Here is a 283192-nt window from a genome sequence, read left to right on the forward strand (position 1 = left end):
CCACTTGGTCATGGTGAATAATCCTTTTAATGTACTGTTGGATCCTATTGGCTAGTATTTTGGTGAGAATTTTTGCATCTGTGCTCATCAAGGATATTGGTCTGTTATTCTCCTTTTTGTTGGGTGTTTGCCTAGTTTTGGGATCAAGGTAATGCTGGCCTCATAAAATTAGTTTGGAAGTTTTCCTTCCATTTCTATTTTTTGGAACAGTTTCAGAAGAATAGGTATTAATTCTTCTTTAAATGTTTGGTTGAATTCCCCCTGGGAAGCCATCTGGCCCTGGGCTCTTGTTTGTTGGGAGAGATTTTTGATGACTGCTTCAATCTCCTTACTGGTTATGGGTCTGTTCAGGTTTTCTTTGTCTTCCTGGTTCAGTTTTGGTAGTTTTTACATCTCTAGGAGTGCATCCCTTTCTTCCAGATTGTCAAATTTGCTGGCATATAGTTGCTCATAACATGTTCTTATAATTGTTTGTATTTCTTTGGTGTTGGTTTTGATATCTCCTCTTTCATTCATGATTTTATTTATTTGGGCCCTTTCTCTTCTTTTTGATAAGTCTGGCCAGGGGCTTATCAATCTTATTAATCCTTTCAGAGAACAAGCTCTTAGTTTCATTCATCTGTTCTACTGCTCTTCTGCTTTCTATTTCATTGATTTCTGCTCTTATTTGTTTCTCTTCTCCTGCTGGGTTTAGGCTTTCTTTCTTGTTCCTTCTCCAGCTCCTTTAGGTGTAGGGTTAGGCTGTGTATTTGAGACCTTTCTTGTTTCTTGAGAAAGTCTTGCATCACTATATACTTTCTTCTCAGGGCCATCTTTGCTGTGTCCCACAGATTTTGAACAGTTGTGTTTACATTATCATTTGTTTCCATGAATTTTTTCAATTCTTTAATTTCCTGGGTAACCCATTAATTCTTTAGTAGGATGCTCTTTAGCCTCCAAGTATTTGGGTTCTTTCCAACTTTCCTCTTGTGATTGAGTTCTAGCTTCAGAGCACTGTGGTCTGAAAATATGCAGGGAATGATCCCAATCTTTTGGTACCAGTTGAGACCTGATTTGTGCCCCAGGATGTGATCTATTCTGGAGAATGTTCCATGTGGACTAGAGAAGAATGTGTATATTGTTGCTTTGGGATGGAATGTTCTGAATATATCTCTGACGTCCATCTGGTCCAGTGTATCATTTAAGGCCTTTATTTCCTTGTTGATCTTTTGCTTGGATGATCTGTCCATTTCAGTGAGGGGGTGTTAAAGTCCCCTACTATTATTGTATTATTGTCAATGTCTTTCTTTGGTTTTGTTATTAATTGGTTTATATAGTTGGCTGCTCCCACGTTAGGGGCATAGATATTTAAAATGGTTAGATCTTCTTGTTGGACAGACCCTTTAAGTATGATATAGTGTCCTTCTTCATCTCTTGTTATAGTCTTTGGCTTAAAATCTAATTGATCTAAGGATTGCCACCCCAGCTTTCTTTTGGTGTCCATTAGCATAGTAAATTGTTTTCCACCCCCTCACTTTAAATATGGAGGTGTTTTTGGGTCTAAAATGAGTTTCTTGTAGACAGCGTATTGATGGGTTTTGGTTTTTTTATCCATTCTGATACCCTATGTCTTTTGATTGGGGCATTTAGCCCATTTACATTCAGAGTAACTATTGAAAGATATGAATTTAGTGCCAGTGTATTGCCTGTAAGGTGACTGTTACTGTATATTGTCTCTGTTCCTTTCTGGTCTACTACTTTTAGGCTCTGTCTTTGCTTAGAGGATGCCTTTCAATATTTCCTGTAGGGCTGGTTTGGTGTTTGCAAATTCTTTTAGTTTTTGTTTGTCCTGGAAGCTTTTTATCTTTCCTTCTATTTTCAATGATAGCCTACTGGATATAGTATTCTTGGCTGTATATTTTTCTCATTTAGTGCTCTGAATATATCATGCCAGTTCCTTCTGGCCTGCCAGGTCTCTGTGGATAGGTCTGCTGCCAATCTAATATTTCTACCATTGTATATTACAGAATTCTCGTCCCACACTGCTTTCAGGATTTTCTCTTTGTCACTAAGACTTGTAAGTTTTAATATTAGATGATGGGACATAGGTCTGTGGACCCATTTTTATTGATTTTGACGGGGGGTTCTCTCTGGCTCCTGGATTTTGATGCTTGTTCCCTTTGCGGTATTAGGGAAATTCTCTACTATAATTCTCTCCAATATACCTTGTGCCCCTCTCCCCTTTCTTCTTCTTCTGGAATCCCAATTATTATAATATTGTTTCATCTTATAGTATCACCTATCTCTCAAATTCTCCCCTCGTGGTCCAGTAGTTGTTTGTCTCTCTTTTGCTCAGCTTCTTTATTCTCCATCATTTGGTCTTCTATATCACCAATTCTCTCTTCTGCCTCATTTATCCTAGCAGTAAGAGCTTCCATTTTTTATTACACTTCATTAATAGCTTTTTAAAATTTCAACTTGGTTAGATTTTAGTTCTTTTATTTCTCCAGAAAGGGTTTCTCCAGTATCTTCCATGCTTTTTTCAAGCCCAGTTAGCACCTTGAGAATCATCATTATGAACTCTAGTTCTGACATATTACTAATGCCTGTATTGATTAGATCCCTAGCCATCGGTACTGCCTCTTGTTCTTTTTTTTTTTTTGTGGTAAGTTTTTCTGCCTTGTTATTTTATCCAGATAAGAATATATGAAGATATGAATAAAATACTAAAAGTGTGACAAAGACCCCAGAAAAATGTACACTAGCCAAATCAGAAGACATCCAAAACTGGGGAGAGAAGAAAGGGGAGAAAAAGAAATAAAAATTTAAAAATTAAAAATAATATATATAATTTTATATAACATATTTATTATTATAGTATTATTATATAATACACATATTCTATAATTGTATATTGTGTATTATTATATATTTATATTAATATATTATTCTATATTAATTATATTAATAAATTATATTATATATATTTTATATATATGTATATATATCTGACTCATGAATAGAACAGAGCCACCAACTTGATTTTGAGTGTATTTTAGTCTCTTAGAAGAAACTACCTCCCAAAATTTTAAAGAAAGAAAAACTTATATATATACAAAAACATATATATATATATATACACAAAATAAATATATACAAAAATACATATATATAGAAAAATAAGGGTAAACAGAATGAAGGGATAGAATATGACTGTAAAGATGATTTTTTTTTAATTCTAAAAAAAAAAAAGAGGAGGGGATGTGCTCAGGCTGAAGACTAGAACAAAGTCATGGCTAGATTAGGGTATATTTTGATCTATTAGAAGAAATTGCATCCCAAAATTTTTTAGGAAAATAAAAACCTATATGTTTATGAAAAATGAGGTTAAATACAGTGAAGGGATTAAAATATGACTATAACAATGAAGGTTTAAAAAGATTTTTTTTAAGAAAGGTGTTGTTAAAATAAATTAGTTTAAAAATGTTAAAAGAGGAAAGAGGAAAAGTTTAAAAAATATAATAAGAAAAAAATAAAATTTAAAAAAATTTAACTTTGAAGACTAAAAGATCATAGGGAGAAAGTCATGAATTATATGCATTGCTTTCCTCTAGCTCTGGAGTTCTGCTGTTCTCCTTGATCTGTAAGCTTGGTCTTGGCTGAATGTTCTTACTGATCTTCTGCAGGAGGGGCCTGTTGTAGTGATTCTCAAAAGTCTTTGCCCAAGGCAGAATTGCATCACCCTTGCTAGGGACTGGGATAAGTAATCTGCTCTGTTTTGCTCTCAGAACTTTCATTCCCGGAACCCTTTCCCTACCGCTTTGGAGGATGGGAATGAAAATGGTGGCCTCCCAATCTGGCCCAGAGGAGCTGAGAGCTCAGGGTCCACTCCTCAGTGTGCCCTCAGAGAAAAGCAGTCAATCCCTCCTGCCTCCCTGGTCTCGGGCCCCACTCCAAGCTCAGCCAGCCTGTGAATGAGTGTTTCTCTCTCTGGTACATGGCCCCATTTGGAGTCTCCAAACCCAATAGATTCCTACCTCACTGCTCCTCCTGGAGGAGAAGGAAGGTGAGTCTCCCCAGATCTGCCACTGGCAGGCTCCCTGCTCAAAAAGCAGTGGTCCAACTGTGCCTTGGATCATAGTTTAAGGTAACCCTGAGCTGAAAGCTCACTCCGTGGCTCTGTCTTGGTTTCTGTCTCTGTACTTGGTTTCCCCACTCTGATGCCTGGCAGTTCTGCCACACTCAGACACCCTGATCTTTCTGTGAGTCCATGGGACTTGAGACCACACTGTCCCCACAAGGGCTCCACCCTTGCTTGACCTCTGGAACAACATCCCTCAGTGGAGCAGACTTCTAAAAGTTCTGATTTTGTGCTCCACTGCTCTGCTGCTTGCCAGGAGCTGGCCCCTCCCCCCACAGTCTATTTTCCTGTCACTTTGAATTTGCTTCTCTGCATGTCCTACATTTCAGAAATTCGTCAATTTTCTATTCTTAGAATAGCTGCTCTTCTATCTCCTGTTGAGTCTGTAGGTGTTCAGAATTGTTTGATAACTATCTAGCTGAACTCCTGGGAACTGATGTCATTTCAGTCTGCTACTCCGCCATCTTACCTCTCACCTAATTTTTTTTCCTTGGCAAGATTGTTCCATTTTAAGTGTGTTTGTTTTATATTCTTTGTGTCTTTTTCTGAATATAAAAGAGGTGTACAGTCATAGAAAATACAAAAAATAAATAAATATACAAAAAGTTAAAATTACACAACACTCCATTCTCCCTGAATATTGTTTAACACTGAGGTGGTTCTCTACCATGTTATTCTCTGCAGATACAAATTTAAGAAAAGATTTGAGATCATAATATAGTTTATCTTGTATTTTTCATTTAACATTATAGCATAAACATTTCCCCATGTATAAAACTCAAACATGGTTTTTAATGATTGCATACAGACTTTATCTAGCCCTAATCAATGGACATAGAGGCAACACCTGAATTTTGCTATTATGCACAACAATGTGATGAACATAAAGCTTTGTGCATATCTTTGATTGTCTAGGAGGAATGACTGGATCAGTGGACTGAAGCATCTCTGTTGCTTTTGATAGCTACTGCAAAATTGCTTTTCAGAATGATGACACTGACCAACTAATGCTCTAAGAAACCCACTCCCTGACTCTAGCACCCACATACCACCCCACCTTCCCAAGCTTTGGGATCTGGACGTTATAGGCTTCAGTTATTTTATACTGATTTCAAGAGTCAGAGAGAGAGAAAAAAAAGAAAAGACTTCCATTCCTCAGAGTCTCTGGTAAGACTGCTATCTCAGAAAGAGAAAAGAAAAAAGAGACGGTTTTTTTTATGATTTTATTTATTTATTTGACAGAGAGAGACACAGCAAGAGAGAGGGAACACAAGCAGGGGGAGTGGGAGAGGGAGAAGCAGGACCCCTGCTGAGCAGGAAGCCTGACTCGGGGCTTGATCCCAGGACCCTGGGATCATGACCTAAGTCAAAGGCAGATGCTTAACGACTGAGCCACCCAGGCACGCCAAGAGATGGGGTTTTTTAAAAGTGAATAATATCATCACAGAAGTAGTTGTTTTAAGATACTGCTTAGTGCTTGGGTTAAGGTGACACAGGAGAGGCCATCTGAGTCATAAAAAAAATCTGGGGGAAGAGGGTATAGGGGATTATTGTATCACAGGATTAGAATTTCAGTTTTACAGGATGAAAGAGTTCTGGAAATAGATGGTTGTGCAACATTGAATGTATTTAATATAAATGAACTATATGCTTAAAGATTATTAAGATAGTAAATTTAATGCATATTTTACCACAGTAAAAATTTAGGGGGAAAAAACCTCCAATAAAATCAAGGAAGAAAAGGAAGTGGCAACATTTGCCCTGGGAGGGAGGGAGGGGAGTATCTTGGAGGGAGAAGTAGGGATGAACAGGGCACCCAGAGAGAGTGCTTGTGCAATTTGAGTGTGTAAACAAATTCACTTCTGGACAAAACATAAACAATCTGCAAAAGGCAACAGAAGAGAAAATTTATTCCAGACTGAATGAATGAATGAATGAATGAGAGAGAGAGTGAATCATGTTCATTTAGCACAGTTAGTTGCATCCACCATCATTTTGGATACACTTGGATAGAGTCATCTCAGTGTCATGGGGAGCTTGTTACCTACAAAAATGAAAGAAAGGAAAAAACAAAGCACAGGGAACTTTATCTGAATCTCTAGTAAATTCTCTTCAGGATGTATTTCACAAATTGTTTATACCTTATATGGAAGTGAATTTATTACAAATCCAAACCACAATGGCTTATGTACATCCTATATCTTGGGCTTCTGCTGACAGGTACAATGCTCCAATGAGCCAGGGAACTCCCATTTGTGCCAACTTGGTAGCCCTGGTGTATCCAGGTAGCCATGTTTGGGGACAAGAGGATGCCTAGCTGCCAAGCTGGGAAGCCCAATACCAAATGGCTAATTTACACTTTTATTGATAAGGGATAAGTGCCCATTTCAAGGCATCTTGTTTCATTGAGAAATAGAAGGAACTGGAAAAGAATTCTACAGGCTTCCCAAATCACATCTACCTACCTGCAGCTGTTTCCACTTGCTCTTCCTTCTCTCCAGGTTCAGTGGGAGGATTTTCTTCGCTCTTGTCTAAAGCCAAACCCTCCAGTTATGCACTAGATTCACCCCATCTTACCTCCCCAAGAATTGCATTCCTGCATTCCTCCCTTCTCTGCTGGAGAATTCCCAGTTAGCACATGAGCAGACCAGAGTGCCTCTCATTTTTAGAACCTCCTCTGAACTCCATACCCCCAACAGTGATACTTGCTCTCCCTTCTCCATCTGGAGACATCCAAAAGGCATCTCTAGTCCCTTGGCCCCCATTCTCTCTTGCTCTGGCTCCTCAACACTTCCCCAGACACCTTTAGCAAAGTCACAGATGCTTTCCACGTGGCTAGGTCAGAGGGTCCACGATCAGGCCCACCTTACCCACACAACAAGCAGAATTTGACAAAGTTTATCTCTCTCCTTCCTGAAGCACCTTTTCCATTTGGCCCCGGAGATACTACTCTCCCTCCTGCTTCTCTGACCCCATCATTGGCCACCCTCCCAGTATTCTCTGGTTCCTTTCTTCCTCCCTGACCTCTAAGCATAGAGGGCTTTGAGGTACATCCTCAGACGACTTCTATCTACACTCACTCCCCTGGAGGGATCAGCCAGCTGCAAATCTGTAAATACCATCTCTCTGCACTGACAGCATCCAAACAATTTTCTCCATCCCAAACTTCTCTAAAGTCCAGACATTATAGTCAATTCCTTACCCACTTCCCTTGGATAGACAATAAGCATCTCCTGGCCCTTATCACAGAACACTACAGTCTTCACTGTCTCCATAAATGACAAGTCCATTCTTCTAGTTGTTCTGGTTAATAACCTTAGAGTTCTCCTGGATGCCCCTCTTGCCCTCTTCCATTTCCAAAACTCCACCATATTCCAGCCAGCATTTTTTTTCCAAATCAATCATATATCAGATGGCTTCTCAAGTATGTCCAGCACTGCTCTGCTATCTAGTTTATCTCTGTCTCTCCCTTAGAACACTACACAGGCTCCCCTTTCTCTGCTCTCACTCTATAGTCCCTTCACTGTCTTCATGCTCCATTCAGATCATGTCACTTCTCTCCTCAGGGTCACCCAGAAGCTACCTCCTCCCTTAGGATGAACCCAACCCTCTGCTGGGATCCAGCCCTAGCCGAATTTCTAGTCTCACATCCCAAAACTTTCCTCCCATCTCTGTTTAGTCACTCTGGCCCCTGAGCTCTTCCTAAAATAAGCTGAGTTCTTCTCTACCACAGGCCATTTGTACTTGTCCCTTTCTCTGGGAACTTCTTTTCTTGGGAGTTGCGTGGAGTATCTTTTACCAGATCTGTGCATGGCTCACAACCTAGCTTCACTCAGTCTCTGCTTCAGTGTCACCTCTGCAGATAGGCCTTTACAAATCTCCCTGTCTAAAACATAACCCCTTCCCACCATCCTCACTCCCTATCTCTATCCCCACCTTTATTTGTTTTCTTACCCTTATCTCTACCTGACATTATTAGATTATTTGCCTATTTCTGATTTCTCTTCCACATTAGCATGGAAAGACCAGATCCACAGTCCCTCAAATGGTGTCTGACACATAGTAGGAACTCAACAAACATTTACTGAGGGAATTAATTTATGTTTTTGTGTGAATTGTCTCTTGGTGGCTTTTGCACATGCTTATTGGTATTTTTGACATTTTAACATTGATATTTATTTTTTTTAATTTAAATTCAATTTAGTTAACATACAATGTATTATTAGTTTCAGGGGTAGAGTTCTGTGATTCATCAGTTGTACAGAACACCCAGTGCTCATTACTTCATGTGTCTTCCTTAACACCCATAACAAGTTACCAGATCCTTTCAACCACCTCCCCTCCAGCAACCCACAGTTTGTTTCCTATGATTAAGAATATCTTATGGTTTACCTCCCTCTCTGTTTTTATCTTATTTTATTTTTCCTTCCATTTCCCTATATTCATCTGTTTTGTTTCCTTAAAGTCCACATATGGGGGAAATTAGATAGTTGTTTGTCTTTCCCTGAATGACTTAGGTCACTTAGCATAATACCCTCTAGTTCCATTCATGTCATTGCAAATGACAAGATTTCATTTTTTTGATTGCTGAATAATATTCCATTGTATATATACACCAAATCATCTTTATCCACCATCTTTCAAATGACAACTGGGCTCTTTCCATATTTGGCTATTGCTGCTATAAACATTGGGGGATGTGCCCCTTTGAATCACTATTTTTGAATCATTTGGATAAACACTTAGTAGTGCAATTGCTGGGTTGTAGGATAGCTCTATTTTTAACTTTTTGAGGAACCTCCATATTGATTTCCAGAGTGGCTGCACCAACTTGCATCCCCACCAACAGTGTAGGAGGGTTCCCCTTTCTCTGCATCCTCGCCAACATTTGTTGTTTCCTGTGTTGTTCATTTTAGCCATTCTGATGGGTGTGAGGTGATATATTTTTTTAAGGTTTTATTTATTTATTGTGTCAGAGAGAGAGAGAGAGTGAGAGCGAGCACAGGCAGACAGAGTGGCAGGCAGAGTCAGAGGGAGAAGCAGGCTCCCTGTGGAGCAAGAAGCCCGATGTGGACTATGGACTCTGAAAAACAATCTGAGGGGTTTGAAGTGGCGGGGGGGTGAGAGGTTGGGGTACCAGGTGGTGGGTATTATAGAGGGCACGGCTTGCATGGAGCACTGGGTGTGGTGAAAAAATAATGAATAATGTTTTTTTGAAAATAAATAAATTGGAAAAAAAAAAAAAAAAGAAGAAGCCCGATGTGGGACTTGATCCCAGGACGCAGGGATCATGACCTGAGCCGAAGGCAGCCACCTAAGTGATATCTTATTGTGGTTTTAATGTGTAGTTCTCTGATGCTGAGTGATATTGAGCATTTTTTCATGTGTCTGTTGGCCATCTGGATGTCTTTTTGCAAAAGTGTCTGTTCATGTCTTTTGCCCATTTCTTGGTTGGAGTATTTGTTCTTTGAGTGTTGAGTTTGATAAGTTCTTTATAGATCTTGGATACTAGCCCTTTATCTGATGTGTCATTTGCAAATATCTTCTCCCATCCCATAGACTGCCTTTTAGTTTTGTTGATTATTTTCCTTTGCTGTGCAGAAGGTTTTTATCCTGATGAAGTCTCAATAGTTAATTTTTACTTTTGTTTCACTTGCCTTCAGAGAGAAGTCTAGCAAGAAGCTACTGTGGCCAAGGTCAAAGAGATTGCTGCCTGTGTTTGTGTCTAGGATTTTGATGGCTTCCTGTCTCACATTTAGGTCCTTCATCCATTTTGAGTTTATTTTTGTATGTGGTATAAGAAAGTGGTCCAGTTTCATTCTCCTGCTTTTCTGTCCATAAAAATTGATTTTTAAGAGCTTGTTACAGTGGAAACAGAATTGTCTTTTGTCTTTCATATATATTACAAATGTTGTTACCTGATGTCATTCACTATTTTTTTGTTTCATAAGGCAAAAGTCACAGTAGTTTCTCTTTTCAATTGACCCTGCCTTATAGTCAATGCAGATTTCTCCCCTATTCTGTCAAGGTTGTGTTTAGTCTTCATCCATGGCATTACTTGACATTTCCAGTTTGTCCTATGTGTTCATTAGCATTTTAGTGAAATATTGCAAGGAGCTGTCCCAGAGGCTGCTAGCCAGATGCTATTCAAACCTGAGTCAAGAAAATGACTCTTTAGCTACAACCTGGCTATCATGGTCACGATCTCAGTTAATCAGAAGTAGCAGAAATCATACTGCATTAATTCATCATTACTCAAAGCACAGGAAGATACACAGTCTGGGGAATAATGGCCATGGGATGCTGATGCCCATTCTTTGGAGTGTTTATCACAGTCAGTTTGTCACACCTTAAGGCATCCAGGTATTTTACTTGAAGAGACATGAACCAGTAAAATGGCAGCAGAACCTTACAGAAGGAGGGATATTTGAAAATGCCCAGTCTAGGGATAGTGCAATGGCAATAGTGCAGAGTTGAGACCATATCTGAAATCTGTACCTTTACTGGCCACAGAGGACAATAAAAGCACTGTGTGGAGACCCTAAATGTAATGTCAGAGCAACCCTAGGAGATGTAAGGACCCAGGTAATTAACCTTAGTCTCTCAGGACATTCTATTCCACTCACCCTGATAACCTTTGTCCACTCGCAGGCCTAAGGGAATGCCTGCCCCACAGACTCCCTCTTCTTTCCAAATATTACAGATGTACCACCTCTGGGTCCAGCACTTCTGCTCCACAGAGCCTTCTGTGAGACCATAAAGAGCCCAGGGCCATCTTGCTACAGTCTTTTCCCTGAAGATCTACACTCATCCTTCCTAATGAGCCTGGACTTGAAGGTTAAGCATCCCTGCTCTGACTGTGTTTAACTCATCAGAACAATGGAGTGTTGGTGCCTATATTCACAGGAGAAAATGAGAGATCACTATGCAAGCAGCTGCGCCAGTGTCTAGCCCAAGGCAGGGACTAACACAGACTCACAACTTGTTTCCTCTGTCAGCTGCCCCAAATGGCACAGTTGAGCTGCTCTTACCTCAAGCCCTACTGGCCTTAATTCCAGTGTTTAGGACCCTTCCCATGACCATCTCAGTTCTCTTCCCTCCATAAGAGCAGAGTGGGGGTGAGAATATGTAGTATGAGACCTTGTGTCCACAGGTATCCCAAGGAACCTTTGGTGGTATCCCAAAGTCCTAGAGCTGCATATTCAGGTTTGGACCCACCACGGGTCTCAGGCAGGACCTGAAGTTTTGCATGTATTTTCATGAACACAGTTTTGCTTACCAGAATATGCAGGGGGAAATGCAAGAGGTGTTATTCTTCTCTGTAGTTAGCACAAGTTGACCTTTGGAAATACATGACTTCTTTGTTTACTGACATATGCTGGGTACATTCAGCAGCTGCTATTTAGAATGTGCAAGATGTTGATAAAGTAGTAAAGATTTACAGGGGTAAAATAAATTGAGAAAAAAAATAGGGGCGCCTGGGTGGCTCAGTGGGTTAAAGTCTCTGCCTTCGGCTCAGGTCATAATCTCAGGGTCCTGGAATCGAGCCCTGCATCATTCCAGGATGATAGTCAGCAGGGATCCTGCTTCCTCCTCTCTCTCTGCCTGCTTCTCTGCCTACTTGTGATCTGTCAAATAAATGAATAAAATCTTTTTTAAAAAATAGTGATAATCCAAGTGGAAAATGGACAAAAGACCCAAATAGACTTTTTTCCAAAGAAGACATACAGATGACCAACAGATACATGAAAGGTTATTCAACATCACCCATCATTGAGGAAATGCAAATCAAAACCATTACAAGATGCCAAATCACACCTGTTTGAACAGCTAGTATCAAAAGATAAGAGACTGGTGCAGCCACTGTGGAAAACAGTATGGAGTTTCCAAAAAAAAAATTTTACACTTGATCTTAGCCAAAGGGCCAAGAAGCAAGCCACAAAAAAATTTTAAAAAGAACTACCATATGACCCAGCAATCCCACTTCTGATTATTTATCTGAAGGAAATAAAATCATTATTTTAAACAGATATCTGCACCTTCACATTCATTTCATTACTCACAACAGCCAAGATATGGAAACAAACTAGGTGTCCATTGATGGGTGAATGGATAAGAAAAGATGTGATATATATATTCAATGGAATATTATTCAACAATAAAAAAGAAGAAAATCCTGACACTTGAGACGATGTGAACAAAACTTGAGTTCATCACGTTTAAAAAATTAATGAGACACACAAAGACCAATATTGTATGATCTCGCTTATATGTGAAGTCTAAAAAAGCCAAATTCATAGAAACAGAGTGGAATGGGGATTGTCAGGGGCTGGAGGCAGGGGGAATGGAGAGGCATTAGTGAAAGAATATGAACTTCTAGCTGTAAAACTAGTAAGTTCTGAGGATCTAATTGCAGTATGGTGACCACAGTTAACAATACTTGGACTTTTCCAAGAAAGGAGATCTTAAACATTTCTCACCAAACACAAAGCAAGATAAGTACGGTGATGGGTACTGTGGTAATCAATTTGCAATATCTATGTGTGTCAAATCATCTAGTTCTACATTCTTTTTTTCCCCAATATAAAGATCTTTTTTATTTATTTGAGAGAGAGAGAGAAGGGAGGGAGAGCGAGCAGAAAGGGGGGGTGTGCCAGAGGGAGAGAGAAGCAGACTCCCAGCTGAACAGGGAGCCTGATGAGGGACTCAGTCCCAAGACCCTGAGATCATGACCTGAGCCAAAGGCAGACACTTAACCCACTGAGCCACCCAAGCACCCCCAGGATGTACATCCTAAATGTATACAATGTTACATGTAAATCATATCTCAATAAAGCTGGGCAGGTGGTGGGAGGGTGGTGAAGAGGGGAAATAGTGACTAAGTTTCCACTGCTACAATGTTGCCATTTGACTGAGTAGAAGGCAACTTGAAGTTACAGAAGTAGCTATAGTTAGCTGGCTCATATTTGTGAACTATATTTAAATATAACCAAAGAAGAATGTACTTCTATAATCCTAATTCATTTTTTAAGGGTGTATCATTTGTGTGAACTAAATTTATTTCCTAAATCAAAACCCACAGCTTGCTCCTTTTTTTTCAGAGTAAAAGGATGATAAAGAAGGAAGAGGTGAGGTGCCGGTGGCCTGCATGACACTGACAGTGCTGTGTGCACTTGGGCTGCCCCAGTGTGGAAGTCATAAAGCTGTCCACACCACCAGGAGCTGGATTTTCTGCTGCTTGCAGCTGCTTGCAATCCTACCCAGCAGCTGCCCTTGCCTTCATACTTTCTCTCCATGCACGTGCCCACCAGACAGCCACCTTCCCCTCTACACACCAGCCACTGAGCCATGCAAGTAGACCAGCTCCCCTTCTGGTCTGCCTTGGTCCTCCCATCCACCTTCTGTCTTCACTTGTCTATGCCACCCGTGGGCCCAGAATTCCCTGTGCTGCACCACAACCCAGCACGGGTTATGCTGGTTATGGCCCTATCTGCCTAGATCCATTCCCGGTTTAGGAGTCTGCTCCTTTCCAGGCCTCTGACCAGGAAGCAGGGCACAGATCCCTTTTGCCCCCAGGCCTCCAGATGATTAAAGACCCTGCAGCATGTCCAGGCCTCTGCCAGGAGGCAAGAACTGTGCCTTGCTCTTTGGGACCAATATCTATACATTCCCAACATCCTCCTCCTGCCCAAAGAATCTTCTTAGATTCTAGACAGAAAGAAAAGCAGAAACTTCCCTCTTTACCATTGCCTGAGAAATTTAGGTGTTTGAAAGGTAACCAGGAAAATATTAGGTGAAAATCCCCTGACTTTTCGTGCCCTATAGGGCCTGGCACACATTCCAAATGGCATGGATCTGGAGAAAGGGAATGAGAGAAAAGATGGACAGTGTGTGCCCCCACCCCAGGGTGGCAGAGCCTCAGGGGGTTGTCCAAGGTCAGAGGAGGAAGGCGGTAGGCAGAGGTGTTAGGTAATATGGGTACTGTGGTGGCAGACTTAGAAACCAGCTAGATGGGAAAATTTTCAGCCTGATGAGGAAGAGGCTGGTGTGCTAAGTGTGGTCTCACAGCACAGGAGGAGGAGGAACCACAGAGTCACCAGACAGAGGGGGCCGAAGGGGCCCCTTGGGTCCTGCCCCTCTCCCCCTCCACAGCCAGCCCTGAGAGTGGCCTGCTCACCACTGTCCCATACCCCTGGACTCTGCCAAACAGCCCCTCCCTGCTGTCACTCACAGCTCCCTCATCTGCCAGATGCACTACCTCTGGGGCCCATGAGGCTGGCCTCCCCTTCCCCAGCACTGCCCACTGACCTCCTGCAAAACACAATCTCCTGCTCTAGCTTCCTACAGCCCAGTCCAGACCTCACAGCCACTCCTTCTCAGGCCACTGCAGTCGGAGGCCACCGCCTGAGAGAGGACACAAGGCTCATCTTTGTGGGGCAAAATTTTCTCTGTGTCAGCTCTTTAAAAGACCCACCAGCACTCTTCCTGTCCTGGGGGCTGTGCAGCCAGGAGCGAGTGGGGCAGAGAGAGAGCCCCAGATACAACACACATGCATGCGCACACACCTAGTCATGCGTGCACATGCACACACACATATGGGCCAGAAAGTAAGGCAAGTTGGTATAGGGCAGTGGCAGTGGCTTTATAACTTGGAAGTGTGGATTTTCTGTCTGCAGAAGAGGAAGAAAGCAGCCCCATAAAAACCCAACCTTGAGCCACCTGAGAAGGTCAGCAATGGATGAAAGAGCAGTGATCCTGGGGGCTCAGAAGGTCTGCTGACATGCAGGCAAACCCACCCAGCAGCCCTCGAAGTCCAGACAAGCCAAGCAAACATCCCTTGGGCCTACTGCCATCTGAAGGACCTGCTCCGGGTGGGGGCTTGACGTCTTTGGAGATGTACCCTCCCTTCTGTCTTCTTCTCTCTCCTTGTTTATGTGCATTGCTATCCCCATATCCAAGTCATCATTTTGCATACTAGCTACTGTTACTTCCCTGTCTTCCAGGTCTTTCCAGCACTGATTCTTAGAAGAGCAGGGCTTTCATACACCAAGGCAGATGCAAGTCTGAACCTCTGCTGGGACAGAATGGGCCGTCCAAGTCCTCCCAGAATCCAGACATGCGCTGTTCCCTGGTGAGCAGGATACAGTCTTTTGGGGGGTGACTGGTGAGTACCTGCTTCTGTGAAGAGGTATTTGGGCCTGGTGATGCAAAAGGAGGAGAAGGAGAAGCAGGAGGCATCTGGCCCCAGCCCTTCCTGGGACCTTGCCAGAGACCCTCTGAGGAGCAAGACTGTTTCCCCAGATGCACATGGAAGCCAGCAAGCCCGCAGCTGCTCAGAATCTCCAAGGTATCCTGCATACAGATTCCCAGGAGACATGGATGCCAGGCAGGGGATGGCTGGTGTCTGGTGAAACATGGGGGATGCCATCCAAGAGCATAGACTTGACCCTAGGCCCTAACACCTGTGAGCTGCCCCTGTGACTCCAGGAAGGCACAGGGAGATGTCATCCCCACCCAAGTGAACCCAAGGCTCCAGACTGCTGAGGGCTGATATTCACTGGATTAATACATACTCTGGGGCATCTGGGCCACAGTAGCTACATGACAGCGGGTTCGCCTCTGAACTTGCCTCAGACTCTATCATCCCCTGTGTGAAAGGGTAACTGAGAGTAGATGGTGGGTACGCAGGTGGGTTCAAGTCTCAGTGTGGCCTCATACCGGCTGCAAAACTCAAGGCAATTCACTGTAGCTCTATGTGCCCTGGTGTTCCCAGATGGCAAATAAACCTAACACTAGTGCCTAGAGTTAGGGTTTCTGCTACTTCAGGTCCTCAGAGAGGCAGAGCCAGGCTGGGAGGGGATAAGATACACAGGGACCTGCGAGGAAGTTGGGAAGCCTGGGGAGCTTAGACAGCTTTCAGACCATCAGGTAACTGTGTCCCCTGCTGGACAGAGGGATAGTTGGGGCAAGGCCACTGTGTGTCATGGAGCCAAAGTCACTGCCAGAAGAGCCCCGTGTTTCCTGGGAAGGGACGTCCTAGTGCTGGGTGCCACCTCGAAGCACAGTGGTCCATAACACCCCCACAGCCAGAGGTCTGAGAAAGGTCGGCTGGTGCCTTCTCGCACCACTGCTATCATGAGAATATACGCATTTGTTTGGTTCTGGTCAGAGGACTTAGAGTGGACCTGGGTCAGGTCTGCAGAAATGTCCCCAACTTCTATCCTTCTGGGCCCACTTTCCTTCTCCCCACTCTCCCTGATCCTTGGACTTCAATGCCCCCACCCTTTTTTTTTATTCTTTTCCCTTTCTCTTCTTCCTTCTCTCTCTCTCTTTAAAGTCTCTTCCCAGATGTGCCCTCCAGCCATAATCCCTAGCCAGAAAGCTGGGCCACAGAAGGCAGCAGGTGAGGAATTGTGGGAAGGGCCTAGTGTGAGGAAGGCTTGTACCAACTAACCCACACGCCTCCTCCTGCCTGTGTGGGACCCTTAGCATGTATGGTCCAAGCTGTAGACTGCCTCCAGAGCTGTGGCCACACTTCCTACTTGTAGGATGTGCTCCCTCGTCTCTCTCTGCTGGCTGATTTCCCTCAGGGAAGCCCGGCCCCCCAGCACCCAGCCTTCACCAGAGGGAGGGAAGCTGGGAGGCTTTCATGCTCTCACTCTTCTCCCAGCATGATGCAGATCTATTTTATTGCCCATGGCCCATTGGTCACCAGTGTGATGACATTCATCTCCATTGTCAGGGGGAAGCTGAAGAAGCCCACATTTCTCCTTTGGGGTGTGAGTTGCAAACTATTCTTCAATCCCCAGCATTAGATATCCTGTTTTTGCTTTCACAGCTATGTGCAAAATCTAAATAGTGTCTTCCTTAAAATGGACAGAAGAAGCCATGGCTTATCTGGAAATGAACCCAAGACCCTAGGAAGTGAGGACAAAGAGAGAAGCTACTCCAGCAGGGGCATCTCTGTGCCTGATGGGACAGGAGACGTGCCATGAAGCACTCTGCAGGATGAGGTGATTGCCTCCCTTGTCCTTCCAATTCAAGGAATCTGGCCAGGGCGGGGTAGTCTGGAAATTATGCACACCCTAAAGGGTAGCATCGTGCTATTCAGGGAAATGCCAGCATCCCAGCATAAAAGGAATTATCTTGTGTGTGTGTGTGTGTGTGTGTGTGTGTGTGTGTACATCACCCAGAGGCATTGAGCTAGGTAACCGTGCCAAGGATGTCTGCAGCCTCCACAGCCCCTGGCCTGATTGTTATCCAACCGCAGGGCAGCCCCCAAAGCCTGAGAACTGTCCCTTCAAATTTTTTCAACTTTACATTCTGAGAAAATTCAATGAACCACTTTAAGCCTGAAAACTGACTTCTGGATATTTAACCAGATTAAGAATTAAGAATTAAGAAAGTTTTCTTTCGGCAGTTGCAGTCGTGCTCTCCGAGTTCCTGTCTCCCTCCTCGCGCCGCCCGGATGGCCTCCCAGAACCGCGACCCAGCTGCCACCAGCGTCGCCGCCGCCTGCAAAGGAGCTGAGCCCAGCAGGGGCGCCGCCCGTGGACCCGTGGGCAAGAGGCTACAGCAGGAGCTGATGACCCTCATGATGTCCGGTGACAAAGGAATTTCTGCCTTCCCTGAATCAGACAACCTTTTCAAATGGGTGGGGACCATCCATGGAGCAGCTGGCACAGTGTATGAAGACCTGCGGTATAAGCTCTCCTTGGAGTTCCCCAGTGGCTACCCCTACAATGCGCCCATGGTGAAATTCCTCACACCCTGCTACCACCCCAACGTGGACACCCAGGGGAACATCTGCCTGGACATCCTGAAGGACAAGTGGTCAGCCCTGTATGATATCAGGACCATCCTGCTGTCCATCCAGAGCCTGCTAGGAGAACCAAACATTGGTAGTCCTTTGAACACACACGCTGCCGAGCTCTGGAAAAACCCCACAGCCTTTAAGAAGTATCTACAAGAAACCTACTCAAAGCAGGTCTCCAGCCAAGATTCCTGACTGTCCAGCCTCTCTCCTTGTGTTGTCTTTTTATTTTCTCCTTAGACAGTCTGTCTTTTTCTTCATTTTTATCTAGGACTGTGTATCTTCAGCTGTGGTGTCATTTTTGTTTTGTTTCTATTTTTTAAATTAAGTCTCTGGTTGAGCCCTTGTGATGAATATATTAAATAAATACATTGGATTTTTTAAAAAAAGAAAGTTTTCTTTCACTTTCTCTCTCAGCTTTTTAAAAAGATTTTATTCATTAATAAATTTATAAATTAATTTATTTATTTTAGAGAGAGAGAAAACAAGCACAAGCAGTGGGAGAGGCAGAAGGAGAGAGAAAAGGATAAGCATACTCTCGCTGAGCAGGGGGTCTGATGAGGGACTCGATCCCAGGACTGAAAAATAAGTTACAGACATCCTGATATTGAACTCCTAATTGTGTCAGCACATATCTTCAAAGAGGAAGGACTCCTCCCACATAACCACAAAATCATTACCACACCCAGGAAACTTAACATTAATTCAGTAATATAATTTAACATATGATAAATAACAATATAGTTCATATTCGAAGTTTCTCCAGTTTTCCCCAGATTTTCTTGTACAGTCTTTTAAAATATTCAGAATCCAATCAAGGTTCAGCCTTATACACTTGATAGATCATCATGTTTCTAGTCATCGTTAATCTAAGGCAGGAGTTGGTAAACTTTTTTGTGAAGGGCCAGATAGGTGTCTGTTTCAACGACTCAACTCTGCTCTTGTAGCTCAGAAGCAGCCAACGTCCTTTGCAAACAAATGGGTGTGGGTGTGTGTCAAGATGTGACCTAAGAATTACAGTTTGTCAAACCCTCATCTAAGTCATTCTTCCCATCTTTTTTGTCCATAACGACATCATCATTTTTGATGAGTCCAAGACTGTTGTCTTATAGAATATCCCATACATCTTTTTCCTGATTGTTTCTTTTTTTTTCCAATTTATTTATTTTCAGAAAAACATTATTCATTATTTTTTCACCACACCCAGTGCTCCATGCAAGCCGTGCCCTCTATAATACCCACCACCTGGTACCCCAACCTCCCACCCCCTCGCCACTTCAAACCCCTCAGATTGTTTTTTAGAGTCCATAGTCTCTCATGGTTCACCTCCCCTTCCAATTTACCCAAATTCCCTTCTCCTCTCTAATGCCCCTTGTCCTCCTGATTGTTTCTTAATGATTAGATGAGGTTAGAATAGGGGCACCTGGGTGGCTCAGTCAGTTGAACATCGGCCTTCAGCTCAAGTCATGATCCTGGAGTCCTGGGATCAAGCCCAATGTCGGGCTCCCTACTCAGGGGAGCCTGCTTCTCCCTTCCCTCTACCTTTCCCCCGACTCATGCTCTTTCTCTCTCTCTCAAAGAAATAAAAAAATCTTAAAAAAAAAAGATAAGGTTAGAATGGTGGGCAAAAATTCAAGATAGAAGAAGCTGTGGACTTTACATTACATCACACCAGGAGGCATGTAAGGTCAGTTTGTCCCATTACTGGTGAGATGAAGTTTGATCTCTTAAAGTGGTGTCTGTCAGATCTCTCTTGTAAAGGTAGTTTTTCCTTCTTTATAATTAAAAAGTAATTAAATTAAAATAACTAAAAAGTGAGGAGAAATTTCAGAACCATGAGAACATTTTGTCCCCCCATAACTTTTCACCAAATCCTTTTAGCATTGATGGTCCAGGAGTTGGTAATCTTAGCCAAGGCCAATGAATACATTGACATTTGCAAAATCATAATTATCAAATTCTGTCATTTCTCCACATTTATCATCTGGCATAGTGGATGTGGTGGTATGCTTTCCTGGTTCCCCCTTGAGGACAGGCACTTAACTCCTCCAGCTGGTCGGTGTTGTCTGCTGAAAGCTCTTAGGTGAGACCCTCCCCTAAAATCACCTTTTATGGAAAGAAAATACTTTCTCCAAGATTACTGCTGCTCCTTGAGGATGGTCCTCATCTCTAAGAATGTAGTGGGAGGGAATACAACTGCTGGACCTTTGCCCCAACTTGGGACAACTCTGATGAGTCATTCCAACCCCAGAACTCCCTATTGAGAGCAGCTGTTGGGGTCCCTGGGCTGCTCAGTGGGTTAAGCATCTGCCTTCAGCTCAGATCATGATCCCAGGATCTGGGATTGAGCCCCCACATCAGGCTCCTTGTTCAGCAGGAACCCTGCTTCTCCCTCTGCCTATCATTCCCCCCACTTGTGCGCTCTCTCTCTCTCTCTCTCTCTGTCAAATAAATAAATACAATTTTTTAAAAAAGAAAAAGAAAACAGCTACTAGTCAGCTATGATGACATTACAGATTACCTCCCCAGTCTGTCTAGTCCTGCTTTCTGAGGTGCCCAGAGTGTTGATCATAGAAGCCTTCCCCCATGTACTTTCTATATACAAATGTCTATTCTCCAGTCTGGGAAACTTAATCTGTGACCTTTATTCTTCTATAAAAGGGGCCTTTCTCCCAAACTTCCCTTCTTCCATCCCTCCATCCAGAGTATTACTATGGATTCATGGGGGGTTTTATTCAGTATTTTATGTTCCATTTCCATTGTTATTCTTTCCTGAGGCTCAAATTTTCCCAGATTTGGCCAGCACGAGCCCCTTCAGGCTGTCTCGTATGTCCTTTTCACACGTCTCTATTTGTATTTGAGTAGAAATGCTTTCTGGAACAAATAGTGCTCCAAATACCCTTTCACTTCCTCAGACATGGAATTAGCCATTTTTCTCAAAGAGTCCTAGTTCTTTCAGTGAGGAATGGAATTTAGAAACCAAAATCTGGATGGTAGGCATCTATGTGTTACAGGATATTATTGCTTCTAGACTCTTTTAATGGACAGATCTAGGATAAACACACACACACACACACACACACACACAAATGCACAAACACACGTAAAATCAAGAGTCCACATTGATACTGATTTCAAGTTAACATTACAGGTCCCCCATTCCATATTTGTATTTCCCTTTTCTCACAGTAAAAACAAATAAATCTCTTTCAGTCCCGTTGAAGGGCATCTTGGTTCTTTCCATAGTTTGGCGACTGTGGCCATTGCTGCTATAAACATTGGGGTACAGATGGCCCTTCTTTTCACGACATCTGTGTCTTTGGGGTAAATACCCAGGAGTGCAATTGCAGGGTCATAGGGAAGCTCTATTTTTAATTTCTTGAGGAATCTCCACACTGTTCTCCAAAGAGGCTGCACCAACTTGCATTCCCACCAACAGTGTAAGAGGGTTCCCCTTTCTCCACATCCTCTCCAACACATGTTGTTTCCTGTTTTGTTAATTTTGGCCATTCTAACTGGTGTAAGGTGATATCTCAATGTGGTTTTAATTTGAATCTCCCTGAGGGCTAATGATGATGAGCATTTTTTCATGTGTCTGATAACCATTTGTATGTCTTGATTGGAGAAGTGTCTGTTCATATCTTCTGCCCATTTTTTGATGTGTTTGTCTGTTTCGTGTGGGTTGAGTTTGAGGAGTTCATTATAGATCCTGGATATCAACCTTTTGTCTGTACTGTCATTTGCAAATATCTTCTCCCGTTCCGTGGGTTGCCTCTTTGTTTTTTTGACTGTTTCCTTTGCTGTGCAGAAGCTTTTGATTTTGATGAAGTCCCAGAAGTTTATTTTCGCTTTTGTTTCCTTTGCCTTTGGAGACGTATCTTGAAAGAAGTTGCTGTGGCTGATATCAAAGAGATTTCTGCCTATGTTCTCCTCTAAGATTCTGATGGATTCCTGTCTCACGTTGAGGTCTTTTATCCATTTTGAGTTGATCTTTGTGTACAGTGTAAGAGAATAGTCTAGTTTCATTCTTCTACATATAGCTGTCCAGTTTTGCCAGCACCATTTATTGAAGAGACTGTCTTTTTCCACTGTATATTTTTTCCTGTTTTGTCAAAGATTAATTGACCATAGAGTTGAGGGTCCATATCAGGGCTCTCTACTCTGTTCCACTGGTCTATGTGTCTGTTTTTATGCCAGTACCATGAAGAGATTATGCTGAGTGAAATAAGTCAAGCAGAGAGAGTCAATTATCATATGGTTTCACTTATTTGTGGAGCATAACAAATAGCATGGAGGACAAGGGGCGTTAGAGAGGAGTAGGGAATTTGGGTAAATTGGAAGGGGAGGTGAACCATGAGAGACTATGGACTCTGAAAAACAATCTGAGGGGTTTGAAGTGGCGGGGGGGTGGGAGGTTGGGGTACCAGGTGGTGGGTATTATAGAGGGCACGGCTTGCATGGAGCACTGGGTGTGGTGAAAAAATAATGAATAATGTTTTTCTGAAAATAAATAAATTGAAAATAAAAAAAAAGAAGGTCATTAAGGAGGACCCTAGTATAATGTGACTGATGTCCTTCTAAAAGGTGGAAATTTGAACACAGCCACACATAGAGAGATGCTGTGGAACGGCAGAGAAAAGATTGTCATCTACAAGCCAAGGAGAGAGGCCTAGAATATATCCTTCCATCGTAGCCCTCACAAGGAAACGACCCTGGGGGCACCTGGATTTTGAGCTTCTGGTCTAGAGCCATTAAGACAATAAATTTCTGTTGATTAAAAAAAAATAATAATAAATAAATAAATAAAAATGCTGAATAAAGAGGCACCTGGGTGGCTCATTGAGTCATGAATCATTGAGTGTCTGCCTTCAGCTCAGGTCATGGTCCCGGAGTCCTGATCAGGCCCTGCACTGGGCTCCCTGCTCTGCAGTAAGCCTGCTTATCTCTCTCCCACTCCCCCAGCTTGTGTTCCCTCTCTTGCTGTGTCTCTCTCTGTCAAATAAGTGAGTGGAAACTTTGAGGGGGAAAAATGTTGAATAAAATACAAAATCCACCTTCTTGAAGGAATACATGATCTGAAAAAAGAGGAATATGCATGCAGGGACTAATTTAGTATATATAAATAGAGCCCTGATGCCAGCTTCAGTCTTAACAGCATTATAAAACTTTGTGAAATTGAGTATGACTTTTTCTAGTCGGGGAGCAGAGAGACAGAAGAGAAACTCATGATCTGCCCAAGACAGTCTAAGAGGTTAACAGCTCTAAAGCTGGATTCCCAAAAGACTATATCCACAGTAAAACAGTGATCTAATACAGACCTGCCTACAGTCCTACATTCCCAGGAAAGTGAATGTTTCAATCCTTAGGGTGGAACAGAGAGAGGAACTATCTCCCTCATAATTTTTTAACCACACCCCATTACTTCACATGAATTTGAAGCCCCAAATCAGCAAAACCTCAGATAATAACTTGACATAAAGTGATTTTGGAAAGATAGTTACTCTAGTGCAAGGTAAAAGCAAACTCAAATCTCTGGAGGAAACTTTCCTATCCTAGTTCTGAAAGAATGCCAACAAATTCCTAAGAAAAGTAAAAACAAATAAACAAACAAAACATACAAGGCAAAAAGACACCATGAGGAAAGGCTAGCAGGAAACAAACTGATGGAAGAATCAGTTCTAAAGAAATTCAGATATTGGAACTATCAAAATGAGAAAATAATATATATTTAATTGTTTTAAGAAACCAGTAGGGAAACTTGAAAATGTGAGTTAAAGAAAAGCAGCTTTAGAATAAAACCAAATAGATCTCCTAAAGATAAAAAATTATAACTTTAAAACTAAAAATTCAAAGGATGGGTTTAGCAGTAGATAAATACAGCTAAAGAGAGAATTAGAAAACTAGAAGATAGAACTTAAGAACTTAACCAAAATGCATGCCACAGAGATAGAGAGCGAAAACATTAAAGAGGGATTTAAGAAAACAAGGAGAATAAGATCATTTGAAATACTGGTTGGTAATTGAGGCTCAGGTCTATGAACTGGCTTACCTAAAGAAGGGAAGTATAAGAGAGATGAAATCTCCTCTCCAGCCTCATCTAAAAGAGTACTACATTGTACAATTTTAAGCTGTGTAAACATACTGTTTCATGCTTTTATGCCTTTTCACATGTCATTCTGTATGTCCAGAATTTTCCCCAATTCTTATCTTATCTACAAGTAAACTTGTATTTCTACTAGAAGACCCAACTCAATGTTACCTTTCTCTGTGACATCTTTCCTGATGGACAGTCAGATTGATCATCTGTACCATTAATATACCTTTTCATGACTCTACTTTTGTACTTATAGGAAATAATTTCCTTACATGGCCCAGATTGTGCCCATGTAAGGGAAATGCTTTATTTTATTTATTTATCCCAGTATTTAACAAACACAACAAATCTTTGTTGAAAGAATAAATGCATGAATGGATCTTTAATATCCTAAGAGAAAATAGCTGTCAACTAATATTTCTAAACCTGGAAAAAAATACATTTCAAAATTTGGATGGAAAAACTATGTTCAGGGTCACCTGAGTGACTCAGTCAGTTAAGCAGCTGCCTTCAGCTCAGGTCATGATCCCAGGGTCCTGGGATTGAGCTCCACATTGGCCTTTCTGCTCTGCAGGGAGTCTGCTTCTTCCTCTCCTCCCCACCTGTGCTGCTCTCACTATCTCTCTCTCTAATAAATAAATAAAATCTTCAAAAAAGTTATGTTCAAAGAATTAAAGTAAAATTTGATTTTATTTTATTTTTTTAAATATTATTTTTTTTTATTTATTTATTTGAGAGAGAGAGACAGTGAGAAAGAGCATGAGCGAGGAGAAGGTCAGAGAGCGAAGCAGACTCCCCATGGAGCTGGGAGCCCGATGTGGGACTCGATCCCGGGACTCCAGGATCACGCCCTGAGCCGAAGGCAGTCGTCCAACCAACTGAGCCACCCAGGCGTCCCTAAAATTTGATTTTAATGACTGAATAGATAGAGTTTCTATTTCTCTGTTAATATCAGAGAATTAACAGAGAAATAGAAACTATAAAAACAGAGATATGGACATTCTAAAACTGAAAATTGTAATACCTAAATTTTAAAAATTCATTTGATAAAATTAGCAGGAGATTGGAGGTTATCAAAAGGAAAAGCCAGAGACCTTGAAGGCAAACCAATAGAAATTATCCAATATGAGAGTGGAGGGGAAAATAATGAGGAAAAATGATAGAGCCTCAGCAACCTATGTAGTCTTATCAAATTGTCTAAGATACATACAATTGGACTCCAAATTAGTAAAGAGGGGAAAACTGAGTGATTGAAACATTCAACCCAGAAAAAGGCAAAGAAAAGAGGACAAGAAACATAACAGATATTAAAAAATATAGAACCTTAAAATATGAAAACATTAGTCAAATGCCAGTAGTTACAATAAACTTTGTTTGGGGACACATGCCCAAGTGGTAAAAAATATAATAAAGCCAAATGAGAGAAAGATTGGTATAAAATTCAGGATGGGGCACCTGGGTGGCTCAGTGGGTTAAAGCCCCTGCCTTCAGCTCGGGTCATGATCCCAGGGTCATGGGATCGAGCCCCGCATGGGGCTCTCTGCTCAGCAGGGAGCCTGCTCCCCCCTCTCTCTCTGCCTGCCCTATGCCTACTTGTGATCTCTTTCTCTGTCAAATAAATAAATTAGTTAATTAATTTAATTAAATTCAGGATGTCCTTAGCTCTGAGACCAGGAGAAAGAACACATTTGGGGAGAATACACAGGGGCTTCTGACATAAGCTAATGTTTTATCTCTTAGCCTGGGTAATGACATGGGTGTTCCCTTTATTGTCTTTCTATAAACTCCACTAGATCTTCATAAACTGTTCTGCCTATAGGGTATGTTTCACAATTTTTAAAAGATTATTTAAAAAATTCTAAAATCAGCTCTGTTCGTTCTCCTTTCCTATCAGCCCAGGAATGTCTGAGTGAGAGAAAAAAAAAAAAAAGAGGGGAACCACACTTGTTCCTTTTTGGTTGTTTTTCTCCTCAAGACATAAAACTGACAACATGGATGTCTCTGTGCCAAAAGGCACAGATATGCCCTGTAAGGTTCCCAGGGTCAGGGCCAGGATCAGTGGAGGAGGTTACCAGAAATCAACTCTCCAATTAATGTTTGGAAGAACTTACCTTTTTCTGTACTGTTTGTAATTTAGGTAATAAAGGTTTATAGAAGAAAATTTGGAACATTATAGAAAACTATTAAAAAATTACCCTTGAGGACTCTGTCCAAAGATAAATACTCTACATAGGTTTACTAACTATTATATTTTCTTCCCACACACACACCTTTTTTAAAGAAAGACAGTGCATGAAGGGGCAGAAGAAGAGAGAGAGAGAATCTTAAGCTATGCCCCACTCTCAATGCAGAGCCCAACACTGGCCTCCATCTCACAATCCTGAGATCATGACCTGAGCTAAAATCAAGAGTCACATGCTTAACTGACTGAGCCACCCACGAAACCCCAAATATTATATTTTCTTCTTTGTTATTTCATTTATTTATTCAGCAAATATTTATTGTACATGCTCTTTGTGTCAAAGAACATTGGAAGAAACTAGGCGTACAGCAGTGAACAAGACCAACTTGTCGTCACAGAACTGACAAGCAGGAGGGGGGCAGATAGATGACACATGTAGGCATAGAGACACCTAACCCAGCCTTGGAGTAGAAAAGATCAGTATAGTCTTCTGAGGGGAAGGGGACACCTAACCTGAGAATTTAGAAATAAAAACAAATTTCCCTGAAGATGTGAGGGAAGAGTCCTCTGGGTAAAAGAAAAAAGTATGCATAAAGCTCTGGGGGAAAGAAAAAAGAAAGAAGGATAAAAGAAAAGAAAAAAAGATCAGTGTACTGGAAAGTAGATGGAAAGGATGAGAGATGGGAAAATAGGGCAAGGGAAGAGACTAGACAGACTTGGAAGGCAAGTCTTGAGACCTAATAGCTAGTTCTTGGAGAACTTTTTAAGTTATAGTGAAGGAATGGGACTGTATCATATAGGTGGCATGGGACCATTAAAAAGTTTTACATAAGGGATTTTGCAAGATTTATAAAGATAACTCTGGCCTCAATGCAGATTGATAGAGAATATAAGGGAGGAGGCATGTTTGGAGACATTGATGATATTGTGGACTTTATGGCTATCTCCCCAACAATTATTCCTCTCTCATCTCATTTTTATAACAGCCATGAAGTTTGGTGGGTTTGAATTCACCCAGCTCCTGGGTGGACTCTGATGGACTTAGATGGAACAGGATAATCTCACCTCTTTCCAAAGAAACTGTTTCAGGAAGCAGGTCTAAGCTAATTGGCCCATGGCATTTCCTTGTCTTTGGTTGGGCTTAAGAATGATCGAATCAATGCAAAGATCAAGTGTTTTGTCTGGAATTCTTGGTCACACACTCTCTCCCAATCCAGAGAGAATGATGTCAACCTATGAAACCCTAAAGCCGCTGCAGCCTTTTTGTTAACATGAGAGCAGCCAGCCTGAGGAAGAAGTTGGACATGGGAAAAGAGGAGGAGCAAAGGGAATCTCAGACAGATAAAACTAGAGCTCTGATCAATATTTGCACTATAAATGCAAAGACCAGAGGTACACTAAACCAGTGTACCTCTGGTCTTTGCATTTATAGTTTAAACTAGTATGACTTACAATTTCTGTTACTTGCTTGTTTTTGTTATTTGTAATTGATACAAATGATGGGGTCCATTTTGCAACCTGATTTTGGGGTATTTGTGCGATATCTTAGTGGTGCTGCCAACTGACCATTTTTCTAAGTCACAGAGTCAGTGTTTTTCTCATCAGTGTGTGTATACTCTATATTTTAAGACTATAACAGACTATTAACCATGAATTTGTCAAGTATTTTTGTTCAATTTTCTGTTCACTTTTGTTTATCATGGGTGTTGACATCCAAACACTTTTAATTTTCAGTTAGATAAATCCACTAATTACTTCCTTTGTCAATTCTTTTTTGTCAGAGAATCAGAAAGGATTTTGATATACTCTAGGCTGTCCAGAGACTGGATGGAACCCAGTGGGAAACCCAACATATTCCACTCCTCTGACCACAGAGATTCATCATGGGTAAGCACCTTTTCCAAGATGAGCCAATGAGAGTCCATTTCAGAACATTTGTGGGAACCACTGGGAAGCAGATGTTCTCTCTCTCTCTGCTACAAATCCTCATCTGGTAGGATGGAAATCTAAACATGTTCATCAGTGTCTTGCTACCATTTGGGAAAAATCTGCTATAGAATGAGGTTCACACAAAGAAAAGCAGAACCAAAACATGACGAAAGAGAGACTAAGTCCTGATGACATAGCTTAAGAACAGCATCCCATCAAACCCAAACTTTTGGCCTTTTCATTACATAAGCCAGTAAATTCCCTTTTTTATTTACCTCAGCATGATTGCTTGCAACCTAAAGAATTGGGCAATGAAGAACATGGAACAGAATCTCACCCTGAGGTAGTTCTTTTAGAAGTTTTTTTTTAAGATTTTATTTATTTATTTGAAAGAGAGAGATCTCAAGTAGGCAGAAAGTCAGGCAGAGAGAGAGGAAGGGAAGCAGCCTCCCGGCCAAGCAGATAGCCCGATGCAGGGCTCTATCCCAGGACCCTGAGATCATGACCTGAGCTGAAGACAGAGGTTTTAACCCATTGAGCCACCCAGGCACCCCCTGAGGTAGCTCTTTTAAAGACTAGGACTTTCCCAACCATCTCTGCCTCAAAGCATCTTTGTCCAAGTTGCTCACATACCTTACCTAGAGGGGCTCTGTGTGCTCGGAACACTGCCATTGTCCAGTTCAGCTCTGTTCCCTGATGGTCTCTGGAAGACTATTACTGGGAGGGGGATAAACAAGGACAGCCTGACAAAGAATAGGATAGAAGGATCAGAGGAGTAAAGATGCACACTTCTACTCACACCTTGGTCTCATCTCAACAGTACTTAATTTGTGACAGAATGTTGTGAACATCAAATGAAATAAATTATGTTGTGTGAAAGCATGCTTTAGTTTGAGACTTGTATTAGTCAGAATTCTCCAGAGAAACACGATCAATAGAATATACGTATTATATATAATATGCATATCCTATTGGTTTTATATGAGAGAGATTTATTTTAATGTGATTGTAGGAACTAGCAAATATGAAATCTGCAGGACAGTCTGGAGACAAATTCTTTTTTCCTTTGGGAATCTTAGTCTTTTCTCTTAAGGCCTTGAACTGATTGAACGAGAGTGGGCCTCATCCTTGAAATGAAGGGTATCATCCAGAGGGTAATCTGCTTTATTCAAAGTTTACTGGTTTAAATATTAATAACATGTAAAAAAAATACCTCATAGTAACATTCATCCTACCTCATCAAAATGATTTCTAATGATCTGTTAGCTGCTAACTCCGTTAGTTTCTTCCTCAATTTTGCTGAAAACACAAAAAGGTACCTCTTCTTATCTGGTTCCCCTCTAATGACAGGAAACAATAACAGAAGATCTCATACTCTTTCTTAACCCGTAAAGGTGGTTATGGATTTTTATAAACAGATCCTTATCTTCTGCTCTCCTCCCAGAATCCGTGAATGTTTCAGCTACTTCCTTGCTATTCTCAAGGCCCAACCCTACTTTCAGCTCTGATTGCCACATTCCTAATCCAAAGCCATTAATTCCATCACCATTTGGTGCCCACTAGCCCTCACTTCTTTCTTTCTTTCTTTCTTTCTTTATTTATTTGTCAGAGAGAGAGAGAGCCCAAAAAGGGGGAGCAGCAGGCAGAACAAGCAGAACAGGTAGAGGGAGAAGCAGGCTTCCCACTGAGCAAGAAGCCTAATGTGGAACTCGATCTCAGGACCCTGGGATCATGACCAGAGCCAAAGGTAGTCACTTAACCAACTGAGCCACCCAGGTGTCCCTAGCCCCCATTTCTTGACCAGTTCTTGCTTTCCTCTCTGGGATGAGCAATGTTTTTAATGCCCCAAATTTATGGGGTATCTGGGGGGCTCAGTTGGTTAGGTGGCTGCCTTCAGCTCAGGTCATGATCCCAGGGTCCTAGGGTTGAATCCCACATTGAGCCCCATGTTGAGCTCCCCCCCTCCCCACTGCTGCCACTGGGCTCTCTACTCAGCAGGGAGTCTGCTTCTCCCTCTCCCTCTGTTCCCCCCCACCATGTCCTCTTGCACATGCTCTCTCTCAAATAAAGAAATAATTTTTTTTTAATTCCCAAGTCTATTCCCTGCAGTTGTCCATCAAGAACATCCTTAAATGTCCAGTTTCTCTTAATTTATTGGTCACTATTGATGCCTTTTTTTCCTAAGCTGTGGAACCTCATCCAAAATGGTACATCTGGGGGCGCCTGGGTGGCTCAGTGGGTTGAGCCGCTGCCTTCGGCTCAGGTCATGATCTCAGGGTCCTGGGATTGAGTCCCGCATCGGGCTCTCTGCTCAGCGGAGAGCCTGCTTCCTCCTCTCTCTCTCTCTGCCTACTTGTGATCTCTCTCTGTCAAATAAATAAATAAATAAATAATCTTTAAAAAAAAAACAACCAAAATGGTACATCTGTAACCATCAGTTGAACAATAGCTCAAATCCTTCCAGCTAGGAGTCTTTGCATCTAGATGCAAGGATGCCTCACCCAGCCAGCCACACCTACCGAGGAGGGAAGAGGCACACAGCAACTCTGGAGTGTCCCCTACAATACACAGGGTGTGTTCTTCTCACTTCTCAGCTGAAGGAGACGCCCACCTGCTGCTAGGGTCTCAGGAGGCACACAGCTCTTGGCAGGAAATAGAACTACTCCCTCCTTCACCACCCCCCTTTTTTTAAAGATATATTTATTTATTTGAGAGAGAGAGCATGAGTACAAGGGTGAAAAGAGGGGCAGAGGGACAGGGAGAGAGAATCTTACGTGGACTCCCCACTGAGCGAAAAACCCAATTCAGGGCTCCATCCCACTACCCTGAGATCATGACTTGAGCCAAAATCAAGAGTCGGCCACTCAAATGACTGAGCCACCGAGGCACCCCCACAGCCCCTTTTCAAATAAATGTTAACTGAGATTGTTCAAGGCAGAGGGCGGTGTCCTGAATTATCACCGAGTAAGCACTCAGTACCTTCCAAAGTCAGCAGTTTTCCCATTTACTTTTACTCATTTCTCTCCAGCACAAATTCTATGGTCTGCACATGCCCATCAGTTGTCTGCATGGGTTACATTCCTTCATAGAGAGACAGGAAAACTCAGAACACAGGTGTCCCCCTCCCCCTGCCAGTACCCTCCTCCTTGCAGAGAGTGCTCTGCCCATTCTCCAAATCCTAAATCAGAGTTCTCAGCTCAACCTGTGAACCTCCCTGGATGGAATGGAAAGGCATTTATTTTATCTAATATGTCTCCCACACAGTTTGATTGAAACCAGGAGGCAGAGCCATTAAAAGATTCTACCTTTAGTGAGTTTACCATCACCAAGGAAAACCAGCATGATAAATGACCCTATATCTGCTGTGGTGCTGGTTATATCAGAGTCAGCACAGCCCAGGAAACCATGCTTCCAGCCTCTCTGGGAAGAAGGCTGTAAAGCAGGAAAGAAAGAGGTACTGCCCTTTAGGAGCTGAACCTAGACTGAAATTAAAGGCTGAGTGGAAGCTGGCAAGGAAAAGTAAAGGTGTTGTGGAGAAAAAGAGGCAAAAGAAAAATTATTAAATCCCTTACTACTTACAGCCCACTGACAAGTCCTTGAAACAGGCACAGTGACATTCCTCTAGGGACTCAGCTGCATCAATGTTACTACTTTGCTAAGGGCAGCAGGTATTCTTTTTTTTTAAATAATAATAATATTATTATGTTTATTATGTAGTTATTATATATGTTTTCATGGAAGACCTATAATATTCTAGATTTTAAAATGTACATTGTGTCTAATATTCTTAACAACTACATGAATTCAGTATTAGGATCTCCAATTTTCAGGTCATTAAATGGAAGCCATTTACTGTGTGTGCAGTCATGTCTATATAGATGATTTTATTCTATAAAATCTTTAAGTATGTATTTACAGGGTCAGTAGAGGTGCAGAGAAGGGAGTGACTAGTTCCTCCTGTCTAGGTTGGAAAAAGTCTCTAAAGGATGCTGGGATGCAATACAGAGGAGGAACTGGTTTTAGATGTGAATTAGAACCTCAAAAAAAAAAAAAAAAAAAAAAGAATAAACATCCAACTTTGACCAAACTTGACTGAAAACAAACAAGCATACATAAAAAGCTGTAAGTGACAATAATATTGGTGAGAAATTTTGTTGAGAGTGAGTAGTTTTGTTTCTCATAGGCTCAAATCTAATCAAAATGCAGAGCTTTATTTATCCACAGGCCACACAGCTAATGTCATGCTATGATTACGAGCCACCCAGGGTCAGAGAGTGTTAATACATCCCTGCTAATCTTATGCTGCTATAAATCACTAACTCAATACACAGATTAGTGATTGTGGGTTAATATCATTAGCATCATGCTTAATACATACAACGACCTAAAATATTAGTTGTCTTAATTAGCTGAGCTTGGAGTGAATTGCTTGTCATATATATATTTTTTTCAATTTATTTATTTTCAGAAAAACAGTATTCATTATTTTTTCACCACACCCAGTGCTCCATGCAAGCCGTGCCCTCTATAATACCCACCACCTGGTACCCCAACCTCCCACCCCCCCCGCCACTTCAAACCCCTCAGACTGTTTTTCAGAGTCCATAGTCTCTCATGGTTCACCTCCCCTTCCAATTTACCCAAATTCCCTACTCCTCTCTAATGCCCCTTGTCCTCCATGCTATTTGTTATGCTCCACAAATAAGTGAAACCATATGATAATTGACTCTCTCTGCTTGACTTATTTCACTCAGCATCATCTCTTCCAGTTCCGTCCATGTTGCTACAAAAGTTGGGTATTCATCCTTTCTGATGGAGGCATAATACTCCATAGTGTATATGGACCACATCTTCCTTATCCATTCATCCGTTGAAGGGCACCTTGGTTCTTTCCATAGTTTGGCGACTGTGGCCATTGCTGCTATAAACATTGGGGTACAGATGGCCCTTCTTTTCACGACATCTGTGTCTTTGGGGTAAATACCCAGGAGTACAATTGCAGGGTCATAGGGAAGCTCTATTTTTAATTTCTTGAGGAATCTCCACACTGTTCTCCAAAGAGGCTGCACCAACTTGCATTCCCACCAACAGTGTAAGAGGGTTCCCCTTTCTCCACATCCTCTCCAACACATGTTGTTTCCTGTTTTGTTAATTTTGGCCATTCTAACGGGCAACAGGTATTCTTAGCCCAACCCCCAAGATCTTGTAAGTCTACTTTAACATATAAAAAATCCTTTGGAAATTTTCTTTCTATCTACCCCCCAAGAAACATGTTGGCAATCATCCCCCAAGCATATGACCAACCAATATACATTTAAAGGGCCTTATGAGTCAGGTTTTATTAGACAGTAATAAGTGACCTTTTCCCGACAATAGCCAGCCCCTTCAGGGTCCTGGAATGCTGTTCCCCATGAAAATAACAGAGATGAGCCAAGTGGTCCACAAAGAAGGTATGGGAATGCTGCACAGAAGATGAGGTTTCTTACTGTTTCTGGATGAGACAAACTCTGACTGGTGGAGCCTCTGCCTGGACCACTCTTTGCCCAGACTTTACCTGAGCCATTCTCTGGCTTCATACAAGGTTTGTGATCAAAAGTTATCTGCTCAGGGAAATGACCCATGTAAGGTAATATTCTTCACCATCACACTTCTTCCTTTTACCTTCCTTTATTATTCTTCAGCAAACTTATTTAACTGCATGTGTACCCATGTTCTGTCTTCACATCCATTACTAGATGAACAGTCCATTCTCCTACTAAGGCTAAATCTTGGGTATTAGATGTCGTGCCTCTCTCCTTCCCCAAGATATCTTACCAGTAACTATCTCTTTAATCCCTATTCATTCATGTTTTCCCTACCATTCCCATCAGTGTGCCTGTATTATTTCACATCTTGAGAAGATTTTTAAAAACCTCCCATTTATGGGAAAATGGAGTAAATATGCATATTATTTCTCCTAAGTACAAGTAAAAATCCTGGACATTATGTATAAGACATATACAAAAAATTCTGAGCAGTGAGAGAATAAGGCAAACTATCTAAAGACCTCAGGACCCAAGGGAGGACATGATAGTAAGCTCCCTAGCTTTGTGTTTTGTCTCATATATCCTCACCAAGAGCTAAGAAAAATGAAAACTCAAAACATTAAAGAGCACAGACAGGAAAACAAAAACAAAAACAAGAAAAGGCCTCTCTGTCTAACCTAAGGACCAGGAAAGAGGCAGCCTAGCAAGACAGAAAGTTTTAAATAATAATGACTCTACTTTAGCACCACACCACAGAAAACACACTGGCCCCACTCCTACTCATGCCAGTAAATGGGAGTGGGGATCCTAGACTTTGACCCTCCTTGTTCGAAACAAGCTTTATCCTCCAACCCCCACATTCTGTGGTATTAGTGGAGATCATCTGGGATCCTGGACTGCCGCTCCCACAAGGAGGTAATGAGGCACACCTCCCCGTCCCTACTGGGGTATTGTTGGTGGAGGTCTACTGGAGAGGCAGGACTTCTGCCACTGCCTGGTGATAATGATGCCACCCATTTATTGTGTGTCATTGAAGTTCATGAGGGGAGCAGAACAAGGCCCTCCCACCTCCTGTGGCCAAAGAAATATCAGTGGAAGGCAGGTGGGAGCCAGAACTCAACAAGCATAGCCAACAGCAATAAGGAGTGTCCCTCCTCAGGTGCCAACAAAGAACAAGTAAGGAATCTGGGCTTCTACCTTCACCAGCTGCAATACCACCCCTTCCCTTGCTTGAGTGGTATCAAGTGGAGGCCAGCTGAAACAGAAGGTTTAATTAGAGTCTCATAAAATGTACCCCAAATGTCCAGGTTCCAATAAGAAATCATTTACCATATCAAAAACCAGGAGGTCTCATACTGAATCAAGACTGTCAACACACAGATGTCAAAATGTTGCCAACACACAGATGTCAAAAATGTTGGAATTATCTAACAAAGATTTTTTTTCCAATTTATTTATTTTCAGAAAAACAGTATTCATTATTTTTTCACCACACCAGTGCTCCATGCAAGCCGTGCCCTCTATAATACCCACCACCTGGTACCCCAACCTCCCACCGCCCCCCGCCACTTCAAACTATCATATGATCTCCCTGATATGAGGAAGTGGTGATGCAACATGGGGGCTTAAGTGGGTAGGAGAAGAATCCATGAAACAAGATGGGATAGGGAGGGAGACAAACCATAAGTGACTCTTAATCTCACGAAACAAACTGTGGGTTGCTGGGGGGAGGGGGTTGGGAGAAGGGGGGTAAGGTTATGGACATTGGGGAGGGTATGTGCTTTGGGGTAAATTGGAAGGGGAGTTGAACCATGAGAGACTATGGACTCTGAAAATCTAACAAAGATTTTGAAGCAACCATCATAAAAATGCTTCAACAAGCAATTACAAGCATGTTTGAAACAAGAGGGGAAAAAGTAGAAGTTTTCAGCAAAGAAATATAAAGTTTTAGTAAATAAATAAAAGATATAAAGAAGAACTAAATGAAAATTTTAGAACTGGAAAATACAATAACCAAAATTTTTAAAAACAAAAAACAAATAGAGTGGGTGAGCTTACCATCAGAATGGATGAGACAAAGTAAAGAATTCATGAACTTGAAAACAGAACAACAGACCAAAAATAATAATAATAATAATAATAGAGATCCAGGGACGTGCAAGACTATAAGAGATCTAATAATCACGTCATGGAAGCCCCAAAGAAAAAGAAGAAATAGGGCAAGTTTGTAAAAGTACTTGAAGAAATAATGGCTGAAAACTTCCCAAATTTAGCAAAGGACATAAATCTACAGATTCAAGACACCAGGAACTCTAAATGGGAAACCTAACTGTAAGACATAAAGCTATAAAATGTTTGGGGAAAAAAATAAAAACCTAGAATGATATCTTCAGAATCAAGGGCTAAGCAAAGGGTTCTCAGACTTGACACCAAAAGTGTAATCCATAAAACAAAAAAATCAATATATTGGGCATCATCAAATTGCAGAATTTTTTTGCATTGAACAACTGCAAAAAGGATAAGACAAGCTATATGGTGGGAGAAAATATTTGCAAACCTCATAGTCAACAAGAGACTGAGAGCAATAATCTATTTTTCAGACTCAAAATTAACAGTAATAAATGCAAACAATCCAATTAGAAAGTGGGAAAACCATGTGAAGGACATTTCACTAAAAAAGATATACAGAAGACAAATGAGCACATGAAAAAATGTTCCATGAGTTTCACCATTAGGGTAATACAAATTAAAACCACAATAAGATACTCTCATGTATCTATCAGGTTAGTGAAAATAAAACACAGTGACAAACCAATACTGGCAAGAATGTGAAGAAACTAGATTACTCGTGCATTGCCTGTGATGTAGACACTCTGGAAAACAGTTTATAAGGTCTTTAAAAGCTAAATGTACAGCTACCATATGGCCCAGCAGTTGTACTCCTAGGAATTTATCCTAAAGAAATGAAAACTTATGTTCACACACACACATTAAAAAAAAAAAAACACTGTGCACAAATGTTCATAAGAGCTTTATTTGTGAAAGCCAAAAACTGGAAACAGCCCAGATATTCTTCAACAGAAAAATGGTTAAAAAAAAAAAAACTTTGGTATATAATACTACCATGGAGTCCTATTCAGCAATAAAAAGAAATACAGGGGCGCCTGGGTGGCTCAGTCATTAAGCGTCTGCCTCTGGCTCAGATCATGATCCCAGGATTCTGGGATCAAGCCCTGCATCAGGTTCTCTGCTCAGCAGGAGGCCTGCTTCTCCCTCTCCCACTCCCCCTGCTTGTATTCCCTCTCTCGCTATCTCTGCCTCTGTCAAATAAATAAATAAAATCTTTTAAAAATAAGTAAATAATAAAAATAAATATGAGACAACTTGGATGAATCTCTAGAGAATTATGCTAGGTGGAAAAAAGCCAATCCCAAATGTTTACATATTTTATGATTCCATTTATGTGATATTCTCAAAATTACAAAATTCTGGAAATGGGTAATAGATTGGCGACTCCCAGAGGTTAAGGATGGGGTGTTGTTCTTAATGGGTAATAGCAGGGATCTCTGTGGTGGGGAAAATACTTTGTTTCCTGATGGTCAATGTCAGCTTCCTGACTGAGATACAGAGATACTGTTGCATAGTATTAAGATGTTTCCCAGTTTCCTGAAACTGGAAAAAGGAGTCTTTCTGTGTTATTATCTACAACTGCATGTGGATCTACTACTACCTTCAAATAAAAACTTAAATCAAAAAATAAAAAATATTGGGACACCTGGGTGGCTCAGTCAGTTAAGTGTCTGCCTTTGGCTCAGGTCATGATCCCAGGGTCCTGGGATAGAGTCCCACACTGGGCTCCTTGCTCAGTAGCCTACTGAGCCACCCAGGCGCCCCTGCATTTGCCATTTTTTAAATGATTTTATTTTTTATTTGTTTTCTTTGAGAGAGAAATGAGAGTGAGCACACACAATTGGGGGGGCGGGGCAAACGGATTATGAGAGAGAGAATCCTCAAACAGACTCCCTGTTGAGCTTGGAGCCCAGCCTCAGGCTCGATCCCACAACCCTGAGATCACCACCTGAGTCAAAATCAAGAATTTGATGCTCAACCTACTGAGCCACCCAGATACCCCTCTTAAGTAACTTTAATGCAAAATAACCAATATGCCAAAATGGTACATTTCTTTTTTTTTAATATTTTATTTATTTGACAGAGAGATCACAAGTAGGCAGAGAGGCAGGCAGAGAGAGAGGGGGAAGCAAGCTCCCCACTGAGCAGAGAGCCAGATGCGGGGCTCGATCCCAGGACCCTGAGATCATGACCTGAGCCGAAGGCAGAGGCTTAACCCACTGAGCCACCCAGGTGCCCCCAAAGTGGTACATTTTAGGGTGGTCTGCCCTTGGCACCCATGGGAGAGATTGATGATAAATCTAAGAAACTGATATAATATGATGCAAACAGAGCTGATCATCATGATATATAGTAGTAAGCCAGAGCAGTTAAAATATTTCTGTACATCTACCCTAAAGCTTAGGTACCTCCTAGCAGCCCTGATTTTCCCAGGAACACCACCTGCCCCCATCTCCCTATGATCCTAAAGGATTGATACTAGCCCAGCATGGGTCTCTAGGGTCTATACTCTATTCCACACCATATTTCCATACCTATAGCATGGGTTGATAAATATTTTGAATGTTCTCCCTGCTAGGAAGATGGTAAGTGCTATAGAAATGAAAAACAGAGCAAGGCAGTGTGATAAGAACTGTGATTTTTAATTGAATGATCAGAATTAAGTCTTATCAAGAAGGTGGCATTTGAGCAGAGATCTGAAGGAAAGAAGGGAATGAGCCTTGCAATTATCTGGAAGGAAACTGTCTATTTAGAGGAACCGCAAAGGGAGCAGAGGAGCAGGAGGTGAGAGAAGTGTAATAGTGGGGTGCCACATCCTGGTAGACTTCGTAAGGGCTTTGAAACTGATGCTAGTGAGATGGGAGCCCTTGGAGAGTGTTTGGCAGAGACAAGATGTGATCACAGATCTCTATATACAGATGTAGGTGTGGATGACTTTAATGAAATATAATTTATATATCATATAATTCACTCAGTAAAGTGTACTTTCCTGCTTTATAGTATATTCACAGGGTTGTATAGCCATCACCAAGGTCAATTTTAGAACATCTTCATCATCCCAAAAGGCAAGCCCTTCCTTTCAGATGTCACCTAATCCTTTCACCAGCCCTCACCCCAAACCATAGTAATCACCAATTACTTTCTAGCTCTATAATATTTGCTTCTTCTGGACATTTGGAACAAATGGGATTGTATGATAAATGCTCTTATATCACTGGCTTCTTTCACTTACCCTACTGTTTTCAGGATTTATCCATGTTGCAGCACATTTCAGTACTTCATTCCTTTGTATGGCCAAATATTGCATTGTCTGTATATACCACATTTTGTTTATCCATTCATCTGATAGTAGAATCCAAGGTTGTCTCCACTTTTTGGCTGTTGGGAATAATGGTGCTCTGAACATTCATATACAAGTTTTTATTCGGGCTTATGTTTTCATTTCTGTTTGGCATATACTAGGAGTGGAACTGCTAAGTCAGCTGGTAGCTACATTTAACTTCTCATGAAACAGCCAGACTGTTTTTCTCAGTGGCTACATTTTACACACCAGTCCTGAGGGGTCTTTCTTCACATTGTTGGTAACACTTAATCGTATTTTTATACAAGTCATCATAGTGGGTGTGAACTGTTACTGCACTGTGGTTTTGATTTGCATTTTCCTGATGACTGATGATGTTAAGCATCGGTTCATGGGCTTGGTGGCTATTATTTCTCTTCTTTGGAGAAATGTCTATTCCAATCCTTCATGTACTTTTTTAATTGGGTCATTTGTCTTTTTATTGAGTCACAAGAATTCTTTATATATCCTAGATTTGCAAATATTTTCTCCCATTCTGTGGGTTGCCTTTTTGCTTTGTTGATGGTGTCCTTCGAAGCACAAAAATTTTTAATTTTGGGGCGCCTGGGTGGCTCAGTGGGTTAAAGCCTCTGCCTTCGGTTCAGGTCATGATCTCAGGGTCCTGGGATTGAGCCCCGCATCAGGCTCTCCGCTCAGCAGGAAGACTGCTTCCTCCTCTCTCTCTGTCTGCCTCTCTGCCTACTTGTGATCTCTGTCTGTCAAATAAATAAAATCTTTTAAAAAAATTTTTTTAATTTTGATGAAGGGCAGTTTATCTATTTTTTTTCTTTTATTTTTTATACCTTTGGTGTTGTAGCAAAGAATAGGTTGTCAATCCAAGATCATGAAGATTTACAACTATGTTTCTTTTTTCTTTTTTTAAATTTAATTTCTTTTCAGTGTAACAGAATTCACTGTTTATGCACCACACCCAGTGCTCCATATGTGCCCTCCATAATACCCACCACCAGGATCCCCAAGCCTCCCACCCCCCACCCTTTCAAAACCCTCAGATTGTTTTTCAGACTGTTTAAAAAGTTTTGGCTTTTTTTTTTTTTTAACTCGAGATTTCCTTGGAGAGGAAAAACTTGGGAGTCTTTTTATTTTTTTTTTTAAGATTTTATTTATTCCTTTGAGACAGAGAGAGTGTGAGAGTCCTCCAACTTTTTCTCCTTTTTTCAAGATTGTTTTGGCTATTCTAGGGCTTTTGAATTCCCATATGAATTTTAGGGATCAGTTGCCGGTTTCTACGAAGAAACCAGTTGGGATTTTGATAGGGACTGCATTAACTCTATAGGTGAATTTGGAAACTATTGCGATCTTACTAATATTCTGAATTATGAGCATGGGATGTTTTCCATTTATGTAGATCTTCATTGATTTCTTTCAACTCTGTTTTGTCGTTTTCAGAATATAAGTTTTGCATTTCCTTTGTTAAGTTTATTCCTAAGTGTTTTATTCTTGTTGATGCTCTTATCAATGAAATTGTTTTCTTAATTTCATTTTTGGATCGCTCATTACAAATGTATAGAAATACAACTGATCTTATCGTTGGTATCTTATCACTTCAGGGAACTCATTAATTAGTTCTAATAGTTTTTTAGTGTATATCTTAGGATTTTATGAATATAAAATCATGCCATCTGCAAATAGACTTAGTTTCATTTCCTTTCCAACCGGAATGCTCTTTGTTCATTTTCTTGCCTGACTCATATTTTAACAAATCACTCTGGCTTCCATGTTGAGAATACACCAAATCAGGCTGAGAGAAAAGCAGAAGTCCAGGTGGAAAAGATTGTGTGTGGGAGTAGGTGGGAGCAGGCAGGAGCTGGTGGGAGTAGAGAAAGAAAGGGTCACAAACTGATTCAGGACATTTCTCTTTTGTTCTTCTCTCCTTTATTTCTTCTTTGTCTTAATGAGCTTCTTGGTGACTTTTTTTTCCCCTTGACCAATAACAAAGGCAGCACTAACTTTCTTAAAATCTTCCTGCGGTAAAATTCTTAGTAAGCAGTTCTGCATGAAGGAAACGGATACCAGACAGGAGACAAGAGAAACCAAACCCTACATGTTCCATTTCTGCAAGAACAGAGCCTACAAGACTGGTTGGACTGAAGACCTATTTTTATGAAAGGAGGAAGAGAGAAATATCCATCACCAGGTCTCAGAAATGCTGCAACCCTCAGCAACCAGCTAAAGATAGCCCAGGCAAGGAACTCTGTGCCCAGACTTGGGGGCCTTCAATGCTCTGGGAAGAAAGGATATTTCAGGCTCCTCCAGTGAGCAGCCATGCCAAACGATCAGATCCTTCACCTTGGGGAAACGAGCTTACCCAATCTTCCTTAGGAACGTCTCTCTGAAGATAGCAATGCAGGAAAATTCTCCATAAGTCCCCCTCACCCAAATCCTTCAAATCAGATGTGCTTGATCTGTCCCTCCTGGTAGTCAGGATCCTAGAGTTCTAATCAGGGCTGGGGCAGAGGGTGAGGCCAGGGAGTCACCTGGGTCACTGTCATGACTCTGAAAGTGAAGGACTCCTTAAATTGTACATTGGCTTGCCTCACGGTACTGCCAATGCTGGTTCTCATACCAGGTCTGCACTGACAGGCCATGTGGACCAGGGCAAATCCTTCATCCTCTCTGGGCCTCAGTTTGCTCATCTAAGAAGTTGCAGTGCTGGACTTAAGTCAGTGTTTCTCAATAATGACCTACAAACTCAAACTAATTCTTAATTTTCAGATTCACAAAACCTCTACCAAATGCCCTCACTGATTAAAATCTATAAACTGATTTTTAAGAAGATTTTATTGGAGTGTCTGGGTGGCTCAGTTGGTTGAGCATCTGACTTTGGTTCTGGTCATGATCTCAGTCAGGGTCCTGGGATCAAGCCCCGCATGGGGCTCCTGTACTCAGCATGGTGTCGCTTAAGAGTCTCTCTCCTCTTTTTCCTCTGCCCCTCCCCACCATAAAACAGATAAAATCACTTAAAATAAAATTTTAAGTGATTTTATCTGTTTTATGGTGGGGAGGGGCAGAGGAAAAGAGGAGAGAGACTCTTAAGCGACACCATGCTGAGTACAGAGCCCCATGCGGGGCTTGATCCCCGGACCCTGAGATCATGATCTGAGTCAAAACCAAGAGTTAGACTCTTTTTTTTTTTCAAGTTTTCCATTCTTTATTTTTTTATTTTTTTTCCCAATTTATTTATTTTCAGAAAAACAGTATTCATTATTTTTTCACCACACCCAGTGCTCCATGCAAGCTGTGCCCTCTATAATACCCACCACCTGGTACCCCAACCTCCCACCCCCCCCACCACTTCAAACCCCTCAGACTGTTTTTCAGAGTCCATAGTCTCTCATGGTTCACCTCCCCTTCCAATTTACCCAAATTCCCTACACCTCTCTAAATGGACGAATATCCAACTTTTGTAGCAACATGGACGGGACTGGAAGAGATTATGCTGAGTGAAATCAGTCAAGCAGAGAGAGTCAATTATCATATGGTTTCACTCATTTGTGGAGCATAACCAATAGCATGGAGGACAAGGGGCGTAAGAGTTAGACTCTTAACCAAAATGTGCCACCTAGGTGCCCCTATAAATTGATTTTTTAAAAAACCTTTTTTATGAGAACTTAATGTATGACTCTAGAATTAGTAGATAGATTCCGTGTCCTCTATAGGACTCATCCTTCTTAAAGAAATTGCTTAATCTTATCAAGAGCCCTGAGGCGGATCTCCCCAGGAGCTATTCTAACTTTGCTCCGCACCCTGACCCAATGTGACTGGACCAGAGATAGACCCTAGACTTAAGATGAACCAATCCATAGCCTGGACTGGGTCAAGCAGATTATCCCCTTCAGATAGGCATTGTATAGACCCCATAGTCAATAACAGTGTGCAGTCCAGTGGCCAAATCAGACAGATTGAGGTTGATAGCCATGGGGCACATGTGCAAGCAGAAGCAGGTGCTAACAAAAAGGAGGAGCCAGAGAGAAGCAGTGATGAGTAAGTCCCGTGGCCCATGAAAGATGACAAACTACTTGGCTCTTGAAAGATGTAGAGTACCCTCAGTTCCTGACTTTCCTGTGCTAGTGTCAACATGAGTCATGAACTGCCCCCACATTCTTGAGTTGAGCCCTTATGCAAACCACAGCCAAAGGAATTGTGATTAAAGCAGAAGAAAGGACAAACTCTTCAACAATACACTTGATTGCTATACTTGAAAGAGATTGAGAGAGATTCCTGCCTCTGTACTGTAAAGAAAAAAAAATCTAGACGGATTAAATAGAGTCATAGAGGAGAACATGGGCAGTAACCTCTATGATATCAGCCACAGCAACTTCTTTCAAGATATGTCTCCAAAGGCAAAGGAAAGAAAAGCAAAAATGAATTTTGGGAATTTCATCAAGATCAAAAGCTTCTGCACAGCAAAGGAAACAGCCAACAAAACAAAGAGGCTTCCCCCAGAATAGGAGAAGATATTTTCAAATGACAGTACAGACAAAAGGCTGACATCCAGGATCTATAAAGAACTTCTCAAACTCCTACACGCAAAAAACAGATAATCATGTCAAAAAATGGGCAGAAGACATGAACAGACAATTCTCCAATGAAGACATACAAATGGCTATCAGACACATGAAAGAATGTTCATCTTCACTAGCCATCAGGGAGATTCAAACCAAAACCGCATTGAGATACCACTTTACACCAGTTAGAATGGCCAAAATTAACAAGACAGGAAACGTGTGTTGGAGAGGATGTGGAGAAAGGGGAACCCTCTTACACTGTTGGTGGGAATGCAAGTTGGTGTAGCCACTTTGGAGAACAGTGTGGAGATTCCTTAAGGAATTAAAAATAGAGCTTCCCTATGACCCTGCAATTGCACTACTGGATACCCCCAAAGATACAGATGTAGTGAAAAGAAGGGCCATCTGTACCCCAATGTTCATAGAAACAATGGCCACGGTTGCCAAACTGTGGAAAGATGCCCTTCAACGAACGAATGGATAAGGAGGATGTGGTCCATATACACTATGTAGTATTATGCCTCCATCAGAAAGAATGAATCCCAACTTTTGTATCAACACGGATGGGACTGGAAGAGATTATACTGAGTGAAATAAGACAAGCAGAGACAGTCAATTATCATATGGTTTCACTTATTTGTGGAGCATAGGAAATAACACAGAGGACATGGGGAGTTGGAGAGGAGAAAGGAATTGAGGGAAATTGGAGAGGGAGATGAACCATGAGAGACCATGGACTCTGAAAAACAATATGAGGGTTTTGAAGGGGCAAGGGGTGGGAAGTTGGGTGAGGCTGGTGGTGGGTACTATGGAGGGTATATATTGCGTGGAGCACTAGGTGTGGTGCATAAACAATGAATTCTGGTACACTGAATAAAAATTTAAAAAATAATAAATTATTTTAAAAAGAGTTCAAAAAAGGGGCACCTGGGTGGCTCAGTGGGTTGAAGACTCTGCCTTCAGCTCAGGTCATGATCCCAGGGTCCTGGGATCGAGCCCTGCATCGGGCTCTCTGCTCAGCAGCGAGCCTGCTTCCTCCTCTCTCCCTGTCTGCCTCTCTGCCTACTTGTGATCTCTGTCAAATAAATAAATAAAATCTTTTTTTTTAATAAGAGTTCAAAAAAAAGTAATGTTTAAAAAGTGAATTTTAAAAATCCATGTTCCCATACAAGACCCATCTTTATGTTGCCTTTTAGACCTAAAGAGACTCCTTTTAGACCTAAAGACACCTGCAGATTGAAAGTATAGGGACAGAGAAACATTTATCATGCAAATGGAAGTCAAAACAAAGCCGTAATAGCCATTCTTATATCAGACGAAATAGATTTTGAACCAAAGACTGTAACAAGAGATGAAGAATGATAGTATATAATAATTAAGGGGTCTATCCAACAAAAAGATCTAACAAGTGTAAATATTTATGCCCCCAACATGGGAGCACCCAAATATATAAAATAATTGATAACAAACAGAAAGTTTGTTTGAGTTCATTGATAATAATACAAAAACAGTAGGGGACTTTAATATTCCACTTACATCAAAGGACAGATCATCTAAACAGAAAATCAACAAGGAAACAAAGGCTTTGACACACTGATCCAGACAGACTTAAACAAATATATTCAGAACTTTCTGTCCTAAAGCAGCAGAATACACAATCTTTTCAAGTGCACATGGGACACTCTCCAGAATACTGGGTCGTAAATCGGGCCTCAACAAATACAAAAAGATTGAGATTATACATGCATATTTTCTGACCACAACACTATGAAACTTGAAGTCAACCATAAGAAAAAGTCTAGAAAGACCACAAGTACATGGAAATTAAACAATATGCTACTAAACAATGAATGGGTCAACCAGGATCAAAGAAGAAATTAAAAAAAGAATACATGGAAACAAATGAAAATGAAAACCCCACAGTCCAAAACCTTTGGGATGCAGCAAAAGCAGACCTAAGAAGCTGTATTTAGTAATAAAAGCTGGGGCACCTGGGTGGCTCAGTGGGTTGAAGCCTCCTGCCTTCGGCTCAGGTCATGATCCCAGGGTCCTGGGATGGAGTCCCTCATTGGGCTCTCTGCTGCACGGGGAGCCTGCTTCCCTTCCTCTCTCTCTGCCTACCTCTCTGCCTGCCTGTGATCTCTATCAAATAAATAAATAAAATCTTTTTTAAAAATAAAAATAAAATAAAAGCCTACCTCAAGTAGCAAGAAAAATCTCAAATGAACAACCAGTCTTACACCTGAAGGAGCTAGAAAAAGAACAAAACCTAAAGCCAGCAGAAAGAAGGAAATAATAAAGATTAGTGCAGAAATTTCTGATAGCGAAACTAAATACAATAGAACAGATCAATGAAACCAGGAGCTGCTTCTCTGAAAAAAATAATAAAATTGATAAACCCTTAGCCAGACTTATCAAAAAGAAAACAGAAAGGACCTAAATAAATCAAATCATGGAGGAGAGAAAAAAAATAACAACGAACACAATGCTAATTAATTCAGACGAGAATCATCAATGGATGCTGAGTCAAATGCATGGAGGTTTAGTGAGATGAGGCTATTGGCATAGTTTGAGAGTATCTTTTCACAATATACTTATCAATTACAAAGAGAAAAACTCAAGGAAACCTAGAAGATATCAAATTCACCCAGCAATCAAGATTAATGTCACCAGCGGTCAAACAAGTCAATATCAGGAGTTTCCTGATGTGATGAAACGGGAAGAGGACATCATCACTTCTATATAATGCTCCCAAGAAGGTGTATCTGAGTCTGGTCCGGAGGAAACTACACCAATCTACATTCTGCAGAATGAAAGGTCTGTACTCTTTAATAAAGTTGTAAGGACAGAGAGAGACTAAAGAACTGTTCTAGATGGAAGGAGACAAAAGACATGTGATAATTAAGTGAAAAACATGAACCAAACAGGAAAGAGACGTTGTTGAATAATTGGTGAAATCTGAATGATCCTTGGATAGGATGTCAACGTTATACCAATGCTGACTTCTGATGTCCTGATTTGGAGGGTCATATGTCCTTGCTTTGAGAAGAGGCACACTGGAGATTCTGGGAGTTTAGGGTATTGTGCTACAAAGATATATATTTATACAACTTTTATATTTTGGATTTGAAATAATATAGGAGCCAACTACATGTATATGACATTTATTTATCATTAGTATACCTAAGATAGATTATGTAATTTTTTCAGTTCTACTATTATATTTTTTCAATTTAGCAAGTATTTCTAATTTTCTAGAATTCTTACTTGCAACTTTTCCCATAACCGTCTTTTCTTGTTTTACAGAATATGCCAATTGCACATGCCACAAGTACCTCCATATCAGCCAGATCAAAATGGAACTCTCCATCTTCGCTTTCAAGCCCGGGGATCTCCCTGTCTCAGAGGTCACTCAAGGCAAGTTTCCTCTCTGAGTGGAATGGGGAGCCACTGAAGGTTCTGAACACAGAAGTGACATGATAAAATTTTCTTTTCAAAAGAATCAGCCTTTCTCCACTGAGAATAGACGTAGGGAGGCCATGGTAAAAGCAGGATTAAAAATTTTTCTGGTTTGCCTGGGGCTGAGGGGGTTTCCCAAGACTGAACCTGCAATGAGAAAATCAGGAAAGTACCAGCCAAACTGGAAAGAAGTAGTTATTCTAATTAGGATATTATTCCAGAAGGTCCAGATGTGAAATGATTGTAGTATGGCCCAGGTGGGGGTGATTATTACATGTCATATTCTGGACATAAAATGGGTATGTTATATAATATATAATGTATGAGATGTGTCATGCGAGGAAAAGAGAGGATTCTCGTGTTCTTAGGTAGAGTACCAGGAAAGCTGATCCCTGTTTTCAGCAATAGGAAGGAAGACTTCGGGGGGAGCTATTTGGGAAGAGGGATGATGAGATGGGGAGCTCAATGTTGGACTTGCTGAGCGTGAGGTATCTATTTGACATCCAAAAGGAGATATTAAACATGCAGTTAAATGGATAAGTCGAGATCAGAGGAGAAAAGTTAAGGCTGTAGATACTGATATAGATGATTGTCAAAAAGAAGTTCACAAAAAGTGTAGATAAGAGTTGAGAACTTAGTCTGGAGAGTCCAGTATTAAGAGGGTGGACATAGGAAGGTGAATGAGCTATGGAAAGTGAGGAGGAACTGCCAGTGAAGTCGGAGGTCAACCAGGAGAATGCCAGTGCTTGAAGCCAAGTGGTGACAGTGTTCAAAGAAGGAGTGATTGCCTGCCTCCAATGTAAGATGGGACCTGAGAATTGAACATTAGATGTATATAAATGGAGATCATTGTTGATCTTGACCAGATTTATTTTGGCAGAGTGGTGAGGGCAAAATCTTTGATTAAGATAGAATGGGAGATGAAAACTCAAAAGCAATTAGCTTAGACAAGTTTTTCAAGTTCACCAGCAACAAGGGGAGGAGAGAAAGGCAGTACCTGGAAAGAGAAGCAGAGGATTATTTGTTGTGTTTTAAGGTGTGGAAATACCTGCCTGTTTGCATACTGATGGGAATGATACAGTAGAGGGGTAATGACACAGGAGAGAGGGGAGGCAGTGGTGAAGCTGTATCCCTAGGATGGAGGGAAGGAATGGGATCTAAGGGCATAGGGGAAGGAGCTGGGCTGATTTAAGAGCAGAGATGATGCCTTCATAATAAGAGGAAGACAGAGGATCAGGTAGTTGGGTAGATCTGATGTTGGGAGCTCATGGGAATTCTCTTCTGACTCTTTTAATTCTCAGGGAAATCAAGGTAGTTATCTGCAGATGAGGATGGAAGAGATAAAGATATAAAATCATTGTCGAGGGGAGGAAGGGAGTGAGTAGAATAAGGAAAAGAAGGACAGTTACTGAATAGCATGCTGGGCCCCTTGAGGTTTTTGGTAGTCACGAAGTTAGAGACCAGTCAGCACTTTGAAACTTTCAGTTCCCTGAATTATATCTGTTTCTTTCTGTTTGTTCTTCTTGGTCCTTCATCAATTTTGCTGTTGATTTTGCAGAGATGTCTGGTGGTTAGTCATTGCCTATTCATGGTTGAAATGAAAGGCTAGGTTAATTCAGGTGGGTGGAGATACACTCTTCAGTTGGAAAGACCCTCCAAGGGCTGCACAGACTAAATGAAAGAAGACCCACAGCTAGACACACGGTCAGGTCTCAGAACTAGGCATCCAAACGCAATCTAAAATCTTCTGGTATGAAACTATATATTGTAACAGCAGTAAATGTCACCTGCAAAGAAAGGAATATCAGACTGTCATCAGCAACCCTGAAGGCTAGAAGCCAAACACCAACCCTGCAAAATTCTAGAATTCTAGAGCCAGTTCAATGACCAATACAACTTGAGAGTAGCAGAAACACACCTTTCGAACTATTGGGGTGTATCCCAACAAAATAAGGGAATAAACAAAGGAAAAAGGGGGCAAGAAATAATTAATCCATCTCAGGAGAATGAAGAAGGCAAATTATAGGAGAAAGTTTGACTTTTATTTACTGCTGATTGCATACCTTTCTTTAGATTTGAATGTCTAGGTTGTACATTTATCACTCTTCCAACTGTTAAAAAAACAAAAGAAATAATAGGCTCAAGGTGGAGTCATTTGCCCCCAGGATACCAAACCAAGACTTAATTGTAGTTCCAACTCTCCCAGGAGTGGAATTTTAGACCAATCTGTCTGGCATTTCCTGGTGAGCATTAGTAAAGTCATCTGCCTGATAAGACCCCAGCCTTCCCCCCAGGGAAGGTAACATGCCTGAAATAATCTTTTTTTAATCCTTTTGCTAATAGCCTCCCTATTCTACCCTCCTTTCTATAGAAGCCTTCCATTTCATACAGCTTCTTGGAAGTCCTGTCTGTTTCTTAGGTGGGATGCTGCCCTGTTTGTGGATTGTTGAATGACGCCAATTAGGTCTCAGTGTAACTCAGCTCAATTTTTTTTTCAGGGGAAAAAAGTGATTTAATACCCACCAATTCCCCCACCCACAAGTAATTACATTCTGGGCTTCCACCTTTTCTTCCGATTCTGAATCCTTCTGTTTTTTTCCTCTTAATGAGAGAAAAGTTAAAGTAGACGTATGGTCATCAAAAACCTTAAAAAAAAAAGGCCAAGGACCCAGTATTCATTTGCCTTACAATTTTTACTTCCATGAAACTGTCTATATTTGTGTGTCCTCCAACCCAGACACACATTCACCCCGTTTATAAAGTGAAGGATGTAAATGAGGGTCTATCAGCTGTTACAGTGAACAGAAGGTGCCTTCTGTTTTAATGTTTTTAAGTTTATCACATTTTGTTGACTTCTGACATTCCACTTTCCTAGATTATAGGAGAGGTCTGTGTATGTAGTTTGTTTTAAAAATGTGCCAATGGCAGGGCATCTGGGTGGCTCAGTCAGTTAAGCTTCTGCCTCTTGATTTCACCTCAGGTCATGATCTCGGGACCATGGGAATCAAGCCCCGTATTGGGCTCCAAGTTCATCAGGGAGTCTGCTTGAGATTCTCTCTCTCTCCTTCCCCTCTCCCTCTGCTCCTCCCTTCCCCAACTCTCTCTAAAATAAATAAATCTTTTTGAAAAATGTGCCCATGCCTGTACATTAACAAGATTTTTTAAAATAAAGCATTTAATTTATTGGTCTTTTTGGGATATTTGATATATCACCAGTGTATCAAAACTGACCATTAATTGCTTCAACAACATTTTCATGACACTGCTGAGTAATCAGCTGTTGAAAATGTGCAGGTTCCTTTTGTATATCTACACAAGCTTTATTCAGTCAACATTTTTATCATTCACAATGTTTATCTTAGGAGTAGTGGTAATTGGTTTTGTTTTGCCTTGAGCCTTTTTTTTTTTAAGATTTTATTTATTTATTTGACAGAGAGAGATCACAAGTAGGCAGAGAGGCAGGCAAAGAGAGAGAGGAGGAAGCAGGTTCCCTACCGAGCAGAGAGCCTGATGCGGGGCTTGGTCCCAGGACCCTGAGATCATGACCTGAGCCAAAGGCAGAGGCTTAACCCACTGAGCCACTCAGACGCCCCTGCCTTGAGTCTTAAAGCTTTTTTGGCTGGCTTTATGAAATGCATTTCTGGATTTCTGCCCTCTTAGTGTGTCGTCGGTTATTGTCTTGGATACCCTCATGCAACTACTCGAACTCCGGGTGACATCAAAGTTTTGTCCTTCAACACATTTTATACAGTGACTAGATCTGAAGTGGTCTTCCAGGGGCATTTTGGGCTCAGTGAGAAACACAGGCACGGTACCCTCAAGACCTTCGAGTTCACTCTCTTTCTTGCCATTTCTGAGGGTCATAGGTAAGTTCCTCTCAGTTCTGAGGTCTGCCCTCTATACCAAGCTCCCAGTCCAATTGGCTTTCCTTTCAGGGCAGGTCAGATTGAGCTGGCAGAGGATTCTTCCTAGAACCAAGTGAGGTGCCAGACAGTTCTGCCTGGAACCAAGCCCTAAGCACTTTGGATCTCAGTTCCCCGGTTTCCGAGTGGAAAATTCCAACTGTTGCCGTGCTAAAACTGGGTCCAGTTTAAGACCTGGACTGGGGTTCAGCAGGAGGGCTCAGGCGAATAAAATTTGTTTGAATAGGTTTCTTCCTATCTGAAGAGTGCCTATCTGAGCGTGCCATCTTCTGGTACTTGTGCTTCCTTTAATGCTCAAGAAGTATAGTCCTGGTAGGGGAGGAGATGGGTGAGGGGGCTGGCATCAGAGTCTGGGATTCGGTCTGTGGGTGATCAAGTGCTGGACCCACAGCAGCCCCATGTGCACTGGCTTGCATGCACAGGTTACTCTGGGTTCCCCAGGCTGAGGAAGTGGCGTGGCTGTGGCGGGCCTGTGGGGTCAGCAGAGGGAGGGCCAGAGGGCACAGCTGTCCTGTGCACAGAGCAGGTGTGAGGCAGCTAGGGGCTGGGATGCCCCATGTCTATGGAGAACTCCTACTTTGTGAAAGGAGAAGTACAGAAAGCAGTCAACACCATCCAGGGACTATTCGAGACATGGACAGAGCTCCTCCAGGACCCCTCCACAGCAATGAGGGAAGAAATCCACTGGATCACTGATGAGCTGAGGAACAACCTCTGGAGCATAGAATGGGATCTAGAGGACCTTGATGAGATCATAGCAGAGTTTAAGCAAATGCTAGAAAATTCAAACTCGATGCGACTGAATGAAGTATAAGATAAACCTTCGTGCCAAGTACTTGGCAGATTGTCAGGGGCATGAAGGATCAGATGTCAGCTTCATCTGTGCAGGCATTAGCTGAACCAAAGACTAGACAGGTACGGCCAGGGGACAGTGGTGGCCAGAACTGGACTGCCGGAATACAGAGAAATACGGACACCTCGACGTCGGGCTCTAGTTGGCCAACTCCCATTCCATGACGGAGCAGTGGGTGATCTGGAACAGAAGGATGAGCAGTGGGAGCCGGTCTCTGGCAGCATCGAGTGCTGAAGCACAAGTCCCAGCCCCCCAGAGGGGAGCTGGAGGAACAGACAGTATACAGATTCTTCCCAGTGGATTTTTCAAATGTGGTGAGGAATGGGAACATAAGGCAGACACGGCTCTGTTACCTCGCTGGAGATTCGGTCCCAAGGAGGATAAGACATGAACTGACTTCGCTTTATCATCCCATGAGTCTCCTGATCCATCAAACAGAACTTCTTGCTCTGCATCTTAAACTTTAATTTAATGACAAAAAGTTTATAAATTGAGCTTCGATTAATAAAAAAATTAATCTTCCCTTTTAAAAATAAAACAAAGCAAACAAGAAAACAACAACAAAAGAGCAACAGTCCTGGAAGTTGCAGATATCTGGCAAAATGGCAAAAGTTTACTAAAAGTCATGTCAGATGAAGCTGACATCTGATCCTTCATGCCCCTGACAAGGGCCATTATGGGCAACATTCCAATTAAACAAGATTGCTCATTTAAGAAATGCATTTGAGAAATGCTCAAGGGATTCCAAGTTGAATAAACAAAATGGGATACCTGCTTTAATTGGTATGCAGAAACTTCCAAAAGTCTTCAAGATTCCAAAGTAGCTTCACTAAGAGACTCATTACAAACGGCTACTGAAAAATTAAAGACTCAAGAGGTACCTAAAACACAAGGCAATAGGACTGCTGTGATTACTACTACTTCCCTGCAGTCTCTTCACCTGCGTGCTCACATTTACCAAATTCTCTGTTTGAACTGCCTTTCCTCCCTAAAGAGACTATTAGACAGTTACCTTTTAATATTGATGATTGATTGATTATTTAGAGAGAGTTAGAGTATGTTGAATGTGCACAGAGAGGGAGGGGCACAGGGAGACAGAGAGAGAAGCTCAGACTCCCCACTGAGCAAGGAGTCCCATGTGGTGCTCGATCTCACAACCCTGAGATCATGACCTGAGATGAAATCTAGAGTTGGCACTTAACCGACTGAGCCACCCAGGTGCCCCTAGACCGTTACTGTAAGGACCTACTTAACTTTCCCTGCTCCCCTTCTCCCAGGGGACTTAAAAACAAGTCCTGGAAACCAGCTCCAGATGTGGAGGCCAAGAAAAACAAGGCTGTACCCACCTCGAGTCTAGCCCTGACATAAGTACAGTCATCCTGGCAAAGCAAAAGCTGGCACCTTGCACTGTAAGAGTGGGTTAGCATCAGAATGGCCATCCTGAAGGCCAGGAAGCCATTTTACTGAGCGTCCCTAACCGGTCCACACGGTGCATGTAACTTGAGATAAGAGAAAGTAGCTAAAACCCCCAAAAAACAACTTAATCATATACCACCAGGACCAGTTAGGTGGTGGCGCCACCGGGACCAAATGTTAAAGAAAAACAAATAGTTAACTTTCAGGGGCGCCTGGGTGGCTCAGTGGGTTAAAGCTTTTGCCTTCGGCTCAGGTCATGATCCCAGAGTCCTGGGATCGAGCCCCGCATCGGGCTGTCTGCTCCGCGGAGAGCCTGCTTCCTCCTCTCTCTCTCTCTGCCTGCCTCTATGCCTACTTGTGATCTCTACCTGTCAAATAAATAAATAAAATCTTAAAAAAAAAATAGTTAACTTTCAGAGATCACTATCCTGCAAGACAGGAGTCTCCCTTGGTTTGCAAATGTCCTGGTGATTTACAACAAAAAGGTCATCTTTTCAGTGGCCCAATTTCCAGAGACAAATGGTTCAGTACCTAAGAGGCCTAAGATCACCCTCCCCACCATAAAACTGAGGGAGGCTGAGGCAGAAGGAAATGTAAATAAAGTTAAATTTCTTCTAAACCTTAATCTCACTTAACTGCCAGGATGGCGCCAGGGTGATGCAGGGGTGGCAAAAGCTTAAACAAAGTTAAACTGTCAAACTGGGGCGCAAGATATGTATGTAGCTATGAAAAAGTGCCTTGAAAATGCTATATAAACCCTTGGCTTTGAGTGCTTGGAGTCCTTGTTGAAACCTGCTGCGCCCGGGCAGATACTTGGACCCCAGCTAGCTGGAAATAAACCTTGCTGTGTGACTTGCATTATCGAGAGTGTTCTCTGTCTAACTGAGGGGTGGTCGTCTCCGTACCCTAACATTACCTTTTTAAAATAAAACTACCTACTGACAAACAACACTGAGGTACCCTCAGCCCTCGGTCAAAGACTGAATGATAGGGTCAAAGTTAAGGAATTTCCTACACCTACAGAGGAAACTTGAAAGTTTTTTGAAGACTGTGGAGCCATTATCTGGGCCAGTGACCGTGGGCTGCCAAGATCTTTAGCACCTTGTACACTTTTGGCAGGTCCTGGGGAAGCCCAGATGGATGCAGGAAGCAAGATGGCAAAACCCCAAGAGCGATGAACTAGAGATCCTTGACCAGAAAGGACTGGCAGAATAGCAACTGAACATTTTATAAGCCATTCCTAGAGTCTTTCCTGCTCACGCTGATTGGTATATGATACAAACATGCAGACAAAATAAAGATAAATCTGTGGCAGGTTTTCAAGCCCATTTGAAAGGCCTTTCTCTATGGCTTGTTGGGTTCCATACAATAAATGAGTTCACCCAGCCTTCTTCAGCTGCCCTTTTTGTAAATGGATCATCTCCTAAAATCAGTGGTTGAATACAAGATAGGAGGCCATTGCCTGACTGAATTCGTGACCACAGATGAGCATTTTGAAAGGACCCTGAAAAAGATCACAAACAAAAATCCGCCAAACTAACAGCTTCATGGCTACAACAGCTTCAAGGGCAGAAACTCAATACCTCTCCCATTGCATCCCACTAGAGGTCCATCATTAGAAAATCAATGGTCCAAAGAGTAATGCCTCAGGTATAAGGCACCTGGACACTGGAAAAGAGATTGTCCTCAAAGTTCCTATGTAAATTCTCAAACTTCCTCATGTCTGCCTTCAAAGGAGGGATCCCATAGGAGCCTCACCCATAGCTGATGAGCTCTAAACTGTTACCAATAGTAAACTATTGCCAATAATTCTCCTGAACAGCCAAGGGGAAACTAAAATAAAAAATTAATGGGATACCTTATCAAATTCTAGTTGAACTATGCTTTCTACTTCAAACACCACACTCATAAAACAACAAATCCCTCAGAGTACAAAGGAAGCTTCTGTGGTGGGGTCATCTAAAAAAGTTCAGAAAGAATTTATCACAATCAGTACAAATGGCTCTGGGACCTTTTACTGAAAAACACTTCTTACTATGTGATTCAGCCTATCCCCAGGCAGAGATCTTCTGTCTAAATTAAAAGGGCAGGGGTGCCTGGGTAGCTCAGTGGGTTAAAGCCTCTGCCTTCAGCTCAGGTCATGATCCCAGGGTCCTGGGATCAAGCCCCCATCGGGCTCTCTGCTCAACTGGGAGCCTGCTTCCCCCTGTCTCTCTGCCTGCCTCTCTACCCGCTTGTGATCTCTGTCAAATAAATAAATAAAAATCTTTTTAAAAATAAATAATTAATTAACTAAAAGGGCATATGTTGGGGTGTCTGGGTGGCTCAGTCAGTTAAGCATCCAACTCCTGATTTCGGCTCAGGTCATGATCTCAGGGTTACGGGACTGAGTCCCACACTGGGTTCCTTGCTCAGCAGGCAGTCTGCTGGAGATTCTCTCTTTCCCTCTCCATTTGCCCCTCTTCCCACCACATGCTCACACATGTTCTCTCTCTCTTTCTCTTTCTCAAATGAATAAATAGATAAATCTTTTAAAAAATGAAAAATGAAAGGGCTAGTGGGTTTTTACCTCCAATGGAGACCTCACCTTAGAATTCCTGACCAAGTCGAACCTGATCTTTTTTGTTCCTTACAGTCCGTCCTTGACACAGAAGAGGAAGAATTCCCCCCAAAAGTTCCCTAATTTAATTGAGGTGCCTGAAAATCCGTGGCCTAATTTGTTTATTTCGGAATGAGAGAGACAGCACAAGTTGGGGGGTAGAGGGAGAGAGAGACTCTCAAGCAGACTCAATTCTCAGCGTGAGCCAGACACAGGGCTCGATCCCATGATCCTCAGATCACAACCTGAGCTGAAGCCAACAGTGAGACGCTTAACTGACTGTGCCACCCAGGCACCCCTGTGACCTACTTCTAATACTGATATTGGAAGAATAAAAAGTGCAGAACCTATAAAGATTCAGATAGATATAACTAAAACTCCCCCTAAATTACCTCCATGTCCATTCCAACCTGAGGCCACCCAAAGCCTCACGCCCAGAGTAAAAGCCTCGTCAATGACAACCCACGGGCTTGTCATTCCCTGTGCCTGTCCCTGCAACACGCCCAATCTCGCGGGTTCAGAGATCCGATGCACAAGGATGGCTGTGTGTCCAGGACTTCAGATAATTAACAAGACATTTATTCTCCATTTCTTAGTTGTTCTGCACCCAAACACCCTTTTGTCAGAAATTCCACTGTTATAGGATTTCTTTTCCTTTAGGGCCTGCAGTTCTTGGTTCTGCCACTTCAAGGAACGAAGAGATAGACCAGACGAAGAGCGGTAGCAGCAAAGCGAAGTTTATTGAGCCACAGTGCAAGGTTCCAAAGAGGGAGGAGAACAGAGAGAGTTGCTGATTTGGCGTTTAGATCTAGGAGTTTTCATGGCCTTGTTGGCAGGCTGTTTTCATTTTGATTAACCCTCCAATCAGATTGTTGTCAATCACCTATCACGTGGGAAAGGGTGGAGGGCTCCTTGTAAAGTCCTTTTAAGGGTGGTTTTCTCTTAGCGCAGGGGACCCCTTTATCCCTGCCTGCCTTTCCTCCAACTATCCTTCATCACCATTTGTCTCAAAATGATGCACTGTGGTAAACCCCTGCCCAGCCTTCTTCAGTATCCCCAAGGAGGTGAAGAGCCTGTATCTATTTACCTTTACTTGGAGCAACCAACGATTTACCTGGACAGTTGTGCCTCAGGCGTTCTGTGAGGGCCCTTCTTATTACTCCCAAGTACTTTGTAGGGAAGGAAAAATTCTCCTGTCTACCCTTTAAGGTCTTCCAGCTGGACTAAGACTTAAATTTACATGAGACAGAGTAACAAGAGAAAAAAAGTGCAAGGTTTTATTACACGTTCGGGGGGGCCCAACAATGACATTGAGGTCCAAAGATATGACCAAGGCAGGGAGTTTTCAATATGTTTTAGACAAAGAGGAAATAAATTTGTGAGGAATTGACAGGATAAAGAAAACAGGTGTTTGGCTGCTTTAATTAGTGGGGAATTCTAAGCAAAAGTTAAATTGAGGTAATAGAAGAGGAAAAAAGTGATGAGATTTGTTTCTACAGTTTTCACAGCTTTGAAGTTCCTGTCTCTGATGATAAAGATGCCTTTGTACTTCTTAGTACAAAGAGGGTACTTGTTTTTTTAAGATTTTATTTACTTATTTAACAGACAGAGATCACATGTAGGCAGAGAGGCAGGCAGAGAGAGGAAGGGAAGCAGGTTCCCCACTAAGCAGAGAGCCCGAGGCGGGACTCAATCCCAGGACCCTGGGATCATGACCGAGCCGAAGGCAGAGGCTTTAAGCCACTGAACCACCCAGGTGCCCCCAAAGAGAGTATTTTTTATGAGAGACTTGTTTCCTGCTTGGGAGGAAACAGAGGAGGGTCTGAGTGTTCTTGCCCTGGCTGTCTCTTAAGTAACTTTTATTTAAAATAATCAATATGCCAAAGTGGCACATTTTAGGGTAGCATGCCCTTAACCCCTATGACTTCAAGACTTAAGCACTCCTGTTCTCTGGAGTACTTAAACGCACCCTTTTACAATGTTTAGTTAGCTTCTTGCTGCATTCAGTCACCAACGAGACCCCATAAAAGATTCCATGTATTTGCTGTAATAGCTGAAAAGGACACAAAGTCTCTAAGGAAAAATTACAATTATTTCTAGACATCGTTTATGAGCTAGGTCAGAGTCTAAACTGGTTATCTCCAAAAAGAATGCATAATCCAGGAATTTTCTAGACCCACAACTAAAATACAGCTTTGTAGATTCTTAGGCCTGGCTGGATATTATAGACTGTGGGTTTCTGATTTTTTCTATCAACTCTGTACTCTATGAACTTACTAAAATTTCCATCCATGAATCCCTTCCTTGGGAAGATAAACACGAGCAGGGTTTTATTAAGACTAAAAATAAGTTCTGTAAGAACTGCCTGCTTTACAGCTACCTTTTACTTTATTTGGACCTGAAAAGAATAATCAAGTCCTGGGAACACACACACAGGAACACAGTAATAGACAAAGTCCTTCATAGCACACTTGAAGCCTTTGCTCGTGCGTATCATAGTTGCCCTAAGGCTAAAGCCCATCGCCTGGGTGACTCAGTCTTTAAGTGTCTGCCTTTGGCTCAGGTCATGATCCCCAGGCCCTGGGATAGAGTCCCACATGGGGCTCCCTGCTCGGTGGGAGTCTGCTTCTCCCTTGCCTGCTGCTCCCCCTGCTTATGTGTGCACGCTCCCTCCCTCCCTCTCAAATAAATAAATAAATATCTTTAAGAAAAAAAAACCCTTTTAGAGAATATGTGTCCCTCTTGGGATAGACCTTTGTCAACTGGAAAGCAAAGAGCCATGGTGAGGTAAATGAGTATTTATTCAGGATCAAAGAACTGCAGTTTGGGAAGCACAGATTCTGGCAATAACCAGAAAAGTGTCCCACTGGGGGGATGAAAGCAGGAGTTTGGATGAGAAAGAGGATGTGGGCAAATACTGAGATAAGAGAAAATGAAATTGTCTGTCAGACCAACAAGCTGAGCTGCTCTCTCCCTCTGAGGGACTATTTGGTTGGTGTTAGTACACGAAACCATCCCGGGCCTGCATTAGTTAGCTCTTCTGTGTTCAGAAAGTCCCTAACCCGGTGTCATGATCAGGATGACTGTTGTCCTGTTGACTTCTCAAACAGTTGCTTGTGAAACAGTAGCTGCTTGGCCAGTCCAAAGATTCTGGCCCGGTTTAAACAGATGGGAAAGGTGATCTCCCTGTAAGGGCCACGCTGGGTCTATTCTAAAATGATTCCAATTGTGTCACTCTTTCACACCTTCCACAATCCCCAGTACCCAAGATGCCCATTCACAAGGCAAATCATGTGAGCCTTAACAAAACCTTGCAAACATCTTGGAATTATCACTGACCCTGTCACCCTCCCTCCTCAGGCAATGTCAAGAGAATTAATGGGATCCTCCAACTTAAAATTTCGACACTTACCAAAACTACTGGACTCGCCTGGCCTTTGGTCTTGCTGATTATTTCAGGCAAGGTTACTTGTTACGGGAATCAATGCCCACAAGAGACCACCTGACTTCTGATACCAACTGCAAGTCCAGCAGTCTTCCCAAAACCCCCGTCAAGTTAGATAACTTGCTGGAAGAATCCGCTGAGAGCTTTTACAGTTATGGTTTATTATAGGGAAAGGATACAGGTAAAGTTACCTAAGAAAAGGGATGCATAGGGCGAGTCCAAACATGAAGCTTCTGGTTGTCCTCTCCTGTGGAGCCACAGACAAACGCATTTCTCCGACCAGCCGCAGAATGTGACGGTGTGCAAAAAGTAATACGAACTGGCAAGAAAGTCCCCCAAGTCTTTGGTGTCCAGAGTACTTCCTGAAGCTTGGGCACACACTGAGCAGGTGGCTGACCTTTAGTCCCCAGCCCCTCCCAGACATTTGCGAACACTGTGGTCTCCAGTTCCCCTGGAGGCCAGAACTGACAGCATGGTCCACAGCCCAATCCTGAGTCACATCCTTAGATTGTCAGTGGCCAAAGCCCCCAGGCAAAGACAGACATTTCTACAGGCAGGACATTCTGGGGGCCTGGAGACACCTCCCAGGAGCTGAGACAAAGGCAAGACCTCTCTTTGGGTAAGGTTAATCCTTCACTACATACCTTCCTTACAGAGACCAGTAAGTGATTTCTCAGTGTGACCTTTTCCTGATTGATTGACTGATTGATTGAATAAAGATTTTATCTATTTATCTGAGAGAGAGAGAGAGCACAAGCAAGGAGAGGAGAAGAAGGAAACAGAGAAGCTGGGTCTTCACAGAGCAGGGAGCCCGACGTGGGGCTCAATCCCAGGACTCCAGGATCATGACCCAGGCCAAAGGCAGATGCTTAAACAACTGAACCACCCAGGTGCCCCTAAAACTTTATAAAAACAAGCAGCCTCACAATTTGGCCTACAAATATAGTTTTGTCATCTGTGATCTAGACCATTGTGTAGTCCATAGTAAATACTCAGCAAATATTGAGCAAACGAATAGAAAGAAGGCTAATATGACAGAGCCTGGTGACCCAGAGGGAGCCTGGTTAGCTCATGTTGGAGAGTGTTGGGCCTAGTGCCTGTGATTTTGTTTTATGTCATTAGAAGGCTTTAAGCAGGATGGTGATAAAACCTGCTAGCTTTAGGGGCACCTGGGTGGCTCAGTGGGTTAAAGCATCTGCCTTCTGCTCGGGTCATGGTCCCAGGGTCCTGGGATCAAGCCCCGCACTAGGCTCTCTGCTTAGCGGGGAGCCTGCTTCCTCCTCTCTCCTCTCTCTCTGCCTCTCTCTCTGCCTGTCTGTCTGCCTACTTGTGATCTCTGTCTGTCAAATAAATAAATAAAATCTTAAAAAAAAAAAGTTAGCTTTAATAAAAGTTCACGTGATAGACGGCATCCAGCCCTCCCCCTTAACCCCTGCTGGAACTCATCTCCGCACCAGCTGCTGAGAAGGTTGGTGGCTGAAAGCTTTCAGGTGAGACTCTCCCCAAGGATTGCCTAGGGTTGGGAAAAACTCCCTTGCCCACGGTTGTACCCCTTCCTGCAGCCAACCCTCATGCACCAATGAAGGAACAGGAAATGCTGGCCCTCTCGCCCCATGTGTAGATAACATGGATGGGTACCCCAGCTGCACACCTGCTTACAGGATTGACAGCTGTGGACCTCATGGTGGGGGCCTTACAATTCCACTGTGCCCCACTCATCTCAGGAATCCATCTCCTCCCATCCCTCGCCCACAGCTCTCAGTCTCCAGAGTACTCCCCAGAATGCTTCCTGCATGCGAATCTGCACTCAGAGTCTGACTCCTGGAGAGCGTGACCTGCAACAGGCGCGTCCTGAGAAAGAAAACGTAAAATGGTACTTTGGAGCTGATTATCTTGCTGCTTTAAGTACGAACCACCTATAAGCCACAGAAGTGCAGTTGTCTGAACTGTCCCTGGGGCTGAACTGGGATGGTGCAGGGAGGGAGGGGAAGCCCTGATGGGTGCAACAGATCAGGCCTTTAGAAGTATGGAAGTAGTAATTTAGTAACTGTAAGGATAACAGAAATGGATGTGGCTGCAGTGGCTTCTAAGGTACACCAACGGGGAAACCCAGAGGCCCTTCTTGGCAGTAAAGACTCTCATCTCCTGCATCCAGAGGGCAGAAAAGCCTGCAGGGCAGGACATGCTGAGACCAGTAAGCAGGTGATGGCAGCAACCCAGGCAACGGTTGGAACTGGCTTGGCCCAAGATGCCAGCAGCGAACTGGGAAGAAGTGGTCAGATCCTGGCTATATTTCAAAGATAAAGCCAACATAATCTGCTTGGGTGTTTGCATTCATTTCCTATTGCTGCTAGAAAACTACCACAAATGTATTGGTTTACAACAACACAAATTTATTCTCTTATAGTTCTGAAGCTCAGAACCTTGAAAAGAGCCTCCAGAGTTAGAACCAAGGTGTTTGGGGAGCTGGTTCCTTCTGCAGGCTCTGGAGGGGAGACTCCATTCCCTTGCCTTTTCTGCTTCTCAAGGCCATTGTGTTCCTCAGCTTATGCCCTACTCCCCCACCCCCTCTGCCTTCAGAGCACATCACTCCAGCTTCTTCTTCTTCTTTTTTTTTTTAATTAACATAAAATGTATTATTTGCCCCAGGGGTACAGGTCTGTGAATCATCAGGCCTACATACTTCACAGCACTCACCATAGCACATACCCTCCCCAATGTCCATTGCCCAGCCACCTCATCCCTCCCCACCACCCCCAGCTACCCTCAGTTTGTTTCCTGAGATTAAAAGTCTCTCATGGTTTTTCTCCCTCCCCGGTCCCATCTTGATTATTTTTCCCTCCCTACCCTCCACGATCCCCTCCCCCCTCCCTCTCAAACTCCTCATATCAGAGAGATCATATGATAATTGTCTATCTCTGATTGACTTATTTCACTTAGCATAATCCTCTAGTTCCATTCAAAGAATTGCAAATGGCAAGATTTCAGGTTGGTTATTTTTTTTTTAAAGATTTTATTTATTTATTTGACAGAGAGAGACCACAAGTAGGCAGAGAGGCAGGCAGAGAGAGAGAGAGAGGAGGAAGCAGGCTCCCTGCCGAGCAGAGAGCCCGATGTGGGACTCGATCCCAGGACCCTGAGATCATGACCTGAGCCGAAGGCAGCGGCTTAACCCACTGAGCCACCCAGGCGCCCCAAGGTTGGTTATTTTTTTAAGATTTTATTTATTTATTTGACAGACAGAGATCACAAGTAGGCAGAGAGGCAGGCAGAGAGAGGAAGGGAAGCAAGCTCCCTGCCGAGCAGAGAGCCCGATGCGGGGCTCAATCCCAGAACCCTGGGATCATGACCTGAGCCGAAGGCAGAGGCTTTAACCCACTGAGCCACCCAGGTGCCCCAGATTTCAGGTTTTTTTGATGGCTGCATATCACTCCAGCTTCTGCTTCGATGCTCACATCTCCTTTTTCTAACTTGTCCTCCTGCTTTCCTTGTGATTAGATTGGGTCCACTTAAATAATCCAGGATAATCTCCCCATCTTGGAATCTTTAATTTACTAGCATCTACAATATCCCCTTTGCCATGGAAGGTAACATATTCATGTGTTCCAGAGATTAGGATGTGAACATCTTTGAGGGCCATCATTCAGACAACCACAGGGTTGGATGGGGACATGCAAGCAAGGGAGGGGTCAAGGATGACCATGAGGTTTTGGGGCCTCAACAACTGGCAGGTGGGTGGCTATGACCCAAGATGGAGAAGCAGGACAGTCCTTCTTTGGAAGCTGAGTCTTGCCACTTCTCCTCCCAAAGGCTGGCCCATGTTAAAAGATAATTTTCAGGGGGGCCTGGTTGGCTCAATCAGTTAAGTGTCTGCCTTCAGCTGGGGTCACAATTCCAGGGTCCTGGGATCAAGTCCTGCCTTCTCCTCCCTCTGCCTCTCTCTTTTTCTCTCTCTCATGAATAAATAAATAAAATGTTAAATGAGACGGGGGTCCTGGTGACAGGGATAGTATCCCTATAGGAAGAAGCTATCCTGGGGCACCTGGGTGGCTCAGTGGGTTGAGCCGCTACCTTCGGCTCAGGTCATGATCTCAGGGTCCTGGGATCGAGTCCCGCATCAGGCTCTCTGCTCAGCGAGGAGCCTGCTTCCCTCTCACTCTCTCTGCCTGCCTCTCTGCCTACTTGTGATCTCTGTCAAATAAATAAATAAAATCTTTAAAAAAAAAAAAAAAAAGGAGCTGTCCTTGCTCCCCTCCCCTACACTGCCATGAGAGGACCCAGCAAGAAGGTTGACATCTGCAAGCTAAGAAGAGGCCCTCCCCAAGGACCAAATCTACAGGTACCTTGACCTTGGATTTCCCAGACTCTAGAACTGTGAGAAATAAATTCCTATTTTTTAAGCCACCCAATTGCTGGTATTTCATTATGGCAGCCCACATTGATTAATATACAAGCTATTGATTTTTTTTTTGGTCCAGTCATTTGTAATCAGCTACCTGGTGACATTCTGCATTCAAGAGCAATTAGACCCAAATGAATTAAAAACAACATAATTCATCCTGGCCATGATCACTTTGGAACTGAGAAAGCCTTCCTGCCATACAGCTGCTCCCTAGCAATACAACAGCCTTTCCTTGTTTGTGGCTAAACTGGAGGTACAGTGGTTTCTATAAATGAGTAATAAATTTGGCAGTGAAATCTCTCGTATGCTCTTTTCTCCCATCTCATCTTCTAACCCAATTAACATGCATGAGAGGGAGAAAATGAGTGAACTCTGCTGTGCTGTAACATTTGCAGAGCAAGAAGATAGAATCCAGTATCAGGCAGAAAATCTTAGATGACCATCCATACATTTGTTGTCAAGAGAAGAATGTGTTGGGATAAAAGAAAAAAAAGTTTTCTTCTACTCACTTAGGTTCAGTACTGGAAGCCTGTGAATTAACTAACAACAAACAGATTAAGAGGGGAGAAGACAACGTTTCTTTGCCAGGGAGCCTTCCATTTATTGGCTCCCCACATATCCAAAGATAGAGGCTTATAACCCTCTTAATAAGGAGAAAGAGCTTCTATGGAAGAATAAATGGAAGGTAGGACAGCTTCAGATAAAGTTTATTGAAGCAATTACTCATCCCAGTTATAATGGTTAGTCTCCTTCTGGCTGTAAACGTCCCAGAGAGGGAGCATTCATGGCAACTGTAATTTTCAGGAGGTCCTGCTCGCATCTACAGAAGAAGTTAAGATAAGGTTTTTCTCCTGTGGCTGCTGTGATTTCAGAGATTTTTAGCTTAAAATCACTTTATGCCATTGAAGTATATCTTGAACCGTTCCAGGTAGAAAACCATTCATGTAACAAGAACTTTCAAAAGGCATTGCCTGTCTCTGAGATTTAGTCAAAGCTCTGTAGGTTTGGGGGCGCCTGGGTGGCTCAGTGGGTTAAAGCCTCTGCCTTTGGCTCGGGTCATGATCTCAGGGTCCTGGGATCAAGCCCCGCGTCAGGCTCTCTGCTTGGCGGGGAGCTTGCTTCCCTCTCTCTCTCTGCCTGCCCTTCTGCCTACTTGTGATCTCTCTCTGTGTGTCAAATAAATAAAATCTTTAAGAAAAAAAAAAAAAGCTCTGTAGGTTTAAAAAAAAAAAAAAAGGACCCAAGAGCCGCCCCACCCCCAATCTGAAATGAAGTGCAATACTTAAAGAAAGTGGGCAACCAAACTGGGTTTTGACCTTTCATCCAACTCTTGCCTCCAGGCAGAAGTTTGAGACTAGAAGTGAAACTGCAAAGAGGGTTTCTTGAAGGCCAAGTGTCTTCGTCCTCCCACTTTAGGTCTGATGGGGGCCTTCAAGAGCGCCCCCAGGACACCCCAGCCCCTGGGCTGAGTGGAGAGTAGAGTGAAAAGGGAGGAAGGTCTCCTGTACACACTCAGGAAGAGGTGTGTGTATGTGGAAAGATGGCATCAGCACTTGTCTTGGGGTCATGTAACCCTGATCAGGGAATGGCCTACCTGTGGATGGTGTCTGTTTGCCCGGTGCACCCACAGGGTAGTTCACATGAGGAATAGCCAACATATGGGCTTCTGACCCTCCCGGAGGGCACCACCAACACTTTCCCTGCCCTCTTTGTCTCTCCTCTCTCTTCTTCCTGCACCCTAAGTCTGGAGTAACAGCAGATGGGTAAAGGGTAAAGAGAACAGAGTTTGGAGAGGAAAGAGTGAGATAACCCCGCTACCCTTCCCTTCCCTACCAGGTTTCCAAGCTAAACTGGGGCAGCCTTCTTCCATCATCCCACCTTGCTCACCTCCCCTGCCTTCCCAGCTTGCCCTTTGTGTTCTGACCCCTCCAGAGTCCAAGTTCAGGTGATGGCACAGGGAGAGAGATCCCAGGACTCGTACTTTCCTGAAGCATTGATTCCTGAGCTTGGCTCAGGAGGCTGGCTCTTTCTATCACGGGGTGTGTGGAAGGTTCCCAGCTTGCCCTTTGTGTTCTGACCCCTCCAGAGTCCAAGTTCAGGGGATGGCACAGGGAGAGAGATCCCAGGACTCGTACTTTCCTGAAGCATTGATTCCTGAGCTTGGCTCAGGAAGCTGGCTCTTTCTATAATGGGGTGTGTGGAAGGTTCTTTGAGGACCCCCCAAGCCCCATACCGCCTGCAGTTACTGACAGGGTGGATGCTCCTGATAATTCCCATTTAGCCACTGGACCTCGAAGTCTACCCCTACAGATATTCTCTCTTTGGGGTTCCCATTGGGCTCCAGCCAGCCCCACTGAGCAAGGCCTCTGAAGAGGTCTCTCTCCATCTCAATGTACCTAGGATCCTGGTATTTTCTACTCAGTCTAGTCTCTTTTCTAGGTCCATCCACTGAACAGCACACTGTTCTGCCCAGGCTCACATATCAAGGCCTGGGAGTGGCCATGGAGAGGGGAGTTTATGATGCCAGATGGACCAGCAGTCTGGGGTCTCCTCACACACACACAGGTCCCTCACAGTGTAGGACAGAACAGGGACAGGAGGAGGACAAGCTCTATATATACTCCTGCTTCTGGTGTAAATGTTCGGGGAGGGGAGGGAGTGGAGGAGGTGTCCCCAGCAGCTCAGCAGAGAGAACAGCAGGTACTGAGATCCTGAAATGGGAGTAAGCTTGATGCATCCTGAGGGCTGGAAAAAGAGGGAAGGAGAGAGTGCTGCAAGGTGGGGCCGGAGACACAGCTGGGGCTTCTGCTTCGCTCAGAGTCTTGGGAGCCCTGGCACACTTTGGTCTCATCCCAGAGGTGGGACACGGTGGCCTAGGCTGCAGCAAAGTCTCTGGAAATGGTGTGAGTTGGGAGGCTTATGGGCCTGGTCACCCCAGGGGCTGCCCTGGATGTTCTCAATAGATACTTTGTCATGGGAGGTTCACAGTGACTCAGGAAAGGGAGGTTAACCATTCATTTACTATACCTGGAGACAAGGTAAAAAGGGGAGGTGCCTGGAACCAGGTAACCTTGTCATGGCTTCAAGTTTAGCCAGTGAATTATAGTGCTTTGGTCACACTCCGTTTCCCCAGCTGGACAGCAAACGTCATGATAGCAGAGATTGTGCCTCTCCTCTTTGCCCTCTATCCCCAGCTCCTAGCAAAGAGCCCAACAGTATGTTGGGCTCATAAGTATGAATTTAATGACTCGATTCTATCTATTGCTGCACAACAAACTACTTCAAGTTTTAAGTGGCTTAAAACAATAGCAATCATCTTACCCACAGCTTGGCACTCAGAGACAGCTCGCCTCTGCTCACCGTGGTGTCCCCTGGGACAACTCGCCTGGAAACTGGAAAACCCCCTTTAAGCTGGCTTCCTCACGGGGCTGGCAACTAATGCTGACTGTCCGGTGGAATTAGCAGGGCCAGGGGCTGGGGCCCTTGGTTCATCTCTATGTAATCTTTTCAGACTGCTTGTGCTTCTTCACGGCTCAGGGACGGGGTTCCACTGTCCGCAGAGAAGCAGCTGGAAGCTGTGTTGCTTTTTATGGCCAATCTCAGAAGTCATAAAATGCCCTTCCACCAGTCACAACCCTGCGTGGATGCAAGAGAATGGCGATATAGACTCCTTTCTGTCTGTTGGAAGAGTGTCAAAGTCACATTCGAAGGGAGATGGGATGGGATGGGAGATACTGGAGGGGCCATCTTTGGAAAACTCGTTCAGTCTGTCCCATGAACAAGCAAGGTGCTGCTCGGTTCAAGGAGGAAGGGACATCTGTCATGTTCTACAAAGGTTCCCCTGGAACTCAGAAAAGATGAAGCTTTGAAGCTTAGAGAGTTAATTGATAGTTATGATGATAATTCACTTGCTTGTTTTATCAGCCTCTAACCAAAATGTAGGCTCCATGAGGACACAGATAGATAGAGAGATCTATATATAAAATCTTCAGTGCTTAGCCTAGAGCTCAGCACACAGTAGCTGTGCAAAGCATTATCTTTTTTTTTTTAATTCAGTGTGTGGGGGGGTGTGTAACAGGGTGATGGGCATTAAGGAGGGCACGTGTTGGGGCATCTGGGTGACTTAGTGGGTTAAGCCTCTGCCTTTGGCTCAGGTCATGATATCAGGGTCCTGGGATCAAGCCCTGCATCAGGCTCTCTGCTCAGCAGGAAGCCTGCTTCCCTCTCTCTCTCTCTCTCTGCCTGTCTCTCTGCCTACTTGTGATCTCTCTGTCCCTCTGTCAAATAAATAAATAAAATCTTTTTTAAAAAAAAGGAGGGCATTTCTTGTGATGAGCACTAGGTGTTATACACAACTGAATCACTGAACACTGAACAAATCACTGAACACTGAATCACTGAACACTGTATCAAAAACTAATGTACTGCACAGTGGCTAACTGAACTTAATAAAAAAATGAAAAAAATCAATTAGCCCAATATAGTACATCGTTAGTTTTTGATGATGTGCTCAGTGATTCATTAGCTGAGTAATACCCAGGGTTCATCAGGTGCTAATAAATAAATGAGAGGTTAAGACGCAGTCTTGGTTGCAGTCTTGGTCCAGAGCGGCGAAGTGTCCCTCGAGGACGTGCTGCCACCTTCTGGGCACTGGGGGTCTTACCAGCCATTTCCAACACCGCTTGCCCACCTGCTTTTGGAACTGGGCATCTCTCTCGCCAGGAGTGCTCTCCTGACCCTGATTTCGTTTTCACCAGAGCCCTGACTCCTATATTGGTTCCCACTAGACCGGTGAGAACTTTGAAGACCGGAGGAGTTATTTACCAGAAGCGTCTCTCCCAAGTGCCCCCACATGCTCAGCCCAAGCCGTCTGCAGCCCTCCACAGCCTGGAGGTGGCTCTCGGGTAAAGTCCTCAAGGGCATTCTTGGTGAACCTGGCAGCCCGTTCCCACTCTTTACTCTGTGGCGCACTGGACACTGTCGCTCCCCTCCCTCCTTGAAATGCATTCCTCCTTCAGCATCTTCCAAGACCAGCTCCCCTCCTGGTTTTTCTCCTGCCTCCCTGGCTGCTACTTCCTTCTGCAGCTTCGCTACTGTCCACCTTCACCCACATCTGCCCCTGAGCCTGCCCCTCTCCACAGACCTCTGGAAGAACGCCGCCCCCTCTGCACACATATGGCTGCTGGGTCCCCATCCCCAGTCCAGAGGTCCAAATCCCATTATCTGGCCCCTGAAGATGGCTCTGCCTACCTCACCCACATCTGATTCAAAGACAGCCTGTCTCCCCCTCCCCACCAGCCACCCTGCTCTCCACCTCACTCCCAGTGCCGCCTCAGATAATTCACCCAGCACTCAGGCACCCTGCAGCTCTTTTACTTGGATTTTGTCTGTTCTACTTCCTGAGAATTCCGCGGGCTCAGCCCCTCATCCCCTCCTCTCTGCCACCACCAAAATCTTTATTGCTTAGAGCCTGGGTTGCTGGGACCGGCTCTCACCACCTATGACCAATTTCAAATTGGCCCTGAAAACACCCTTCCGGATGGGGCCCCAACTCACAACGTGTCCCTGGGCCCACTGCCCAAGACCACTCTCCATTCTGTCACCCACCTTGCACTCAAGTCACACAGCCCATGTCACACCATCTGCACCCCTCAGTCTGTGCCCACTCGCTTCTCTCTGGCCAGATGCCCTTCCTTCCTCAGCCCATCTCCGTTGTACAGACACGGAAATTAAGGCTTGGAGGTCTGGCAAGTGTGGAGCTGGGATTCCAGGGGAGGGCTTCCTGAACCGGTTTCTTCACTACTCCACTCTTGGATCTGCTGCAAACCTCCAGGCCCCAGGTGTGAAATGGCCGGTGGGGCACAGGGGAGAGAGGGGTGGTTGGTGGATGAAAGATTGGGATCTTCTTGCTCTGAATTCCCCTAACTAGGATTTCTGGAGTCGGAGATGCTCTGAGGCTCTCTGGTGACCTGGGGGTGCCAAGCAGAGCTGCCTACGACCCCCTAGCCTGCCACACTGGGGAATTCTGAGGCCGAGCCCCGCCCGGGCTGGCTGGGTGCTCTTACAATGGGCAGGCGTGGCCTTCAATCCGCCCTCCACTGCTCCAGTTTCCACTCTTATTAGTTTTCTATTCCTGTGAGGCAAAATACCACAAACTTAGCAGATTAAACGACACCATTCATTAGCTCACAGATCTGTAGCTAATACCGAAGTCTGGCATGGCAGGGCTGGGCTCTCGGCTCAGAGAAACATAAGGCTGGAAAGAGTCTGACCCTCACTTGGAAACTGAAGAAAACTCTTCCAATCTCATGCCAGATGATGACAGAATTCGGTTCCTGCGATTGTTAAGACCGAGGTCCCCTTTTCCTTGCTGCCAGCCAGGAGCTTCTCTCTGTTCCTTAAGGAACCAGGTTGCGGCTCACAAGATCCCTCCTTCTTCAAGTCAAGGAGGGTATGTCAAATCTCCCTCTGTCTACAGTCTTCTCCACCAGCAGAGGAAAGCTTTCCACTTCTAAGAGACTTCCATGATTGGGTCCGGCCCACCCAGAAAATCTCTTTATTTTAAAATCAGTGGACTTGGGACTTGACTCGCTTGTGCAAAATCCCTTCCTGGCAGTGCCTAGAGCAGTGTTTGATGAATCACCAGGCGACAGGAATCTTGGGGGACCATCTTTAGAATTCTGCCAACTACATCCCACAAAGTCCTGCTCAAATTAACCTGCAGTGTGGGGGGTGCAGAAATGGATAAAACTTGACCCCATGATCTCTGGGACTCCCGTATCAAACTATCTCTCTCCTCACCCTGGGCTCAGTCAGATTTTCCCACTTTCCTGCCTATAGTTAGGCCATACCTTCCACCTAAGTGTTGTTCCCTACTAACTTTATCAGCTCAGGCCACCAGAACAAAATTCCACAGACTGAGTGGCTGAAAAAACAGAAATTAATTTTCTCACAGTGCTGGAGGCTGGAAGTCCATGATTAAGGTACTGGCCAGTTTGGTTTCTTTTGAGGCCTCTCTCCCTGTGTCCTCACATGGCCTTTCCTCTGTGCACACACATCCCTGGTGTCTCTTTCTCTTTTTACAAAGGACATTAGTCCTGTGGGGTCAGGACCCTACTCTTTTGACTTCATTTTACCTTAATTACTTCTTTAAAGGCCTTCTTTCCAAATACAATTATATTCTGAGATCTGGGAGTTAAGGCTTCAACATATGAATCTGAGGGGTGCCTGGCTGGCTCAGTCAGTTAAGTGTCTGCCTTTGGCTTAGGCCATGATCTCAGGGTCTTGGGATTGAGCTCTATGTCAGGGTCTCTGCTCAGCAAGGGATCTGCTTTTCCCTCTGTCCTTCCCCCCATTTGCTCTCTTTCTCAAATAAATAAATTATATATATCTATATAGATATCTATATAGATATATAGAGATATGAATTCGAGAGGGACACAATTCAGTCCCTAATACCCACCATCTCTTCTCAAGTGCCTCCTCATCTGGGGTACTCAGCTCACAGGCTACCTCCTCCATGAAACCACCCCCGGGGACCCAATTTGGAGTTTGCTTTTCCCTCCCTGAGCCCCTCAGTGCCACGCTGGTACCTCTGTCCATGCTGGTACCAGGTCCAGTTCCCATGGAGCTGTGGGCTCCCAGGACAGGCTCTACTGCTGACAAGCTGTCATGTCCTGGGAATTGTCCAGCATGGAACCTGGCCCAGTGGGGCACTGGTAAGTATTGGAGAAGGAAGGGAGGAGGAGAAATTCACCAGCAGGATGCTAACAGGGTCAAAGGGCAGGGCCTCTGTCCCAGGAAGCTGCCAATGGCACCCCTCCGTGGCCGCAAGTGCTCTGGGGTCCCCAGAATGTGTGCAGGACTGACAACAATTCTTCAAGCTCAAGGATTAAGGGGCAACCGCCTCCAGGCTTCCTTCTGTTCTGTCAGGCAGGGCTGGCACCTTGGTGGTGGCCATGTCTATAGTGAGACCCCGGTCTGTATTATCCCCCTCACATCCCTCCTCACAAAGCACCCCCAGGGGCTAGACCACCCTGACCTCTGGGACAGGACACCTGAGTTCTAGTCCTTGCTGAGCCTGTCACTCCTATGTTGACCTGACTTCTCCAAGCCTTCATTTCTTGACCTGTAAAATGGGCACACACATATTGGTCCCCACCCCGCCCCGTACCCCCCTCACTCCACTTCAGGGTACAGTCCCTGTACAGACTCACAGATTCCCACCTCCAACCCTTGTATCTCTCCGAGGGGCGGGCCAGAAGGATAGGAAAGCCCAGGGCTTCCGTCCAGCCTCCTTGCCCTGGTGACACACATTCTGCACCAGCTGGCAGAGGCCCCCCAGTGGGACCAAGCTCTGGCCATCCACAGTAGTAACTCGCTTTCCTCCTGCCCCCAGCTCACTTCACTCCCTCAGCACATTCCTCCCCTCCCCACGAACTCACTCACTCCCAAATGCTCCAGGGGATGGGGGTGGGTTGACTCTTGGAGGATCCTGAGCTAGGAACTACAGCACAGAACTGAAAGACATTCAGAGGGCATATAAATAGGAAGTGACAGGCTGGCGATTTGATCCCAGCAGTCTGACGCCAGATCCCATGCTCCACTACCTCCCACATGGTAGCCGCGTTCCTCTAGTAGGAGGGTGGAGACACCCCCTATCCTTGCCAGTGTGCCCACCCTCCGAGCTGCCCCCAGAGCAGAAAATCCCTGTTCCGGGTTCAGATGGTTTTATCAAGAGGCTGAGCAGACCTGTCTTCTGCGGGCCTGGAAGAGACCCAGTCTGGCCTGCTCAGAGCTGTCCCTTGGCACCAGTGTCTGCTTCCCAGCAACAGGGAAGCCAGGACTGCCGGCCAGAGCCTTGAAGGGCACTTGTCTTCAGACCAAGAGGACACACTGGGATCTGGGACCTGGAGAAGCTGGGGTTGGCAGGGATCCAGGAAAAACTTAATGAGTTTACTCATTTATTGAGCTTGTAGTGCGCCAGACCCTACTCTAAATGCACCGTGTGTGTGTGTGTGTGTGTGTGTGTGTGTGTGTGAGAGAGAGAGAGAGAGAGAGAGAGAAACGTATACTCTCCACAGCAACCCTTTGAGGTATGCACAATTATCGTCCCCATCTTATAGATGAGGAAACTGAGGAATAGAAGGGGTCAGGAACTTGCGGGGTCACACAGCTAGTGAGTGTCACAGGTAGGATTCACACTCAGGCAGTCGGCCCCTAATCATCCGTGGATCCCGTCTCTCCCGAAGCTTCTGGTGAGTCTGCCACCAGCTCCTGACTGCGCTCTGCCATCTCCTGCTGGCTTAGCGGGGAGACCATGAACTTCTGACCTTTGGCGGAGCCCCATGTGGAGGGAGGGGCTGACCAGGGAAGGCGCCCTCAAGACTGAGGAGCAGTGGGCTCCAGGAGGGACTGGCGTCCTCTGGAAACCACCACCCCTCCCCCAAGGCTGCTCTGCCTTTGGACAAAGTTCCATTAATCAGCACAGCCATTCAGCCTCAGTGTGTTTATTCCCAGTCTCATTCCCAAGATGATCTGAGGGAGCCGAAAGAGAGAGATGTGCAATGTCTCCACCAAAGCTACTCTGATAAAGGCGCGTGGGTGGCTCAGTTCGTTAAGTGTCTGCCTCCGGCTCAGGTCATGATCTCGGAGTCCTAGGACTGGGATCCACGCTGAGCAGGATCCCTCTCCCTCTGCCTCTCACCCAGCTCATGCATGCTCTCTCTGTCAAATAAGTAAAATCTTTTTTTTAAAGATTTATTTATTCATTTGAAACAGAGAGAGAGAGAGAGAGAGAGATCACAAAGTAGGCAGAAAGTCAGGCAGAGAGAAAGAGGGAGAAGCAGATTCCCCGCTGAGCAGAGTCCAACAGGGGGCTCGATCCTGGGACCCTGAGATCATGACCTGAGCTGAAGGCAGAGGCTTAACCCACTGAGCCACCCAGGCGCCCCTATAAAATCTTTTTTTTTTTTTAAAGATGCTCTGATAAACCATGCCTCAGTGGCCTTGTAATTGATACCTTTGTGATGTGGCACCATTGGATCACTACACTTGGGATGACTCATTCTGCTTTTCTTCAGTTCTCCAGCTTTAAAACTGAAAGTCCTTTATTCTGAGAACCCCTCAGACAGGCAGCAGTTGGTCATCCTCATTAAACAGACTGCAACCCGTAAAGCCCACTTGCTAGACTAGGAATGTAGCTCGGAGTTTCCTGAGCTCCTTTCAGTGTTGATCGCATTAGCAGTGCAATAGAATTTTCCACGGGATGTGTCCAGCATGGTAGTTACTAGGCATACGTCTCTACAGAGCACTCAAAATGGGGCTAGTGTGATGGAGAACTGGATTTTTAATTTTAATTCATTTCACTCCGTTTTTTTTTATTTTCAGCGTAACAGTATTCCTTGTTTTTGCACCACACCCAGTGCTCCATGCAATCTGTGCCCTCTCTAATACCCACCACCTGGTTCCCCCAACCTCCCACCCTGCCGCTTCAAAACCCTCAGATTATTTTTCAGAGTCCATAGTCTCTCATGGTTCACCTCCCCTTCCAATTTCCCCCAACTCCCTTCTCCTCTCTAAAAATCAGCACCTGCCGCTAGGGCTAGCCTGTGACAATATTGAAAAGGAAAGTTGTATTAGATAAGAACAAAGGAGATGATGAGGAAAAGCCTAGGGAGCAGGTAGGGGGATGGAAAAGGACAGGGGAAGCCGAAAGTGCGAGCGGATGCAAGAGAAGGGGTCCCTAGACGCCCCTCTGTCTGGCACCACGTGAGTGCAGCCTGACTCACGCTGACTCAGTGGAAAAAGCGAGCAGTGCCCGGTATCACTGCCGGGCACCAGAAGGCATCCCGGATGTCAGAAGGAGACCCTGCGCTGCCAGATCACAGAAGGCACCTGGGCAAAACGCCCCCTTCCTGAGTGTTCTGGATGGTTTCCTGATGCCCTCACCCTTCCTGGTTGGAACACCAGGACCTCTGGGCCCTGCTAGCACCTTGGGTTCTGGGAAGCAAAGAAGGGGGAGGCATGATCCCCCGCAGTTGTCTGTGACTGGGAAGCTGATGACTCCAGGGTCAGAAATAACACCACAGTCAGCTCGCCATGTGCCACCCCTCCCTTCCCCCCCATTCCCAGAAAGCTTGGGCCCTGAGTCAGAGGGAAGAGTCCAAAAGTAAACAAGGACCCAGATCATTGGCTATGAAAACCAAAGAACCATTCTGTGGAATTCTTTGATAAGTCGAGGACCTAGTAAAGAGTTGAAGCCTGGAAATTCAGATGTCTTTCCACTAGTCCAGTTGCACTCCGGATTGTGTAGCCCAGTGGATGGGGCACAAAGAATTAGGACAAGAGAGAGGAATCCTTAGTGCAGAGGGAATGGGGGAGAAGGAGAGCTGGGCTTACCCTCAGAAGTGTCCAGGCCAGGAGCAGAGAGGACCCAGGCCTGCCCTCAGGGGGCCTCCAGTCCCCTGGCACAATGAACACACACACATCAGGAATAGTCAGAGACCAGTCCAGAGCAGAGAGGGGGGCCACGTGGGACAAGGGGGGTAGGGCTGTCTAGGTGTCAGATGCCCCTCTTGATTCATTCCCTCAAAATAGTCTGGGACACCTGCACCCCACACTATGGCTGAGTCACTGACCCCCGTCCTCAGATGAGACTTGAATGAATGAAGCGGTCCCTACTCCTCTTCCCCTTGCAGCAGAAAGAACATGTAACTGATTCCCTGGGATGGACAGGGAACTTCCCCAAGCCCTAAAAATAACTGAGCCACTTCATACTCTGAACTTAGCCTCTCCCACCCGCCCCCACCTGGCCCACCCCCTAGTCAGCAAGATAAAGGCAGCTGCTAGGCTGGCAGAGGACAGAGACGAGAGCCAGAGCAGCAAGAAGGCATCTAACGAGGCCAGCAGAGCAGGACCAGCCCTGAACAAGAAGCCAAAGAGAAAAGACAGACCATTAGATCACACCTGCCACAGACCTGAGCATCCCCTCAGCCAAGCAGGACCTTCAGGTGAGTGACCTGGCCTTTTGTCTTTCCACAGCAGGCTGGATCTCTGGGCTGGGGTCCCCTATGGGCAATGTGGGATGGCTCACAGGGGAGTGTAGATCACAGTCAGCTCTGGGTGGAGGAAGGAGGTGAGTGGGGGTGGGGGTCCCTGATGTAAAAAGTCCATGAGGAAGTTAAAGGAGCATTAGCATGAGCCCCCTGGGAGCTCTCAGAGTGGTTGCCACAGACCTGAGTCCCACAGAAGACACAGGTTCTTACCAGTCTGGCTTTCAGCAGAAGGTGGCCTGGAGCTGCCATTTCTAAAATACAGGTATGGAGCTCCCCAGGCTGCAGGGATTCCTCTCAGGGAAGCCCAGGTAGGCCCAGTGTCCACAAGATAGAGAGACACAAGAGAGATCAGAGGACATAGGGCTGAAGGGTAGGACATAGGCCTGACTCAGCATTGCTAGGACAAACCCCATGTGTAGCTGTTGTGGGCAAAAGTCTTGGCATATCTGGCACCAGGAATATCTCCCCAGCGCTGGCCTCTGAGACCACCTCCCAATGTATCAATGCCCAGGGCCTGAGGTGCAGAGCAGACTTTGCCCCAGACCATAGTCTTACCCATTGGGGCAAATCTGGGGACATGAGGAGGGGAGACCGGATCTGAAGATGTAGAGACCTGGGGAGACTGAACAAAGGAGCACCGGACGTGGCAGCAAAGGTGGGGTCTCCCTGAGAGGTTGGCTCAGCCCTGGATAGGCCAAGCCCTGGTGTACTTCTTGGGGTTCACGCCTGACCCTAAGTGTGGTGGTCCCAATTCTGCTTCTACCCACACCCCACCCCTGTTCCTGTCCCGTAGAACTTAAGCTCCAGGAGTTCTGGGCCAGGCAGGTGCAAGGGTGGAAGGGCTAGAGGGCAGAAAACCTGCTTCAGGTCTTGCTATTACCTTTCAGAGCCTCCCAGAACAGCTCCTTCTCTGTCTTTGGGCCTCTGTTTCCCTGTCTAAACAATGAGGGGTTAGGTTCCTTGACCTCTGAGGGTCCACAGTTCTGACATTCCTGGATTCCATGATGCTAACAATTTATAACCATAGCAGGGATTCTAGAGATTCCTGGGGTCAGTGGTGGGGTGGAGCTCATGGTCCATACATGCCAACTGCTCAGGCCACATGGTTGTGACTGGACTGGGAGTCACGGTTTGCCTTTGTTCCCATCAGAACTCAGAGATGAAAGGAACCACACAGAGTGTGTGAGGAGACTCAGGCTGCAGGCTTCAGAGTTTTCCCCACATCGGGTCTCTGAAGTCTGGTGGGCAGACTGGATGGCTATCTCAGAAGACGGGTCAAAGGACAAAGGAGATAAGTTGCGTGAGGGAGCCCAGGGTCCCAGTGGCTGAGCCTGGGCCTCCCTCCTGAGCCCAGGGCCGCTGGGCCGAGGCCAGGACAGCAGCTATATTTAGCATGAGTGTGGAGCAGAGCGGGTCAGGGGCAGTGGGGCGGGGATGGGGGTGGGAGACGTGCTTCCCATTCCTTCCCTGCTGGCCTCTGGGGACTGTCGGTCCACCTGTCACAAGACAGATAAGACATAGAGGACAGAGAGCAAAGGAGGGCTTGAGCGGTAGAAGGCTAAGGCAAGGGAGTGGGGGAGCTGGGGGGAAGCAGTACCCTTGATGGAAGCTGACTGATGTGAAGAGGGACAAAGAGAAATACAGGAGTTTGGGCCTGGTGGCCTACAGCTGGGGAAGAATCTCCAAGAGGCAGGGCAAGGAGGTCTCTGCAGGAAGCCTTCTTGTCCAGTGTCTTCCCTCTGTGTGGGTGTCTCCCTCACACTTGGGGTGGGTGCTGGAGAACAGAGGGGCACCACAGCCAATAAGAAAGCTTCGTGCCGTGGTGAACCATGAGAGACTATGGACTCTGAAAAACAATCTGAGGGGTTTGAAGTGGCGGAGGGGTGGGAGGTTGGGGTACCAGGTGGTGGGTATTATAGAGGGCACGGCTTGCATGGAGCACTGGGTGTGGTGAAAAAATAATGAATACTGTTTTTCTGAAAATAAATAAATTGGAAAAAAAAAAAAAAAGAAAGCTTCATGCCCCTTTCCCTCTTATTTCTTGGGAGCAGGGTCCCAAATCAGGTCTAGGAACCCCGAGCTAGCACTGCCTGCCACTCATTCACCTGATTCTTTCCATGACTCAGTTTCCTTGTCTTTAATTGTGAGTGGCTGGACTAGAAGGCCCTTGAGTGCCCCCCGGCTCCCACCTTCTGAATCTTGGGGTAATGCACCAAAAACCCCTACCTGACACTCAGAATCTGGCTCCGTGGAACCCTAAGAGAGCCTGCGAACAACCGCCCCTCACAGAGCCTCAGCTGCTTCTGCTGTAGCAGAGGCCACCAGCCCCTGCTAAACCCCCTGGGGCCAGAAGGCTGGAGAGCTGGTCAGGAGGGAAGACCTTAGAGGCTGGGCAGGACTCCCGGTAAAGTGGCAAGTGCGCCCTCTGGTGCTCTGAAAGGGAATTTCTTCTCCATGGGAAGAAGTCCCCAGTTTAGGGAACGGCCTCTCCCAGACTGGGAACCCCTCAGTCAGGATTCACCTGGGAGTTCACGAGGGGAAAACCGACCTCGGTAAAGGAAGGTGAGGATGGAACTTGTCCGGTTTGCCTATTGTAGGTTTCGGAATCCCTTGTAGGGCTAAAGGACAAACTCATGGCCACTAGTGCCTTGCCTGCTCCCTAGCAACCCAGGTAATTCTGGGGAAGCAGGACCCACCTTGATGGGTGGCTCCATATGCCCTAAGTTCTGACTTGTCACATAGCTACCACGCAGGGGGCAGGGTGATAGCCAGGTGGGGTCTGGAGAGGGAGGGAGTCTCAACAAAAGGTGCCGTGGGACGACTCTGCCCTAAGGCTCTGCCTGCTATCATTTCTCCCAGAGACCAGCCCCATCCTCGTCTCTACCCCTTCTCTGAAGGATGGCCAAAGCCCAGACGCAGGCAGCCCCCATGCTGACCATTCCGATGACCACCGCAGAGGACCTGCCTCTCCCTCCACCCCCAGCCCGGGAGGACCTGCCCCCGCCCCCGCCCAAGGAGTCCTTCTCCAAGTTCCACCAGCAGAGACAAGCCAGCGAGCTCCGCCGCCTCTACAAGCACATCCACCCTGAGCTCCGCAAGAATCTGGCCGAGGCCGTGGCTGAAGACCTGGCTGACGTCCTGGATTCCGAGGAGCCCACAGAGGGTGACGTCCAGTGCATGCGCTGGATCTTTGAGAACTGGCGGCTAGATGCCATTGGGGACCGCGAGCGGCCGCCTGCCAGGGAGCCTGTGCCCGGTGGTGATGTCCAGGCTACCTCCCGCAAGTTTGAGGAAGGTTCTTTTGCCAACAGCACGGACCAGGAGCCAGCCGGACCTCTGCCATCCAGAGGGGATGTTCGTGCAGCCCGCCAGCTGTTTGAGACAAAGCCACTGGATGAGCTGACTGGCGAGGCTGAGGCACTAGGGGCTAAGGCGAGGGAGCCTGAGGCCAGCGGGGATGTCCAGGGCACCAGGATGCTCTTTGAGACGCGGCCACTGGACCACCTGGGCTCCCGCCCCTCCATCCAGGAGCAGAGCCCCTTGGAGCTGCGCTCAGAGATCCAGGAGCTGAAGGGCGATGTGAAGAAGACGGTGAAGCTGTTCCAAACAGAGCCACTGTGTGCCATCCAGGATGCAGAGGGTGCCATCCACGAGGTCAAGGCCGCATGCCGGGAGGAAATCCAAAGCAATGCAGTAAGGTGTGCCCGCTGGCTCTTTGAAACCCAACCTCTGGATGCCATCAACAGGGACCCCAGTCAGGTGCGGGTAATCCGGGGGATCTCCCTGGAGGAGGGGACCCGGCCTGATGTCAGTGCAACTCGCTGGATCTTTGAGACACAGCCGCTGGACGCCATTCGGGAGATCTTGGTTGATGAGAAAGACTTCCAGCCATCGCCAGACCTTGTCCCTCCTGGTCCAGATGTTCAGCAGCAGCGGCATTTGTTTGAGACCCGAGCACTGGACACTCTCAAGGGGGGAGAGGAGTCTAGAGCAGAGCACCCACCCAAAGAGGAAGTAGTCCCTGGCGATGTCTGCTCTACCCTGTGGCTATTTGAGATGAAGCCCCTGGACACTCCTAGAGACAAAGTCCAAGTGGGCCACCTGCAACGAGTGGGTCCCCAGGAGTGTGAGGGGCTCATGGCTGAATATCCACGCAGTGATGGCTCCTCTGCACCGTCCCACTCTCAGAGTGCCCCCCAGAGGGATGGGGTGAAGGGGGACGTGAAGGCCTTCAAGAACCTTTTTGAAACCCTTCCCCTGGACAGCATTGGGCAGGGTGAGCCTTTGGCCCTTCGGAGTATGAACAGAGCAGAAGGAATTGATTCTATGGGGCTGTCCCAGGACACAGGGTCCCCAGTGTACGCTATGCAGGATGGCAAAGGCCATCTCCATGCCCTGACCTCTGTCAGCAGAGAGCAGATAGTTGGAGGTGATGTGCAGGGCTACCGGTGGATGTTTGAGACACAGCCCCTGGATCAACTGGGCCGAAGCCCTAGTACCGTGGACGTGGTACAGGGCATCACCCGGCAAGAAGTGGTGGCCGGAGATGTCGGCACTGCCCGGTGGCTCTTTGAGACCCAGCCCCTGGAGGTGATCCACCAGCGGGAACAGCAAGAACCCCAGGAGGAAGAAGGAAAGAGCCAGGCAGTTTCCCAGCCTGAGTCACTCCCGAAAGGTGATGTGCAGACCATCCGCTGGTTGTTTGAGACGTGCCCAATGAGTGAGTTGGCCGAGAAGCAGGGGCCAGAGGTCATAGATCCCACAGCTAAGGCGGAGGCGCGGTCCTGCACTTGGATGTTTGCGCCCCAACCCCTAGACAGGCCAGAAGGCTCCAGGGAGCAGCACCTGCAGGTTAGCCAGATCCAGCCTGGGGAAAGACAGACAGATGGACATGTCTTCGAAACCGAGCCTCTGCAGGCCTTGGGCCGTCCCTGCGGAAGAGGGCCTATGCGATACTGCAGCCGAGTGGAGATCCCTTCCGGGCAGGTGTCTCGGCAGAAGGAGGTTTTCCAGGCCCTGAAGGCAGGCAAGAGGGAAGACCAGGGGTCCAGGGTACTCCCCGAGCCCATCTCTGTGGGCTCTGTGCACAAGTTCACCTGGCTCTTTGAGAACTGCCCCATGGGCTCCCTGGCAGCTGAGAGCATCCGAGGGGGCAACCTCCAGGAGGAGCAGCCCGTGGGCCCCTCAGTCAACAGGGTGCCAGAGAGGCAGGAGACCGCAGCGGAGGAGACCCTGAGGACTCTGCACACTATGTCTGGCCTCCTGCACCACGGAGGCATCCTCATGGAGGCCCGAGGCCTGGGGGAGCTTTGCCTTGCCAAGTATGTGCTGCCAGGCCCGGGGCAGGGGGGACCCCACATACGGAAGGAGGAGTTAGTGTCTGGCGAGCTTCCCAGGATTGTCCGCCAAGTACTGCGCCGGCCAGATGTGGACCCGCAGGGGATGCTGGTTCAGGAGGACCCAGTGGGACAGCTCCGCCTTAAGCCGCTGAAGCTGCCAGCTCCGGGCAGCAGCGGGAACCTCGAAGACATGGACCCTGAGTTCCAACAGGTGCTGGCTTGTGGCCTGGGGACCTCAGTAGCACGGACTGGGCTGGTGATGCAGGAGACAGAGCAGGGCCTGGTCTCGCTGACTGCCTACTCCCTGCAGCCCCGGCTGACTAGCAGGACCCCTGAAAGGGGCAGTGTGCAGCTGCTGGCCAGCTGCATAGACAAAGGAGACCTGAGTGGCCTGCACAGTCTGCGGTGGGAGCCACCAGCTGATTCAAGTCCAGTGCCAGCCGGCGAGGGGCCCCAGAAGCTACCCGCAATGGAGAACATCATCCATGTTCCCCCACTGGACCCCAGTATGGGGATGGGGCACCTGAGAGGCACAGGGGGCACCCCCCACCTCCCACAGGTCATTGGAAAGGCAGTGCCTCTGGCTGGGGAAGAAAAGCAGAAAGAGAGCTGTACTGGGCAGAAAGGGATAACAGCTTTGGGAAAGTCTGAAGGAACCACAGCGACACCCAGGGGGTCTGGAGCCCCAGACCTCCAGGCTGCCATGCAAAATCTGTGGATGGCAACAGCGGAGGCCCAAAGCCTGAGCCAGCAAGTTCTCAATAAGAACAAGCAAGACTCTGCCCCTGGAGCCACCTCAGCACCTCTGGAGCCACCACGGCACCCTGATGGTCCCCTGCAAGCATCGGCCGTGGTCACCGTGGCTGCCCAGAGCAATACTAGACCTGTGGCTGGAGATGACCCCAGGACCCCAGCACACCCCAGAAAGGTCAGTGGGGAACAGAAAGTACTGCCCGGAGGACTGCCTGAGGGGTGGGTGACTACTGAGGATGGCATCCACACTACTCACCCTGTGAGGACCTTTGAGCCCCATGGGGGTGTACAGCCTTCTGAAAGAGAGCCCCCACAGCGGGGCAGGGACACTTCCCTCTCGGCCCAGGCTCCCACCCCACTTCAGGAAGGCCAAGGTCAAAGACTGAGGCCTGGGTGGGAGGAGCCTGGGGGCTGCACACAGATGGTCCAGGGAGCTCCAGAGAAGGCAATGGCAAGAGTAGGCCCAGGAGGCCTCCAAGCTGCAGAGAACCCCCTGAAGGTTGCCTCTTCAGCCCACCACACTCTGGCCTCTGAGCCTCAGCCTGCAGGTGCCTGTATGCACTCCCATAATGCCTCTGTTCCTCCTCCTCCTCTTCTCCCAGCTGCTGTGACAGGACCGGACTGCCCAGCCCATGCCCACCATGATGAGGACTCTATCCAACAGGACGCCGAGTCCCTGCAGGACCCCCTTCTCCACTCCCACAGCAGCCCTGCCAGCCAGAGAACCCCTGGGGCATCACAGACAAGGACCCCAAAACTGGAGCCCAAAATGCCCCCAAGGAAGAAGCCTCAGGTGCCTCCTAAACCGGCATACCTCAGCCAGATCCCGCCTCCTCAGAGGCTGCCCACACCCTCAGCCCTCTCTCCCCACTCCTCCAAAGGGGCAGGGCAAGGAGGACACAAGCCAGGTGAGAAATATGCAAACACCCTTCTGCCAGCCAACGTCCCCACCACTGCAGGCCAGAGATGCAGAACTCTGGCTGGACGCCCCCATGAACAGAGCCAGCCCAGCCCCCAACATGGCCCCAGCACCAGGGCTTCCGGACTCACCAAGAGCCAGGCTGCAGGCAGCAGCGCCCAAAAGCCCCTCAGGCTCTCAGCTCTCAGCACTCACCCCCCCTCACCACAGCAGGGTCCCAGTCCCCCAGGAGAGGAGCCCACAGCAGGCTCCTGGCACGGGGCCCCTGAGAGCACTGAGATTCTGCAGGGAAGCCAGCAAGAACTCCAGGGCCTCCTGGGCCAGGTGCAAGCTCTAGAGGAGGAGGCCGCATGCAGTGTGGATGTGCAGGCATTGAAGAGGCTCTTTGAAACTGTGCCCCAGCTGGCAGTGGCCCCTCAGGCTCCTGCTGCCCCCCACAAACCTGAGGCCTCAGTGGAGCGGGCCCTCGGGGAGCTGGCGAAGGTCAGCACAGAGGTGGCCCGACTGAGGGAACAGACTCTGGCCAGGCTGCTGGACATTGAGGAGGCTGTGCACAAGGCTCTCAGCTCCATGTCCAACCCCCAGCCTGAGACCAACATCAGAGGCCATGCCCCAGGACCTCCGCAGGCCCACAGTGCCTGCAAGATTGGTGACACAGACAGAAGTAAAGCCAGACCTAACTGCACAGGCCAGGAGGTCAGAAGGCAAACTGCAGTCAAGAACCAAACCCAAGCTACAAGCCATTCTGAGGTCCAGAGCCAGGCCAAGGTCAGAAATCACATAGAGGCCAGGGTTCAAGCAGCCTCAATCATCCCTTCTACCAGGAGGCCAGAGACACTGAAAGATGACCCAGGCCTCCCTGGAGTCTTGCCTTCTGGCAGAGATCCATCTTGCTCCCCAACATTCATCTTTATGGAGTCAGCCACAAGGATGCTTCCAGAGGCTCCCAGCCCCACAGGCATCCTTGATGTCTCAGTGAAAAGCACTCACCTGACACAGGAAGTGGGCCAGGCCAGGCCCCACCAGAAAGGTCTCCAGGACAAGGCTGGAAAGAAGGAGGTCACTCAGCGTTCTGGGCAGCCCGAGCCTGCCTCTGCCTCAGCAAGTGCCCTGCCCACTGGGCAGCAGAAGAGTGTTCTGGAGCTGCAGACTGGACTCAGTGGCTCTCAGTGCTACAGAGCCACAAGAACAGCTACTCAGCAGTGTGAAGGGGTGGACACATGTAGGAACCCAGTTCTCTCATCTCCCACTGTGGTCACCGAGCAGGCAGAGCTGTCCAGGGGCCCAGGCCCCCACCTCGAGCTCCATGCTTCCCCCTTGCTCCGGCAGTTCTTGCACAGCCCAGCCAGGCTCAGCAGAAGCCAGGATGATGCAGGCCCACTATGGCCACTCCCAGCCCGCAGCCCAATGAGCCCCCTGTCTCCACCACGGCCTCCCACCAGCACTGCCCTCTGGGTGGGCACTGACCTCCCACGCATGTGAGGCAAGGACCAAGAAGAAAGGACATCTTGCAGGACATGTGAGCAGTTTCCCTTTCCTCAGCTCCATCAGTAAGCCCAGCTCCTGCAAAACGCGAGGAAGAAAGGTTGGGATGAGGTCCACCCAGTAGCCCGGGCATGGGAGAAGCATGGCTGCCAGCAGCAGCTGGTGGAGGATGGAACATACACAGACACACATGCTCCTCGCACAGGCCTAGCCCACAGGCTGAGCCTAAGAGGAGCCCCCTTAGGACTGGAGGGACCCTCTCCTCTCAGCCTTTATTTCTTTTGTTATGAGTCAAAATGTTCTCAGTCACCAGCTCCTTAACTCTTGGAGAGGACAGGGCCAACTGGATAGCAGGATTGGTCTCTCTTGGGATTGGTCTGAAGGCTCCAGGAGGGCCCTGCTGCAGCCCCTTCATCACTTTCTCCACCATTCAGCAGGTCAGTCTGGCAGCCCAAAGTTCCCAAGGAAAAGCTCAGAATTGATTCATGTCCCTAAAGCCAAGGATACTGCCTCCCCACCCCCACTGCCCTTCACTCTGCACCCCCAATGGAAAGGATACAGTCTGAATAAACCCAAGTTTTATTCTGTCATCTGTGCATGTCTGTCGTTTGTGCATCTGTTCTGGAGTCTGGGCTCCCACTTTGGGGAGTGAGAGGGGGAAGAGCCACCACCTGTGAAAGCCCCATTTTCCTGGCAAGAGCAGTGTTGGAGATCTCAAAAAAGCCACCCCTTCTTCTACCATCGTCGCTGGGAAACAAAGAGGCCCCACACAATCCCCCCATTCTCCTTGCTCCCCCCTCCCCCCTTCCCCAGCCCATACACACATTGCTACCCCTCTACCTCTGGTCTCTCCTCCTGGAGGTTCTTGGACATCATCCTGGAGTGGAGTCTGACCAGAATCCTGCTCCAGAGTGGGAAAATAGCCCAGTCAGGCCTAGGAAGGAGGGAGGGTCACACCCCAGGGGAACCCCATTGGCCAAGATGGCTGGGCCCTCTCCCCTGCTCAGGCCAGGTGCTGCATGCAGAGTGGGGGCTGCTGGGAAGGCAAGCGCATGAAGCATGGCCTGGAAGGCCAGAATGATTTAGTGCAGGCCCCTTTTACCCTCTTTCAAAAGGCACTGAGTGCCTATTGCATGCCAGGTCTATTCTAGGCAGCAGGGACACAGAGGTGAAGCCTTATAGGGTCACATTCTCAGGGAAGTAACCTTCTAGAATGAGAAGACAGACCACGAATAAACAGGAAAAAATAGATGAGGAATAAGGATAATGCACCTGACTAGGTCACTCTTCCACTCTAGGGGAAGAGTGTTAACATACGGTGGTGCGATAATGACAGGTGATTGCCCTAGAGCACATGGCAAAGGCAAACCTCTCCAAGAGAAAAACCTCACCTGAGATCTGAATAACAAAGAGCCAGTTATGTGAAAATCAAGGGAAGGTACAGGCTAGGCAGAGAGAGAAGACATGCAAAAATCCAGAGATGGGAATGAGTGCCACCCCTCAATTTCCTGGATACCCCTCCATCTGTCTACCTCCCCCAACGCTCCCCCCACAACAAGGTTATGTGGGAGCTTGTCCACACTTTGCTTTCATTGAACAGGCAGGATCCTAGCCTACAACCACCAGCCCCGGAATCAGCCTTCTACGTGTCATGTCACAGCCCGCTCATTGCCTGATCTCACACAGTGAGCTCCCCTGGGGCAGCTGGGCTCTGAACTGGAAAGAGCCACTCCCCTGTGGAAGACAGTGGTGTGTGGGAGCAATTAAGATACTGAATCTACCCACTTGGGGCTAATACCTACAACTCTCTGGGACCCTGGCCACATGTCCCCCTCCCCTGCCCTCTGGGGACTCTCAGTTGATTGCGGGGGCCCAGCAGCTTACAGCATGGCTGTTCTCATTGTTCTCATCTGTACAGTGGGCACAATTACAGTACTTACTCTTGTGAAGATTAAGCAAATTATTATGTGCAGAGTGCCTGGAGCTATATGCCTAGCATCCGGAACTCCAACATGTTCATTTTTTAGCGTTATTGGTAACCATTAATTTTCATATCTCTTTCTCACCTCCAGGTGGAGTTCCTGTCTTGTTCATCTCAGTACCACTGGTGCTTATCAAAATTGCCTAGAAGGCACTCTAAATGTCAAATAAATGAAAGCACAGATGAACGAAATGATTACGTGAATTCAGTGATTCATCCGACTAACATTTATTGAGCACCTACTTCCTGCCACGTTCCGTTCAGGATGCTGAGGATAGATATGAACAAGTCAGTATTTATCCCTGCCTTCACGGAGCCTGGGTTTAAAGAGGGAAGACAATATATTATAAGCAGATAATTCTGGAAGGGAGCGATACTGTTAAGGAAATAAAAACGAGATCACGAGAAGCGAATTGGCTGTTACTTTAGTTTGGGAAAATCATCTCCGCGGAGGTAACCTTAACGGCACTGGAGCGGGTCCGGAGGACTCGAGGTGGCCTACGGGGAAGGGTGGGAAGAGATAGGTGGGTGAGTGGTGAGCACGCCGGCGGCAGTGTACACCAAGGAGAGTAGCTGCCGCTCGATGAGGTCTCGCCTACTGCCCTGCACACCTGCCGGGGAGACCCAGGCTCCACCTCTCCTCCCGCGTGGAGTGGGCGGAGCTGGAAGTGGGGCCTGGCCGCAGGTGGAGCGCGCACCGCCCAGACCACGCCCCTGGAGCGGGGCCGGGGGTGGCGGCAGGCAAAAGGAGGGGCGCGTTCCCACCCGCCGTCTCCAAGGTGACGATGACGTTACCCCGGCCGCCGGGTTCGGGACGTTCGGGCAGCTGCAGCCGTTGCCCGGAAACGCCGGGCAGGCGCGCAGCCAAGGGCCGGCTCAGGGAGCCAGACGCTGGACGCCAGTACGCGCCGTCCTGGCCAGCCCTTGCTCGGAGCCTCCCTCCGGGATTCCAGGCGGGTGCGGGTTCCGGTCCTCACCCAAGTGGCAGCCCCACCCGGGGCCAACCTGCCGGGCCGGGTGCCTCCTCCCTTCTCGTCACTCCCTGCTACTGCCGCTGTGTCCCGAGTTGTCCACCAGTCCCCACCTTCAGTGCCATCACGCTGCCTCGGGCCATCACTCATTGCCTGCTTCCCTGGGCCACTGCCATAGCCTCCCAAGTTGTATTCCTTGCTTCCCCCTGTCCTAACAATCTGTCGTTCATCTGACAGCCAAAGCGCTTACAGAGAATTTACCAGATCAAGTCGCTGTCGTGTAAATACTCCCCAGTGGCTTCCCAGCTCATTGTCTTAAATCTAACTCTTCTCTGCCTTTAAGACCAGAATGACTTGTCTCTCTGCTCTCCTCTCCCAACTTTGTCTCCCCCACTCTCTTCCTCATATGCATTCCCTAGTTACATTGGCCTTGATCTTCACAGAATCTTTACCAAACCAATTACTGCCTCAGGGCCTTTGCACTTGCTGTACCCTCGGCCTGGATGTCCCTTCTTTTAGATCTTCAGTGGCTGGGCTCCTTCTCACTAAGATCCTGTTCGAATGTCCCTCCCTCCCCTGTCTATTGCCCCCCCATCCTGCTCCCCATCAAAAGAGGCCTTCCAACAAGTTATCATGCTGTTTCGTTTTCATGAGACCGCCCACAATATAAAATTATCTTGTGCATGGATTTGCGTACTGTCAGTGTTCTCAATTTAATACTATTACTGTATAGTAAATGACCTCAAATTTAGTGGTTTAAGCAACCACCATTTTATAACACTCATGAACTCTGTGGGTCATGAATTTGGACAGAACACAGTGGGGATGGCTTGTCTCTGTACCATGATGTATGGGGCCTCAGCTGGGAAGACTTGAAGGCCGAGGTAATTTAACAGCTAGTGTCTGGAAACATCTAAAAGCTCATCCACTCATGCCTGGCAGCTGATGTTGGCTATTGGCTGGGATATCGGCCAGAACACATATGCATGGCCTCTCCCCGTGGTGTGGGCTTCCTCATGGCATGGCAGTCTCAAGGTAGTTTGACTTCCTACATTTCATCTCAAGGCTCCAAAGGCATGCATCCCAACTAACAAGGCAGAAACTGTACTGCCTTGTCTGACCCAGCCTTGGAAATCACACGAAATCACTCCTGCTGCATTTTGCTGGTTCCAAACGAGTCGCAAGTCTGCCTGGATTGAATGCAAGGGGTATTAGACACCACCTTTTAATGAGAAAGAGGTAAAGTTCTAGAAGAACATGTGGCCATTTTTGGAGGGTGCCGTGTCCACATGGGGTCTTCTGCCACCAGCATATCATCTCCAGGACAAATCACTTCTCATTTGTTTATTGTTGCATCCCCTGTACCTGCCAGAATGGTACAAAAGCACTTAGTAGGTGCCTGATCCATGTTTTAGAGTGAATAAATGAAGGTTTATCTTCTCCCTGTTAAGTGTATTTCCTGCCCCAGCCCTTGGTTTTAGCCTGGTCTGCTCTGGAAGTCCAGTGTTTGCATTGGAAGATGGGAGTCAAGTATAGTTGTTTGTTTCTTTGGCGGGAAGGGTGAATTATTGAAGATTGAGAAAGCCAAATGAAGTTCTGGAACACTGTTCTACTGTAAGGGTGTTGAAAACCAAATCTGATTTTTCTCATTCAAAATGTGGAACTATCCGGGAGAGGACTGCAGTTTTGTCCTCTGAACCACAGGGAGAAGAAAAGTGACCCAATGGAAATAGAACTTTGGAGAGGGCCTCGGGCAGCAGGGAGGGAGCTATTGAAGAGATCTGGGCAGGAGGAAGCCACCCACAAGCCTGTTATGATATGCGTATATTTTTTAAGATTTTATTTATTTATTTGACAGAGAGATCACAAGTAGGCAGAGGAGCAGGCAGAGAGAGAGGGAGAAGCAAGCTCCCTGCTGAGCAAAGAGCCAGATGCAGAGCTTGATCCTAGGACCCTGAGATCATGACCAGAGCTGAAAGGCAGAGGCTTAACCCACTGAGCCACCCAGGTGCCCCAAACGGTATGCACATTTTCCCTCCTTTGTTATTGGTGACAGACTTTCCATTCCATCTTCCCAGAGTCCTGAAACCCATACATACAGTTTCTCCTCTTTGCTCCTTTTCCATGAGAATCGGCCCAGGCATAGGCATATCCTTGCGCGCGCGCATGCGCGCGCGCGCACACACACACCAATCAACCTGCCAGCTTCTCTCTTTGCCTTTCCCTACCCTTCCATCTCCGCTGTGGCTGAGACTCTGGATGTCCTATTACATCAACAGCCATCCCGATGTTCTCCCCACCTCCAGTGCCACCTCCAGACTGTCAGTCCTCCTCCAGTCCAGCCCTGCAGCGATTTCCTACCAGCTCCACCACAAAATTCACATTCCTTCAGGTCATTCAAGGCTCTTCGTATACAGCAGCTACCGGTTTTTATTGCCTTTCTCCATCCACTCCTCCATAATATTCTATCTGGGCCAGGTCACACACCCCTGGTTTTGCCCAGAGCCAGCTTACCCAATGGGCACTGCAGGCAGGGAGCCTGGGGCCCACAATACTTTCAAGGGCCCATGAAAATGCTCTAACTTCTAATAAAACCAGAACAGGGTAAAAAAGGATTTTTTAGATAGAAGAAATTGTCTTAACACTTAACATTACCATATTCATCTTTATGCCACCACAGTTGTAAAATCTATTTTTAAATACTTATTTTATGGAGGAAGACTCAGCTCTGAGGCAACCTTTTCAAGAAAGCAAAAGCCATTAAGATTGTCCTTCTTTGACCTCTCAATCTTACGCTTGGGAAACCCGATTATAACCCCTTGGTTTAGGGCATCTCTCTCCCACTGCACCGTCAGTACCCGCAAGTCAATAACCACCTCCACCTCCGTTTTCTCCTTCTAGATAACTGCTCCCCACCTGTGGCAGAGCTGCCACGTTAGACGAACATCTAACTTCCAAAGAAAATTCAGGCCGAGGCTCAACCTGGGGAGCCCTCAGGAATCCTGCCCTGGTTCCAAACCAGTCACGATCAGGGTTGGGGTCCGCGGCCTAGGGAGGGGGCGCGCGCGTTGCGGGCTGGCGGCCGCGGGGGCGGGGACTCGGGAGTCTACCACTTGGCCGCACGGCCCTGCCAGCTCCAAACCATCCCCCATCGGAAGGAGGAAGCTGCCCCTGCGGTTCCCTCTTTTCTTCCCCAAAAGCTGAGCACTCCTCCTTCCGTCGCGCCCTCCCCGCGTTAGGTTTCTTACGAAAAAGTGCCTCTGAGAATTCCCAGAAGGTCCCGGATGTGAAGTCACTGGCGTGAGGTCACCGAGCCTGGTTCCAGGAATCAGAAACTTGGGCGGGGAGGTGGGAGGGAGGAAAGCGCGGAAAACGAGGGAGTCAGTGAAGCCGTGGGCGCAGTCGGCGGGGCGCCTGACTCGGCGGGGTCCCACGCTCGGCTCCAGCAAACCCCCGGGGAAGGTTCCCGGGGAAAAAGGGCCTCGCTTCTCCCACGGCGTAGAATTGCGGGTTAGACACCAACACACCGAACCGTGTTAACCTCTTATGTCTCGTAGAGGAGCGGGTGGGGAAACCGGAGCGATACCCACCGTTGGGAGGAGGAGGGATGGGGGCGGGGCGGACAGGAACCGGCTGAGCCTTCCAGGTCGGAGAACAACTCGGCAATAGCCTTTAACCTAACCGTGGCGCACGCAGGGATTTGCCCTACAGACAGGACGGCAAGGATAAATTCCTAAGGTGGCTTGTGGCAGCTTTGTTTGTTAATAGACCAGACGTAACTGGGGAAGAGTAAGAGTGCCAGCACCTACCAGTATGAAGTTATCATTTACCCGGGCGGGGAAGACTGGGTGGAGCCGGTCTTTTAGCCAGCGGGGTGAGGGATCAGTAGTCTGAGCTACTTATGTGGGTCAGGAGTTCAGGGGTGATAGAAATCTCAGAATTACTCGGAATTTGTAGCACAGATGTTTCCAGAGGGAAACAGCTGGTGCATTTGGACTGAGAAATTTGAGGAGGGTTTAATAACAGGGGCTTTCACAGAAGGGTAGAAGGGTATAGAGAAAACTCCAGAACAAAGTAGGACCCCGGGGCTAGTAGCAATGCGCGGAGGGGGGGACGGGGAAAATGTCGACCATCCATAGTTCAGATGCAGGGAAGGTGAGAGTTGCTGGTACTTGGGGACAGACAGAGTGAAATGGCAAGGACAGTAGCCAAACTTGTGTGATTTCCTCCAAGGGAAGGCACTTATTTTTGAGATACAAGTTTAGATGTTGCACACGGGCAGAAGTGGAGAGCTTCAGTGGAGGAGTGTAGCTCATCCCTGGCAACTGTACATGGAAAACATATATCCTGACCTCACTCTCCACCCTCTGAACTCCTGTCTGTGTTGGCCAGCTGTCAAACCCCATGGAAAGCCAGACAGGGAAGTCCCCGGGCGCAGAGCTGGGAGGAGAAGGGTGGAGAGTGGGTCTGGGACAGCAAATGGAAGAATGGGAGAACCAGTGTGGGTGAGGGGAGGCGAGTGTCAGTGGTGAGGGGACTCTGCAAGGCCGTGGCTGGAGAAGGGGCTTCTTAGGGAGTGAGTGTAGGTAGGAAAGAGGCAAAGGTCGCTGCTGGGGAGCCCTCCTACGAGACTGAGAAATAAAATGGACCCAGGAAAGAATATTCCAAAGCTGCATTGATTGAGATGGGAGAACAAGGAGACCCATGCTCAAGGCCTAGCGACACCAGTGCACAGAGAAGGAGGGAGGAGGGAGAGCAGGTGGGCTGGGATATATGCTCCCTATAGGTCAGGTAGGATGAGGGATATATATGTCTGTGTGGGGTATGTGTGTGTCTGTGTGTCTTTGTGTATCATGTACATAGACTGCTTCTAGAAAAAGACAAAAAGAAAAAGCCCTAATGATAGTGCCTCTGGTAGACACCAAGGGTAGGCAAAGAAGAGGCCCAACTTTGTATTTTCTTCCATTTTGAATATATTTTCTAAGGTTTTTATTTTTTAATTTTTTTTTTAAGATTTTATTTTATTTGACAGCGTGAGAGAACACAAGCAAGGGAGCAGCAGAGAAAGAGGGAGATAGCAGGCTCCTTGCTCAGCCAGGGAGCCTGACGCAAGAATCTTCCGTGGCAGGAGGGATACAGTTTTACAGAAAGAGCAGATCCATAGTTTTCATTAATAAACTGGAAGACAGACTTGGGGTAGCGCTGGGACTTGAAGAGAAGTGACTGGAGCCTGAGAGGGGTGGGGCTGAGGAGAGTGTTGCTGGAAGGGTCTCCTTCCTGTGTCAGTCCAGCCACCGCCTTTAGGAGCAGCGACCTCAGAAATCTGGTTTGAACTATGTTCTGTTTGCATGGTAATCCCCTCAGGGACTTGCCCAGCCCCCACTCTGCACAATCCAAGACTTCAGGAAAACCTAATTCCTCACATTTTAGTAAATTTTTCATTATTGTATATGTCATGCTTTAAGTATTTTCAATCTTGTATATTAAAAAAATAAGTAAGTCCCCTTCCTTGGAAGAAATCACACAAGCTTGGATGTAGTCATCTTGGAAGAGACTGAGTCCTCATAATTCTCTCTGCTGAAGCTGTGCTTGGACAAGGTATTCCTTCCCTGCAGAGTACAGAATCCTTTAGATTAGAAGCATTTTTTTTTTCTTCTAGTTAAGAATCCACTCCAGGGCACCTGTGTGGCTCAGTTGGTTAAGCCACTGCCTTTGGCTCAGGTTGTGATCCCAGAGTCCTGGGATCGAGTCCCACGGCGGCGGGTGGCCGGGAGTGGGGGGTGGGGGGGTGTTACCTTGCTTTGCAGGGAGTCTGCTTCTCCCTCTCCCTCTGCCTCTCCCCCTGCTTGTGCGCCCTCTCTCTCTCTCTCTCTCTCTCTGTCAAACAAAATCTTTAAAAAAAAAAAATTAAAAAAAAAGATCAGCTTCAAGTGGATATTACTTCAGTGCACAAGCACTGATTCTTCTCCCCATCGCAGATCCTGGGGACAGGGACCCAGCCTGAGGAGCTTCAGGGCCAACTTCAGGGAACTTCTCATAACACCTGGAGGGATGGCTGTGGGAGGGAGGCTGGTGGAGATAACACTGGGAAGCCTGTGTCCCCTCCTTTTCCTGGAGCTGCCTCCTTGGGCTAGGAGGGGCTACTCCCAGTCTAATAGACTTGAGACTTTCTGGACTCGGGGTTTCCCCGAAGGGAAGGGCCAGAAGAAGGAAGGGAGCCACCAACCCATCTCCCCTCCTGGGAACCGGCTGTGGCATGCTAAGTCTGGGCTCCACTTCCCTCTCCATCTCCCACTCCTAGAATAACTGAAACTTCTCAATATGCTCTATACTTTTGAGTTTCTCGGTCTCTGTCCCACTGAGAAGAAAATTCCATGAGAGCAGAGACCTGTCTGTGTTAACGTGCCACTAATGATCAGTGACTACAATAGTGTCTGGCATAGTTTGGTAAATAGCATGCGTGAATGCCCCAAAGGACTTTTCCACAGCTCTACCTACATTGCAAGAAGATTCCCTTGATCGGTGCTCACTAAAATCCCTGTCATCTCAGGACACGGTTCCTGGTGTTGGCGGACTCCACTCAGTGGTACACTGGAGCAGGCCCAAACCTCCTGGAGAGCTGCCTTTTGCGTGCCCATCTCTTCTCAGCTTCTATTGTGCTGCTTGAAATCAGCCACAGTGGGAGAATTTACACTGTGGAAATTGGTAAACACTGCGGATCTTGATCCCCTCTCTCCCCCACACACAACCGTCCCTGGTTGGTAAACATTTACCAGCACACTACTGCCTCAGGTCTTGGTTCTGCTACTTAACAGGCTCTATGATTCAGACAGGTCACATGATCACTGCGCATCACTCCTCCACAATGTGGAGATCCCATAGTATCTGCCTAATAGGATTGTCTGGAGTATTCATTGTGAATATCATTCTGTAATGGGTTTAGCACAATATTTGGCTTCTAGTAAATACAGAACCGGTTAGCTATTGCTGCCTAACAAACCACCCTCGGGATTTAATCTCTAAATATGCATTTATTTTGCTCATGAATTTATAAGATGGCTGGGACTTAGTAAAGACAGCCCATAACTGGAGAGGCACAAAGGCTGGGATCATCTGAAGCCATGCGCACTCATATATGTGGCCTTTAAGGCTGGCTGTAAGGGATCTTAGCTGGGACTTGATCCAAACACCTACGCATGGTTTTTTCAAGTACTCCAGGCTTCATCGGAGTCCAGTGACTGGGTTTTCGAGGGTGAGTGTCCCAGGAAACAGGCAGGCAGTAGCTTACCTTGGAAATTACACAGTATCACTTCCTCAACATTGGATTCATGAGAAGCAAGTCACCAAGGCTGGCCCATACTTCAGGGGAAAGGAATTAAATTCCTCCTTTTAATAAGAAGAGTGTGAAAGAATTTTTGGACATGGGGTTTTTTTTTTTCAAGATTTTTATTTATTTATTTGAGAGAGAGAGAGAGTAAGATAGAGCATCAGAGGGGAGGTCAGAGGGAGAAGCAGACTCCCCATGGAGCTGGGAGCCTGATGTGGGACTTCATTCCGGGACTCTGGGATCGTGACCTGAGCCAAAAGAAGTGGCTTAACCAACTGAGCCACCCAGGTGCCCGTATGACCATGTTTTTAAACGATCACAACCTTTATTATTGTGGCCCTTAGGATACTCGAGCTTCTCCTGAGTGGATTATCTGACTTCTTAGGCTCTGAGCTCTCTGTGGGAGGGCAGGGCTCCTTTGAATTCATTAAGATCCCTCTCCCTCGTTGCTCTCCAAGTGAATCAAGGGCCCTGTTTGCTGCAGAGTTCAGTGAATGTGACAGAAGGGAACTTCTTGCAGAGGAACTGGCACTGGACATTTGTGCTTCCCTGGATGACACCCGTGTTGGTCCCACAGAAACCGAGGTGAAGGACTTGGAAAGGGCACAGCCCAGAGAGCAGGTGGTTTTACCAGTGGAACCATGACTCCAACCGCCTCTACTCATCCTGGGATTGTGGGTGATCCTGAGGGTAAGTCTGTGGCTTAAACAGACTCCCTCACAAGCCTGCTGTGGAAATGGAATGGCAAATCACTGTCTGAGAGTCACTGGGCTCATGCTATAATTTCTATCTTAGTCTTAGGTGTCCCGCCTGTCAAATGGAAATAAGAAAAGGTCTGTGGGTTGGGCATTTGGAATGGATGATCATATTATTTAGAAAGCTGGGCTAGAAGCCAATTTCTTTTTTTTCTTTCTTTCTTTCTTTCTTTTTTTTTTTTTTTTTTCCTTTTTAAAGATTTCACTTGGGTGTCTGGGTGGCTCAGTTGTTAAGCATCTGCCTTCAGCTCAGGTCATGATCCCAGAGTCCTGGGATCGAGCCCCACATGGGGCTCCCGGCTCAGTGGGAAGCCTGCTTCTCTCTCTCCCACTTCCCTTGCTTGTGTTCCCTCTCTCTCTGTATCTCTCTCTGTCAAATAAATAATCTTTAAAAAAAAAATAAAGATTTCACTCATCTATTTGACAGAAAGAGAAAGAGAACCCAAGTAGGCAGAGGAGCAAGCAGATAGAGAGGGAGAAGCAGGGTCCCTGCTGAGCAAGGAGCCCAATACGGGCCTCAATCCCAGCAACCCGAGATCATGACTTGAGTCAAAGGCAGCAGCTTAACTGATTGAGCCACCCAGGCATTCCTAGAAACCAATTTCTTCTTCTGGAAATGGTTGCCAGGGTCACAAGCTTCTCTGATAGGAAACGGGGAAAAAGCAGAGAAAAATCTCTCCCCTTCTGCTATGGATGTAAATCCATCTCACTGTATCTTTTGAGTTCCACAGAATTGGGATCCCAGAAAGAAGCATGCATGTGATGTATGATGTTTGGGGAGGAATTCTTCAGGAAAGACAGACCCGAAAAACCTCCATTTCAATGCTGGGGTCAGGAAGCAGAGGCTGGACCACAAACGGAGGGGCTCAGGGAAACGTAGAGGAGCAGAATGGTCAGACCCAGCCCCTCAGCCGTCCCATCCCGTATTCCTCAAGGTCCCTATGTGCTACATCTGGGTCAGGAGTTCGGGCCAGACCCTCCAATGCAGCCACTAAAGGCATCAGGGCCTCCTCCTACGCTGGTTCCATGACAGGGAACTGGCCTGCCTGTGACCATAGAATGACCCCTGGCTCCAGGCATCAGGCATTTGTAAAATCAACAAAGTCATCTAGAGAAGACTTTGCTAACGTGGGGCTCATGAATCTCATGGCCAGCAGGGAATTTCAGAGAAAAAACAGCCTAGGTCTCAATTCCCCCAGAAGAGGACCCTGAGACAAAGATCTGAATAGAAATGTTTCACTTGGGACGTGATCCCCTGAAGTACCAATGGAGAGAAGGGGAGGTAGGGAAGGGAAGGAAACCACCCCGCAGTGTGTGTTGATGTGTGCCTGCTGCTGTGGGCAACTGTGGCTCATTGTCGCTGGGGCCTCTGGGATGCTATGTGCAACACGCCCTGGAGAGCCCCCCAACCTAGTCCGCTCGAGTGAAGGTCTGCATCTGGGCGTTAGCTCCCTGGCACTCCGAGCCTGCCCCGTGTGCCAGTTGAGCACCATCCTGTGACCAGAGAAATAACCCAGGTGGAGTGCCGTGAGCATGTGTGGGAATTGGGAGTGCTATAGGACAACTTGCAATTTGGTTTATGTACATTTTATCAGTGTGAGATAAGTGGGGCGCCTGGGCGGCTCAGTCAGTTAAGCGATTGCCTCTTGATTTCGGCTTAGGTCATGATTTAAGGTTCCTGAGATGGAGCCCTGCGTCAGGTTCCACACTCAACATGGAGTCTTCTCAAGATTCTCTCTCCCTCTCCTTCTCCTCCTCCCCATCTTCATTCAAATAAATAAATACATCTTTCTTTATGAAATGTGAAACAAGTGACCATTTCCATACAAATCCGTTACCTTGCGACAATCATCACAGTTCTATTGGTGCCCCTGTGCCAGAACTTATTTGATTCAGCTCATATTTAGTAAAGAGAATGCCATTAACTATAGTTCAACTTGCCAAATTATTTTTTTTTAATTTTATCTATTTATTTGACAGAGAGAGAGAGAGAGATCGTAAGTAGGCAGAGAGGCAGACAGAGGGGGAGAAGGCTCCCCACTGAGCAGAAAGCTTGGTGCTGGGCTCAATCCCAGAACCCTGGGGTCGTGACCTGAGCTGAAGGCAGAGGCTCAACCCACTGAGCCACCCAGGTGCCCCTAAGATGTTTTCAACCACATTCATGTTATTGTTTATATTCATCATATTTCCATTTTGCTGTTACTACACTATGGTAGTGTGGCCCCAAATCATAAAGATAGAACAGCAGTTCAAAAGAAGTTCGTTAAGCAAAAAAGGAGTATGGGAAATAGTAACAAAACTGTGCAATATCAAAGGTGATCATATGTGGGATCAAATGTGATCAGGGTAGATAAGTGTGTAGAAGGGGATGATTTTACACAAGTAGAAAAAAAAGTGTGAATCAGAAGGACAGATGTGAGGGGCACCTGGGTGGCTCAGTGGGTTAAGCCTCTGCCTTCAGCTCAGGTCATGGTCTCAGGGTCCTGGGATCAAGCCCCTCGTCAGGCTCTCTGCTCAGCAGGGAGCCTGCTTCCCCACCTTGCCTCTTTGCCTACTTGTGATCTCTTTCTCTCTCTCTCTGTCAAATAAATAAAATTTTGGGGGGGAGAGAAGGACAGATGTGGGAATGGATCTCTGAAAATAGGATTTTGTTAGCTGGTAATCCATCTCCTCTAGTCCCTGAGGCATCGTCTATTATGAAACTTTGTCCAGTACTGGCATGAGGCCCACTGAGATACTTGCATCATCCTCACATCAGGCCCTGCAGTCTAGGCAGAAAGCCAATCAAATCCTTCCAGAATGTGGGTGATATCAGGTCTGTGTGATAATGATGCGTTTTGCCACCAAAGACAGAGAAAAGATCAAAACCATAGAAGCACCCTTAAAGTTGTTGAACTTACAGCAAACACCAACACATGATTCAAACTGTGGCTTGTAAATTAAATCATAGGCTCAGAGCAGAGCAAGATTTAGGCAAAATTACTTGATCAAACAACACTTTTGGGTGTCACATAAAATCAATAGCACATAGTGTGAACGAGCAATTTCTGTCCCGAGTGAGTGCTCCAGACAATTGGCTTTATTGTTAACTAAAACCACTTGTGGCAAGCCTTGTTCATTGTTGACCCAGAATTTATCCCCTCCCTTCTTTCCTGATAACAGATTCCTGACTTTGATCCATGCACCAACGTCTCCAATCACAGGCAGTTAATTATAAGGAGTCTAAATCAGTCACGACCAGCCCATTTCCCACTTTTCCAGCCTCTCTGGCTGCTGTGAGACCATGAAACCAATTCTGGCCAATGAAATATGATGTGAAGTCTGCTGAGGGTACATCTATGAAAGTTTTTGGTTTTGTTTTGAATAAAAAGGATATACATGCTGGTACCCCCCTTCCCTTCCTCCCCCTCTTCCTAACTTAACCGTGGTCATGATGCCTGGTGCTCAGCCGTCATCTTGCAAATATGAAGCAACCAGCATGAGGTGAATGCTGAGAGAATTCTAGAGACATCAGCACTGACATTACTGAATGTCCTTGGTTGCCTACATCCAGCCTTCCTGTTACCAAAGAGAAGTAAACCGTCTACTTTAAAATCACTGTAACTTGGATTCTCTAGTACTGGTAGTTGAAAGCATTCCTAATGCGTGTACCCTGATGTGTCAGCTCTCCACATATTTTCAGAAAAACATGAGAAAGACGTACTCAATGACTCTTTGTTCTATTTATCACCAAATTCCCTTGTAAGATGAGATGAATGAGCTTCTAGCTTCCAGGTGGGGTTAGCTATGGGAACCCCAGCAGGAAAAGAGAGAGAAGAACGTGAAAATGGGCATTTAGCCCATTGGTTCCCTGCCTGTGAGTCTCCCTGTGTTGGATCTGTTTTTTAGTGGTGGGGGTGCTGCTGGGGGTCCCACGGAAGCCAGCCTCCTCTGCTCAGTTCTCGGTTCTGGTGACCATCCCCTTTCCCTTCAGGCCTGTTGATGGTAACAGCTCTTCTGTGTTGTGGCTATTGCAACATCCTCCAAGGTGCTCCTACACCTACATGTTTCTAAACAGTCTTTGTAAACAAGCTTTCCTAAAATCATCCTCTTCTGAGCCCGACTTTATCTGTTGGTGCGCTGACTGATCTACCAGCATCAGTTCACAGACTTAAAAGAAAACACACAAACAGACACACACAACTTGCCTCAGAACACCAACCACACACCACTGTATTCACGAAGACCAGCTGTCAGGCAACAATCTGGCTCCTGATCTCGGTATGTGTGAAAACAAGCAGCAAGAAGAGTCAATGCACTCCATTCATGGTCTCTCTGTGTCTCTTCAACTACTGTGCAGAGAAATGGACAGCAAGTACAAGACACTTTTGAACAAAGTACATGGGCTAGTGGGGAAAGATATTCACATGAGGCTCTGAAATAAGAGAAAATAAGGCAAAATACAGCAAATACTGTCTTTGTGGCACTGGCAGCTCTGGGAGGCACCATCAATATCTTGATCACCCTGAACCTTTGGCTTCAGGGCAAGACTACAACCATTTTTCACACTGAGGTTAAGATATCAAGAATTTGAAGACAGAACTGTGGTGTCAAGGCTCAGCCTTTGATATGACTCTTTCCCTTACATTTGAAGATTTTCTTCTCTTGGCAGAGAAATAAATCAATATACAGACAACCACTAGAAAAATTAGAAACAGACTGTAAACTTTCAAATCATCAGACAAAAATACAAACACATGTGTGCGTACACATACATATCAAAGAAGACAAAAAATACACGATAAAATAAAAAACAGAGGAAGCATTAAAATGGAAAACATAACAGAGATAAGATGACAGAATTAAGACTAATATATCAGTTATATCAACAAATGTAAATAGGATAGACCCATCCTTTTAACAGAAAAAAGACTCACATTGAATCATAAAACAATCTTCTATTGTATGTTGTATAGAAGAGATGTACCGTTACCAAAATGACTTAGGAAACTTAAAAATCTAAGTTAAAACAAGTTATACAAGAAAATACTGAGCTGAGTCTGCAATTACCGATGAAAATGTTAAAAGAGACTCAAGGACGCTGAATAGGAGAGAGCAGTATCTACGTTAATAATCTAGTTTTTAAAAATCTCTGTGCACCTCTATAATAAATCTCTATAGCTTCAAAGTCAAGAATAAGATATTAGGGACACCTGGGTGGGTCAGTGGGTTGAACCTCTGCCTTCGGCTCAGGTCATGGTCTCAGGGTCCTGGGATGGAGCCCCGAGCCCCACATCGGGCTCTCTGCTCAGCGGGAGGCCTGCGGGAGGTAGAGACAGAGGAGGAAGCAGGTTCCCCGCAGAGCAGAGAGCCCGATGTGGGGCTTGATCCCAGGACCCCGGGATCAAGACCCGAGCCAAAGGCAGAGGCTTTGACCCACTGAGCCACCCAGGAACCCCTATTCACTGTATTTTTGTCCAAAAAATGACATGAAACTCAAAAAGGCAAATAAATATGAGCCAGGAATGTCTTGGAAGAGAAAAGTAACATGGTGGGGCTAGACCTATCAGATGATAAAACCACATTATGAAATTATAATTTGTAAAGCAATTTGGTATCCAGAGATTAAATAGACAACCCAGTGAGCCAGAATAGAAAACTAGATAATTTACCCATTTAAGGTAACAATTAAATTAGAAGGAAAAGGTAGCTTAAAAACTTAACTAAGTATTTGGGGAAAAAAGAAAGTGGGCACACTATTCCATTCCTTAAGTCAAAATAATTTCCAAATGGATAAAGGATTTACATATTAAAAATAGACCTTAAAACTCTAGAGAAAAGAATAGGTGAATTTATAATATTATGATAGGGAATGGAGCACCTAACACCCAGTACCTCTAAATACTTAAGAAATTGGACTATATAAAAATTTAAAACTTCTGTGTAAAATATACTATAAACGAAGGTAGAAAAGAAAGTGGGAATGAATGCATCACGAGTGACAGAGAGAAGGGCTCATCTCCTTAGTCTTCAAAGATTTAATCCTATAATCCTATATGAAATATGTAAAGACTATAAACCAGCAGTGGCTTTAAAAAGTCTCAACTTCTGGGTGCCTGGGTGGCTCAGTTGGTTGAGCGACTGCCTTCAGCTCAGGTCATGATCCACGAGTCCCAGGATCGAGTCCCGCATCAGTCTCCCAGCTCCATGGGGAGTCTGGTTCTCCCTCTGACCTTCTCTCCTCTCATGCTCTCTCTCACTGTCTCTCTCTTTCTCTCTCCCTTTCTCTGAAATAAATACGTAAAATCTAAAGAAAAATTTTTTAAATAAAAAAAGTCTCAACTTCACTCATAACTAGAGAAATGGCAATGAAAACACTAAGGCATCTTCTCTGTTACCCCTGTCAGACCAGCAGAGATCAGTACGTTTGATCACACCCAGTGCCAGGGAGAATGTTGGGAAACAGGCTCACTCAGATACCCTAGAGAGTTCAATTGGGGCAACTTTTAGGGAGGGTGGTTTGGCAATATCTGTCAAAATCCTTTGACCCAGAATTCACTGCTCAGATTTTTGATCCACAGATCTCCATTCAAAAGTCTTCCAATTTGAACAAACAAGAGTGTTCAAGACCTGTACTGGAAGACAGTCCCCTTTCTTGGGTTTTGCTTCCCAAGGCCTTAGCTCAGTGGGGCCCAAGCCCCTTCGTGCATCCAAATCCACTGGAGGGCTGCTGGAAGATGGGTTGCCGGGCCCCACTGCAGGAGTTCCTGATTTTTTGGGTCTGGGGAGAACCCAAGAATCTGCATTTCTAACAAGTTCTCTGGTGATCCAGAGGCTGCTGGTCTGGGAGTGGCCCTTTTAGTTTGTTGTGGGGCCTGGTGTGGGTGGAGGGATGGGGGCCTGAAGGGGTGAGTTCCTTTGAGGGGAAGAGGAGGAGGCAAGGTGGAGATGAGCAAGACTCCCCAACACAGGACTAGGGAGAGGAGGAGGTGATGCTGTGAGCTGCCCAGAGAGGGACATTTGAGACAGGACTTTGGTCCTGTTCCCAGCCTCACCAGACTCCTCCCCCACCTCAACTCTGCTGTTTTCGGAGATAGCACACAGGCGTGCTAAGGAGCTCCGTGAAGCCACAGGCGTGCTAAGGAGCGCGTATTAGCCATAAGCAGACAATACAGACTAACAATCAGAGAGCCAGGTTACCTGGGACGGGGAAAGGTGCTCCCATTTCTCAGACAAGGCTCAGAGGCGATGAGACTGGTCTGGAACACTGGACAGTATTCCAGCTGAGGGAGGTAGTTCTTGGGTGGACTCAGCTGTTTTGATTTGATGTTGAGAAATAACATCTTTTCAAAATATGGTGCTGGGAAAACTGGATATTCCCATGCAAAAGGGTGAAGTTAGACCCTGACCTTACACCGTATAAAAAAACTAAACAGATTGGATGCCTGAACACAAGAGCGAAAACTTTAAAACTTATGGGTGCAAAATAACATGAATCCTCTTCCATTTAAGAATCATGATGGAATAAAATTCTTACCCATCTCAGAAATCTAACAGTTGAACCTGACCTTTGAGCCCCTGGTATTCCTCATTGGTAAGGAAGTAGGCTGACTTCCTGGTGGAAGGCTGAGACAAAGGGCATTCCTGTCCCAATCACCTCACTCTGATTGCCAAGCCCTCTCTCCCTGCTCCTTTTACAAGGTGAAATTTACATACAAGATGTTATTTCTCAAATCTGAACAAATCTGAAGTGGGGAACTTGAATTTTTACCTATGTATGTACCAACCACTGCCCAAATCAAGATATAGAACATCTCCAGCATCCCAGAAGGCTCTGTTATGGCTCTTCCCCTTGAATACCCCCAAAAGTAATGTTATCTATCTAGTTTCACTGTTTAAACTTATACAAAAAATGGAATTACAGTTACTACTCTTTTGTGATTGCTTTCTTTTAGTCAATATATTTTGTTTTGTTTTGTTTTTAAGATGTTATTTGAGAGGGAGAGAGTGGGAGAGAGAGAGAGAAAGCCTGCACACCCACGACTTGAAGGAGGGGCACAGGGAGAAGCAGACTCTGGGGGTGAGGGGGGTCGGGGAGAGGCAGTGCTCCATCCCAGGACCCTGGGATCACCACCTGAGTGGAAGGCAGACACTTAACCAACTGAGCCACCCAGGTGCCCCTAATCAATATAATGTTTTAAAGATTTCATCCTGTCCTGGCAAGGGTCAAGCATTTGTTCTTTTTCGTTGCTGTGTAACATTCCATTGCAGGGTAAATCAGTTTGTTTCCATTCATCTGTTGGACATCTCAGTTGTTTCCAATTCTAGGTTGTCATAAATAAAGCTACTACTTTTTTTTTTTTTTTTTAGATGATCATAGAGCTTACCTATGTTCAGCCTTACTAGGTACTGCCACGTTATTTTCCAAAGTGGTTGCATCAACTCACCCACCAAAAATGCATGACAGATCTGGTTAATTCTCAATCTTCCACATTTGGCATTCCTCTTTTAATTTTAGTTTTTCAGATGGGATCATTCCTTTTTAAGTTTGAAAATATTTATTTAAAACTAGTAATAGTTTTATTTACCTAAAATGGGTGGTCCAGGGATGCTGAATGTTTGAGAAATTTTCTGGACTCTTGTTAAGTATTCAGAAATTCCCTGAGGGTTTGTGGGTGTGTTTCTGCCTATGTATGTGCCATAGTCACAGATGGAGCTGCTCCAGATCCCACCCTCCTTGCCTTGGAACAGACCCTTCATTTCTCCATGAACAGGAAGAGCTTAGTCGGGATCCCAGAGGGAGATGTTTCCCATCACCAACAACATCTGGGGAACATCTGGTAAGCCCATCCCAGGACAGGGAGACACTTTGCTGGAGAAAACACATCACTTATTTGATTATTTTTATTCTCCTATATTTTCTCTTTTTCTCTTCTTCCCTTCCTGCCCCCCAAACCCCACCAACCCTTGGGCTCCCTGCTCTAAGCCCCCACTCCCCCCTTTGCCAACTCCCTGCCCTGGTCTCTGTCCCATCTAGTTTTCCCAGTACACTGGCCAGCAGAATGCAAACCTAGGCAGCCTGAGACACCCACATTAACACAAGTGCTCAATCCTGCCCAGCTGATCAGCAGGCAGTGACTTCTAGGCAGTGACTTCATTCCTAACTCAAGGAATGTTGAAGCTGGTGGGGTTCTCTGGTCCAGTGCCTCTTTTTACACATTGGAAGAGTGAAGTCCAGAGAGAGAGGAGACAACTAGAACTTCACTACACTCTAAGTCATAGAAACTCCCTTATCCTGGGGACCTGACCCAAGGATTTGAGGCAGGAAGGAGGCAGCAGTGGAAGAAGGATTCCTTGGAACCAAAACGGTCTGCAACCAGCAGTTACAGGGAGGACAGGGCTGAATGTCTGAAGGGGTGGTGGTGGGTGGGTGGCCACCTGCCATCATAGCCCTAAGGGCTGAGTCACCTCTAACAACACCCAGCTCTGGAGCCTTTAAACTCCCTCTTGAGCTGTCTTAGCCACACCCGTGGCTTCAATGTTCCGCTCTATGCTGATGACCCTTCCATCTCCACTTCCAGCCCTGCACACTCCTAGAGCCCCAGCTCCCTGTATACATTTACTAAGTATACTTAGTGTATTCAACAGGTTCTTACCAAGCACCGAGGAGAGTCAAACACAGCCCCTGCCTTCCCACCACTCCCAGACAACGCAAGGAAATGCACAAGTAAACCACACAACTGAGTGTGAGGTAAGTACAGGCTGGAGATGAGCATTTTGGGAAGTCTGAATCAGGATGAGGAGGACACAGTCCCCAAAACAAGCCTTGGCCAAGGGACCGGAGTGGTTATCAAGAGGTGTGGGTGAGAGTGCAGAGAGAAGGCTGGAAGAAACTTAATGAGATTTAGAACAGAATATCTCACATGTAAATTAAAACTACATGCAGCCGTACCAATATTACATGCATAGAGTATAAATAAAAAGACACATATACCTATTACAGACACTGAAATGGAACAGGGGAGTAGGGGGTGGGAGCACAGGAGAGCGTGGTAAGGCTGCAAAGGTGGGCAAGAGCCAGATTATTTGGGCTTTGTAGGCCCTACAGAGTTGAGACTACATCTTGAGGACACTGGGAAGTCACTGAAAGCTTGGCTCCAGCTGCCAGATACCTGTCCCTACAAGTCCCCCAGACATACACACTCCATACATACAGCAAGGGCAAGAGCTGTAGCTTCCTCCAACCTGCTTTCCTCCTATTTTTCTTCCCTGGAAAGGTGAAGGGCAGGCAGACCCCTTCTGGCTGGCTCTACATAAGCACCTGTGGCTCAAGGGTCCCTCACCATCATCTCCAGCCCAGAGCCATCCATGCTGGAGAGGTCACCCCCACCCCCTACCTGGGGGAAGGTAGAAAGGAATCCTGAGGGTTGGGCTAGAGAGTGACAGCATTCATCTAGGACAGTCAGAGAAAAACCCAGAATGCAGCGGGAGCAGGACTGGGAGGGGGAGGGTCAAGCTCCCACCAAGGCTCCCTGGAGGAGGCAGCGCAAGTTGAGACCTTAAAGGCGATGAGATTCTGGTAAGCAGCGAGAAGGCAGACAGGCATTCCAGGCGAGAGGAACGCTGTGTAGCAAAGGCGTGAAGGTAGAAACGCTCAAGGGACATGTGTGCTGGGTAAGGTCTGATCTGAGGTTGGGGAGAAGGGCAGAGGATGGTCTCCTGGCCAGGGATCGATGCCGGGGCATGCACACACTTTCCCCTGTGCAGTAATCAGGGAGAGCTGGCCCCTAGTCAGGAAAGGCCTTGGCGGGAGCAGAGAAGGCAGTGGGCCATTTTAAGTGGCCAGGGTGTCTGGCTTGGAAGACATCTCTCTCTCTCTCTCTTTTTTTAGATGATATAGGGAGGGAGTGGGTAGGGGGAAGCTGTTTCCAGGAACTCCCAGCTCAGGGCTCCTGGAGGGTCTCAGACCTGTGGGTAGAGGTGAAGGTCAGGCCCACAGATGAACCCCCCCCCCTCCTCGTTCCCCTTTCTCCCTGCCCAGGTTCCTCTCCAGTCATAGTTTATTTTTCAGGCGGATCTGGGGGTGGGTGGTAAGGAGGGCTCAGAGGAAGAACGTTTAGATTGGATGATAGCAACTGGCTCGGGCAGGGCGGGGGTGAAAGCCTAGAGGAGGCACCGTCGCCGAGTGGCCTTCCGGACGCTCCGCTCTGCTCCGGGCCTCAGGCTACCCATCCGCGAACGGGGGCCGTGTTGCGAGGTGGGGGATCTCTTCGACCCCGCTCTGCCGGTTGGGAGCGCAGGCGACTTCAAGAAACTGCGGGAGGGGTACAGGCGAGGGCGACTGAGGGCGCAGGTTAGCCCCGGCGCCCGCGCGGGGTCAGAGTCCGCAGGGAGGGCCCACGGTCCGCTTCGCCCGGCTCGGGGCAGGGGGAGGTGGCGCCTCCGGGGCGGGGCTGTCGGGCGGCCTGGCGGGAGGCCCGGCGTGCGTCAGCGCTGCGAGCCCCGGAGTTTTCCACTGACGAGGAGGGCGGAGCGGCGGGCGGGGCCGGGCGCAGCCAGTCTCCCGCCGCCGCCGCCGCTGCAGGACGCGCAGAGCCAGAGGGGTGGCTGGGCCGACGGCAGCCCGGCTGAGCGCACACAGGGTCGCGGCGCGGGGGCGTACCCGGCCGGGACGCAGGTCGCATCGGTGTCCCGGGCGAGCTCCCGGATCGCAGGTGAGCGCCGAGGGGCTGCGGGCCCGGCGGGCCGGGACCTTGGAGAGGGAGCGTCCCGCGCTGGGGGTTGCGCCCTTCGGCCCCTGCCACTTGCCTCTTCACCCCCGGCGCCGGGGCGGGGACGGGCGGGCTCGGCCCCTGCCTGCGCGCGGCCGGCCGGCGTCCGGGAAGGGGAGGCGGAGAGGAGAGAGTGGCAGGTTTTCCGCTCCCCTCCCCCGCGCCGCCGCCGGTACCCCCAAGAAGTCGCGGAGCCCCGAGCCGGGTGCGGGTGGCGGCTGAGTGGAGATTGGCGCCTGTGGCGGGGTGACGGGGTGCGCGCGTCCACAGGAGTTACCTTTTGACCCAGTTGCCTGAGAACTTTTCAGAAGTTCCTCGCGTGGCCGGAGCAGGTGACATTTGTCGCCTTCCTCCTAGGGCTCCCCCCCTCACCGGGGGCAGGCGCCGGGGCTGGGGCTCGTGCCTGGCGCCCCCGGCCGGCTGGGGTCAGGGAGGGAGTGGAGAGAGAAGATCGTGGAGGAGTGAGGCTTCGTGAGTCACGGACCCCGGCAGGAGGGAGGGAGGAGGGATTGTGTCGTACGCTCACCTGTTTGTCAGTCACCGTCACACGCAGAGGCCGCCGCTGTGAGTCACGGGCGCAGCAGCCCCACCGGACACCCGCGGGCACACGTAGGCTCTCTCCCACGCACTTCTCCCCTCTGCAGCACGTACTTCCTCCCGGTCCTCAGTTTCCCCTCCCTGGGGGCCCTTCTACAGACTCGCACCCTTGGATGTCCCCACCACAGCAGCCCTCACACACTTAGTCACTCCAGCTCTCTGGCACAGTCACACACATAGCCTACACTCCTGACACTGGAGAAGGCCTCCCCGGCTCCACTGCCCACCCCACACCTCCACTCAGATGTCTCAGAGTCCTCTGGAGCAGGCCGCCTCTCGCTCGCCTCCCAATCCTTGACATCACCACCCTCTTCCGTCTCCACATCCGGTGGTCGGCAAGCATAGTCCCCTTTCTCCCTTTGCCTTCCCTGTCCTGTCATCACTCACCTAACCCTGGCCCGGGGCCAACTAGTCACACCCCCCTACGGTCGGGGACTGAGCCATCTTTGTAAAATGCAAATCTGGTATTGTCACTCCCTACTTAATCCCTTCTGTGGCTTCCAGTGCCCTCAGGCTAAAGCCTGCCCTGTCAGCCCTGTCTCCGAAACCTGTCCCAGGATGCCCCTCCCCCTCACCATTCTGGCTCGCTTTCTCCTGCTGTGCCCCCTCTGGAACTTTCTACCTCTCTTCCTCCTAGAGATTCTTTTTACCCTCAGCTTTCCCCCTCCTTTCCCATCCCTCCCACCCGCCATCCCAGCACTCACCAAGGTTTTGTAACTATAGTCCTTGCTCCTAAATTCAAAGCCGCAAGAGTGCAACCCTAGTGTGGATCTTGCTCCCTGTCCGCCCAAGTGCCCAAGTGCCTGACACAGTGCTTGGCATGCCGTGGGAGCTCCATATTTGTTGAATGAATGAGAATGAAGGAGGCCTTGCTTAGCTGGAGGAAGCAGTTGCTGTCAGGTGCAATTTCCCTTCTGCAGGAGCAGTTGGCCTCCTGTAGGCAGCAAACATTTGGCACCTACCCAGTGCCAGGCCTTGGAGGCCAAGGCTGAGGAACTGTGCCCTCCCCCAGGATCACTTTCTGAGAGATGGGGGGATGGGGTATGCGAAGGCTTCTTGTCTGCCCTCTCTGTGCTTCTGCCCAGAGTGTTTTTCTAGCCAATGCCAGTGGGGGCCAGAGGTGTCTTTTCCTTGTCCCAGGAAGTAGTTCCTGAGAATCTGGAGTCATGTGACCCCAGGTGTTAGGGGGAGCTGGCCTGGCCAGAGCCTGGGGATCTGAGGTTAAAGGACACATTCTTCAGATTCCCAGAGGAGGATGGACGCAGCTGAAGGTGCTCTCTCCCCAGTATCAGCTCTGGTAGAGAGCTGGGACATGAGGACTGCTGAGCTGCAGAAAGGAGTTGATGTGATTTCCCAGAGGCCTTGAGATACTCCTCTGGCCACCATTGAGCCTTTGTTTGCCTGGTGCCCCAGGGTGAGGGGACCTTCCTGGGATTCAGTGTGGCCTGAGTGTGTAGAGTTGGGGAGTAGTAGAGTGGGGAAGTCTCACCCCTTTATCCTAGCCATCCCACTCCTGTGTGTGGTGACAGGAGGGTGGCCTGACCTCAGGGCCCAGGCAGATCCCGGAAGAAGCCTCGCTCTCTTTGATTCAGGGCTTGTCTCTGGGGCTCCTCTGGGGTGTGTGTGGCATTTCTGTCTGAGCCAACTCTTGGGAATTGCTTTTCCTTCCTCCAGGACCCTAGGAGGGGGCCGTGTTCACCCTGGGAACAGAGCCATAGTTGGGATTTTGATTCCTGGGTAGCTGCTGAGGGCCCCTCCCCCCTCCTCTGACTCACTGTCTGACACTTTTCTTGGACTCTTTCACTATCTTTCATTCCTTTTTCTGACTTGGCCTGTTCTTGTCTCTCGCTGAGTCTTTCTCTCATCTCCTGCCTCTGCCTCTCTTGGCCTCTGGATTCCCAGGTGGGAGAGAGAAGCACAAGACCCAAGGGCTGCTCCTTCTCCTCCCTCCACCCCAGAGGAGTATCAGGGAAGAGCTAAGTTCTCATTACACTCTAGGTCTGCAGATCCTCCTGGGGTTTACCACTAGAACCTGCAGCATGGCTGTAGCTTCCCTGTGTCCCTGTTTTTCCTGACATTCATAACACCTTCACCTTAAATTCCCATTCTGTAGACATGCCCGAGGCAGAGCTAGGGTGTCTGGCTTAAATCTGCTTGCTTGGTATCTGTCTGTTTACTTCTGGGGAACAAGGTGTCTCCTGAGATGCCTATGTTGGCATCGGACCACAGCCTGAGCTTCCTACCCTCAGAGCCACCCCCTCCTATGGCTCAGTGCAGGCAGATCTCTGGTCTGCACATGTGTACCCCCAGACTAACTGACAGGATCAGGAAGTCGCACTGAGGTCCACCTCTGCTGGTCCTTAGGTGCCTTCTCTATGCCAGACTCTGCTCTAAGCTTGGGTACAGGGATGGTCAGGCAGAGAGACCCTCCGCCTGGTATGAGGGAAAGACAGCAAGGCTGCAGCAAGACTTTGAGAGAAGGGTGGGGGTAGGGGATTCCCAGAGCCCGTGGGAGCCCAGAGAGGCATGTAGTCAAGAGTGAGAAATAGGGGTTTCAGGGAGGCCCTCTTGGAAATGACTGTTAAAGGAGAGTAGGCTGAGTTCCAGCTTGTGCAAAGGCCAGGAGGCGGGCAGGTCATGACAATTAGGGGAACTGCAAGTTCAGCTGGAGTATAGTAAGGGAAAGGGGGAGGCAGCAGCCAGGCCTGCTTCAGCCTCTCGTGGAATTCTAGGCTTGATCCTAAGGCCCAGCTTTCCTAAGCATGGGGATGGCAAGCAGAGATCTTTAGGAAGATCATTCTGGCTGCACGGGGACAGCAGGAGCAGAGGCAGGGGACTTTGACAGTTGCAGTGGGGACAGAGACATAAGGTAATAAAATTGAAGGAGCCATACATGAAATGCATAAAGCATATGAATTCTGTGTGTACAGCTAGATGAGTTTTTAGTTTTAGACATTCGTGGAACCACCAGCCAGGTAACACAGAACATTACAAGAAACCCACTCACCCAGCAATGTGAAGTCCCCAGGCTCCCCGCTCAACCACTGTCCCCAGTGCATATCAAACTCCCACCCCTCCCATTCTGACTTGTATCATCACTGATTGGGTTTACGTTTCCTTGAACTTCATTCACGTGTATTCTTGCTTCTGGCTTCTTTCCTTCCATATGACATCATTGAGATTCACATGTTGTATCCAGGAGCTCCTTTTTCCCACAGTGTAGAATGCCATGTTCACTCAGCACTTACCACTGTCCTAAGAACTTGACACGTATTGATTCTTGTAAACCTCCCAACCCTGTGAGGTTTTAAGACAAAGAATTGAAGACACTGAGAACTTAAGGACCTTGACCGGGGTCACACAGCGGAGTAATAGCCAAACCAGGGTTCCAGTGCAGGCAGTCTGGTTCTGGAGCCAAGGTTCTAATCCTATGCTGATGGCCTTCCCAGTCCCTACTGTCTCTGCCTAGCCTTGTGTGCATTAAATGAGCTAGTGTATGCTTGCAGGACTGGGGGCCTGGATGTGGCTGGAGGGAGAGGGAGGAAGGAGTTGTTGAGGATGGCTGCAGGTTTCTGGCTTGAGTAACTGGGTGGGTGGCAGTGCCGTTACTAAGATAGGGAACACAGGAAGAGGAACAGATGGCACAGGTTGGGGGTGGGGAACAGAGACAAGGGGTTCGATTTGGGGCCTATGGAATTTTATGTTTCTTAGGGACAGCCAGGCAGAGATACAAAGTGGGCATTTGGTTTTGGCAGTGGGTGGGCCTTGAGCTTGGGCGTGTGATGAGGCATTCAGCACCCTATGGACAGCATCTGAAGTTTGGGAGAGGATGGGGTCTCCCCACAGGGCTGGTAGGGGCAGGGTATGTGTGTGTGGCTTGGCGGCGTGTGTTTGTGTTTGTCTCTGGGGTCTGCATGTGTGTACATGTGTGTGCGCCTGGCTCTGGGTCATGAGTTCCCCCAACTCCTAGGAGAGGCTGCAGGTCAGGTGGGAGCTGGGTTGTTTTTGTTTGTGGTTTGGCGGGGGTTGCGGGTGCCAAGCCTGAGAAACTACCCGCTGAGAAGTCCCCGGAAGCACCTGTGCGTTCTGTTCCCCTGGCCCAGTGTGAAGGGTTAGCAAGGAGGGGAGTTTCTCTTGCTTCTCTCTCGTCTGTGGGGAGAGGTTGTGCTCAGGATGAATTTTATCCAGTAAGTCTACTGACCGCGCACCTTCTATCTAGCTGTAGGATCCAGAGACTCTGTCCTAGGCTTGGCAAAGGGGACAAGGGTGTTTAGAAAGGACACCTGAGGAGAGGAGATTGCCAGCCTTCTGGTTGGTTTTTCCTGTTCTCATTTCCTGTGATGGCAGTGGGGGAGGGGCTCCCCAGCGCTAGGGCCTCTTCACCGTTTCCCCTTCCTCCTGGTGACCTCCTGGGGCCCAGGCCTGAGCCCTGTAGGACATAGAGAGACAAGGTAGCTCAGCCCTTAGGACTGAGTCCTTTGGGGATTTCCAGGGATAGCAGAGGCATTTAGGGGTGGGAGCCCCTAAAGGGGAGACACAGTAAGCTGTGTCCTAAGGTACCTCCAAGTCACCAAGCTACAAACAGGAGACACCTGGATGTCATTTTTTTTTTTTTTAAGATTTTATTTATTTATTCTACAGAGAGAGATCACAAATAGGCAGAGAGGCAGGGAGAGAGAGAGAGGAGGAAGCAGGCTCCCTGCTGAGCAGAGAGCCCGATGTGGGACTCGATCCCAGGACCCTGAGATCATGACCTGAGCCGAAGGCAGCGGCTTAACCCACTGAGCCACCCAGGCACCCCTGGATGTCATCTTGATTGGTCAGTTTCACTAAGAGTTGTTGTGAAACTGGTGGTGTGTGTGTGTGTGTGTGTGTGTGTGTGTGTGTGTTTTGAGAGGAAAAAAATAATTTTCCATAGGAAGTTAATTCAAACAAACAGAGCTAGATGTTGGAGTCGAGGCAAGATGTAGATGCATTTTTAAGATCAAACAGGAGTTGTTAGAGACACATGAAGCACAGCCAGGCCTGGAAGCAGGGGACTTCTGCGGGGCGGGGGTTCTGAGGGAAAGTCTGAGTGGCTCTGTCACGGGAGAGGAGGGGCTCCGGAAAGTCCTGTGTCTGGGAATCAGGGCCAGTGTCGAAGGCAGCCTGTTTCCCGGAGTGCCCTGGTCAGCCTGGCCCCAGAGACAGAAGGAGAGAGAGAGAGAGAGAGTGTGTGTGTGTGTGTGTGTGTGTGCGCGCGCGCCCACGCATAGGATGGTGTATCTGTGGGAGTGTTTGGGGGTGGTAGTGGAGGAGGAGGGGGAAGGAGAGCCACCGTACAGGGCTGTGCAGGCTGCTGCAGACGGCCTCACACACACAAAGGCACACAGATGCGAGCCGTGTGAATCACCCAGCCAGTGAGTCAGCCCCCAGGATTCCTGTCAGGGAATGAACGAGGCCCGGCTGAGGTCTGTTGGTCCATCTGTTGGTCTGGTGAATGCATGTGTGTAGGTGGGTTGTAGGAGGTAGTGGGGAAGGTTCCCAGTGGTGTCCTAGGAAGACTTTTGGGCAGAGATGGTGGGAATCTGCAAGTGCCAGGAGGAGGGTTTGGACCTCGGTACTCTGCCTACGGCAGGAAGCCTCTCAAGGCTGTCCCCCTGCATGCAGAGCCAAGGGGGAGGCCTGGGACACCTTGGAGGGTAAGGGAAGTTGATCGAGACTGAGCAGCCGCCACCTGTCTGCAGGCCTGCCACCCCGAGGTTTCTCCTTTCCACTCCAGGCTGTCAGTGTGCGGACCCCAGAGTACCCCCTGCCCCACCATGACTGGGCCCCTGAAGAGGAAGTTTGACCAGCTGGATGAGGACGACTCCTCGCTCTGCTCCTCCTCCTCCTCTTTGTCCTCCTCGGGCCGCGGTTCTCGCTCCTGCTCTCCAAGCTCGTCAGTCTCCCCAGCCTGGGATTCCGATGAGGAGGGCCCCTGGGATCAGTCGCCTTTGCCTGACCGTGACTTCTGTGGCCCCCGGAGTTTCCCCCGTGAGTCCCCCTCTCCTGGGAACCACCGCACCCCTCCTTCCTTCCTGAAGACGAAATTGGGAGGCCCCTGACAAAGCCATGCTGGCCACTGGAGGTCGTGTCCCAATGGCTTTGGCTCTCCACCGTGGCCACTTCCTGTAACACAGTGGTCACTGAGGAGTGCCCACTGTCCAGAGGCACCTGGGCCCGGCTCGATTCACCTTTGACCTCAGGACTCCTGCTTAGAAGTCCTGCAGGTCAGGACGGAGCTCCTCAGAGTCACCCTGGGGCCCTCTGGCTCCAACTCCTCCCTTATGTTCCAGTTTCGTTTCTCCAGCTTGCACACCCTGTCCTACCAACTGAACCACTAGAGTCCCACGCCCCACACTCTACTGCGGGGCCTGTCAGGCCGGTCCCTCTCCTGTCAAAATGCCGTTTGGCTTTGCCTGAACATAGTGGAAAGGTTTCATCCCCAGTTACTTTTCAAGCTGGCGTCATTCTGATTTCAAAATGACAAAGAGCCCTAAAGCAGTATTCCTCAATTTTGTTCTCCATTATTGCTGCCCCCAACCCCAGGGAACCTTTTTAGACATATTTTTCCTAATTATTACTGCAGTGACATTTTAATCCCTGGGTATGATGTCTTTGTTTATGTATTAATATATGTATCTGTGTATTATACATAGAAAAAGAGTATGATTTTTAGCACATAAAACCGAACAGTAGGTTGACTGAACTGGATTTATTCTGGCAATATAAGAATGGTTTAATATTTATAAAATCCAGTCTTAGAGTTTACCCAATGACTATGTCAGAGGAAGAAAAATAAGAGAGCCGCTGTGGATGCTAAAAAACACTTGATAAAATGTCATGTTCCTTCTAGATAAGGCCCTTGGTAAAATAGTAATAAGTGAATTCTACCTTAAGTGATTAAAAATATGTGTCTCAGCCCAAAAGCTGGCATTCCTGTCAGTGAGAACATACTGGAAGCCGTCCCACTAAGGAACAAGATGAGGATGTTGTCACCACTAGTAGTTAACATTGTTCAGTAAGTGCTACCCAGTTCAGTTTGCCGAGAGAATAAGAATTCTATGTATTGGATTGGGACAGGCAAAATAGTAAGTTGAAATACATACGGTTGCCAGTATTCAGCTGTTCTAAGGCAACTATTTATGGTTCAATTAAAAGCAATAGTATACCAATATTTGTATAGAATATACCAAATATAGCTTAGTAATCAATATACAATCCATAACTTAGGCAGTTCCAGATAAGAGCCTTTCTAAGCCTGTTGCAAAATGCAAGAAACTCAAAGAAAAGGTCAATATATTTTTAATTACATGGCCTTAGAAGTTATTTTGTAAAATGCCTTGAACAAAAATAAAAGACTAAAATATTTGCAGATAGCTTAGACAGATGATCAGTGTCTTTAATATCATATATAAAGAGTTCCTACAAATGAATAATAAAAAAAACTATAGAAAACTGCCTAAGGAACCTATAAATGGCTAATAAAGATGACAGAGGTGTTTAATCTAACAGTCTCATTTGGACTGGTAAGTAATAGTAAGGAGGGGCATTCAATTTTACCAGCTCTAATCCCAGCCAGGCTGGTTCCTAAATTCAGATCCATTTTTTTTCTCGGGGTGGGAAGTCACAGCAGGACGTGAGAGGAAAGGTCATTCAGTACCATCTTCCTGGAGGTTTGCTGAGCCTCACAGAGAACTAATGTCCTGTCCCTTCCCTCTGTGCCTTCCAGCTCTGTCCATCCTGAAGCGGGCTCCCCGGAAGCGGCCAGGCCGTGTCGCCTTTGATGGTATCACTGTCTTCTACTTTCCACGGTGCCAGGGCTTCATCAGTGTACCCAGCCGTGGTGGCTGCACTCTGGGTATGGCCCCCCGCCACAGTGCCTGCCGCCGCTTTTCCTTGGCGGAGTTCACCCAGGAGCAAGCCCGGGCACGGCGTGAGAAGCTGCGCCTACGCTTGAAGGAGGAGAAGCTGGAGGCGCTCCGGTGGAAGGTAGGGGAGACCCGTCTGCATTGCAGGGGCTTTTGGCTGGCTTCTGAAGTCCTAGCCTTAGAGGGGAGGGGCTTTTAGGGTGGGAGCCAGTATGCTCATTATGTATTTAGGGAAGGAGGCATCTGGGGCCAGTATTGCTCCATCAGGGCCTGTTACCTGGATGATCCGCAGACAGCGTGGGGTGTGGAAGGGCCTGTGTTTGCTGTAGTGGCTGGGGGCATGGTGTCTGAAGCTGTATGACCGTGCCATGTGAGGGATGGGTAGTTGATGTGACCTTGGGGGTGGGGTGTCAGGCTGGCTGTGGAGGGAGGCTGGGGGCTTGTCCAGGACCTGGGGAAATGACAGGAACAGGAAATCTCTTTGCCAATGCCCCAAGGGCAGTGTTGTTGGCCTTTGCATTCACTGTGGTATCCATGGTGCTCAGCCCGAATAAGCCTGTGGGGAACATTTGTCCAGTGACTGGTGGCGGTGGGGGCCAAGACCCCTGTCTGTCTCTCACATCCTTCCTCTTTGCTGTGGTACAGCTTGCAGAGACCGGGGTGCCTGAGATGGAGGCTAGCCTGCCACTCACAGTGGACGCCATTGATGACGCCTCTGTGGAAGAGGACTTGGCCGTGGCCATGGCAGGTGGCCGGTTGGAGGAGATGACCTTCCTACAGCCCTACCCAGCCCGGCGACGGCGGGCTCTGCTGCGGGCTGCTGGGGTGCGGAGGATCGATCGCGAGGAGAAGCGGGAGCTGCAGGCTCTGCGCCAGTCCCGAGAGGACTGTGGCTGTCGTTGTGATCGGGTCTGTGACCCCGAGACCTGCAGCTGCAGTCTGGCGGGCATCAAGTGCCAGGTACGGGCTGGGAAGCAAAACCTGAGCTCGGGCTTCTCTGGGCTCTACAGGATCCTTACTTATGCTCTGCTCTCTCTGCAGATGGACCACACTGCATTCCCCTGCGGCTGCTGCAGGGAGGGCTGCGAGAACCCCAAGGGCCGTGTAGAATTTAATCAGGCCCGCGTGCAGACCCATTTCCTCCACACCCTCACCCGCCTGCAGCTGGAGCAGGGGGCCGAGAGCCTGGGGGAACTGGAGGCGCCCAGCCAGGACAACCCAGCCAGCCCTGGTGAGCAGGTCCTGGCCCCCGCTTTCCCGCTAGCCAAGCCCCCCGTGAGCAGCGAGCTGGGAGACAACAGCTGTAGCAGCGACATGACCGACTCCTCCACAGCTTCGGGCACCAGTGAGGCCCTGAGCGGCACCGCCCACCCAGCGCTGCCTGGCCCTGGCCTTCAGGCTGACATGGATGATGACAGCCTGGCCCGGGTCCTGAGTCTCAGTGACTCTGACCTGGGAGGGGAGGAGGAGGAGGAAGATGAAGGGGGAGTGGGGAGCCTGGACAACCTCAGCTGCTTCCACCCAGCTGATATCTTTGGTACTGGTGAGCCCGGTGGCCTGGCCAGCTGGACCCACAGCTATTCCAGCTCTAGCCTCCCGTCAGGCATCCTGGATGAAAACGCCAACCTGGATGCCAGCTTCTTCCTGAACAGTAGCCTTGAAGGGTTGGGAGAAGGCAGCTTCCCTGGTGCCTCAGTGCTGCCCAGCTCAGATGCCGGCCAGAGCAACTCTGTGGACCTCAGCTTGTCTTCCTGCGACTCCTTCGAGCTGCTCCAGGCCCTGCCAGACTATAGTCTGGGGCCTCACTACACCTCCCGGAAGGTGTCTGACAGCCTGGACAACCCGGAGGCCCCCTTCTTCCCCCTGCCAACCTTTTCTCCAGCAGGGGACACCGGCGCTTGCCTCCTGGAGTCCCTTGTGGGCCTGGTGGACTCAGCCACTGAGGCCCCGGCACCCTTCATGGATAGCCAGTTGTTTGAGGACCCGGCCCCAGCGCCCCTGGTGGAGCCGGTGCCTGTGTGAGGACTGGGGGACCTTTTCGTGGTCCTAAGAGCCCTGTTGCTGCTTTGTTGTAATTTGGGGGCTCCCTGAGGTCTCTGTATGTTAAGAGTTTTGGCTCATCCATGCAGGCACTCCTGAGTTTTGTGCAACACTCTGGATTGACTTATTTATTTTTGTAACTACTTCCGTGCTGAAGAGAGGGCAGGGAGGGGGCTTTCCCTGTCAGCCACCTGGGCCCCACCTCCCCCAGAGCCCACACAGTCTCTTCTTCCACTTTCCATGGTGTATGCCAGGAACAGGAGGAAATATGGCTCCCCTGGAGCTTTGCAGACCCCTTTCCGGTCTCGTGTGATGTTCCTTAGCCTGAACAAGACAGGGCTGAAATCTGCCACTTCTAATGGCTTCTCCTGCCACCCTGAGCCCCAGACCCACGGGTGGCTATATTTCTGGACTGTGAAGACTATAATTTATTTCCATAATTTATTTGGAGCTAGAAGGTATAGGCTTCTCCCCTCTGGCCAGTGGGCAGTGCTGGAGTTGGGGTAGGGCACAGACCCCTGCAAGTCCCTCTGCCTTGTTGTGCATCCCCTACCCTGCCTGGGCTTTGGTAAAGACCAGGTGTGGATTGGGTGCCTATATTCTACTGCAGCAGCAGCCTGGCTATGAGAGGCAAGTGACTGGGGACAGCGTCTAGGTAGGGGGCTGCTGGGCTGGGCTGGGCTGGCCAGGCCAAGCCAACCGTGACTAAAACCTGCTTCTGCCCCCACACAGCCCCCTCTGCTTCCTGTCCTCTGCCTCATGGTCTTCCTCCCCAAAGGCCACAGGCTTTATTCTGGGCCCACTAATGTAGAAGGGAAGCAGGAAGCCCAGAGAGGGCGAGGGACTAGCCTCTGGGCCCATAGCACGCTCCTGACGACTATCTCAGGGCTTGCTGGGCACTGCATGTCAGCCCCAGCCACCTGCCCATGCCCTAAAGCCAGTTGGCTCTGGTGAGGAGAGGCCCTTTCGGCTTTTATGCCCTTTGTTTGCCGATGTTGAGTTTTGCATCCTAATTTCTGTATCGTCCTTGAGTGTCAGAACTATAATTTATTCATTTTTCTCTATGTCTGTGCCAAGAAGCCCAGGCTCTGGGCCTGCCGCCTTGCCCAGGAGGCCTTGCCAGCCTGTGTGCTTGTGGGAACACCTTGTACCTGAGCTTACAGGTACCAATAAAGAGGCTCTATTTTTAAACAGTGTGGTCTGCGTTTTTGGGACTGGGAGATGGGGGGTATACCCTTGGGAGGTAGTGTGGGGGGAGGGAGAGGGTGCCCCCGCAGGATGGTGTGGACTCAGGCTATGTTGGGGTAGGAGTGAGGGTCACAACCCAGTGGGCCTCCTCCCATGCAGGCAGGCCTCTCACCTTGGAGACAGGAAGCCCACTGGGAGGTTGCCAGGCAGAGCAGTTTTCCCTTCCCATGAGCCCATCTCTCCCCAGTGGTCTCCCAGGGTGGTGGTGAGCTGGGGCAGTGTAGTCTTCTGAGATGGTTCTCTGCTCAGCTGTTTTCCACTGGTCTCACCGAGCTGGGTGGGGCCTGGCCTAGAGAAGGAAGTCTCCCCCCCCATCTTTATCCACCCCCCCACCCCCAGTTAGGGGCAGACAGTGGGATGTGGCTGGTAGAGTCCTCTTGTCGGGCTGAGCACAGGAAGCTGCAGGACCTCAACCATCTGCACCAGCCAGACCCGTCTGACCTGTCCCCAGCAGCCCAGCTGCCGGCCAAAGGAGCAGGCCGCACCCTGCCCTGGGGACTCCCAGCCTAGGGCCTGAGGAGCAAGGTCAGCCTCCCCCTTAAGAATAACGATTTATACAAAGTGCTGGAAGGGAAGACCAAATAAGGAGACCAGATCTGGCTCTGATTCTCTGCCTTTTGGTCTGTGCTGGGCTCTCCTTAACTTTATCTCTGAGGCTTATGGGGTAAGAACACGGACCCAGAATGCCAGGTTCAAATCCCAGCTCTCCTACCTAGCAAAGTGACTTAGGTAAATCACACTGCCTGTTTACCACCACTGGGTCTTGGTGTCCTCAATACTGTGCAAATAACACGGCTTGTCTCAAAAGCTCATTCAGTTCGCATATACGCAGCACTTAGGAGAGTACCTGGGGCATGTTTGTGACTTCCATATTGTTTTCATGTTTCTGCCACTATCTCTATGTTTTATCCTCTCTCTGCCAGTTCTGCTACTCTGGGTATCTGTCTCTTACCTCTGAACATGCATGGACATGGCCTCATCATCAATGGTCAGGAGAGGATCCATAGCTTGGTGCCTGGCCTGTGATGGGTAGCCTGTCCCTGTAAGCAGCTTAGCCAGGACTTTGGCTTCTCCTGGTAGAGTATCCTGGTACATTCCATTGCTCTGTCTCCCTGCTGCTGGTCCTCAGCTGAGAACACTCTTGTAGAGTTTGCTTCAGCACGCATGATTTCAAAGTCTGGGTCTCTCCAAGGGCTCCGAGGCCCTGCTCTGATTAGCCTGGGGGTCTGGACAGCAACTCCTGGCTGCTCCAGTTCCCTGGTGGGAGGCCCCCACAGGGCCCTAAACCGTGGACATAGCCCATGGCAGGACTGAACCTAACCCCTCCCTGTCTAGGGCAATAAGATCACTTCCTAGCCTTTTTTTTTTTTTTTTTTAAAGATAAATGAAGACCATTTAGGTTTTACAGTAATAAAAATGTGATTAATGTATAATCCTTTACAGCATCATTCTCCATACAGACAAACCTGTCTCTCAACAAGCCACCCCAAGAAACCAGATGCTAGTAAAGGGGACCGGTTTCCCATAGGAAGAATGGTAGTAAGCTGGGGAAAGCATTCCAGATCACTGACTCACATCAAGAGGCCATCCATGTGGTCAGCGGGGTGTTACAAAGACAAGGCTCAGCCACCACCAAGGATAATTCTGTTCTAAACGCGACCCCTACCTGTCCAGTTCCCAAACTGTTATCACTGGACAACTTCTCTTGACAATTTTGCTGCATTCTATTCATACTAAGTATTTTGCTTTATATCAATTATATTGATGTGCTTAAAAGTTAGAACCATTCTGAGTAACAGCACTCATGAATTCATGACTTTGTCATGCTAGTTATTTTTCTCTATTATGTAACAATGATTTTTAAACACATGGCTATTAAACTAAAAACTATTTGCTGTGTATCATTGGAAGGGATTTGTATTATGGTTTTGGGGACAGGCACATCTCATCTAATTTCCTACCACAGAGGGGGGCACTGAAGTCCACAGAGCAGAAGCTCTTGGGAAGGTCACAGTCCTAACTCCCAGTTCAGAGTTCCTTCCTCTGAGGCCAAACGGGGCCTGTTACTGGCATCATGAGAAACAAGAAGAGAGGTGTTGGGAGCTGCAGCTAAAGTGACCTCTGCCACTCTCTTGCCAGTTACAAGTAACATAATTCCTCTAAATAGGGACCATTGCTTTTGTCCTCCAAGGCATAAAAAAGGTTTCTGGAGGATAAATCTGTTGGTCTTTTAGAAAATCTGAAGTGGGAGCTATTTTTTTTTTTTAAGATTTTATTTATTTATTTGACAGAGAGAGATTACAAGTAGGCAGAGAGGCAGGCAGAGAGAGAGAGGAGTAAGCAGGCTCCCTGCTGAGCAGAGAGCCCGATGCGGGACTCGATCCCAGGACCCTGAAACCATGACCTGAGCCGAGGGTAGCGGCTCAACCCACTGAGCCACCCAGGCGCCCGGAGCTATTTTTTTCTTGGGCTGTACCAGTCATGGGTAATCGGGTTTGTCCCAAACCAGTGAGGAGCATCAGAGGCCAGCGGAGGACCTGGGGAGGAGACAGAATGTATGGACAGAGTGAGCCAAGGTCCTCCACAGCCTATGGGATGATGGCCTCCCTCACACAGCCTCAGCTGTGGAACCTTCTGAGCTGGTCGTCCTGTCTGTGCCCCAGCTGGGTAGGATGCTGTGGGGAGTCGCTTCTTGAGCTCTGGGGGTCTGAAGACCAGATAGAGGAGGGGAGGAATTTATAAACCAACATAATAATATGAAAATAGATATAGGGAGTTTTGTTTTTGTTTTTGTTTTTTTCCCCAAACCGCCTCTTTGTTCCCCTCTGCTCCCTCACAGAGTCTTGAATAAAAATGGAACCCAACAGAAGGTGCCCAGTAGTTAAACTGGTGGATCCCTCTTCTCCTCAGAGCAAAAGTGCCTCTTGTGCCTTAAAAACACAAAGCTTTGGGATGCCCTTAGACCAGATGAGGCATGATTCAAATAAACCACACACAATAGAGAAATGGGTAAGAATATGTCATATTCTGAATCTCTTCTCCCCTGCCCCACTTCCCAACCCCTCCAAGAAACTTCTTTAGCTTGATGGCTTCCACCCACCCTGGCTCCCACTGACCACAGCTAGGGCTTCAGAGACCCTTGGGCCTTTTCCAAAATTTCTTCTCTGATTTGGGGGTAATTAGGATGCTCTCTGAGAACCTGGGACAGAGGAAGAAAGGGGTGCAGCATCAGGCAGGGGGTGTCCATCTCTGCACCAGGACCAGGCCACAGCACCAGCCCTCCACCCCACCCCTAATGTATCCCAGGGGCTTACAATGGCTTACATGGTGGCAGACTTCAATGGCCTCCACAAATCTCTTGTCCTTCAAGTAGTTGAAAGCAAGTTTGAAGCCTGTCCAGGGGCACAGGGAACACAGACAGTGGCACCCTAACCACCCAAGAGCCAGGGTTTTGGTCCTCCTGCCCAGTGCCCAGGTCACCCACATGCACCTTGGCTGATTGCCTTACCAATGCCAGGATTGGCGTGATGACTGTACTTCCAGGCCAGTTCATAGTTGGTGGCTGCGTCTTTGTAGGACTGCTCCTTCTCCATGATGAAGCCCATGTACTCATAGGCCTTGCAGCAGGACTGTAGGGAAAGCCACACCCGGTCCCAGCACAGGGTACAACCCGCGGGGGAGGGGGAGTTTGGGGGAGGCAAAGGATGGTGATGAGCTGCATTAACTCTAACCTCTCAGGGTCTCCAGTAGCATCTCCCACCTTTGCGAGGGGTCGACCCTGTGCCCCCTCTAGGCTACCCCGACGCCCACAGCCCTCCCGCTCTACCCCCACACCCCTCGAGCCCTTCCCATCTCTCTTGGCTTCCCAACCCTGACCGCCTCCTCTTACCTAGCCCGGTCCCGCTCCCCGCTCCCGCCCCCGGTTCCGTTCCCATCTTCCTTAGCGTGCATGTGCCCTCTTTTGTCCAAACTCTTCACATCAGGTTCTAATCGGCACCTCCTCTGCCCCCGATGCCCATGCGCCCCTCGCCCCCTGCCTCCACCCGTCGTCCCCGCTCCCCCAAAGGCGGCGCGCCCCCTGCCTTGTTGTACTGCACGCAGCGCCGCAACAGCTCCGACGCCAGGTCGAACTTGCCGCCCTGGCAGTACAGGTCCGCCAGTAGGAGCCAGCTCTTCTCCAGATCCTCGGCCTCATCCAGCGCCCACGGGGCCTTGGCGAGACGCTTCAGCTGCGTGCGCGCCTTGGGGACCTGCTTCAGCAGCGCGTAGGCCTGTGCCATGGCCAGCAGGGCGGGGACGCTCTCCTTCTGCGCACGGGGGGGGGGGGGGGGGGGGGGAGGGTTGGGGGTGTAAGCGGGCGTGAGTGCACTGGGCCCCCAGCCTCGCCCCACGCGCCGCCTGTCCCGCGCTCCGGCCCACCTCAGCCTGCGCCATCTCGATGAAGGTGCCCAGCGCCGCCTCCACGTTGGCCTTCTCCCTGGTGGCCAGCAGGCAGAGACTCTGCAGCAGTCGCAGCTGGGTCTGGCCCCGGGCCGAGTGCGGGTAGAACTCACGCAGCAGCTTCTCCGCGGTGCGCACACCATGCTGCTCCGAGCCCTTCCTGTCGGTGGAGCTGCGGCCATTGGACACCGGAACCCGGAACCCGTGGGGCCCTCACTTGGCCTGGACCCCGCAGCTCGCGAGGCTCTCCCCTCCTTTCCCAGGGTCCTGCCCCTGCGCCCCCACCCCCACCCCAGGTCAGCCGGCCCCTACTTGCTCTCAGCCACCAGATTCTCAAAAGCCTCTCCTCCCACGATCTCGTTGTCTGGGTTCAGACAGATCTGCACCATGTAGTAGGTGGCACTCTGGCCCCACGAGCTGTCCTTGCGTGCTTTGTTTAGGAACTTCAGTGCTTCGTTGGGTTGCCCTATGTGCCTGCAGCAGAGAAGAGAAATACCCAAGAACCAGAGACAGAAACTGAGGGCCAGGGAAGGCAGGGACTTGCAGGGATCACTCCTTGAATCTGTGCACACTGGGGCTGGATCGCTGCTCTTCACTGCCCCCCCTCCCCAGATCTGCACACTGCATACAGAAGCCCAGCATGTCCGCTAGGAAGAACCCCCTGCTAGAGATCATGCAGACCTCCCTCTCCCCCCTCCACTCACCAGCAGTAGATGCCTCTGCAGTAGTTGAAGCCTGGCTCCAAAGGAATGCGGCTGGACATCTTCTTGGCCAATTCAAAGAAGGCAGGGGCATCTTCAAGTCTGCCACTTCTCCATAGCAGATCAATTAATTTATTCAGTACCAAAAAATTGTCTAAAATAAGAAAGCAGAAATCTCCAGGCTATGCTAACCACTAGCTAGATCCGTTTGGGTGCTGCCAGATGGCATGGAGAAGGGAGGGGACCAGCAGACACTCCCTGCTTTGGGCTGAGCCTGGACATTGCAGCAGCCTCAATGTCTCCACTGGTCTCCACAGTTGAGAGAATTATCATCATCATACTGAAAAGTAGTAATAATAGCTAACACTTGTACAGTACCTGGCATGAAGCGCTTTGCCTATATATTAACTATACAACGGGGTACCAATGCTTCCCATTTCACAGATGAGGAAACTGAGACACAAAGAAGTTATCTGCCAAAGGTTACACAGCTGGTGAGTGGAAGAGCTTGAGTTAGACATAGGCCATCTGGCTCCTCTAACAGTTGCACTCGGCTGGGCCTCTAGGCAGAGCTGGTTTTGGGCCTCCAGGGGCTCTAGTCTGAGCGTCAGGTATGGTCCCTGCCCCAGCAAGAGTGTAGTATGATACTGCAATGAGGGAGAAATGTAGCTACCCATAAGGGAGAATTTCGAGCCACCTCCAGGTGCTGTGACCTCAGAAGGGAGCCACATTCAGTCCAATGGCTGTGATGTGGGGAGAAACAGGCTTTCCTGGGTCCGGTGCCAAATGCTGCCCTGCCTGAGACCAGGAGACCAGGAACTGGCCCCTTGGACTGGGGAAGGGCCAGCATGTTCCATCGAGGCTTTAACAGTTTCCTGCCGCTCTGGGAACAATCAGAGAGGAAGGGGCTTCCTCTGCCCGGTCAGGAAGGAGGGGAGGGGGCCCACCCTTCTCAAGGGAGAACAGTCTTTGCAGGGTGGGAACTGATGTAGCCAATCTTAATGCAGGCAGTTACCGGGCGCTTTCTCCAGGACTTGGTGGTAGAGATTGACAGCAGCTTCATATTTTTGTTTTCTAAACATCAGGTCAGCCATCATCTGTCAGAAAACACACAGTGCCCTGGAGTTCCCTGGTGGGTAGGCTGGCCAGGGGTGGGGATAAGCAGGGCAGGTGAGAAAGCACTTCCAGGGGAAGCTTCTCTAGGCACTGGGAGAAGTGGCCACAGGAGGAGCCCAGAAGGAAGACCTGCCTGGGGTTGGGGGAGAGGATGTAAGTGGGAAGGGAAGCCCAGGGCTGGACACCAGAAGGACCCTTTGACAGGCTGCAACAGAACTAGCCTCTCTGCCTCTGTCTGGGAACTGCCAGCTGCAGGCAGCAGAGGTGGAATGCGGGCTCCCCTCTTCTAGGGGTGGCCCTGGTGGCCGCCTGGGTGTTAGGGAGGAGAGAAGTCAGGCAGGAGAGCGTTTTTCCCACACTCTTCTTTAAACCCAGGAACCTGTCCCACCCTTGCCTTCACCAGCTATAGGTGTGGTTCCCCCTCCAACCTCCCCCTGGATGGGCCCAGGAGACTGACGTGGTCCCTGCTGCCACCTCTACCCGGTGAAGGGCAGTGGCCCCACACTCCTTCCCCTCTGCCTGGCAGTCCTTGTTGTGTGGGGCAGCCAGGCGACTGAGTTCTAGGGCTGGGAAGCAGCCCTCAGAGTCACAGGGAGCCTGGGGAGGGCAGGCAGAAGGTTCGGGGTTGGGGGCTCCTACCACAGAGGCGGTCTCGTGGTGCTCCTCAGACTGTAGGAGGAGGGCACAGTGCTGCTCACACAGGTCCAGCTGTCCCTGCAGCAGGAAGAGTCGCGCCAGCTCCAGCACCACCTGCGACAAGACCAGACAAAACGGACCAGCGAGCGTCAAGGGGAAACTCCGAGGCAAATGCCTCCCGCTCTCATCACCCATTTCTGTTAGGTCTCTGGCCCTCCTCTTTTCCTTTACCAGTTCTCCAATCATACCATGTGTTTTACTAACTAAGTATAACTTGTACCTCTCCTTCAGCTCTGGCTCTGACCTAACCATCTCTGGGCTGCCTTCCATGCCCCAGATGCGGAGCAGGTACCTATCTTCTGAGATCCCACGGTGTGCAGACCCACATGCAGGCACATATCGTGTAGCATTGGAACTACAACTGTGCTCATCTGTGCCCCCTCCCTGAGGCAGTCTTTGGGCAGGGATAGGTCTGCGCCCACCGTCTCCCAGGCTTAGCACTATGCCTGGCACGTTTGAGACATCTGTTAAACGAGTACATGTTTTGTTGTTGTTGTTGTTGTTTTTAAATATTTTATTTATTTATTTGACTGAAAGAAAGAGAGAGAGAGCACAAGCAGGCAGAGCAACAGGCAGAGGGAGAGGGAGAAGCAGTCTCCCACTGAGCAGAGAGCCTGTGGGACTCAATCCCAGGACCCTGTGATCACAACCTGAGCCAAAGGCAGATGCTTAACTGAGCTACCCAGGTGCCCCAAATGATTGTTAAATGAATGAATGGCTGGGCCACTAAGCTTTTTCTCCGTTCTCCTAGTATGGACTCCACCCACCATTGTCTCTGGAGAGTCACACCACCCTCATGACCCTAAACCTCCTTGGAAGCTTAGTCTGAGTTTGTGCCCAAAGATCCCAGGCAGCCACAGCTCTCACTGGGTCACCACCTCCAAGGGGGACCCAGAAATGCCAGACTAACATGACTTTTGGCAGCGTCTTTCCCACTCCACCTCCCACAAGTGGCTGTCCAAAGTGAGGCTTCCCAGACTTGGTTCGAGGGCCCCAGGGTCAGCTAGAGCAGGCTCCCCACACCATGGGTCTCAGGGCCCTTATACCTCAGGTCCTCAGGGAGGCACAGGAAAGGACCTGGTCTCTGCCCCTAGGCAGGAAACTCTGCAAGGCATCACGGCCCAGGAGAAGGGGCAGGCTCTGGCTTTGAGGACCCCACCTTATTGTCAACGGGCGAGTAGAAGAGGGCATCCTTATAAGACCGCACTGCCTTGGCAAACTCCTTCTCTGCCAGGTAGTGCTCCCCAAACTGGACACAGATGGAGGCTGCCAGTTGCTTCTGGGAGGGGATCATTTCTGGTTGCTCCAGTGGAACACGCTTCAGTATCCGAGACTGGAGGTCCATGGCCTGGGGAGACCCGTAAAGTCAGGATCAGAGACTCGGAGCCTGATGTGCTGGATCTCAGGCCAGTTCACAACCAGTCTCCACGCTCTGGGTTCTGTGTCAGCATATTATCAGAAAGGGCATCTCAAAGCAGATCTGGGTCACTCTGGAAAGGCAAGGCCACTGGCTGAGCACTCGGGAGGCAAACTGGCTCTGCCTTGGGGGCAGGAGTAGAAGCAAAGGTGCCCAAACAAAACACTCCAGTGTACTGTCCTTGTTTACCTGTTTCCATCACACCCTGCTGCCTCCTTGTCTAATCTGCGCTTGCACAAGCCCAGAGCAGGTGCTCAGAGCAGGCTGGGTTTTGACAGATGCGTTTACTCTGAATACTGCCCTGCAGGGACTCTGAGGCAGCCTTCACAAATACCCACGACATAAAATGATCAAGTGAGTAACCGGGGAGTTTCGGAAGAAGATGGATTAAAGACACCAGGGTCAAGCTTTGGGATTTCTAAGGGCCAAAAGGGAGTGGGAATCTGGTGGGAAACAAGGGCATAAATCATCTCAACAGTTAGAGAGTGGGCTCTGCTCCTACACCCGCAGAATGCACCCCTTCCCTCAACAAGTGGCAGACCACACCCTTGCTGGAACGAGAGAGGAAGGTATGGCAGGAATGGCCAGGAAGTGTCCCATCCAGGCAGCTGGGTGGGGAAAGACCTTTGTTTGGATCAGGTCAGACCTGGTTCCAATCTCACCTCCACCACTTACTAGCAGTGAAACTCTGAGCATATTTCTTAACCTCTTGGAGCCTCATCTATGAAGCAGGAATGTCCCAGTGCTGTATCTTAAAGGCTACCGTGAGAATTAATAAGAAAGCAAAAAGCCTAGTATAGCACCCACCACAGAGCATTCAGTGACTGAGAGCTCCTGGCGTTGTCGAGTATTATCACCTCTAGCATCCTTGAGGACGAGGGCACCTTCCTCCTCCCTGCCTTCTCCAGCCTGGCCCAGCTGGCCTTCAGGCACTTTGGGGCACCATCAATGAAGAGCACAGGTATGGGGATAAATGGAAGGCAGAGGCCTGAGGTGTAACCTAGGTTCTCTTTTGAGGGCCAGCCCTTGAGCCTTCTAGACCAGCCTTCCTTTTATAGCTCCCATCAGGAAATGGCAGATAAAGAGCTTGCTTAGTCTGTTGTCTATCGTCAATTACCTCGTTCAAAGTTCCCATCACGTCCTCTTTTTTATGACTCTTGTAAACCTTTGCCAGCAAAAGCAAGCACTTGACATCGTTCATCATGGATGGGATGTCCTTGACTGCAAAATGGAAACTCAAATCAGTGTTCTCTGGCCCCTGGGAAGCGGGGGATGGGGGAGGGAGGGAACTGGGCTCAAGACCCCTGCATCATTCTGCAGGCAAAGAGAGGGTGGGGGGTCGGTGGGGGGCACAGTATGCTGGGGGAGAGACTTTCAGACATGGCCTCACCAGAGTCATGTTCCAGTGCTTGTTTCAGAACTTTTTCTGCCTTGCTGAATTTCTTTAACTTCAGGAGCAGCTCAGCCAGATCACAGCACAGAAAGTCCTGTCCACTGATCTTCTGGGCGGCCTCATAATAATTAATTGCCTTAGGGTAAATGGGAAATACTGGCATTGGGTTTGGTTCTACCCTTGAGTACCTCACACCATGTTCCCCTCAGTGGCCACCACTGTGTGTCCCTGCAGAACACAGAAGCCTGAGATGGAAAGGCCCTTCCAGCTGCAGAGGGCTCAAGCTGGGCAGGTGTATATGGAGGGGGGCGAGAAACGGTGGCTGGTTTCTGAATTCTCCCCCTGATACCCCATTCAGCAGGGAGCTAGGGTGGAAATGCAGCCACTTCCCTCCCATCCTGACCCTCCTACCCATACATCCTCCTCCCTCTTCCCTGCCGGGCTGTCTCCCCCAACCCCACCCCTAGCTCCCCACCCCAACCTAGCCTGACCTTGGTATACTGGTGGGTTTTCACATAGGCTTGCCCAATCCTGCTGACGAGGGATGCATCGTGTGGGTTCTTTCTATAGGCCTCGTCATAAACCTCCAAGGCCTTCTCAGGCTGGTGGGGAAAGTATCCAGAGGTCTCTCTCTGTGTCTCTTCTCTCCCACTGGAGACATGAGATCAGAGGACCATATGGCAAAGCCATGAGGCTTTCACTCACCTCCTGAATGTTCATGAAAGCATCACCCAATAGCAGGCTGGTGTGGGGACCAGGCAGATGTTCACAGAGTTCCCTCCAAAAGCAAACAAAAACTTAGCTCAGACCTGTGCATCTTTCATGTTTCTGAATCCATTTCCTCCTTTTCTTTCCCACTAATCCATTCATTCATTCATTAATCCATTCACTCATCACCCAATACTCATTGAAAGCCCACTGTGCACACTAGCCATCTTAGTCTAGGCTCTCCTCATCTGTTTTCTGGACATGCCAGAACTTCCACCCATTCCTCTGGCTTCCACTCCCAACTCCCGCCCCCCTCCCAGACCCCTCTGCATAAGCAGGCATCCTGCTCTTTCTTTCTTTTTCTCTCTTTCTTTTCTTTTCTTTTTTTTTTTTTTTAAGATTTTATTTACTCATTTGACAGAGAGAGACATAGCAAGAGAGGGAACACAAACAAGGGAAGTGGGAGAGGGAGAAACAGGCTTCCCGCCAAGTGGGGAGCCCAACGTAGGGCTCGATCCCAGGACCCTAGGATCATGGCCTGAGTCAAAGGCAGACCCTTAACAACTGAGCCACCCAGGAACCCCTATCCTGCTCTTTCTAAAACTCCATGTGACCACGTTACTCCACTGTTCATTGGTTTCTCACTGTTCCTGGCTTCGCCTCCCTCATCCCCACCCCCCTAGCACTGCTTCCCCACTGGATTGCTTAGGCAGAATTTTGCTTGAGGGAGTGGCTGGGAAGGTACTTTTATGCCCCCACTGTCAAATCATATAGGGCCTCTAACCCCAGCTCTCCACCCTCCTGCACCTCTCATTGGCCACATCAAGTCACTGGACATTTCTTCAGGGACAGACAGAGACAGGGCCGGGGCAAAAGTGCATTCCCGTGGTTCCCACCAGAATGTGGGGCCATACAGGGTAGCCAAGCAGGACAGATTTGGTTCCAGGTCTTCAGATCTCAGCAATGAGCCGGCCTGACTGACTCAGCACACTCAAATTCTGACCCACAGGAAATTCTGTACTTGGCATCTAACACACTTGGAGGACGTGCACTGGAGAACCAGGTAGAAGAAACACAATCTGGAGGAAACACTCCCTAAACCACCACTGGAAATGCGGCTGTCAGGGTGTTGCCTCCTGGGGCTTACCGGTAGCAGCCGATGTAGAGGCGGGTGTCTTTGCGGGTCTGCAGGTAGATGTTGGCCATCTTCTCCTTGGCTTCTGTGTAGCAGGGTTGCTTGGGCGTGATGTTCCTCAGCATGCTCAGTGCCATGTCCACATTCCCCTTGCTCAGGGCCAAGTCCACGTTGGCGATGGTGATGCGGATCTCCTCTGGTGTGCCGCTGAACTCATTGATGGCGTCCTGCATGATCTTAGTGGCCTCATGCTGGGACATGGGAATCCAAAAGATGCTCTGTTAGCTGTCACCCACCACACCTGAAACCTCTTGGAGGAGACTTAAGTGATCCCTCTTCCCACTCCTAACCCCTGGAGAGAAAGGAAACAGACACAGCTGGGAGTGTCCTGCTATACGGAAGCCAAGGGGAGGATGGCTCACATCCACCTGCAGAGAGGTTCCAGTGGCAGAAAGGAGAGACAGCCCTTCAATGTCCACAACTACTGTTCCTGGGGGATGGCAGGGGGAAGGTGCTTGGAGACCTGGGGGTACAGAAACCCGTTACTGTAAGAACCAGCCTATTCTTAGCACCTCAATGTCCGTTGGCAATTCCTTCCTGTTGGAGACCTATGACACATCTTGTATTTTCCTGCTTTTGGTCAAAGGTATGTTTTATTTTTATTTATTTATTTGAGAGAGCGCATGCATGTGCACACGTTCATGCAGGAATGAGGGGTGCAGAGGGAGAAGCAGACTTCTCGCTGAGCAGGGAGCCCCCAGCCCCACCCCGTAGGACTCTATCCCAAGACTCTGAGACCATGACCTGAGCTGAAGGCAGATGCTTAAAGTACTGAATCACCCAGGTGCCCCAAAAGTATTTTAATGTTATGGTATTTGGTACATAAAAGTCCATATGAATTATTTCTTCATTATATTTATACCCTTGATTACTTTAAAAAAGTACCTCTCTTTCCCTATTTTGGTGATTTTTGACTTGGGTTCAGTCTTACCAGACATTTCTTCCTCAACCTCTGCTTTCTTTTTGTTTGCTTCATATGTTTGTATCATGTTTTTACTTTCATTCTGGGTCCTTTGGTTTTTGAAATATAGACAGTAAAGGTTCCTTCTGTATGCTTGTTTAAACCACTCCAATGCCTCTTTTATTTAATAGGCACATTTATTTCATTTACAATTTTATTATCACAGATACATTCTTGGGTTTTCTGTCAACTTGTTTTGTTTTCATTTTTTTTTGTTGTTGTATTCATTTTTATATGCTGCTGTGTTCAGCTTCATTTCTGCCTAATGTGAGGTTCTGCTTTCCTTTCTTCATAACTCTTGAAAAATGTGGTGTAAATCTTCTCTTTTAAATTCTACCAAGAGGGGCTCAGTGGGTTAAGCCACTGCCTTTGGCTCAGGTCATGATCTCAGGGTCCTGGGATTGAGTCCCACATCGGGCTCTCTGCTCAGCAGGGAGCCTGCTTCCTTCTCTCTCTCTGCCTGCCTCTCTGCCTACTTGTGATCTCTCTCTGTCAAATAAATAAATAAAATCTTTAAAAAAAAATTCTACCAAGAGCTATCTTTATATCAAGAAACATTTTGTGAAAACTTTTTGTTTCGCACTCTATAAAGATGGAAAAAAATTGCATATAGTAACCTCACCTTCCCTTCACATCCTCCTCCCTGAATTTTTTATGGGATACTATTGTTATTTTGACTTTAATAACTTTTATTTCAAGAATTTAGCTATTATGCTGGCTTTGAGTCGAAATGACTGTAATTATTTCAATGTAATTATATTTAGATTTATTTAGAAAAGTTCTATGCGTCCTTTTACAGTTCAGATTTTTCCCACTTGTAAAAACTTCATTTATTTTGTGCTTTGGTTGTCTGCATTATACTGACAAGTAGGTTTTTCAAAATATTTTAATTAACACCATAATTCTGGAGTTACTCAATTTTTTAGAGAATCCTTTATTGCTTTCACATATGAAAGACATCCTGGGGGACATCCCAACCCCTTCGATATTTTAGAAGTATTGTTCTGTTATCTCCCTGAATTTAGTATAGTTGAGGAAAAGTCTGAGGCCAAGTTGATTCTTTTTTTCTCACAGCTGCCTTCCCAGATGATTGTCAGAACCTTCAATGACATTGTGAATCCTTGATTCTCGTAACTTCATTAGGGTATTACTATTAGGATATTTCTTGGTCTTAATATTTTACTGCTATTTCTCCAGCAGAGAGTGCCTTTCTGGGTCACTGATTCATGTCTCCCCTAAAGGAATCATTCTCCCAGTACCTCTCTGATGTGTCCCCTGTTCCGTTTCATCTCCCTTCTGCAGAAACAGTGATGTTGCATTGGCTGGCTATCTGCCTCTTTCCTTCTTATCTGTCATCTTCTCAGATCACTTCAGTGATTTTCTCAACCCTTTCTCCCATCAGAGAGCCTCAGCAAGGGTTCAGCCATTTTCTATTTTTTTCGGGGGACTAATGAGATTACTGCTTCCTGTAGCTTGGCTAGTGAACCCCTTTGTGGATCTCTGGTGCTCTGCTTTGAGCTAGTTTTTACAAGAGTCCATGTTCTTTTTATTTTCATTGAGTCCACAAAATTTTTTTTAATATTTCTTCTATTTTGTATAATACTTTCTCCCAAAAAAACCCTCACTTGTCTTTGGCTTGTGATTTTGTTTCCTCTCTCCTCTTTCCTCCCTTCTGTCCTTCTCTCCTTCCTGCCTTCTTTCATTCCCTCCCATCCTTTCCTTCCTTCCTTCTTACTTTTCCTCTCTTCTTCCCTCCTCTTCTTTTTTCCCTCCTTTGTTTGCCTCCTTCCTTCCCTATAGCCACCATGTTGGACCCCTTCTGATCACTGCTCATTCTCAAGTGCAATTCTCATTCCCTTTTCTTATTAACAAGGCTGGAGAGGGAGAGGGCCTAGCACAACTGCCCAGAAGCCCATTTCCTTTGAGCTTCCTGTGGGTCCTCCCTTGTGGGGTAGACTCTGTGAGAAGCTGAGGTCAGGATGGAACCCCTGGTTCACAGGAAGGCCTCAGTCTACAGATCCTAGAAAAGCAAGTGGCAGAACTGATTTTCTGGTCATTTCCCTCCTTACTTTCCTCTGGCCCATGTCTCCTAGAAAGGAGTGGACAGAGAGAAGGAAGGAGGCATTTTAGCAGAGAGTTCTTGTCTTGTGGTCCTCCCCTTCCAAAAGCGGAAATGTCCCTGCTTTTCCTGGCTGACCACATCTCTGGTTCAGAAAGTTTCAAGCAAATGCAGGGACCTCAGGCACCCTTCTTTCTCTCTCCCCCACGGTTGTAAAGTTCTGAAAGGACGGGGCCCTTGCTGGCTGCTCTCTTCTATCCCCAGCTCCCACATGGCACCTGACATATAGCTGGCCCTCAGTCTCTAGCCAAATCAATGACCAGCTGAATCAACTTTTTCGGGATGTGGCACTCCCCTAATTTCATTATAGATGGAGATTCCATCTCCACTTGCAATTCTTGTATCCCTTTGGCAGATTTAAAGGCGGGAAGCACAAACAAGCTTCTGCATCCCCATCTTTACTCCAAAGGCAATTTTTAACTTTAAGGAGAAAGGGCCTCATTGGCTTTTCCTTCTCAATGGCAGGGTCATTACAGGAGGCCAGATGCCCCAGGACTGGGGGATCGCAGAAATGGTCTTGAAGCTCTGCTGACAAACCCCTTTCTGGAGAGTGGGCAGGTGAGTGAGGTCAGCGGGGCCAAGAGAGCATGTGGAGGCAGCTTCCCCGCTCCCATCACCCATCTCTGTGTTCTCTGATGCTCCTTTACACCTGCATAGGATGCTCAGGTGCTCCCTGCCTTTGCCTAGCCATCCCCTCAAGGCCCCAGGGCTGCCTCATACAGCTGACCATGTTGTATACCACAAAACTCCAAGGGCACAGAGTTCATAAAGGTTGTAGTGTGATGATGGCATCCATGGGCACTCTACCTGGTCCCCTCTGCATAGCTACCTGCAGCTGTCCTCATGGGCCTCTCTGCTCTGAATGCATGTCCTCACAGGGACAGCGTGGTAGGCAGGGGATGGATCGGCCAGGACACAATAGGGTTTGAGCTTTACATTGAGGGCAGTGGGAGCCACAGAAGCCTTTAGGCAGGGGTATGATGTGCTCCCAAATGAATAAAGGTTCAAATAACAGCACAAATAACTACCAGCCAGAATCAGAGAGCCTGGGTTGATGACCCTGGACCTCCAAAGGCCTCAGTCCCAAGGGAAGACAGCATGGCATTTCTTACCAGCTCCCCATTCATCCGGAGGGCATCTGCCAGTTCCAGTAAGATGGACACCCGCTCGCTGGGCTGTACAGAGGGCCCGCGGAACTTCTTGCCTCCTTCTGTCTTCCGAGTTGGTAATTTTATGATCATTTTCAGGGTCTTTATGGCTTCTGGATAGTCCCCAGACTTGTTGAGGGCCCTGGCCTTGATGTAGTGGTAGAGGGGGTGGTCTCGGACCTAGAGAAGCAGAGAGGAGACAGGGCTCCAGCGTGCTGCTGCTGCTGCGACTCACAGTACACAGCCTGGAGAAAGTTCCAGAAGCCCACTGAGCCTGCCCCGCCTTTGGCCAGCAGAAGGGTCTGCAGGCTGTAGGGAGTGCCTGGGGCTACCCTCCCAGGGCAAGTGGGGGGCTGCAGCTGGGTGGGCTGAGGGGTGCTGAGCGGGCAGCTGGGCACAGAGGACCCCACCTGGAAGTTGTGGCTGACGCCTAGCTCTAAGCAGTGGGAACACATGGCGAAATTGCCCTGTGCCAGATAGATGTGGGACATGAGGAGGTGGACATCCACGGAGGTAGGGTCCAGCTCCAGGCAGCGTTGCAGGGTGCTCTGGGCATTCTCTAACTCTCCTAGAAATGAGAAACAGACCTCTACATCCAGGGCACCCAGTGGACTCCCAGGGCCTAGGATGTAAAGGCAGAATGAAGTTTCTAAGTCCCGTTACCCAGAAATACGCCAAGTTGGCCATTTGACCAGGGTCTGTCCTGTTTCACTTGGAGTTCTCATCTTTTTTTTTTTTTTAAAGATTTTATTTATTTATTTGACAGACAGAGATCACAAGGAGGCAGAGAGGCAGGCAGAGAGAGAGGAGGAAGCAGGCTCCCTGCTGAGCAGAGAGCCCGATGCGGGGCTCGATCCCAGGACCCTGGGATCATGACCTGAGCCAAAAGCAGAGGCTTTAACCCACTGAGCCACCCAGGCACCCCTGGAGTTCTCATCTTAAAATCAGAACTACGGTTTGTGCTTTGACCCAGACAAAAGCCAGGAAACTCGAACCATGGTGTGACCCCCTCCTTTCTCTCTGCAGCCCTCAGGGAGACCGCTAAGTCACATCACTGCTCTGTGTGGAAGCTCCGGGGAACACTTAAGTCTTGATTCCCACACCTCAGAGCAGAGTGAAACCTAACAATAATGGTAACTATAGCAGCCCCGACTAAAGAAGCATCTGCTCTATGGCCAACACATGCAAAGCATCTTTAGAAAGGGGGTTTCATATTTGCCCAGCCCTGTGAGATTGGCAGTATTATCCATGTCTTTTAGCTGTAGGACTGGAACCCAGTGATGATTAAGTCACTCATCTTACAAGGAACCAAGTCAGCATTGAAATCCAGGGCAATTGGTTTCTGAGGCTGAGCTCTGATCTAGCACTAGGGGGTAGGGGGTCTTCTTGCAGCCCCAGTGGGAAGCCCAATAGTGGGGTACACTAAGCTGGTAGGAGGGTCCTGCATTCCTCTGCATCTCTCAACAGCTCCTGCTCAGGGTCCATAACCTGGCGGGTGGGGAGCACCTGCATGTGGATCCCGACTCCCTGCTCCTTCTTTGTGTGCTACAGAAGTGTGAAAGTGTCACTATGGCAACTGAAGCAGCTGGAGACCTGGCTTTGGCCCTAAACCTACTTGTTGGCAGCTGCCAGCATCCCTGGGGGCGTGCTCCTGCCCTTGCCTCGTACCCAGGAGCCCCTGCATCTGTGGGTAAGCCTGGAACCCAGAGAAATATTGGGAAGCCGGAGGAGGAAGGGTTGGGGAGCTCTCTGTGCAGCATGACCCATGCAAGGCAGTGCCGGAGGCCAATCCATGCCTTGGCATTTGGGATTCTTCGGAAGCCCCCAGCACACCAGAGATCAGCTTGTCTTCCAGGAAGACAGGGTTACAAGGCTGCCGGGGGAGAGTACCCAGAGAGGACAATAAGTCTCCCATGAAGGCTTCTCCCTTTTTCCCTCTTTCTCTCCAGGGCCTGGCCTTGAGATGGACGATGCTGGAAGGATATTGCTCTGGCCACCCTGAGATTCTGAAAGCCCTAAGACTACAGGGTCTCACCTCCCATGAGGCCCTCGGGACCACCTTTAAAACACCTGCAATCCTGCCACCGCCTCTCCTCCTCTGCTTTAGTTTTCCCCACGGCATTACTAGGTCCTAACAAACAACGCAGTGTGCTTCGTTATTCTGTATATTGTCGATTTCCCCTTACTAGAATGCAAATCTCGTGAGGGAATTTCTGCCTATTTGGAGGACTCCCGGAGCCCAGCATGAGCGCGGCCCCGGTGTATAATGGAAGTTCAGGGATGATGACCTGGCCCAGAGCTCAGAAGCCACCAACAGCAGGCCGGGTGGGAGAGACCCCTGCTGGCCAGGGAAATCAGGCTGGTTTCAGGGGACTGGAGGCCAGAGATGCGGGCAGGCCTGGTGAGGGTGTGTGTGTGTGTGTGTGTGTGTGTATACGTGTGTGTGTGTGTGTGTGTGTGTGTGTGTGTGTGTGTGTAGGGGGGACTCACCTGAGAGGTACTTGACCTGAGCCATCACATACAGGGCGTCGATCAGCGCTGGCGCTGCTTTGATTACAGGAGTCAGGATCATGGCAACTTGTTTAAGGAGCGGAGACACAATCTGTCCTGGCGACCGGGGCTGGAGGAACACGGGGCCTGGCTGTACAGTTGTCCCTGTGCCAGACAGACACCTAAAGCTCTCAGACAGCACTATTTCAGTGAAGGGATTTTACCTCATTCCAGGTGTTTATTACGGCACTCTGTGCCATCGAGGACTAGAGCAAAAGCTCCAGAGAACGGGGACTTGGTTTTGCTCGTTATCGTGTCCCCAGTACCTAACCTGGTATCTGGCATGTGGCTAGTGCACTTGATAAATATTTGTGGGACAACTCATGACATGGCACTGGGGGCGACACGATCCTTGCCCCCAGGGAATCCTGGCTAGCTGGGAAAACAGGCAAACGAGTAAAGCAGACAAACTAGTAAAGGCTAATAGATTTCTTAGAAGACTGCTGGAGAAAAGGAGACTGGCTTTTCTCTGGGATAAAGGCAGGGGCACAGTCCAGTATGCCCTGCCCCTCCTTGGGTGGTCTGTGGACAATCACAGCACAGGCATCACCTGGGATCTCTTTCCAGAGGCAGGCTCTCTCCCCCGACCCCGCACCCATCAGAATCTGCACTGGAACAACTCTCAAGTGGTTCACATGCTACATGTTCAAGTTTGTTCAGAGGAGAAGGGGTTCCCCAGCCACAAGAGCACAGCGCTGCCTGCTAGCCAGCCAGGTGATGTAGCTGCCTCTCTCCAGACCGACGCTCCTGACCCCCACCATGAGGACAGAACTTCCACTAACCTGCTTGGGGCAGAAGAACAAGTACTCCTTGGCGAGGCAGACCAGGAAGAGGGGGTCCAGTCTTTCGAAGTACTCAGAGCCTAGGGGGAGGCCCTGCATGCTGGAGAAGTGCAGCTCTGCAACCTCCTTCAGGAGGGCAGTGGCTTCCTGCTCTCCCGTGTGCTTGCGGGATGCCAGGAGGGCCTGGAGGAAAAGCAGCACCTGTGGGAGGCAGGTGCAGCTCTTGGCACCAACGCCAGCTGGGCAGTGGATAGGCGAGGGTGAAGCAGGAGTCCAGGCCACGTGGGCTGCTGGATACCAGAAACTGGAGTGGGGGCGACCCAATGCTGGAGGAACCCATGCTTCTCAGAGGGCTCTGACCTCAGACTTCCCGAGGGACTGCTGCACCTCCTTCAGGAATTCCAGCTGGTGCTCTGCCTCTTCCAGGTGGCCATCCAGGATCTGGCACCAGATGATCCCTGGGCCCGGGATAGAATGAGTGTGAGCAGCCGGCACTGACACGGAGCCAGCAGGCCAGCAGGCCAAGGAGCACAGATGCGACAGCGGAAGGAAGGGTGATGCATGCTCAGGATAGATAAGTCAAAGCATGAGGCAATATGGAAAAACATCCCTAGTTCATACGCTAGCTTGAAGCAGATCTCTCCCCACAGGTAACCACCCTTAACAATTTGCAGTATATTCCTTGGACCGTCTTTCTAAGCATTCGTTAGCAATGTGTTCGCGTCTACATGATACACGTCCGAGTATACACACCCACCCCGTTCTCTCTAATGGCAATGTAACATGCCACTGTGGATTCCATACTGCATTTGACTGTGGTCCCATTGAAGGACACCTCATCTCATATTTAGTTTGCTTTTGACGCTTAAATGTTGCAGGGTCTCAGTAAACGTATTCCCATGTTCTAATTCCTGAAGTTGAGCTGATGGGTCAAAGGGCATGTATATCTAAAATGTTAACAGGAAAGGCCAACTTGTCCTCCAGAGATATTTCAATTAATATTACAGCCAAGAACTTGAAAGTGGCTTTTCTGCACAACCTCGCAGATATGCTTTATTTTTTGCCAGTCTAAAGAGTGAACAGTAATTCATTTGAATTCACTTTTTTTTAATTGCCAGGGAAAATGAATATATATATATTTTGTATATTGAATGGCCTTTTTCTTTTCTACTATGAATCTCCTGTATACAGTAGCTTTAGCCTGTTTTTTTTTTTTTTAGGGTTGTTTTCTTTTTATATATTAAGATGATTAATCCTTTGTAGCCAACATTTTCCATTAGTTTGCCATTTACCTCTTCAGTGTCTTTTGCCATCCTTTACATTGAAACTTTTACATATTCTCCCTTCCAGCCTCTGAGTTTCCCCCAGGGAAGACAAATCCAACTGAATTTTTGGTTTAAATATCTAATTTATCTGGAGCTTATTTTTTAACTAATCTCTACACCCCCTCCCTGCACCATGGGGCTCAAACTCACAACCTCAAGATCCAGAGTCACGTGCTCTACCAACTGAGCCAATAAACTGGAGTTTATTTTTGAGTATGGTGTGAGATAGGAACTTCCCTTTACTTTTTTCATGCTGGATAGCCAGACGTTCAGCCATGGTTTATTGAAACCTACCACTGTGTTGGTTTGAAATGTCACCTTATTCTCAAGACCTGTTTCTGTGCCATTTATCTGCCTCTTTATTCCAGCCTTGGCCCCAAGCTGACTTAAGTACTATTGTTTCCTAATGTATTTTAGATTTGGGACACCAAATCCATCTATTCTTACTATTCCTCTTTTATAGGTACTTTCTGGTCATCTCAGTGTATTTATTCCTGATTGTCCTCCTAATTATACCATCTTGGTTTTCACTACTATCCATCCCACCATTTGGCTCATCTATGGAATTTTGTACTTTGCAATCGTATTTTTAATTTTCGGTAGCTTTTTTGTTCCCTGTACCCTTTTTCACAGTAGCCTGTTCTTTATGTACTGACTGTATGTAAAGCCTCTGAAAACACGAGAGGTGTTTTAGTGGGGGAGGGGGAAGTCTTTTTCTATAACTGGCTTTAACTTTGCTCCTCAGAGGTCTGTGGCTTTGCATGTCCCACCTGGCCCCTCTTTCAAAGCGTTAGCAGATTTACAAATGGACTAGACTGATGAGTATTAGCAGCTAAGGCACATTTCCCAAATAGTTAAGGTCACTGATTTTCCGAAACAGATCAGATGAGAGGGTGACTCCAGCACACACCTGACAGGACTGGCCCAGGCTGGTGTGTGGGATGGCCATTCAGGCTGGTCGACTTCCCTCCAGGCTGACTGGCTGGAGGTCTCCCCTGAATGAGGAAGTGGGGAAGGACTGACCCAAGTGGGGGAATGTCAGGGGATGTGGCCTTTGTGTGGAGCAACAAGTCTTTTTGTCCTTCATGTTTCTGATGGTGGTGGGAAGCATCAGGGGCTCCCACCTGCTACCTCATGCCCCGCCCCACCCCCCTTAAGGGCCTCCTTGATTGCATTCTCCAGTTGTTACCAATCCTCCAGTAAGTTATCTCATTATCTCACTGACTGCCCCACTGCCCCACGGCCTATTTTGCTCTCAGCCTCCAATGACTCTGAGCTTGCTTTGCTTTTTTGTTTTTGTTTTTGTTTAATTTCTGTATTTCCTGGAGCTCTCTGGGGGAAAAAATGGGTCTACTTATTTCTTAAGGTGGCCCATCTCCGCCTCTGTTGGAGTATGGGTTTATCTGTTTATATGTCACAGAAAGGCGCCCCTGTCATACAATGTAGCCCCAAACTCACACACCCTCTAGAGAGAATGCTTCCCAGCATTTCTCCTCTGGATTCATGGATGCTACCCTGCTCGCTGCCTTCTGTGCCCCCATGCCCCCACCCTGCCCAGCCTGCAGAGACCTGTTAAGGCAGCCACACTGCTCCCATCCAGTTTCAAGGCCTCCGAGTACCACCGAGACGCCTCCCTCACTTGGTCATGCAGGATGAAGAGGTAGCCCAGCTCTGTGGCCACATGGGCATAGGAGGGTGTGGCCACGAATGCACGCTCCATGAAGGGGCACACCAGCCGGAGAATCGCCTGGTGTTTCCCACACTGTGAGGAATGGACACATGGGATTAGTCAGTGCAGCCTGTCTGAACAAGGCCACATCAGACACGGGCACATTTCAACTGAGTACAAAGGCTGTACGCAACCCACAGTTGGGTCTGTGCAGTTGTCCAGCTTCCAAAGAACCTCACCCTAGCCACATCTGTGGAACTTGCCTCCAGGCACAGGGCCCTCCAAAGGGCCCATCTCCTGTCTCACCACAGTAATTGGTCCAAGTCACCAAGAAGTTTTTCAAAAATTGAAGCTGGGTGACAGAAGCTCTTGTATCCCGTCGATATGGGAAGTTGCTCAGAAGGCTGTGAGCAGCCATGTTCCCTGCCAGATATGCAGAACGAGCAGAGAGCATCAGACACAGATCTGTGTCTCTGTGAGAAAGATGGTGTCCCCGTGGCACTTGACCCCATGGTTCTGGTTCCCAAGGCCCCGGAGCTACCTCAGGTTTTGCAATGATTCCTTCTAGGTAATCTTGCTTTGGGCTGAAGGGTCTGACAGAGGCAAATTGTTTGGCAGTCTGGTCTTTTTGCACCTGGTCTGGTCAGAGAGGTACAGGCAGGCCTGCCTTTCCAGGACACTTTCATAGAGAGAATATGGAAGTCAGGTATCCCGGGACCCCGAGCCATGGCTGGGCATGGCTCTGCTATGTAACAGCCATAATACTTCCTTCTTCCCCCAAATAAGGGACCTCCTACTCTAAAAGCACTTCCAGATGCCATCACGCTCATCTTTACAGTGTCTCTGAGCAGCATCTGGGCCCAGATACAGAGCCTACATGATCCAGCTATCGGCCAGAGGCAGTTAGGGCCACTGGGCATGGGCCATCAGCCCGAGAGGCCAAGTCTGAGCCAGAGAGGGGAGGACAGGTACCCAGGCAGCTTCCAGGGGACCACAGCGCTCCCCTTAGGAACACAGCAAGAAGCATGATTCAAAAACCTGGAAAGACCCATCTTACCAGCCTGCTAATCACAAGAATTTTTTTAAGATGGAGGCTTGGATTTTGAGGCTCCCTTGTTTCCAGTGCCTTAATCAGATTTCTAACATGGTTGGTAGCCTGTGGGAGACAAAACAGACAAGGTCAAAGGTAAAGTAGAAAATGGGAGTTGGGCAGATGTTTCAACCCTGCTGCACGTTAGCATCCCCTGGGAGAAGTTCCCACACCCAGGAGCTAGCACCAGAGATTTGGATTCAACTGGGCTGGGGTAAGCCCAGTATTATTTTAAAACCGGTAGGTGGATCTTTTGGGGGCCTTGCTCAGGCAAAAGCTGGCACCACCCCTTTGTTCATGGATCTGTGAAGAGAAGCTGCCCTTTCAGATCCCCCCAGCCAGAGCCGGAGCCAGCTATCATGGTGTCCACAAGGGCAGCCCCCCAGTCCGGCAGAGCACCGGCCAGCTGGGCTGGCTCTAAGAGCAGATGGTCGTGGTGGGTCCCTGGCCCTGAGCCTGTACTCCATGTTGACGGGAGTCACCACACTGTGCCACTCCATCACTCCAATGAATCCTCCACATGACCCTGTAAGTCACTAGAACTCTCTGGACTTTCCAGTCTAGCCGACAAAGGGTCAGAAAGGTTAGGGAATTTGCTAGAGGTCACTCAGCCAACTGGGTGACTGACTCCAAAGCCTGTGTTCTTTCCAGTGGATGCCTCTGTCCTTTCCCTACCCAGGGGTGGGGAGTTTTGCAAAGAAGTGCCAGAAGGGAAACCCAGGATGGGGCAGGACTACTCTGCTCAGTAGATATAAGCAAGGTTAGCACTGAGCAGCCAGGCCTGGGTAGAGGGGTAAATCCCAGGGGCTGAGGTGGGGAGTCAAGGATGGGCATTAATGCTAACTCCGACCCTGGGATTAACCCTCAGGCCAGGCCCCAGGAAGACTGCCCAGCGCTCTGGGGATGCACAGAGCTGAGGACAGGCCCCATTCTCCTGTTCCTACCCAGAGATGGCACTGGGGCCCTTGTGGAGGGTTCCTCCCAAATATGGAGTATACCCTCTTTCCCACCCCACCCCACAAAACCCATAGACTCAGAGCTGTGCAGAAGGAACCAGAAGCTTCCTCTTCCCATCATGAAACCCTTACAGACATCTGATTTGCCACCCTTTACCGAGGCAACACAATTATTCAAAAAGGCAATGGTATGACTGGAAACACAAACTCTTCTTGAAAATAAAAACCTGTCTGGGCATTGAGGTTTTCATGAAGAATTCCAGATGTGTCTGACTGTGCTCAAAGACTGTTCTGGGTTTCTTTGGAAAAACTATAGGGCTTAGGAGCAAATCTGGGGCTAGGTTCTACCTGGCCAATACCCGAGCAGTTCCAGTCCACTCCTTAAAAAAATGGCATTTCCCCAAATCAGGCACTGTTCCAAGTTCTCCCACATGTCATTCCACTTAGTCCTTCTACCAGCCTCACAAAGTGGCTGGAATTATCTCCAGTTTACAAATGAGGAGCCTGGGGCTTCTCCAGGTGAACCTGCCCAGGCTCAGGGCAGAACCAGAGCCAAGCTCACTGCCTGCCCAAAGAACAAACCAGAGCAGACCCCCTGAACTCCAAGAGTAGGTGAGGGAGAAGGGAGGGAGCTGAGATCCAGGGAGCACGCTCCAAGGTGCTGGGGAGGGGTTGTCAAAATGCTTTCCCCCAGGTTGTGTTTGTCCCAAGGCCCAACTCCTAAATCTTGAAAGAACTTACTGTGGTCATGTTTCCTTCTCTTGCAAGCTCATGCACGGCTAGGATTTGGCAGGCATCGATATTATACTCATCATTTTCTAAAATTCTGAAATAGGAAGAGGAGCCACATTAATTGGGAGTATTCATAGGCCAGGCTAGCACCGTGTGGCCGCCACTCAGGATTGTCTGAAAATATCCAGTCTTCCTTTCTCCATTTTTTTTTTAAATTTTTTAAAAGATTTTATTTATTTATTTGACAGAGAGATCACAAGTAGGCAGAGAGAATGGGGGGGGCGGGGGGCGGGAAGCAGGCTCCCTGCTGAGCAGAGAGCCCAATGTGGGGCTGGATCCCAGGATCCTGGGATCATGACCTGAGCTGAAGGCAGAGGCTTTAACCCACCGAGCCACGCAGGCACCCCCCTTTCTCCTTTTCATAATGGAACTCCCTAGTCTGGCTGGGCTCCTGGCTACCCAGAATAAAGACTACATCTCCCAGCTTCCCCTGCAGTTCAGTGGTGGCCCTGTGATTAAGTTCTGGCCAATAGTGTGTGAGCACAAGTACCCCAGGTGACATCCTGCTGTATACTTACAGCTCACCTTCTCTTTCTTCTCTTCCCTTTTTATGGGACCCACATCCTAGGAATGGTAGAACAGTAAGACAGAAGGGGACTGGACCCTACAGAGTTAAGCTGCTGTCCCAGTCCCAGACAACTACCCAGACTTGTACCTGAGAGAGGAATAACTTCTCATGTCATTTAAGTCATGTATCTGGGGTAATTTGTGACAGAAGCCTATTCATATTCCAACTCTCACATACATGATCATGGTACTGTGGTCCTAGGGTCCCAGAGTGGTGGAGAGATGCTTGGGGGGCTGTCTGCAGCTGTATGATAAAAAAGAACGCTTGTTTTCCATCATGTGTCACTGTGAAGACACAGTTTCTGGTCATATATACTATGAGATGTTCAATATTTTGTTTCTTTATAAGGAAACTTCCTGTTTTTCAGCCTGGTCAGGGATGGCCTTGTGCTTCCTAGAAGATTACTCTGATTCCAACAGGATTGATTAGGCCTTGTGCTTCCTAGAGGATTACTCTGATTCCAACAGGATTGATTAGGCAGTCAGCATTCAAACGGTTCTAACCCTTTATAGTGATTCTGAAGGTACTAGGAACCAAATACATTTGGGGAAAAAAACCCAAACTTTTAAATAACCTGTGAACTAAGAAGGAATCAGAATGGATATTAGAAAATTCTTAGAGCCTAACGATACTGAATATATCAAATCCAAATGTGTAGATACTGCTAAAATGGTACCTTGAGGGACATCCACAGACTTAAACACTCATATTCTCCCAACTTGAAAAAAACAAAACAAAACACTTTTATCCTAAAAGAAAATTGAGAATGGATGAGCCAGGCATCTGATTCAAGAGTTAGAAAACCAGAGCAGAATAGGCCCATAAATCATAAAGAGCAGACATTAACAGAGTAGAAATAGAGATGTGATAGACACCACCAACAAAACTCAAAGCTGGGTCTTTAAAAAGATGAATAAAAGAAACAAATTAATGTAGGTGAAGAAAAATAAGAGGGAAGGGAAAAATAAATAATGTTAGGGATAGAAAGAGAAACACATCTAGAGGGGGCAAAGATTTAAAACACAATGGTTTGGGGCCCCTGGGTGGCTCAGTTGGTTGGGCATCTGCCATTGGCTCAGATCATGATCCCAGAGTCCTGGGACCAAGCCCTGAATTGGGTTCCTTGCTCAGTAGGGGGCCTGCTTCTCCCTCTCCCTCTGCCTGATGCTCCCCCTGCTTGTGCTCTCTCTCTCTCTCTCTCCTTGTGTCAAATAAATAAATAAAATCTTTTAAAAAACAAGAAAAAAAAACCCACAATGGTGGCGGGTGCCTTGCTGGCTCAGTCAGTAGAGAATGCAACTGCTGATCTCGGGGTTATGAGTTCAAGCCCCACGTAGAGGGGAGTAGAGGTTGCTTAAATAAGTAAGTAAATAAGTAAGCTTTAAAAAACATTTAAAAACTTTTTTTTAAAATACAAAACAATGGGGGAGTTCTATGAACACCACAGCTGGGGAAACCTCCAGGAGGGAAGGAGTTGGGTATGGGACTCAGCCCATTGGCACTAAACACTGTTCCCTGTGGGCAGGGCAGCAGGGCCTTGGCCAAGGGAGACTGCACACACCATGGTTGTGGCCTTCAGCCAGGTGCTCCCAGGATCCTGCTGGCTGAAGGCCAAGCCTCCAAAGCAAGCTCTTGACCCAACTCCTGCCAAGGACACTGACCAGGTGTCAACTCTGGGATAGAGAAGCCAAGGCCCACACAGGCACTGCACGAGGGGGCCCCTGTGGGCTGAGCAGGCCCGAATCATGTTCATTTGCTACCAGGTGCCTCTCTCTGGGATGCAAATTCCGGGGATGATCATCAGAGGAATTACCATTCCTCCATGGGAAAGGAAGAGGTCCACTTGTGTTTTGTTTTGGCTTTGAACTATGCTATGGTTTGGTTTTGGTTTTGGTTTTTGCTTTTGGTTTTGAACTATGAACTATGGTACTACAATTTAGTAACAAATCAGAGTGATGCTCTATGGTCACTCAAAGTCTGTTAACTCTTTTTAGGAAGAAAATTAGTAGCATACATTTTAGAATACTTAATAAAAGTAGTTCGAGTCTTAGAGTTTAGAGACAAGCTTCAATTATCTAGAAAATTCCATCCTCAGAAAACCTTCCATCAAACATCCCTCCCCCCAAGTGGTCTTTATTTCTATTGACAATGACAGTACTCTAAGGTCATCCCAACTTGGTGTCTGGCTTCCCAAAGCCCCAGGAACTCCCCAGCTCTTACTGTCTGGCTGATGGACCCGGCCTCAGCTGAAAGGTCTCCCGGTCACCAATGATCTTGCCCCTGAAGTTTTTTTTTTTTTTTTACAGTATATCATATCGATAGTTTAAAACAATTAAATAATGCAACAGTCCCTTTATAGCCCCCTACCCCCCATTCTTTAGAGGCAACTGTTTGTCGCCCTGTAACCTTGGTTGCTTTGGATTCCTTAGGTCATTCCCTCCACCTGTCTCCTAAACAACATGCTTTTTTATTTTTTTTAAGATTTTATTTATTTATTTGACAGAGATCAGAAGTAGGCAGAGAGGCAGGCTGAGAGAGAGGGGAAAGCAGGCTCCCTGCTGAGCAGAGAGCCCGATGCGGGACTCGATCCCAGGACCCTGAGATCATGACCCAAGGCAAAGGCAAAGGTTTTAACCCACTGAGCCACCCAGGCGCCCCAACAATGTGCTTTTATCTCTAGATATGCCCATTTTTTTATCCGTCAGAGGTCACAGCCTCCCTGTGGCCCCCCCCCATATGATCACATCACTATTCATACCTCCTCTCTTGACAGTATTTACTTTTATGTCTTGTTCCATCAAATACACGGTGTCTCCCATCTCCCAGCTTGTAAGATGGGAACATATCAGCACCCTGGGCTTGCCAACAAAAAAAAAAGGAAAGCATGGGTGTGGTGGTGTCCGCTGACAACCGCTGCTCACCTGTGTCCCATTTCGACTGTCTGCTCCCAGTCCTGTCGAGCCAAGAACAGCCGCATTTTTAGGACCAGGGCAGGCAGGAAGCTCCCTGAGGTGACAGTGATTTGGTTCACCACCTCCAGTGCCCCCGAGTAGTTCTGCTGCAACATGAAGTAGGTTGCCTGTTGGAAGCCCAGGAGAAAAGCCTTCATCAGTGCCCGCAGAGGGAGGTTGGAGGTGTCTGGGTCTCTATCAAAACAGGAGCAGAACCTGACACAGGGCATGCAAGTCCCCTCAGCTGGGCCAAGGAATCCTTCCAAGGCCCCGGGGGTAAGGTGTGGGAGAAGCAGTCATCCCTCAGAGTCACAGATCAAAGTCCACAGCAGGCTTGGGTTCCTTCACAGGCAAGGCAAGGGCTCTTGGGGAGATGGGGGAGGCCTAGGAAGTGTGGGAGATGGCAAGGCCATGTGCAGGCTGCCCTTGGTGGGAGACCTGAGGGTGCTGGGCTCACTCATTTGCCATTCACTTTCTTGAAGCTTATTGCTGAAAACTGCTCACTCGGGCCCAGGGTCAGTTCCGGCTTGCAGGCAAAACCCTTCTTAGCGGGGCTGCGGCAGCTTTTCTCTGCTGAGGCCCACTGGGCTGGGGTTCTGGCCTCTGCAGGCCAGTGCCAGCCCCCAGGTTCTCCTGAGTGAGTCATGCTCCAGGTGCTTGAAGGGCAGAGAGCAATGCTCCCAAAGGATTTGAAACTGGACTCTGACAGGGACAGCTTACATTAGACCTTCAGCAACCCGCCCCCAAGAGAGTTATTAAGAACAAGAGGAGGATAGTTCTAGATAGATTTATGCATACATGTGCTCACTGCAGCACTCAGTTTATAAGTGTAAACTGGAAATAATCTGGGTTGGCAAATTTTATGAGGGCCATACAATAGGGGATTGGCTTGAAGGAGCTGTTCAAAATGACAGTGGCTTATGACAAAATCTTACATGAAGAAAAGGAACCCGAGTGATAAGATGCCTTATGATTACAATTAAATTAAATAACAACACTGTCTCCCACCCTGGGGAGGGCACTCCGTGGGATCACCTTCAGGACAGGAAGAGTTGGAGGCTGATAGCTCTCTGGGAGGCCTACCTGCTGGGTCACCCATGGCTACAGGCAGCAGCCTTGTGCCAGGTCACACCTGTCCGCAGGGGCAGCCCCCACCTGGCATGTGGCCAGGGAGGAGGTCACGGATAGGCCACCCCAGCTCTAGAACCCCAAGTTGGCTGAGGCCTTTGCTAGGGCTGTGTCACAGCCCAATTTCTCCTGCCACCCAGTCCTACTTCTGTCCCTTTTCCCACAGGTGTTGGTCCCAAGGGCGCTCCGGATAATGCTGCTGTACGAGGCTCTCCCTGGCTTCCACTTCCCAGAAAGCCCTTCTAAGGCACCCTCTGAACCACATGCAGAGTAAAAAAGACTGGAAGACACCAAGGTCCTAAATGTCCACGTGAGCTGTTTGGAGGGGGAGTGTGAAGGATGTCATCTTTTGACTTTTTTAGCCTTCTGTTTTTTTAATGAGTACATATTCATTTTCTAAGAAGATACATACCAAGAGAAGAGAATCAGAGGGCTAGCTTTTCCTTCATGGATTGATTTGGGGGGGGTCACATAAGAAAAAAGGAACTTAATTTAAATTGAGATCAGAAAACACAAAACAGGTGCCTGAGTGGCTCAGTCAGTTAAGCATCTGCCTTCAGCTCAGGTCATGATCCCAGGGTCCTGGGACTGAGCCCCGCATCAGGCTTCCTGCTCGGCGGGGAGCCTCCTTCTCCCTCTCCCTCTGCCTGCTATTCCCCCTGCTTGTGCTCATTCTCACTCTCTGTCAAATAAATAAATAAAATCTTAAAAAAAAAGAAAACACAAAACACCTACCTCCCTTCTCTTATGGCACACTGAACTTTATAGGTCAGAAGAGAAAGCGTGACAGAAAGAAGCAGAGAAAAAAGGACGGACCCAGAGCAGACTCCATGCAGAATGAGACAGGGACCCAGACTGAGCAGGCAGGATTGTGAGAACCAAGTGGGCTCTGGGCTGTTGTGTGACCCTGATCCTCTCTGGGCCCCTGCTCCTCATGGGCCAGGTAAAGGCCGGGAGACAGAGGCTCCCTGGCTCCAGGGGCCCAGGCAGAGATCCTTTCCCTCCCTCCACTGCCTACCTTTCCCATCAGCCCCAGCACATCTTTGCTGTCCTGCATTCCTTGTTCCAGGTACTTGATGGATTTCTTCAGGGTATGGGGCTTGTCTGAGGTGAGGTCCACCCAGCCTCGGAGCACATAGCCCTGGGATCAGAACAAGACAGAAGATGAAGTCCTTGGTCCTGCACAGCCTCTCAGAACCCAGCCTGCTCTCCAGCCTCATGTCCCCCCCCCCCCCGTTACTCTGTACCCCGAGACCCGGCAAGTGCCTACCCTGCAAGTAGGCACACCTACTTGCAGACCCCAGTGCAGCCCTGCTCCCTCCCACTGCTGGGACTTCACTTCGCTGTCCCTGCAGTGCTCCCAACCAAACCTCTTTACCTGATTAACTACCACGAGTCTCTCAAACTCAGCCTAGGAGGACCCTCCTGTCAGAGGCCTTCTATGACCTTCCAGGCTGAGGGTGGGCCTTCTCTGGGACCCCCACAGCTCTGTTGCCCCTACTAACATGCTCTCACCTGTCTTGTCATTGCCTGTGTAATCTACACTGGGGTCAGGAGGCCACCACGGGCCACTGAGCATGGCCTCTCCTCCTCTCTCCACGCCTTAGTCCAACACAGCACCTGGACTATGCAGGAGACGGGAATGTCTTCTTGGAGGGTGAGTAGGAGCCATTTTGAGCTCAAGGGTTCTGCTCCAGTCTTCACCCAGCCTCTGCTGGCAGATGGGTGGCCAGGCCTGGGAGGTGAGGTCGGGGGTCTCTTGGACATTGCCCTGAAGCGTTATGCCCAAAACCAGTGTTTCTCAACTCCTTTCCCATGGCTCCCCTCCTAAGGAGACCTTTCAGATATTTTCCCTTAAACATTTCCTCTCCCTCCAAGATATTTTAATCTCACAGATATACTATCTGTCTATGCAGTATGTAAATCTGTGTTTTGTACATAAACAGCAAGACTTTTTTCACCCCCTCCTCGGGGAACCAAATTTCACCCCCTTGGGGTGGTGAGGTCACTCCCCGCTGAGATGGCAGCTAGACTGAGCCGGGACTGAGGCTTCAAACTCTAGCAACAGTACCAATCCACCGCGTGTGAGACTCTCCTGGGTGGGCCACCACTGATACCCAGCAGACCATGGCAAGGAGGGAAGGTAGACGCCTGTCGTAACCAGCTCATCTGGCTATCCCAAAGAACCTGGAAATCCGGGCTTTTAGGTCAAAATCTTTTGATTTCAAAATGTTGGCAACTAATTCAAGACTTAAAAAATATAAAGTCCAGGCCCTGGAATGACTGTCTGCAGATTAGACTCTGGACACATGCCAGCATGTACTCAGCTAAAGCCCAAGACAGTGTGGGTGGGGGGTCCTATGAGACCTGGACTCTTGTTGGGGCCCCGATGCAGCCCTCTCCCAGCCCCAGGGTGCTCCGTAGGAGTAACGGCCACCCCACTGGGATATGTTGGGATGCTGCTTTCTGCAGGTGCTGTCCCCTGCAGCAGGTACCTCTCTGGAGCTGCTGGAGAGCTTCAGGGTGCGGTCGACGTACTCCCTGGCCTTGTCGTGGCGCCCCATGAGCCAGAGGAAGAGGCCGGCGTAGTACATGGCCCTTGCGCTGGCTGTCTTGCGGATTTCCTTCAGGCTGCTCTCCAGCTCCTGAATGGCTTCTCGGTCTGTAAATCCAAGAGGAGGAAGGGGGCGAGTCAGAGGGAGGAGGGCTGCCCAGTCCTACAGGAGGCCCTGAGGGCCTTGGGGCCTGGAAATTGCAGCAGCTGCCCACGCCAGTACTTGGGTTTGCAGTCTGAGCTTTCTCTTGTCTCCCCTGTGCCCAGCAGTTTGCAGAGCAGACAGACCAAAATGAATCCCGTACCTCAGGCCCACAATCCATCCTGAGGGGAAATAGTTGTTGGCAGCATCTTGGAATCTCTCCCTGACTCTAGAGAGGGGTACATTAAGGGTGGAATCATTTAATTATTTAATTTTAATGTTTGTTTATTTATTTATTTATTTTTAAAAGATTTTATTTATTTGACACAGAGAGATCACAAGTAGGCAGAGAGGCAGGCAGAGAGAGAGGAGGAAGCAGGCTCCCGCTGAGCAGAGAGCCTAATGCAGGGCTCGATCCCAGGACCCTGGGATCATGACCTGAGCAGAAGGTAGAGGCTTTAACCCGCTGAGCCACCCAGGTGCCCCATTGTTACTTTTTAAAAGATTTTATTTACTTATTTGACAGACAGAACACAAGCCAGGGGAGCAGGAGAGGGAGAGGGAGAAGCAGGCTTCCCACCGAGCAGGGAGCCCAATGCAGGGCTGGATCCTAGGACCCTGGAACTATGACCCAAGCCGAAGGCAGACACTGAAGGACTGAGCCACTCAGGCACCCCATGGGTAGAATTATTTATATTGACTTGATTTGTCTCCACAAGGTCTGGGGCAAGGAAAGCAGGGTGTCTTCCCAACTCCTGGGCTCTGAAAGGAGGACCCCTCCAACTGTCATGCTCTTTGCCTGCAGCTCCCACTCAGCAGGACATGGGCAGGGGCTCTTCCTTGAGGCCTCCAAGGGGAGGGAACAGAAGCCACTCCTCACTGGCCAGTAGCACGTGCTGCCACTGGTGCACCGACCTCCTGTGGCAGGCCCTTGGGTGGCTATAGCCCTGGAATGGGGCTGTCTTCCCCAGCGGGGCCAGGCCTTGCTGGGCATGGCTGCACTCACCAATGGTTTCGCAGCACTTGTGAGCATAAATGAGGGCCATGATGGAGCACAAGGACACGTCTGGATGATTCCGGATGCTCTCCAGGTTGCTAATGGCATCCTGGATGTGCTCTGTAAAGGAAAGCCCGTGTGATTACGTCCCCAGAGGGCAAGAGGCTCTGTAGCAGACACATGGGAGCCCTTGTCAGAGCTGATTCAAGGCTTAGCACCACCTGGCGTCACCCAGAATCACAAGGCCAACAGGTCCAAACATCCCCAGTGGCCCCTGAAGGGGCTGCTGACACCAGGGTCCAGGCTGCCTGGGGTGGAGGATGCACCTGTGAGTACTTGCAGGGGCACCCGTGAGGCAAAGATTTGGGGCGGGGGCGGGTCAGTTCTGAAGAAGGATCTCAGGGCAGAGCCACAGATTCCACTTATCCCTCCGTGTCCACTGAGGTTGGCCGTAGCCAGCTCAGCCAGCCCCTGGCCTCAGTGAGTCAGCACCTGCTTGAGGATCGCTCCTCCCCCTGCTCCAGCACCATACTTGCCTTTACCCAAACCTCCCACTTCCTCCTTTTCCTGCACTACCAGCTCCCAGGTTCCAAGTCCAGAATTTATCCAATAAGCATGCAGTCATGTCTGCATGTCTACCACCCACTCATTTTCCAGATAGGGAAACCGAGGGGCAGAGCAAGGGTGGTGAGCTCTCTGATGTTTCAAAAGTCAACTAGATATGTATTACACAGCCACATGTGGATTAACCTGGGAACCTAGCCACTGAGTATAAGACTCTTCCCATGGCCACGCGGCTGGGGTGTAAGGAGGCATTCCAGGTGGAGCCAGAGTGTCAGGGCTGGGCTAGTGCCTTAGGTCAGGAGGCCAGCGCTGGCAAGTCCTTACCTTCCCTGAGGATCCCGTAGATTTTAAAGAACTGTAGGACGGGGTCATTGCTGAATTTTTCCAGGCCTGAGGCTGCGGCCTGCTGCACATGACGGAAGTACTGCTCCTGGCTATAGTAAATGATCCCAGCCTGTGAAAGGAAGACACAGGGGCAACAGCCCCAGTCCCTTCTCTGATCTCACCCACCTTCTCCCCTATTCCTTGCTCCTCCTCCATTCTGCAAAAGGAAGGCGGGGAAGGGAACATTAAGGCCTCATTTTATTCTTCACTAGTCCCAGGAGTAGCTCCATTGCAGTTTCCCAGGAAGGAGCTTGGATGTATTCGGGAACGATCACCATATTCTGGGTCAAAGACAATGGAGGATTCAATTTAGATTTTGTCTTAGGAAGGGGAAAAGGGGAAAGAGAGGGCCGATCATAAGAATGGGTACACCATCAGTTAGAGTTGTAAGTTACTCTGGGATAAACACTTGTTGGAAACCATATCAAGAGCTTTACACCCAGTATCTTATGCATTATGCCCTCCATATCCCTCATAGTTAAAGAAGCTGAAGCCTATGGAGATGATGGCTTGACAAAGGTCATGCAGTAATAGGGGCTGAGATTTCAAAGTGAAGTCTCACTTCCCCTAAGGTTTGTGGGTGCTGGAGTTGGGGTGGAGATGTGGTTGGGTTGTGAACAGTCTTGTGGGCCATATGAAAGAGCCCAGACATCATCCTCAGGGTAATAGGAAGCAGCTGGATCGAATGGTTTTAAAGCAGGAGGAGGGATGTGTTCAGATGTGTGTGTGTGCGTGGTGGTGGTGGTGTGGGGTCTGCTGGTGAGGAGAGAGCTGGTGTGTGTGTTGCCGGGTGGGGGGGGGGTTAGTGTTTCAGGTGCCTGGGGAGCGGTTATCCCGGACTAGGAGGTACAAAGTAGAGGGTTCTGTCAGGAGACTTGTAGGGGCTGACACTTCCTGCTGATAGGCAGGACCTGAGATGGGAATGGGGAAGACTGAAGGCTGTAGGATCAGTAGAGGATCAGTAGAGATGCCCTCTACTGAGGTGGGGGACGCAGAAGCAGCAGCAGGGGAGGGGGAGATGATGGCAAAATGAAAGAGATGGGTTTTGGTTACCTTGGAAGGGGGGAGCTCAAGAACAAGACTGGGTGGGGATGTTGATTTGGAGCTCAGAGTGCACAGAGAACACACAAGGAGAAAGATGCACTGGCCACGAACAGTGAAGCAAAGGGGGCCAGACCCTTCATTAAGCGGCCGGCGGGGGACGGCGAAAGGCGGGTAAAGGGGACAGCAGGGGCGGTCGGAGAGGTGACAGGAGAGCAGCGGGGCGCGGGGGTCTCGGGGCGGGAGGCGGAGAGTCCCGGAGGGAGCGGCTTGGCCGCACTCGGGCCACGTACCATAAGAGAGGAGTCATCGCTGCTCATCTCCAGGCTCCCGCGCCTCCGAGTCCGGGTCTGGTGGGGCCGCCCGGAGCTGGATTCCCGCGTCAGGGTCCCCGACTCGCCTCTCGCGACCGGAAGTTGGAGGCGCGCGTCCCTGGAAACGGAGGTAAGGGCCGGTTGCTAAGAACGTCAGAATCAGGAGTGGGAGAGGCAGGCACCCACGTGACAAGGCGCTCGCAATCGAGCGCCGAGAGGGCGAGTGTACGCTGGTGGCGCCGGGTCGCGCTGCGGGGTGGGCACCGCGGTACCGGACACGCGCGCCGCCGCCGGGCCGCAGCCATGGGTCTGGGCGCCAGCGCCGAGCAGCCCGCGGGCGGCGCCGAGGGCTTCCATCTGCACGGGGTGAGTCGCCCCCGCGGCGCCGGTGACCTTGGCGGGGCGCCCGCACGGACGGGATGGGACGTCTGATCGTCGGCTCGAGTGCGGCAGCGGCAGGGTCCCAGTCCCCCGAGCGGCCGGGGTGTGCCTCCTTCCCGGTGGGGCGTGTGCCGCCTTCCCGGTGGGAGCCGCCTGCGGGAGGCTTTCTGGCCCCGGCCCATGTGCGGCCGGGTCTGCCCGGCGCCGGCCCCGAGTGCCAGCCGTGCAGGAAGCGGGAGCGTTTCCTGGTCCGGTCCGGACCGGAATGGCACTTCTCCCAGGTGGAAGATTGCATCAGGTCCAGCCGGGACGCACTTGTGCACCCGGGTCATGTTTGTGATCGCCTTCTTGATGGGCCTGGGAAGAGAGCCAGCAAGGCCAAGACCCTAGGTCCCTGTCGGGATGGCCAGGTGGACGCCGACTGCCACGGGGCCTGCCGGCGCGTATCCCGCCGACGGGCCTCCGGTTCCGGGCTGGAGGAGCAGTGCCAACCGGCCAGGGAGAGCCGCAGCGGGAGAGCCAGGAGACTGCCGCAGAAGGCGGGGTGCGAGCGTTGGCAGCAGGGGAGGGACGAGTCTGGACAAGCAGTTCTGGACAAAGTGGAGACGGAGCGGGGTTCCTAGAGTCTGAAGGTGAGGAGAGGGCCCGCAGCCAGATGGAGAGCTGGGGTGGTAGTGGAGAAGGAGGTGCTGAAACGGAGGTGAGCGGGGCACGAGGGTCTCCAAACTCACAGCGCAGCGGGGAAGGACCTCGTGCTTCTCCACGGGCACCCTGGATGGATTGCAGAGCTGAGTGTAGGCAGGCAAGCTGGTCAGTTTGGTACCTGGCTGCTGAGGGGTGTCTGAAGCTCTGTTAACCACAAGAGGGGAGGGTGAAAGAAGGGGGTTCCCAAAAGGCAAGCCAGCTTGGCTTCAAGACCCAGAGTTGACAGGCTCATGTTTGGCAATGGGCTTTCTCTGGTTGGCATCACAGTGAGGCACCTGACAGAAAAGTGGACAGCGGAACGCCTCCCATCAGGAGAATCTTTCAGCAGGTTGATGGAAAGCAAAGAGATTGAGGACTTGACGAGAGGGGAGAGGTGGGGCAGTGGTGGGGGGGAATGTGGGAGAGGGGCTGAGTGGAGAGGTCAAGAGATTGGAGGTCTTCCATCCACAAAAACAGGTATTTTTGAGCACATTCTGGGTGCCAGAGATAAAGCAGTGGACAGAACAGACACCGTCCCTCATCTCATGGAGCTTATCCTTTGTTGCTGGCACAGAGAGGAGGGAGACAGACGAAACAGAAATATATGCTAGGCGGTGAGCAGTGCGAGGAGAAGAAAGGAGAGGAAGAGCATACAGAGGATGAGTGGGTGCTGTTTTGGATAGAGGGGTCAGGAAGACATCTGGGAGGGAAGGAGTGGACATTACAGATACTTAGAGGAAGAGCATTCTGGGACGGTTGGGTTGAGAAAGCAGGAGATGAGGCTGGTGTCCAGAAATGGGGTGGCCCATGTGAGGAGGACAAGTGCTAAAGGAAGAGACCAGACTTTGCAGGGCCTCTCGTGTCCTGAAGATCAGGATTTTCTCCTGCGCTGTGGAACGGGGGACGTTTTCCGTGGAAGTGTGACCTTACCTACTTACATTTTTTAAAAACTGAAGAACATGTCTGTTGTCTTCTGTAAATACTGGTGTTCTTACTGTGCACCAGGCACGTTGGAGAAGTCCTTGCCCTCAGTGAGATTAGAGGCCTGGAGGGTCCCCCAGGAAATGGTTGTTACCTGTCCAGGCTCTGGGTTGGACTTCCTGGAGTCAGATTTCTGAATAATGGAGTGCTTTTCCTCCTGGGGAAGTCAGTGCTAGTAAGAGTTAAACACAAGGTAGGGCAGGTCCCCTGGCACGAAGCCATTCCTCAGCAAGTGTCAGCTGCTGTCCCTTTAATTACATTAGATTCCCTGATGGGGAACACAGTGAAAGGTGGTGGGAAACCAGCAAGCATCGAGTGGCTGCGAGGTGGAGGGTGTTGGGAGCCCCCAAAGGAGAGCTGGACAGGGGACAGCACTTATGGCGGGAGCGGGGGTGTAGTGGCAAGCCATGCAGATTAGCTCTGCTCCAGAGCCCTAGAGGGTGATTGCAAGGTTGGGGGCAGGGGCAGTGGAGTACAGCCAGAAGACAAGGTCATGGCAGAGGGTGGTGAGAGGGCCTGGGGATTGGAGGCTTGAGCTTCTGGACCTCAGTAATGCTGGAGGGCAGCTGACAAGGAGTAACTGAGGAGGGGAGCGGGCTGGCAGCTGGGTGGCACTGGCCTCAGGAGCAGGGGGAGGCAGGAGTGGCATGGATGAGGTCCTGAGCTGGGAAGGAGGACTACCTCCGCATTCGCTGTCCCTGAGTAACAGTCCAGTGGCTTTCAAAAGACACCTTGTCCCAGCTTTCCCGTGGAGGGAGAGGGGCAGGGCTCAGAGCTCCCCTGTTGCAGGCCAACTGGGACTGGAGTTGGTTTCTGGGCTCACTGTCATTGGAAGCCATGGCAAGCTCCTGGGGATGGCAAGCAGGGCCTCAGTGGGTGGTGACCCAGCTAGAAGGGCGTTCTAATTCCAGGGGTGAATTACCCTGGATCCCAAGGCGTGGGGTGAGCTCTCCTTCAGCTTGGGGAATCCAAGACTATAGGGGCTGGTGGGTGGCCGAAGCCCCAGGGCCTTCCCATGGTGGATGCATCCGGAACCTGAAGCCACAGGAGCCCTGGCCAGGCATTAGTCCTCTGGGCTAATGCCTGGCCAGCAGGACATCAAGTGCTCACAGCCAAAGGCCTGAGGGTGTGGGGCCCACTGCAGGGTCCAGCCCTGGGGATAAAGGCTGCATTGTTTGAGCAAGGCTCTGTAAATGAGGCCTTTGAGATGGATTTTTACCCCAGCTGGGAGGCCTGGTTGCTGTGTTTTTGGAGACAGCAGTGAGTTCCAGAATACAGGGCTGGAGGCCCCCTTGGGCTCCGGAGTGGCTCCTGGGAGGGAGGAGGAGCCATTCCACACAGAAGGGGAGACTAGGCTGTGAGGCTGGGATTCATCCCTGCTTCTGGGACTCCCTCTTGCAGGACTCCCAGCTCAGGCACATCCCCTGTCCCTTGGGTCTTCTTCCCTCAGCTGCACTCCTCAGTAGGTCCCACACCTGCCCAGCTGAGCTTGGATCTGTCACCACAGGGTCTGCACTCTGGGATCTGGCCACAGGCTGCCCACCCTCTCTGTCTTTCTGAGCACACCCCTGGTTCCGTCTGTTCTGGGGCCCTCCCTTCCTGTCCACATCTAAACCTTTCTGGTAAACCTGCTGGCTTCCCAGTGGCCCCACCTTCCCCACAGGCCTGTGGTGCCCTGTGTCTGTGTGGCCTCCTAGAAGCTCCCAGGGCTACCCTGGGCTCTCCTGTGAGGCATCTCTGGAAGTATGATGTGTGACCCAACAAGAGCCATTTCCCAAAGAGAACAGTCTTGCCCAGGTAAGTAGCCAGAGGGTGGAGTTACCTTGACTGTGCTCACCGGTCACCTGCCTACAACAGTTTGTGCAGGGCCCGGGTTCTTGCTGTGACACCGAAAGTGGTGATGGATGGTCTCTGAAATTGTGAACATGGATGGGGGCTTCTCGGAGAGTCACGAGGCTGGTGCCTGCTGTGACTGTGGCCTCTGCTGTGGGACAGGTGCAGGAGAACTCCCCAGCCCAGCAGGCAGGCCTGGAACCCTACTTTGATTTCATCATCACCATCGGGCACTCGAGGCTGGTGAGGCTCTCCCATGCTACAGCTGCTGTGTGTGTGTGTGTCCCCTGTCCCACAGCAGGCCCCACTCTGCTCCTTCTCCCTTTTCTTCTGGAGGGAGGCCCAGCTCACCTCTCCTCCTTCTAGACCTGTACTCAGCTTGACTGGTGCACTGCCCAGTGTCCAGCTCCTGAGCTTTTTGGGGCTCTTGGAGCTGGCCACAAGGTGTAAAGGGCCTGCCTCTCAGGACATGAGAGGTGTCAAGGTGCGAAGGGACCTGTCAGAGAGGGGAGCCCTGCAGTGCTCTGGACCAAGCAGGCTCTTCGCTCACTCTGTTGTCTTTTCCAGGGTTTCTGAGAGAGGCAGGTTTTGTGGTGCTTAGGGGTGGTGGGGGGTTGCAGTGGTCTCGGGGGTTGCAGTGGTCACAGGCCCAGACCCTGCCCTGGCCCACGCCCACACCAAACCCCGCTTGGGCACCTGGCCTCCTGGGCCCTTCCCCACGTTGGACCCAGACTTGTCTGAGAGGCCCCAACCTGGGGGGTGGGGGGTGGGGGGCAAAGGGGCTTGGTGTCAGCCCCTCTGCCGCCGCAGAACAAGGAGAATGACACGCTGAAGGCCCTGCTGAAGGCCAATGTGGAGAGGCCTGTGAAGCTGGAGGTGTTTAACATGAAGACCATGAAGGTGCGGGAAGTGGAGGTGGTGCCCAGCAACATGTGGGGCGGCCAGGGCCTGCTGGGGGCCAGTGTGCGCTTCTGCAGCTTCCGCAGAGCCAGCGAGCACGTGTGGCACGTTCTGGTGAGTGGGGGGGCTGGGGGGGAGGGGCAAGGGTTGGGTGTGGGGCATCTGGATGGGGCCAATGACCTGCTTCCGGGACAGGGCTCCTGAGGGCCGCTCCTCATCCATATAACTGTGTACCCTACTTGGTAGCCAGGCGACCTACAGCACCCTTCTCACCCTCCAGACCTTGGTTTCCTATTTTGAGGGGTGGGATACCACCAACTGGAGGGGCCAGTTGGTGGTACCCCACACTGCCAGAAGGCGGCTGCTGCTGGTCTTTATAGATGGGGTCTTTTCTGGTAGACTCTATGGCCTACCGGGATCTAGTCATTTCTGGCAGGTTTCCTCAGAGCCCCATTGGGCCTTGGGCCTGGGGTCTTCCTGAATCTCAGTGACTGAGTTGTCACAGATGTTACTGTGTCTGTGTACACACACACACACACACACACACGATGGTGCCTACAATCTTGAATGCTTAGTGCCAGGGCTTAGTGGAAGGAGGGTGCCCTGAGCTGGAAACGGACTGATTTGATCTCTAGCCTTCTCTGTTACTCACTGAGTTCTTGTGGGAGACTTATCAATCTTTTAGCCTTCCTCAGTTTATCCACCAGTACAATGGGGTGATGAGGCAAATCCCTTTGCATTGCTCTGGGAGATCTGGAGCTAGGAGTGGTAGAGTTTCCCAAGGGAGGAAATGATGCTTGTACCCAGTTCTGCTCACTGCCCAGCCTCCAGCCCCACCACAGGGTCTCAGCCATATGCCTGCACCCAGTAACAGCACTGCAGTTGGACACTTCCTGTGGGCCAGCTGTCATTTTCATTCTTTACCTGTATTCTGTTTTTAATTGTTTCGGCAACCCTGTGAGGAAGGACTGCATACCCTGCTTTTAATCGTGGGGAAACTGATGCTAGGGTGTTAAGTATTTGTCCACAGTTACAGTCTAGACTAGGTTGGCTGAGTCGGGATTTAACCCACAGGAGATTCCAGAGCTCAGGGCTGTGAGCAGTGCCGTGGTGTTGCCCTCTGCCAGCCGGCTGTGCACCTTGGGGAGGTCAGGAAATGAAGGATGGAGTAGGAGAGTCTGGGCTTGTCCTAGCCCTGGAGCCTGAGAACAAGTATCCTGCTCAGTACCTGTAAAGGGAGCCCCTCCATTCTCCCTGCCCACCCCTCTCCATCCCCAACTCGAGAAGTAAGACAGATATTGGTGATTTCTCTTTCCCCAGGACGTGGAACCCTCTTCACCTGCCGCCCTTGCTGGCCTGCGCCCATACACAGACTATGTGGTTGGCTCAGACCAGATCCTCCAGGAGGTGAGCAGCATTTGGTTTGTCCTCCCCAAGCCCCCCGGATAGGGTGCCGAGATGGGTGCTGTCCACGAGGGGGGCCTTGTTTAGTCGAGGCCTCCCAATTCAGTGTGGGGAGTGGGGCTCAGGTGCTGGTTTTGTCGTAGTCCGAGGACTTCTTTACGCTTATCGAGTCCCATGAGGGGAAGCCCCTGAAGCTGATGGTTTACAACTCCGAATCCGACTCCTGCCGGGAGGTGACTGTAACTCCCAACGCAGCCTGGGGTGGAGAGGGCAGGTACTTCCTGAGGCGGAGGGTGGTGGGGCAGGGGCCCAGCAGAGCACCGGCTGGACCTGGCCGCTGGACGTGGACACCCAGAATCCCATGGTGGGGGGTGGAGGTTGGGCCCAGGGTCCAGGGATCCTGAGGATGACCACTGGTCCAGGAGGCACCCTTGCTGTCCGTCATGGCTAGGAGTGGGTGGGGTTGGCAGACCTAGGAAGGGCTATGGGACAACCCCCTGGATTGAATGTTTCTGGACTTCGGCAGTCTGGGGTGTGGTATTGGCTACGGGTATCTGCACCGGATCCCAACCCAGCCTCCCAGCCACCACAAGAAGCCACCTGACGCCCCTCCACCGGACGCCCTGCCACCTGACGCCCCGCCACCTGACGTCTTGCCATCTGGTGCCCCGCCACCTGGTGCCCCGCCACCTGACACCCCGCCTCCTGATGCCCCGCCGCCTGGACCCACCCCTCAGGACTCTCCTGCCTCTTCAGGCCTGGAGACAGGCTCCAGGCAGGATGACTACATGGAGGTAGGTGGGGATCATCTGCCAATGAGAGGAAGTGGGGAGCTTCGTATGGGCAAAGGGGCCTGCCACCTGGGAAAGGAGGACCCCAAGGCTGCTGTCACCCGGGGCCCATTTGTGGAGCCCTTGGGGGACCTTTTTTGCTTCTGGGGGCCAGTGAAAGCAGGTGGTCCAATCCTGGGACAGTGAAGCCCACTTTAGTCTGACACTTAGGTCTGGAGGTGAAGGTCATGGCAAAGCACTAGTTGTTGCTTTCATTTCCTGAGTAGGACACAGAGGCTCAGGCACAGAGCCTTGTACTGTGCCTTGAGGAGTCTGGGGTCAGGCTGGGCCAGAGGCTGGGCATCCAGAGCCCCGGCTGGGCTGGTTGTTTGGCCAGGAGGAATGCCAGACCTGCTTTCATGCCTGTGGGAAAGTCACTGAGTACCTTCAGGCACTGGGCTATTGCCCAGTGTCTGTACTGGGGTGCATGGGAGGATGGCTCCCTCGGCATGCTGGAATTCAGCCAAGGGTTCCTCTTCAGGTGGGTCATTGGAGGGGCCCAGCCAGGTGGGTGCTCCCTCCTTGTCAGCACCGCCAGAGAGGCCAGGTGGGCCTCCTGTACTGGACTGTAGATCCCCTGTGGGGTAAGGGCAGGACACCACGGCTCTTTGCTCCATCAGGCAGAGCAGTGCTTCTGTGGTCAGTGTGGGCCGGGGCTTAGGTTGGACTCCTCTGCCCCAACTGCTCCTACTATGCTCCCTCCTTCTTCCTGGCCCCCATAGGCCCTGCTGCAGGCACCCAGCTCCTTCATGGAGGGACAGTTTTCTGAGCCTGGGAGTCCCAGCCGTGGTGCTCCAGACCTTGGGGGATTTCCACATCCCATGGAGACACCTCTTCAACCTCCACCTCCAGTGCAGCGTGTCATGGACCCAGGTAGTGAATGGGCCCCAGAGAGGAGACGGAGGGGCCTGCAATCCCCGGTGCTGCGGTGGGCCCCAGGTTTGGGGCGGGGCTTCCAGGGCAGTGCCTAAATCTTCCTCAGACCCACGGACGCCTCCTAGCTCACAGATGCCAAGAGGGTTGCAGATGAGCCTGTCTAGTGTGCTGGTGGGGGGACTGCAGTCCACAGAAGGGACACGGCCTGCTCGAGGTCACGCTGCATAGTGGGGACAGAGCAGGGTCTGGGCCCTCTGCCTCTGTGCTAGTCCTTTTCTTTCCTCAGCAACAGGCAGTGGGGACCACTTTGGGATTGGGCGGGGGCACCCTTATGGGCTGAGATTACAGTTTCAGGCTAGGCCAGGCGCTCCAGGAACAGAGGCCTGAGGCCGAGGATATGAGCCTTCCAGTTGTCTGGGTTTTGTGCTGGCAAAGACTTGCATCCTTCTTCTAGGCTTCCTGGATGTGTCAGGTATCTCTGTCTTGGACAGCAGCAATGCCAGTGTCTGGCCCGGCCTGCCCTCTGCCACAGAGCTGACGTCCACGGGTCTCTCAGCCTCTGGCCCTGAGGACGTCTCCAGCAGCGGTTCTCACGAGCGTGGTGGTGAGTGGCCCACACCTGCACAAGCTTTCTGGGAAGGACCCTGAGTCGTTGGCAAGGTTGCCCTGAGTTTCTCAGCTGGCTGGGAGGCTGGCTTTTGGGTGAAATACAGCCACGTGAAAGCATCTGGACACTAGAGCTCCCATTCCCCATCAATGTCTGGGGAGGGATTGGGGGGGGGGTAGTCAGTGGGGGCTGCCCCAGGCCTTCTCAGCCCCTCCCTGTATTTTTCAGGTGAGGCCACATGGTCCGGATCAGAGTTTGAGGTCTCCTTCCCGGACAGCCCAGGCACCCAGGCACAACCAGACCACCTGCCTCAGCTAACTCTTCCCGACAGCCTCATCTCGGCAGCCTCACCGGAAGACGGCCTGTCTGCTGAGCTGCTCGAAGCGCAGGCTGAGGATGAGCCGGCAAGCACAGAGAGCCCAGAGTGCAAGGCAGAGGCTGAGGGGGCAGGTGGCCAGGCCCTGCTCTCCACCCCTGAATAACACCCTAGGCTGTGTCCAGGTCCCTGATGGCATTTCATGAGGCTGAGACGGGGAGGAAGCCACTTAGGCCGCACTATGCAGCTCAGCCCCTTGCCTGATCCCGGCCCAGTGTGTGCAGCTTTCTAGGCAGTGGCTCCCGGTTGTGCAGGCACTTCTGCAGTTCGGGAGCTCATGTGTGCCCATAACCCCTGCTGGCGTCCAAGAGATGACCTTCCAGCATTGCTTCTGCCTGGTGGTCCTGGCTTTGGGGAGTCGGGCACTTGTTTTAGAGTCTCAGACGAGTCCTTCTGGGGTGGTGGGGAGCTGGGAGCAGCAGCCAGATTAAGTTTTGCAGGAGCTGGGGTAGGAGAGGAAAAGGACTATTTTGCTGCTTGGGTCAGGCAGAGAGCCTCAGTGGTTAGGAAGAGGAGACCATCGGCAAGAGCATCTTTAGGCCACATTGTACCCTTATGTCCAGTGCTTGCTCCTGCTCTGGTCACTAAGGCAGCCCAGGCAGCAGCAGGGTCCACACAGGGTCAGGTGTGAAGGAAGGAGGAGGATTGAAGGGTGGAGTGAAGGAGGAAGGGTTGGGTGTGGAGTATTTGCCTACAACTTGCTAGGGCTTGCCTTGATTCTTCTTGTACAGCTCAGCTAGCCCCGTGTACTAGAAGGCAGCCCCACATAGGGGACCCCTGAGGCCCCAGTTACCATCTCTTGTAGAAGTCTCATATCCTCACCTCTGCTACACTGCATAGCTGGCTCAGGCTGACTGACATCTGCCAGTCACAGCTGGAGGAGAGAAGCAGTGAACTTGTCCATCTCTCCTGGGGAGGAGGGTTGGAAATTCTAGCCCTGTCAGCAGAGACTCACTTGTTCTGGGACCATGATGTCTCTTCCCCAGGGCCTACACCCCACAGTACCCCTAGTGGTGACTCCTGTCAGATCCCAAACTTACACAACCATCTCTTCTAAATATACAAGGCATCCAGGCTGCCCAGTGGAGAATACAGATTGCGAATTTAAATTCACCAACCAAAGCCAGTCCTGACTGGACTTCTTGAACACAGCTCCCACCCTAAGGGGGAATGAGGGGCCTGGACAACGGTGGGTAAAGGCCATTCTGTTCTTTCCCATAGTATGGGAGGCTGTTCCCTCCACCCCCAGTGCCCAGAGTGGCTAAGACTAGGCGAGATCTTGTGCTTTACCTGGTTGCTCCAGAAAGAGGAGGGTTCCATGCAGGAATAGCTCCTGAAGTCCCTCACCTGCCCACATCTTGCCAATTGCTACAAAAGCTGCCTCTGGCCTTGTCTTCTAGCTGCTACCCAGTTGAAAGTCCCACGTTTGCGGCTTGATCTGTAATGTGGGCACTTAACAGTGCATTCAGGGTTCTATTGGGCCGTCTGCTCAGGGGGAGGCACAGACCAAGTATATGCAGGGAGGGCCCCCAATGAGCAAACTCTTCAAATTTCTAGCACTGTGACTGCATTTGAAGCAAGCCCTCGTCAAGCCTGTCATGGCAGCTGATAAGCCTGTCGAGCAGGGAGGTGTTGTGTCCAAAGCCAGGTCTGGAGCTGGGTTCTGGGATTTTCTGGGAGCCGTGTCCACCTGTAGGAATCCAGGAAGTAGAAGAGAATCACCTGTTTGGAGGCCAGCTTCCCTGAACTTCAGCCTGGCAGTCTGGCCCGACATCTCCCTCACCCTAGGACTCTGGCTCTTCCTCTCTCACTTTTACATACTCCCTGCCCTGACCAGGGGGATAAAATGGGTACTGACGTTGATGACTGTCAGGGTAAACATGGAACCAGAAGTTTCTCTGTAATCTGCTATGAAGGAAAATGACAAGTGAAAGAAATAAAGGTGTATTACACTTTGAAATATTGTAACTAAAGCCTTTATTCTATACAGCTGTGAAATACAGATTTTTACCCTTTTGGCATTGCAGACTGTCAGATTTTCTGGAAACCGTTACTGGTTTGACTGGAAGGAAAAAAGTAGAAGCATGCCGAGGGTCAGATCTATGACAGGAAGGGAGTGCAGCCACCCCTCAAGTCTCGGCACATGGGGCCAAATGGCCCAGTGAAACCTATTCCTTTACCGCAAGGGCCCCTCTTGCAAACACAGCAGAGGGCTGATAAGTGAGTTGTGGGGTTTGTTTTTGCCTTTAATTCACAACTATTGCTAAAAAATGTGCACCAAAAGCACACTGTTGTATCCAACAGATAGAAAGGACTTTTTAAAAAAAGAAGCCAGTTGCTCTCTGTGTAAGGGAGAAAGACTCATTGGAAATGTGGCATGTCTTTGCTCACTTCTTCAAAGTGCTGGAGGCAGTGACCTGTCCACTTTCCAAAGGAATCTGACCAGCAGTGAGGGAACCCTCACTGCAGTTGTGCAGGTAAGAATATCTCAAATAGAAAGGTCTGGACTTAGGCCCATCAGCTGCTTCCCGCTGAACCTGTCAAGATGTAGAAAAGAAAACAACCCTTTCCAGCCCCTCCCCAGTCCCTGCTGTTGTGGGGACAGACTGCATGCAAGCTGGGGAGGCAACTGAACTGGAATAAACTGCCCTCTGAAGGCACTTGTGCTTCTGGCTTCATACAGGAGGTTTGTCTTCCGTAGTTGTACGGGACTGTTCTATTCTGAATACAAATGACCTTGGGGAGAATCCAAAGTATTTTCTTCTGCCAAAAGTTGAAGTGTTTATCCCCAATAAGTTATATTCTGTACAAGACTCAAACGATTCTATGAAAGCTTCAGTGTTAAAAAGAACAACGAAAAGAACTCTGGATACAGGTACCACAACAAAAACCTGCATATAAAACTCTGGTGAAAACAAGTATGTTTACTTCCAGGAGGGGAATATCAAATTAACTCACTAGGATACCCTTCCTTCTCTGACACCATAAATTTCAGGTAGCATCTAAATGAAGTGAGTATCTCCTTGTGGTCTTTTTTTTTTTCCTTTTCTTTTCTCCTCGTGGTCTTAAGTTTCGATGGTGTTGCGCTGCTCACCCAAAGCGCGAACCTGTGGCGTCACGTAGCTTGGCCCCTCAACAAAGCTGGACGCGGCGGAGCAGGGAAGGCGTGGCACCTGCCCGTGGCTGCCGCACAGCCGGGGGCAATATGGGGGCGCAGCAGCCCTGGGCGCCGCTGGGCATACTCCATGCTGGCAGTCCAAGTGCCAGCACCCAGAGTTTCGCAGGTCTTCCTAAAGAACGCATCTGAGATGCAATATTAAAATGAGCCCAACAAGGATAATTTATTATGAAATGGGCTGGCTCTGGAATTGTACAACAGCAAATTCCTATTAAAAATAACTGTCTTAAATGTGAGAACAACTTGTTTTTAATGACCGACTTGGAAAAAGCCTTCATAGGTGCTGCAGGAATGGAATGTACTCTCTTACAAAAGCTACAGAGCATGTGGGTTTGAAGTGGAAACACAGTGACAGATGTGGCTTTACCTATGTGTCTCTACAAGTGCTAACAGACGAAGATAAGGTCCTTTGAAACGAAAGGAAGAAGCTCAGTCTGTGCTGGCCTGTCGTCCGTCTTCTGTACATCTCACAGGACACAGTGTGCCTGTGGGGTTTTTTGTTCGCACTGCCTCCCTGGGGACAGCTTAATCTACACATGGAGACTGGTTTCTATTTTACACCGCAATTAGTCACTTCAACTGAACGAGAATCTCGGTCCATACCAAATCGGCCGTTAGAAGTCGTGCTCCCACTGGGGCTCGGTGGGCTTCCTAGGACTACTCTTGGGGCCAAGGAGGAAGGTCAGTAAATGAATACCCAGGAGCGCTCACCCACCCCTCACGTGGACTTCTGACGGTAATGGAGGGTGAGGTCGCCACCACTCTTCCATATGAAGTGCTTCACTGTTCGGAGGTCCATGTTTGGATCTAAAACCTGAATGGCCAAAAATAAGTAATAATAAATGTCAAAGCCTCTACTTTGTAATATCCAAGACCTTTATTGTAAACTCAGGGACTCTCACCAGGTCATCCAGCTCGTCCTCCCCTTGCCTTCCCCTGGTGGCCTTCTCTTGCTGACAGAGCTCCCATGTACGCAGACACGAGTCTGGGCAGTGAGAGACAGCAGCTTGGGTGGCTAGGCCAGAGATCCCAACTTCAGCCGTTCCCAAGGAGATGCCTCAAATGCACCTTTATTTAAAACAGTGCCCCAATGCTCCACCCGCCTCTGCTTCAAATCTTAAACCAACACGGCCGTGTGACACTGCTCTGTCAATCAAGCTGATTTTGTGTCTTTTTCTTGTCAGGAAAAAAGAAAAGCCACCAGCACATTCACCCTTTGTGTGTGCATTTCAATCTCTATGTCCTTTTTCCGAGAATCTCCCTGGAGTAAATAGGAACTTTAGGGTGGGCTGCAGAGCCCCTCCAGAAAGGGTCTCACCAACAGGTGGGAGAGCCTTGGTGTTACGCTGCTCACCCAAAGCGCAAGAGCTTAGAGCCTCCCTAAAAGCAGAAGTACCCCCACAGGTAACAGATGTGGGAACCAGAATGACACCACATGTAACTTTCTGATCATCGACACGAAAAAATGGAACTATGGTCCTCAAGTGCACTTACCTGGTCCTGGCACAAAAGTTCAATTTTCTCCTCTGCCAAAACAGCAATATCCTCTTCTTTTTCCTGTTCTCCTGGTTTTTCATTATTAGAAGAGCTAGTGGTTTGCGACTCATTATCCAAGTTGATGATTTTCTCATAAACGTGTTCCATTACTTTCCGGACCTGGAGCATGTCACTAGCAGAGAGTCTGTCTCTGTAAGAAGCAAGGGCAGATTGTGCCATCAGGAATCACTGGATGTTATCTCTTAAATATTTTTTGGTGTTCCATTGGATAAAGACAAAACATAGCACGGAAGCAAATCAATAAGAATGTTTAGGTCATTGCCTTAATCCAGTTTTAGAATTGCCAACACATTTCCATTGTGTTCCCCCAAAGACACAGATTACATGTAAGTGAAATTAAATACATGTTCTTAAAACTTACATATATGTCAATAACAGCCTGCTGGGTTTTATTCCCTTAAAGACGATCCCAGAGGATAAGCAAACTAAATGCTCCTGGAAGGGAAGGCAGCCCACCATGTTTACTAGGCTCCCATTCCCCAGGTGCTCATTTCTCCTGTGGCTTCTGGCCCTAGAGCCAAGACCTCCTGCCTAAACTCTGGGCCACAAGCCCAACAGCTGGCTGGGTATCTCTAGAAGGATGTCCCATGGGCACTCTACATGTCCCCAACCAGATTCATCAATTTCCTCACCCCCAAACCTACTTCTCTTGTATCACTGACGTCAGTTCAAAATGGCCTACCCAAGTAGCTCGGGCTCAAAGTTTGAAAGCCATCTTGACCTTCAGTCACTAAATCTGGTTTAAGTGCTATCTAGGACTTGCTTTAAAATGATGTGGGGTGTGTATGTGTGTGTAGGTGGGTTGGAGGGAGAGGCAGAGGTGAAGGAAAAGCTTAGGCATGTGTTGATGACCCTGGAGCTGTTTGAGGGGATAACGGAGGTTCATGCCCCTGATCTCGTTTGTATATATCTGGAAATGCCCCTAACAGATTTTACTTGCTCAGATACACGTCCACAAGACCTCAAATTTCCTTTCCCAGTTCTGGAGTCTCTGCTGCAGCTACACCGGTCCTTGCTAATTTTCAGGATCTTGTGTATGCTCCTACTTCCAAATCCTCAAACCATTTCCTGGGCGTGGAATACCTCTCTTTTGAAATTATATCCATTTCTTACATGTTCAGCTCAAATTCCATGTCCTTCAAGAAGACTTTCTGGAAGCTCCAGCCCACGATTCATTTCTTTCCCCTACTCCCATGATTCCCTAAGTATCCATAAAAGCAATTTTTATATACACATTGTGTCCTAAACTATGCTGTGGCAAGAGAAAAAAAAAACAAGTCTTATAGTTTTGAACATCTGTGGCCTACCACCGGAGGTATTTGGTAAACGCTCAACTGTATAAGCTTTCAGAATCACAAAACCTGCTTTAGTTATCCTTTACTATGAAAGCAATCATAAAGAAGAAGAAAGTGCTGGCCATTAATGAGATCAAGGCATCATGTGACACTGCATTTACTTACTTTTTTAGGGTTTTTGCTCCCGAAGATGCATGAGGTTGGAGGTAGAAAGGAATTTTGTTGAATTTGGGCATATTTTTCTGAAATATTGAAAGTAAAAAGAAAGGTATGATCATTTTGATCAGCCAATGAATGAAAATGATGTCAACAGAAAAACATGATTTGCAAGTTATTTTACAATTAAAACTGACTTTCTATGAAATGTACAGTAAGCTATCAAATTATCCTCGTCAGCCTTAGTGAAAACGTATCACCAAAGTATCATGTTTAGTTTTGTAATAAAAGATATGTGAGACAAATGATATGTCAGTGGCATTATGATGCTGTAGAATGGCTCTTCTCAAATAATAATTCAAGGTATTAAAGGGAAATAAGCTTTAACTCTTAAAGCTCTCAAAATAAAAATCTCAATTCCACACTTAAACACTGGGGCTGACACCTAAGGGCCCAAACAAAAAGTTCAGTGTCTTGAGAGAAACCCACAACATTCTACTGTACACTCTGGCCTGGTGAGACCCACCGTCCAACTGAAAAGGTCACTTAGGTCCTCCCATTTTCTTTCCCTCCGACCTCAGGTCTGAGGTTTTAAGCAAGAGTGGAAACTTCAGCCAACCACCAAGATGACTATCATGAAACAAACCACATACTTAGATAAAGAATAAATTTAACTGGTCATCTTTTCTCTGGGTATTAATCCCCTCTGAGGCTCCATGTCATATCCTGCCTGAATGTCTCCTCTCAGGAATAAGCCACAGGCCTAAAGTCAGCAATGTATCCCAGGTGACTTTCACAGTCAAAGGAAGCAGTGGTTTATGGGAATCTCGGACTTAGAGAAGAGCACAGAATATCCATCATGTGTCACACTAGCTTTAGTTCTTGGAGGTATATCTGGGACAGAAAACAAATTTTCTGAAAGTTCTACAGAGGTTAAATCTCTTTTCATATGGCTTTAGGAATATATAAAACAGGTCAACAGCACATAAGAGAGTGTAGAAACAGATCCATGTGTATACAGAAATTTAGTATATGATAAAGATAGCATTTCAAATCAGTAGGAAAAGGATAGAGCACTCCAAAAAATTGTTTTGGCACAGCGGCTAACCATCTGGAGAAAGTTAGCATCCTACTTCACACAAAACAGAATAAATTCTAATAGGTTACAGATCTAGACATACACAATGATCACAGATGTACCAGAGGAGAAATACATTTTTGCTACTTTAGACAGGAAATACCAAAGCAAGACATGAAACTCAGAGCCATAAAAGATCAATCTGATAACAAAAAATTCAAACTTTTTGCCAGGCAAAAGACACCAGCCACGAACAAAGTAAAACTTTGGTTGAGAGACACATATAATAGTAGAAGGGTTAATATTTAATAGGACAAAATCCTACAAATCAGTAAAAAACAAATCACCCAACAGAAAAATGAGTACACTCACAGAAGAAATACAAATGGCCAGTATGAAAAGATGCCTAACCTCACTACATGTGAAAAAACAACACCCCACATTAAAACAATGGGATATTTGCCATCTTTTAGCAAAGACTGAAAAGTAACCAGTGTTGGTGAGTGTGGAAAACAGGCACTCATAGTGTTGGTGAGAGCGTACGCTGCTGGAGCTTTTGTGGGGGGCAATTTGGCAGTTATCTATCAAAATTGAAAATGTGCATACCCTTTGATCCAGCAATTCCACTTCTAGGAATTTATCCTAAAAAGTACACAAAGATACATGTACAAGGATGTTTACTGAAGCATTGCTCGTAATAGAAAACACTGGAAACAACCTTAATGTCCATCAGTAGGGGACCAGTTAAATAAATTATGATACATTTATACAAAGACATACTATGTAGTCATTAAAGAGGAATGAATGACCTACATGTACAGACATGAAAAGATGTCCAAGATACGTTTTTAAGTGAAAAACCAAACCAAACCAAGTTGCAGAACAGTATGTATAACAGATTTTGTGCAAAATAATGTTTGTGTGTTTGTACACACACATAGGTGCATGCACACACACCTCAGTAGTATCTGCTTGTGTATGCACAGAAAAAGGTCCTGAAGGTTATGGCCTGAACTACGACTACTTATCCTCTCTAGGGAGAAGGACAGGAGTGAGTGGAAGAGAGGAATGACTGGGAAAGAGATGGGCATTTCACTCGATTCATTTATTTTCTTTTTCTTTTTCTTTCTTTTTTGGTGGTTGTTGTTGTTTTTAAAGATTTTATTTATTTATTTGACAGAGATTACAGGCAGGCAGAGAGGCAGTCAGAGAGAGGAGGAAGCAGGCTCCCTGCTGAGCAGAGAGTCCGATGTGGGGCTCGATCTCAAGACTCTGGGATCATGACCTGAGCTGAAGGCAGAGGCCTTAACCCACTGAGCCACCCAGGCGCCCTGATTCATTTATTTTCTTTAATGAGCACATATTATGGTTATAACTGAATCCAACAAGGATATAAACAGTACATAACTAATTACCAGTACTTCTTCTGCAACTTTGGGACTGCAGGGAAGCTGAGGAGGGTTCCCCTTGGCAGCCTAGTTTTTACTAACGTAAGACTGTACAGTCTAAAGCTGCTCTTAATCTCCTTTGTGTTTGGACAGAACAAAAGGGCAAAACAGGAGTGAAGGACACTTACATCCACAGTGATGTCAATTACCCATTGTGGCACTGTCTCATTAAGAAGCATCGACTCAGTCTCACCCCCGGAGTCTCGGCAGAGCAGCCTAAACATAACCCGTCAGGTAGTCAGTGACACAGCAGCACAAATGACAAACCACTGTCAACAAACATTAGAGGGAGGGACCCTAGCGTCCATTCAGGATGAGCCCCACTTGACAGCTGAGGCAATGGAGTGCAGCCAGGCAGCATGGCTCACTCAGCTAAAGGGGGCGGCAGGTGCTAACACTCAGGCCCCCGCATCCTTGAGGCCATGCATATACTAGAGCTGCTTCTCTGAGTCCTCGGGTGATGACAGGAATGCTGGCTGCAGGCAAAATACTCAAGAAACATTCCCTGCCAGGGCTGCAGTGCATGGCACAGGCCTCCACATATCACGGGGATCAGGACTGTTTTGGTCATCACACTCTAAGGAAACCACCGGAAAGCAAGAGAATTCTGAGCTTAGGGAAAGAGAATTCTGGCCTGTGTTTTTCTTACTTTTGGCCCTACAGAAGACTCTACTGAGCTCTCCCCTGTGATTCCAGCAGGGCCTGGCTGGCCACTTGAGGTGAAGCCAGTCCAGCTTCCCAGCACGGCCTCATGAAGGACTGCCTCGTTCCTCAAGTAGCACACCACTGAGCACAACAGTTCTCAGGAGCAGCCCAGCCCATCTTGTACTGACTGCCCAGCCTGAGGGAAGTTACCTTCTCTGATGCTATTCTATGAGCAGGGACTTCTGGGGATTTCCTGACCCCAACAGTCATGTCAGCTAAGTGAGAGAAAGTGACAGCTTCCTGTAGAAACCACCACAGAAGCTGCCTTAAAGCAAAGTATCGACCTCATTTTAACACAAGAGGCTCAGTTCTCAATTAGAACGTGGTCTAATAGCATCAGACACTTAACTATCTCATGGAGGTGGAAAAGCTTCTGAACCCTTTATACTCCTAGAACAAGTTATGACGTTTGAATCAGTACTTCTTAGCAAAGGGGATGATTTCTTAGGCAGGTCTCCAGCCCTCCACACTCATACCTGAACAGTGTGCGTCCTCCAGCTTCACCGAAGATCACAGGAGTGTGGGGGGGCACTTGAAAATATCCATTTCCCTTCTGTACTCGGTTCTCCTGCTCCCCATTTACTAGGAAAAGATGCAGATGACATCAGTATCCAGAACTAGTGCTAAAAACACAGATTCTAAATATTTTGTTTCTACAAGCTTCAAACATTGCCAAGTTTTCAAAGCTAAAAGTCTGATGAGTCAGCATGGTCAGATAAAGGTGAAAAAAAAATCAAAGTTAAATTTCTACAAAGAATAAGAAGTAAAGCAACTTGTAATGTACTTTATGGGAAATGACTAAAATTTTAGAGAATTTTAATAGAGAAGATTAATATTTGAGACTTGAAACAAGGAGAACTCTACTTCAGCCACAGGAAAGGGTAGGACAGCCTGTTTATAAATAGCAATATGCTTTTGTGTGTGTGTGTGCATGTGCGCATGTGTGCGCACACGTGTGTGTGTGCGTGTGCGCATGTGTGCGCACACGTGTGTGTGTGTGTGTGTGTGCATGTGTGGAACACCAAGCTCAGAAACATTTCTTGGGCCAGAAAAAAAATTTATGCTTAATGGCAGAGGTACTGGTGAAAAATAAAATCCTCAGTGAAGTCGACACCTCTTTTTTATTATTCTCTGTAGATTTCATTTCACTCTGCTTTCTCTGTAATCTTTTGACCAAGTACGGTTGAGCCCCACTCCAGTGCCACCTTGTTCCTAAAGGTATCCCTGGTGAATCTGGAAGCAACCTCACCCTCTGAGCCTACAGCACTTTCAGATCCTCTCTTGGAGAAACAACCAATCTTACCTCTGATCTTACCATGTTCCGTCTATTCTGAGGAGCTCTCTGCCCTACCACAATGTCAGTCCCTAAAGGATGCAGTCCATGCCCAGTTATCTCTGCCCACCCCTGCCTGCAACTCACTACAGGCGCCCGAACACCTGAGCTGTTCACCGAGTAGAATGTACACGACTCTTGAGAGTCCACTGGTTGTGGTGCTGGTATAGCAGATGACCACACAGGCACAAAAAGGAGGCTTCTGTCTGAGGGCGGGGGGGGGGGCGGGCATTGCCTTTACTGTGGCAGTTTGATTTTAAGGATGATCTGGGGTTTCCTCTAACTTTTCCTTACTCCCAAAACCAAACCCTTGATGCCAGGGGTGCTGACTGTACTTCTGGTTTTTTACCTTTACTGTCTATTTAGTGGGCCTCTAAAGGCACCCTGTCTGTCATGTTGCAGATGGAGAGGGATGAGCCAAGAACTGGAAACGACATGCCCACAGCGACACAGCTGATAAACAGCAGAGCCCACACTAAAACTTAGCTTTTTCAAGCTTCTATGGTAAGATTTTTCCATTGAGTTTCTCTGGCTCCGGGCCCACTGTACATCTGATGGGGAGAGGAATGGGCCCGGTGACATAAAAGAAAAGTCACCATGGGTGGGGTCAGTGCCCTCTCTGACAGGGACAACAGAAGAATGGCTTGAAGGGAAGCATGCCATCCTTGCACAAGAGATTTTAATTCCAAAAATTTGGATTGGCCAGAATGAATCTCTACTAGGAGGTCCTCATCATTGCTGACCACCACAAGTGGGCCATCTTCAGCAGAATCTTCAGAGAACTCAGAGATTCATTCATATTCAGCAGAGTAAGTCCTTGGTAGGTGGGACTCAAAGACTGACTGGCTCTAACATATGAGTGTGAAAGTTTAAGTTCTTTTTCTTCCCTTTCTTCAATCAAACTGAACCAAATTTGTAAATTCAAAACATGTTCTCTGCTGCCCAGAGCAAGTTGCTGCTACTGCCTGTGGCACACACAGCTTTACAATGTCCTCTGTGACATTAATTCTTACACATACTTGTTCACTTATCCTGACACTTCTGAGTTGGAATTTGATCTTCTGAAATGTTTAGAGACGAGATCAGGTAGATCATCAGACTCAGTAATGTCTGTGTTTCAGGCCAACGTGAGCCATGACGAGATAAGGACCGAAACGGCTTTAGATGCAGCTCATTAGCTGTTTCTGGAGGTAAGTCCCCCAGCGCCACAGCTACTCTGAGAAATACCTTTGGAAGAAGGCTGCCAAGCTGCTTGCTGTTAAGGGCAAAGGTCATTTGAATATGTAGGGCTTTTTTAACCCCACCTGAGCAGCATCACTGAGTGAAAGTGCTCTTGGAATCTCAGTTAAGACTGCTCTTTTGATATGTGGAAAGGAGGGGGCTAAACTAGGCACATCCCGAGTTATTTATTATGTTATGACTTAGCAAATGCTTCTTAAAGTTTCTTAAACATTCCTGGAATAACAAACATTCCAAGTATCCTAAACTTCTGAGTAATTTTAAATCAATTATCCTGATACAAAAACACGAACCATGGTTTACTTCATTTTCTTCTTCATCCATTGGATTCACATGTGTTCTAGGCCAATATTCTAGCAGTGCCTGGAGTAAAAGTCCTCCTAAGTTCACTGCAAAAGAGTTAATTAAGGTGAAAAGAAATGAAAAACAGTTATTAGTTTTAGCCTAAAAACAGAGGGAAAGGAATAAAAATTATATTTCCACATATTCTGATGTTAAATTCTAAACCCAATGCCAATGGTGTTTAAAAGCAAGACTTGAAAGATTTTGCATCCATTAAAATTTATTTTAGAATGTTTAAAGAAGTAGTAACATGGAGCAAATAGACATTCTATCTGGTTGTTCAGATATAGACATTCATTAAAAATGAACAAATAAAAACAGGAATTACACTCTTTAAGAAACTATTTCCATACAGAGTCATTAAAATTATATTTTTTATATATATCAGGTATGTCTACATGCTACATTTGTAGAAGAATACCAATCAAAGATATAATTAACAAAATATAATAGACTCTCATGAGTCTCTTCTCACAATACACAAAAATTAACTCAAAATAGATTAAACACTTGAATGTCAGACCTGAAACCATTAAACTTCTAGAAGAAAATATAGGCAAATAAATTCTTTGAGCTTGGTGACTGTTTGGATCTGACACCTAAAGCAAAAGTCATTTAGTAGGACTACATCAAAATAAAAAGCTCCTGCACAGCAAAAGAAACATCAACAAAATGAAAAGACAACTTATGGAATAGGAGAAAATATTTGCAAATCATGTATGTGATAAGGGGTTAATATCCTAAATATATAAGGACTTCATAAGACAACTCAACAGCAAAAAAACAAGCAATCCAATGAAAAAACAGGCAGAAAGGGGCGCCTAGCTCGCTCAGTCAGTGGAACATGTGACTTCATTTTAGAATTGTGAGCTTGAGCCCCATGTTGAATGCAGACATTATTTAAAAATAAAATCTTCCAGGGGTGCGTGGGTGGCTCAGTCGGTTAAGCATCTGCCTTCAGCTCAGGTTGTGGGATGGAGCCCTGCATCACACTTCCTGCTCAGCAGGGAGTTTGCTTCTCTGTCTCTTCTCTGTCTCTTTGCCCCTCCCCACTGCTCATTCTCTCTCTCTAATAAATAAATCTTTAAATAAATAAATAAATATAATATTTTAAAAAAAAAATGGGTAGAAGATCTGAAGAGACATTTTTCCAAAGAAGACATACAGATGGCCAAAAAGTATATGAAAAAATGCTCATGTCACTATCAGGTAAATGCAAATCAAAACCACAAGCTATCACCTCACATGCTAGAACAGCTATTATCAAAAAGATAAATATAACAAGCGTTCAAGAAAACATGGAGAAAAAAGAACCCTCGTGCACTGGTGGTGAAAATGTAAACTGGTGCAGCCACTGTGGAAAAAAGTACAAGGGTTCCTCAAAAAACTTAAACATATAACTGCCATATTACCTAGCAATTCCATTTCTGGGTATTTATCCAAAGAAATGAAAACACTAACTTGAAAAGATATATGGACCTCCCATGTTCACTGCAGCTGCATTTACAATAGCCAAGATACAGAAACAACCAATGTTCACCAATGGATGAATGTATAAAGAAAAAATGTGATATGTATGTACAATGGAATGTTATTCATTCATAAAAAAGAACAAAATCCTGCTATTTGCAATAACTTACGTGGACACTGAAGGCTATGTGGAATAAGTTAGAGAGAGGAAGACAAATACCATACGATTTCACTTATATATCGAATCTTAAAAAAAAAAAACAAAAAAACCAAAAACCAAAACTCATAGATACAGAGAACAGATTGGTGGTTGCCGGAGGCAGGGGGTAGAGAAGTGGACAGAGTCAAAAGGTACAAACATCCAGTTATAACATGAATAAAGTCACAGGGGTACAGTGTACAACATGGTGACTACAGTTAATAATACTGTTACACATATTTCAAAGTGGCTAAGAGTAGATCTCTAAAGTTCTCATCACAAGGGGAAAAATGTGTGATTTTGTACTGTGATGATGAGTATTAACTGGACTTGTGGTCATTTTGTAGTATATACAAATACTGAATCATGTTGTACATGTGAAACTGAACCTAATGTTATGTCAATTATATCTCAATTTAAAAAAAAAAAAAAAAAAGGAAAACAACAGAATTGTTTCCCAGCTTCATTTTTCCTACCCTACCAGATTTCCAGAAAGGTTTAAGGGTAGAGAGTGTGTTGAGTGTTTAATTGTTAAAGCTAAACCACAGATTGTGAGAAAAATCAAGACCCCACAAAACATTCAAAATGGAACAGTATTTTCCATTTTCAAGAGAGAATATGATTTTTAAAAACCTCCAATATTGTTAAAAAAATAAAGGAACAGATAGCAAAAAACAAATCGAAACAACAAAAAGAAAACCCAACTCAGCACAGATCCACCTTCTCTTTTGAAAGGAGGAAAGGAAGAAAGAACACTTAAACTCACATTTTGGATCTGACCCATCAGGGCTGCTGAAGCCAGCATCTTTTGCGGAAACCCAAGCAGCAAAACAATCACTCTCATCCAAAGTAATAGTCAACATCTGTCAAAAGAAAAAACTGTAAGTGGCATTCCATTCCAATACATTCTCCAAATAAGCCTCTAAGGCCGTATTTATCTGTACTATTTGACTAAGGAGCTAAGCCACAGATTTAGAACGAAAATGTTTCACGTGATTCACTCCAACTAAAATTTAATTTATTGAGATACCAAAAGGCATTTTTAAACTGCATTTTGTAAGTATTAACATGAGAAATTTACTATCTCCACACTTAAACACATACAACTCTGTAACTAATAAACCTACTTTTTAGCTGTATCAGAAACTTTTAACTATTCCCAATTGTACAAATATCAGCTGCTAACTTACCCCTGTTTTTAAGTCTACTGAGAACCAATTTGGCACATATACCATCTTAAATCTTTTCTTAATTTCATCTTCAAAATCCACTTTGCCCAGGTCTTCAACTTTACATGCCTACACAGCAAAAAAGTATAATAATTATCAATATTAAGTGTTGAACCAATTCTGACTTAGGTATTCCAAATTTTACACATTTTCACACCTGTCTAAAAAAAACAGAGTCTAAAAACATCCTGGACAACATCAACATCCACATGGATAATACACAGGGCATGCCGGCCTCTCAAATCCTTGCCAATATTCCCACCATAAATGTATGGTCTGCAGCCTCGCCACTGCTGCCACCTGGGGTTTCTTCTGTTTCCAAAATCAGTTCCCCACAACACCCCGGTTAAATCTTACCCTCCTCCTGTTTGGCCTTGTCACCTCCCTCACTGTGCCTCAGCACAGGACAAACCTCCACTCCTCCAAATTAGAGAAGCCTTGACAAAATCCCCTTAACTCGGTACTACTGTTCTTCCCACTGTGAGGGAAAAGTGCCCTTTGTTGCTGTGCTCCAGATCCCCTCACTTCTTGGGGAATCTACCCTCTCATGTCTCTCCCAGCTTCTCCCTGTAAGCAGCAAACACACTCCCATTACTCCCATCTCAAAAATACCTGAGAACACCAAAACAAAACCTTTGCTTGACCCTCCCATCCCTCTATCCTCTTCCTGCCCACCCCCCAAAGTCAAATTTCATCCACAATTGCTCCACTACCTCCCAATCACTCTACAATCCACTCTATCAGGGATCTTAGGACTCCCTCAAGACTGCTGTCCGCCCACCCCTCTGCCCCAACACCATCCTTCCTACTGGTTAAATCCCAGGCACATTACATTGTACAAACTGGACATAAACTCTCTGTAGGCCAGCTAGCACAAGCCCTTTCAGGAAATGCTTGCTTAGTTCTTGACCTGCCATTCATTGGCTCTTGGTTTTCCAACCCCTTTTTATTATATACCTCTGTGGTTTGCTCTTTTCTAACAGTTCCCTAAAGGGTGATGGCTGGTTTCTTCTCTCTTCAGTACTGATGTATCCCTTGGAAACTCTGATGTTCCCATTGCTTCAGTTATAATCTACCAGCCATTGACCGCTGAGCCTGTATCTCCGGCCCAGCTCTTTTACTGGTGTGTGAGGACCTATCTATCTAGACATTCACATAAACTCAAACTCACTGTCTTGTTCATCGTGTTCTCCCTTTCCCAACAATCCATTTTCCCTCTTACATCACCTCCCCCAGCCCATAATTTCCACCTACCAAACTATCTGACCCAGGAACCTGGGACTCACTCTGCTTCTTTTATTCAAGCTCCCCCTTATCCACAGGTCTCAATACCTTCCTCATGATTCTGTTTTTTTTCCATCCTAGTCTAGATAAATATCTGATCTCTCACCTGCATCAGTGTAACAGCCTCTTAACTATTATGCGCCAGGCACTATGATAAATACTTTTCGAACATCTCCTTAACCTCACCAAGAAATAGGTGCCACCCACATTTTAGGAATAAAGATAGAGGTATAGAGAGGTTCAGCATGTTCCAGAGATCATTTGGCTAGTAGCTAGCAGAACCAAGATTAGAACGCAACTCTCTCACTCTGAGCCTATATTCCTAAATACTCCCGACTCCCTACTTCTGTTTAGTGTCATGTCCATCACTCCCAGTCACTTGATCTTGACACTTCAGGGCCTAGTGTCTGGGTACTGAAAGCTGCTGGAGACACAAAAAATGCCAATTATGGAACATGCCAGGTCAGTGCCCCGTTTAAGCAGAGCTACCTCCCAGACAGCAGGACTCTACCAAGGCTTTGGCTAATCTGCCCGAGAGAAAGAACATCAGATCCACAGGCAGAAAATCAGTCAGCCCACCATGAAAGAGCAGCTTGGCCCAGTTAGATTCTGTTATGTTCTGGAGAGCATCAGGTGCTGGGCAGCATGAGGGGAAGCCCAGCCACAGGCCAGAATGAAGGCCGCGTCAGTGGGAGAGTAGCTAAGTTCCTGCTGACCAGGTCCTCAGGACTGCTCTGGACCCTCCCAGTCTCCACAGGACCCCTCTCTGAAACAAACATGCGTCTTTGGTCCCGAGAAGTGTATCTCTATCCTAAGAAAAACCAGTTGGACTTTTGGGGTTTGCTGCAATTTCATTTTCCACTCAACTACTAAAGCCTCTTACTCCGCAACCATGCTCACCAGGCAACTGCTTCATTATGTAACTTCCCATACCCATGCCCATGGGGAGGGAAAGTGTCAGGCAGGCCGAAAGTGTCTATTCAGACAGTCCCTTCTTCTCAGAAAGCACGCTGTTTATTTTATTCTTTAGATCTAGACATTTCTTCTAACCAGGAGCCTAACCAAAACCTCAGAGCTTTTCAATTCTTCCTTATCATGTATCCAACATCTGTCTCTTCCTTTAGATCCCCAAGTCATTATGCTGAAGACACGGCCTTCCAGCTTCTTCCCCATCGCACACACCACTGTTGCTCTGGGCATGGGATTCTTCCCACTCCAGTACAATCTTAGATTTAGATTCTTTAGGGAACAGCAAAGAAGGCCAACCATGGGGCCTATATTCAAGACTCTCTGGGAAATTACTTGAATGGCACCTTTCACCCCTACACCCCTACTGCTTCCCCCCCAACATTCCCTCTAGTCTCCAATTACACAAAAGTCAAAGTCACTGAGTGAGCACCACCTTCCCTCCTGTGCCTTTGTCACTCACTTCCTCTTCCTAAAATGCCTTACCATTAGTCATCTGCTGGAGTTCTTTAAGACATTCTTCAAATGATTTCTCCACCACGAAGACGCTCGCCTGATTTCTCTACTTGTCCATAAACTACCGTGTAATTTCGTCTGTCATTTTTATCTGTAAGGTTTCCCATTTCCCTACCCTTGTCCCTACCAGAGGGGATCACGGTACAGATTTCTGTTATCTGACTCTCAACACAGTTCTCTGCACAAAATATTAATTCAATTCAGGAGATAGGTGTTGAACAAATATACTATCACCACCAAGAAAAGCAAACTCTTCAACTTGCTTATAAATTTTTAAAAAAGATTTTATTTATTTGAGAGAGAGAGATAGAGAAAGAGCATGAGCAGGGAAGAGAGGGAGAAGCAGGCTCCCCACTGAGCAGTGAGCCTGATGTGAACCCTGGGAGCATGACCTGAGCCCAAAGCAGATTCTTAACTGACTGAGCCACCCAGGTGCCCTGCCTATAAATTCTTTAGTGCTATTTAGAATGTGGCTGAATGGCTTAAAACATCTAACTATCCCACAGGGTCATTGTAACATGACCCAGAGTTGTAACTGACATTCACAGTGATGTCTATAAACCCTAAGAAATGGCTAAACTTATTTTGTGCACTGTAAGGATTCTCACCCTGGGGTGATTTTGTATGCTGCTTCTTCCTTCCTCCCCCTAAACATTTAGCAATGTCTGGAGAGAGTTTTGGCTATCACAACTGAAGCTGCAGTAGAAGGGAAGGTGGTTACTGGCACCTGCTGGGTAGCAGCTGAGGATGGTGCTAAGCACCCTATCATGCACAGGATAGATCCCACTCTATCCCGGCCCCTTCAACAAAGACTTACTTGGCCCAAAATGTCAATAATGTCAAGGATGAGGAAATGTGATATATTTACTTTAGGTAAGGCAGCAAATAACACAGCAGAAATGGTTCCACCAACATTTTAGGTGCTTTTAAGATAAACCATGGCCTCAAAAAAAAAAAAAAGATAAACTATGGTCTCATCTAAATACTTGTATAAAAAAGTATCCACCCCCCCTAGGAGAATAAATGAAACAAGATGGGACTGGGAGGGAGACAAACCATAAGTGACTCTTAATCTCACAAAACAAACTGAGGGTTGATGGGGGGAGGGGGGTTGGGAGAAGGGGGGTGGGATTATGGACATTGGGGAGGGTATATGCTTTGGTGAGTGTTGTGAAGTGTGTAAACTGGGCGATTCACAGACCTGTACCCCTGGGGATAAAAAAATTAAAAAATTAAAAAAAAAAAAAGTATCCACCCCCCCCAAAAAAGTATTATTGCAGTCTAATCTTAATTATGTACTTATTACTTTGGCTATTTCATATATATATATTTTATAACAAAAAATAAAGGGGATACATGACCCAATTACCTATATTTAATACAAAAAGTTACTCACCTTCAATACATCCCAATATGCCACATTATTATTGGTATCTTTGGTTAATATATGTCTCTTATCATTAAGAATGTGACACTGAATAATACTTGCACCCCCTAAAGGAAAAAAACCCACACAATTAGGAAAATAATTCTCTGTTTAAATTCACCATATGTCAGTAATTACTCATTGGTATGTAACAACAGAAATCATACAATCTACCGGAAAGGAGGAGAGTCAAAAGATACACATACAGTTTTACATATATATATGGCTATTTAAGGCGAACCTAAGAAAAATTGTCCAGTTTTATTTTATTTATTTTATTTTTTTTTCAATTTATTTATTTTCAGAAAAACATTATTCATTATTTTTTTCGGTTTTATTTTATTTTATTTTTTTAAAAGATTTTATTTATTTATTTGACAGAGAGAGTGAGATCACAAGTAGGCAGAGCAACAGGCAGAGAGAGAGGGAGAAGCAGGCTCCCTGCTGAGCAGAGTCTGATGCAGGGCTCAATCCCAGGACCCTGAGACCATGACCTGAGCTGAAGGCAGAGGCTTAACCCACTGAACCACCCAGGTGCCCCCAAAACTGTCTGATTTTAAAAAACAGATTATAGATGAAAAAACTCCCTCCTTCGAGGGGCTCCCAGTGGAAAACTGTTAAGGGCAAACAGTTTTAACCACTGGGAAAAGTTCAAGTGATAACAGCAGATGTCTGGATCAGTCCCATCTCTAACTCTGCCTCCTGCATGCACATGTGATTCTAGAGGCATCAGCATGGACACAGAACTGTGATGAACACCTGTTCAGCGTTCTACTCTTCATTCGGGTGTTTCAAGTCAGAGGTGCTACTTCCAGCTGAAGCACAGAGAAGTCGGGGACCAGATCTGACTTGTTTCAAAAGATAACATTCAACCCTCTATATTTTACAAAGTGGTTCTTAGCCCGCCACAGACCACAACTATTCTGATGCTGGGCAAAAAGATTACCTCAAGTAAGTCTGCTTTTTAAAGTCACTAGCATTTAAAGAATATTTTTCTTCTATTAAAAATAAACCAACACACTGTGTCTTCTATTGACATCAGAATTACACTGAAAGGAAGGTCGCCTCCTTTATTTTTGTCAACCTCTTAATAACTATAATTAGCCTCGGTAAAAGATATAATACCTTCCACCTTCCTTACTCACCTTTAATAACCTGGTCAGGCTGCGTACAAAGTGGTGTTATAGGATTTGTACAGTCATTGTCATAATCTCCAGAGGCTCTAAAATTATGAATTCCCTTCAAGGTCTAAAGGAACAAAATTCATTTTTTAATCATTTTATGCTTTCTAAGCTTTGCCAATCTGTTTAAAGTGGCAAGAAAAACAAAGGACAAATGAGAAAAACCAAAACAGTAACATCAACCAAAAAATACTTAATCATAAAGTGTAATTATCTACCACAACTTCAAGAAACAAACCAAGGATTAAGATGGGAATATTAATACTGTCTTTTTGGAAGGTAAAGTAGGCATTCTTCCAGGTAAAGTTATATTGATCTCATATTGGGACAATGAAATTTAGACAAGATATATAATGTTTTTTACAAGTACTGAGAAAGCTGAGAAAGGCCACTTGATTGGTGTATAAACAGAAACAAATGGGAACACTCTATCTCTTTTGTTATCCACATATAGTCGGGTAAGCAAGAAAACTTAAATCTTCTTTAATGAACATTTAAGAATTAAAAGCACTTTAAATAATGACCTCTTTGGTTAGCCTCTATTTCTATCCCTGCTCTTCATGCTATGAGGAAAAAAGGAATGAATTTGAAAGCACAATTTTTCTATTTTTCTCTTACATTTGGAAGAACAGAAACCTAACAGTGTCCCTGCCATGTTGGTACGGTATTCCCTGCTATCCAAAAGTTAAGCACTTGTATGAAGTCTTTTATAAGCCAAGACAGTGTAAAGACAAAGAAGCAATCACCATTTTATAAAAGCAAAAATTCTCTTCTGATTTCTTCTGGTTAGAGACAATGGGTAATCATAATGGTGGGAAGCGAACTTTCAGATAGTGGGGAAAACCTGGACCTGGGCTGTTTTCAAAGGCAGTTTTGTGAGCTCAGATGCTGTGCTAACATTTACTGGTTTTATTAGGCAACAGTGCCTACTCTAGGCACACCAAATGTCTATCTTGGCTCCTGACAAAGAAGTCAGAAGCTTCATTTGGACTGTTATCTTAATTTTAGTACAATCCTTCAGAGCACTCACAGAGGCCTTCAGATTTTTGCACTGTTCAAAAGCATGCCGAGCATCAGGTTCATCTTGAGCATTTGCTACTGGTATCTGGCAGGTCTGCGATAACAAACCACATGTTTACAAACCTCTGTCAGGGATACGGCGGTTCCCTTACCCATTTATTTACTGTAGACTTAGTCGTGGCAACCCAGATTGCGGGAGGGGGATCAGCTGATCTATCAAGCTCCATCTGAAAACAAAGCACAAAAACACCACAATGTGGAATGCAGACTCTCCTGAGCTGCAGGGACTAGCTACCTATTATTAAACATCAACTCCTTCATTCCATGTTTGTATGCTGACTGCACCGTGGCAGGCGGTAAAAGCTAGCGTTGCACAGAATAATGAGGGAGTCTCTGCTAAAGGAAAAATGGCCTTTACAAATATAATAGGGGTGACTTTTCACCAAAAACAGTGGCTGAAAGTTTCAGAGTAATTTTAAATTAAATAATTAGGGGATCCAAATAGGTACTGTCAAAAGGGTGACTTACCATAATTTTGTTTTTGTTACTCTTGTATGTTGTTTTTTTTTTTTTTTTTTTTTTTTTTTTAGTAACAAGGAAGTAGGTCTCCTTTTCTCTTTGAAAATGTTTGTAGCAAAAAAAATCCTAACATAGCAAAAGTGACAAGTATCCACATAATTCACCTCCCTCACCTAAGAATAGTATATCTATGTACTGTGTACCTTCTGTATTTTTAAAATAGAACACACAGAAATACGTCCCTACACCCATGCATATAGACAGCATGCACATGAAATCACTCTATGGTCAGTCATCCACTATTCTTCCTGTGCCAGGAAATTGAAGGTTGGGAGTAGTGGGATAGGTAGACTCCTAGCAAATAAGAATCCTCTTCATTTCAAAGTGATGTTTCTTCTAACACACAGTTATGGCACCACTAAGTTCTTGCACCTTTTCCTCCAAGGCAAGAGATCCTGGCAGCTGCAGGACTCACACGCAGTGTCTCTTCTCCCTGCTGTTGGCCCCCAGCAGCCTGCTTCCTGCACAGGCTCTTGATTTCAGCATCAACTCCCCTGCTTCCCTAGATTACTGGTTTTGTCCTCTGGGGGCGACACCTATGTTGAAGAGCTATACTCGGCCAGGATGTGTGCACTCCTAGGCCACAAGCACCGCCTCAATGGTTTCATTCGATCTCTATTCCTTTTTTCAGCCCTTCCTTTTATACTGTGGTCTGAGTTTCAGGGATCTTTTAGTTCCGTGGGTATCCGCAGTTCTGTTTCTTGCTTTTCTTGTTTTTGGATGACTTCTGTGAAAAGGAAGTAGTGCTGTCCTTATGTCTCCATTTTAAATCTGGAAATCTCTTTACTATGGTTTTAATGTGTAGTTCTGAGATTATCAGGGAAACTGAGCAACTTGTCATATGATGACAAGGCCATTTTGCAGCCCAGGCATCACTTTCAGCAGGTGTCCAATGTGGACGGCTTCTGGAGTACCCTTTCACCCTGACTGATTAGCAATCAAGACTACTTTGAGGCAGTCACGGTTTGAAGTATGAACTGGCTTGTTCTCTCTTCTGGAGCACTCTTCCGCATCCTCCCTCTTGGGCAGTGGACATACTTGTGCTTTCCTGTTGTCTGCTCATAGATACCTGAACTTGTCACATCCCTCCACTAAGGACAGGTTAGGAAGGCCAACTGAGCTCAGGAGCAATGTGGGCCAATTGCACTAGGATTCGCCAGTGGGACAGCTACATGTCACTGAGGTACAGAAGTCACAATTTCTTCTGTAAGTGACTAACGAAAATTAAAATACTTGTTTTTACAACTCCACAGCTGATTCACGTTTTCATACAGATTTTGCCAGATTGCTAGTACATGTAACAATCTTAACCACTCAACTAAAATACGGGACACACCTTGAGAACTGGTGCTTTTTCTTCACAAATTAGTAGCCGAATGTCAGGGTTTCTTAGGTCTGTACAGTAAATTTTTCTGTCCCTTCCTCCAGAATACACGTGTGTGAAGGCATCATTGACTTGCAGAGCCCAAACACCTTCATCATGGACTCGATACGTTGCTATACATCTCTGCTGGCCAAGGGACCAAAGGCGAATGGTCCCATCAGAACTGCCAGAAAGGCACTGAAAACGAAGAAAGTTGAAGTTAGAATAAGTTCCAGCCAGAAAAGTTCCTGCTTTGCTGTGCTCTGCACTTGGTGCCTCTCCTGACTCTATAGTGTCAAACACCCACGTCTAACAACCCGTATTTCTGCCTCTGATGAAGACCTCTGATAAGCATGCACCACAGGCTGAAATGACCGAAGGCAACAGTGCATGCTAAAGCAGAGGAAACTTTTTGAGCAAAACTGCCTCTGTCCTCTCCTACCTGGCCACATGCAGAATCAGCATCCCCAGGGAACTTTTTAAAAATGCAGATACCTGGTCTGATTCCAAAGCTAATGAGGCAGATTCTAAACCTGATGAGGCAAAAACTCTGGCAGGGTCTATCAATCTGTGTTTTGATAGCTTTCCAGGTCATTCTGGTATGCTAAGGTTGACAACCTTTGCACTAGGCTAAAAGGCCTTTTGGAGCCCTAGGTCACACCTCCCTCATGGCAATGGATTCTTAATGGCCTGCCAGGTCTCTGATATTCCATTAATAAGAATCATTAATTCCATTAATAAGGTCTCTTGACATTCCATTAATAAGAGTCACTAATTCCATTAATAAGCAAAATCTAGTTTCAGGCTTATCACTCACTCTTTGTGACCTTGCATACTTCCCATCTGAGCCTCAAGTTCAACATTAATATAAAATATGGACCTTCAGCATTCAGAGTTAACATCAGCAATTCTGACACTTTCTGAAGGCTCAGGAGCATCAACTACATAGAAGATGCTGGCACACAAAGTAGGGCTGAGCACACTGTGACTCTGATAGAAAGAGGCTGAATTGGCCACACCACATTCACATTTGGCATGCCTGGGGTTCACTACCAGTTACTGTGGTGACTTGCAAAAGAGAATAAAAACTTGCTTCTTTGGGGGAAAAAATGGTGTCAAGAAAAAACAACTGCTGGTGCTGGTGTACGAAATTAAGAAGGCAAAGAGCTTCAAAGAAGAGAAGATAGTTGTGGGCTTGGAGACTTAAAAAGTGTCTGAATAGATGAGGACTTCAAGAATATTAAGATTTATTGGCGTGCCCTGTGACTGGAAGGGGCCTTTAGAACTCTGGACATGTTTAATTAAATGAACACCCACTAGGAAGCTCCCCCATAAACTGCCAGGGGCATCAGTGTTTTAATTCCTTACTCCAAGTGGTTGACAAGGCAACCAAGAGCCTAACCAAAAAGGAAACTGTCTGGAGGAAGTTACAAGCAGACCTCTGACATACCTGTGGGAGGACCCATGCAATCTGATGGAGAGAGGCCAAGGAGGGGCTCCCCCGTCTAAGAATAACTGTTACTCTGAGGTGGCAACGCTGTTAGTTTAGCTTTATTTATTTTTAAAAATTTATTTATATATTTATTTGACAGAAAGACAGCGAGAGGAAACACAAGCAGGGGTAGTAGGAGAGGAAGAAGCAGGCTTCTTGCCAAGTAGGGAGCCTGATGCTGGGCTAGATGTGGGGTGTGATGCAGGACTGGATGCAGGGCTCGATCCCAGGACTCTGGGATCATGACGTGAGCCAAAGGCAGATCCTTAACAATTGCACCACCCAGATGCCCTTGTTGGTGTAGCTTTAATCACTCAGATCTAGGCTATGTATCTCCAGAGAGTAAGGTCTGACAACTTTAGGATAAGGAAAGCTAAGTCCTAGTAGCCCAGGCAACTTGTAGTAGGGAAAAGGTAAGTCCCAAACCTAAATGTACAGCTAAAAGCAGATGAGGGAACAGAGCTGTATCAACTCTGATACTGAACACAAAATAATCTCTGATGGCAACTGTAATCTAAGACCACTAAAAAGGAGGCCCCTAAGGAGACAACAATTACTTTTAAAGTACAATGCTTGAGGCGCCTGGGTGGCTCAGTTGTTAACCATCTGCTCAGGTCATGATTCCAGGGTCCTGGGACTGAGCCCCACATCAGGCTCTCTGCTCAGCGGGGAGCCTACTTCTCCCTCTCCCACTCCCCCTGCTTGTGTTTTCTCTCTCACTGTCTCTTTCTCTGTCAAATAAATAAATAAAATTTAAAAAAAATAAAAATAAAGTACAATGCTGGCCAACCTCTTTGCAGCATTTGGTAGTATAGTTGAAGGATATGCCTATTTTATAGGAATTCTAGTGCCTGCTACCTTGTAGGAGCTAGAGTAATCATCAAACATTTCCCACTACCTCCACCCTTTCACTGGATAAATGTGAAGACCCTGTCACTAGAAAGTAATTCTTGGGACTAGGACAGAAGCACCTGAATGGTTCTACTACATTAGACTTAGGGGCACCGAGTGTACAGCCCTGATCAGGTTTTTGTGCTTTTACCAACAGAAACGAGGGGGAACCAGTGTATTGAGGCCAGTTTGCTGCTGACCAACACAAGTGTTTCTGGAATGCATATGCAATTGTAACTGTCAACAGTCAGCAACAAAGTGGATAAGGTAAGTTGGGGGAAGGAGTGGCTTGACACTTAAACACCCCTAGACTTTAAGCCAGGTATGGCAAAACTTCAATGATAGGAAAATCTATCATTGAACCTATCAAGAACCTATCATTCTTCTGTGAGGGACACAGAAGAATGCCACTGACTCAACCAAGACAGAAGATTGTCCCAGTTTCTTAAGCAACTGCCTTAGCAAGTACAAGGGCTGAAATGTCAGGTGGCTCAGCCCAATAATATAATAAGGCGACAGTCCTCAAATAATAAGATTTGCTAAATAAACAACACAACAAATGGGGATGTCGATGGGATTCACTGGCCTATTATGCATATCTTATCACAAGTTCCCGACTCCCGATGCCACCAGAGATCCTACATTAGAAACTTGCAGGGCAACTCTGTGGGATGCAGTACGTGCTCTTGTCTAGCAACTATCTCTCTCTCTCATATATTACAAGAGTTTGAGAATCAGTAGTCAAAGGATTCTTTCTTCTCCTTTGACTTGAACAAGTAGTTGTCATTGCTATTTTGTTGATCAATTCCCTAAGTGTGCTGTGTAGTTGGTGGTTAAGTTTATATTTCGCCTCTACTGCCAAGAAGGAAAATGGATGGAGGAGGAACTCAAGGAGGCTGGTATCTGCATAATTATGTGCTCTACCACTCAAGGGCAGCATTTCCAACGGTCTGCTTACAGTAAATGGAGCTTACTTCACATGAAGTGCATCTGTAACCATACGTGCTACCTAAAAAGCACATTCATGACTATATAGATAGGAAACAAGGCAAGGAGTATAGCAGCAGGAGGAGCTTTAGAAAGTCTGCTAAGCCCATTAGCCTCCTACTGAAAACCATCTTGCCCACAGTCCCATTTCAGTCCCATGAAGACCACAAGACACAGTCAAATCCTGAACGAACCTCACAGAACAAGGCAGGGGCAGCCATCTCAGGTGTAGCCCAACAGCTACACTTTAGTCAGTGAGGAGCTGACCGAACTGGGCTTCTTAGATTCTCAAGAAAGGAACTCAACAATGCTAGAAAATGCCATGGCCTATAGACAAGAATATATTTACTATTTGTAATCTTCTCACAACCATACAAACTGAATGTTATGGTCCCTACTTTGCAGATGAGTAAACTAAGGACAAGTAACATGAAATTTTCTCCTCTAGGCCACACCAAAAAGTACATTAACATCTAGATCCTTCTGCATCTCCAAAGACCTCCATGGGCACCCTCAAGCCTATCTGCCTGGTTCTGAAGATGAGTTCCTGGTTTGGGCTAGTTTTCCAAATCTTTCTCTCACCTCTGGAGACAAAGGTTTCTCTAGTCCATGTGTGAGGCAGCTCCTATGATGTAATTTCCACAAAAGTGATGGCACCTCTTATCGCGCCACCTCCCTACTCTCCCTTTCCTAACCTGCTCACAATCAATCCCAGTTAGCTCTGGGCTTCTCCCTGGCCCATGAGAAAAAATGGCTGGGGGAGGCAGGGGTATAGGGTAGTGTTAGGTCTTAACTGAAAATGGTGCTCGGTTTTTGTTTTTATCATCTATATCGATGAAAGATCATTTTCCCACTGCTACAAAACAAACAGAATTACGCACCTAACAAAATACTAGAGTATCAGTACATGTTCAAACATTACCAAGATGGTTTCCTTTGAAGTGCTGACTCTTAAGTATTACGACAGGTGACTAAACTTAAACACTGTATCTACAGTCAAATGACAGGATTTGCCCAAAGTCAGACCCACCGTCAGCAAATTTCTCCTTAATTCACTAGCACAAAGCATTCAATACCAAAACTTCCTTTTGCTTTATACAAAGTAACATTTTAAATTGTTTTGTCCTATATACATCATAACTGCATATACTTGTTGATGTAAGTATTATTCTGAGGGAACTTTTTTTTTTAAGATTTTATTTATTTGCCAGAGATCACAAGTAGACAGAGAGGCAGGCAGAGAGAGAGGGGGAAGCAGGCTCTCTGCTGAGCAGAGAGCCAGATGTGGGACTCAATCCAGGACCCTGAGATCATGATCGGAGCCAAAGGCAGCGGCTTAACCCACTGAGCCACCCAGGCGTCCCTGAGAGAACTTTTTTGTTTGGCCTTTATTTAGAAGTGATGCAAACAGAGTAATTTCAAAATGTGGATTACTATTATATACAATTGAGTATTTTAAGGTTTTAAAAGTACACCACAGTTTATGTGTGGCTTTGGGTTGAGATCAACCTAGGCAAGAAAGCGGGACATTTCTGGTGCCCGGAATTCTGGACAAAGTCCTTAGGTAAACGTGCATGTACATACCTGTGTGCCATCTCTGTTCAACAGCAGTGCTTTGACATTGTCGGTGTGTCCTTTCAGCTTCATTAGTTTTGCACACGTTCTTGGATCCCATACCCTTAAAACCTGTGTATTTGAACAAAATATCATACAACCTGTGTATATCCATGAACAAATTTCAATGATAAATGATTTAGAAGTCAAATGAAACCATTACATTCTGAGAAGGAAATACTGTTCTGCCAAAGACATTGGCTGAGGCCCCGTCTTCTCAAGTAGGAGGAAGCCTTTCTAATGTCAAAACACAAATAGGCCTCCCTCACCCATCCACCCTGCCCCCATCACCACACACGACAGTAATTATATAGTTACATTCTTGTTTGTTCAAATAAAACCCTTCCTTTAGCACCCACCAGCAAAACCATGGTCTGTATATTTAGTAATTACACAGATCAAATTATTTTGGTGTCTCTGTTTTCCAGTGTTAAAATATACCCGTTAAGCTCCCCCTTACCTTTTCAGTGGACCCTGACACAATGATTGTTCCCAGTTGATTCATTGCCAGGCTATAAATGGAATCTTTGTTCCCACTTAAAGAAGAAGCTATTAGGGATAAACGAAGCAAATGTTAACAAAATCATCAGCTGTTTGGCAGCTAGTCAGCAAAAATTTTAAGTTTAATTATTTGGTTTAGAAAATCTTAAATCTTAACTGAGGGTTACTGGAGGGGTTACTGGAGGATGGGGTGGTTGAGCGATGGACATCGGGAAGAATATGTGCTATGGTGAGAAAATAAATAATAAAAAAAAAAGAAAATCTTATCTTTGTGAGTGCTCTAAGGAAAAGAAATCTAGCTATGATGGAGGTCATTCTAAACAAGACTGTTATCAAAATTTACATCTTTCCTAGATTTGAGCATGGTGCTCAATAATTATTTGCCAAATTGAATTGCACTGCTATTTAAAAACTATCGACATAAGTAATGTATTTTCACAGATACACATACGCTAATAAATATGAAAAATATGTCCAAACTCATCATTTTCAAGGAAACACAAATCAAAACAAAAGACATTATTTTCACCTACCAATTCAGATTTTCAATGAGCTAACAATTCTCAAAAATAGTACAATGGTACTCCCATACATTAGTTGTGGGGTAAGTACAACTTGTTTGGTACAACTCTTGGAAGGACATTAGGCAATGTGTAGCAAGAATCATGCTCACACTCTTTGATTCAGAACTAAGTTTTACTGAGGTGAAAAAAGTTGCATATAAAACTGTCTATACAATTTGATCCTAATTTTCAATAAGTAAATAAACATACTGAGGACTTAAGAGTGAAGTAGTTAATATAAGCACATATTTAGAAAATTAGTGTAGTAAGTACTCAATAAATGTTAGCTCTCAGATTTCTATCGTAAATCAACCTGTGTGGTAACCTCTCTCAACAATTCTAAGCAAGATGTATCTACTGCAGAATCTGTTACCCTAAGTCTGGTCTCTGACCTTGGGACAATTCTGACTTCTTTTGCTTCGTTCCCTCTTGTCACTGTCTCTTTGAGGCAGACCCTCCATCTAGAGAAAACTAAATGATCTGTCATGACAGTCCCCAGCAGGGACCAGGTGCTGAATCACTACAGTGATGCACTGGTGAAAAATCAAGGAGAACAAAGGAAGGGTAGTGTTTAGAATTTTGCATATTTCCTGGGGAAAAGGGCAGAACAATATTCAAGAAATTATAAACATCAGTCTCTTAACATGCCCTTCCTGGCACATCCTAGATTATCTTACAACTGTTTTAGCTATGTCAGTGTAAGAATTCCACAGCCACAACAAATTGGACCTATATGTAGGGATCTAGATAGCTCAGATCCTGAACACAGACTTTCCAGGCCAGGGTTAGCCAATAAGGTGCTCCTAAGTGTCCATTCTGCTGCCTGGCCTAGAGGACTCTAGTAGGTTGAGCCAGCTGTGAGGATGAGTTTCAAATCTAGACTTGTTTGGGTCTGATTGGTAATCTGAGATCTCTTCTTAGCTGATGAGAAACCCATGCCATTATTAACCAGCTGTGAATGTCTGTGAATTGCCTCCGGAGGCACCCAACCCCTCTGAACTCTTCTGAAATTGGCTGGAATGTGTAGAGCGGCTCTGAAAGGGTCCCCTAAAATCGGTACTGGAGGCCTTTTCTTTCTTTCCTTTGGGTGTTCTTCACCTTAGCCATCAACTTCATCAACTCAAGGGCTCATAAGACAGAGTGATACTTCTAAGAGTCAGAAACTGCCTACTTTGTCAAGTAATCACCACCTCTATCAACGGTATCTGCTGAGACTGCAGCTTTGGGTCAGGCAATGCTGTGCGAGGTACAAAGTGATGATAAGACAGATTCCTTTGCCCTGCAGGAACCTACAATTTACCTAGGGAGCCAGGACATGCACTTGTAACAAAAATAACCAGGTTACACCTGAAGAAGTTACCATTTTTAGACTGCAGTGAGGAATTAGCTCGTTGTTGTTCAAACATACTCTTGGGGGTTAGAACACTGTAGGTAGAAGTATTCTCAAAATATGAACCACTGTCTCTATGCAAACCTATCAAAGATGTTTCATAAACCATTCTTTATGTCAACTTGAATTCAAGAAATTTTTTTCAAACACCTTACTTGTGACAGTGTTATTTGAGGCAGTCAGTGCTGTTAAAGTATTCACATCCCAAAGGAATATTTGTCTGTCCAACCCAGCCGAAGCTACCAGTTCTTTATCCTTGGCATATGCTAAGGCCTTTACATAATCCTGTAACAGAACACACATACAATGATCTACTAGATCAGTAAGGAAAGGAGCCACATAAATTAGTGAGATCTCAGTATTATCCTAGAGACACTGAAAATTACATTTGTTGTTTTACCTTATGTGTCCTTAGTGTTGACATGCAAAACCCCTTATGTGCATTCCACACTTTCACTGTCGTATCAGAAGAAGCAGATATTACTAGAAGAGGCAAAGAATAAACAAACCTGAGTAGTAAGACTTTTCACCATTTTATTTTATTTTATTATTATTATTTTTAAAGATTTTATTTATTTATTTGACAGAAAGAGAGAGAGAGAGACACATCACAAGTAGGCAGAGAGGCAGGCAGAGAGAGGAAGGGGAGCAGGCTCCCTGCTGAGTAGAGAGCCCGATGCGGGGCTTAAACCCAGGACCCTGAGATCATGACCTGAGCCGAAGGCAGAGGCTTAACCCACTGAGCCACCCAGGTGCCCCCACCATTTTAAAGACTTAAAACAATGCAACATACTTGGAAACCAATGTTCACACATACACACACACACACCCCCACACACACATCAAAAAGCTCCTCCTAGAACTTACTGTATTTTGTCTCAAATATTTTCTTATTTATTTATTAAGATTTTGTTTTTATTTGAGAGAGAGAGAGAGACAGAGAGCACGAACAGGGGGAGGGACAGAGGGAGAAGCAGACTTTCTGCTGAGCAGGGATCCTGACACGGGGCTTAATCCCAGGACCCTGGGATCATGACCTGAGCTGACGGCAGATGCTTAACCACCCAGGTGCCCCTCAAATATTTTTTAAATGAGGTAGGGAAAACTTTTTTTAATGTTCCACTTGAAGGAGGAACTAATCTGATTGAGAAAAATTTCTCTAACAGCGACTGCAAAAACAAGAAATGGATTGTACCATAACATGAACAAAAAGACACATTAATAAGGCTAAAAGAATACATATTGCTATCAGTCTATTTATATATAATCCAAATGCAGGAAAAATTAATCTACAGTGCTCAGGAAACAGGAAAGCAGTTATCTTTGGGCATAAGGGAGTGATTAAAAGGACAGTCCAAGGGGGCTTCTGGTAATCTGTATGCAGACATGGGTGTTCCCCCATAAATTTACGAAGCTGGGTTCTCAAGGTGTGTGTGCTTTTCTGTATATATGTCAAATTTCAATAAAAAAGTACATAAAAAATGAAAAGCATATCAAATTGAATAAAAAACTTATAGAAGCCCAATAATCCGAATAAGTACTTACATGTTTTCCCATTACAACAAAGTACAATGTCGTTTACCCAATCAGTATGGTGTTCCATAGATGCTATATACGGATCTTGCTAAAATTAAAAGAAAAATTGTTAAGAAAATCATTAGTTTACTTTAGAGGATGAAATATATTACAAATTATATGTATGTTTACTTTCTTCAATTAATGTGACACATTGCTCTCAGGTCTTAAAACTGACAAGTGAATTCAGAGTAGAATGAATGAATCAATTTACTTAAGAGAGAGAATGCACACTGAGCTGAGAAGATGGGGAAGGGCAGAGAGAGAGTCTTAAGCGGCTCCACTGCATAGTGCAGAGCCCAGTGCAGGGCTTGATCTCACAACCCTGAGATCATGATCTGAGCCCAAACCCAAACAGTCCCCATGTTTAACTGACTAAGCCACCCAGGAGCCCTCAGGGTAGAATTTCATCAAACATTTGGTGCTTCCATGTAACAGACGTAAACAGAAGTTTTGTTTCAGAAATTTCATTACTGAAGAAAGCCTAGGTTTCTAAAACAAATGCTTAATTCTTACGCCTTAAGTTAGCAAAGGCAACAAGATCTGGGCGAGACACTGCATATGACACAGTGCTGCAGGCAGGGGTTTCCTAGGAAGGATAGGATGTGAGCAGATCTTCAGGCTGGAGGGATTTGGACTGGGGGTGGCAATGGCTCAGAGCAGACCCAGAAACGATCACACGGCCGAAAGAATATTGAGAATATGAGAAGCCCAGCCTGACTGTAGAAGGAGATGAACATTTTCGCTCTTAAACTCCTACTAAGGGTTTTACCTTCCGAATTAAATGTTTTCCTCATGAAATCTATAGCAGTTCAGAGAAGAACCAGAAGCCCAAAGTTAAAGGAGTACTACCTGTGCCACTGTATCAATTCAGTAACTTGAGATTCTTCTATTCTTCTCTCTTGGCTTAAATACCAGGAGAGGCCTTTTAAAGCATTTAGTTACATCCCATACCAAACACAGACAAGTTCAAGACTCTTCTCGGGTGAAAAGAACAGCTCTCTACAGATTTATTTGAGAAATGATGCTACTCAGTCTTGTCATGAAATGAAGACTGGAAAAAAAATTTCTAAGGGCAGGACAGGTAGCTTGCTAGATTCTCTGAGGCTTAAGTTCTTGCGAGTATTTTCCTTAATGTATTTGAAATACTATCAATTCCTAGGAAAGTGACATTCCAATTCAAACATGAGTTCTAACAAGTATTTCAAAGCCACAGTATTCTTAGTTTCTGATACTTGGCCACCACTATTTCCACTGGCTAAAAAATTTAAAGCCCACTGGACCGAAGTCCATCTGAAGAAACATTATCCAGCAACTGTGCAGAGTAATGGCTCTTTTTCAGACTGAACATCAGACTTCCACAGACTGTTAGAAAGACACAGCCTTTTAAAACTACAAGGTCAAGCACCAGGGTTCTGAAGTTAGACTAGGATCTAATTCTGTCACCTACCAGCTATTTAACCATGGGTTTCTGAGCCCGTCTTCTCATCTATGAAAATGAATCATATCAGCTGCCTTGAAGGGCTGTTGTGAGAAAACCACACTGGAGAGAAAAGGGCTCAGAGTATATCTGGTACATGCCTAGGAGCTCAGTAAATGCTCTTTCTCCTTCCCTGAATCTTCCTTCCTATGTCATTCACAATACAGGCATTCAAAGAAAATATAAAAAGAGTGCCTTTCCATTTGACTGGGGATTTATTTTTTACATATATATAAGTCCTTTCCCTGTTTAAGAAATCTCCTGAAGAAGTTGACCATGTTGTCTTTGTTTTTTTATATCAACCTTTTATTATCTAATAAGGCCCTAAGGATTTTTTTGGCATCCTAATCACTTTTAAAGAAAGAAATCAAAAGTTCCAGATTAATTATAAATAATTATAAATGTAAAAAAAGCATATCCAACTTTTTCTTTTTTTTTTTTTAAAGCACTGTAAAGGGCTGCCAAGAACCTTTTGGGGAACATACTTAAAACCAGAAAATAAATTGCTCAAAGTAATCCTCCTACCAAACCAATGTCTTTATTCCTTTGTACCAGAGAGCTCTTATCACATACCTAGTTTACAGGGTCCCCACTTTAGCTAAAGCAGTTTTGAATATTCCTCTAGGGGTGTTTTTCTCAGAGGCTTACAGAATTCTGGTTGCAGCGTACTAAATAAGTCACTGCTCGGAGATTAAATGTGAAACTGGGAAAGGTGCCATATGAGACAGACTAACGTTTACGGAGTACAGATTTAAAATGTAAAACGCACTCCCTGCCTTACCTTGTGCTGATTGACACTCCATATTCTTATGATTGAGTCTCGACCGGCCGTGAAAAGTCTGTTCAGTGCTGGATCCAGCTGCAGGGCATTGACTCCATTTCTGTTGTACTTCTCCACTTCATCTCGAATAACATAGGATACCTGATAAATACGTCCAGATTTGCTTTTTATAAGTCACAAGACATGCAATAATAAAACGCAGTCTACTAGTAGCCAATGTGAAATCCAAAATCCCATGTTTGCCAATATAAAACTTATTTTTCAACCCTATAAAAATGTCATTTTATTCTGTAGAGACTGAAACACTGAGAAGTGGATAAGAATGACATTCATAATAGCCTAGTCCAGGACTAGTAGGTATAAACCTAACTTACTACAACTGCTTCCTAACCAGACTCCTCCCCACTCTTGGCTGTCTTGAATCCATTTTCCACAAAACAGCTGGCCATTTTTTACAAATGTAAACTAGAATGTATCTCACCTCTGCTCTAAACCTCTTTAGCTACTTACTCTCCTTAACTCAGGATTTGATCTGAACTCCTTGACTGGCCTCTTCTCCTGCCACTCATCTTTACACACTCTGCTCGCCATTCTGGCACACTGTGCCTCCAGACCATCGCACTCACTGGTTCCTCTGTGTGGAAGCTCTTCCTCCCCACTCATTTGCAGTCTTTACATGTATTTAAATAATGCTTCCTCAAAAAGGCCTCAACTGACCTGCTACACAAAATGAAGTTTTGCGTTCCTGTAATATGCTAAACATTTCCTTCAATGCGTTTTCCTCTACTTTGCTGTTGGTAACCTGTCTGCTCTGCTCCATGTGAAAACCCAAGAGAATCAACCAAAAGCAATTATAAGCAATAAAAAGGCAGCCCAAAGAAAAATGTTTCTTTCTTTCTTTCTTTTTTTTTTTTTTTTTAAGATTTTATTTATTCATTGGAGAGAGACAGAGATAGTGCACAAGAAAGAACAAGGAGGGGAAGAGGGAGAGGGAGAAGATGACCCTTGGCTGAGCAGGGAGTCCAACCTGGGGCTCAATCCCAGGACCCTGGATCATGATGTGAGCCAAAGGGAGAAACTTAACCCACTGAGCCACCTAGGTGCCTGAAGGCAAATGTATCTAATCTAACAAAGTAACTAGTTAAGAAAAAAGTTGGGGGGTGGGGGGAGAAGATGACTTACAATGAGAACAAGAATAAGCACTAAAAAACATATTTTGTGAGGAAGATACATAATCAACAGCACAAGGTACAAAAAAGAACAATTTGAATAAAGGAGATGTGCCATATTATAGCACAAGAAGATTCAAAATTAATATTTCTTCCCTAAATTTGTGAATTTAATCCAACTTTGGTTAGAATCCTACCAGATTTCTTTCTAGAAGCTGACAAAACACATACGGTACACGGTCTAGAAAATACCCACTCATTTTTTAAAAACAAAAGGATAGTCTTTAAAGATCTTAAAAGGTAAAGCTATGAAAATTACAATGGAGTAAAAGGATTACTAGAATAAAACAAAATTTGGACACGTATTTTCCTATTGCAAATTCTTAATTTTGATATAAATGTAGTGTTTCAAATCAATGAAGGCACGATAACCTCTTTAATAAATTGTCTAGGAGTATCTAGTGATTCCACTGGGAAAAGTTATATCCTTTTTCTAAATCTTAAACCAAAATGAAACTGCTTATGAACTAAAGATCGAAATTTAACAATTTAATCATAAAAATACTTTAAAAAGACAGGCAATTATATACAATCTCTACATAGAGAAGGTTCTGCTGATATGACAAGAAATGGTAATCTTTTCAAAGAAAAAGACCAATGCTTCTCTGACCAACACAAGTCAAAACCTTCCATACATATACAACTGCTCAAGCAGCATTATTCAAAACAGCCAAGAAGTGGAAACAACTCAGATGCCCACCAACTGATGAAAAGATAGACAAAATGTGGTATATCTGTGCAACGGAATCTTATTCAGCCATAAAAAGCAGTGAAGTACTGACAGAGGCTCAAACACTGACAGAATCTTAAAAACATGCTAAGTTAAAGAGACCAGTTACAAAAGGCCACCTATTTTAGGAGTCTATTTCCACGAAATGTCCAGAACAGGTAAATCTACAGAAAGAGAAAGTGTACTAGTGGTTGCCAGGGTCTTGGAGGAGAGAAAATGGGGGTGAATACTAATGGATATAAGGTTTCTTTCTGGGGTGACAAAAGGCTCTGAATAAGGTGATCAGTGTGCAACACTATGAATTTACAAAGGAACCCTGGATCCTATACTTCAACAGGGTGAGTTCACAAATTTTATCTCAATAATGCTGTTATTTGGAGGGGAAAAAACAAAACCAAACCAAACACTGAATGCCAAAAAAATAAGATGAGCAAGGTGAAAAGGCAAACATCTAACTGGGGAAATAATGAAATATATATGAAAGACAAACGTTTACTCTTGAGAACCTACAGAGTCCATACAAAACAATAACAAGTCATCAAACTCTCTAACAGACAGAAGAATATATATCATGAAGAGGATACCTTTTCAAAAGAAAAGAAAATGCCAACAAACACATAAATAAAGAAACAAAAAGGGCCAGGGCTTTATGCACAAAAACTAAACTGTTGTTTTTGACCTAGTCTTTTGGGTACAAGTAGCTGTAATAGATATTTACTCAAATCAGCTTAAATTAAAAAGAGCAAGAAAGAGAGGGTATTTAACATAAAGATACAAGGATATCTATCAGAGCCCAGGGCAGGAAATATAGTCATGACTCATAAGAGACATTTTTAAAATAAAATCATGACACTTCTCTGCTGCAATCTTCCAAAGGTTTTTCACAGCATTAAGAGTCCAAACTCCTCACATGCTTTGGATCCTGCATCTTCACACTCACTTCAAACTCACTCCCCTCGGCTTCTTTCATGAGAGTTACCCCAAACTCTGTTCTGTTCCTCAAACACATCAAGCCCATCCATACCAAGGCTTCAGTATGAACTGTTCCCTGTGCCAAGAACATCTCCCATCTCTATAGGCCCCCCAGGAATACCCTCCCCCGGCTTTTATCTGGTCTGGCCATCCTGGCCCTTCAGATCTTAGCAGAAAAGTCACCTCTTCTGAAAGGCATCCCCTGATCTCCTTCCTCCATCACTTACCCTATTTATTTCTTGCATGGTTCTTACCACTCTCTGTATTTCTCTTTTTTTTGTTATTATCTTCTCCTTTAGAATAAAAGCTTCAAGAGGGTAAGGAACTTGTCAGCCTTGTGCCTTCTATCACTGTACCTCATTATAGTGTCTGGCACATAAAAGACACAATAAATATTGTTGCATGAATCAGACACTGGAAAGCCATCAGAACCAAGACAGCTTCATTACCGATTTCAACCTCTTTCAATCTCTTCTTCTCTGGGGCTCCAAGGCACATTTCATAGTGGAGACTATGTTGCACATAGGAATCTTAAAGTTCAAATTTCTGGCAGATTATCTGATTGGTCCAGTGGGAAATGGTCAGAAAGTAACAACATGATTGTTAGGTCCTCATTCCAGGTGGAAAGTAATTCTAAGCAAAACAAATCCAGGCTTACCTCTTCAAGGGTATCTGCTACAGATGTGTGATTAGAAATGGCAAAGAATTAGAAGTATCCTAGTTGGGCAAATTTTGGCACACACCTTATAAAAGAGAATGCTATTTAGTCATTAAAAATGTTGATGCAGATACAGACTAACCAACATGGGAAGAAAGCCATGATGTGTTTTTTTGTAGTGAAATACGTCCAACAGAGGAGTGAAAAATAAATATTATAAACATGTTGCAGAATATTAAATGTGCATTTTAAAACAGTAAGTTTGGAAGGATATACATACATAAAACTATCAGTAGTTACTCCCAAGTGATGGAATTACGGTGACTGTCACTCACTCGTGCCTTTTTTGTATGGTATGAATGTTTTATGACAGACACATATTAGTTTTTTGAATGTATAATTTCTGTCCAAGTAATTCTTGCCTATATTCAGAAGATCAAATACCGTAGTATTGAAAGACTCTGATGAAAAACCTGTTGTCTAGGTAAGACTCCCTATACCCAGTCTTAATTCCTTGGGGTAACTCATTTCAACTCTTGGTTGCTCTGCAGAGTTACCCCCTTTCTCAAAATATTGTGCTTATCCTACAACCTTCTGGCTTATCTATTTTAGACATTATCTGTTTATTCAGGCTATGGCAGGCTGGGATAGTGACTCCCCTCAGTAACTCCTCCCTCTACTCTTATGATATAAATGTACCACAATTTTCAGATGAATACATCACTAGCACTAGCTACACTGTTCAACTTTGTAATTGCTGTCTACTGACTGGCCAAGAACTGTACCAAGAATACATTTTTTTCTTAGCTTTTTGTTTTCCCTGGTGTTCTCCCTTTCTTCCCTTCTTCAATGCTTTCCTCTACTTTAATTTCAACTCCCTGTCATTGCAGCACCATTTAGATATTAGAGCAAAGGCCCAGATCACCCCACTTTACCCAGAAATCTCTCAGAAACACACATCCTCTCACTCTGGCCCAGGCTACCTGCCCTCTCTGTCCGCTGGCACAGCTGGCACCTTGGATGCTTCCCTTTACTGCTCTTCTAGGCTAGGCTGGGTTCAAGCCATTGTTTCCTGAGTTACAATGTCTCCTTTCTTCTGTCTTCACTCTCCAGTTTTGCTGAAGCCCATTCCCAGCACCTTAAGAAACTAACACAGGAAAAGCGGCATGGGAGGTGATTTTAGTCCCTACAAGCCTAAAAAGGTCTTTACCTCTACATTTGATTTGGCAGGGTGAAGCAGCCCATGTAGAAAAACCCCTCTGCTTCTGGAAGCCCCGGCTCCAATTTCCAATCCAGCATGCAGCATTGTTACTGAATTCAACGGCATTCTGTTTCATTCCATTCTAAAGTGATCTCATTTTCATTGTTTCCTGTACTGCTATCGGCCCACTCTCCTCACTCCTAAGTGTTTAGGATCTTCTCTATTTTTTTACTGCTTTACTTATTTATTTTTTGGTCCTTTTATCAATTTTGCCATGCACCGAGAAAGCCCTTTCAATCTACAAGCGTGTGGCACTTCAGCTCTGGAAAACTTTCTTGTATGAAGTCACTAATAATCTGTTTTCTCTGCTCCTTCTCAAACCCCCAATGATCAGATGCTGGAACTTCCAAAATGATCCTACATCCTTTATGCATTCTATATTATGGATCTTTGTCCTTTTGTTAACTTTTGTAAGACCTCCTTTATTATTTTTTAACTGTTATGGATTTTTTTTAGTAAATTTTAGTATGATGGACAAAACAACAATAGTATCTTCAAAAAGGAAATGACTAGATAAATTATCCATTCTAAGTGGTCATCAAAGAATGAAAATGAGGGGCGCCTGGGTGGCTCAGTTGGCTGGGCATCTGCCTTCGGCTCGGGTCATTATCCTAGTGTCCTGGAATCCATCACTATGTCGGGCTCCCTGCTCAGCCAGGGGCCTGCTTCTCCCTCTCCCTCTGCTGTACCCCCTGCTTGTGTCATCTCTCATGTGCACGCTCTTTCAAATAAATAAAATCTTAAAAAAAAAATGAACTGTATATGCTGGTATATTCTAAGACATATCACATTAAGAACTTAGTTTGAGAGAGAGAGCACGCACAAGGGTGGGGGGAGGGGCAGAGGGAAAGGAAGAGAGAGAATCCCAAGCAGGCTCTACACCCAACCCGGAGCCCAGTGAGGGGCCTGATCTCACAACCCTGAGATTATGACCTGAGCTGAAATCAAAAGCTGGACACTTAACCGATTGAGCCAACCAGGTACCCCTAAAAACGTATTGTTAAAGAAAAAAACCTGGGCACCTGGGGGCGCCTGGGTGGCTCAGTGGGTTAAAGCCTCTGCCTTCGGCTCAGGTCATGATCCCAGGGTCCTGGGATTGAGCCCTGCATCGGGCTCTCTGCTTAGTGGGGAGCCTGCTTCCCCCTTTTTCTCTCTGCCTGCCTCTCTGCCTCCTTGTGATCTCTGTCAGATAAATAAATAAAATCTTTAAAAAAAAAAACTGGGGCACCTGGGAGGTTCAGTCAGTTAAGCATCTGCCTTCCACTCAGGTCATAATCCCAGGGTCTTGGGATCGAGCCCCGCACTGGGATCCCTGCTTGGCAGGGGAGTCTGCTTTTCCCTCTTCCTCTGTGTCCTCTCTCATTCTCTCCCTCAAATAAGTAGATAAAATAAAATAAATGGCTGTAGATAAAAGAAAAACAGGATGCAGTTCTTTCAACAAATATTGATGAAGAATCCACCAGTGTCCAGGCTCAATTCTAAACACTGAGGATTTTGTGAGTGAGCATAGAAGGCTTCCTGGAGCTTTCAATCTTTTATTTATTTTTTAAGACATTTCTTTATTTGAGAGAGAGAGACAGAGAGACAGGGAGAGTGTGCACATGAGCAGGGTGGAGGAGCAGAAGGAGAGGGAGAAGCAGCCTCCTAATTAAGCTGGGAGCCTGACACGTGGCTTGATCCTAAGACCCTGAGATCATGACCTCAGCTGAAGGCAGACCCTTAACCAACTGAGCCACCCAGGTAACCCTGGAGCTTTCATTCTAGCGTGGAAAGAATATAAGAGAAGTCATAGCAAGTTAAGTGAAATCTGCTGCCACTCCCCACCTCCCCCAACCCCACCCCAAGATGTAGGTAAGCTTTGAAGGCAGAAGAGATGGAAGAAAAGGAAAAAGAAAAGCAGAAGGTGCTGGAGATGGTAGTAATGAATGAGTGAGCAAAGTCCTGGAAAAACCTTATTTAGACAGTCAAGGGTATAGGCATATGCAGAGATGAAGAGTCATATCTGACCATTTAAAATTCCTTAAAAAGGGGGGCATGGGGAAGAGCAGAGGTTACTTTAAGAACTCTGCAAGGGATGGGAAGCCAGATCGCTTCTCGGCCTTTTGGCTAAGATCAAGTGTAGGGATGGGAAGCCAGACCTTTGGTAGGAACTATGCATTTTAAAGAAACATGTAAAGGGACAAACAAGGAAAAGAATATGGTAGTGCCCCAGCAGCAATTATCCAGTTAGGTTACACTCTTAAGTATTTGTAACTGGCTTAGTAAGCACTGTTTGATTAATTTCTCCAACAATTATCTGGGACCCAAAATAAAGAAATCAGATAATGGGGACGATCCACTAAACTTCATGTGATCTGTCTCTGCATTTCAAGTTTAAATAGCCCTGAATTATTGGTAATATGCAGGAGGGTAGAGGCAATCAGGAGAAAAACTATCCTTGATTAATTTCATGATAATCAGGGCGCCTGGGTGGCTCAGTGGGTTAAGCCGCTGCCTTCGGCTCAGGTCATGATCTCAGGGTCCTGGGATCGAGTCCTGCATCGGGCTCTCTGCTCGGCAGGGGGCCTGCTTCCCTTCCCCTCTCTCTGCCTGCCTCTCTGCCTACTGTGATCTCTCTCTGTCAAATAAATAAATAAAATCTTTAAAAAAAATTTCATGATAATCAGATTAGTTTTCTGCTGCTGACATAATAAATTACCACAAATTTAGTGGCTTCAAACAGCTCCCATTTATTATTTCACAATTCTGAAGGTCAGAAGTCCATACTGAGCTAGGGTGGGTCCTCTGCTCTCACAAGGCCAATATGGACAAGAGTTGACTGGTGGGTCTGTGTTCCTTCTCAGAGGCTCTAGGAAAGTTGGCCTCCAAGCTCATTCAAGCCGTAAAACTGAAGGTCCTGTTTCCTTGCTGGCTGTCAGCCAGGGGTCCATCTTTGCTCTTATAGGCTGCATGCAGTCATTCTCCTACTTTCTTTGTGCCCTCTCTTCCAGAGGGTCCCTCTAGTGCCTCAAATCTCTCTGACTTCTGTGTCCACTGTGAGAATACACTCTGAATTTAAGAGTTCACATGATTAAATTGGGTCTACTGGGATAATCCAGGATTATCCCCCCACTAAGGTCTGTAACCTTAATTACATCTGTGAAGTTCTTTTTATTTATTTTATTTTTTTTTTAAGATTTTATTTATTTATTTGACAGAGAGAAATCACAAGTAGATGGAGAGGCAGGCAGAGAGAGAGAGAGAGGGAAGCAGGCTCCCTGCTGAGCAGAGAGCCCGATGCGGGACTCGATCCCAGGACCCTGAGATCATGACCTGAGCCGAAAGCAGCGGCTTAACCCACTGAGCCACCCAGGCGCCCCTGTGAGGTTCTTTTTATCATGCAATATAACATATTCACAACTTCCAAGGAATAGGGCATGGGCATTTGTTGGGGGGCAGGGGGAATTCTGCCAATCACAGTGGCAATTTTTTATATGAAAACAAATATGCTATATCATGGAATAAGTACAAAATTCACAAACTTTTTAAGCAAACAAGGGATACTTCAAAGCATTTCAGGCTTGGGGTGCCTGGGTAGTTCAATCCGTTAAGCAGCTGCCTTGGGCTCAGTCATGATCCTAGAGTCATAGGAGTGAGCCTGGGATCAAGCCCCCATTGGGCCCCCTGCTCAGCGGGGAGCCTGCTTCTCCCTCTCCCTCTGCCTGTCTGTCCCCCTGCTTATTTGCGTTCTCTCTCCGCCAAATAAATAAATAAATAAATACCTTAAAAGACAAATAAAGCATTTCAGGCTCGCAAAAGAAGACTTTGGGCTATTTCTCCAGCCTGCTCCACCCCCTACTCTCCAACAATATGCCCTGACGTACCTCCACTTGGATGTCTAACAGGCATCTTAATTGTGGCATTGTCCAAACCAACACTCCTCTCCAAACTAGCTTTTCCTGTAGTCTCTTTCACTGATGGGCATTAATGGCAACTCCGTTCTTTCAGTCACTCAGGCCAAAAACCTTGGCGCCAGCACTACTTCAATTTGTCTCATCTCACATCCTGTCAGTGAGTCTAGCCTTCCAAAATATAACTACTTCTCACCACCCTTCATGGAGCACTATTATCTGGATTTCTTAAATAGCTACTGTCCCCCTGCTCTGCCCTTGCTCATCTTCAGTTTGTTCTAAATACAGCAGCCAGGCTGGTCCTATTAAAACACGCATATATTGTATATATTCCTCTGCTCCAAGTTCACCAATTGCTTTCCATCTCATTCAAGAGCAAAAGCCAAAGCCCTTCTATGATCTATAGGGCTCTAAAAGATCTGGCTTGCAGTTACCTCTCTGATTTCATCTCCTGCTCCTCTTTCCTCACTCACTCCATACTAGCCACAAAGGATTCATTAGCATTCCACAAATAAGCCAGGTACATTCCCAGTCAGGACTTTTACATCTAATGTTCTCACTGGAATGCTCTTCCAGATGGCAATCTCATTTCCTTCAGATCCTTACTCAAGAGTCAACTTCTCAGCAAATCCTTTTCTGGCCACCACACTTAAAATTTCACTCCCCCCTCCTGCTGCTGCTTATCACTAACCATTTTTAACATTTAAAGCTTATTTTCATCCAACATTATATTACAAAAATTTCAAAGTTGAAAGAGTTACATGGCAAATGTCTGTATACCCACATCTATTCTACAATTAACACTGTTTGTATTTGTTTATCTCATACCCATCCAACCACTTGATCTATTACTTTCAATGCCTTTCAAAATAAGTTGCACACGTCAGCGTTGGTGGTATAGTGGTGAGCATAGCTGCCTTCCAAAATAAGTTGCACATCAATACCACTTCCCCCTAAATATTTCAACTTGTATATCATCATCTAAAGTTCATTATTTATTTGTGGCTTTTTTAAAAAACAGTTTTCTTTTAAGGTAAAATTTACATATAATGAAAAGTAGAAATCTTATGTGTATACAAATACTTCTAACAAATGTATGGATCTGTTTAATACAAACCCCTACCCAAGACATAAAGAACATTATTACCACCCTAAAATGTTTCCTCCTCTGCTTCCCAACCTCTACACCCCATTCCTAGGCAACCTAGATCTGACTTTTTTCAAAACAGATTAATTCTGTCTATTCTATAACATTCTATAAGTGGAATCACACAGTTTTTTAGTGTAAGGCTATTTCCACCTATCAGGTTAAATCAGACTAAATCTGGACAAGAAAAATTGGCCAGATAGCAGTAATTCCCACATCTGTTTTCCCTGTTCAATTCTGTGGCCCATTACTTCCTTCTTGTACCTAGTTTCAAGAGTGCCAATTTTCAAAACTATTCTAAAAAGCACTCTTGCAGATAAAAATAGGACATCTCCTAGCTTGACTTGTAGTCAGGGGGTGTTGGTAAAACTCCTCTAGGGGTTAGTAAAAAACTACCTATGGTCCTAATCCGGGCTAAAGCCTGTTTCTGTAAACAAACTTTTTATTGGAACACAGCCACATCTATTCATCTAGGTGTTGTCTATGGCTGCTTTCACATTATAATGGCAGAGTTGAGTAGTTATAATGCAGTAAAATGGCTTGCAAGGCCTAAAATACTTACCATCTGACCCCTTAGAGAAAAAGTTTACTGACCTCTGTTCCAATGGCGGTCACATTGTTATAATTTGTTCTACTACCCATCCTACGTAAAAAGTAATTCATCTTGGACATACAGCTAATTCGTAAAGGTCTTTCCTTGAGAAGTCAGGATTTGGCATCACTTTACTTCCTTTAAAAAAAAAGTCTCAAAGATTAAACAACCAACCCAAAACTGGGACTCAGAATCAGAAATAAGGACCCACACTGAGTTCTGTATAGGTCTGGAATAACTAAATATTTGGCAGAGAAAAAAGGTAAGTACTGATAGAAGAAACCTTTGTTGGCTGCCTCTCCATGCATTCCCCTTTTCTTCTCCTCAAGGCAAGCAAATCCTAGAAGAAAATTTACAGGAGCTACTTAAGAGACTGTAGCCTTGAACACTGTGTGAAAGGACAGAAGAACTGGGATGGGACACCCCATTCCTGCCCCCTTACCCCCCTCCAATAGAGTGAAGGCTTAGAGCTGGGAGTTTGGGAATAGAAGAGAACTCAGCAGCAGCGCAATGGTAAAGCTGACATTACAACATTTCTTAGGTTAGAGTCACAGTGAACCTGCTGGTTCAAGATTTGCATGAAACCAGCATTACCTCTTGATTTTTCATTTACCTGAGCCAACACATGTCTTTTATTATGTGAGCCTGGTTAAGTTGGATTTGGGGTCATTTCCAAGGAAAAGAATCCTGTTATGGAAGTTATATACTTAAAACATCACTGGATACTAGGGCATGGTTGCTGCTCCTGAAAAGGATGAGCACTGATAACCTCATTTCAAGAATTCTGAAGCAAATGAGGGAAGAGGCCATTGTGATGGAGAGAGGGAGAGGGAGGAAGTGGGAGAGTGAGAGAGAAAGAGTGTGAGTCAACCAATAGACTCTAGTCGTTAGAAAATAATAACAGTAAGGGACCACCAGGGAATGAAAATACTTGCTTGATACCTTGATTATCAGGAAAAAAATCTGCATCATATATCTGAATTCATACATTTGACTGTCTGATCATGTTTCTGCCAATCACAAATCCACCCCTCCCTCTCATACTCACCTTCAGGCTGCTTAGAAGTCGAAGATGGTAGGACATGTGTTCATTCTTCATTATGTCTATAATTAATAAGCAGTAATGTTTGGACCCCTCTCCACTGGTTATTTATCAGTATTATAAGTCTCAAGGGTTCTTTTTGGCCTACAACTTAATAATGAAGCTCAGGGCTACTGCCTCTTGCTACAAGACAGCCAAGAAGCAAAAATCTTTAGGTAGGCATATACACTTTTTCCAAAATGGAGAGATTTTATTCATAAAAACAAAAATTTTGTAAAAATCTCAAAAATATATATTAACATATATTTTAAGAAAAAAGATATCCCATTTCCTGTCTTACCCATAATCACATAATCTAATACTTAGAGATAATCACTGTTAATAGCCTTCCAGACGTTTAAAACACATTATTTCCTTTGTGGAAATGGGACTATGCTATGTTGACTTGTTTTTCTGACTTCTGGACATCTTTCCTTTTTAATAATATGGATCAAGCTTATCTTTTTAACAACTGCAAATTAATCCACTACGTAAGTCTATTTATCTGCTAAGTGACTACTGATGGACATTGAGTTTTTTCACAATCACAGCATTCTTAAAATAAACACTCTTGCACAACTAGAGAAAGCTGTTTTTTTAAAAATTAAACTTAAAAAAAATTAAACTATTTAAAATTTTAAAAATTAATTTAAATTAATTAATTTAAGAGCCAGAGAAACATGAGCCAGGGTAGGAGCACTGGGAGAGAGAGGGAGGGAGGGAGGGAGAGAGAGAGAGAGAAAGAGGGAGGGAGAGAAGCAGATTCCCGGCTGAGCAGGGAGTCCTGAAGCAAGGTTCTATCCCAGGACCCTGGGATCCTGACCTGAGCAGATACTTAACCAACTGAGCCACCCAGCCGCCCCTCATTTGCACTTTTGTAAAACAATTTTTAGACTTGGAATTGCTGGGTCAATGGGAATGTTATTTAAAATTTTGCCAAACAGCAGGACACTGAACTATAAATACTATGATTTTGTTCAGAATTAAAAAATAATCAAGTAAATTGGGTACACATGCACAAAGATATAGAACACTGGTTTTCAACCTCCCACGAACATTTCAAAGTATCTAGTTAATTTTGGTTGTCAACACTGGAGGGATGCTAACATCTAGTAGACAGAAGCCAAAATGATGAAAAACAACTTATAATGCACAGGACCGCCCCCACCCCCAGTAAAGAATAAAGAATCATGCAGCCCAACATGCCAAAAGTGCTCAGAGAATAGTTCGAAAAACACTGCCAAAAACAAAAGTTCTCCCTCACAATGAGATACAATCTCTGTAGTTTCTCACATTGGTTCTATATCTTGGGGACAAATTCTGAAAGCAACTAACAAGATTCACTAAATCTTCTCTTCAGCAGGCTAATCTTCCTTCTTTTGAGCTCTTTATAGGAAATAGTTTCAGGTTACTTCACCAATTTGACTGCTAGACCTATCAAGAACAAGATAAATAAGTGCTGACCCCCAAACTGTAGTTTTGTATTATGACCGGCAAAGAATGAATTATCTCCCTCATTCAGCATGCGATGGCTCACATTCAGCTTATTAAAAGACTCAATTTTTCCACACACATTGTGGCAAATTTATATTTCCTCATCTTGTACTTTTAAATGGCCTTTTACATTTAAATGCAAGAAACTCGCCTCACTACCCTAAGAAGTGTACCACTCTAGTGTCTAGAACACAATCAAGACAATTTTGAGTTACATTTTATTTTTTTATTTTTTTTTAAGATTTTATTTATTTATTTGACAGAAAGAGAGATCACAAGTAGACGGAGAGGCAGGCAGAGAGAGAGATAGAGGGAAGCAGGCTCCCTGCTGAGCAGAGAGCCTGATGCGGGACTCGATCCCAGGACCCTGAGATCATGACCTGAGCAGAAGGCAGCGGCTTAACCCACTGAGGCACCCAGGCGCCTTTGAGTTACATTTTAGTCCACAGCACACATTTTCACCCACCTAGCTTGAATGCTGGAGTTACTTAAATCCTGTTACTGATGCACTTAAAAATCACCTAACAAGGTAAGTTATTTTAGATTCTCATTAATTTCACTCAATTCAGAGACATCACTCAGAGACATCTAGTGAATACTCAGGTCATTGTAGTGAATCAATGAGACCAATAAAACAAGTGAACTGCCCGGAAGACAATGGCCTACAGCAACTGCTGGGGTTACCTTCCTAAAGGATCACTTTGTCCTATTTACCTACAATCGCTTTCAATCTGCAGAACTACATATAACGTAGTTCATAAAGAGACCCTGGGTATTACTTATGTCCCATACTGTCTCAATTTTTTGCACATCTTTAGGACTAAATTAAGTGCTCAGTAAACGTTTAATGAATAAGCTCAGAAACCGTCACTCCTATATACAATATACCTGTAGTCAAACACTTGCCATAGGGCCTTTTACTCCTTGTACAGCTGAAAATAATAGAGAGCGGTAACTATTAATTGTACCCAAAATAAGAATGCATTCACGAAGGCATAAAGAACACACGAAAGGATCAGATAACTCTTTACCCCTGAATAATAAATCATTAGAAACGGGAAAAATAGATTTGAGGATGCACTATGAAGATGAAGAAATGAATAAAAATGATAATTTCCCACTAACACCTGCACACTTCCACGTCGTTTCCACCTGAGCAGAAACAAAGCTTCCGCAAAACAGAAACATAAAAAGGCAGAAGGCTCCCAAGTGCAGAATCCTCCACAGAAACCCCTTAGGGCCATCTGCGCCCTGCTGCCCCGCCACGCCCCCGCACAGGCCTATTCCACAGCCCGCCGAGGAAGTGCCCGCCGGCCTCGGCTCAGACGCGATAGGCAGAGTGCTTTGATGAAAAGCAAGGGAAGAGGGAGCCAGGTGGGTGGGAACCAAGCCCCTCCAGATTCAGCAAGCCCAAGCCTACGAGATAGCTGGAGTCTGACAGGCCCGAGCTCTAAACCGCGTACCCTAGAGTCCCGGGACTGGGCCCAGGAGGGCCCAGTCAACCGCCCCCCGCCCCTTCCTCAAGCCGTTAGCGCCGCGGCCCCACCCCTCGCCGCTGGCCGCGCCCCGTCCCGCTCGCCCTAAGCCGCTACCCTGAACGACCGCGGCCCGAGGCATCTCCTTGCTGCAGGTGGGCTCGGGGCCGCAGGCCACGTCCTGGAGGTCGAGGAGCGGGACTCCCATACCTGCACTTTCCTCCGCGCTGCCGTGTTCTGCCGGTGATGGGCCGCCATCTTGCATGTTGACACTCCTACGTCACTTCCGGAAGTGTCTCGGGCAGGGCGGATGTCCCGCCCCTTCTTCTTTAGCCAAGGGCAGGTGGTGAAGGTGAGGTCGGGCTTTTCTAGCGCTAGCTAATGCTGTTTGTTTTTCTGGGCAGTGGCTCTCTGGTGAGGTTAAAGCATCTAAAAACCGTTGTGTGCGTGTAGTGCTGGCAGACAGAGAGCTGCTTTTTGAGCCGAAGGAGCAATCCAACTCCAGCTCTGGGCCTTAAACCATGATTGGGGTTGCTCTCTGGGCGGCCACCTCCAGAGGTCCAAGCAGGCATAACGAAGAGGCCCAAAGAATGAGTACTGAACATGGGAGGTTTCGACAGACACCCCCTCAGCAGCCAAGGGAACGGACCTATTTGCCATGAAGAACCTAAAAATGGAAAATTATAAATTGGCTTCGAAGGAAGAGAAATTAAAGGTCGGCAAAGAAGGTGGCCCATAACTTCAGGAGGAGCAAAGTTTCTAGTTAAATAAGACATAAAAAGATGTTATAGGAAGATGGACATTAAATTTGTTTCTAGAGACACCTTTCTAAATGAATCCTGAAGGAGTTGGGGCTCACTCTTGTATCTGGTTTAAATCATCTCTTATACTGGAACAGTTAGATCTTCTGGATGAAAGTTCGACTTGAGGACGCTTTCCTGGCATGAATTTAGGTGCTGAGGATGGTCAGACTCCTTGTGAAAGTGAGTTCTAAAGAACTGCACTGTCCTGTACTGAGCACTTGAAATGAAGCTAGTTCAAACCAAGATACAATGAAACTAAAATACCCACCAAATTTCAAAGACAGCTAAATAAAAGAATGTAAAATATTCCATCAATTTTTTTATATCTATCTCACATTGAAACGGTGTCTTGGAAATACTGGTTAAGTAAAATAGTAAAATTAATTCTTTTCAGTTCTTATAATGTGACTGATAGTATATTTGAAGTTATATGTAGCTCACATATTTCTGTTGCGTAGCTCTATTATAGAACTATGCTTAGGAAAGTTTTTGTCCAGACAAATGCCTTTTTAAATTAATAAAATGTGAATTTAAGGAGTAGGAATTGATAACAGAACGCTTCTTAAGCAAAACTGGCAGTGATAACTTGGAGATAAATTACATATGCTGCATTTTAGTACAGACACATACATTAATTTATTTATGTGTTCATTCAGCAAAATATTATTTAGCACTGTTAAGTGCCAGGCAATATATTAGGTGCTGGAAATCCAGTGGTGAGTGCTCATAATCCTGACATTCTTAGAGTCCCAAGGTAAGGCAGAAATTAATTAAACACATAAATAAATATGGAGTTAATTATAATGAAGAAAATTAGTTAAAAGACAGGAAAGAATCCTTGAGTCAAGATGTGAGGATGGAGTTAACTTGACAAGGAGAGGATACAGTCCAAGCAAAAGTCTTGTGGTGGGAGAGAGCATGGAATATTCCAAGAATCGACGACCAATGCTTTGAGTTCAGAGAACAAGAGGATGGAAAAGGCAGAGGTTATACCCAGCAGGGTCTTTTAGAGCAATAGGAAGCTGTTGAAGGAGTTTAAACAGAGGAAGGAGGGAAATGATCTACATTTTCTCCTTCCAAATGTTTAAGTTTTAGTTAGTTATGATCTGCATTTTTGAAGAATGATTCAACAAATGTTCATTGAGTACCCATGATGTGCCGGCATTGCTCAGGTTTGTTGCTCTGGACGATATGGTGGTACCTGCCAGAAGTGCCTTGTGAGATTGTTGGGTCCCACTTTGCACCTGAAGAACACTGAAGTCATGAAGTCCTTTTAATGTGCAGAGTGTCCAGCAGTATGTCTAGAAGTTCACTTTTCCTGAAAGGAGAGTTGGCCTTGGGTAATAATTCATAGTACAAAGCTAATTGTTTTGCCCAGTGGTCAAGGACATTGGAAAGAGCAAGACTGGAGAACTGGTGACAAGGAATATTTGGGAGGGGATATGCTAATGGACCTAGCAGAATGAATCTTATGAATCAAATAGATTAAATGAACTGCTTTATGGAGGAAAGTCAGCCTCCTTTTCCTTTTCCAGGCTCAGTGCTTGCTCAATGGAATCATGAATGAAATGGAAATGATAGCAGGATTGGAGCTATGCCTGGGATCACCAAACCACTGCTGAGTGTTCAGGTTGCCAGCAGCATTGACCATTTCTGAGTTGGTGAGATACGCCCTGCTCCAGGAGGACCAGCCAGCCACTCAGAGGCAAGTCAATTCCTTTGACCCAACCCAGTCATTGAGAGAGAATAGTTATTTTCCTCTCCGAAATTGCCTACTCTAGATTTAGATTTGCTTCCCTGCTTCCTGTGCTGCTGTCAGTACCACCATCTGGGGATTTATTAAATGCTTTGTACATAGTCATTGCATCTGACACCATGTAGCTTCTGACCAAAAAACTCACCCTGTAATGAAAGAAGTGACGCAATGGGCTACTGCCCATAGAGTTCATTGGTCTAATTGTATCATGTGTCACCGAGAAGCACACGTCTTACTGAAGACTTAGTTATGATGCCTTCTGGGAGATAACCCTTTTTGCAGCAAATGCTTTGAACTGATGTCCAATATTTAGGACTTTTCCTTCATGTCCTTGCTGTCTATTGTATAGCTACCTCCAAAACTTAGTGGTTTAAAACAACTGCAACATTTACTTTGCTTTCAAATCCATAACTTCTGCAGGATGCAATGAGGACAGTTTATCTCTGTTCTACTGTCCACTTGGTGCCAGCTGGGGCAGCCAAAAAATTGGGGGCTAAAATCATCTAAAGTTTCACTTTTTCATGTGTCTGGGGACTGATGCAGCCAGAACACCTACTTTTGGCCTTTTCACAGTGCTGTTTGGTTCCTCACAACATAGTAGCTGGTTTCCAAGGGCAAAACATCCCCAGAGAGAGAAATCTGGATGGAAACTGTAATGCCTTTCTAAACCAACAATGGAAGTCCTGCAGTGTCACTTCAAAATCACATTGGTTCATTAGGACTTAGTTACTAAGGATAGTTATGTCAAAGGAAACTCCTTTTCTTTCTTTTTAAAAAAAGTTTCTTTAAATTCAGTTAATTGACATATAATGTATTATTTGCTTTGGGGATGCAGGACTGTGATTCATCAGTCTTATATAATACCGAGTGTTCATTACAACGCATATCCTCCCCAGTGTCCATCATTCGGTTATCCCATCCCACTACCCCCACTCCCCTCCAGCAACCAGAGACTCCTTTTCTTAATGGAGAAGGGTCAAAGAATTTGTGGATATGTTTTAAAACTATCAGGCTTCCATATGCAAAAATAATGGATGTAGGAACAAAGGGCTATTAATTTTATCTTAACTGCCAGTCTCAGAGATTCTGGGTTTTGCTGGTTTAGAGGTCTGTTACCAAAGAAAGGAATTCTTCCAACACAGGCTGAGCAGTGGTTCCATTGATTTGGGGATGAGACTGCTATCTAACCATTTTGTGTGTCTTGAGTCATTGGATAGGCAAGAGAAGGAAAAGGAGAAGAACAAGGTTATGATACTGGCTAGAGTGATTCACCCTGATCATTAAGCAGAAATAGGTTTGCAGTTATACCTTTATTATTTATTTATTTATTTTAAAAGATTTTATTTATTTATTTGACAGAGAGAGAGATCACAAGTAGGTAGAGGCAGGCAGAGAGAGTGGGGGAAGCTCCCCGCTGAGCAGAGAGCCTGGTGCGGGGCTCAATCCCAGGACCCTGAGATCATGACCTGAGCTGCAGGCAGAGGCTTAACCCACTGAGCCACCCAGGCATTCCAGCAGGTATACCTTTAAACAGATAGTTCTATCAAATACACAGACCCCTTAGCAACGAAGGTACTGGCTGAAGGCAAAGGGAACACAGAATGGCTGATGGAGAAAGGAAGTCACTAAGGATGGTGCAGTCCTCATCATCAGGGGAAGAAATGAAAGCTGGCATCTTTACTTAAATTTCCTATCTTGATGAGTATCATGTGCACTTTTATGTGTTTTAATTTTTATTTTCTTTCTTTGCCCTCTATTTTACTATTGTATGTAGGGTGTGCTATTGTTCATAAACTTGATTATTCAGCCTATAAATTGCAAAGGATTAGATATCAACTAGAGGTTTTAGACTTAGAAATGGACAGACGGTTGTGGTAACTGATGAAATGTTGGCTGACTTTCTTGGAGGGTAATAGAGTGAGTGCATCTTTGACTGGATGAAGGATATTTGCAACATTTTAAGTGGCAAGTTTTTTTGAAGTATAAGCATTGAAAGCAGTGGTTGTACCAGTTTTAGGCAGCCAAAGGGACGACTTTGAGTTAGACATTTTTGTGGTTTTATTTTTTGCTGTGCACCATTTTAGTTCTTTTTCTGTGTTCGGGGAATTACCTACAGTGTGTCTTGGTGGTGATGAGCAGTGCTTACAGAAAGTGAGAAAGACGGTTACTCACTTTTTCTAGCCTTCTTACAGTGAGAGTATAGGCATGTGACCTCAGTTTGCTCAGTGAGATGACATCTTGAACTGCAACTTTGTGAGAGATTGAGCCAGCACATTCAGCTAACATGATCTCAAATTCCAGATCTATAGAAACTATCTAAGGTAGTAAGTCCTTATTGTTTAGGTACCTTCCTTTTGGGATGATTTGTTACAGAATAATAGGTAACTGGTACAATCCTCCCTCCTCCATAAGGAGAGGAAATGTCACAGCCTCTTCATAGCTCTGCAAAGATATTCTCACCCTCAGCCTCTGCAATCGCTCTTTCATTCTTTGTCTTCTCTGGTGTAACTGCCAGGAGGCTTATCCTGGCAGAATTCCTTCATCAGTCTCATAGCACTTCCTGCATGGGCAGATTGGCATCTTTATTCAAAATGTAAGAAGGAAAAAAAAAAGTAAGAAGGCTTGACACCTATTATATTGTTCTTAGATGTGGAGACACTTGCCTTTAGAATTCTGGAAAAAAAATCACACACATATTAAATAAAAATGCAGTAAATATAAATTAGAGTTATAGAAGACTTCTACTTCCAAATTAACGAGATATGTTCTTATTCAATCTTTCTCTGGGGGTTGGTCCTTCAGTTACACATATATTGTGGTTCTTACGAAGGTAAATGAGATAATCTTAGCATAGTAGCTGGTATGCAGGAAATATTCAATGTATTTTAGGTATCATTTTTGATCATCACCTTGCTCAGGGAATATTGCCAGAGTGCTGTATTTTCCTAGGGTAGATTGTCTCAGAAGTTTAATGTAATGTAGGCTCTATCACCTTTTAAAGTTTTCAGACCAATTTGAAATTTCATACCTTTTGGTCTTACTTCCTCTCTTGTTCTCACCAGCCTGGAAAAAGATCCATGAAATGAAGGTTGTCCATGCTTAAATTCATGTTTTATGGCTCAAAGATCAAACCATTTATTGAATAAAGTGAAGGTAACCTTGTATGTCTTTGTACCACATCCCAGATTTGCCATCACCAGGAGGAGACATAAATGTTGTCATGCTTTTTGTTTTAGTTGTCTAAGATGAATTAATAAGTTTTGAAAATTTGTTTACAAACATAAAACCCTATAGAGCCTTGGTTTGCAACTACTACTGTTTGTAGTACCTAATGCATTAATTTGGATATTTGAAAGGTGAATTTTAAAAAGTGTCAGATTGGGGTGCCTGGGTTGTTCATTCGGTTGAGTGTTTGTGCCTTCAGCCCAGATCATGGTTCCTGATCCTGGAATCCAGTCCCACCTCAGGCTTCCTGCTCAGCAAGGAGTCTGCTTCTCCCTCCTCCTTTGCCACACAATCCCCCCCCCAAAATGTGCTCTCTCTCTCTCTCTCAAAGAAATAAATAAAATCCTTAAAAATAATTTAAAAAGTGTCAAATTTTAAGCCTCACACAGATGTGCTAAATAAACTTGTTAATGTAAATCTGCCATGAGATCAATCAGAAACGTGGAGAAATTGAGAAGCTGCATACATTTTCTTTAACTCTTTAATGATTCTATACTAAGAAGAATGTTTGATTTATAAGAGTACATCATCATAACTACATAAGTATGTATAAGTAAATCAATTTCATATAAGTAATTATAGAGACTCAGAATGTTTAAGATGTTTACCTCAAAAACTGTGTGCTATTTTGTCTTGTCAGTAACTCCTTGGGTTTAAATGTGGCCTTAGAAGGCATGGTACTAAATGACTCATCATTCAACAGTTCACTTATTTCTGAACATACTGGGAGAAAAATAGCCTTTGGTTCTTTTTATTTCTTTCTATCTATATTTTTACATGTTGTAGTTTTCTATGGTGAATTCTCCCTTTCTGGAGCAGGTTCTATGTCTAAATTCTTTTAGGCAGTCAGGGGGACAGTCAAAGCTTCTTCCTGAGCCTTTTGTTTCTTAAAAGCAAATCAGCTGAAAATAATTCACATGCCAATATTTTTACATGCCTATGTAGAAATATATACCAGTCTCACTCCAAAAATGTTACCACCTCCATCCATCTTCCCACTGGAGGGCAGTAGAGAAACATTGATATCATCCCTGATTTTGGCCTTCACTGGTTGTAAGGTGACAAAATCAAAACTTAGAATGGATTTCCTACTGCAAAAATGTCATAACCAAGTACCTTTTTGGGAAATCTACTTGTTCCCATAAAAAAGCCATAACTTATTATAAAAATTCAAGAAAATATAGCAAAAGTTATGCATTTATAAGCATTTACTAAGTGGAAGAACAAAATTAAAACTACATCAGAAATGTACTTTTTTTGTGGTGGGGCTTTTGTACCATAGCTGACTGGCTGAAGCTTCCCAAAATGCTAGTCCTAAAAAGTACTTTGAGTATGAATATTACTCTATAAATTTTGGTATATAAATATCATATGAGATTATTAAAATTATATGAAGTATAATTTTGAGCCTTCAGCCAGTCAAAATGATGGTAAAGTCTACCTCAGTCATTGCTTAGACTCCCCTAGCCATCCTGATCCATGATAGTCACCCATAGATTTTGGGAGTCACCCACAGGTAACAGGAAGCATCAATAGTCCTAGGCCAGAGTGGTTAGGGCTGAGATGCCCAGTGTCATTTGAAAGTGACGAGGCCTCTGGTCTTTTCCTGCACTGGGACTGGGATTTTTTTGTTACAGTTGGAATTCTCAGAGCCTCAGTTTCTGCCTCCCTAAGATCACTAGCCATTAGCCATGTTTGATCAGTTTCTGTCACTGTTCAGAGGAAAAATTTTCATTTACCCCTCAAGGTTCTTTTGGCTGGCTGAATTCAATTGATGTGAAGCAGATTAACAGGAAAAAAAATTAAATTTAGTTACATACATAGTTACATACATATTTAGTTATATACATACATAGGGGGACTCATAGAATATAAGAGCCACAATCAGGCAATTGAGGCTAATCTAGAGCTAAGGAGAAGGAGGTGGTGGTCTGGGACTTCATGAGGAAGAAATATAAATCACAGGAAGATGAAAAAGATAAACATTTGGTAATCTGATGTTTGCTGGACCATCCAGAAACAATGGACATAGGAATTTATGCAAACAGACTTTGCTACCTTGCTCCCTGTCTACCACCCCAATTCATATTATGCTGTAGTTTTCTATGGTGAATGCTCCCTTCCTGGAGCAGGTTCTATGTCTAAATTCTTTTAGGCAGTCAGGGTGATGAAGTTCTAGAACCTAGGTGAGGTTCGGTGGGGTGAGGTTCGGAGCCGACGGCTAAAGAAAGAATTCTTAAGACGTCTCTGGTGCAAAAAGGTGGTTTATTAGAGCACGGGGACAGGACCCATGGGCAGGCGGAGATGCCGCTGCCCCGAGTTGTTAGGGTAGGCGTGTTATATACCTTGCGGTTGGGGGGGAGGTGGTGAAGGGATGGGAGATTTCAACAGAGCTCTCACGTGCTAAGGTGGGCCTACAAGGTGCCGGGGGGAGTCCTTGCCCTTATGGCTTGATCAATGTCGTTTTAGGTCAGGCATTAACATCAAGAGAGTTGGGAGATTCTTAGTGGGGTATTATGACCCTGCTATCATTTACATTCCCTTCTACCTCAGTCTCCTCCAGTTTATAGTGAGGAGGGGGACATTAGGGCTTCAGGAAATGAGAGTTATTTGCCTCTGGAAATTTGTGCTATTGATAAGGTAACCTCCCTGTTTAGATCTCTAGGATACCTGTAGAGCAAGGGAGATTCCTGTTCTGCAGAATTGCGATCCCTGCAAGTTAACTATTTATCGTTTTATGGCAGTCATGGGTGCCTGAGGAATGGAGGGGAGCAGGTGAAGAGGGGGTGCAATGCGCCAGCTTCTACTCTGTCCTCAGCCAGCCTCCTGCTCCCTCATCAAGGGGACAGTCAAAGCTTCTTCCTGAGCCTTTTGTTTCTTAAAAGCAAATCAGCTGAAAATAATTCACATGCCAAAGAGACACATTTTGGTGTGGCAGATTTTCTCCCCTGCAATCACCATCCTGGATGCTTTCAGCAGTAGCCACAGGTTGTCACCCCTGGCAGAACCTGTCCTCCTGATTTCATTGACTTCTCTGCCCTCCGAAGAGAATGGATTTTTCCTCTGCACACGCTTTCCCACCTCGTTTAACCTCTTCAGTGAGTCTAGACTTTCACTAAAGGCAGACCAGAAGTAGTCTTTAGGCTTAAGGCCCACTAAGCACTGTGAACTGGCAACCGTCAGCAGAAAGTAGGGGAGGGTGGAAAATTGCAGCAAAAACAAAATACAGAGAGGCAACCCACAGAACGGGAGAAGATATTTGCAAATGACAGTACAGACAAAAGGTTGATATCCAGGATCTATAATGAACTCCTCAAACTCAACCCACACGAAACAGGCAAACACATCAAAAAATGGGCAGAAGATATGAACAGACACTTCTCCAATTAAGACATACAAATGGCTATCAGACACATGAAAAAATGCTCATCATCATTAGCCCTCAGGGAGATTCAAATTAAAACCACATTGAGATATCACCTTACACCAGTTAGAATGGCCAAAATTAACAAGACAGGAAACAACATGTGTTGGAGAGGATGTGGAGAAAGGGGAACCCTCTTACACTGTTGGTGGGAATGCAAGTTGGTGCAGCCTCTTTGGAGAACAGTGTGGAGATTCCTCAAGAAATTAAAAATAGAGCTTCCCTATGACCCTGCAATTGCACTCCTGGGTATTTACCCCAAAGATACAGATGTCGTGAAAAGAAGGGCCATCTGTACCCCAATGTTTATAGCAGCAATGGCCACGGTCGCCAAACTATGGAAAGAACCAAGATGCCCTTCAACGGATGAATGGATAAGGAAGATGTGGTCCATATACACTATGGAGTATTATGCCTCCATCAGAAAGGATGAATACCCAACTTTTGTAGCAACATGGACGGGACTGGAAGAGATTATGCTGAGTGAAATAAGTCAAGCAGAGAGAGTCAATTATCATATGGTTTCACTTATTTGTGGAGCATAACAAATAGCATGGAGGACAAGGGGCGTTAGAGAGGAGAAGGGAATTTGGGTAAATTGGAAGGGGAGGTGAACCATGAGAGACTATGGACTCTGAGAAACAATCTGAGGGGTTTGAAGTGGCGGGGGTGTGGGAGGTTGGGGTACCAGGTGGTGGGTATTATAGAGGGCACGGCTTGCATGGAGCACTGGGTGTGGTGAAAAAAATAATGAATACTGTTTTTCTGAAAATAAATAAATTGAAAAAAAAAAAAAACCAAAATACAGGCTAATGTCTCAACAAATTATCCTCCACAGAAGCTGGAGCTGGAGATAATTCTTTTCCTAGTAATCTCCCTATGGAAACCACAGGCATTCTTCTTGCCTCTAAGCACCTTTAAACTGCATTCAAAATTAGGGTTGTGAGTCTGGAAATCTTTCTTTGCTAATTTGTTGTTACATGAATGCCTGTAGAAGTGCTTGAATGGTAAATGCTGTGGGAGGGGCAGTTTCCATGGTGACTTTTCAATGCACCCTTTTTCTTGCACTTCAATTAGATTTTCATTGCTGAGGGATTGTGAATGAGAAGGTGAGGACTCAGTCACATATGGAGAGCAGGAGGTTTGAGAGACATAGCCTTTCTAGATGCAGGTACGTTCTAAATCCACTGAGTTGTGCTATGCTTGCCTGGCCCCATCTCTTCACTGTAGCCCCAGCTCCATTGTGGGAGAAGATGTTTGCAACACCCATGACAGAGGGCCAATCTGTTATTATTAACAATATCAAAATAATAGAAAAAATGGGCAAAGGACATGAATAGGCAGCTTACAGATAAAGAAAACTGATAGTTTTTATTGTATGAAAATATGCCAATCTAATCCATAATGAAAGAAATATGTATTTAAGTTAAGATTCCATTTTTCACCTACCAGACTGGAAAAGATCTAAAGGTCTGATAATGTGCTGTGGTCAGAGAATATGAAAAACCATCATTTTTATACACTCTTAGTGGGAAGATAAATTGGTATAATTTCTTTGGAGAGTGATTTAGTCCTTCTAGGAAGTCATCCTACAAGTGTAATTAAATTTGACTTAAAAACACAAGTAAAAGCATATTTATCAAAGCCTTGTTGAAGCAAACAACTGGAACAGATTAAATGAGTTACTGATATAAACAGTTACTCATACAGGGGCAATGAGAGATAAAAATAAAGTTGGGTTTTCCACACATCCCATGAGTTGTATGTTCAACCAATTGGCTAAACATCGTTAAGAATAATTCTCAAAAAAAAAAAAAAAGACTCTCATGTAGATATAAAATGAACACGTGCTGCAGATTTAATTTGCTCGTAACAAAGGAAGTAGGCAAATGTCACTACTGGCTCACAGGAGAAATCAAAGAAGGTCAAATTTCTATGGAGTAAAGGAATGTTGAAATAAATGAGCAAAACGGGCAAAACTGGTTTTTCCACTGGTGGGGGAGCTTGTCCCTGTACTGGCCGGAATTGATTTGCGTGTGGACAGACAAGAATTACTTTGCATTGTTATCTGTAATTTACAGAGTTGTAAAATAGCTCTCAGAAACTGATTCATTTAGGCTGCAGAGTGTGCTGAGACGCACAGTTTCCACTGTAGCTATTTTCTGTACAAGATTTAAGTGATTTAAGGGATAAATGCAAGGAGTCTAGCAGAGTGTAAAACACTGGGGTCCCAATTATATTCAGAAAAAGATATTCAGGTATATATACATATATATGTACATATGTATATATATAATATATATAATATATATCTTATATATATGTTCTATATATATCTCTATATATCTCTATATATTTTCATTCTTCAGGGAAGACAGAGAAATCGGTAATTGTGGCTGACACACAGGAGAGGGGCTGAAAGTTGGGAATTTGAGGTGAAAAAAATTTTTCATTATACTCTTTTAAATATTGCTTGCTAAATATATTTTTTTACTTTTGCCATGAGCATGTATTATTTTTCCAAGGCAATCTTTCATAAACCTCCATGTGACAAATAATAACGCAATGACATCTATAAATCCAGCATCGCAAGTAATACAAGGAGAAATGGATAAAAATGTAATAATTGGGGGAGGGGAACCCTTAACAAACCTCTTTCAGGTTTTGATTGTTGAGCAGACAAAAAATAAAGCTATGAAAAGCAGTTTTTCAACATGGATTGCAAATGAAGAATAATTAAGGGGTTTCTTTAGAAAAGCTTTTTTATTTCAAACCTATGCAAAAGTAAACAGACTGGCCTAATGAATCCGGGGTACCCACCACCTCAGCGCTGGCAATTTTACCAAGTCATGAGCAGCTAATTCTCTACCCATTTTCCCCCTTCCTATACTAAAGCAATCCCAGAAATCATATCTTTTAATATATAAACATTTTGTCCAGTGAGAGCTCTAAAATGTAAGGAATCTTTTAAAAACATAACCACAATACCATCATCACTTTTTTAAAATTAAAAATTCGTATGTTATGCCCAGGTTTTTGCGTCCCAGAGACCACCAAGGAGCCAACACCGATGCAATCACATGGTTTATTTGACAAACTTAAGCTTGGGCCCAAGTATACCCGACACAACGGAGTAGGGACTTGGACCCCAACGCTAGTTAAGGCAGGGGTTTTTATGGGTCATTACAAGAGGCTTGGAAGGGAGAGGAGGAGACGTTTCAGACTTTTCTGCAGTAAGCTGATTAGCTGTTGCTGGGCTGTTTACAGGGTTAGGTACTTTCTTGGAAGTGTTTACAGGATTAGGTAGGTATAGTGGTTTTTCCTTGAAGTGTTTACAGGGTTAGGTATTCCTGTTACTAAAGCAGGGTGGGGGTCCCTAGAACTAAAGCAGGGTAGGGGGGTCCCTGGAACTAAAGTAAAGTAGGGGAAAGTTCAGCCCTTGGGCCTGAGATGGCTGCCAAAGATAAGATGGCTGTACTTGTGCTAATGCTAAACCTGAGGTGGGATGGACTTAATTTTCTCAGCTTCCACACATAAGCACAATATCGTTATCATACCTGAAAAATAAATAGCAGTTCTTCAACTTCATCAAGGATTCAGTGTTCAAATCTCTCATTGTTTTATTAATGTCATTAAAAAAACCCAGTTTTATTTGAATTAGGACCTGAATAAGGGCTACACATTTGGATTAGTTGATGGGTCTCTCAAGTCTTTTATTGTAATTTATAGCTTATCTTGGGGAGTCATGCTTCTAGAAACTATTGTTGTCTAAGCTCCATCCTGACAGCATTGAATTTTACCTGAGCTCCTGGAAAATAGTGACAGTTTAGAAATACACACACACACACACACACACACACACGCACACACACACACAACCTCTTTTGTGTTCTGGAAAAGAATTACTGCAAAGAACCATCCTTTCCTATATGACTTAGGTTAAGACTCACATATGCCCCCTTATTTACCTATGGCAAGACTAGGCACAGAACCTCTAAGTTCCCACCCATGGCCTCATAAATGATTAGCTGAACTGCTTGTTTCTACTGACCAATCAGAACAAAATGCTGGTTAACCAAACCCTGGTTAAGATTCTCTCCTACTTCCAAGTCTCTGAGCTTTGACCTGCCCCCAGCATGAACCAATACATAACTCCTTCTTAACAATCTCTCCTTCTAAGGAGTTAGTTGGACAGTGAGGTAGTCCAGGCCAGGGTCCCCAACAAGAAAATACGGAGTCAGGATAGCTAAAATAAAACAGCACTAACATCCTGTTTTGCAGCTTAGACAGGACTGCACTGACATTCTGCTTTGCAGCCTTCGCAGAAATGACTTCTGCAAAATGTCCTAGAATAAGACAATTACCCACAAAACATTTGTCACTATCACAGGCAAGGGGCAGTTAAGACATAAGCTCCCAGATGTCAGCAAAAAAGACCCCTCAGCACGTTGATGTTAACCTGATAGGTAGATAACATGATGAAAGTACTGTTTGGTATGACGCAGCACACCCTGATTGCTTAAGATAGTTCCACAAAACAGCTCATAAAACCCCCTAAATTGGGGCGCCTGGGTGGGTCAGTGGGTTAAAGCCTCTGCCTTCGGCTCAGGTCATGATCTCAGGGTCCTGGAATTGAGCCCCACGTCCCTCTCTCTCTGCCTGCCTCTCTGTCTACTTGTGATCTCTGTCTGTCAAATAGATAAATAAAATCTTTAAAAACAAAACAAAACAAAACCCTAAACTTAGAAACTCTGAGGGCAACCCTCTTGGATCTGTCCCTCTCTGGGAGCTTTGTACTGTCACTCAGTAAACTTGCTTTGCTGGTCAGCACTCTTCTGGTCTACCTCTTCATTCTTTGAAGCAGCATGATCAAGAACCACAAGTGCTGGGGCGCCTGGGTGGCTCAGTGGGTTAAAGCCTCTGCCTTCAGCTCAGGTCATGATCCCAGGGTCCTGGGATCTAGCCCTGGGCCCTCTGCTCAGCAGGGAGCCTGCTTCCTCTTCTCTCTGACTGCCTCTCTGCCTGCTTGTAATCTCTGTCTGTCAAAAAACAAAAACAAAAACAAAAAAAACCCCGCTAGTGCTAAAGGACTAGAATTCTTGCTCAGGGGAAAACATTCTGTGGTCTACTCTTTAAGTCACTCTTTCACCCCACTTCTCCACACCTAGTTCCTTCTAGTCTTGTTTACTCTTCTCTATAAAGAAAAACTCCTGTCTACCCTTCGAGATCTTATGTCATAGTTTCTCCTTGCAGCAGCAGTTCCTCTCACCCCCTTTGCGTTAGTCCTTTCCAGTAGTCTCTCCTTACTAAATCTGGATGTTTCTTATTTGACAATACCTAGACATTTTGATGTATTTATTTCCAGTTGATTATAATATGAAATGAGATTTGAGAACCACGCTTAGCGGATGGGAACTGTACAATTACTAGGATAATCTAATACATAAATATCTGTGTTAGTCTGTGTTCCTCCAGAAAACAGATTCTGAGGTGAGGTCTTGTGCAGATAGTTTATTTAGGCAGTAACTCAGGAAGCAAAAGAAAAAGAGCAGGGACAGTGAGCCAGGAAGGAGGAAAGTCCTGTCCAGGGTGCATTATGAGCAGGTTTCACATGTGGGTAATTGAAGTTCAGTTGCTGTGGGAGATCCTTTGAGGAACATATAGAATGTATCTTAGATATGACCTCTCCAGGGACAGCAAAGCTGGAATATTTATCCACTTTCCTCTGTCCTTCACTTGCTGAGAATTATCTCTGAGGGTTTTAAGTCCCAAACATTGATGGCCATTTTCAAGCAGAGAAGAAGAGATGCATAGGTTTTTGAGGGGACTGTCAGTACATTGTCCCTTACAGCTGCAGGCAAACTCAGAGGGAACCAAGGGAGTATGGAGCTGGGATCAAGAGCATGTATACTGTATTGAACTTTATATGTTCATGAACTTTATATGTTCAAATATATTTTTTTCATTTCTTGCAAGTGCCAATTGAACAGCAAAAGTTGACCAAAAAATTCCCAAAACTTTCCCCAAATAGAAATTTTAACTAAGATTTGTTGAGTATTTACTATGTGCTAAAGGATTTACATGTATTGTCTTAATTTAACCCTCAGGACAACCACCTGAGATAGGTATGATTATTACTTTAATTTTACAAATGAAGAAATTGAGCCTTAGGTTAAATTCTCTGCCCAAGGTCATATAGCCAGGAAAGACAGAGCAGGGATTTAAATCTCAGCTTTTTGACTCAAGAATGCAGCTGCTAACCACTATGGGGTATGCTTCCCCACAGCCTTTAATCACAATGTGAGAAAACTACATTAGTTAATGTTAATTATGTTAGAATAATACTAGAAATTCTAGTTAATGTTAGGAAAAACAATGGTATAATAATCCAACAATAAATACTCCCATCATTTGGGAATTTTAAAAAATTGTCTACAGAGAAAGTGAAAGCACCAATAAGAAAAACCCTCTAGAAGCAAGAGCAAAATGAACTATTGGGACTTCATCAAGATCAAAAGCTTCTGCACAGCAAAGGAAACAGTTAACTAAACCAAAAGACAACTGACAGAATGGGAGAAGATATTTGCAAACAACATATCAGATAAAGGGCTAGTATCCAAAATCTATAAGGAACTTATCAAACTCAACACCCAAAGAACAAATAATCTAATCAAGAAATGGGCAAGGACATGAACAGACATTTCTGCAAAGAAGACATCCAGATGGCCAACGAACACATGAAAATGTGCTCCACATCACTCAGCATCAGGAAAATACAAATCAAAACCACAAGGAGATACCACCTCACACCAGTCAGAATGGCTAAAATTAACAAGTCAGGAAATGACAGATGATGCTGGCAAGGATGTGGAGAAAGGGGAACCCTCCTACACTGTTGGTAGGAATGCAAGCTGGTGCAACCACTCTGGAAAACAGCATGGAAGTTTCTCAAAAGTTGAACATAGAGCTACCCTACGATCCAGCAGTCACACTACTACCCTAAAGATACAAATGTAATGATCTGAAGGGGCACGTGTACCCAAATGTTTATAGCAGCAATGTCCACAATAGCCAAACTATGGAAAGAACCTAGATGTCCATCAACAGATGGATGGATAAAGAAGATGTGATATATATATATACAATGGAATACTATGCAGCCATCAAAAGAAATGAAATCTTGCCATTTGCGACAATGTGGATGGAACTAAAGAATATTATGCTTAGCGAAATAAGTCAATCAGAGAAAGACAATTATCATGTGAACTTCCTGATATGAGGAAGTTGAGAGTCAACATGGGGGGTTTGAGGGGTAGGAAAGGAATAAATGAAACAAGATGGGATTGGGAGGGAGACAAACCATAAGAAACTCTTAATCTCACAAAACAAACTGAGGGTTGCTAGGGGGAGGAGGGGAGTGAGAGGGTGGTTGGGTTATGGACATTGGGGAGGGTATGTGATATGGTGAGTGCTGTGAAGTGTATCAGCCTGATGACTCACAGATCTGTACTCCTGGGGCTAATGATACACTGTATGTTAATAGAAAAACTAAAAAGAAAAACACTCTATGTCCAAATTTATGAGTTCTGGTTAAAGCTATGCTGAAAAGAAATATTGTTATAAGTAAGAGTGACATTATATGAATTAAACATTCTGCTCAAAAGGTTAGGAAAAGAATAAACCAGTTGGATAATGTAAGGAACTAATAAAAATAGAAGTCTACAATAGAGTAGACTTCTAATTCAGCTCAAGATGGAGTAACAGGAATTGGAGGTACCCTCCCCCCTGAGCAACCAAAAAGCAGACAAAACATGTAAAACAGGGATTTTTCAAGACACTCAATATCAAGCAACATAGGACTAGTGATCTCTGACAAGAAACAAGGTGAGTCCTGCCAGGCCTTGGTGGGGGAAGGGAAACCCTGGCAGAGCCCAGCAGACTCCATGAGTTGAGGAGGAGCTGAAAGTTTGGAGGAGAACAAGAAAGCTGGAGTTCTCAGGATGGGTTACCAAAGAGGAGAGAACTGCAATGGAGAGAAACCCAGAGACCTGTAGAGTGCTCTCAAGTATTCAGCAGAATATGGACCAGCGAATGCATGTAAGGAAACAACTTGAGTTGGGTGCCTGGGTGGCTCAGTCGGTTAAGCAGCTGACTTCAGTTCAGGTCATGATCTCAGGATCCTGGGATTGAGCCCTTTGTCAGGCTCCCTGCTCAGTGGAGAGTCTGTTTGTCCCTGTCCCTCCACCTCTTCCCCCTGCTCATGCTCTTTCTCTCTCTCTCTCTCAAATAAGTAAATCTTAAAAAAAAAAAAAAAGAAAGAAAGAAAGAAAGAAAGAAAAATAGGAAACAACATGAGGATAGGGAAAGCAGCACCTAAATTATGAGAGGTAACAATGCAATGCACAGTGCTCACATAGAACCAGGAATATTTCCTGCCCACCAGCCAGACTGGGAAACCTCAAGATTTACAGGGCACTGAGTAAAGTACACAGAAGTGTCTTACCTCTGTAATGGGAAATAATTAGCCCTAGAATGAGCACTGTGGAAGTCCCACCTAACACATCATCAGAGCAAGACCCAAAAGGATAAATGCACTTTTCTTTTTTTAATGTGTTTTTTTTAATTTTTTTTATTTTCAGCATAACAGTATTCATTATTTTTTGCACCACACCCAGTGCTAAATGCACTTTTCAAGTAACTTAAGAGTGTCCCAGAACAAAGCTCAGGAATGTTTATTCAAACACTAATGTCCATTCCTGACAAGTAAATTTTACACCTTCTATCCAATAAATAGCTGCCAGGCAACACAAAGAGGTAGGAAATATGACCCATAACGAGGAGACAAATTATTCAGTCGAAACCACACAAAATGGACACAGATAGAAGAGTTAGCAGACAAAGATATTAAAAATTACAACCATGAGGGAACCTGAGTGGCTCAGTCAGTTAAGTGTCTGACTCTTGATCTCACTTGGGTCTTGATCTCAGGGTTGTGAGTTCAAAGCCCTTGGTGGGCTCTGTTGGGGTCCATTATCAGAGAAACAAGACTGAGACAAAGTGAAAGTTATGCAAAGCCTTATTCTGTGCCAAGCATTAGAAGTCAGACTGACCGGCCAGGGACTGCCTCTGAAGAGAGTAACCCCCTCCTGATCCCACAGGCTGGTTTTATAGGGCATAACCGCAGACCCAAAGTACGTGGCTTCTATTGTTAAGGCGTTTACTCCTGGAATCGATACCCGGAACCATACCAGGAACTACTGGGGCATTTATTCCTGGAATGAAGTCCGTGGATGTAAACAACAATATGGCTACCTAGGCAATATGGAGTTGCTCTGGCTAAGCAGGCCCTAATAGTTAAACAGGTTTTAACATTAAATTGGCCCTAACAGGCTCCATGATGGGCATGGAGCCTACTTTAAACCAAAAAATGTCCTGACAATATACATATGTTCAAAAAATTAAGTAGAGACACGGAAGATGTTTAAAAAACACTCAGAGCTTTCAGAGGTGAAAATTAATAAGTGAACTGTAAGACAACTTCAAGCAGCCTAATGCAAGTATAGTTGGGGTCTCCAGAGAGAGAGAGGGAAAGAGAGAAAAAATATTTAAATAAATAATGATTGAAAATTTCCTAAACTTGGGCCCTTGGATGGCTCAGTCTGTTAAGGATGTCTGCCTTCAGCTCAGGTCATGATTCCAGGGTCCTGGGATGGAGCCCCACACCAGGCTCCCTACTCAGTGGGGTATCTTCTCTCTTTCCCTCTGCCACCCCCCCTGCTTGTGTTCTCTCTATCAAAAAAAAATCTAAAAAGGAAAAAAAAGAAAATTTCCCAAACTTGATAGGAAGTATAAATACTTACATACAGATGTATATATATGAAATCTCACACATACTCAAGCATAAGAAGCATGAAGAAAACATAGAAGCCCATCATAATCAAATTGCTTAAAACCAGTGATAAAGAGAGCATCTTAAAAATAAGCCAGAGAAAAATAGCACGCTGTGTATAGAGGAACAAGAGTGAAGATGATTTCAGATTTCTTTTTGGGAAGAGAAGATAATAGAGAAGATGATAATAGAGCAGAAAATAATAGAGCAATATCTTTAAAGTACTAAAATTAAAAAAAAAATACTGTCAAACTGGAATTCTATACCCAATAAGAATATCTTTCAAAAATGAAGGTGAAATAAGGTGAAAGATGTTGATAGACTTAACAAAATCTGAAAGAATTAAATCACTGTGACATCACATTTAACAGGAAATATTAAAGGATGTCCTTCAGGCAGGAGGAAAATGATTCCAGATAGAAATCTGGATCTATACAAGGGAATAAAGACCACTAGTTATGGGATCATTTGTTTTTTTAAGCAGGCTCCATGCTCAATGTGGGGTTCAAGCTCATAACCCAGAGATGAAGAGTCACATGCTCTATTAACTGAGCCAGCCAGGTGCCCTGAAATAGGATCCTTTTAATGCTTAATTTGTATGCATATCTCTGAGCTGAGTGGATGCTCAGGCAATGCCTCACACTTGCAGCTTTCTCAGGAGGATTATCCTTGAACAACCAAGGTTATTTGCCCAGAGGTGCCTGGGAATGATGCTGCTACTTTTTCCTGGCAGCCTATAGTCAATGACTGACCAAGGTGGAAATGTAAAGCCCTTGGCTCAAGATGGGACATGTTCTGTGGTAATTGTTTACCCTCCAGACCTCCCTGTGTAATCAGAATGAAGCTAGACTTCACCTGAAACCACATTCTTGCTTTCCCTTTCCTACCCTGCTTCTCTCATTCCCTTATCAGATGCTCCTGAGAGTGCTTGAAAAATAAATCACAGATATATGAACCTCTGTATTAGGTTCTGTTTTAAGGAACCTGATTAAGGAGAGGCAGATACATATTTGTATCCAATGTAAATACCAACCAAAAGGCATCCATGTTAAGGGAGCCTCACAACAATGAAGTGGATAACTATCCTGTTGATATGAGTGAGTGCTCTTTTTTTCAACCACCATATTGCTCACTCAGTGTTCATGAATAAAGTGGCCATGACATCAGAAAGGCAGGCCATACCTCAGTTTAATAACATGGACCTTTTCACACTATGACTGATCTGGCTGTTGCTACTGTTGAGCATACAATATGCTAACAGCAGTTCTGAGCCCCTCATATGGCATCATTCCCTTGAAGGACTAGCCAGCCCCACCTGGTGTGGTAGGTCAGTTACATTGGAGCCCTTCCATTATTAAGTAGGAACTAATTTGTCCTCACTGATTATTCCCTGAATATGGGTTATTTCTCTCTGTCCATTGGCTTCTGCCATCACACTTGTCCATGGACTTATTGGCATTCCATGGCATTCCTTTTCACCATCAAGGTATTACATACAACATTGCGTCCAACCAAGGAATTCATTTTACCATAAGCATATGCAGCAAGAGATTCAACTAGTCTTATCATGTGTCTCAAAATCCAGAAGCATCTGGTTTTACAAAAATGTTGGAATGGTCTGCTGAAGACTCGGTTATGGTACCAGCTTGGAGACAGCACCTTACCAAATTGGAGTGTTATTTTATGGGTTATGATTTGGACCAACAGTTAATATATGTTGCTTTTTTTTTTTTTTGATGACAAGAGCACACTGTTTGGGAGGAGCTTCTCACAACTAATAACACACTTGTAAAAGTTTAGCTTCTCATTTCTGTAACCTTAGCTCTTCTCATCTAGAAGTCTTAATTACCAAGAGTAGAATGTTCCCACGAGAATACACAACAATGGTTCCATTGATGTGGAGGTATTTCTACACAGTGGAGACAGATACGACTATGTCTGGAATTGGGATTCACTGGGATGCTGCTTCTGCTGTTGCTGCTGCTGCTGCTTCTCCTTCTTCTTCTTCTCCTTCTCCTTCTCCTTCTTCTAAGTAAGCTCCATGCGCAGTATGGAACCCAACACAGGGCTTGAACTCACAACATGAGATCAAGACCAGAGCTAAGTGTTGGACACTTAACAACTCAGCCACCCAGGTGCCCCTCATTGGGATGCTTCTTAATACTTGCATGTTCAATAGGTGTGTGGGGGGAAAGGGTTACTAGCAACCCCAAAAGGCAGGATGATTAAGCACTAAAGTCCGTAAAGAATGAAGGTTGGTGTCCCCTCACTAGGTAAAGAATTCCAAGCAGCCAAGGTCTGAATAAAGTCAAGAGTAACATAAAATAGGTAGATGGAGAAGGATATGACAAATATCTGTAATGGCCTTATGATCAGTTATGAAGTTGAGTACTAAGGCTGCTATATTATGTGTATTTTAACGAGTAATTTCAACACCTCCTTTCTTTCTCTGTCATTTTGCATAGAGTTTTTGGCAGTGCTTAACTTTATAATTTAATTAAATGGAAACCAGATTATGAGGAGTCACACTCAGACCCGTCAGTGCTGCATATCCCTTGGAGATCCTAGACTTGATATGGACAACGTGGTAGATGGAATTATATTTCCCCTTGCTGGGGAAAGGGTGAGAACGTCTTCATTTGTAAGATACATCTTCTGCCTGACATTTTATTATGTTGGTCTCAGGCTATTCATAGTGTTGCTGTTGGGTAGGAATGCCTGAGGCACTTGTCCAGACCTGTATTACTTTAGCAAGCCCCCACAGACATTTCCCCACCAGGGCCAGTCTTGGCTGGATTAGCCCTTGTGATTTTTATTATGATTTCAGGATGCATTTCAGCAAGAAACCAACAGAGAAATTTGAGGAACATGATTTATTACTCACAAGTCCTGAAGGATATACAACATGCTAGAGGGACATACAGTGAGGTCAAAGGTAAAGGGACAGAGAGAAAGGACCTCGGGCTCTGCCTTGATTAGCACCCAGGGGTGGAGTGTCCCAGGTTTCATGGGTTCACTCCTCACTGGCTAATTTAAAGCTTAGAAGTGAGAATTAGGGCATGGGAAGGGAGAAGTGGGGGCATTCAAGTGGTCAACTGTCTAGGTTACCCAGGGCTTTCTGAAAGAGGAAACTTCATGGGTAATGATGGCTCAATTCCATATCTGATTGTTTTCCTAATTCCATATCTAAGTGTTTTCCATACAACTGGCAAAATGTATATTCAGGATGGATGTCTTTCCAAAATGGATGCCTCAGCAATCAAAATCTTTTTTTTTTAAGATTTTATTTATTTATTTGACAGACAGAGATCACAAGTAGGCAGAGAGGCAGGCAGAGAGAGAGGGGGAGGCAGGCTCCCTGCTGAGCAGAGCGCCCGATGTGGGGCTCGATCCCAGGACCCTGGTATCATGACCTGACCTGAAGGCAGAGGCTTAAACCACTGAGCCACTCAGGTGCCCCAGCAATTAAAATCTTAATGCTAGGCACTCACGCTGCAGTTTTGTTAGGTAGAAGCGTGAAGTTGTTTTAGAGAGTTAAGTATGGGTGGAAAGATGGGAATGAATGCTGAGTAGCAAAAGGGGTGGACTGTGCTGATGTGGCTCTTGTGTATGCCTCACCCTTGTCCCCTCCGGCTGCACTTTCCAGACCCTCATGTCCATTGGCTTCTGGCTGGGTTTAGCACTATTGGAAACCAGAAAGGAGAATATGGAGGAAACTAGGGAATTTCTTCCTCTTCCTCTGTTCTGGGCATCATCTCTGGCAGGGGTCAGGTCTCCTCCATAGACCTACTATGGCATGTACAAACTTTTCTGTATGTGACAGTGTATGTGCACTTCTAAAATGTGCCACTGAAATCTGTCTCTGGACCACTCTGTTTACTAGATCTGCCAAGAAAAAGGGTTGGAAAACACTATTATTTAAAAAAAAATATTTTAATTATTTATTATTTAGAGAGAAAGAGCACGTGTGCACTAGTGTAAGTGTGATCAGGGAAGGCAGAGGGAGAAGGTGAGAGATAATCACAAGAAGATTCTGTACTAAGTGTGGAACCCAACACAAGCTCGATCTCACCATCCTGAGATCGTAACCTGGACTGAAATCAACAGTCAAGATGCTTGACCGACTGAGCCACCCAGGTGCCCCCTGGAATACACTATGTTACAATCTATTAAAGGTGGTTTCCTTTAAGTGAACATTATTGATGACTTTTCTTCATTTGCTTATTTTTAAAAAGAAAAAATTATACCCCCTCTCACCTCTGTTAATACACTGATGAATAGTGCAAACTGTCACCTGGTATTTATTTTCATGAGCCCCTAATTGCAGCTAATCAAGCATTTACCTTGCACTTACAAGCTCTTGCTACAGGTACATTTTTAGATATCCTCCATAAAGAAACATAATTGCAGTAGAAGCCATAGAAATGAACATAAGAAAAAGTAACAGATGAGTATCATCACTTATTACTTAAGCATAATTCCTTTTTTCTAGCCTCATAGAGCTCAGGAAGAGAAAACAGCATCTTAAATAGAATTTACAAAGCAGAGAAGCTGTTGAAAAGGAGCCTAGATAAAAACCCATGGCATTTGCATGTAATGGAACTGTATCCAGAATGCTAATTTTATTCAATGAATAGAATTATAGATTTTTAAATTTGTATTTCTCAAAGAGCAAATCAAATATTATTTTCTTCTCCAAAATGTTTTTATTTCTATGGTAAAGATAAAAGAGTTTCCTTGTCTAGATCAATCTGACTGACCTGCCTTTGCTGTTCAGAATATTTTTGGTAGAACATACAGTAATTTTTAGACTTCATTGTAATCTTAGCGACTGCTAAGGGCAGCCCTCTAATTTAACAGGACATTGAGACCAAGTGCCTTGGTTAGGTGAGTAAGTGGCAGAGCAGAACCACAAAACAGTCTCTTGACTTTACCTTCGGTGCTTGCTGTACATACTAGTGGTTCTCAAACAGTGGTTTATTCTTCAGATCACACCTACCCTGCCTCAGCATTCCCATTGCTGTGATTCTCTTATGTTCCCTTCTTCAGCTGAAAATCAGCACATTATCATCTTCCACCTCTCAAATCGAAACTTAGAATCCCTAATTTACTATGCTATTATCTATTGATTTTCTGCTGTGGGAGATACAGAGTTAGCTATCTTTTGCCCCCTTTTAAGCCCCCTGATCCTGTCCCCAGCCCCTAACATGCTTATATCATACTTTCGTTTAGACAATATCAGTTTACATGTGAATGCTTTTCTCAGCTGAGCCATGCCGTATGCTCTGGATACCTTCCTTTTCTGTTCAATTATCTCTTTTCTCTAGAGTTTTAAGGTTGTTTGCTTAGGTCTACTTAACACTAGTGTAATTCAAACACTCTAATAGCTGTGTAAATCAGCAATTCTCAAACTTTTCGGTCTCAGGATCTCCTTTCACTCATAATATTATGGAGGATCCCCAAAAGTTTTCATCAATGTAGGTCATACCCAGTGACATGTGCCATGTTAGAAACCATATTTATATATAAATAAACACTGAAAAATATTTATATAAACATTCAAAAACATTAATAAATCTATTTCATAGAAACATAACACTTTTTATGAAATGTAACTATATTTTTCAAAACAAAATAAACTTAATAAAAAAAGAGGTATTACTTTATATACTTTTAAGTCTCTTTAATGTTGGGTTTATTAGTAGACAGCTTGCTTCTCATTTGTACTTCTGCATTCAATCTGTCATTTGTATGTTGTATGTTAAGTAGCCTCTGGAAAACTCCACTGTATACTCATGTGAAAATAGTTTGACCTTGCAAATTCCCTGACAGGGTCTTGAGGACCTCCTAGGGTCACTGGACTTCACTTTGAGAATGACTGGTCTACATATATTCAAATGCAACAAGTATTACAACAATTTAATCTTTTAAAATGGAATTGTTTCTGGATCCTTCTGACTGCTCCAATATGGCCTGGTTTCCCTCTGCACCCAGTGCTCAGCTGTTATCCTGGGATCTGCCTTCACTTCTCTCCAAAGGTAACCAGACCTTTGTTTCATATATCCCAAGGCTTCCTTTTCTTTTTTTGGTAGAGTATATCTCACAATAGCTTTCTTTGAAATGATGCATGGGAGACACATTTTCCTAGATCTTGCGTATCCAAAAATATGCTACCTTCATAATACATTGAGAATTTGGCTGGATTTATAATAACTTGGAAATTATCTTTCCATCATTATTTTGAATACGTTATTCTCCATAGTCTTTTAACTGCCTGTATTGCCATTGATAACTCAAAAGCCATTGTGACTCCTGATCCTCGTGTTTCACCCTCAGGGAACTTTTAGTGTTTTCTCTTTATTCCCAGTGTTCTGAAATTTCACAGTGATATGTATTGGTGTGAGCCCACTAAGCTGGCATTTCCTGGGTCCTTTCAATTTGGAAATGTATCACTTTGTGTGATATTGTGGTATAATAAGAAATATATATTTTGTCTTCATTTCTGATTCCTGGCATAAAGCATTTAAAACCTTTGGAATTTCCTGAGTGGTAGGAGTGAGAGGAGAATCTTTTGTCAATTATAAAACCTCCCTTTCAACCATACCTGAGTTTATGTTAAGGAAGTGACTCTTGAAGGTTGGGGGCTGGTTGCCAGAGGAAGCAACCATGTGATTAGAGGGTTGGAACTTTTAGCTTCACTTCCTGACAGGAGTGGGGGAAGGGAAGGTAGGACTAGGAATTGAGTTAAACATCATTGGCCAGGGGTTTGAAGTGGCGGGGGGGTGGGAGGTTGGGGTACCAGGTGGTGGGTATTATAGAGGGCACAGCTTGCATGGAGCACTGGGTGTGGTGAAAAAATAATGAATACTGTTTTTCTGAAAATAAATAAATTGGGAAAAAAAAAATCATTGGCCAATTATTTAATTAATCATGTCCACATAATGGAACCTCCATAAAAACCCTAAATGAAAGGGTTTGGAGAGCTCCTTTGGTGAAGCTGGGAGGGTGGTGCCCCCCAGACTTCATGGAAACAGAAGCTCCTGTGCTTGGGACTCTTCCAACTTTGCCCTATGTACCTCTTCATCTGGCTGTTTATTTATATGCTTTATAATACATGGGTGATATTGAGTAAAGTGTTTCCCTGAGTTCTGTGAGCCATTATAGAAAACTATAAAACCTGAGGAGAGAGCTGTAGGAACCTCCAGTCTGTAACCAAATCAAACTTATGACTTGTGGTTGGTGGTTGAAGTGGGGGGAAGTCTTGTGGGATTCAGTCCTTAGCTCATAGGATCTGTACTAACTCTAAGTAGGTAGTGTCAAAATAGGTTGGTGGAGTAAAATGTGACATCTACACATTTGGTGTCAGAAGTGTTTTGAGTAGGGAAAAAATTTTCCTTTTACTTTCCGTCCTGTGAAAAATTTCCTTGAATCTCTGCTTTGATGATATTCTCACTTAAATCTTTTCTCTTTCTGGAACTATTATTCAGATGTTGGGCCTTCTGGGCTTGTCCTCTAACTCCTGGTCCCTTTTTTTCTGTGTCTGATTTATTTTCCATTTCTTCTATTGAATATTTATTTATTTATTTATTTTATCTATTTATTTGACAGAGAGAGAGCACAAAGCAGGGGAGCAGCAGAGAGAGAGGGAGAAACAGGCTCTCTGCTGAGCAGGGAAGCCCAAAGTGGGGCTTGATCTCGGGACCCTAGGATCATGATCTGAGCCGAAGGCAGATGCCCAATCGACTGAGCCACCCAGATGCTCCTTCTGAATTTTTCGTAATTTCTTATAATAGCATTACAGTCCTCTGAAAGTTCCTTTTTAAAATAGTGTCTTTATACAAGAATACTAATTCAAAGGATTCATGCTTCCTGGTGTTCATAACAGCATTATCTATAATAATCAAATTATGGAAAGAGCCCAAATGTCAATTGACTGATGAATGGATAAAGAAGATGTGGTGTGTGTGTGTGTATGTATGTGTGTGTGTGTGTGTGTGTGTGTATATATACAATGGAATATTACTCATTCATCAAAAAGAGTGAAATCTTACCATTTGCAATGATGTGGTTGGAGCTAGAGGGTATTACACTAAATGAAATAAGTTGGTCAGAGAAAGGGAAATACCATAAGATTTCACTCATGTGGAATTTAAGAAACAAAACAAATGGAAAAAGAGGAAACAAATAGAGAAACAAAACAAATGGAGAAAAGAGGAAAATCAAGGAACAGACTCCTTTAAAAAAAAAGATTTTATTTATTTGAGAGAGACAGAGAGAGTGCACACATAAGTGTTAGGAAAGGAGCAGAGAGAGAGGGACAAGGAGACTCCCCACTGAGCTGGGAACCTGACACGGGGCTCAATCCCAGGACCCTGGAATCATGACCTGAGCCTAAGGCAGTCACTTAACTGACTGAGCTACCCAGGGGATCCCCCAAGGAACAGACTCTTAACTATAGAGAACAAATAGATGGTTACCAGAGGGCAGGTGGGTGGGGAGTGGTTCAAATGATGGGGATTAAGGTGATAGGGATTAAGGAGTGCACTTGTCATGATGAGCACTGGGTGATGTATGGAAGTGTTGAATTACCATGTCATACACCTGCAGTTAATATTACACTGCGTGTTAACTAACTGGAATTTTTAAAAAAAAACAACCCTTGAAAAAAAATAGTATCTTTATCTTGTTCCATGCCTATAACATCTTTTCTTAGTATTCTGAGGATATTGATGACTTTTTTTTTTTTCTGTTTTCTTCTCCTTGGAGAATCTCTGTTTCCTTTAGTTTGCTTTTATCAGTAAGTTTGCTAGTCTCCATCTTTCATGTTAAAAACTCTCCCTAGATGCCTGGCATTCTTGGTTGGTTATATAGTGGTAGAGCAGGAATTCTCTGATTGGCCATATCAAATGTGAGCTTCACTGGAGGATTATCTGGCTGGGTCATTTGTCAAGGAAACTTTAATGTCAGTATCATTAGGTCTTTTCTCCTGTGTTGGTCAGATTCCCCACAGAAGACCCTTTCAATCTCCTGCTTAGAAGGTTGTAAAAGAAAAATACTTCTTACTGTAGTCTGAATGTCTTTGTCCTCCCAAATTCAAATGTTGAATTCTTAATGCCCCATGTGATGGTATTAGGAGGTAGGGTCTTTGGGAGGTGATTAGGTCACAGGACAGAGCTCTCATAAATGAGATTAATACCTTTATAAAAGAGGCCCAATAGAGCTTTGTTGTTCCTTCTGCCATGTGAGAATACACTGAAAGGCCTGTAACCTGGAAGAGGGTGCTCACCAGAGTCTAACCATGCTGGTACTCTGATCTCTAGCTTCCACAACTGTAAGAAGTAAATTTATGTTGTTTATAAACCACCTAAACTGGTATTTTGTTATGGAAGCTTGATACTCCTTTTTTTTTTTTTTTCCTATACTGTTGTCAATTTTGGTCACTAAAATATGTGGACTTTTTCCCACATCAAGCAATTCTTCTTCAACACTCTGGTGGACCTGATTGGGTATCCTGTGATGTAATTCAATTCTGATGCTATCTACCTGGAGACAGCGTAAGGTCTCACAGGTTGAGGGTTTATTTCCACCAGGCTTCCCCTATTTTGGACACCAATCACAAGTCCAGGCTGTTACCTGTGCTTCTGACAAGCTATGAATTGAAGGTTCCTATGATCCTTTCCTCATGTTTGATCAGTTTGCTAGGGCACTTCACAGAACTTAAGAAAAGTTTACCTGCTATCATCCATTTATTAAAAGGTTACAGTCAGAAGAGAGACGTAGGGGGTATTATGCTGAGCAAAATAAGTCAATTGGAGAAAGACAATTATCATATGATCTCTCTGATATGAAGAATTTGAGGGTAGGGTGGTTGGAGGGGGGTCATGGGGGGAGGGAAGGAAAAAATGAAACAAGATGGGACCGGGGAGGGAGAAAAACCATAAGAGACTCTTAATCTTAGGAAACAAACTGAGGGTTGCTTGGGGCAGGGGGATGGGCTGGCTGGGTTATAGACCTTGGGGAAGGTATGTACTATGGTGAGTCCTGTGAATTGTGTAAGACTGATGATTCACAGACCTGTACCACTGAAGCAAATAATACATTATATGTTGATAAAACAAATAAATAAATTTAAAAAAAAAAAGAGAGAGAGAGACATAGGGCAAGGTATGGGGGAAGAAGTGTGGAGTTTCCATGCTCTCTCCAGGTACAAAACCTTTCTAGGACCTTCAGGTTGGTTACATCCTGGAAGCTCTCGGAACCCTGTCCATTTACGTTTTTATGGAGGCTTCATTATGTAGGTTCAACTGATTGAATCATTGGCCTTTAGTGATTAACTTAATATTGTCCCTGTCCTCTATTGGGAGGTCAAGGGGTGAGATTATTAGTACCAACTTTCTAATCACATGGTTGGTGCTCCTGGCAACCAGTCCCCCAACCTGAGTCTATCTAGGGACTTTACAAAAATTATTTCATTAATGTAAACTCAGCTGTGGTTGAAAGGGGCTTGTTACGAATGACAAAACCTTTATACTCGAGCTATTTTAGGAACCAAGGACAAAAGATAAAATATTATGGCAAAAGAAGATCCTGTCACTCTTTATCTTTTAAGATATTTTAGGAGCTCTGTGCCAGGAATGGGACAAAGACCAAATGTATATATTTGTTATTACAAATTACAATTTCACAAAAGTATATACAGGTTCCAGTGTTCTGTAACACTATGAAGGAAGAGCACTAGGCATCTTAGCACTCGGCAAATAAATACTCAGTCTTCCTAATTTCAGGATGGTGCCTGTTGCAGACATTGTTAGTCCACCTAGAACTACCCCCCCAAATCTTTTTAAAGTTTTAAATATACTTTATTTTTTAGATCAATTTTATGTTCATAGCAAAATTAAGTGGAAGGTACAAAGATTCCCTAAATTCCTTCTGCTGCCACACATGCATAGCCTCTCCCACTATCAATGTACCAAACCAGAGTGGTACATTTGTTACAGTCAATGAACCTATACTGACATCATTATCACCCAAAGTCCATAGTTAACAATCGGATTCACTCTTGATGTTATACCTTCTATGGGTTCTAATGGATATATAATGTCATGAAGCCACCACTATAGTGTCACATCGAATAGTTTCAGTGCTGAACCTACTCATTTCCTTCTTCACCCCTAACCCCTGGCAACCACTGGTCTTTTTACTGTCCTCATAGTTTTGCCTTTTCCAGAACATCATATTGTTGGAATAATACCATATCTAGCCTTTTCAGATTGTCTTATTTCACTTAGTAGTATGCATTTGAAGTTTCTCTGTCTTTTTTCATGTCTTGATAGCTCATTTCTTTTTAGTACTAAATAATATTCAGTTTTTATGTACTGTAGTTTTTTTCATCCATTCACATATCTTTTGCCTCTGTGCTTTTGTTTATTATCCCCAATGGTGAAACTCAGCTCTCTTTTTACTTCATAAACTGGCCATGGGGCATATTATGGACAAAATAAACTTACAAGTTCATGATTTCATAGTCTTTGTATCTCAATTAAACTTCTTCATACCTTATTGGTTAAGAATCATTGGTGAGTTTTCAAAGCTTACTATAAACTACAGTAATCAAAATATTGTGGTACTAGCATAACCAGGTAGATGAATGGAATAGAATGGAAAGTTTGCAGATAAACCCACATATCTCTGGTCAACTGACCTTTAACAAAGATGCAAAACCGTTCATTGAAGGAAAGAAAACACCTTTTCAAAAAATGGTACTGGGGGCAACTGGATAGCCACATGCTAAAGAATGAAGTTGGACCCCTTAATTCATACCATATACAAAAATGAACTCAAAATGGATTAAAGACCTAAATGTAAGGACTGAAACTGTAAAACTCTTAGGATCTAATACAGGTATAAATCTTCATGATCTTGGGTAAGGTAATGGTTTCTTAAATATGACACCCAAAACACAAGCAACAAAAGGAAAAATTAGATAAATTGAACTTCATCAAAATTAAAACTTTTGAACACCAAAGGGTACTATCAAGAAAGTGAAAAGGCAACTCACAGAATGGGGAAAATATTTGCAACTTGTAAGATCTGATAAGGACCGCACATCTAGAACACAGAAAGAATTCTTACATTTGAACAAAAAAGAGATAACCCAATGGATATTTCTTTTTTTTTCCATTTTTTTCCCAATTTATTTATTTTCAGAAAAACAGTATTCATTATTTTTTCACCACACCCAGTGCTCCATGCAAGCTGTGCCCTCTATAATACCCACCACCTGGTACCCCAACCTCCCACCCCCCCGCCACTTCAAACCCCTCAGACTGTTTTTCAGAGTCCATAGTCTCTCATGGTTCACCTCCCCTTCCAATTTACCCAAATTCCCTACTCCTCTCTAACGCCCCTTGTCCTCCATGCTATTGGTTATGCTCCACAAATGAGTGAAACCATATGATAATTGACTCTCTCTGCTTGACTGATTTCACTCAGCATAATCTCTTCCAGTCCCGTCCATGTTGCTACAAAAGTTGGATATTCGTCCTTTCTGATGGAGGCATAATACTCCATAGTGTATATGGACCACATCTTCCTTATCCATTCGTCCGTTGAAGGGCATCTTGGTTCTTTCCATAGTTTGGCGACTGTGGCCATTGCTACTATAAACATTGGGGTACAGATGGCCCTTCTTTTCACGACATCTGTATCTTTGGGGTAAATACCCAGGAGTGCAATTGCAGGGTCATAGGGAAGCTCTATTTTTAATTTCTTGAGGAATCTCCACACTGTTCTCCAAAGAGGCTGTACCAACTTGCATTCCCACCAACAGTGGAAGAGGGTATGGATATTTCTTTTAAGAAGATATACATGTAGGCGAGGAAAAATAGTTTTCCCTGTACCCTTCCAGGTTCTTGGCTGAGATCCCCCTACAATAAAAAGATTAACAGGAGAAAACAAGTTTAATTACATATGTATGTACCAGAACCCCATAAATATATGAGACTCAAAGAAGTGACAAAATAGGAAGATTTTATACCTTTTAGACAAAGAAATAACAAATTTCTGAAGAATTGACTAGTAAAGGGGTTTGGATTAAAGTTAGTTAAATGATGAAGAAGAAACGAGGTTTGTTTATACACCCTTTTTGACCCTAAATTCCCAGTTTCTAGCGATAAGGATAATTCCTACCCTTCTGGCATAGGGAGAGGGACCTATTACATGGGAAATTTATCTCCCGCTTTCAGAGGGACAAAGGCAGGTTGGAGTGTCTGTCTTGCACTGGCTGTTTCTTGTAAGGACCTATTTTACTGTCCCTGCTCCCCTTCCCCCAGGGGACTTAAAAAACAAGTCCTGGACACCAGCTCCAGGTGTGGAGGCCAAGAAAAACAAGGCTGTACCCACCTCGAGTCTAGCCCTGACATAAGTACAGTCATCCTGGCAAAGCAAAAGCTGGCACCTTGCACTGTAAGAGTAGGTTAGCGTAAGAATGGCCATCCTGAAGGCCAGGAAGCCATGTTTCTGAGCGTCCCTAACCAGCCCACAGGGCGCACGTAACTTGAGATAAGAGAAAGTAGCTAAAACCTAAGAAACAACTTAATCATATACCACCAGGGCTGTTAGGCGATGGCGCCACAGGGACCAAATGTTAAAGAAAAACAAATAGCTAACTTGCAGAGATCACTATCCTGCAAGACAGGAGTCTCCCTTGGTTTGCAAATGTCCTGATGATTTACAACAAAAAGGGCTATCTCTTCAATGGCCCAATTTCCAGAGACAAATGGCTCAGTTCCTCAAGGCCTAAGATCGCCCGCCCTCCCCACCATAAAACTGAGGGAGGCTGAGGCAGAAGGAAATGTAAATAAAGTTAAATTTCTTCTAAACCTAAATCTCACTTAACTGCCAGGATGGTGCCAGGGTGATGCAGGGGTGGCAAAAGGTTAAACAAAGTTAAACTGTCAAAGTGGGATGCAAGATATGTATGTAGCTATGGAAAAGTGCCTTGAAAATGCTATATAAACCCTTGTCTTTGAGTGCTCGGGGTCCTTGTTGAAACCCGCTGGGCCGGGTGGATACTTGGACCCCAGCTAGCTGGAAATAAACCTCGCTGTGTGACTTGCATTATCAAGAGTGTTCTCTGTCTAATTGAGGAGTGGTCGACTCCGTTCCCTAACATACTCCAGTTTAATTCAAAATAATCAGTATGCCAAATGACAGAATTTGGGGTGATATATCCTGAGCCCTAATGTGCAAATAGTCAACAAGCACATGAAGAGATGCTTAACATCATTAGTCATTAAAGAAATGCGAATCAAAATCACAGTATGTTACCACTTCCTACCCATAGGTTGGCTATACCTAGTATGCAACATTGTGAATATACTAAAAACCATTGATTGTATACTTTAAAATGACATAAGTATTGAATTTTTATGTTAGGTGAATTTTACCTCATTTAAAAATACTGAGTTCAGGAGGCTGATGTAACCTTGGACTCTTTGGTATGATCACAGTATTTATCCATTTAATAAATGTTAAGTGAGTGTCTTCAATGTGCTGCGTAGTAGAATGCATGCTAATAAAATTAAATCATGACAGCTATTCTCAAAAACTTGAGTCTAGAGGAGGAGGTGGATTATCTAATTAGGTTACATGGGGTGAGTGTTGTAATAGAACTGAGTAAAACTTGTTTGAAGCACAGAGGAAAGGGAGAACAACTTTGGAAGAGTTGAGAAAGTCTTTGCAGAGGAAACGTTTGAACTTGATCTTGAAGGAGAACAGTTTGCGGAGTCGTCCAGTGGTATAAAGATCATGTGCAAAGTCAGGTATGAAAGAATGAGCTATATTCCAAGAATGAATTTCCCTATTACTATACAAGCCTTGAAGACTTGTATAGCCAGACCCAACCCAGTCCAGATCAAACCAGACACAAACCCAGAATCTCTCAACAGACTCCCATTAGGAGGAAGGGGTTTTAAGCTTTGCCAGACCTGAGCTAATCTATGTGAGGCATAGACCGAAATACTTTGCCCCCTAGAGTTCTTTATAGTGTCTACAACAGTCAAATTGGAATGCAGCTTACTTTCAGTAGGTGGCAGTGTTCACAAAGCAGATATTTTTGTGTCCCGTTCCCTTGCCCCCGGATTTTAGCTGTAGTTGTTGAACACAGCCTAAGGGCTCAAACATACTGGGTCTGGAAGCTAGACCCTGGAAGGACCTTGGCCAGCATCATTTAGGTTCTAAATGACCACCTTTACCCCCAGTGGACTCCTCACATTTCTCCCAGTGGAGTCCTTTCACCCAGAAACTGCAGTGCTAATTCCTGGTTTTGAGTGCAAAGGAAACTGCATTATCAGAGTGTTTATTATTGGAGTACCCATAATTACATGTTGGAAAGCAAAGGTCCTCCCAACATGAAATGTTCACTAACAAACAAATCCTTATAAAGCCAGTCCCCCTTCACATCTCTCTCTGGCTTAACACTGACATCTACTCCCACCCAACATTAACGTCAGATGTTTTCACTGTGGTTACTATGTCAAACAATTGCAAAGTGAAATTGCCAGTCTTGCAAAAGACTTCACTAAGATAATGGAAGTGTTGGTGGAGGACTGATTCAGTAATTATTATTACTGAAGCCTCCAAGAAATGAGGGTCTGGCAGAGTTTATCTGGTCACAACTGAAAAAGAAAATCAACAATGATGATGGCTTAATGGAGGCTTCAGAAAGGGATGAATAGAAATTCAAAAATTAAGAATAAAGTGGTAGAAAAGTGATAAAGCCCTTGACTATTTTGCAAAATTTACTTTCTTTAAAACTTCACTGTGGGGCGTCTGGGTGGCTCAGTGGGTTAAGCCGCTGCCTTCGGCTCAGGTCATGATCTCAGGGTCCTGGGATCGAGTCCCGCATCGGGCTCTCTGCTCAGCAGGGAGCCTGCTTCCTCCTCTCTCTCTCTCTGTCTGCCTCTCTGCCTGCTTGTGATCTCTCTCTGTCAAATAAATAAATAAATAAATCTTTAAAAAAAAAAAAAACTTCACTGTGAAGATCCAATGAAAAGTGATAAATGCCCTATTTCGCTATCTTAATAATTTCTTCTTTCAGAAAAAAGTATGCCCCAAACATGATTTGATTCATTTTTCTGTTCAAAGAATTAGTCCATAGTTGAGTTATAATCAAAATGTGGCTAAATATAAAATTAATTTACTATCATAATTTTTAGTTCTTTTGAGATAAACTTCTTTTTTTTCCAATTTATTTATTTTCAGAAAAACAGTATTCATTATTTTTTTCACCACACCCAGTGCTCCATGCAAGCCGTGCCCTCTATAATACCCACCACCTGGTACCCCAACCTCCCACACCCCCGCCACTTCAAACCCCTCAGATTGTTTTTCAGAGTCCATAGTCTCTCATGGATCACCTCCCCTTCCAATTTACCCAAATTCCCTTCTCCTCTCTAACGCCCCTTGTCCTCCATGCTATTGGTTATGCTCCACAAATGAGTGAAACCATATGATAATTGACTCTCTCTGCTTGACTTATTTCACTCAGCAGAATCTCTTCCAGTCCCGTCCATGTTGCTACAAAAGTTGGGTATTCATCCTTTCTGATGGAGGCATAATACTCCATAGTGTATATGGACCACATCTTCTTATCCATTCATCCGTTGAAGGGCATCTTGGTTCTTTCCATAGTTTGGCGACCGTGGCCATTGCTGCTATAAACATTGGGGTACAGATGGCCCTTCTTTTCACGACATCTGTATCTTTGGGGTAAATACCCAGGAGTGCAATTGCAGGGTCATAGGGAAGCTCTATTTTTAATTTCTTGAGGAATCTCCACACTGTTCTCCAAAGAGGCTGCACCAACTTGCATTCCCACCAACAGTGTAAGAGGGTTCCCCTTTCTCCACATCCTCTCCAACACATGTTGTTTTCTGTTTTGTTAATTTTGGCCATTCTAACTGGTGTAAGGTGATATTGAGATAAACTTCTAATCTATATTCCCCCTCACCCCTATCCTTTGCTATAAAATGTTGCTTAAAGTGACCTTTTGCCAGGACCAATTCTTTTTCCCTGGAGAATTCCTTAATTTTACCCTGCAAGAGCTTATAGGGCCCACTAGGCATGAGAACATTTTAGATGTGTTGGTTAGTGGAAATTACAGATCTGGTTCCAGATCACTGGCCTAGCTCCTTCCCCCAAGAGGAGTGAGGTGTCCCTATTGTTGGGTCCATGGTCAAAGGAGCGAGACTAATACAAAGCGAAGGTCAAGCAAGGCTTTATTTTGCACCAAGCATTGAGAATCAAACTGACCGCCAGGGCCATCTCTTGCAAAGAGGTGACCCCTCCCAGTCTCACAGACTAACTTTTATAGAGCAAAGGCCATGTGGTCGAGCCTGGCCACACACAGGTGGCCAATTGAATTACAGTTTACCCTATAGTAGTTATTTGAACTAGCCTATCACTCTGGTCAGAACTGGCACCCAAAAGGCAGGGCCCACATTCTTGGGTGGTTAGGGAGGTATTTTCCTGATTGGATGTCTCCACCTGGCTTGGCTCATCCTTGTATTCTGGGCTCTGTTACCTCCCCCTGACCTGACACGTCCTGGTATATGGGCTCTGTTATCAGGGGCTGGTCAGTCATATTTTACTGGCTTCCCAGACTTGTTTCTAAGTAAGTTCCTCTGGGGGGACAGGGTCAATCTAAGTTTACTGTATAAACAACAAAATGACTTGCTCTGGCGAAGTAGGCCCTTACACCTATGATGACTGCATCAGTTATCATAGACTAGAATCATGAAGATGTTGATCTGGCTCATAGAAGTTGCTCTCTGGGCTTTGTGAGAAATTCAGCTGCTGATGTAACTGGCTGTTCTTCCTTCCTTTAATGCTGTAGTTACATTTCTCAAAAAGTGGTACATGTAAATAAAAAATTTATTAAATGAGTCAATTCTGTGGGAGGGGCAAAATCCATGTTTACAAAACAGAGAATCCCCCTGATGTAGTAAGAGGTTGTTAAAGCAAAGAATCCTTCCCTTTTCAGAAGGGGGTTTTATGAAAATCATTCCCCCATCCCTAATTTATAGATATTTAGTGTATCTATTATTAATTTTATTTTTTTGGAAGATTTTATTTCTTTAACCAATGGAGCCATACAGTTACCCCAGTGTATCTCTTTTTTAAATTGCGTGACAAGTGTGAAAGTGGGGAGGTCAGTTAGGAGGTCCTTCCACTAAAGGAAGCGGGTACTGATGGTTACTTAAATTGACACAGAGGCAAAGAAAGTGTTCAGATCTGGTTGGCTTTGAAGGCAGACCCAACATTTATCCTGATACATTGGATATGTGATGCAAGAGAAACAAAGGATGATTCTAAGTTTCTTAGTTACTGGAAGGATTGAGTTTCCATCAGCTGATGGGGAAGACTATGTTTCAAGTGTGAGAAAATCTTAGCAGTTTAGTTTTGGATATGTTAAGTTTAACATCCCAGTGGAGATATTAAATAGGCAGTTGAAAATAAAAGCTTAGAGATTAGGGGGAGAGTGGCATAGGCTAGGTATATAAACTGGAGATACAAAAACTCTCTATCGTTATCAATAGATAGATGATAGTTAAAGTCACGTTGATAGATGAGGTCACCAGGGGTAGTAAAGAAGAAGAGAAGGGGCCCAAGATGGATTTCCCAGGCACTAACACGTAAAGGTGTTGGGGAGAATAGGAGGACCCCAAATTGAAGACTGAGAAGGAGCTGCCAGAGGAGAACCAGGGGAGTATGGTGACCTGGAAACCAAGGGAAGAAAGTATATATAAAAGGGGAGAATGGTCAGCTGTGTCATATGTTACTAAATGGCTGAAAACCAGTCATCAGGTTTAGCAGCGTGGGCTTCAGTTGTGACCTTGACATGAGAAGTTTTGTTATAGGGAGAGAAGCAAAAGCCTAGTTAGAATGGGATTCAGAGAGGACAGGAAAAAAAGAACTGGAGACAGCAAGAATTAGACAACCATTTTGTGGAGGCTTAGAGTGAAAGGAAGTAGAGAATTGGGGCAGAAATTTATAGGGGAAGAGGGGTGAAGAGAAGGTTTTGATTTATTTTTTAGTATGGGGGAAATAGCATGTTTTTAAGCTGGTAGGAATGATTCCTTAAAGTGGGAAACATTTTTGATGCCAAAAAGAGAAGAGAGAAATGATGAAACTATATCTCTAAATTTACAAGAGGGGATGAGACAGATGGCACTAGTAGAGGGCCTGGTTTTAAAAAGGTCATGGAGACGTCACCCAAGGTAACAGGAAATGTATTGGTTAGCTTTTGTAGCATAACAGATCACCCCGAAACTTAGTGGATTAGCAGATCAGTGGAGTGGTTCTTTTTGTCTGGGCTAGCTTGACTGAACTTTGCTGGGCTTGCTGTGGGTCCACTGGTAGGTTGGCTAGAAGTTGAGTCATTATTTGGCACTCATGCACCACTCGTGTATCTGGCAGTTGGCTGTCAACTGGAGTGCCTCGGTTGTTTTCCACATGGCTACCGCTCTGCTGGGAGGCTTACTTGAATTTGTTCACATGGTAGTCTCAGATTTCCAAACTCAGCAAGGGAAGGCCAACCCCAATGCGCAAATATTTCTCAAGCCTGTATTTGCATCACATTGACTAATGCCCTTCTGGCTAAAGCAAGCCAGATGGCCAAGCCCAGATTCAAAAGTAAGAGAAACAGATTCTACTTCCCGATAAAAGAAGCTGCACAATGACATTACAATGATATGGATTCAGGAAAGGGAAGCATTTGTGGCCATTTTTTGCAATTGCTACAGGAAGGAAGGCAATGAATATGGATGCAGATACGAATAGGTAAACAGATATAATTGTAGGATTTTGGGGAATTCTCTTCTTTTTTTCTTTTTTAAAGATTTTATTTATTTATTTGACAGAGAGAAATCACAAGTAGATGGAGAGGCAGGCAGAGAGAGAGAGGGAAGCAGGCTCCCTGCTGAGCAGAGAGCCCAATGCGGGACTCGATCCCAGGACCCTGAGATCATGACCTGAGCCGAAGGCAGCAGCTTAACCCACTGAGCCACCCAGGCGCCCTGGGGAATTCTCTTCTGAATGCTTCAGTTTTCTCAAAGATAAGGTCTCAAGTTCAAGGCCCACACCTGGCGGATGTTGATTTATTCATTTACAAAGAATGACAGAACTGCTTAGAAAACTAGGTCTTTATGGCCTAAGGTCCTCCTTTAGGGAAATGTTTCATGGAAGCCACCAACCATGAAGCCTGGGGTTTCTGTAAAAGGGGCTTATTGGATAATTGATGACTGATGTCATGGAGCTTGATGCAAGATGTACCCATCCTTGAAAAGGACAGACTCCTCAAGCCAATTGAAATATCCCATCTGTTAGGAACTCCCCCCCACTCTGGATAGTGCTATATGAGCACCACTGGACTCTGCTTTTTGACTGTATTTTCTCTGTGGACCAGGCCCTTTATCTACCTACTCTCTACTACATATCTTGTTACTGTTGTTAGGTTACAGGGGACTTCTGTTCTTGCTGCTGTGGTCCTGAGAGATATTTTGACTTTTCAAATATATTTCATCCCAACCTTTACCTGTTAAATCTTAGTTTATTTTTTTTTAAAGATTTTATTTATTTATTTGACAGAGAGAAATCACAAGTAGATGGAGAGGCAGGCAGAGAGAGAGAGAAGCAGGCTCCCCGCTGAGCAGAGAGCCCGATGTGGGACTCGAACCCAGGACCCTGAGATCATGACCTGAGCCGAAGGCAGCGGCTTAACCCACTGAGCCACCCAGGCGCCCTAAATCTTAGTTTAATCAGCAATGTTCTGAGAGGTATTTAACTTGGGCTTTTCTTTCTTTGGATGTTTAGGTTTTTTAGACCTTTGTTTCTTCTGGATTTATAGTGTCTCCCTGTAATTTTTTGAAATTTTATTCAGTGACTATTGGCCTGGTTTTATGACCAATGCATAATTTGTTTCTTGTAGTAAAATTAATCCCTCTCTTGCTTAGTATAAATGTATTTGATTGGAAATTAATAATTTTAGAGGGAGGAAAAGAAGCTAAGGTCAATTTTAGGGACTGAATATTAATGTCCCCACTTAGTATATTGAAGCCCTAACCCCCTCTATGATGATACCATAGGAGGTGGGGACTTTGGGAGGTAATTAGGTCTAATTGAAATCATGAGGTGGGATGCTCATGGTGGGATTAGTGCCCTTATAAGAAGGCACCAGAACTTATGCTCTGCTATCTCTCTTCATCATGTGAGGATACAACAGTAAGTTGGCCAGGAACTGTAAACTAGGAAATGGCTCTCACCAGATACTGAATCTATCAGCACCTTGATCTTGGACTTCCCAGCCTCCAGAACTATGAGAAATATTTGTTATTTAAGCCTTCGAGTTACGGTATCCACTAGGCAGCCTGAGGTGACTAAGACAGTCATTATAATTGTGAGACATCTAAATATGGGGTGACCTGGTTGAGAAAAGGCAAGACATGGTTTGGGTTCAATGCTTCTAAGTGGCACTGGAGATTCATTTTTGGTAGGGCTCTCTTTTTGCTGATTCCTGTAAACTTGATCCTAGATTTTTCAATGAGTAAAACTCCCAGGAGTGCCCCAGGTCTGGGATCTGTTTCCCTTGTCGAGACCCTTTAGAAAGTTTCTTTCTACTCCCATGGGCACCCCAGAGAAGTCCAGGTGGCTCCCCACACACTTGGGAGTCACAGTCACCCCAAACAACTAGTCACAGCTGACCTGTGACAGAAAAGTGAGTTGGGAGAATCAGATTTTCCTTTCCTCTTCTCGCTGCAACTCATTCTCTGGGGCTGAGTAGGCCAAGTGGAGCATTACCACTTCTCCTGAGAATCAGCCAACTGTATTTGTCCTTGAAAGTCAAGAAAAAGCACTGGATTAGAGTCAGGTCCAATCTGGGCAGTGTGATGCTTGGCAAGTCACTTAACCCATCTGTGCATTGGTTTCCTAATCTCTAAAATAGTGTCTATGCAACTCTGATGGGGTTGCTATAAGAGTTAAGTGAGATCAAATGTGTGAAAGAATATTAACAAAATGTAATAACTGTAATAGTATTTTTACTATTTAAAATGAGTCAAGTAGAAGGTAAGGGGATTCCTCTTTTTGTTGATACATGAGTCATTTATATAATATGCATGAGCAGGAAGTTGACTATCTATGGGGAAAAGATGGATCAGCCAAAGGGATGCAGGTTGTCTGTAAAGACCGATAACAGAAGTCAGCAGTTATATTTAGTAAAATTGTGGACCTAGGGGAGAACAGTAGATTGTCTATTAATGTTTTGAGGCATAAAAGCACAGGTTATATGCTTTTATGCAGAGACAGGAGGATTGAGCATTGAACTGCATGGATGAGTTGGCCATTGCCAGTCCTGGATAGATTGAAATTGAGATCTTTACTCTGTAATTAACCTTGATGTATCAATTTATCAGGCTTTCAATGAAAAGCTTCACTGATAGAGGATGTGTGGAATGCAAAGGGTGCGTTGAACTGTTCTGGCACTCCAGGATCTTGGGGAGAACAGATTTATGAAACAACTGGGAACTATTTGCAATCTAAACCACAAACTGAAAATTCAGCTGTTTACCAGGACCCAGAAGGTGATGTAGCTGAGGAGGCAGGCCATTTGTAAGAAAAACCAGTGCCTAGATGCAGTATCAATGGCATTTGGCCTTAGTTTGAAAATACAGGGAGTGGTAAAGACAGACACAAGCAGAACGTGTGTCCTACTGAAAGAGCCAAGAGCCTCAGCTCGGCTTCACAGGGCCTCGTAAGAACGCAGGCTGATAATTGCCGAGTCTTCTGGTTTGGTCAAAAGAAGTAAGAAATCCAGCTGTTTATGTGGAATTTTTCAATTTTTGTAAGTTCTCAATTAATTTTAAAGATTGCCAAACACAGTTGAGGGGCTCTCTTTGTTATTTTTGCAAACACATGGTGGTGACTGGAAAGGTGGGAGGCTCTGAGGGAAGAGAGGTTGGGGTGAGCCTAGCATCCTGGGACTGAAGGATGGGCCTTCTGACTGGCAGGATGGTGGGTACCCAGCTCATTCTGGGCAGAGGACAGGATGCAGAGCCTCAACTCCCCTGCATTACTCCTGTAGCCCAAGCACTGGCCCTGGCTTGGTGTGCTTCGCCCTCTTGACAGCTGCATCTCTGAAGGGAATGGTGGGGACAGGGGGTGGAGGGTCTTCCATTGCCTCATTTTTTAGCCAAACAATATTGAATTATAAAAGTGGTTCAAGGCAAAATTTGCTCACATTTGAAGAGTATAAAATAAAAAGAGCTCCTTTCTCTTCACTTCCATTTCCATTTCTTTTTGTCATTTTTTCTCTTTCATTTTTTAATTCCCATTTCTAAGAGGTAATCACCAATATTATGTTTCTGTGTGTGTAACTCCAGAAATTTGCTAAGCTTATAAAGCCATATACCTCATTCCTTTTCTTCCCAAGAGTCGGAGGAAAGGTACAATTAGCCGTTGAACAAAGAACACAGTCCCACCTCTGAGCCTTTGCTCCTGTAGAGTCTCCTCTTTTCCTTGTCCCCTCACCTGCTTGCGATGGTACCTTGAAAGGCAGCACAGCGTGGTGGTAAAGAACACAAATCCTGGATCAGACTTTCTGGCTCCATGGCCGCTCTACCACTTGCTAGCTAGCTGCTATTCAACTTTTTCATGCTATGATTTTCTCATCTGTAAAAGGGGGTTAAAAGCAGAATCTATCTCAAAGAGTTGTTAAAAGGAATAAATATGGTGGGTATTATAGAGGGCACGGATTGCATGGAGCACTGGGTGTGGTGAAAAAATAATGAATACTGTTTTTCTGAAAATAAATAAATTGGAAAAAAAAAGGAATAAATATGTTAAAGTGTATAAAGGACTTGGGGCAGGGTTTGGCACAGACCAAGTGGTATATAAGTGTTTACTATTACTATTCTCAAAAGCTTAGTGCTTATTTCCTCTCCACTAGGAAACCTTCTTCAGTTATCCCTAATCCCTGCTCCTCTGCCCCTCTTCTATTTATCTCTTTTAGGGCTAATCACGCCACCTAATTTGGCACCCCATTATATTGCTCATACTGTCTCACAGTCCTTCAGTGTGTGCGTGTACTGTGGACCAGGCAGCACACCTCTTACTTCTTTGTGTCTCTGTTGAGGCACTGCATGAACAGAGTTAGGGCAGGAATGCAGGTGCAGGTGTCAGGGACTCCACTGCAACAAGGAGCCTGGGACCCAGCTGCCCCTCTCCTCCAGGCCCCGGGGCGAGAGGCGAGAGGGAAATGGAGTGCTTCTCTTGTTTCAAGCTGCTCTTCATATTCCCCAGAAGGTACCCTGCCAAAATTTAGAGCAAACAGTTTTAGAAACCCTTCCCCAGCACCAGGGCCCCAAGGGCGGCACTGCTCGGCACTTCTCTTGTCCCCAGGGAGCTTCTGAGATCATCTCAGTAAAATTTTAATGCCTGGAAGTCAATTAGAGTGATTTCTCCTATAATCAAAAAAGGCAGTGCTTTTATTGGAAAGGTGCAAACTAGAGGGAGGAAGGATGGCAGCTGTGTGAGGCTCTCCAGCTAATGGCTTGGGCTGGTAACGTTGTTTCCACTGAGTCAGGCTGTATATCCCAGGCATCAAGGCGAGGGGGCTGTGGAGTGGGCAGGGTGGGAAACAGATGGAAGGCGGCCTCAGTGATTATCCCTAGAGTGTACTGAAGTATTCTCAGAGCCAGTTTATGCACTTGCTTTCCTGGACCCCCCACCAGATCCACCAAGTGAGAATCATACCCCATCTCTCATTTTATAGACGAGAAACTGAGGTTCAGAGAGGTTAATAGGACACTGGACTTGAAAACCCACTTTGTCTGCTTCTTTCCAGAAAGCAGACCGGACTGGAGTGATGAGTATAAATGGTTGGCGGGGGGAAGCCCTGCTCTCTCTAAGCACATCCTTCACAAGAGCCACCTTTTTTTGCCTGCTAAGGGGATTCTGGAAATCTGTTAGAGAAAGTCATGTGAAATGTATGACTAAGACGTTAGTAGGCAGAGGCATGGCTTGCCCATGTCTGTTCCAGTTACTGCTGCATAACAAGTCACCCCCAAACTGATTGTCTTCCAACAACCATTTTATTATATTCACAGGTTGTGTCGCTCTGGAACAAGTCACCCCCAAACTGATTGTCTTCCAACAACCATTTTATTATATTCACAGGTTGTGTCGCTCTGGAATTCAGGCCAGGCAACAATGAGGATGTGGCATGAGGTATGTCTGTTCCATGATGCCTGGGGCACCAGCAGGGAAAACTTACTAATGGGGTTCACTTGACTTCTGGGCTGAAAACCTTCTAAGGGTCCAAATGGCTGGATATTCAGTGTTGCTCATCACATGTCTGGAAGTTGATGCTGGCTGTCATCTGGGAGCTCAGCTAGGGCTGTTGATTAAAGCTTCATTCCACATATGGCCCCTGTAGCATGGCAGTCTCAAGATATTTGGTGCTCTTATATGGGGGCTGGCTTTCCCCAGAGGGAGCACCCCAGGAGAACCAGGCAGACCTTTTTTGATTTAGTATCACTTCTACACTAGACTCAAAGGAAGGGACACAGGCCCCACCTCTCAATAGAGCCAAAGAACATGAAGCTGTTTGTTTGTTTGTTTGTTTGTTTGTTTTTTTAAACCACTGTGTTGTCTTGTTTCTTTATGTCCTTATTTCTTTATTTTTTTTATGACCCCACTAATTCCTAATTAGTTTAGAAATTGTAGTTGGAGTCAACAGGTGCTGAAATCCTGACTTGGCTTTGCCACTAACTAGCTGTGTGACCTTGGAAAAGTTACCCTAACCCATCCAAATTTTTTTCTTATTTATAAAATAATTTATGTGAAAAAAGCACACCTTTAGATATCTTTTGTCACTTATAAAGTATCTTTAAAACGTAGCTGTCCTAAAAATCTCTGAACAGTATTATTGGAAAGGAATGGAATATTCCCAAACTGTAGGCAGAACTCTTTTGCTGGGCAGAAGCTTGGTAACAACGGAGAAATATGGAGATGGTGTTGAGAACAATGGTGGGGAAATAGAGTGGACCTGGACAGAGGTGAGAGGCATGTGTGAGACCACCTGAGACAGGAAGAAACTGGAAGGTGACCCAAGAGGACAGCTGTGGGCTGCAGGGCTGCCACTGCTGCCCAAGACAGGAAGAACATTGTAAAGAAGAGGAATGGGGTTGTCCAGAAAATTTGACGATGGAGACCACAGGATATGTACCTGCCCAGGGAGGTGAGAAGATGAAATTGCTGTGACATAATAAATAGAGGAAGGAAGAGTTTTTCTCCTTCAGTGTTCTGTGTGCATCAGCCCAGGGTTGGAGGGGGCACATACAAAGACTGGGTGGATGAATGTCAATGGCAGGCATCAAAGCTGTGCACTCAGGGGAAGGAACAGCTAAGAAGTACTGATTTTGTGTGTGTGCAACCTTGTACAGACACACAGAGCCTTGCACTTAGAAAGACCTTGCACTTGGTTTAATGCTCTGCTATTACCATTTTGAAATTCTTAATAATTTATGAAAAAGGAGTCTCACAGTTCCACTTGCACTGGTCCTGCAGTAAGGGCAATTTGACTATTGCCTTCAGGCTTAATCCTGAGGCTCAGCTGTGGAATTTGTGCCAAATCCCTCATGGGATAGCAAAGTTGAGGTATGTGCTTCTATGGATGGAGGCTGAAGATAGGGACAGAAGGAGAAATGTCCTGCTGTGAAGTTAGATGGGCATAAGGCAGGATCATTTCTTAAAAGAACCCTTCCATAAGGACAGGCCTGGCACAAGAGAGCACCTGCTCTCTCAAGCAGACCTGAGTCTTTCCAGAGCCTGGTCTTTGCATTTTTAAGTAAGACTCAGTAAATCTGATCAGTTAGCATTCACAGAAGTGTCAAGGCCCAGAGTGAGTTTGATAGTTTTCACAATTTGACTATCTCGGGACTCAAGTCACAGCCCTTCAGCTCACAGGGGTGGATAGCTTTCTCCTTCCTGTGCAGCCTGCTTAGGAGCAAACTCTTGGGTCTCAGAGTGTCTTGGAGAGATTAATACCTTCCTCAGTACTCAACCCACATTCCTTGGGGAATCTTTGAGAAGTTTCAGGCACTGGAAGAGAACCTGTTACCTGTGTCAGAAGGCATAAACTATTAACATGGGTCCTAGGCATGTCTGTGCCTTTAGCTAACCCTATAAGGTCATGGTGATTCCTGTAAAATAATATAATATAATAAGTTAAGATAATAAGATATAATATAATAATAATAAGATATAATATAATAATAAAATAAGAGAGGGATGTGTGTGTCGGGGGCTAATTCTTACCACTTAACACTGACTAGTTGCCTTGGTTGGTGTCTTTTACATTTCAGCTCCGGGTTTCTTCTTCCTTCAACCGTTATGGTTACCTCCTCATATCATGATTCATGAACTCGTGTGGGCTCCTCTATATATTCTGAACCCTAAACAGGAATCCATGAAATTTTTTGGCAAGTAGGGCTTTGTGTCTCTCCAGCCCAGCTCCCCCTTCAGTGGAGGAACAACTGGCCCCACTGAAGTCCATTCCACACATCTGGAATCTCTCCCTCTTACTCATTTATATATCTAAAATCTAACTATTCTGCTCCAGCCCTGCCCATTCTCCAGGTCCCTTCTTCCAGTCGGGTCCCTCTGACACCCTCACTGGCTCTGTCTATACTGTGTTCTGACATCTGAGTGGAAAGTGTGGGAACCAATCATCAAGACAGCCCCTAGTGATTCTTGCCTCTTGGGATTGTGCCCCTCTCACACTGAATAGGGCTGGTCTGTAATGAACATCACTTGCCTGGAGTAATGCAGCTGCCTTGTTGTAAGGACACTCAGGTAGATTGTGGAAGGGTCCAGGTAGTAAGTAATGGTTACTTGGTAACCATGGCAAGTAAGTAATGCTGCCAGTGGCCAGCACTGGCCAGTGAGTGAACCACGTGCAAAGCACATCCACCAGCCCCAATCAAGACTTCAGGTGATGTGACCCCAGCCAACAGCTTGAGTGTAGCCTCATGAGAGAACATGAGTCAGAAGCACCCAGCTGGTGACTCCTGAATTCTTGACCACAGAAACAGTGAGACAATGACAATATATTGTTATTTGAAGCCACTGCATTTTATGGTAATTTGTTATGTAGCAGTAGATGACTAATACAACGACAAGTCTCTCCCATGGTTTTTACCATACCAGTAAATGGCAGCTATGGAGTTGGTTTAGTCCAAAATCTAAGAGTAAACCTTGATTCTTCTCTTTCCCTCACACCCTATACCAACAAGTGTTTTTCTTTTTTTTTTTTTTAGGTGAGAAGGAGAGAGGGCACACGTGCAGAGTGGGGAGGGGAAGAGGCAGAGGGAGAGGGAGAGGGAAAATTTTAAGCAAGGGTCATGTCCAGAGTGGGGCCCAAAGTGGGGCTTGATCTTATGACCCTGAGATCATGACCTGAGACGAAAGCAAGAGTTGGATGCTTAACTGGCTGAGCCATCTAGGTGTACCCACCAATGGGTTTTTAAAGGCAACTTTTCCTTAAAACCATATTGCAAATCTGTTCACTCTTCTCCATCTCCACCTCTCTGACTTGCACCCAAGTCATGGTCACATCTTCCTGGATGCCTGAAAAAGTGTCTTCCCTGGTCTTACTATACTTTCTACACTTGTCTTCCACAAGAAGCTCTCAAGACAGCCAGCCAGAAGGATTTTTTTTTAAAATCAGAATATGTCACTCTGTTTAAGCCCTCCAGTGGCTCTTGCCAATCATAAATCCCAAACCCCTCACTGCATCCCAGAGATGCTTCAGGATCCAAGTTCTGCTTAGCTCTCTCTTCTCATCTTCTCTCTTTCTATTCCCTTGCTCAATTACTTGACTTTAGTCACATTGGCCTCTTTGCTGCTCCTTGATGATGTTCCCTGCCAAGGTCTTTGCATTCTTTGTTGCCTTCCTAGAATGCTTCTTCCCAATTCTTTGCCTGCCTTGTTACATACTTAATTGAAGGCTCAGCAGAAATTTCATCTCCTTAGAAATTTCATCTCTTTCTTGACAACTCAGTATAACCAATTCCCTTTCACCATCTATTCTCTTGACCTCACCAGTGAGGTACCATATTGAAGCTAGGGTTCTTGGGTTGAAAGCTATAAAACTAGTTCTTTCCTACTTATTATTTTATTTTATTTTGGGGGGAGGGTGGAAGGGGTAGAGGGAGAGAGAGAGAGAATCTTAAGTAGGCTAAAAATGCCCAACACAAAGCTCAGAAATGTGATGAGCAGCGCTTACTTTGCCCCACTCTTCTGTGAACAAATGAGTAAACTGCTCTTTATCTATATCAGAGGCCCATTTAGGAAACAATGGAAAAAGCACACGGACCTAAAGGATTTGTAATGTGTAAGTCGTTTCTGTTTCTAACTTCCTGGTGGGTAGAATCCAATACAAGCTAGCTTAAGTAGAAAGGGTTTTTTAATTTATTTTATTTTTATTTTTATTTTTTTATTAGAGATAGATCATTCTTTATGAACCTGCAGGTGTCTCATGATGGCCAAAGGACTGGGACCAGAAAATTCAGAGTATTTAGCAACCTATAGGTGTTCTTCCCCTGCTTCTTATAGCCTCCCTGTGAGGTAGGGACTATTATGGACTTGTAGGCAAGGAAACCAAGGCATAGAGAGATTGAGTAACTTGCCTTAGGGTCACACCTTGTCTTGCCTCTAGGATAGGAAGGTCATTGTTCATCCTGGCATAGTCTCTGAGGGTTTCAGAATGTCCTTGTTCATTCTTCCACCACTTCTTTTCCCCATTCAAATGAGATTAAACTCCTGGCTCAGGTGAGGGCAAGCTGCAGATAGCCTGGTATCCACTGAAATTCCATTTCACAGGGCACTGTGGCACCTGCTCTCAGTCCCCAGCCCTCCTGATTCCTGTGAGTTCTCGAAGGTAGGGGGGATATCCAGCATCCACTATTTGAGGCCTGACTTTTGAGGAATGACCACTCTGGGTAGGGTGACACGGAACAAAGAACATCAACTCTCAGGGTAGAGGCGGGATCATTAAGACCATTGAATCCAGGGGCCACAAGCCTACTTGCTGCAAGAACTATTCAGATACTGTAAACAAAGTAAACAGTTGGGGCTAGTGGTCCCATTTAAAATAGCATGGCTTCTACTCAGCTCTGACTTTTTCTGCCATGTTGGACTGGCACCCAACGTTGTCAGACTTCCTGATTTTTTTTCAGAGAAGTCAGAAGTGTTCTCCTACCTCATCAGATCACTGTGACAATTAAATGAAATAACCTGCATGAGGTGCTTGGAGCATGTATCCAGCACTTGGAGGAAGCTCTCAATAAGTGTCAGTTGCTATTATTAATACAACACCTTCACAGATGTGGAAGCGAAGGCCCAGAATGGGCTCCAGAAAGATTACAGTTACTGGTAGGTGTTACATGACAGCCCAGGTTCCTGGGCCAGGATTGTCCTTCCTGGCTTCCCTCTCCTGCCCCCTCACCTTTCCTGAGCCATCAACCATCTTTATTATGTAGCATGACACATTTCAGGTAACCATGTAATGCTTTGCTGTTGTACTTTAATGCATATTGCTGCTGTTTCCCTATTTTTACAGAAATCTCCTTCCCTTGATAAATGAAACTGTTCTTAAAGCTTATTCCAGTAGAATAGTCCATAAGGTTCTTTTATGTTCTTTTAGGTTCATATAGGAGTAGCAGCTTTAAAGTAGCTCCCCACCCTGCTTTATCAGCTCTGTGGGGTTGTATTCTATAAACTCAGACTTTTCCATTTAAATCAGGGGCTCACCTACTGTTTACCCACGGCCCATTAAACCATTAAGGAAAGTGGTGCCTAGCCGGCCAGGACAATCTGTGCACTTTGTTGGGAGTAAAGCTCATTTCCTCTTGCTCTATGGAAAATACCCTTTATACTCATGAAAAATTCCAGGAATTCTGCATCCTGAGCTGGCCCAGGTGTGGTTCCCAACAGAACCGGCAGCAGGACTACCATTTCCTCTGGAGTACTCAGCTTTTTGGCTCCCCCTCCCAGCTCTAAATAGGCCTGGTGTTGACCATCATCCCTACTTTTGTTTTCTATTCATTCCCATAGTTCTGAGTCAGTGCTGTCTCACTTTGCACTCTATGTCAGATTCATTCCATTCCTTGGAAAGTCTGAGGCCAAGTGGGATCATTCCCTGTTCCTCATGATCTTTGAACTGGAATTTTCCTGTTGATTGCCCTGTTGCTAACTTCATTCTTTGCCTTAGGATGGCTGCTATTGCACTTGACTTCAACAATCTGCCATAAGCTGAAGGCCTGCTGCCCTTTCCCAAGACTGTGGATGAGAGTGCAAAAATAGAGACTCAAGACTGATCCCTAAGGACATCCCCATAGTCCTGGGCCTGGGAAGCACTGGCTGCCTTGGTTTTCAGTTCTCAGCTGACAGAGCTCTGATTCATACTAAAGCTGACTTGAAGCCATTTTCCAGGTCTGTGTTTCTGAACTTCTTCTTGGGGATAAAGGACTGGGTGGTGATAAGATGGCGGAGAAGTAGGATGTGCTGTTTCAATGTGTCTCCCAAAGTGAACTGATTATCTACCAAAGAACTCTGATCACCCGTGAAATCAGCCTGAGATCAGAATTATACACTTCTGGATCTCTACAGGGACAGAAGATGCCAATGGACAGGTAAAGTGGAGTAGGAACATTGGACTGATATCAGAAGATAAACAAATGGGGGAGGGAGCCACCAGAAGGGACCTATGTGAGGGGAGACGGTTGCACCCTTTGCATTTGTCCATCAGTTTAGGAAGTGATGCCTTTGGGTAATAAGAATGTCGCTAATAGATGGGAAGCCCAACTCTAGAGAAGCCTTATGAATACATGGTTGATTGGAGGTTAGGGTTTTTCCTATTGAAGAAGATAAGGAGCCACATCAAATAAACTGTAACCTTGGAAACAGTGACAGGATAATGACAGACACAGACAGAAGGGTGGAAGTCTGCAGAGGACTAGACAAAGGAAGACTGGAGAAAACCAACATCAAGGTTTATTCAGCTGCAGCCCAGGGAGTGAGGCACTGTGTCTGGCATTCTGGTGTGTCTCACTCTGGGTTTTAGGCACACCAGTTCTCTACTGCATCAAAAATTTCAGGCTCCGTGTAAGTTTAGGGTATAAAACAAAACAAAAAATGTGTCCACAACTGCCTTGTCCCCTTTGCCTCACTTTCACCCCCAATGAATAAACTTCTGGTTACTAATCTGGCTTCCTTGGAATCCTGATACTGGGACGAGGCTGCCCAGGATAGCAGTCACAATTGTTTTACTAAATAAATGAAATGTTTCTGATGCGTCAAAGCTTAGGACCAAATTCTGGGTCTGACCTGGCCCAACTGTGAGCTCCTCCCTGCTAGACACTACCAATTACTAGAAACTCGAAAAGCCCCCAAATCTCCACTGGTCTCAGTTGTAATCTATAATCTATAATCAGTTATAACTATAATCTATAATCTCAGTTATAATCTCCTGATTACAGTTATAGCGACCTCTCATACATTGCTCCCTGTCCTCCTGCCTTTCCAGTGGCATTCGGTTTACAGTCTGTGTGGTACAGACTTGGAGAGGGCAGTGACCTCTCTGCACTCTGCAGTGAGAGTGTGGGGTAGCTGTGAGGCCTAACTCCCATTAATGACTGAGATCACCATGCCAGATTTGCCTGCAGTGGTTCTGGGTCTTTTGTGGCACTGCTCACCCATTAACTTCCCTTCCTGGAAAGATGTTTTAAAAACCACTTTGCCTTTGGAAGTGAGCCCCTTCTTCTTCAGTGCTCCATGGTTTCTCCATACAAAGTAAATTGTTCTTTTCTTTCAAGGTAACTTGGTCATTTTTCTTCCTCTCAAAGAAAGCAGAAAGAGATCCCTTCATTCACATCCAGAGTCATGCTGAAAAGGATGACTGGTCCCAACACTTAGGTGCCCTGAGCAGCCAGTGCTGCCTGTTTCTCTGAGCATCTCCTCAGGCGTGGCTCTGACTCACGCACAACCCCCTTCTGCCCAGTCCCCAGCGCAGGGCACTGCGGTGCACGTGGTGTGTGCTGTAGGCAGGCTACAGGCCTGGTTTCAGTATCAGGGTGACCACAGAACAGCGTCCTCGCTTGTGGACCAGAGAGGCTGAATGCAAGGTTGGGGCCATGCTGAAGAGGGCTTGAACTATTTGCCAGGGAAGTTTTGAGATGTTATGTTGGAGGGAATGGGAGATTTAAGTTTTTCAGCTGAGAGGCAGCCTGCTCATACATGAATTTTCAACTGTCTAGAAAATCAGTTAAAGAAGACGGGCTGGGGGCGCCTGGGTGGCTCAGTGGTTAAGCTGCTGCCTTCGGCTCAGGTCATGATCTCGGGGTCCTGGGATCAGGCCCCACATCGGGCTCTCTGCTCAGCGGGGAGCCTGCTTCCTCCTCTCTCTCTGCCTGCCTCTCTGCCTACTTGTGATCTCTCTCTGTCAAATGAATAGATAAAATCTTAAAAAAAAAAAAAAAAAAGAAGACGGGCTGGAGGGGAGTGTTGTAGTGGTCGAGATACCAGAGGGCACACATTAGAGATTGGCAGTGGAGATGGGAAAACCAAGTCAGAAGAGGTTTTGGAGGAACATCATGCAGACTTGGCAGAGAAGGGTTTTAGAAAGGGTAACATTTAAAGGTTCAGGGAAGTCCATTTTAAACTTTATTAATTACGTGTTTATTTCACATATTGAAGTCCCTTCCTGTAATAAGCTCATTTGTATGACATGGAGCAGGTCTGCAGAGAATGAACATAGTAATGGCATTATCTGGAGGACTCAGAAGGTTCAGAAAGCTGACTCTCAAAACCTGTGAGCAACACACCACACTCTACCTCCGTGATCCCAGAAAGCAGCTGTGGCCTCACTGGAGAGAGCTTGCAGTGCAATGCCTCATTGTCAAATCAGAAATACAGAAGTGGAATAGGGAAGGGAAGACTCACACCTACAAGGAATTATAAGACTTTACTACTTGATACTTAAAAAACCTAGGAATCATTGATTGATTGATTGATTCATTCATTCATTCATTCAGCAAATACCATTAAGTAACAACACTTGATTCTAGAAATTCAGTGGTGAGCAGAACCAACAGCGTTCAGTAGCGCTGGTGGAATTTACATAATCCAGAGACAAAGATGGATGTTAATGGATCCCATAAGCAAATGGAAAAGTATGGCTGGGAAAAATGCTGAGGAGAGACCTGCAGTGCTCTGAGACTTCAGAAGGGGTGGATTTGGTCCACTCAGAGAGGTTTGTAAAGGTTTTCCCAGGGAATATCTTACACTGGTATTTGAAAGGCTAGAAAGTGTTTAAGTAAGCTACGAGGGTAGGAAAGAACATTCTGAGCAGGAGAACAGCATGTGCAAATACCCTGTGGCTTCAGGAGGCATGGTAAACAGTAAGGACAGAAAGGAAACTGTTGTGGCCAAGTGGAAAGGATAGGGAAAGAATGAAGGGATCCAAGGCTGGAAGCACAGGCCAGACCTAATGTTACCTTCATGATATTATTATTCAGGATTACTTTCTATTTATGGCAAATGTTATTAGTTTTTAATGGGTAGTGGTAACATTCAGATTTTTAAGAAGAACATATTTAAGATTAAAAATTGACTTGATTTAAATAAAAATAGTAAGTTTATAGTTATACAGGCAGTAAACAGAACTGGCAAAAATTACAAACATGGCTCAGAGACAATTCTTGTGAAATGAGTATAGATACTGGAGGAAACGGATCTGGTTTGAAATGCTGGTCCTTCCACCAGTAGCTCAGTGACCCTGGCAATGAGTATCAGTTTTCTTGTCTGTAAAATAGGGATGGTAATACCTATGTTATGTGGGTGCTTGCAATGAGTAATGAAATATTGTAGAAGGTTCTGGCACTGCTTGACACATCACAGGTAATCAGAATGTTCTTCTAAGGAGAAGAAATTTTTGGAAGCATCAAGGATGGTGATAATGGTGGGGAGAAGCTGAGGATGGTTTGATTATTCAAATGTTCCTGGCTGGAAATGACACAGATTTGATACAGAATAGTAGCAGGAAGAGGAAGAGAAGAGAAGAGAAAAGAAGAGGAGAGAAGGTAACACTTGAGTTTAAAAAATGACCCATCTGCCTATTAACCAATATATATAGAGAAAAACCATGCATCTAAGTGGAAATTACAGAGTGAGCCAAAGTACAGAATTGGGAACTCATAGGCATATTTGGGGGGGGGAGATGGAGATGATCCAATTTGAGTCACAGTGGGAAATGAGTCTAGAAAGGCAGGTAAGGGTAAGGCCGTAGTGTGCAGCTTTATCTGCAGTGTGGACAGTGCAGTGACCAAAACAAGACAGAAAAAAAAAATAACATAAACAGTGTAATGTTATACAGGCAGTATAATGTAATGACTGACATTTGTTGAGTGCTTATGATGTGTCAGGCAATGTTTGAATTGCTTTACAAACACTATTCATTTTCATATCAACCTCATGCATCATGTGAGTTATCATTTTCTATAACTTGAAGGTGAGGAAACTGAGGCACAGAGAGGTTTTTTTTTTAATGTTTTTATTTTATTTTTTTAAATTTATTTATTTTCAGAAAACATTATTCATTATTTTTTTTTCACCACACCCAGTGAGAGGCACAGAGAGTTTAAGTGACATGTTCAAGGTTGTGTAACTCTTATTCAATGGCTACCAGGGAGTCCTCCAAGCCTCTGAACAGCTCTGGCACGTGTAGGGCAGATGGAGGGGAGGAGGAATGGAGGCAGGCTGGCCAGGGAAGAAACCGTGGCAACATTTCAGACAAACAATGAGAGCTGGACTAGCCCGGAGAAATTCACAGTGAAGCAGAAACCCACTCGTTTTGTTTTGTTTTGAGTAATCACTATGTACTCATCAATAATAATTTTATTCATGTTCTCTTTTATATTTTATTTTTTTAAATTTATTTTTTATTTATTTTCAGCATAACAGTATTCATTATTTTTTCACCACACCCAGTGCTCCATGCAATCCATGCCCTCTATAATACCCACCACCTGGTATGCCAACCTCCCACCCACCCATCAATTCAAACCCCTCAGATTGTTTTTCAGAGTCCATAGTGTCTCATAGTTCACCTCCCCTTCCAACTTCCCCCAACTCCCTTCTCCTCTCTAACTCCCCATGTCCTCCATGCTATTGGTTATGCTCCACAAATAAGTGAAACCATATGATAACTGACTCTCTCTGCTTGACTTATTTCACTCAGCATAATCTCTTCCAGTCCCGTCCATGTTGCTACAAAAGTTGGGTATTCATCCTTTCTGATGGAGGCATAATACTCCATAGTGTATATGGACCACATCTTCCTTATCCATTCGTCCGTTGAAGGGCATCTTGGTTCTTTCCACAGTTTGGCAACCATGGCCATTGCTGCTATAAACATTGGGGTACAGATGGCCCTTCTTTTTACGACATCTGTGTCTTTGGGGTAAATACCTAGTAGTGCAATGGCAGGGTCATAGGGAAGCTCTATTTTTAATTTCTTGAGGAATCTCCACACTGTTCTCCAAAGAGGCTGTACCAACTTGCATTCCCACCAACAGTGTAAGAGGGTTCCCCTTTCTCCACATCCTCTCCAACACATGTTGTTTCCTGTCTTGTTAATTTTGGCCATTCTAACTGGTGTAAGGTGATATCTCAAAGTGGTTTTAATTTGAATCTCCCTGATGACTAGTGATGATGAACATTTTTTCATGTGTCTGATAGCCATTTGTATGTCTTGATTGGAGAAGTGTCTGTTCATATCTTCTACCCATTTTTTGATATGCTTGTCTGTTTTGTGTGTGTTGAGTTTGAGGAGTTTATTATAGATCCTGGATATCAAGCTTTTTTTTTTTTAAAGATTTTATTTATTTTATTTGACAGATAGAGATCACAAGTAGGCACAGAGGCAGGCAGAGAGAGAGGGAGGAGGAAGCAGGCTCCCTGCTGAGCAGAGAGCCCGATGCGGGGCTCAATCCCAGGACCCTGGGATCATGACCCGAGCCTAAGGCAGAGGCTTTAACCCACTGAGCCACCCAGGCGCCCCTCAACCTTTTGTCTGTACTGTCATTTGCAAATATCTTCTCCCATTCCGTGGGTTGCCTCTTTGTTTTGTTGACTGTTTCCTTTGCTGTGCAGAAGCTTTTGATTTTGATGAAGTCCCAAAAGTTTATTTTCACTTTGTTTCCTTTGCCTTTGGAGACATATCTTGAAAGAAGTTGCTGTGGCTGATATCGAAGAGATTACTGCCTATGTTCTCCTCTAGGATTCTGATGGATTCCTGTCTCACGTTGAGGTCTTTTATCCATTTTGAGTTTATCTTTGTGTACGGTGTAAGAGAAAGGTCGAGTTTCATTCTTCTACATATAGCTGCCCAGTTTTCCCAGCACCATTTATTGAAGAGACTGTCCTTTTTCCACTGTATATTTTTTCCTGCTTTGTCGAAGATTATTTGACCATAGAGTTGAGGGTCCATATCTGGGCTCTGTACTCTGTTCCACTGGTCTATGTGTCTGTTTTTATGCCAGTGCCATGCTGTCTTGGTGATCACAGCTTTGTAGTAAAGCTTGAAGTCAGGTAGCGTGATGCCCCCAGTTTTATTTTTGTTTTTCAAGATTTCCTTAGCAATTCGGGGTCTTTTCTGATTCCATACAAATTTTTGGATTATTTGCTCCAGCTCTTTGAAGAATACCGGTGGAATTTTGATTGGAATCAAACTACTAGAACTCATACAGCAATTCAGCAATGTGGCAGGTGGAATTTTGATTGGAATCAAACTACTAGAACTCATACAGCAATTCAGCAATGTGGCAGGATACAAAGTCAATGTACAGAAATCAGTGGCTTTCTTATACACTAACAATGAAAATACAGAAAGGAAAATTAGGGAATCGATTCCATTTACTATAGCACCAAGAACCATAAAATACCTGGGAATAAACCTAACCAAAGAGGTAAAGGATCTGTATTCGAGGAACTATAGAACACTCATGAAAGAAATTGAAGAGGACACAAAAAGATGGAAGACCATTCCATGCTCTTGGATCGGAAGAATAAACATTGTTAAAATGTCAATACTGCCTAGAGCAATCTATACTTTTAATGCCATTCCGATCAAAATTCCATGTTCTTTTTTAAGCAGAAATGCACGTGAATCCAAATCCACCATAGGAGGGTCTGTAGGGAAGTTTTCAGAGATTTGCTTCTCAGCCTTGGTTAGGGATCTCTGCTCTCAAAGGATCCACACTCTGAGCAGTATTGGATATTAAATTATTTCCCCCAGATACTTCTAGTTCTACGTTTAATCATAAATCGCTTCCTTCTGAGGGGGAAGTTTCCTCTGAGTTTGGACAGAGGGACTAGAGAAAGCTGAGTTGCTCAGAATGAAGGGGAGGGAGAATTGGAGACCCTGGTTGCCAAAAAGAGTGGTGTGGGGAGGGAGAAGGATTAAGCCAGTGAGGTCACAAGAGGCCTGAGGCTTTGAGGGGTGAGCTGTTCACATCAGGAGTGTCCAACCTTTGATTTGAAACAGTTTGTGTTTCTGTAACGTACAGGCCTTGCCACCATCTCCCCAGGCCCTCAGGAATACCCCCTGCATGCAAAAATGTTTCACGTGATGTGTGAGTGGCCAATGCTTTGATTGTGTAAAAACTGAGAAACAATTCTCATACATACGGAAACTCATACAGATTTGTGATGGTATGTGTATTTTTTGTGATGGTATGTGTATTTTTGTTCTTTAACTTTCATTATTTGTTTCCTTATGTTTTAACTGTGTCTCATAACAAACGTACAACTGGATTTTTAATTTTAAATCTCATATGACAACATTGTTTGAAACTGGAGAGCTCTATTAACCTTTATAGTGATTACTGATATACTAAGATATATTCCTACTACTTTATTGTTTTCCTTTTTAACTTGCTCTTTTCTAATTTGTTAAAACAGTCTCTCTTCTTTTGTGTTTTGTAAAAAAGTTGTGATAAAATACACATAACATGAAATTTTACCATCAGCTACTTTAAGTGTACAGTTCAAGTGTTAAGTATATTCACATCATCATAATACCAATCTCCAGAACTCTTTCAGCTTTGCAGAACTGAAACTCTATATCCATTAAACAACAACCCCCTACTTTCCCCTCCACCTAGCCCCTGGCAACCACCATTCCACTTTCTGTCTCTATCAATTCACTTCTCTAGGTACCTTGTGTATGTGGAATCCTTTTGTGATTGGCTTATTTCACTTAACATAGTGTCCAACAATCTCCATCCTTGCCTTTTTTTCTTTTTCTTTCTAAGATTTTCTTCTCAACTTGTTTGCAAGTTATACACTCTGTGTCTACTTCTTAGCAAGTTATTTTAACATGCCTACACTACTTTAAATTTAATCAACATTTTAATCCTACTTAATTGGACAATCTGAGGATCTAAGAATGCTTTAATCCTTCTCCCTGATATCCAGTATTTTACTTTCTAGCCTACCTGTCACACCTCAAATTGAGCATTATTATTGTTACTGTTATTGTTACTAACTTTTAAGTCAGTGTTTGTTTAGCTTTACCCACATAGTAACGTATTTTTTATGTTTGTAAGTGTTAAATTATAGTAGACATTTACACCAGTGTGGAACGTGCTTAGCATCGTATGTTCCAAAACACCAGGATAAAAGTTTACCCATCACTAAAAACCAATTACCGCCCTCCTAAGATGTCACACTGGCAGGTAACTAGATTAATAAATCTAATCCAAATGAATAACTCCTGTACTATGCAATTTCTGTTTTAGAAATGCATGGGAGAATGATTCAGCTAAATAGCAGACATTATATGATTTAAGATCATCAGTATTTTTAAAACTGGATATTACTGTGCACAGGTAGAAAATACTGAGTGACAAAAGATCTTTAAAACTGTACATGAAATTCCTTTCTTGTTTACCAAAAAAAAAAAGATCCTGGAAAATCTGTTTGTTGATAATTCTCTCCATGTGTGTTTTAGTAAGTGGTGATGCTCCCATTCAAGGAATCCATTAGCTTAATTTTCTAATGGAGGAAGATGTAAAAGATACTCACCACTTTCCATGGAACAGGCATCTATCAACTTAAAACCAAAATTAATAGTAATATAGGAAATTCAGAAACAATAAGATTTCTGCTTTATGTTTCATGGATGGTGCTGCTGTTCCAACCTTGTAAAGCAAACCTGCTGCTTTCCAAATCCCCCAAAATTAACATACTCCCCCATCTTACCATACAAACCAGTGCCCTTTGGTTTCTTTAGAAAAAGGAAGGGCTAAAGGGTTGTTGATCATGGAAGAACAGTTTTGATTTGGGACCTTCCACACACACAAATCATGCTGAATGGCCACTTATTTTACAGAGCAATTTAAATATTATGCAGTAGCCAAATTATCTTGGTCCATCCACCCTTTGGAGGGGAAAAAATTCACTTGGTAAGATGTGTACCAATAATAAGTAGCTTAAACTATCACCAACAAAGTATCTAGTTTGGTTTTTAAAATGGGAAAGTCACACATTTTTGAAAGTAAATATAGTTGAAGCTGTGAATCAATTATAATTTTGAACTTAATGAACTATGCAGGAGCAAGGGTTACTAAACCAATGTGCTTTGCATTTGTCCGAGTACTGATATTTCCGTATATAAAGATTTAGCACATATAAAAGCTATTATGAGAAGTGAAATATAATTTTCCCCAGCAATGAAAATATTAAAACTAAGTTAAAATACTAAAGTAGTATTTCACACGGCATAAAAATGGACAAATCAAAGTTTACATGACCCAACTGACCATGTATGAAAATGCAAAGCGGGTATTAAAATTGATATTATGTCCAATATTTAAAACTAGTTTTTAATTGGGAGAACATCTAAATCCTTATGTAACAAGTGAAACAAAAGCTTTAAATTGGTATACACTGTTCACACATGTATCTCAAGCTTGGAAATGCATATTTCTAAGCAGCAATACAAAAGTATTCATGAAGAATGCATAATCTCTGAAAATTATGAAAACATCGCTGCTACCAATACATGTCTAAATGCAAACTGACTACAAAAAAAAATAAATGCAAACTGACTACCATATTGTTACTTCTGTGTAGTGAGAGAAGGTTCATTTTCAAAGCAGATAAAATTCAGTCTTTAGGTGTGAATGGTATGAATGACAGTCTTTTTTTTTTCTTTTTTAAATCTTAAGTTGTTTGGGATCCTTAAGCATGCAAAACCTCAGATGGGAGGGTCCACAGAAGAACCAAGATTGTCTTATGGCATCCAGTTAAGGCAGAGCTGGGAATGCCTCAGGATCAACTATGCCAGGAGTAGAAGCACTTGAGTTGTCACATCTGTTGCCACGGTTTGGCATTTTGATGTCCACCATGCCCAAGGCCATATTATCCTCTCCTGCCACCATGTCCTGAGTGGCCAAAGTCTCCAAAACTTATCTGCAGCTGAGATATTGTGTCATTAGCTGGCTTCCGGAAATGATGGTCCATAACCCAATCAAATGATGGTCCAAGAACAAATCCCTTCTTCTACTGCCCTTCCGTACCTTCATTTAGTTTTCAGATATTAAATTCTACTTTTGCCCAGTTCTTATTCTGAATAGCTTTCCTCTCTTCCAAAGTCATTTCTTTTGGACCCTCTTCCCTTATTTCTTCAACATCATTCTCCATATCGTCAGTGTCTGCAACTGGATATTCTTCACCTTCTGGTGTTTCCTCAGTCACACTTGATTGATCCAAGTTACTGCAATTATAACATACTTGTTCGAATTGTATTTTGGGGACTCTGTTAATTCATCTTGACAGTTCTCCAGTTGTGAGATCTGCTACCTCCACATTTGTCCTCATGTTTCAGGACACTATAATGTCACTTCCATGATGCCTTTCAAATTCATGTTTGTCACCAGAATGAAATCTATTTCCTTGGCCCATTCCATGTCCAGAGTCTCCTCAACCTCTTCCAAGACCCTATAGATTTGGATAAGCCAGTCAGTAATCTGTCCACCCACTGAAAAGTCTCCTCCTTCATCCTTTTCTTCAAGTGGTTTTTTAAATCGTTGTCACAAGGTGGTCACCTTTCTGGTCTCCTGTTAATGATTTTCCCTTCATGCTGCAGCTGTTGATTAGGTCTTCTTTGAACACCTCTTATTCTTTCTTTCTTAAACGCCATGGGCAGTTACATTTCCTCTTTCTTGTCAGCCACACTAACATTGTGGGGGCGGCAGGCAGTGGGTTCTTATGGTCTTTCTGGGACTCTTTAGGCAGCTGTTTGCCTTCTGCAGTGGAGTTGGTCTGGACTGTGGCTTGAGCTGCCCTCTTGGCCCCAGAGCCCCCAAAACCATCCCCACTGGTTTCTTTTTTCTTGTTCTCTGCTGCTTCAGTACCTTATAGGGGTCCGATTCATTGTCAGATTACCAGTCGAATGAGTTGGTGACCACACAGCTGAAGCTTTATTGTAAGTGCCGAAGCATGATGGTAGCTCCGTGGCTCGTTCCTCCACAGATGGCAGTTGGCAGTGCTGAGCCAGGAGCACCTGCCTGAGCTCTTCCCACAAGATGGCTGGGGCCCACATTAACATATTTTTACTCGGCATCCTTTTATGTGTCTCAGACTTTCCATCTGGGAAAATTTTTCTTCAGCTTGAGGTATATTTTTAGTGAGGATCTTTTGTTGATACTTTTCTTAGTTATTGTCTTTTTTTTTAAAAGATTTTATTTATTTATTTGACAGGTAGAGATTACAAGTAGGCTGAGAGGCAAGCAGAGAGAGAGGAGGAAGCAGGCTCCCCACTGAGCAGAGAGCCCGATGCGGGGCTCGATCCCAGGACCCTGGGATCATGACCTGAGCCAAAGGCAGAGGCTTTAACCCACTGAGCCACCCAGGCACCACAGTTATTGTCTTAATCGTCTATATTTCACTCTTGTTCTTTTTTTTTTTTCTTTTTTCCAATTTATTTATTTTCAGAAAAACAGTATTCATTATTTTTTCACCACACCCAGTGCTCCATGCAAGCTGTGCCCTCTATAATACCCACCACCTGGTGCCCCAACCTCCCACCCCCCCCCGCCACTTCAAACCCCTCAGACTGTTTTTCAGAGTCCATAGTCTCTCATGGTTCATCTCCCCTTCCAATTTACCCAAAAGCACATACCCTCCCCAATGTCCATAACCTTCCCCCCTTCTCCCAACCCCCCCCCCCCCAGCAACCCACAGTTTGTTTCGTGAGATTAAGAGTCACTTATGGTTTGTCTCCCTCCCTATCCCATCTTGTTTCATGGATTCTTCTCCTACCCACTTAAGCCCCCATGTTGCATCACCACTCCCTCATATCAGGGAGATCATATGATAGTTGTCTTTCTCCGCTTGACTTATTTCGCTAAGCATGATACGCTCTAGTTCCATCCACGTTGTCGCAAATGGCAAGATTTCGTTTCTTTTGATGGCTGCATAGTATTCCATTGTGTATATATACCACATCTTCTTTATCCATTCATCTGTTGATGGACATCTAGGTTCTTTCCATAGTTTGGCTATTGTGGACATTGCTGCTATAAACATTCGGGTGCACGTGCCCCTTTGGATCACTACGTTTGTATCTTTAGGGTAAATTCCCAGTAGTGCAATTGCTGGGTCATAGGGCAGTTCTATTTTCAACATTTTGAGGAATCTCCATTTCCTTACACCACACACAAAAATAGATTCAAAATGGATTAAGGACCTCAATGTGAGAAAGGAATCCATCAAAATCCTTGAGGAGAACACAGGCAGCAACCTCTTCGACCTCAGCCGCAGCAACATCTTCCTAGGAACATCGCCAAAGGCAAGGGAAGCAAGGGCAAAAATGAACTTTTGGGATTTCATCAAAATCAAAAGCTTTTGCACAGCAAAGGAAACAGTTAACTAAACCAAAAGACAACTGACAGAATGGGAGAAGATATTTGCAAACGACATATCAGATAAAGGACTAGTGTCCAAAATCTATAAAGAACTTAACAAACTCAACACCCAAAGAACAAATAATCCAATCAAGAAATGGGCAGAGGACATGAACAGACGTTTCTGCCAAGAAGACATCCAGATGGCCAACAGACACATGAAAAAGTGCTCCATATCACTCGGCATCAGGGAAATACAAATCAAAACCACAATGAGATATCACCTCACACCAGTCAGAATGGCTAAAATCAACAAGTCAGGAAATGACAGATGCTGGCGAGGATGCGGAGAAAGGGGAACCCTCCTACACTGTTGGTGGGAATGCAAGCTGGTGCAACCACTCTGGAAAACAGCATGGAGATTCCTCACTCTTGTTCTTAAAGATATATTTGTTAACTTGGAATTTTAGGTTTACCTTTTTCCCCCTCTCTTGTCCCATTGGACATTTTATTCTGTTCCTTTCTGGATTATTTTTCTAACACTGTTAAAGTGTCAGCCATCCATCAGAAAGGATGAATACCCAACTTTTGTATCAACATGGATGGGACTGGAATAGATTATGCTGAGTGAAATAAGTCAAGCAGAGAGAGTCAATTATCATATGGTTTCACTTATTTGCGGAGCATAAGAAATAACACAGAGGACATGGGGAGATGAAGATGAAAAGGGAGTTGAGGAAAATTGGAGGGGGAGATGAATCATGAGAGACTATGGACTCTGAAAAACAATCTGAGGGTTTTGAAGGGGCGGAGGGTGGGAAGTTGGGTGAGTCTGGTGGTGGGTATTATGGAGGGCATGTATTGCATGGAGCACTGTGCGTGGTGCATAAGCAATGAATTCTGGTACACTGAAAAGGAATTTTAAAAAATTAAAAATTTTAAAAAAAGTGTCAGCCATCAATTAAATTACCACGCATTGGCACATGATTTGTCTTTTCTCCATAGAAGTTTTTAGAATGTAGTCACTTTTGGTATTCTGAATTTTTTTATTAAAAATTTTTTCCTTTCTTTGGATTTATTGAGATTCTTGGACTTGAAGATTAATCTTTTCTAACAATTCTGGGAATTTCTCCACTATTATCATATACTTTGAATGTTCTTTTCTTTCTTCTTTTTTTTTTGTTTTAAAGATTTTATTTATTTACTTGACAGACAAATCACAAGGAGGCAGAGAGAGAGGGAAAAGCAGGCCCCCTGCTGAGCAGAGAGCCCAATGTGGGCCTTGATCCCAGGACCCTGAGATCATGATCCAAGCAGAGGCACCAACCCACTGAGCCACCCAGGCGCCCCTGAATGTTCTTTTCTTAATTCTATTATTTCCTTATGAAACTTCAATTTGAACTTATGTTAATTAGGCTTAATCTATCTTCCATGTCGCCTAACTTGTCTTACTAATTTTGTATCCTGGGCTGCACTTTGGTCTAATTTCCTTATATTTATCTTCTAGTTTTAAATTTTTTCTCTTCATATATGTCTAATCTGCTGCTTTATTTCTGTATTGCGTTTCTAATTGTAGTTACTAAATATTTTATCTTTTAGATATTCTTTTTGATTCATTTTAAAATTTGCAAAGATCATTGTTTATAGTCTCTTGTTCCCTCATATTTTTAATCTTCTTTATTAATACCTAACTTTTCTGTAAGATAATTCTAGAAACTAAAATCTTTATGTTGTCTATTACTTTGACTCGTTCTCACTCATGATGACTTACTTCCTTGTGTGTTTTGTGATTTTGATTGTGGACTGCTAAGTTTTGGGCTTTTAAAAAATATATTTATTTATTTATTTTTAAAAGATTTTGTTTATTTGTCAGAGAGAGAGTGAGAGAGAGAGAGAGAGTGAGCGCACAGGAAGACAGAATGGCTGGCAGAGGCAGAGGGAGAAGCACGCTCCCTGCCGAGCAAGGAGCCTGATGCGGGACTCGATCCCAAGATGCTGGGATCATGACCTGAGCCGAAGGCAGCTGCTTAACCAACTGAGCCACCCAGGCATCCCTGCTATTAAAACATTATTGTGGGAATTTTTTACGGTCTTGGGTCATAGTGCAACTTCTTCAGAAAGGATTTGTGTTTACTTCTGCCAGTCTCCTTCTATAGGCAGATTTTATTTCTTGTTCACCTTGCATTATGGACATAAACCCTTTGATGCTCCCACCTTACACAGTGGACTACTCTTAGATATCCCACTTTAGATGGGCCCTAGGCTTTCTGGCCTGACCCACACCCCGGGAAGACATGTATTGGAAACATAACTTCCCTAAGGCTTGTCAGATATCCTTTAGAGAAAAGGTGGTTCCAATACTTTTCCATTCAAGGGTCTCTGTTTTGTCTATCTGTAGAGTCCTTAGAGCTTTTTAAACATTTTAATTTTCCATATTTTATTTATTTATTTATTTATTTACTAATTAAAAGACTTTGTCAGAGAGTGAGCGTGCATGTGTATGCGCTCAGGCAGCAGGGAGTGGCAGGCAGAGGAAGGGCAGAGGAAGAAGCAGGCTTCCTGCTAGGCAAGGGGCCCAATGTGGGATTTGATCACAGGACCCTGGGAATATGACCTGAGCTGAAGGCAGCCACTTAACTGACTGAGCCACCCAGGCGTCCCTTATTTTATTTTTTTTTCCCCTTATTTTATTTTTTTTAAGAGAGAGAGTGAGAGTGGGGGAGAATCAGGAAGACAGAATCTTAAGCAGGCTCTGTGCTCAGTGTGGAGCCTGATGTGGGGCTCAGACTAATGACCCTGAGATCATGACTCAAGCTGTGCTCAAGAGTTTGTTGCTTAACTGACTGAGACACCAAGGTGCTCCTAATTTTTCATCTCTTACCATTTTATCTGGTATATTAGTTGTTTCAACTGCACAAAATTTTCAAGGTATCTAACTCTCTATACTGTTGGAAATGTTGCTCCAGGGTCTTTAAGCTCACATTTTCTAATACAAAAGCCATTATCCCGTATTCTGTTCTTTGTTAGCATTTGAATTTTGAGATGTATGTGTGTGTAGTGTATGTAAATATTTATATATATATACATATATATATATATAATCACTTTTTTTCCCTATACTGACTCCTGACTCTAAGAAGAGCCTGTAAGCCTCTAATTAACAGTCTTGTGAACAAGTTTTTTCTCCTGAGATAACATTTATTTACACAAAAACTTAATGAAAGGAGTATAGCAATTAAAAACTTTTCCTTGTGATAAAACTGTAAGTTGGGAATAGTCTTTAAACCTAAGATTAAATATAAATTTAAATTTGTGCTTAGGAAAAAGGATATGGTCTTCAAACTTATACTTGGTGTTATATCTTATAACCTTCTTTTTCTATTTCTGTAACCATAAAAATGTCTCTTGGTAGTATTTGTTAAACTATCTTGTAGACATGTAGACTTCAACATTTGAATGTTGTCTTCCATATCAAGCAACTATAACTCTCCAAGCCTTGCTAATTAATTGTCGTGTAAACATTATGTGTGACATTCCAGTCTTTAACAGTTCTAATGTTTCTAAATTTCTTTCTTTGCTGATGTTACCAGGCTCACTTTCCCTGCTTCTTCGCCCTTTGGCCACAGGATTATTAATAAAATCCCAGACTCTAAACTAAACTAAGTGTTAGAAAGATTTTTTATTTTTTTTTTTTTTTCTGTGCAGCCCACAAGTTCAATGTCGGTTCTCTCAACTGAGTAAAGGAAGAAGCTGTGTCTTACTCTTTTCTGGGTCTCCTTAACCCTCTCCCCCATTAAGTCCTTTATAATTTAGTAGGAACTTAGGTTATATATGTATACTGAATAGAACAGAAGCATAAGGAAAAAAACTGTCAAAATCCAAGTTTTTGAACAGAGATTAAATCTGTTATTGAGGCTACCTGGCTTTCTTTAGGGTGAGAGATATCTGAGTGGGGTCCTATGGGGGCAAGTTTGGTGTTTAGATACTAAGGGATCATAAGGTGATCTCCTGACTCTCATACCATCTCTCTGACTCTCTCTCCTTTAGGACACTTGGCTGTAGACAGCTACGGCCTGTAGGGGAGCAGATTGTGGATAATGGGACAGGGCAACTGCAGGGGGCTAGGGATGAGGTTGGCCCCATGCTTCCATGCTTGTCATCCCTGTATGATGGGTTTGTGGTCCTGGAGATGCTACAAGCCTGAGACTGCTGCCACCACCCATCCTGTTCAGCCAGGCACAGTGCTTTGTTCTCTCCAATTAACTGTGAATAACAACAAGGAGTGAAACCAAGTGATTTAAGCAATAATTTATCATATTCAGTTCACCATTAACAGCCATCTAGTGTTTCCTTTGCCCTTTTAAATGAGTCTTTGTTCTGGTGCTCAGCTCTTCTGTGTATTTCATAAGCTTTTAGTGAGCCTTTCCCTCCCTCTCTCTCCCTCTCTCCGGCCCTCCTCCTGCTTTCCTCGAGCTCTGAAGCACAAGTGTCTTTCTGGAAGCAGCTGAGCCATCTCTCATCTAGCTTCCTTCATTCCATTTAATAGGGAACTTGAATGTTAATTTATGACCATGAACTCCAGGCTGGGTGCTGCTTGATGTAAGGGAAGAGGACACAGTCTTTGCCCTGGACCAGCCTGCAACCTAAATGGGGTGATGAGGCTCATCCAACATGAAATGGGCAGAGGAGGAAGTGGGGGACAGTCGATGTCACCAAAGTAAGACCTTGCTGTGAGAAAAGCTCCCTAGAGGAGAGGGCTTCAGCTGAGTTCTGAATGTTGGTGTAGTTTCAGGAAGGACATAAGGGATAGGCCAATCCGTGAAGGGTCCTAGCAGGAGCACAGTGTGGATTTGGGCATGAGCCTCCAAATAACTTGAGAGTAGGCCAGCACCACCCAGGGTGGCCATTTGTCTGCCTGCTTTTGCTTTGTCTCCTCTTTGGGATCACCAGGTCTGTGAGCCTCCCTTTCTTAGCCTCATGGTGTTTAGGGTATGGGGAGCCCAAGCTTATAGAAGAAGTCAGGTAGTGGCCCCAGGGAAACTTTATGTTTTCTGGGTCTTATTTACTTTCACGTCTCTTTTCTGCTGGGTTTCCTCTCTCTCTCTCTTTCTCTCTCTCTCGCTCTATGTATGAGTGAGTATGAATGCATACCTGGGCTCCCAGGGACCCTCATCAGACACTCGTGCTCTGGATTTGGGCCTGGGGTGGTAATAAGAAAATTGGGGTAACAGGGCTGTAGCTTTGAGTCACTGAGACTGTGACACCCTCGGACCCCACAGGGACCCTGGTAGCAGCTTTGTCTTCTGTTGAGGTCTGTTGGGCTCCCTGACAGTAGAAGATGTGTCTAAGGGTGTGGAGGTAGGGAAGCCTGGGCCTTCAGAGGGCCTGAAGGAGACCCATACGGGCTTTTCTCTTGAGCAAGGTACTAGGGCTCTGGGAGTTCACTGAAGGTTCCCATCATCAGGGTGCTCCTACTGCCGACTGACCTGACCCTGTCTAAGAAAAAAATTCATGCTGGGTGTTATGGGGGAGTGGTCTCACTGGCCTTAAGGGGCTAAGATGATGACAAGTTGGACTGTTTAGGGCATAGATAATTCAAGAGTAGAGAGGAGCAGAGGGGGAAAAGCTGCAGAGGGACCCCAATGGTCTGACTCTCCAGGCATCTAGGAACCTGTATATACACACTCACTTCATGGTGTCTTTTAAGACTAAGCTGCCTTAAAAATAAGTCATCAAAAAATTAATTGAGATTTCTGGTATCCATTTTAATTTCTAAAATTAAATGTAAAATTGACAGCAAACAAAGTAAGACAGTATTACCTTTAGTTCCAAATTATGGCAGTCCAATGAGGTGGAGACATGCTTCTTACTAAAATTTCTTTTTGCAGAGAACATACTATTTATTTGAAGGGAATACTCAGATAAATTGCTTGAGATGGCAGATGAGACCCAAGGGCATGCATTTTAAAAAAGTAGGGAATATCATTCAAACTGTTAAACTCAAGTCATGGAAAGAAATATGCCTCATTCTTGAGAGGAAAGTGTTAGGAAATTAAAGTGAATGAAAAGAATTGAGGGCCCAGTGGGGCTGAGGAAGGCCAAGAGAGATTTCCCCAGGCCAAAAGCAAGGGACAGCAGGAGTGGGTCCAGGAGACAGCCGAGGGGCGGACAGCTAACATCTAGGCCACAGATAAAAGGATACATTCTTCTGATTGCCACTGATGGCCACAGGCTCAAGTATTCCAGAGGTTTTGGTCAGGCCACCTTTTATGGAGGTAGCCGGAGGAGCTACTGTGCCCCGGATTTCGAAGAGAGCTGAGTATCGTCATGTTTGGTTTCTGTGTGAAGCACTTATCCAAGATGCAGCTGAAGAGGAGGATCTTCCGACGCCTCCTGTTGACATCCAGTCCCTCTGTTTCTGAACTTGAACCTCAGAAAACCTTGTTTCTCTTCCATACACATTGTGAATTCATTTCTAGATGGCTTTACATTTGCTCCAGAAATACCAACATACATTTTCTGCTCAGTCAGGAAAAAGCACAGAAAAAGCTGAAATGACAAAACAACTAGGGCATCATGAGGCAAACCTTTCCGAATTCTTCAAAGGACACTCAGCTGCAGCTCCAAGACCACCTTTCAGCCTCTAGGGTATTAAGGGCTACTGGAGAGGAGAGTTGAGGAGGGGGGCTGGAATGGGTGGTCAGGCAAGGCAGATTCATAGGTCAGATGTATTTCTTCCTGTCCCTACAGCTCAACTCCCTTCCTCTCTGTGTTCTCTGAGGAGTGAATGCACATAGGTCTAATGTCAGGCAGGCCCCTGAGTGCTCAGAGCCTAGACCAGTTCCTCTTGTTTATGCGTTGTGAGTGCTGTCCCTTTAAGATTTTTTTTCCTTGCCTTTTTCCCTTCCCTTCCTCCTCACCAAGGGCAAACAGAGAAGAATGAAGCCAGGGTAAATTGAGAAAATATTTGAAGCCTATTAAGTGTGGCTACAAGTTTATTGTGATTCTTAAGTTAATTATATCCTTTTTGACTTCCAGCCAGTCCCTTCACTGGGCTTGCATATAGACTTGGCCACCTATCCCAGCCTCAGGCTGGCGGCATGCCTGTCTGCCTGCCTAGTTCTCTGCCTCCCTCCCTTCCTTCCTCCACCTAGTCCCCCTCTCCCTCCTATGCAGACAAGTTAGCAATCCACTGTAGCTTAAATATGGGAGGGGCTGTGGTGGATATCAAGAATTTGGAACGTAGGTACTTGTGT

At 45.5% G+C, this 283192-nt stretch overlaps 6 protein-coding genes and 2 pseudogenes across 21 annotated transcripts; 5 read left to right on the forward strand and 3 right to left on the reverse strand.

Moving 5' to 3' along the window:
* The first annotated feature begins 17543 nt into the window (after nucleotides 1–17543).
* On the forward strand, nucleotides 17544–18135 carry LOC122909065 (ubiquitin-conjugating enzyme E2 C-like). 2 transcript variants are annotated; one of them, XM_044252640.1, is made up of 2 exons: nucleotides 17544–17741; nucleotides 17919–18135. In XM_044252640.1, the coding sequence occupies exons 1-2, from the start codon at nucleotides 17589–17591 to the stop codon at nucleotides 18126–18128; spliced, it is 363 nt and encodes a 120-aa protein (XP_044108575.1). In that variant the 5' UTR covers nucleotides 17544–17588; the 3' UTR covers nucleotides 18129–18135. The 2 variants fall into 2 exon arrangements, with proteins under 2 accessions (XP_044108575.1, XP_044108574.1); XM_044252639.1 differs by having other exon boundaries at nucleotides 17544–18135.
* Nucleotides 18136–51600: 33465 nt separating this feature from the next.
* On the forward strand, nucleotides 51601–52364 carry LOC122910160 (annotated as a pseudogene).
* Nucleotides 52365–78713: 26349 nt separating this feature from the next.
* XIRP1 (xin actin binding repeat containing 1) lies at nucleotides 78714–84308 on the forward strand. The gene has a single exon (XM_044254843.1). The coding sequence runs from the start codon at nucleotides 78714–78716 to the stop codon at nucleotides 84306–84308; it is 5595 nt and encodes a 1864-aa protein (XP_044110778.1).
* A 21570-nt stretch (nucleotides 84309–105878) lies between these two features.
* Nucleotides 105879–118815, forward strand: CSRNP1 (cysteine and serine rich nuclear protein 1). 5 transcript variants are annotated; one of them, XM_044252641.1, is made up of 5 exons: nucleotides 105879–105903; nucleotides 113454–113707; nucleotides 115446–115705; nucleotides 116230–116544; nucleotides 116626–118815. In XM_044252641.1, the coding sequence occupies exons 1-5, from the start codon at nucleotides 105893–105895 to the stop codon at nucleotides 117604–117606; spliced, it is 1821 nt and encodes a 606-aa protein (XP_044108576.1). In that variant the 5' UTR covers nucleotides 105879–105892; the 3' UTR covers nucleotides 117607–118815. The 5 variants fall into 5 exon arrangements, with proteins under 5 accessions (XP_044108576.1, XP_044108577.1, XP_044108580.1 ...); XM_044252642.1 differs by lacking the exon at nucleotides 105879–105903 and adding an exon at nucleotides 105977–105998; XM_044252645.1 differs by lacking the exon at nucleotides 105879–105903 and adding an exon at nucleotides 106521–106581.
* Nucleotides 118816–121287: 2472 nt separating this feature from the next.
* TTC21A (tetratricopeptide repeat domain 21A) lies at nucleotides 121288–154906 on the reverse strand. 7 transcript variants are annotated; one of them, XR_006385077.1, is made up of 30 exons: nucleotides 154553–154906; nucleotides 153159–153288; nucleotides 152280–152390; nucleotides 151073–151239; nucleotides 149596–149718; nucleotides 147420–147577; nucleotides 143880–143964; nucleotides 142150–142248; nucleotides 140993–141185; nucleotides 138459–138556; nucleotides 138099–138299; nucleotides 137257–137386; nucleotides 135177–135334; nucleotides 134731–134946; nucleotides 130491–130729; nucleotides 129341–129413; nucleotides 129127–129237; nucleotides 128633–128771; nucleotides 128360–128463; nucleotides 126985–127173; nucleotides 125769–125879; nucleotides 125029–125110; nucleotides 124017–124167; nucleotides 123625–123786; nucleotides 123292–123484; nucleotides 122955–123179; nucleotides 122381–122501; nucleotides 122187–122264; nucleotides 121989–122071; nucleotides 121325–121409 (listed from the first exon to the last, which is right to left on the reverse strand). XR_006385077.1 is itself a non-coding variant. In XM_044252648.1 (29 exons), the coding sequence occupies exons 1-29, from the start codon at nucleotides 154577–154579 to the stop codon at nucleotides 121296–121298; spliced, it is 3966 nt and encodes a 1321-aa protein (XP_044108583.1). In that variant the 5' UTR covers nucleotides 154580–154906; the 3' UTR covers nucleotides 121288–121295. The 7 variants fall into 7 exon arrangements, 6 of the variants coding, with proteins under 6 accessions (XP_044108583.1, XP_044108582.1, XP_044108587.1 ...); XM_044252648.1 differs by lacking the exon at nucleotides 121989–122071 and having other exon boundaries at nucleotides 121288–121409; nucleotides 122197–122264; nucleotides 123292–123472; XM_044252647.1 differs by lacking the exon at nucleotides 121989–122071 and having other exon boundaries at nucleotides 121288–121409; nucleotides 122197–122264.
* GORASP1 (golgi reassembly stacking protein 1) lies at nucleotides 154839–165405 on the forward strand. 3 transcript variants are annotated; one of them, XM_044252658.1, is made up of 9 exons: nucleotides 154839–154939; nucleotides 158615–158695; nucleotides 159263–159466; nucleotides 160673–160759; nucleotides 160900–161030; nucleotides 161283–161550; nucleotides 162309–162459; nucleotides 162917–163066; nucleotides 163298–165405. In XM_044252658.1, exons 1-9 carry the CDS (start codon nucleotides 154877–154879, stop codon nucleotides 163549–163551), a joined length of 1389 nt encoding a protein of 462 aa, XP_044108593.1. In that variant the 5' UTR covers nucleotides 154839–154876; the 3' UTR covers nucleotides 163552–165405. The 3 variants fall into 3 exon arrangements, with proteins under 3 accessions (XP_044108593.1, XP_044108592.1, XP_044108594.1); XM_044252659.1 differs by lacking the exon at nucleotides 154839–154939 and adding an exon at nucleotides 158401–158416; XM_044252657.1 differs by lacking the exon at nucleotides 154839–154939 and having other exon boundaries at nucleotides 154985–158695.
* WDR48 (WD repeat domain 48) lies at nucleotides 165406–213092 on the reverse strand. 3 transcript variants are annotated; one of them, XM_044252655.1, is made up of 20 exons: nucleotides 209046–209102; nucleotides 198284–198424; nucleotides 195993–196071; nucleotides 194848–194930; nucleotides 194603–194732; nucleotides 192454–192542; nucleotides 191964–192065; nucleotides 186983–187207; nucleotides 185220–185294; nucleotides 184012–184114; nucleotides 182837–182934; nucleotides 178636–178743; nucleotides 178212–178308; nucleotides 175728–175823; nucleotides 173339–173444; nucleotides 172286–172373; nucleotides 169641–169717; nucleotides 168118–168310; nucleotides 167339–167437; nucleotides 165406–165507 (listed from the first exon to the last, which is right to left on the reverse strand). In XM_044252655.1, the coding sequence occupies exons 1-19, from the start codon at nucleotides 209064–209066 to the stop codon at nucleotides 167342–167344; spliced, it is 2007 nt and encodes a 668-aa protein (XP_044108590.1). In that variant the 5' UTR covers nucleotides 209067–209102; the 3' UTR covers nucleotides 165406–165507; nucleotides 167339–167341. The 3 variants fall into 3 exon arrangements, with proteins under 3 accessions (XP_044108590.1, XP_044108591.1, XP_044108589.1); XM_044252656.1 differs by lacking the exon at nucleotides 209046–209102 and adding an exon at nucleotides 213023–213092 and having other exon boundaries at nucleotides 165406–167437; XM_044252654.1 differs by having other exon boundaries at nucleotides 165406–167437.
* A 60243-nt stretch (nucleotides 213093–273335) lies between these two features.
* On the reverse strand, nucleotides 273336–274532 carry LOC122910162 (annotated as a pseudogene).
* Nucleotides 274533–283192: the final 8660 nt, after the last annotated feature.

This window comes from Neovison vison, chromosome 6, assembly GCF_020171115.1.
Source record: "Neovison vison isolate M4711 chromosome 6, ASM_NN_V1, whole genome shotgun sequence".
In the NCBI taxonomy this organism is placed as follows: domain Eukaryota; kingdom Metazoa; phylum Chordata; class Mammalia; order Carnivora; family Mustelidae; genus Neogale; species Neogale vison.

Excerpts from the sequence above, each read along its gene's own strand:
- TTC21A (XM_044252647.1), bottom strand. The coding sequence starts at position 154,579 with ATGAGCAGCGATGACTCCTCTCTTATG. Across the intron at positions 128,464-128,632 it reads AGCACTGGAACATGACTCTG|TCAAGGACATCCCATCCATG; the intron begins GTGAGGCCATGT and ends TCCATTTTGCAG. Across the intron at positions 123,787-124,016 it reads TGCAGAGGCATCTACTGCTG|GCACATAGGGCAACCCAACG; the intron begins GTGAGTGGAGGG and ends TCTCTGCTGCAG.
- GORASP1 (XM_044252657.1), top strand. The coding sequence starts at position 158,549 with ATGGGGGCTTCTCGGAGAGTCACGAGGCTGGTGCCTGCTGTGACTGTG. Across the intron at positions 161,031-161,282 it reads GCCTGGGGTGGAGAGGGCAG|TCTGGGGTGTGGTATTGGCT; the intron begins GTACTTCCTGAG and ends GGACTTCGGCAG. Across the intron at positions 163,067-163,297 it reads CGGTTCTCACGAGCGTGGTG|GTGAGGCCACATGGTCCGGA; the intron begins GTGAGTGGCCCA and ends TGTATTTTTCAG.
- WDR48 (XM_044252656.1), bottom strand. The coding sequence starts at position 213,070 with ATGGCGGCCCATCACCGGCAGAACACGGCAGCGCGGAGGAAAGTGCAG. Across the intron at positions 185,295-186,982 it reads AAAAAGCACCAGTTCTCAAG|ATGGAGCTTGATAGATCAGC; the intron begins GTGTGTCCCGTA and ends CTTTGTTTTCAG. Across the intron at positions 182,935-184,011 it reads GCCTGACCAGGTTATTAAAG|GGGGTGCAAGTATTATTCAG; the intron begins GTGAGTAAGGAA and ends TTTTTCCTTTAG.
- LOC122909065 (XM_044252639.1), top strand. The coding sequence starts at position 17,589 with ATGGCCTCCCAGAACCGCGACCCAGCTGCCACCAGCGTCGCCGCCGCC.
- CSRNP1 (XM_044252641.1), top strand. Across the intron at positions 115,706-116,229 it reads TGGAGGCGCTCCGGTGGAAG|CTTGCAGAGACCGGGGTGCC; the intron begins GTAGGGGAGACC and ends GCTGTGGTACAG. Across the intron at positions 116,545-116,625 it reads TGGCGGGCATCAAGTGCCAG|ATGGACCACACTGCATTCCC; the intron begins GTACGGGCTGGG and ends CTCTCTCTGCAG.
- XIRP1 (XM_044254843.1), top strand. The coding sequence starts at position 78,714 with ATGGCCAAAGCCCAGACGCAGGCAGCCCCCATGCTGACCATTCCGATG.